Raw genomic sequence first — 283,755 nt, forward strand, 5'->3', positions numbered from 1 at the left:
CATGCTACTGTGCTGAACCCGAAAAAATGTAACTACAGCAAACATGTATCTTAACAACAAGCATGCATGCTACGATTCAAGAAAACACTGATTAACGCTTGCATTTTATGTGTGTTTTATTTGCAAACTTAACACAAACCATGCTCTGATTCAGCTGGTTAAATATTCATCAAGCAAAGTGTTATATGAAAACATTTAATGGGCAATAAAACCCAGAACTTATTTGTTTATACCGCTGCCTTAAAATCTGCTATCTCCCTTCACGATCTCAGAGGTACAATAAAGCTTTTCTCTGCTTGAGTACCTGGCGTATCTGCAATTGTTATTCCAGCATCGCTGCCAAACACCCTTGACAGACATCCCAGAGTTAACAAACTCATGAGTGAACCATCAGAGATGAAAGGGTGCCATGAACACAGAGGCAACACATGTCAATTTGTCAGATGAGGAGATGTCATACTTCTGGAATGAGCATTCAGATCAAAACCTATAATTGCTATGTAAACAAAATTTCACAGGGAGGTGTCGAACTTCTGAGAGCTGGCCCTAGAGAAGAAGCACAATGCTCACTATTCATCTCAATACTCTGCCTGATTGAGCAATATGGGGAAATCTCCCTGTCCTTGGGAAATAATAATTAAACAAAGGACAACTCATTCGGCACAATACGTTGAGTGTGTGAATGCAGGTGGAGAACAGGTTTGCTCCACTGATACAACTTCTAGATGATGTCAGCACAACAGGAGAAACAAGGGGTTTCACAGAGCGAGGCGATGACGTATTGTACTTTGATTGGGTCTCATGTTACATGACCCGATAATTTACCGGTGACAATTGTTCTCACTCACCTCCTACGTATTTGAATATTGTATTTCACCCCTGACCTTCTCTCTCTCTGTGTTTCTCACTCTTTGCATATATTTGTGCCTAATTTATAAGTATAATCTTTCCCAGAATGAGATGATAAAATCAACACCACTGACTATAGACTCAGGATGCATTTAGCTTAACGCAAAGCCTGGGCACAGCGGGGAGATATTTAGCTTGACTCTGGCTCCACGATTTATTTGGAGCTATTTCTCGTCAAAGAAGAGTTTAACAATTCATCCAGCAGTTCTGTGCAGCTTTACAGATGCTGGTAAAAGTGGATTTGTTACCTTCAGACAGAGCCTGGCTAGCTGTGTCCACCTGTTTTCAGTCTTTATGCTAAGCTAGGCAACCATCTTTCATCTTACTCAGAATGAAGCATAATTTTGGAAATGTGCTTCCTTCCAAGATTGAGAAAGAACGTTGAATGATCCATTCACCGTGATGCTTTGGAAACATTTCCACTTAATCAGAGAACTGCGTGTGGTGCTGGAGGGCCAGCCCGTCTCTCACTGCTGTACCCAGGCATAGAGCCCTGACACTGGGCTCGCTCACCAGCGGAGGCTCATGAATGGCTGGTTTGATCCATCCTGGTGTTCCTCCCATCTGCAGCTGACACCTCCTCTGTGGTCTCAGGTCCCTCTCTCATGATGTCATACCATGTTTGAGTCCCCGTTCACCACATGAAGCAACTCAGCTGCTCTGACTTCAGCTGTAAAGGCCCACAGTTGGTAAGTGTGTTGGGCTAAAACAGCAACAAATAGTCATATTATGTTGTGTAATGTGAAGTAAAGAGATACCTGACCGCATTACCATGTGTTTTGCTATGCTCTGTTGCTCTCTGGACTCGTGCACATGTTTATTTTTCCCTTTGCTTCTGGCTTTTTCACCAAAGCCAGGGGTGGCAGGACTTGAGGACCACTTCAGTTCATCCTCCACCACCTGTATCCTTCAGGTGGATTCCCTCACTCTCTCCAGTCCCTCTATGTGCAACATATCCCAGTGCTTACACAGCTGCGACCACTTCAGTGCAAACAAACAGTCTGCCCATTGTTTATACGAATAATATCCCAATATGCCATGTCTGCCCGCTTTGCCAGAAGAGCAGGAACGAACAGATGCACCCGGGGGGGGGTTACAGCTGGGGACAAAAATGCCTACTCTTCATTATGGTTGGTCCAGAAGCTTGATGCTGGCGGCCTGGGGCTGGGGCTAGGATAAGGGCCAGGGCCAGAGCTGGCTCAGCTCCTGGCTGCTATGTTAAGTCTGCCTCAGCCACAACCACATTGCGCAAAGCTGCTTCACACATATAATTTACTCATTATTCACGTAGTTTTCGAAGAAGTCAAAAATAATATATATTGCAGAGTGAGAGAGTTGGTGGAAAACTAACACGGACTGAGTCGCTATTCAGTAAAAAATAAAGTTATATGCAGTTATATAAGATGGCAGGCTTATGGAGTCACAGTCAATTAGCACAGCTGATTGAATAGAGGTGACCACAGAAACCGTATACTTTGAAAAATACCTTATACTACTGAGGAGAGACAGTTTAACCAATGATTGGCAAACCCCTGTATGAGTGCAAGGCATCCGTAGGCACTGCTGGTTACCATGTCTAATCCAGTATGCTCCGCGCAGGCTACTTTTTATGAGGTGCAGGAAATAGGTGTCTCTGAGCCCTCAGTTCATTTCATGAAATGTCCTCAACAGGAAATGAGCCCGTCTGTCTGGGATATGGACAAACATCCCTGTGCTTAAGCAGGAGCATCAAAAGCCGAATGTTGTGTAATGGCTGGCCTTTACTCAACAGGGAAGCACCCTATCAGACAATGGCACAGTAATGGCCCCAGCAGTTTAAACCATTGTCCCATTAACAGTCAACAGGCCTCAATCAGAGCCTTTTCTCGCCACATCCTTTCATGCCACACAGCCCCCAGTCCATCTCTTCTCCTTCGTCATCCAAACTCTTTAATGTCCCTGCTTGTTTTCTGTCCTTTCAAAAACACTGTCCTTAACCCCACCAAAGAAAATGGCTGATGCACAATCTCATTTGTGTAGGGACTTTGCAAAGGTGGAGTCTTTGGTAATAGAATGAAAAGGAGGAGGTCGGGGCTTTGATCTCTCTGGGGGGCAAATGGATTGGATTGTCTTGCCCCTGCTGGTGGGGCTAAGCTGGGGACAGTGTGAGTCGCGGGGGGTCATATCAAAGGTAGTTATCTTCAGAGGGTCTTCTCAGCGCACATTAGTACGCTATCTAAATGTTGATTTGTTCACACCAACATCTGAGGAGCCCTAAATGAGCTGACTAAAGGCAACACCCAGTGAATGTAAATGAGCAAAGTGGTCAAGTTCACTTCTTTCGACAGACGTTTGCACAGCTCTTCCCTTCATCACTGACAACGTTTACTGCTAAACCCGCCCCAAGTGCACAAGTTAAAAAGTTTTGATTTCCACAAATAACAGACTGACTGAAATCTGCTTTATTCCCTCAAGTACGTCCTGGTTCTTCCACTCAGTGGACCAAACCTAAATAGTGCATCATGCTCATTGTCTTTGTTGTGGGCAAGAAAATTATTGGGAACACCCATAGCCTCAGCAAACAGCCATGTTGAGGTTGCTGTCTGTGTGTGTGTTCCTCCGTTGTGGGTGGGAAACATCATATTACTGTCACTCTCACAGCTGACATTTTAGAGAAAGGTATAAATCATACACACACGCACATCCTCCAGCACCCACTGTCAGCTACAGCCAGAGACAAAGGATTACGTTTATGTGTAGGACATCTTTTCCACTAATTGTATAAACTGCGGACATTGAAAGGATCCGTTAACAAATACCCCTGTTGGTACAAACCACAAACTAAACATTCATCGGATGAAAAAAAGCCACTGTTACATTTAACGTCACCCTGAAACCGCAGATTTCACATTAGAGAAAAGAATAGGTGTATACGTTTTGGATTGAAGGAAAGAGAAAGGATCATGGGGAAAAGAAGGAACAATTGAACAGTTGCCTTACAGTTGAGTGATTCAAGACTGAATCATAACGTGAATGCCAAGAGCTCTCAACCTTCTTCACCAGTAATACAGATGTCAAAGGATATATTTCCATATTTAATATTTCAAAGGCTGCCAGGCTTGCTAGAAACTTAGACTCCCTGCCTGGTGTCACAGTTTGCCATCCTCTGTGTGCATGGCCCAAATGTGGGATTGCAAATAAGCATCTCTATTTTTAGGGACTTTAAGACCAGTAGCACCCGTCTGGGTCATTCCATATCATTAGAAACAGCTCCAGAGATGAACAAAACTCTCCTGGCACTCAAATATAATTCTGGTCTTTAAGCCCACGGTGATTGAAAATGTCCACTGCTTTGGTTATCTTTGGTTATCATTAAATGTCCAACACAACACATTCCTGAGGGGCTTGAATCGCACTCAGAGGCCTCAGCCTAACCCCCTGTTACTGAAATGTACATTTCAGCCCTTCTCTGTACTCAGTCATTACCATGCTTGCTGCCTTTTAGGCTCTTTTTCTGTTATTTGGCTGTTGGTAAATATTTGCTAGACTCAGATTGCATTCCGAATTGGTACTCCAATGTCTCTTTTGCATAATAGTTGTTGTGAATGTATCTGTTGTCTCATTTAAACTGACCACATAATGTATTTTGGTGATGTCGTCATTGGTTGGCTTCTCTACAACTCCAATTAGCATTCCTTCCAGATAAAACAATGATCACTTGAATACGACTTAGCTAAGCTTGCAGGAAGTGATCTAAAAAGCTGATAGGACCCCGTGATTACTAAGTCCTCCGTGCATAATGTTTTAATTCAACATCACCCCCCACCACCCCATTTTGTCCCATCACTAATCTTGTCTTTAGTTATCTTCAAACTACCGCTTTTCCCTGTGGCTACAGGCCTTATCATTTATTGATTATGTCTCTTAGATTAAAGGACTTGCTTTCATTTCCACAAGAATGTGCCCCTCTCTTTGTGTCCATATGGAAGCATTTGCCGGACAGATGTTTTTTTTTTTGTTCCCCTCTAGAAAAGGTCCTACTGGCCAGAAAGGGATTCACAGGGACTTGGTAAGTAATGGTGCCATTGATCTCCAATTGTTGCTTGCTTTGAAGTCCAACTATCAGGTGATCTGTATTTGACCGTAAGAGAGAACAATGAAAAATAAGCATGAAAAATGCCAACAGTATAGTGAAGCTAAAAATCTCAACATTAATCACCTGAGACAGTTTTCTTAATTCCTGCAGACAATTCATGGCTGCATAATTCTTCCCCCAAACCCCCTAAAGCCTCCCAAACTTAATTCCATGTGCTGAGAAGCTGAATTGCCTGAATTTGGGTTACACACAAATGACGGACATTTTGTCTTGGGGTAATTACTAATATGCCACTGTTGTTGCCCAGGCTGCCTGTATCTGGGTTTTGGTTTAAATGTTGGGTTTACTCTCCCTGGGCTGTGTGGTTTGCAGCAGCTTAATCACAAAGCCACAAGCATCTCAGACATTTTGATAGGAGCCAAACTGGGAAGGCTTCATACTGTTTCTGCTAGCGCTACATATAGCAGCCTTTTTTGCAGAGTCAGCAGGGCAACTAAATTGAAATAGTTCATGTTGACAAATTGAAAATGTGCAAATAAAATGAAGATAAACTCAAGGCGGTTATGGACTGTAAAATGTTATAGATTGTAAATCTAATGAGCAAGGCCAAGGTTGACTTGTGCAGGAATGGAAAGAAAAGGTTAAAAAAAAAAAAGCTCAGTGAATTTTTGTGAAAAGCTTAAACTTTAAAAACATATTATTATCAGGATTTCAAGAATGGTGATGCCAACACTGTATTGAGTAATACATTTGTGACATTTAATACTGTGATTGGGCACTGTACTCTTTTTCTTGCTTTGACAAATCGAGTCAGTTACAACAACTGGAGCATCTGGAGACAGTTTACGGATCAGCTTCAGGTTTGGAATAGAAGCTGTGTAAGAAACCAAAGCATGGTTTAAAGATTAAAGAAAATAAAGCGATAAAAGATCCTTGATTGCACAACAAGAACCACAAGCTTCTGTGAGATAACACAAATCACAAGCCTGCGAACAATCACACTTTTCACTTATTTGCCCAAGACAGACTCTTCAGCATCCAAGTGTCCTGATCACATAGAATATTTCCCAGCACACAGGTGTTTACGATCCCTTCCAAACAACCTTGTTTACAAAAACAACAGCGTTAAAATAAGGATTCCAGAAAAAGTTACAGGCAACGAGGCAATTAACGCCGGTGTACCACGTCGAGTGACTCAGCTCACTACTAATGGTTTGGGGCAGAGCACCAAGTCTGCTTTTTTATTGAACGCTCTACTTGTGGAGCGTCCAAATGTTGCCACAAGGGAGATTTTGAAACATTGGCTTGCTGGAGACACAGAGGCTTTTTTGTTGTGCTATGCATGTAATTTGCAATCAAACTGGACTTAGAAAACTTGCTACTGTTGACTCCTGCGGTGAAATCATATAAAGTTGAAGATATTTTAATATGGTGCACTTTGGAGCTGTGAGACAATACATTTGGCACGGTGCCAAGTTTGGCCCTCAGAGCTTCAGTTTTTCCAAAGAGGGGGATAACTGATGCAATTGAGGGAAAAAAAAGAAGATTTAGTGGCTCATGTATGATAAAGCTAAGGTAGAGTTGTGTGTGTTTCAAGTTTATCTCCCCATGTATTTCTCAGTTCTTCTCAAATGTTGCATATTGCTGCTCCTCTGGTCTCCGTCTCTCTTTTTCTTCCCTTCTTGCCTCTGATCTGTCACACACATTGCGAGGAAGCTAACCCCTGCTCCTCAGAGATCTGTGAGTACATTGTGAGGAATGTGTGTCCTTCCTGACATTACAACGCTCTTTATCAACTAACAAGTGGAGTAGGAGGGGAGCGGGGAGGAAGAGGGGAGGATGTTGAGATGTTAGGTTTGGAAGTGGGGGAAAAAAAAAAGAGAGCTCTTTGTGGCCGCTTATCTGACAGGATATGAAGCAACTCAATGGCTTTGGCATTTGGCAAAATAGCTTCCTTCAATGGGCATTCACTACAAGAGGCATCCCCTGACATGAGGCCACATATGTCTGAGCAGCTGAAAGAGAGAGAGAAAAAGAAAGAGAATTTCAGGAAGAGAAAAGACAGCCGGAGGGTGTTTTAGAAGTTCCGTATTTTGTTAATTGCCCACGATAAGATGCAGCAATTTGCCGGTAGTTGAGATGATTATCAATGGCAGCAATTTAACAGATGTTGGTGGACTTTTAAACACATTAGTCCTTCTAGTGCTGACTAAAAGGCAGTTCTGACAAATGTATGAATTCCGGAGCAGCTATATGAGTTGAGGAGCCAAATTTAACTCACCAAGGAACACTTAAAGTTCGTCCTACATGCACAAACACACACACGGCACCAGACACACACACGCTACAGTTTCTGAGTATTATTTTTGTTAATGGGATCTGAGGGGACATCGTTTTCCTGATGTGGTGTAATTGAAGCTGCTGTATTAAAGGGTTGTGTTCCTCTCCTGCTGCTGAGACACAAAGTAATACAAACCCCATCCCAGTTATTAACCCAGGAAGTCCTCACGGTGCACTGCACTTTAATGAGAGAGGCTGAAATGTATTTTATTTTTTCTCTCATTTAGATGTTGCCTCTTTGACCCCTGTGATGCTTATCCAGTGCTCAGTGGTCCACCTCTGTCCCTGGGGGGAACTTACACAGTCCAAATGCTTTCAAATGGTCTCTTAAAAAAAAAAAATCCCTGGTCAGATTAATGAAAATAGGAAAAATAAATAGCAAATTTCCTCTGCCTTATTTTCATGCTTTTCTGGTTAACCTTATTTACACTTTTAGGACAGTAAATGCTTGAAAGTGAAAGGAAATAAAGGAGAGACTTTAATGCAGGTTTCAACCCTTTGAGCCAGTTGTCACCCGATCAGGAGCTTTACCTTTTGAACTTCGTGAGAAAGATACACAACAGATTTGCTGTCTTCAGGATTAGCAATGTCATCTCAAACATGTTTATACTGCCTCATTATGTGGTTAGAAGATGATTTGTATTACAGGCAGTCCCCATTATGTCATTTAGTTACACTTTGATGAAATATTCATATTCTTCTTTGCCTTTCTACTCTTTAGCCACAAAACACACAATTCCGATTAGTTGTATCATTTGCACACAAATATTTTCCATTCATTAAGAATTGATGTTTTCATTTGCCAACATTTGCAGATAAATCTAATGGGCGCTGTCCACATCTCAGCGCCCATTAGATTTCCACCGTTGATCTCACAGAACATCTGGAGTTTCCCATAATGCACTTTTTATTGGTCTCTTTCTCCATTTTTCACCTGATTGGCCATGTTTCATACAGTGTACGGAAGGATCACTGTTGTGTATCCAAAGAAGAGATTAACTCTACAGCACTCAAAACACTCCTGATTTTTTCACACAGGCCAAAAACCAATCACAGTTGAATTGTTGCTTTGCTTTGATGTAGGACTTTGAGCCCTGACGGACGTATAATATCATTTACAGTCAAAGTCAGGGGTGGTCTTTCCCGGTGTTAACAGCTCACCCTGCTTTGTGTCCCACCGATTCCAAAAGACTTGATTTTTCTCAGGCTGTTGAACATTCACTGAATGGTTTAATTGCAAGCAGACTCAAGGAGATGGATATTTGAATCATGCTGAGTAAAATATGACTCCATCTGGATTTGATAAACTCATAAATGAATTCAATCTGATGCTGATTTTACACTTTACACATCAAGCAATTACATTAATTCCAGGGCACCTACTATACCATGACTGTGGAGGGAAAAGGCAATAATCATAGAGCAGACACGTGGTTAGAATATATGCAGTTCCATGTTGTGAGTACTTCATAGCTCCAGTTCTATCACCCCAGAAGAAAAAAACACATGACTTGTTTGCTAAAAATAGAAAATAAATGAAGAACATTGCCCTCTTTATAAGCCAGAACCATTTGATTGGAAAGTCTGATCCTTAGAGAAAAGGAGTTGAAGCGTTTCCACTTTTTAATACCAAAACAGTTTTTAACCAATGTTTGGAAACAACAAAAACATTTGCCAAAAGATCAACTGTGATCCCTGACTCACTAACATTTACACACCAATAGCTCTGATCACATGAGTTCAAGAAATATGTGTCAAAACAGGTTGCAGAGGAAGCATGAATCTATAATTACACAGATGGTATAATTACGAATCAAGCACGTATACAATTCATGGTATAATTATGAACTTCTGCAGCTATAAGCCACTAATGGGAACTGGGATTGAGGAGTTATTCAACACGCAGACAGCGAATTACTGTGTAGGCCTCGTTAATTGGTTGTGCCCCCTGTTTAGAACAGGAGCGTGATAAGGTTGGCAGATTTATGGAGCAGAGCACACATACACAACACTGATGTTTTGAAGAACCATTTTCCCCCCTATCTTTCAACTGTGTTTACCAGAATAGGTATGTGTGATTTAGGGATTGACCACATGGCACAGAGAATTTGGTTCACAGTGAAGACATTTTGCAAAAAACGAGAATGATAAAAATCTGCCACCGTGTGATGCTGAGACTTTCACACATGATAAGTTGAAGAGTGGTGCAGAAACAGCCAAACGATTTGCTTTGTGGTAGTCAAAAAGAAAAGAAAAAAAGCTTTCGGATCACCAAAGCAGCTTGGTTTAGCATGGAAACAACTGTGGCTGGATGTTTGGTTCTCATGGAAGCCACATGACAGGGAGGTCATGAGAGAGACAGCAGGCCCGGCACTGTGTGCGATCTCACCACACTCGTTCCCCACCGCACTTTTGATGTTTCCCTCTTCAACTTTTATCTTTGCTCCTCGAGAGACCTCTACTCTCACTGTCAGGAAAGCAGACACACACACACACACACACACACACACACACACACACACACACACACACACACACACAGACGCACACACGTCCCTGCTTCATCTGAGCAGAGGCTTGGCTACTGCCACCCATTTCCAGCTTCACAAAACTATTCTAACAAGCAGAGAAATCATTTAGCGGACACTTTCCTGGATCATAAAACACCAAATGACGGCTTTGGGATCCTGCGCTTTTATTGATCGGCGCTCTCCAATCAAATGGATACTTCCTGTGCCAGGCCTGGTCAGCGTGGAAGAGAGGAAATGGGGAGGGTGTGGAGAACAAGGATGGGAAAGGGGAGGGGAGGGAGGGGGGATCAAGTAGGGGGTGTTCATGTGAGGCTGAAATGTGATCTGGAGCCTGTGTCGCATTAGCCTTAACAGGCCGTGTGGCAGACGCGCTGGCACCACAGAGCGGAGAAGTCGGGTGGTGGAGGAGAAGGAGGAGGAGGAAGAAGACAAGGGAGGCAAATCGCAGGACAGCCTGACGCAGGAAAAGTATGTGGCGCTACAGCAGCAGGAAGGAATGCCATCATCCTCACATGGAGGGATTTCTGGCACCTCCCCCCCAAAAAAAAAAGTTTGACAGAGAGAGAGAATGATGCTTATCCCTCGATCTAAGTTACCTTTGTACCCACAACACACACATCATCACACATCCCTGTCAGCCTGTCATCCCACAGGGTCACGGTCAAGCTGGCGCTCCCTCTCTCTGTGTGTCATGTTGTCTCTCTCCTGTAATTTCCTTTCTTCCCTCTCCTCTTTTACCAGAAAGAATGTGTCTCCTGCCGCTCCACCAGTCAGTGTCGGGGGGCTAAACAGCCCATTTCGGTGTCTGACTCAGTTATGGAGTCCCATAGGTGCCTGAAGGATTCCAAGAATTCCAGCTTTTGCACAACTGTGACGCCACCTGAGGGAAGGCCATAGCGATCATACCAGACACTTCCTGTGCACACTCGGGATTCATCTTCCAGCAGCAACATGAATCTCTTTCATGTCCAGATGACAACACGTTAACTACATATGTTATGTGTTTTTAAGTGGAATATTCAAAACGTTCTTTCTGTGTTTATGCATGACTATGAATGGAAGACAGAGTGATGATGACAGAGAGGATGAAGGAGCAAGAGAGCAACGGAGGAAAGGAGAGACAGAGCCAGAATGAGAAGAGTGGAGGGGGTAATGACTAGGTCTGTTCAGGACAGAGGAGGCGACAGAGGGGGAAGCGTCTCCGATCGTCTCCTCGTGGCTCCTCTTTGGCGTCTGTGATCCTCGGACCCTTCACGCAATCTCCCTTATTACAAGGCTTCCCCTCTCCACACGGGCACCACTACAAAATGGAGCAATTACATTTAATTAGGCTGCAGAGGGTAGCTACCCTGCCCCATCCCAAAACCTCAGAGAAGCGCAGACTTCAGGTAACACAACGGTCGGGGAGAACTTCAAAGAGATGCAAAATTACTGCACCATTAGTGGAGCCACCACAGAACTGATGTGAAGCCAGGGAATCATTTGACCCAGAGAGGAAGATTCAAAGGAGTTAAAACTGAAAAGCAGAGCCGTAGAGACAAAAACATCTCAGCAGCCAAAGATTAAGGGGCAGACTGAGCACTTCTAAACACTGTTTGTGTTGTATGGGAGACTTGAAAAATTAAGGACTCTTTTGCCTATTAGTTATCTCATAGTCCTATAGCCTCGCTGGAAGGATGCTCTTTTGTCAAACATTTTGTGGTTTTACAGTAAAAAGTGGAAAAAACAGCATGTTTTTGTTCCAAAACAAACAGACCGGGATTTAGTGTCCTAATAAGCCATTCAGGCTGTCCTAGAAAGATGATATGCGAGACAATCCCACTTTATCTGCTTGCTGTTTGTAGCGCTGAATTTTGGCTCACAGAAGGCATGATAGCCCTAAAATTTTTATTGATGCTGACTCACTATGCCTCCAACCAGAGTGGAAAATTCTGACTTAAATGATGTTAGATCTGCGTCTGAGACAGAAGGACTCCTCTTTAAATGCACAACATCCACACAGGTGAGCTAACAAAAATGACTCATTCTGCGTTTTTCCAATTTTGGTAGTTGGTTGTAATGTGATTAAGAAGATTAAATCAAGTGATGGACCTGCATAAATGAGTGGAGAAACATAATAAACAGGACACAAAAGGTCTTTGTTGGATGTGATACTTATGTTATGTGTAATGTGTTGTGTGTTATGTGTTAGCCCTTTAACCCACGTTCTCCTCTACCATCATCAAAACATCAAATGAGAGAATATCTCTTGAAAAAGTGGTCTTCATCCCTGTAGTAGAGTTCACAGACGTGTAGGATCTATGCTAAGGTGAATTGATGACGGCAAAGAACCTTTCTAAGACACCTAATGTCGGTGTTTCCCTTCATTTGTTTGTACATTATACATTATATCATGAGCATTAAACATTAATACATATTTTCATGGCTGCTCTTCTCCAACTGAAATGTTCTTTTGCAAGCATTAATGTGTCTTTTGAAGTTAACTGCGACTCCATAAAAAAAGGCCAGGTCCCCCCCGCCCCACCACCACAAATTAGTCTCCTGCTGCGTCATGATTTACTGTCTCTGTTATAGTAATCACAACCAGATCTGTGCTCACCGTAGACTACAAGCCACCGCTGGAAACTTTGACAGACAGCCAGCCGTACTGTTGTTGCCTGTGTCACCAGTGCTCTGCGTATGAGAGAAACGCTAGCCATATTTCAGTGACTAACCACAATCTTCAACTGTATTCACCCACTGGATTTAATATATTGTTTTCTTCATGTGGTCAACTAGGATTAGGGATTGCAGTAGTATTCCTTATGAAACATTGTGCAGAAATAATAATAAAATAAGTAAATGTACTTCAAGAAAAAAAGGGGACAAGCTCACTGGGACATTCAAATAAATGGAGCAGGAGACACTGAAGAGCACTTTGTATAAAAACTGGTCCCTAGAAGAGCTATTTTTATTTGATTGTGAACCATTAAAGTGCCATAATTCAACACAAAAACATAAATTAGATGCTCCTGCAGGAATCTACATCAAAATATGAAAAGTGGCACTCTTGCTCTCACAGGAGTTGCTTGTGTGTGACTTGAAGCTGTAAAAGTAGTAGAGGGAAATGTTGATTTAAAGCGTGACTCACAGCGTAGCTCAAACCTCTGAGTTCATGATGACATCGTGTCTCGCTTGCGCGTCGCTCGGGCTCAGCCTGCTGTGGCTGGATAGTGACGACAACACAATAAGACCAAAAACATTCCAGCGTTCATCAGCTGCTATACCGGCGAGGTCTGCCTCCACTTTAGACAGCGTGGATGTCTTTAAAGAGAACTTAAATGCAGTGTCTGATGATGGGTGCAGCATGTAGATACAGTGAATGATATACATCTTTGGATAAGAGAAAGCGGCACAAATAGACGAGAAGCCAGTGAATTGAAACAATGACGGGAGCAGTATCTTGTCTGAACGGTTCATGGAACGCACCAAGGATATGAGGCATGTGGTGCCCAGCTGCGTTTAGCCTGAAGCAAGTCGAGTTCTTCCTGGTGAAATATATTGCTGCAATAAAGGGGCTCTTAGTGTGCTTCTATGAGAATAAACTCATATATTCTGCTGTATGAAACAACAGGGCAAAAATAAGTATAATACCCCACCATGTAGTGAGCCAGTATGTAAAGAAAAGTAGAATGGACATTGCTAGGTGATCAAACGTAAGTTCAAACCAAAATTTAGGCACAAATTGTAAAATTACAGATGATATTCACGTCTGTAGGGGGTTAGCTTTAAGATGTGGAGTAATGCTTTATGCCAGAGCCCACAGCAAAACATCCAAACAACGTCTGGCATGTTCCCCCCACAATACGTTCTTGAATGTAAGCGGACGTCTAACCGCCTCTACAGCTGAAAGAGCAAGCTGGCGCTCGCTCATCTATGCAAGCATGTCATTGGTCACATGTGCATGGCATTAAAAAAGACACAAACAAAGCAGGGGTGTACCACAACCCTATGATTAGGCTGATTTATGAAGATGTCACAATGCACTCCACAAAAATATGATCCACTTTCCCTAAAAAGCCAAATGGATGAGCATTTAATCCAGCGGCCTTTCTTAGTAACATCAAATTGCAAATTGCTCTGAATTATGGAGGCCGCAAAGTTCTTTAACATGATGGCAGAGTTTGAAAGTAAGCTTACATTTGAAAGAAACTCACATTTAATTAAAAACATCAAATCACTAATGCCAGAGAGGTCATACAACTTCAGGGATCCTCACTGGTGAAGCGCCCTAACAATGACAAAAAGGCCTGACTGCATATGTCCATCACATCACTGATCAATGAAATCTAGAAAGACACAAAATACACTGCGGGCAGCATTGCCGCAAGGCCCTACTGTATCATAAATCACCATTGAGACCACCATGATACCAATCCGCACACGGCTTAGATTTAGGCTACTTCTAATGGGAATCACTTATGTTCAAACCCCTATACATGATTAACAGCTGAGGTCATGAGTGACACTTACATGTTGACAGCCTCTCTTACCCTAAACATTTCCCTGGAGTTTCAGATGCTGCATTTTCTGCCTTACTTTCCCTGATACATTGTGGAATTACTTTCTCAAAGAGATCTAGAGTGTGTCTTATAGCTGTCCAACACCTTGATGCTCCACTTTCATTCCCAGAAAGCTGTCATTCTATTTGCCACATTTTAGCCACATTCAGAGATGTGCAATTTGGTTATGTGTCAATATACATCATTGCAGGATCATACCCAATCCTACCTCTCAACGCCTCTGCTATTTATGCCCTGATTGGCTAAATTTAGCAGCCCTGCTCCATGGGAACCCTGGACCATACAGGTTGCATAACTCTCTCTATTTCTTTTTCTCCCTTGTCCTCCTTTCAGTAAACACCTCTACTTTGACAGGGGTGGCAATTTTCATCTCACTGATTGAAGAGTAAAGCTGCTGCTGGTCCGCCACACAGACTCCTGCCCTGCCCTGCCTTGCTCCCTCTCTCACTTTGTGCTATCAGTCATTTAAAAAAACCTCCCCCCAAAATCTTAATCCTTCAAGTCTCAAGGCCCCTTAAGAACCAAGTCTGAGCCCTCAGTGTCTCCTCTGGCCTGTTTTCATTTGCTCTTGAGACAGAAAGCAGTAAAAGCAGTGCAATTTTAAGTTAGAACAAACTTCTTCAGTCACAAAGCTGTTTTTTTTCCAGGAGCATGACTTGCACAAATCCCAACATTGCAAGCTAATAGGTATATTTAGACTCATGGACAAACAAACAAAACTTCACAACCTTTAAAGAGTTGACTGCTTGCAATAACACAATGATCCACTTCATTTCTCTTCTCTTAATCTGCCAGTCGCCTGTCCCTTTAATAGCGCTGCTTAATTGTAATGACTGTGTCTGTTTGTTTTGGGATGAATGAGTCTCTTGGATAGAAGGGAGGCGGCAGGCCTTGACCACAGCAGCGAGGCTGGGTAGTGGTGACGACTAACAGCTCATTAGTATTGGAGACGGAGTGCACCTCATCAAAGACTAAAATCGACTAAACTGTCCCCCCGCAGATTAGAGCCACAAGTGGCTGAAGCCTCGAAGCACTGTCTTTGGATAATCTTAACCTCACCAAAGCCTTAACTAATGTGAAGAGAAAACACAAAACCAACCTCAGATTGTGTCTAGACGGAGCCTTAATCTACTCTGATGACTTATTCTAAGAATTTGCAGATGAGGATATTGACATCACTGTTTAGTAAGAAGATTACACACAGAGGCACGCGAGTAAAGTGTGCACATATGCTTTTGTCAAAAAACTTTAAAATGTATGTAAATTGCACTTTTTAAAATAGTACAGAACTAATCAGACAACTGACAATAAAAAAAATGTAGATTTTTGCACAAAAGAATGTCTACAGAACTAGTTTTAAGGAGACATGAGTTGAACAGTGACACACATTTTTGACATTGCTCTGATAGGAAAAAGAGATTTTGCCATGATGACACACACACACACACACACACACACACACACACACATACACACACACACACACACACACACACACACACACACACACACACACACACACACACATACACAGAGAGAGACTTACAAGGTGACAACAACATAACCAGCCACACGCTGTCGCGGCTGCTAATAACATAGTTTCCTATGAAGTAGAAAGGTCAAAGTTACCCACAATGTGGATGTATGTGTAAATGAGTTTGAGAAGTTTTATATTACTACAGTATTACTCTTTCTTGCTGCAAGAATACCTATAGCTTTTAAAGACACATGTACAACATATTCAGCATTTACCAGTGGCTGGAAGAGGTGGAGTGAATATGAATGTACAAACACTGTATTTGTTGAGATGGACAGGAGAGCAGCAACAAAATAATAATAAGCTCTAAGGAAAACTCCAGACTGCAGTATTCATTAAGGCATGTGATGATAACACTACGTGTGATGAGAGGAGCAAAACAACATGCCTTCTTTGCATTTCCCCCACTGCCTCAGTTGAGGTTCCTGCATGATGAAAGCATCCCATAATCCCGCTGGAATGACAGTGGACAAAACATGGATAAGAGCGGGGAGGAAATTGCAGTACAAACAGCCCGATGAGTGCCAGAGACACGGCCCAATGAGTATGGTCTGATCTGTGTTTGCACAGGACCGAAGCATGCAGATTGAAGCTCAAAGCCTTTGTGTGTGTGTGTGTGTGTGTGTGTGTGTGTGTGTGTGTGTGTGTGTGCTTCATTGAGCAACAAGTGGAGGTTGGGGTAACAACAGAAAGAGAGGCCAACAGGTGATTCAGGAGAAGACTCTGTTTCCTCTCATAGATCTCAGAGGTGTGATCATAATGACTTTAACTAAGATCTGAAGTGGATTATTGACAGGCAGATTCTGACTCACAATAAACCTCTTTTCTTTTCACATGAATTGAGCAAGGCACAAGGTTTTGGATGATAATCTTTTCTTCCTCTCAGAAAGCGTCTAATTGCATTGGTTGGCAAGCCCACACAGAATGGTATGCAGTTATGAATGGTGTGTTTACGAAGGTTGTTTTTATGTGAAGTGTATGTTTGCTCTCATATTGCATATAATTTGCCCAATAACACTCACATCTGCTATTAACTTACCACAGAGTTACTTCAGGCAAAAACACAAGGGATTAACTCTTTGTGTTCTAGTCTGGATGGCAATGCAATGTTAAAAACAACAACAACAACAATAAAAAGGACTGCAATTTTTCTGCTGTAGAAACAAAATTGTAGGTTTAGAATTAAGAATTCAGCTCTTGTGGAGCGCAGACGTCCCAAACATCATATTAAATTGCTGCTTTTTGAACTCTACATATAACCAGCCATCCAGTGGCTGTTCAAACTGTCCCAGACGCCACAGGCACAGATATTAAAAAGACATTCATATCCAAAATCATTGTCAGAACAGCTGTAATAGGTGGATAGTGTCTATTCCCATGCTTGCATTGTCCCCCCACCCTCCCCCTCACACACACACACATATCCATGGCTAAATCTGTGGCGCCATGGCCGCAGAAGCAGGTAGTAATAAGGCTCTGGATGGTGGCCCATAGATGTGTTAGCTGATGTGTTACTCAGAGGGCCCCTATGAAAAGACCCCAGGCGCCTATCCCAGTGCCTGTCTCCATAGCACTAAGCGACCATTAGGCTGGATTTAAAGGGCAAGACATTTAGGCTGCTGTCATCTTGTGTCAGTCCACCACAGGGACCGCGCCGTGGTTAAACAGGCTCGTAAATAAACACCACACGCATACAGGCAGGGAGCTGGGCTGTGGTGCTGCTGCTGCTGGTGGTGGGGGAGCCCACCGCAGGTTTGGACCAAGGCTCCTTTCAACTCCCCTCTCCCCGCCCCCTCCCACACCAGCAGCTCCATGAATTGCCAGACCTAACCTTCAACTTCATCAGTCATCGACTAGACTGACAGTTCCCCACAAGTTGCTTTGTCCCCATCTTGTTTTGTCTCCTCCATATTTCTTTCGTTTCCTCGCCCACACACACACACACACACACACACACACGCGCGCACATACTTTGCATCTGCCTCACACTGTCCCCTGGCTCTGCTCACAGGCAACACCGCCACCGTGGTGGTGGCGACAGCATCGATGGAAAAACTGAGGGCTTCTTTCTGAGCCGCCCTGGGGTCCCACCACCCCTCCCCTGGCCTGTTCCTCACACTCTGTCTCTCCCCCTGTCTGTCTTCTTCTGAGCGGGGACCACACAGATGTTCCAAACCACATCCAAGCCGTCTGGCCGTGATGAGCACATTTGCACACATAATGTTAGCTAACAATCTGCCAACAGCTAAAATGTGTCTGACTATGGCCTAGCACTAATCTAAGTTTAAGACAACGGCCACTGAAACTAAAATCGAGGCTGCTTACGTAACTCTGGTAGACTTACTGGGAGATACACACAAATTATCACATGGAATATGGGATGAGCTGTTGCTTTGGAAACAGGGCGAACAACGTACGAGCTCTGGGTTGCCTGTTGAAGAGTCTCAACTGTCAGCAGCAATGTCATCAAAAATAAGACCAAGTATAAAACGCTGTTTGCAGAAAGGCTTGTGCCTGAAATCACTCAAGAAATGAATGTACCTTGCAAGAAATCCTTGGATTAAGAATGTATTACAGTCAGGAACAGCTTAAACGGTGTGATTCGTCAAACTCCACCGAATAAAGACGAATATAATAAGAGTTACTGAATGCCACGTCCTCTTTGAGTAATCAGCCATCTTTACCAGCCTCACAGACATCAATGCAAGTATGTCTCAGCCCCTGTCATTTAAAACAGCTACTGTTTTAATGCACCAAAAACTAGTCAAACCCCTCAATTACTCTTCATGTGAATACTGCGTGTGTGTGTCTCTGTGTGAGTGTGTGTGAGTGTGTGTGGTGAGCATACTCATCTGAAGTCTGTGGTTCGGTATGGTTTGGCGGGTGTGGGAAAGTGTGGTTAGAGCTACACTCACACAAATAGCGGTTTTCAGTGTGAGCAGACAGTGAAATTCTCATTTTAAGACAACAACACAGTGTGTACCTCGAGGCTCGCCAATGTCCAAACCGCACGATGTTTAAATCATTTTGGTTTAATTGTTTTTTAACAAGGCTCCCTACTGCGTTGACATTATACATTAACACTGTGGGTGCTGAAAGCTCTAAGTCTGACAAGTCTGGCCACGTACAGCTACGTCTCAGAATAACACAAGAGAGGCTTTTTGTGAAAAACTCTATTATGTGCTGTTTATAAAGTCATGAACAATGAGAGCAGAGAAAGCCTCCAAAGAGCATTAGATTATATTTGTATGCCTCAAAAGCTATCATTTTTTTTTTTTTTACAGTAGTGGCTTCATATCCTGGAATAATGTCTCCACTGTGTCTAATAGACTGAGCTCTCATTGCAGACTTGCATTGCTGGCAGATATAGGATGAGATATAATCTGACCTTGTATCCAGTGATAGAGCGGTGCATGATACATGGTACAAACACAGGACTACCAGTCATAAACCCCTTCATTAGGAGAGCCAGACAGTGTGGAGCATGTATTTTACTACACACCCAACATTTCGGATAGAATATAACCTTTGGGCGGGATGTCGAAGGACTGGGCTCACTGAGCTGCACTTTGTGTGTGTGTGTGTGTGTGTGTGTGTGTGTGTGTGTGTGTGTGTGTGTGTGTGTGTGACCTGTCTGTCAGTTAAACCTTACTTTGGGTTTTGAGTACATTTCCAAAATAACAATGTGCAGCATAGAAATTATAAAGCACTCAAGCTGTACAATATATAGTTATGGAAACCTAAAACATCAGAGATGACTTCTAAAATGACATTAAGTCAGATGGCACACACTTTGTACACGACGGCTGACGAAGGTATAGAAATGTCAAAACAAAACATTCTGAGACATCCTAATATCCTCAAATTAGTTTGAAAGCAGGTCCCCAGATAGCTTCGGCTGCGGTCATCGGGCGCCTATTTTGGAGAGGCATAGTCTTAAATAGCTGCAGGAAATGAGGAGATGATGATGGACTCGAATCTACCCTCTGCCTAAGCACCACTCTCTTAAAATAGGAGTGATCTGTTGTCCTCTACATGCCAGAAAGAAAAAAAATCAGATTGAAAGAAATCTCAATCTGCTAATTAGGCAGACAGGAGCAATAACAAGTCACTGACAGTAACAGTACCATCATGGCCATATTTATAGAGCAAAAGCATAAAACTCAATTCAACTAATTATTATTTTAGTAATACAAAAAAAAAAGAAGTAAAAAAAAAAAAGATCAGAGAACAAGAGTAGAGAAATGTTGAGTTCAGAAAGACTCCTAAAATATGAACGAGTTCAATGCAACAACTACTCTTTTATTAGAATTTTCATGTTCCTATTTTGGTAAAAGATAATAATCAGTGTCATCATTCACAGCATGTCCTCACCTTGTTGAGACATAAACCCACACAAGATAAATAGGCAGTCATGCTGCGGGGCCTCTAATGTCAAAAGAAAGTAAAAGTCAAAATATATGCATCTTTAATTTCCACTCTGTCATTTCCACCTCTTTATAAGCAATTGTCATCACTTCATTTGTCACAGGCAGATGTCAAGCCACAGTCGTGAGTTTTAGGTGCCATCTTGTGGCTGTTTGTGTACAACATCTGCGTTCACATGAGGCCGAAAATGCATCATTAATTAATCGAATGGTTTTAATGCACTGTTCAAGGCAAACATCAGATGATGTTTTCTTTAGTTTTGTATGGTTTGTATATTTTTTCCCGGTTTTACTCTGATACTATACAATGTAATGTAATGTAAGAATTACTAACAGGAGGAATACCCAGAGTGAGAGATACATACTACTATTACTACTAAAAATTCACTCTTTAAGAGAAGCAATGGCAGTTAAAATATAAGTGGATCATTGACATTGTTGCTGCTGCCAACCCTGGCAGGCTGAAAAAATATAAAGTACAGAATATGATGCAAGGCCTGCACAAGAATACCTTGTAAGAAGTGATTGAATACAAGTACTATGTTCCTTTAGAAAAGAATGTCTAGCTCATGTTCTTGCATGACATTTATCATTTCTCAGGGTGTCTCTCTGTGAGATTAACCGTTTGGGATGATTCCACGGGGTCAAGCAGGGATTCTTAAAGTTGTTCTCAGTTAGTTTCTCCTGCTATCTCTCCGATCAGTTTTGACTTCACTGCACTCAAGAGGAAATCTAATTAGCAAGCAGTGATGTGCTGAAATGTGAAGAAGCTGGGTTAAGTGTAATCCTAACAGGTGGCTGAGCTGCAGGGCAAAACTGAAAAAGCGAGGGCCAAATAGATCACCAGTGAAATTTGTGGCTTTTGAGTGCCCCGAAGAGAATTCACAGAATGTTTATGAATAGGACTTTAGTGTGGTTAATCAAGTTATGGCTGATGGGGAGGCTTTGATGAATTTAGCATTGATCGGTAAAAGCCAAAGCTCCTACAATACTATCACTTGTCAGCAGGATTAATTAACTATCAAGAGCTGCAAAAACATCAAACTCGATAAGCAACTCAGCTGTGTAAGCAATAGGGCACAAGAACAATACAGTACATTAACTTCATCTGGCACTGTTGAGGAAAAGACCACACAGATCCCTGTCTCTTGAGAGTAAGACAACGGATCAATCTTAAAGCTGAGGGCATCTTAAGGTATCTATAGATGGTAGACCACCAGGTCAGGTGGCATTCCCAGAGTCTATGTATTTCACAAAATATATTCAAACATTAAAGAAAGCTTTTGGCTTAAATTGTTATCTCTGTTGTTCTTGATGGGTATCTTTTTAATCTAGGAGGGTTACAAGACACACGTTTCACACTTGCCTTGCAATCACCGTGGGCATCCACGTCTGTGTGTTTGCACGTCCTGACAGTTTGATCCAGATGAAGCAACAGTAAACTATAAACTGGATGACAGCTTTCACAGGCTGCGAACTGTAATCTGTTTTATGGCGGACGATCACTTTTGACATGACACCTGTGCTTCATGAACCTGTCTTTGTGTGTTATGTAATGCACTCTTTTGTACACTAGGTGGCAGTCACATATAATGGGACTGCACTTAAACAGGAAAGGTAATGCAGCCCGGCGTGTTGCATGCCGGTAAAAGATACCGATTTTGACCATGGCCATGACGTCTGCAGGTAAACAGTAACTACTGGAAAGCCACTACATAGCCAGAGGCTGAACGGCCACAAACAAATACAAACACACGGCCACTGCTACAGTAGCTAGCTAGCTTACAGCTAACCTATGCTAACGTCTATGGCTGCTTGGGGTGAATAAACAAACCCAAATCGTACTGTCACCAAAGAAACTCAACGTCAACTGTGGACAAGCACTAAACGAAAGCGACAAGTATGAACTATATCTGGAGGAAAAAATATATAGTTACTGATAACAAACATAATACTCAACAATAAGATTGTGGCGTTTGTGAAACAAATTTGTTTAAGCTGCTTACAGTCAAATGTGTAGCTAATGCCCCTCGCTTGTTCCCCTTGCTGTGAGATAATGTAAGTAACAAAACAACTAAATAATACAAATGTTTTTTTCAAAGTTATAGTATAGTGTCTTGAAAATGAAAAACAAATTTCATAGTATGCCATAAAATATGATACAAATGTCATAGTAAAGTAAGCCGTAGGAGTCATAAAAAAGTAATATAGTATGCCATAAATAGGTGTAAAAAAACAATGTAATTTTCATTTTACATGTCAGGAAAATTAGAATTATACAGTATCCCATAAAATGATAAAAAAGGCCATAAAAATAATATAGTGTTTCATAAAACACGTCATAAAAATGTCATAATGCAACCTGCAATAAACATGTCACAAAAACTGTTAAACTAGTATGCCATAAAAATATCATAGTATAGTATGCTATGAAAATGTCACATACATGTATAGTAAAGTATGCCATACAAATGTCATAATATAGTATATCATACAAATGCCATATGAGTCTTAAATCACCTTAAATATTCAGAAATTTGCTTTTTTGAAAGCACAAATGTAGGACTTTTACTTTGGAAAATCTCTTAATTGGTGCTTAATTGGTAAATCAAAGAATAAAGACATTTCACACACAATTTGGTCGTATTTAATGTTCTTCAATTCACGAGATACAGGTAACATGTTTTATACTTAATGTGGATATAGTTCAATTAATCTTATTTCCATATATGCAATTTACAGTATGCTTTGTTGACAGGAAGTTGTCTCAACTGTTCCAACTAGAGCTCCAGTGCGATCATGTCCCTTTCAGAAGCTTTCTAATCCAGCATGGAACAACAAAGTTTTTTTGAGACTTTATAAAACTAATACATCCAACAATGAGTATTTTCTGTATTTAGTTATTCTTGAATCCGTGTTGAAAGGAGTTGTTATTGCCGTTAGCCGTTAGCTGAAGCCTGTTGAGGGCCGCATGTCTCCTGTGATGCGTTGGCTCGAGTCTGTCAACCAAAGGTTGTCAACAGGTCGTCTTCATCTTCATCTTCATCTTCGTATTGTTTAATGGCAGGTGGCAGCTATTGTTGCCATGCTGGAGTGCGAGTCAGAGTTCCCTACTCTCTTGTAGGCCACGCACAATGGAATTAAATTCACATCGTCAGTATCATGTAGATCTGGGCCCTGTTTCAGAAAGCAGGTTTAGTGAAAACTCTGAGTTAGTTAACCCTGAGATGGAAACCTCCATCTCAGTCTCCTCCCTCTTACAGACCCAGGCACACTTTCATTTCCTCATTCATTCAGTCTGTATTGCAGCACGTTAATTAGCGGAGGTTTACTTTCTGTAGAATGTAAATCCTGGATATTACTTTCTTACTCAGGAAAATCTAAAGTTACTGTGTTTTTTTGCCCTCACAGCGTAAAGTCACCCTTGGCTTGGAATACAACCTCTGCATGTCCTTCTTTTTGCTAGTGGGCGTTTTTTATATATATATATATATAAAACAGAATGACTCTGTGCACACAGTTGATGTCAGCTGTCACTGATGGAACATAATCCCTATAATATTGGAGATTATATGGTAATATTTCTGAGTGAGCAGCTGTAGAATGTATTTTGAAAGCGAGTCTTATAGGCTGTGTAGAGTGAACGTATTTCAACAGCATTTCAATGAAATTGTTTAACTTTACTACATTTGTTGAGGTAGCTGAAATGAGGTACTGAATGCTGTTGAGCCGAGATCCAAATTGAATGGATAACATTAAATATCCACTGTATTTTAACCTTTAAATCACCCAAAACATTATTACTGGGTCAGATTGTGAGCTTACGATCATGTCTCTTATGTCTATTGATCTATATATTTTTTTTACATTTTCAACTATATTTTTCATCATCAGTTGGCCCCTGTGATTTTTTTACCTGTCAGATTAAAGCTGACATATATATTTAAAATGTAGAATACAGCCTAATACAGTCGGATTCCACCACTTTATCATAGTCTGAGACTAAATATACATAGTTATCAATATCATATTAATATTCATCTTCTGCCAATAGAGCCCCCTAAATGCTACACACTGTTCCTTTAAGTAGGTTGTATTTCTTTGTCATTTTTCCTGTACAGGTAATCAATCGCATTGAGACCCCTCAGATTAACATTGCGACCCCTTGTGGGGGTCTCAACTCCTAGCTTGGAAAACATACAGATTTTAAATGATTTCATCCTTAACACACTGTCACAACATTTATAAAACTCTTGGCTCTATTTGATCTATAACATAATTCTATAGAAATATTTATACATACTTAAGTTTTGGTTTTAATTATTACATTTAAGTTTGAAATACCATCATCAACTCATTGTTGTAGATCAGTGAATGACTTTAGGCCACGGGGAACAGCCCATTATTTAAAAGTTAATTTTAAAAGTAATCACAGAATCCTGTACTGTACCTGTGTGCTGAAGAAAGTGAAAGACCTTCACCTCACAGCTTTGTATATCAAAGAAATGACCCCTACACCGGATGGTGTGTTTGGAATGAACAGTATTGCACAGCACCATCTAAAGTAGCTCCGCTGTAATAACCAACCTGTGACCAGCCTCAGTTTTCCCTGCAGGATTGAACTATTCCAATCAGTCCCTGTGGCGGCTGCAGGGCAGATCTGATCTAGTTTAATGAGTAAGAAGGCAGAGTTCACTGCATAACAAAAATAATGACACACCTAGATGCATGACATGAGCTGTAATTTCACCAGTAGCTGTGGTGTGTGTTCACAAAACACACAACTCTCAGCCTTCGTATTTGGGCTCAGGATTAGAAAATGTATTACTCTTTTTTTTTGCAGTTGTATTCCTATCCTCAACTGATTTTTGCAAAAGTGAATACATGTGTGACCTCCAAGACTGAAATGATGAAATGGATAATTTTATTTAGGAGGAACTGAAGAGTCCTGCCCTCCAGGTCTGGGTATGCAATAAGCAATAGTGAAGGATAGGTATTATGAGGAGTTTCTCCTGCCTCCGTTGGGGATTTGTGATAATCTCCTTTAGAATGAGTCATGGGTAGATTACCATATTGCCTGCTGTAGGCCAGGATATCCTATATAGGCTATGCTAATAGGTGAAACTCAGGAGGCTTGCCGGTGGACTTGGAACGAGAACAATGCCTACCTGTATCCGGGAATCCTCTTCCTGAGCAAGTGAAAATGACATTAATGTATTAGCCGGTCCTCCTGTGCACACAGAAAATCAAATCTGCATGCTTATGTTTTCCCTTCAGCTGTCAAACATCTCTACACATTTATGACATGTAGTATTTACATGTGATAAAAGTGGCTAATGTATTTGCTTTTTCACACACACTCTGGGTAAACAAATCAAACGGTAATTTAAATGCTGTCTACTTTGTACATGATAATGCAAACACAATGCTGTATTTCTACAAACGCAGTATTCGTGATGTTTCCATGGCTTTTGAATTGTGTTCAAAATTGGACAGTTTGCCAGTGTAGCACAGACAATTATATATAACCTCGAGAGCAAAGCATTCCTGAAACATGAATTGTGTTTTTAAAGTATTAGCAATAACAATAATAGTCATGCTCTTTGCAAGCAATGTCATCAAAAGTACGTCAGATAACCTTTTTTTTTTATCCTATGCTCTTCAGAATATAATTCTTTTTATATCAAAATGCAAGAAAATGTCATAAAAAATGTGCCATATAATGTCAGCAGGGAATCATTACTCCACAGGGTTGATGCATAACAGACTACTGACTATTTTGTATTTGAAAAAAAAAAAAAAGATCTGAATCCAAGTTCCTATTGAGCTTATGTTTCTATTTTACATTGACAATGAATATTTGATTACAAGGTGATTTAATATTGATACATTTCTGTGAAGTTGCTGCCACTTCTTCTTCCTGTCAAATTGAATGTTCACATATCCGGAGCTCTGTGGCTCTATCAGCTACAGTGGTACTATATCCTCAGCAAGCCAATAAATGTGTTCACTTGCTAAAGAGATCTGATCTGCATGCACAAGCTCATTGCACTGATTAAACTAAAGGGCCAGGAACAAGGTCTCAAAAGACCATTTAGATTAAACAAACTGTCACAAGCTAGCATAGAGACAGAGCGAGACTCTGTTCCATTGTTTGGTGCATGCATTGCATTACCAACTTTGCAGACTCCCCTGTGTATGAATAATAACCCTCTGTAAAACCTTTCAAGATTTATGAATCTCTGTGAAGCACAGCAGTATTTCTGTGTCATGATTTACATCCACGGGTCTATTACAGAATTACTGCTTCAGAAAATTGCTTCACATAAACACAAACTGTGGCAGAACCTCTTTTGCAGGATGTATAAATACATTTAAATGAACCCATGGTGAAGATTATATGATACAGGGGTACAGAAATACTGCATGCCACTACTGTGATCAGTTCATAAAGATGAATTTCTACACATCTGATTTACTATGAAGCCCAGATTACTGTCATAACAATTTACAGACACTGAGGCTATATTACTGCAGATGTCACCCATTCGTACAAACTGTCATGAGCTCAACTATTCATGTTTTGATGAACTAGAAACGCACCTGGAGATCTACGTTCATGTTGCATCCACACTTTCAAACAACCAAGGTACAGCAAAGGTACTTGACAAATCATAAATGTCGACCTGATGATTGGTCTCGTCGAAAAGTTACCAAAGCTGTTACAATTCAGCGTGGGTCAAAGTCAATTTTAAAGGAAGGTCATGAGAACACATTTAGTAAAAAAGGATTATACCGGTCACCTTGCCGCAACAGAATTGAAATGTAATGCAAGTTGAGTAAGGGAATACATATCTCTGGCTGTTTTCTAGATAATAGAAGAGAGAGAGAGAGAGAGAGAGAGAGAGAGAGAGAACTTGTCGCATAACTTTTGTCCTTGTCTCATCACGATGAAGACAAACTGGGAGATGGAAATTATATTTGTGCAGCCTTAAATGTCAACTATCAAATTAAGAATTGTGCAATGAGCATCAGTGGCCTCCTTCCCACTGAAACTTATTTTTTGTAATTTTTCTTCCAGGGCAGGAATGAAATTAAAATGTTTTTAACATCAAGTTTTTTAAATTGCCTTGTCTTGCTCAGTGGCTCAAGCATTTTGTGCTTTCTATAAACTTAAAGTCTCCCCATATTTCATCCTCTTATTTTATCCAATTATACTGGCTTTTATTAGGTTATTATTTAATTTGATCTCATTTAACTTTAATGAACCTGTTCAAGAATTTGTGATGACTGTGTTTTTCTGTAGATCAGAGCAGGGAATTTTTGTTGCAGATTATCACTTTGTTTTTTCTTGTCTCTTACTTTTACAAGCCAGCCTCTGCTATGACAGATAACCAATGTTGTGACAGTGAACAGTAATAGAACTTCAGATCTTCTTAGAAACATCCGGTAGGTGTGCAACATTTCATCATCCGTTAACAGTCTTGTTTTATAAATATTTAAATGCAAATGACAAGAAAATCCTATTTGAAGAGACATTGGATTGTGGGTTCTCTCGAGCCAAAAAATAATTACCTCAGGGATATTTCCATTTTTAATGCTGTAATTTAATCTACTAAGTGAAATGATCAGGGCGAAGAGTCAAAAAAATGCTGGGGACATAATCCTGTGACAGAAGGAAATGCTCAGTAGAAACGCTTCCATTGTTCGTTGGACCAGCTTTAATCCAATTCGTCAGGAGAGATTGGTGAAATGTGTCCTTGTGTTTGAGAAGACGAGGGCACAGATGCATTTCATATCTAGTGCTCTCTTTTGTCTTTCTGGTTTCTGGTTGTCTTTCTGGTAATTCATTTAAAGATTGTTGAAAAATAAAAGTTGTTTAAGAAAACTGCCAAAAATATTGAGCCCTATCTGCACTGAACAGGGTTTGTACAGTGCTGCTCTCCTGTGAGGGTGCATGCAGAGTGGAGCTCTTGATAGACAGTGAACACTAGAGAGACCCTGTTCTTCTCTGTGCACATCCAAAAATGTATCCACACAAGATGTCACACATTAAACAGTTGCAAAAGACACAACTGACAATTAAAACAGACTGATCTTTATGTTTTTTTTTTATGTCTTGCTTCTATATCTTGTTCTTCTTCCATCAGCATAGTGCAGAGGTTTGTTTTGATCCTGTAGGACACCGGGCTTGTTGTGGTGGGAACCAGGATCCCTTCTGACCTATTTTTCTGAGCAGCTTTTCAAGCTACTTCACTCTGGCATTCAGCTCCTTCTTCTTTCTGAACCACAGCCTCCAAAGAACTCTGTGAACTTGATTGGCATTCCCACAGTTTGATTGACTGCAGGACACTTTTTGTAAATGTCATTCTGGATGTGTTAGAAGTGTCAATCTCCTATCAACCAAGAAACAAATAAAGAGAATGTGCTTGAGATTTCCATCATATTTTGCCTTTTTGGTTGCAATCACTGCCATCTTACTGCTGTTTTTTTTTTTTTTGCAGTTTCTGTTGACAGGTGAGAGAGTGGGCTCAAGAAGGCTGTCAGTTTCTCAGACTTCTCCGCATACTCCCCACTGCTCTTCAGACATATAGTAACTATCCACATCCCCATGCTTGGTGACCTGTCATTGCTCTTCTTTAGAAAGAAAGCCCACTGCACAGAGAAGGCCTCATTCTGACATAGCTCTCTCTGCAGACATATTTATGAGCTTACTGTTGAGTCCTACTGCTGTGTGCTACCTTATTTTCAACTTTCATCCCCATTATAAAATCCAAGGACTGGATCTTTATAACCCCAAGCGTTCTTCACATCGTCATAAAGGCACACAATGATGCACTTCAATATTTTCAAAAATGAGGGCTGCTATTAACCAAATTGTCTACGTTGCTAAAGCACCTCGACATTGAGGATAGGATGGAAGTGGCAGAAATAATCAAATCCTGCAATTATGCTTCACAATACACATTAAAATAAGTTAGAACATTATTGATGAATCTGGTACATTTTTTGGTAGTCCTTTCCCACCCTATGGGTTCCTGATGTGTCGGTTAAAAAATGATCATGAGCAGAGTGAATCTGTATTATGTAAATGAGTTGAAAATACCACATTCTGTAGTTACAAAAGTCCTTATAAAAACACTATAATCTCACTGTCACATCACACTGTTGAAATACAGCGATAACAGTCATGTGGGTATTTTGTCTTTAATGTCATATGTTAGATTCTCCATCTCTGTTAGATACAAAATAGACAAAAATAATTTCATATAATTTCAGAAATTTCCAAAAACATTGTCAAGTGATCACGACATAAAATAATCAAGACAATCTTAATTATTTGCGAGTAAAATGCTATTAGCAAAATAATTTTCTTTTACTTTATAGACTGTATAATCACAATTCTGTAAATATCTATAGTGAAATTAATTACAATCTCTTTGTGATCTGTTTAATAAAAAACAAAAAAACTCAAACTGAGAAAACAAAGTTAAACATGGAATCACTCAATAAAGGAGGCCCATCTTCTGTCCTGAATAAAGACTTAAAATTACAGTCAACGGTTCACATAAAAATTAATATTTCTTTGAGGCACTCATTGCCTTGCAGCTCTATATGTTCCCATCTGTAATAGCCCTGTCTTTGATAAACGCTTGGTAAAAGTAAGCTTTAATGTATTATGGTTAAATTAAATTTGACTTTAAGTGCAATCGCCTGTCGTAGACAGTGATCGGAGCTTATCCACTTTAGGCACACAATCATTTTTTTATGATCATTTTCTTCACAAAGACAACATGGTAAAGATAGGAAAATAACAAAAAGGAGATGTATTTTCTGCATGGTAAGTCAGAGTTTTGTCATTGGTATGTGCAGGCTGTTCCAGGGTCCCATCCATAACTCTTCCTCGTCTGATAATGTGTGGTCACTGTGAGACTCCAGCGTCTCTCTACTCTCCTTGTGGTTGTCAACTGAAGTCTCCTGCTCCTCATTGACACAAGGGCCACTGCTGTTTCTGTCAATCAAGACCTTGGCAATATTGGTTTTGGACCCAAAACTTTTAAGATCTGTGATGGTGGATCCAAGGGAGCCACAGGAGGGCCGACTGTTGAGGTTGATGTCCACGTTAGAGGGAACACATGTACCTGCTCCATTTTCTGTGTTGTTTCCTGTGCCATCAACGCCAAGAATCGGTGGGGGTTCTTCATGAGTCACCCCCAACTTGTCTAATTTTTTAAAATGCTTACCGAGCCGGCACGGAGAGCCCACCTTCAAGTTGTTTGGGTGGGGTGGCCGCCAAGTTCGGACGATAGTGCCGTTCTGTGCGAGGTAGACGTTCCCGTTGATGTTGCCGTGGCTGTTGGGGAGTCGGTTTCGCTGAGTCTCTGTAGTGCTCTCCTCTCCTGTGGAGCTGGTCTCATTCTCTCGATCTACCACCAGCTTAATCCGCTTCTTTTTCCCAGGCTGAGGAGGAGAGAAGGGGGTCAAAATCAATATATAGGTTTTACAGAAGGTGCAGTATTCATACGTTTCTCTGGGAGAAAAAAAAGCAAACAAACAATGCAGATCACGATATTCGCAGGAAATTCTCGCCATAATTTTCTCCCTTGTCCCAGAAAAAATACTTGTTTTTAGAAAAATGTATGCTCATATATATTTGAGGACTATCATATACTGGAACAAAGATGTCTTCCACAAATCTAATTAACGCTACCAATCAAATATGGACATCCAACCATAAAATAGTGTTTTTACAGTAATATAACTGCACTTTTAAGTGCAATTGTTGTACTACAAAATAAATCATACACTAACAACTGTGAAAGAATATCCTCTGAGAAAGATCAAATATCTGCAGTTCTGTGTTAGAACTCAATTTACGGCGAGAAATCCTATTTTTCTATGGAAAAGAGTAATACTGACAGGAAAATATTCAGTAAAACCAGATAGTACTGCAACATGCAACATCTCACAGCAGAAACAAGAGTATAATGTTATACAAAAAGTACAGGCATAAAAAGACTCTCAGGAGACATCAAAGAGAGGAATAAGTCAAAAGTGTAAGAAAGAGAGCAAAACTCTGATGTTTCGCAGCAGGAAACCACCAACGTTTTTTCTTGCTTGAGGGAAATGAGGAAAAAGTGGACGTTTGAAACACTCTGCAGTGGCAAGCAATATTTCTTCACTCCCATGCAAGGGTAATTGATTTTATTCACTCTTACTTCACAGTGGACAATATATCTCTCTAGAAGGCAGTTGACTTTCCTTCAGACTCAGAATCCGCATCCGACGTAGATTCTGTTTCTCCTGAGTCCTTCGAAGCACTGCCGGCCTCTGTTGCGGATCCACTGGCTGAGGATTTGTCTGAGGAGATAGCGTCCTCGTCCACCTCAGTGATAGGGGACAGTCCTCCGTATGTTTCTACAGAGGTGTCACCGATGCTCCTGATCTCGGAGCTGTATGGTGGACCACTATAGGAAGCAGAGGGCCCAGGGTCTCTGGACCCCACACTGGACCTCGAGGGCAATGCGTCATCACTGAGCTCACTGGCTGACTCTTTGCTCTCGTCAGCAGTCTCAGATTCTTCCTCATCGTCTTCTTCACTCTCCTCTGTGATTGTGTCTTCAGATCCGCGGCTCAGAATGGACTTTTGGGAATGCCGGCTGCCACTGGTGGACCGGGATCCAGCTGAACTCTCCCCGCTTCCCAGTGAACTCTGGTCTGTCATCTGTCTGCTGGATGAAGAGCCTTCACTGGACTCTGACCCAGACATTTTCCTCTGGCTGGACCCTCGGGACATAGAGCCTTCACTTCCTGACTCTGCCTCACTGGCTGTTCCTGTCCCTGACTCGCCCTCACTAAGTTCTTCACTGGACTTTTCTGAGGCCACTGCGCTTCCTGATGATCTGGTCCTTTGTGATGACCGAACACTTGAGCCAGATAAAGATGCAGCGCTACCCGCGCTACCGCTGCCACTCTCACTTGCCCTCTCACTTACTCCGGTACCACTCCTACTGCCACTCCTACTGCCACTCCTACTGCCACTCCCACTTCCACTTCCACTTCCACTTCCACTTCCACTGATGCCTGAAGCGCTGCTCCCCTTGCTGGCCTCAGCAGCTGATGATCTCATAGAAGAGCGGGCAGAAGACCCACTTTCTTTAGTGCTCCCTGAAGCCTCTCCTTCCTCAGACTCTTCATCAGAGTCTTTTTCTGTCCCTGAATCCTTTTCTGTGCTTGTTTCCTTCTCTGTTGCTGTGCCTGTTCCTGATTCTGTTTCTTTCTCAGAGTCTGAGTCTTTCTCAGACTCTGAGTCTTTCTCAGTTTCTGATTCTTTCTCTGTGGCTGATGACTTCTCTGACTCTGACTCTTTCTCCGAATCTGATTCTTTTTCAGTCCCAGATTCTTTCTCACTGATGGATTCCTTTTCTGTTTCTTCTCCTTCAGATTTGGACTTGCTTTCTTCATCAGAATCCCCCGGCTCCTCATCAGGCTCTTCCTCTGAGTCCACAGTGCTTTCATTGGCATCATCCCGGTCCAAATCTACTTTCAGATAATCTCGGTCAATACTGCTTTTCTCTGAGGATTCTTCATCAGAGTCTTTCTCCTGACCGCTTCCACTTGCACCTGCTTCTGGCTCACTTTCTGTAACACTAATGGACACTTTAGACTTCTTGTCATCTTCACTGGCTACTTGTGAGGCCTCCTCATCTCTCTCGCTGCCTGTGGCCGAGCCACGACTCACACTACTTTGTGACTTCCTCCGAAACTGCAACCTGTTGCCTAAATTGATTTTCTTCAAAACCTTGCCAAGCCGGCTGCGGGTATCAGACTTGCTATCGATAGGTCCCAAAACGGCTGGTCCGCCACTCAGACTCTCCTGGCTGTCAATACGACGGGCTGACATCAGTTTGGCGTAATCCTGGTCCTTCTTCCCAGCACCAAACATCTTGAGCATCTTGGCTTTCTTCCATGGAGATGTGCCGGAAGGACCAGCATCAGACGGCTGCTTGCTGGCTGCCAGGAGTTTGCTTAGTTTCATGACAGACTTCAGTTTCTTGGCAGCTTTAGAAGGCTCTGCTGGCTCAGCTTGTTCAATTCCATCCCCTGGCGGCATGTCTCTAAATGCAACCCTCTTGGGTGCACCTCGACCACGTCCCCTGCCTCTGCCCCGACCCTAAGACAGTCATATTTAATTCAGCAACTTTTTGTGATGATAAATCAGGGTTAACACTTTGCTTTCAATAATACATTGGACACACAACCTGTTAAGACAATAATTAACAATCTTGACATTATCAATGCAAGTATGAAATTCATATCTAAGGAAAGATAATACCTCAGGGCCTTGAGGACTGTAGAAATACCCATCATCCTCCATGATTACCTCTCCATATTCATCATACATGGGAGATATCAGCCTCCTCCGACTGCCATACTGAGGAATGTCATACCTGAGAAATAAATTCACACAAAATATCAACAACAACACAGGGTTTATAATTACTGTGGACTACCTTGACACTTAACTTGTGATTTGAATGATTCCTAAAGTAAACAAGATGGCATAGGATAGGCAGTAATTGCTGTGGTGATTTGCTGCACTTTGTAAGTTTGGAGGGATATAATAGAGAGAAAGAAAGCAGAGGCTGACAGAGCTTTTCCCCTAAAAAAAACATAGTAGAGTACATATTTGTCTGTGTTTGTCAAAGGGGTCTAACAACTTGCAAGAATGCAGACATGCTGAGATGGGGACCTGTGGAGCACTAAAAATGTCTAAAAGTCCATTAAAACACTTGAACTTGAATAAAATCTGGTTGCATAACTCTTCTCCAATGTGCTGTTTTGTATTCCAGTGCATGAGTGCCTATAAGATCCAATACTACCTAACAAAGAGAGCAGAATGCAGTTCTATTTTTTTGCCAATTGAGATTAAAATGAAAGACAAGGAAGAAGAAGAGATTTAATCATGTATGTATTGTATTTGTATATCACACTTTTAATATTTCAACCATTAGGTTGTCTGCATTAGTGTGGTGGATGACCTCAATTTGCTTGGATCATTGATACTGAACATGTAAATTATTCCTCTTACTCAACAATACCAAATTACAGAAGACCCTAAAGGAAAGACGCTGATGGTAATTTGTTTCATCGCCACCTCCTGAACATGTGAAGGCAGCGCATTGCACGGTCTGGTGATTGCCAGATTAAAAGCTTGACAACTATTAAAGTGTGCTCAGTGCATATAGAATCACATCAAAGGCATCCAGTCACAGTGATGATGGCACACTCATTGGCAATAGCAGCTTTTACAATGAACTTTGTGACATACTGTTCAAATATAATTACAGCTTGTTGCAAATGAAAGCCAGCGTGATTCAAACAGTGTGAGTAACAGCTGAGGTAATTAGAGTTTGTAAAGATTACATACAGTAAGTCGCTGAGCAACTACGAAGGCAATTACAATTCTTAATTTCAATATGGTAGGTTTTAAACTTTGTCAAGATTTTCTTTCAGCTTTTTAAGCCTGTAAAGTTCAGAATCTTCTCCCTCTTTTGATAAACTTGTAATTCCCCAGTGTGGTGCAAGTCACCTGCCATAGAGCGGGGGCGTTTAATGAATAACAATTTCCCAGCAGCTGTTACGGCTTTGAGTTCCATGTTTTCCCTCTTTAGACCATATGGGCTATGTAACAGGCAAGCCAAAACACCCTCTATCCAATAAACCATGGGAAAACACTACCACACTCTGAGGTGCTCGACTCAAGGCAGCATAATTGATCTCATTTGATGGGAGTAGAAAGGGTAACCGCTCGGATGTTATGTACAGCTGAGGGGGAAGCACAAGTTATGCTCATCATTTTATTCTGAACTTCTTTAAAATGCTTGCCTCGCCCCAAGGACCTAAGGCATGGGAGCTGGAAGGCAAGGTCACAATAAATAAAGTCTTAATGATGTTGTGCTTTAAATGAACCGAAGGAGACCAGTTCCATGGATCAGAGTACGAATGACGAGAGATGAGACGGCGGGTCAGTGGGCTGCATGCTCACCCTTGGTCATAATTATAGTAGTCTTGTGTGTAGTAGTCCTGGCCTGGGTCGATACCTGACTCCATGGAGAGTTCCTTCATTTCAGAGAGGCAGAAAGAGAAATTACTCAGCACTCCTCGGAGAAAGACAGAAGAAGAGCAGCAGCAGCATACATTGCGAGTATACAGCAGAATGACTACAATCCCTGTGAACTAAGAAAAGCAGGAGGGTTTCTACCTCAGGTCTCAGAAGAGATGGCCTCAGCAGTTGCTGTTGCTGCCAAAGATTAGTACAGAAGAAGGATAAGGTAATGAAAGGAAGGGATGGTCAGGAGAGACACAAACATAAGGGAGAGTTCACTCTACACATTTCAGATTTAAATCCAGACAGTGCAGGCATGTCTTGTGTGTCCTGCTTAGGTCTATGTTATACATGATGGAGGAGCAAGATGAAAAGATTGATAAAATATTGATGGAAATGAAGCAAGGAAAAAGTGGAAAGTAAGTAAGAAATTGCAACAAAATATAAAACATCCTGTGTGTGTGTCTGCCAGATGCTGACAGTTCATAAATTATTCGAAGGTGACAAAAAAAAAAACGAATTTAGAGTCAAACAGAGTCACTTTGTTTGGTCTCTGATTAGTTTTTTTTTTCCCAACACAGGAGAAAAAGTCATCCAAATGCTTATCTGCTGTTTGACAGGAACATTGAGGAATACAACAGACTTTCAAATCAAACCTAAACTGTAATGTCAGTGTCAGAAGTCCTATCACCGGGATCTTCTCGTAGTCTCATTCAGAGGTTTCCATCAAGTCAGTTGTAGATAAGAATAATAGGATATAAGCTGCCTCAACCTGCTTTGAGAGTGACAAAATGTCGTGGCGCAACAATGAGATAAGAACACATCACAACAGGAATGCTTACCTGTCTGCCGTAGCCTCGCCTGCTGTGTGCCGCAGAAAGGAGGAAACAAGACAAATAATGAATATGGATTGACAGCAACATTTCAAGTGCTTTTAAAATAATTGAAATGTTAAGTCTACAGCACTACATTCTGCTGACCAGTGAGTAAATTGCAGATTTACTTACTGTGCATTTTCATATGTTATATTACAGAGTTGCAGATATTGTTCAGTTTTAAAAAAGGATGCCTGAGGTCACAATGTTATCGTGCTGGTGTGGGCTGTTTTTCTCAATGTTATCTCTTCCAAACAGGGAGAAAAAAAAAAAGATACAATAAATGCAAATAACAAAGAGGCTGCGAAGATTGGAGTTTGAAAAAAATCAGTACAGAAAGAATTCCCCTAGCAGATATAAAAAAATGGACATTGTGATTCAGGGAGGAATTACTGACTCCAAGAAAGTTAATAAAATTGTCTTTAGTTATCACGTCATAATGTGCCATTTTCTATCAACAGACGGCAAAGTAAATCTTAGGAATTCCACTCCATCAAAGACTTAAACAACAACTCAGAGCTGCTCCTGAGGACAACAATGCATCTGCAGAGCATTCAGTACAAGTCAATGAGAAACGGCGAGTAATGGAGCAGCCCGGCTGAACCCTCCAGTTTCACAAGCGTACAACTGTAACCTGTCTGGGACCATAAATAATGACGACTTTCGCACTCAGATATATGGCCAAGCAATGATGTGAGCTTCCTCAGGAGAGCTGTAATCTGTTATTATGGGCAGGGACCAGGGGACAGGGCACAGCCATATGGCCACACCTCCCAGGCAGAGTGGATGATGGGAGTGGGATCTGATGGATGACCTGTTGGCTTGGCTGCTGGCTACTGCTGATTCATGAAACATCAAGAAAAATGGCCCAGTGGACAGCAGCCATAGGACGTTTGCACAAGAGGGGACTTGGGGTACGATGGGTGATAAGGTAATGTTGTAGAAAAAGAGGTAAGAGAGTTGAGCTCAGAATTACAGCAAGACTTGAATACTGAAGAACCCAATGTATTATATGAACAACAGTAAGGTGATCTTCACTAATAACTAGCTTTACATGTTTTTCACTACACATTTCTATGTAGTAAACAATACAATCTTTTTTACTATTCTTAACCAACAACACACATTTACATAACCCGTTGTAGCAGAAATTGAAGTTAAAGGATTAGTTCAACATTTTGGGAAATACGCTTATTCTTGCTGAGAGCTAGATGAGTGATATTTAGGGGTATTGATCTTCTATTCAAACTCTCGGTACAAAAGCGACTAACATGTTGATGCAAATGTTGATGAAAATATGATGCATTATATGGTGGAAGAGCAGGTGGATGTTTTCATGCGACAAGGATCCCTCTGAATAGTATTTTGTGTGTACATATATTCTGATTGCATCCTAACATTTTGCATACCATAAGGTCTTTGGTTTGTATTTTCTTGAAGATACTATGATGAGAGTTTATATGAGACGGTATCATATTTTCAATTTCTACTCAAAACATACTTTTATTGTTATGTTTGTCTCGATTTTTGATCCCTTATTTTCAAACTTTTCCTGAGAAAAGTTACTTTAATTATTAAAACTGATAAAAAAAATAATTATTCTGTCTTCCATGTGATCGTTTTTTTTTATGTTACTGTATTGAATTATCAGTAAGGACACACAAAAAAAAATGTAAAATGGAACATAAAGAATACCATTCATTTACACGTGCTGCTCTTTGGGTGAAAAAAAACCCAGCATGTGAGCTGCTTGCCTTTTTACAAAAGACATTACCCCATGTCGTGAACATGGAATGCAGAATTAGCAGGCCTTCGATCTGCCCATCAGGGGAACGTTTGATGAATCAAACATAACATTGCTCTGGAAAGGAGGTATGCTAAGACCATTTGCCTTAGGCCATGGAGGGTGAAACAAACACATGAAGGGTATGTGGGAGAAAGACAGAGAGGAGTGGAAGTGGGAAAAAAACCTGAGCACAAAAAAAGGAAGAGAAAGGGGGACAGAGGCCGCATTGCAATGAGTGTAAAGAAGGTAATAGAATCTCCCGAGAACCACGGGGAAAGATTAACAAGAAGAGACCAAGGATTGGAGAGTATTAGAACCAACTACAGGGGGGGAAGAAGTGAGAGAGAAACACAGACAAATGGGACAGGCAGAAGGTCAGAGAGACGGAAAGAAAAGGAGAGGGTAACAGTAGTTGACAGTCCCACAGGCAGCGGCCCTAGTTAACGATTGATTGGTTCTCTAATTAGCCTTTTCCAGTGTGCACCCGAACATCACAGTGACTACTTTATCATGCTGGGAGGATCTCTGCAGACATGTGAATAGACAGGTCCCCCAGAGGTTGGTTCTCTTCATTCAACATGAGCCTGCCGGGTAACCCAGTCGATGTATTTTTATAGCCGAAATAAGATGTTTTCACTTAGCAGTAACTGGCCCTGTCGTATCTGCATTCAACTGTATTACATCTAAATAAAATGATTTACTGTAGCCTGACTTAGTGTAATATCCAATTTAATTTCATGTAATGTTGCTTTATATATATTTCTAGATTCTTTTTTTCTTTCTGTGTATATTGTTCCTTTGCTCAGGGGCAGATATGACAATTAGTTGTATCTCTTTTTGCTGCATCCTACATCTGAAACATTTATACTTCACATTCATTCATCACAGTAAGTAGTTTAATAAAAAAATGTAATATGCTTTCATAGTATTTGCATACCTTTGGGGAATTCTTAACAGTTATGGTAATTTTCCATCATTTGAAAAAAAAACATTTAACATTATTATTTACCTAATTTGGATTCTGCACGAAGCCACAACATCCTAAATATTCATGCTCTGCTCTTAAGTGAAGAAGTCAAATATGCAGCCAGAAAAAGGTTTAGGAAACAGACCGCCGGGCTTTGAGATTTATAAATGTTGGTGTTTAGTATAATCAAATTAAAGGAGCTTTGGTTTTGAAATGTTGAGATTATGAACTGAAATAACCTATACCACTAACTATAACTTATTATATGAACTCTGGGGTATGCTTAACACTATCATACCATAGATCTCATCGCAGTTCACATAATTAAAACATGCAAAACTGACTGTATATGCAAGCCTCTTTTATGTTCTAATGCAAGCCTGTGAGCCACACAGTCAATGTGGCAGAGCTGAGTACATTTCTTGGCAGGTGGCACTACAATTTGATTTCCACACAAAGTATCAAGGGAAAAAATGTTTTGTCTGAAAGAGCCACACAGTCAAACTCGTCAGACTTGGCTAACGCTGATACAAAATACTACCAACTGTGCAGAAAATAAAACATAGTTAGAAACAAGAAAAACAGGCATGGATATGTATAAATGGAATTAATGAGAGTGCGGAGACAGAGAGAAAAAGTCAGAACACTGTGGATTGAGAGGAAGAGTGCTCAGCACTGTTTGGGCTGTTGGAGTTCAATTGGCTTGTCTGCTGAACGTCTGTTGCCATGTTCTGTTCACTCGTTCCATTTTCAGCATAGTTCCCACTTGTTGTCGAGTTGACTTGGACTGCGGTGCTGGAGTTTGTTGTTTTTGGCGTGCTCTGCTCATCCCAGGGATCAGAGCTGTGCAGTTTGTTAGCACCTTCCGATTCTTCAGTCACTTGTGGTTTCTTGTTAAACTTGGGCACCTTGCAAGTTTTGTCTACTTGGCTGTACAGATTGGCAACAGATCTCTCTATGTCGGCTAGATTCTGGATGTTTTTCAGGATCCCTTTAAGTTCCTTTTTCTCAACATCAGTTTGTGATGTGTCAAGAGGAGGAGGATGTTTTCGCTCTGAAACGGGGCGAAGCGAGGAGACGGATGGCAAAGAAGTTGGAACAAACTGGACGACTGGACGTGACTGATCGCTGATAGCGGGTGAGAGTGGGGAAGGGAGAGGCGGGGGAGGAAGAGGTGGGGGAGGAAGAGGCGGTGGAGGTGGGGGCGCAACCTGTTTATTGACAGGAGGAGGAGAGGAGTCAGTGGAATATTGAGGTTCATGAACGTAGGGGGGTGAAGGTGGAGAAGAAGGTGGACTAGAGGGAGGAGATGTGGGTGGGGAAGGTGGATGTCGCCGTGGAGGCGGAGGCGCGGGATTTTCTGGTGGGTCTGGTATGATCTCCACAGTGATGTGACAAGGCTGAACTGTCATGTAGCTGGAGATGCTGGAGCTGAACTTCCTGTGGACAGGTGGTGTCGGTCTCTGGCTAGCAAGGGGCCATGAGTCATCTCCCTGATTAATGATAATGCTGGGGGGCACATCCCTGCCCACAGAAGTGGTGCTGTAGGGGTAATCCATGATGGAGAGTAGAGTTTCTGAGGACAGCTCTAGCATGTCATCGCTGTCTCTATCCCTGACAACGATGGAGCAGAGGGAGCCCCGGGAGCCACTGATCTGCTTGAGGGTTTGTTCGGAGAGGGCCTGTTGCTCAAACTGCCTGGCCTGCTCACGGACTGACAACTTGGTCTCTGTACTGCTACTCAGGCGAAGCGTGTCCAAACTCTCCGGCCTTCGCCCGCCGCTCACGGCTGCTTTGAGTAACTGGATCTCCCAGTCGTCTGGGTCCAAAAGAGCTTGTCTCCTTGGCGCCTCATAACCGTGCAGCCCATCGTGAATGCGAGCAGGCATTGACCAGACGTACTCCGACCCCGCTGAGTGGGGAGAAGAAAAGGAGAACCGCTTTTCAGACGGAGAGACCTCAGGGCTGCTGTCATCGTACACAGGGTTGTGAGTGGTGAGTGGGTTGCGGTCAGAGAGGATGGTCACGTTGCTCTCCGACTTGAACAGGTTGACATGCAACGCTCCGTTGCCGCGGGCTGCATTGGCGCGACAGGCAAAGGTGCCAAGAACCTTCTGGTGGTCGGCCTCCTCAATGACAGACTTTTTAACCCTGCCCCAGTAAAAAAAAGTGGAGGTGAAGAAGAAAAAAATAATTGAAACAGGTGAAAATTGATGGTCTAAGGGTGAGCGAAGCAAAGAAAAAAAGAGTGAGACGAAAGCAACACTGCTATCATTTGTTCCTGCATCTTAACTGATTATGACTCTAAGTATTGTGACTGTTACTGAGAACATCTGCACAGTAAAAAAATATGACTTTTAAAAAACATTTTAAGCTTATGCTAAAGAATTCAAGTTTTTTAATTCATTAAATATTGATATTTTAAAATGATTATGACAACAGATGCACTGGGCTTTGGTCCAAAGATAAAGTATGATACAAATAACCAACATCAACCCATATCAAATGCATTAGTGCAGTGATCAGTCACAACACTAAGAGACGTGACGGTAAAGGCAACAAAGCACATGAGGAGACAATTATTCAATGGGACGGGAGAGAGGAGACAGCTATAGTCATCTACTGAAGTTCAGTGAATTTAAACAAGGGTACTTCACATTTCCTGACTACATGGAAGTGAAAGTCCTTCCCTAAGCCTAAAAAAAACTTTCAACTACTACCACTTCACCAAGGTAACACTATATATTTATATACAGTTGTGGTCAAAAGTTTACATACACTTGTAAAGAACATAATGTCATGGCTCTCTTGAGTTTCCCCATTATTTCTACCACACTGATTTTTCTCTGATAGAGTGATTGGAACAGATACTTCTTTGTCACAAAAAACATTCATGAAGTCTGCTTCTTTCATGACTTTATTATGGGTTAACAGAAAAAGTGATCAAATCTGCTGGGTCAAAAATATACATACAGCAGTGCTAATATTTGGTTACATGTCCCTTGGCCATTTTCACTTCAATTAGGCGCTTTTGGTAGCCATCCACAAGCTTCTGGCAAGCTTCTCGTTGAATCTTTGACCACTCCTCTTGACAGAATTGGTGCAGTTCAGTTAAATTTGATGGCTTTCTGACATGGACTTGTTTCTTCAGCATTGTCCACATGTTCTCAATGGGATTTAAGTCAGGACTTTGGGAAGGCCATTCTAAAACCCTAATTCTAGCCTGATTTAGCCATTCCATTACCACTTTTGATGTGTGTTTGGGGTCATTGTCCTGTTGGAACACCCAACTGCGCCCAAGACCCAACCTTCGGGCTGATGATTTTAGGTTATCTTGAAGAATTTGAAGGTAATCCTCCTTCTTCATTATCCCATTTACTCTCTGTAAAGCACCAGTTCCATTGGCAGCAAAACAGCCCCACAGCATAATACTACCACCACCGTGCTTGACGGTAGGCATGGTGTTCTTGGGGTTAAAGGCCTCACCTTTTCTCCTCCAAACATATTGCTGGGCATTGTGGCCAAACAGCTCGATTTTTGTTTCATCTGACCACAGAACTCTCCTCCAGAAGGTCTTATCTTTGTCCATGTGATCAGCAGCAAACTTCAGTCCAGCCTTAAGGTGGCGCTTTTGGAGCAAGGGCTTCCTTCTTGCACGGCAGCCTCTCAGTCCATGGAGATGCAAAACACGCTCGACTGTGGACACTGACACCTGTGTTCCAGCAGCTTCTAATTCTTGGCAGATCTGCTTTTTGGTGGTTCTCGGTTGACTCTTCACCCTCCTGACCAATTTTTTCTCAGCAGCAGGTGATAGCTTGCGTTTTCTTCCTGATCGTGGCAGTGACAAAACAGTGCCATGCACTTTATACTTACAAACAATTGTTTGCACTGTTGCTCTTGGGACCTGCAGCTGCTTTGAAATGGCTCCAAGTGACTTTCCTGACTTGTTCAAGTCAATGATTCGCTTTTTCAGATCTATGCTGAGCTCCTTTGACTTTCCCATTGTAGCGTTTGTGGGCGTTTGTATCCAATGAGCCCTATTTAAATGGCCTCAGAGAAGTCACCGGCTGTAGTCACTCATAATCACTCACAAGAAGTTAAGAGGCCATGCTATGAAGCTCATTTCATTGACACAACTTTCTAAGTCACCAAAATTGCTAATTCATGTTGCTGTATGTATATTTTTGACCCAGCAGATTTTGTCACTTTTTCTGTTAACCCATAATAAAGTCATGAAAGAACCAAACTTCATGAATGTTTTTTGTGACAAAGAAGTATCTGTTCCAATCACTCTATCAGAGAAAAATCTGAGTTGTAGAAATAACTGGAAACTCAAGAGAGCCATGACATTATGTTCTTTACAAGTGTATGTAAACTTTTGACCACAACTGTATATATATATTTAAGCACAAGGGGTATTAATGGTGAAAAATCTTACCATTTGAATGAGTGTTAAGTACATACCAAAATCACATCTATACTGTATATCGTATATGCATATGCTTAGCAAAAGCTATCAGCAAGGGGGAAAACTAGGGTGCCTCCCCTGTGTTACATCATACAAATAATATTGATCATAGTCCTCAGACATCATATATTTTGGGATTACTTACTGCAGTCTGAATCCAGAGAGACAGGGGAATAGAAATGATGGAGAAGATAGAAACACAGACAGATGGTAAGGAGACTAAAGCAGAACTGTCAGAGGTGTGGATGAAACGTAAGCTTATATATGCTGTGTGTACCTGCAGAGTATGCCAGACTGTTGGCACAAACACACACAGACGTCGCATTTTCATGACTTTTGGGGACATCACATTGCCTTGCACTCACCCTAACAATAACCGCTACCAGCCTAACCCTAAACTTTACCCTTAATCTAGATGTAACCTTAAAGCAAGTCCTCACCCTAACATTTTATGATTTACTTTATGGACACACACACTATACCTTTCTGTATAATGGGGTTGTTTATAGGACCAACTCTTCTTGTAATATAATCCCCAAATAAACGTTGCTCGGCTACAATACAATCCCCACGAGAGCTCTTCAGCTACAGAATCAAAAGCTTCTGCTTGTTGTTGAGTGTTGGTCAGCATCTGTTGTAAACATTACACAAGCTCTTTACAGCTTGCCGTTGAGCTTTTATTTGCTTTTTTATCACGGCGAATGTAATGTTAATAGCAGTATTTCTTTAAATGCTGTAAATGAAAATGATTATACCCAGCGGGGCAGCTGTTTAAATTCAATTTAGTCTCATTTAAAATTCCTTTAATCAGCGAGTATTAACAATTCATTAGACGTTCGGAGTATTATTCAAAATGAAAGGTGAAATCAGATGGCAAAACACTAGACATAAAGGTAAGCTCAGGAAGCATTTAATGTCGGTGTTAATCAAAGGATTGTTTAAAGTAATTTATAAAAAACAATTACGAAGCACAGGCCAGACTCTGTATTTGTTTCTGTTCGCAGTAAATTATACAAATATTTTATAAACACAACACACTCTTCTTACCTTAAAGAGCGTCTTGTAAAAATGCATACACAGTCAAATCAGCTCAAGTTTTATCACAGGCTGTGCTGCAGCGCACAGTGTGGTTTGCTACATTTAAAGTGGACAATGGAAGTGAAATAGCATGGAGATCCATTGATGCAGGTACGAATATGTCTAAAGCAGAAGGTGGATGTCTGAGGTCAGCATGCAGAGCTGCCAGGAGTAATTTTAGAAAAGCAGAGGGAAAGGATTTTGAATACTAGACAACCGTTGGTGTCAAAAGCAGGAGAATACTAAGGCAGTGGTACTGGCATTCAACATGAGAGCATTTTTTTTTTTTTAGGAGAAGAAACTCAAAAAAGGGAACCTGCAGAGCAAGAGTATTTGCTTATTATGGGAACAGGTGGGATGGGAGGTAGATAAAAAGGGTCAGGGCTGACTCACATGCTGCTGTCGCCCAGCTCCTCATAGAGGTTAGCACTGGGAGCGCCCGCTGGAGCTGCTTTCCCTCCTGGTGGTAAAGCCATCTGAATCCTGGCAGTTTTGGCACACTCTGCCTGTCGCCTGTGCAAAGTGTCAACATTTACGGTCCCCAAGTAATGTTTCTAGTCCACAGAAAAACAACCTCGTGCACAGACAGACAAAGGAAAATCAACCCCAAATGTTTATTTCACAGTTAATGTAGTTAAGAATGAACTACTCCTTTCTAGAACAGTGCGGTTAAAAAGTGAGCAGAAGCCAGACACATCACTTATGCATGAAGTCTACCATGAATTAACGATGTGTTTTCACAAGTTGTCTTTTTCAAAAAGGAGGCACATGCAGTAACTGGCTGTAAAAGTAAAGTTCCTGTTATGTTCAGTCATGTTAAATAAATATTGGGGAGAGGCAAAGAATAACTCAATATAATGTGATGACGTTAGCAAGAGTTTGTGGAAAAAGAACAGTTGCTATTTTTTTATTTGTATTTATCCTGTATTTATGCAGGGGGACTTTATGATTTACAATCTTCTTATTTAAAATTGTTTGTTTTCCACTACAAACATTGTTTACTAAAGGAGATGTGTGTCCTATCTGTGATGCAATACAAATATTAGGATAATATTGTGAATCGCATTTATTATCGTGTCATCCCATGCCTAGATGAGGTTTAGGTAACATCTATTATTATCTTATTAAAACTACAGTAAGCTTTTTTTTACTGTTAAGGTCAGAAAACAGATTCCAAAGCAAACTAGAAGCTATTTCAATTAAGTTAATTTCTTATGGATAACATGCCAGCTGTCTACCGTATGCTTGTTCAGTTCTCTTCACCAGCTACTTGTTTACTCTGAAAGCTGCACAGAACTATATGTCTTGTTGACTTTGGGTTGATTTTCCTTTCGAATTTCATTAGATTTTCTACATCTAAACTGCCAAAATAAACATTAATTCTTTAACCTACAAGATGACTCACTGTTGCTTTATGTCATTATACTGGCATACATTTCCAAAGAGTGCCATTAGATAGCATGCATTTTATTCATCATATTCACACATTCAACTCGTCTTTAAAAAACTACTGAATAATGAATATGAGAAAGACAAGCACTTCAAGCAATCTCTTGTAAAACATGAAGACAAAATTATTACTTACTCTTTGAACCTGGTTATTGGATTTGATTCAGAAGAAATGAGAGAAGACAGGAAGAGAGAGAAATAAGAGACAAAAAAAAGTAATTGCATAATTTGTCAGGAGTGTAAACTCCATACAATTTTAATGCTGGGAGGTATTTAATGTTGGGAGGTGACACAACACAGACACGTTGGATTAAGTGATAAACATTATTCATGCAATCCTTTCACAGACAACAAAATATCTTTGTACAACATATATTGTTAATCTATTTAACCACAAAACAGCAGAAAACTTTCTGTACGTTCACTCCAACTTCTACACAAAGTAGCAAGCACTCAAGCTTCCAGCAGTGACTGCAGGGCTACATGCAAAAGTAGACGTGGCTTTCTCCTTAAGTGAATCTTCTGTGCTTCATATCACCATAACTTATTCACAACAAAATTCAATTATTCCACATGAATAAACAGATTCATGTTTTAAATATTACGCTCATTCCCAAATTAAGGCAACAGAGAATTATGTTGACACACAGAAACTGATTTCCTAAATCATTTAATTTGACCAAAGTAATGACGCCAACAACAAAGTGCCATCTGCTGTGACAGTTTGTGTGTTAGGTCTAATGTCACCATCAACAGCTTTCTGCTGTGTGTTTGGTCTGTGCATTTGCATAGGGACAACCACTCCGCCCATCTGCCATGAATAAACATTTCCCAAACATCACTGTTTGTGGAACATTTGCAGCATACTAACGATTAGAGGGGATAAGACCCCTACTCCAGCCAGCCAAGAGTTCAACTACCTCACCTTCGAACAAAAAGCATAAACTGCACAGTGTATGTGTGTGAATGAGAGCGTTTGAACAAGCCAAACACTGTTTATTGTGTGTGTGTCAGGCAGAGATGATTAAGTAGCGTGAAGACGCACTATGACGGTCACAATTGGCTGTAGATATTTGTCACAAATGAGTGTTAATTAATCTGCTTTCACAGAGCATGAGCAAGGAGATTAGCCCAGCAGAGTGCGCAGTCAGCATGTCTGATGAGAGAGACAGAGATAGAGATAGAGAGGGAGAGAGAGAGAGAGAGAGAGCGCGAGAGAGAGAGAGAGAGACACATACACACACACACACACACACACACACACACACACACACACACACACACACACACACACAAAGGCAGCAAACAAGCAAGAACTGCTCTCGATTTATCTTAAAAACCTGACAAATACCCTTTTCAACAATGCTGTTTGCGGTTTTGCGGGCCAGAGAACAATAAAATAACAATAAATGTCTGATTAGTTTGTGAGGAGCAAACGTTTCCGCTAAAACCAAGTGAAACACAATATCTCCCAAGACAATGGTCTGCTTAATTAAAATGTATTTCCCTCTTAACTTCCTGACAACAGTTTAAATATGATTAATCGATTTCAGAGGCCAGTGATGATTACTGAGGCGAGTGTACTCACTGTTTGTAGGTGACCATGACGATGAGGATGGCAGGGATGCAGCAGAGGATGATGATGATGGCCAGGGCCAGGAGAGCTCCCTCTGTGTAGCCCACAGCTTGGGCCGCTTTCTTCACACTGGCCACAATGTCTGGGGAGCGGATCTCCAGGATGCGGCCGCCCTCACCCAGATATGGCTGGAACTCCTTGTTGATTTCCAGCACATTCCCATCGAGGAATCTGTGATTTATAACACATAAAAAGAACAGGGGTATAATCTTAATCTTGTAAACTCATAGTTATCTTAACCCTCCTGTTATGTTAGTTTTTTATCTATCCCATCATCAAAAAGTGGTCAGAATCCAAAAAATCCTAATAAATATAGTTTGTACCTCATCACCAACTCCCTTACTAACAATTCAATCAGTATTTAGTGGAATGGAGCTATTCACCCCTCGATAGATCATAGTTCAATTAGGATAACCCACTCGTTTTCTTGAAAAATACATGTTCAAACATTTTTTTTGGTACTTTGGAAAAACCTAGATATAAATTGCATTAGTCTACCATAACATATATTTATTTCAAAATTGTTTGTACATTTTGAAACTTTCTTTTTTTCATGGGGTGATGTAGATAAATAGAGATGAGTCGCCTCTGCTGTTATGGGTCATATTGACCCGCTCACTCACAATCAAGCCAAATGAATACAAAAGGATTTGTATTGAAAGTAAACTTCATTTATGTTCATTTATAGTGTTAAGAAACAGAAATTTACAAAAATGAACAAGAGATGAGCACAATGAACGAAGTGTGTGTGTGATTGTGTTTCCTCATTTCCTCATCTGATGGTTCATAATCAGTACCATTAGAATCTGAATTGACCTCAAGATGGTCTTCATCTTCAGACACATCCTCCTCTATTTCACTGTTGTGATCAAGGATGTGCTCCAGAGCTTCATCCTTTGTTTCTGTTGCTCATGTTGTCCTATAGTATTCTGCTGTGTTGTATGCATCTGCAGAGTGTAATGTTGGTAGGACTCTCAAGCAACATGTGGGTGGAGTTTTCCCGCGGGAAAATAAAAGGTTCCCGTCAAAATAGTATCTGTATTTCTCGCACAGGTGGGGTAGTGAGAAAGAGTGTGTGCGTGTGTGTGTGTGTGTGTGTGTGTGTGTGTGTGTGTGTGTGTGTGTGTGTGTGTGTGTGTGTGTGTGTGTGTGTGTGTGTGTGTGTGAGAAATGGGGTGAAATACTTTGTCTCACGTTTTCAAAGAAAGAAATGGTCTAAACATGACACTTCTGACCCCTTATAGCCTCCATTTTCACTGCCGGGTCAAATTGACCTGAACATCATCTCTGTTATAGAAACCTGCAGGGGGTGGTTGCAAATGCATGATATTTTTTTTTTAAACGTTGATTACACTAACGTAAGCAGAAGAAGAAGTTTCATACAGAAAAAGTACTTTAAAATATTTTTTCTAGATTTTCAAACGGGTCGAATTGACCCGGAACATAACAGGTGGGTTAAAGCAGCTATAATCAATATTTTTGTAAAAACGATGTATATCAAATGATGATGTGAAAACAATGAGACAATGTGAAAGGGGTTGCTCGCTAATGATGACCCTACAGAGAATTATCACCCAAATCTGCAGCTCAGCTTTACAAAAACTTTCTAAAAAGTTTCAGCTCAATGTTTACCCCACAGCTTTACTGTTTTGGTTTACTCCCACAGCTCTCATAGTGTCATCTTTCACTGCAGCAGGCAGCTGTTTTCAGGGGAAATGTTAGAAAAAACACACTGTACACTAACTGGCAGATGGCACAGCTAAAGAGCAAGACATTTCCCTTAAAAGCTGGTGGAGACTAAGCTGCAACCCCCGAGTCTTAAAAGTGAAGCCAATGCGGAAGTGCCTTAACCTCACATTCTTTCTAATAGCCAGCAGGAGGCGACTCCTCTGGTTGCATGAAGTGTGATTGTATAGAAGTCTATGAGAAAATGACCCTCCTTCTCACTTGATTTATTACCTCATTGTGAACATGTGTTTATGGTCTCAGTCGCTAGTTTCAAGTCTTCTTTAATACAGCATGATGTTCATTTAGTTAATTATTGTCCCATTTAGAGCATAATAGACGATAAAGCAGGGTATGCTATAGGGCTACCTTGTGGTGGTGTTGTCTGGTCTGGAAGCTGTCCATTTTTTCATCTTACAACTTTAACGCTTTCACATTGTGTTTTCAGTTTGTAAAAAGTTAATTTTAATAATTTTGGTAGCCTAAAAATGTCTTATTCAGCGTTTGGTTGTACTTCGGTTGTACTTCACCCTCGTGTCACTTCTGGTTGCAAAAAGCTAAGATGGCGACAACCAAAAACCGAGATGGTGCCGACTAAAATTCCAATCTGTTAAATTAGATCATCCCATTATTATTATCATTATTATCTACATACTGCTCATTCATTTTCAACTTTAAGTGCAAATGATGTGGCAAAAGAAGATTAATTAAATTCTTAGTGTGACCTTTCTACCAAAACATTTTTTTTTCACTCTTGCGACAAAATTTGCATCAATATTGTAGTAAAATGAACATGCATAGGAGCAATCCACCCATTGTTATTTTGAAACAATAACTAGAGTGGCTTTCAAACATTCTGCTTCACAGAGGACTGAGCAAACTGCCACATCAAATTACTGTCATTTTTTTTTTTTTAGGTGAATAAATGAGCGGAGATGAAGGTTATCAACTGTATTCTCTGGCAATCCATCCTCTAGAGAGGTCAAATGGTAGAGAGTGCTGTATTCAAGGTGGCATAAGGACACTCTATAATGCAAGAATTGTTTCACTATGGTGTCTCTCTCTTTCTCTCTCTGTATTCTGACAGGCAAGTCACAGATATATTACATGCAATTACCCCACAACATTCTTAGACACACACTGCATACATAAAAAGCCTTTCTCCTCTAGTCTAAATGATTTTTCTGCCAGTATCCGTGTCTACGGAATCAGACTTGTTTTAAAGCAGGGATGCAGCAAGCCTCCCTTAAAGTAAGCTTGGCTCTCTTAAAAGATGCTACTTGTGATAATGGTGACGGTCACAAATTTGGGTTAAAAAAGAGCTGTTCTTATGACACAAGTGCCACCTTTTCAATGGCACCGGCCTCAATCCCCTACTTAAAATAACAGTTGAGGCACTCCTCTGATAGTCAAGGACGCTAAGCTAATGTCTATAGATTAATTTAATACATACACAAAGCACCTCTAAATGTCATTCGAGTGGAGCATTTCAAAAGGAACTGAAATGGTCACAATCCCTTTTCAAAGACAAGGAGGAAGGTGTCTTAGAAGCCACACACAAAACAGAATTGACAGCAAGCATATAATGACAAATAAAAACCGAAGATAGTGTCAGATAGCTCGATGTAAGTCAAGCAGGGGAGCAAATTGGTAGAAAGTGAAGGGGACAACTCAGAAAGGGGGTGTTTCCTATTGATTGGCAACTCTCATGCTCTGATGGAGTTGCCTTTTTAAGATTGATGTCTGATCGGTTTGACAGAGCGGCTGAATAACATGAGAAAGGTGAGATTGTTCTCAGGTGCCAGCTCAGACTCTTCTTTCTTCTGAAGGGATGAAATAGTGTCATGTAGGCACTTTTTCTGTGTTGCTTTAATAGCATGTGAACACGGTCTCTCAGTGGTCAAACAGAAACAGAAATCTCTCCATCTCCATGTCCCCAAACTAAAAGAATAAAATGTGTTGTTGGCATTTCTGCTGGCTCTTTAAAGGCTCTGGCATGACGGGTTAAATGGACTGATTGAAATACTCTATGCTTCACTCTCATTTTGTCCCTTCCTAACCACACCCCCTCCTTTTTCTCCCTGATATTATCCCCTTTTCTGTGACATATGGAAGATTGGCTGCACCTGCAAGACAAACAAAACTCTTATAAAGAAAGTAAAGGCAGACCTGCAGGGAAGAAGCTATGCAGCACGGCACGGACATGTGAACATAAATATATACTATACTTCTTGTAATAAAATACACCCACTCACTTGAAAAGTTCCTTGGGTGAAATGGCCCTGTTGGTGAGCGGGTCAATGGCGTACACCATCAAGTCCGACTTACTGTAGTCCTCTAGTTCAAAGCCATCGCCATGACGACGTGGCCCGATTGACTCTACAATCACTTTGGCACCTGGAATCTGGTCCTGGACGTGGCGCTCCAAAATACTGAAATGAAAACAAAACCACAGGTCAAACTTATATAAGGAAAGCAATAACGGCGTAAATACACCAAAAAACAGGTTTGCATTAGTTCAAATATTTTCTGGCACCTCTGTGCCCGAAGCAGTATCAGAGCCACCGACCTTAAGCACTCCATTCTAGCAATGATTGTCTCATTGGGCTGCTTTCTGCTTCACAACTGGGCTCTTGGCAAAGCAAGGCTTTGATAATCCTGTTCAGGCAGGGAGAGATCCACACCTCAAATTACAGCCAATAGAGAAATGCTTTGCTGTCTGCCTTTGCCAAGGTGGATAAACAGTTTGAGCATTCAGGTAAAATGGCCCGGGATCATGAAAAGCACTGTGCAAAATTGTAGACCTCTCAAATGTCATCACTGCAAAGAGCTTAACATGACTAATGTGTGTGTTTTTCAGCCTAAAGAGCAGTGCCATTTGTGTGGGAGAGACACAGCAAGCTCTTGAAAACAACTATTAACCCCCATTTGCCTTTTAGATTGACTAATTAGATTAAACACGGTGCCCCAAGAGCTGCAAAAAGACGTTTCATGAATCTCTATCATTAATTAATTTGGACCAGGAAAACAGACTCTAGAGGATACACTCAAACGTCTCATTGGCTAATCCATGATCCTAACTGATAACAACAGACTGTAAAATTTTTTCTTATTGGTTCCTGTTTATTTCCAGTTGTCGTTTGTGACAGCTGAATCATATATGTCACCCCAGGCCTTCTAAAATAATTGTATATTCAATTCAAGGTGCCACCTTGAACCAAGTTCACCCCTTATCATAGTGCCGCACAAAAAGATGCAATTCATTTTCCAGTGTCAATTAACAAAAGGAATATTAGAGGACAAGGAAATGTCCTGAAAATAATATGTTGTATGGATGAGAGCAAGATAAAAATGAGTTAACGGCCAGTTAAAGGTGAATATTTCCCCTTCTTATTACACAGTAGCTTGCATTTTATTGAAATGAACACAAACATGTACACTAATGTTGGTTTCTACTGATTTAACAAAGTAATTATTTTTTTGTCAATAACAATAAATGCTGTCTTACCTAATGAGCTGCTCTTTATGCTCTTCCACTAAAGTGGGTGGGACAGTGGACACAACAACTTGCATGTCCAACGCGTTGACCACAGAAACCTGGGAGAGAGCAGGATTGAGGGAAAGAGAGAAAAAACTGAGTGGTGAAACAGACAGCAGAAAATAGAAATAAATTGCGATCAAGCCAGTGTGTCACATATGTCCTACTGTGAGTTTGGTCGACACATTCAAATGCTTCAGTCAAATCAAAAGGGACCCTCTAATTGCCTGCTTGCATTGGTGCCATGTGGCAAACTAAACAGGCTTTAATGCTGATACTGCATATAAGTGCATAGGCAACAGCCTCTGTGCTCTGAAGCCAAATCTCCCATGTGACTCCTGTGAAATTAGGTTTCCCCTTGAAAATTAACGAGCACCATGGTTCCGCACTTGCTGCTCTCCCATAACCAGGCAATGTCCCAGACCCTCCTTCTGTCTTGTTAGAGGCTTGTTAGCCAGACATATTTCACTGAAACAAAAAATAATCCTTCCCACAGTCAGGAAAGATAAGCAATGAATTGGGAACAAAGCTGAACCCAATCACAGCGTGTGCGTGGGGAAATTATTCGGAAAAAGAAAGCCACACAAAGACGAGAGACACCCATTTAGGCAAACACACGCACAGACACACACAAATGCACGTAATGTGTACAAAGTTAATACACATTGCAGAAAGAAACAGTTTAATTAGATCATCAGCCGGTGGCAGAGGCCACATGTTGTGTGTCCTGTACCTACTGTGAATAATTCAATAGACTGGAACCAAAACATTTGGCACTGAGTAAACACAAACAAAAAAAAGCACTATCTAGGCTCATAATGAACAAATTAGTTTGGAAAAAAAACCAAGGTTTCAAAATTAATAAACCACAACTAGTTTGTGGTGGTTCTTCATGGCAGACATCTTTTGATAGACTGACATCATTTTTAAAACAGACTTTCGTGCCAACAATTCTGCTGCATAACACATTACTCTATAAAACAAATAACATGTTTAAGGTGTACTCCAGCGACTTGATACTGAACTTCCAGAAAATAGCGGGACTAAAGAGAGAACATAGAATAATCAAAGTCTGTGCAGCAGATGCCAAGATATCCTGACTTTTACTAGGTCAAGCTAAAAAATACTGGAGCCTACACTTTCCATATTGCAACTTGAAATGTCTTTCCATAGGCCCTACCTTCCTGGTCAAACTCCACATGCACAGTTTATAATGCAGACGTATCTGTCTGTTTAATATAAGGCTAGCTCTTGCTTAGCTTAGCTTAGTACAAAGACTGGAAACAGCTTGGCCCTGTCCGATGCTAACAAGTCAATCCTCTGATTTCAAGTTTATTTTTTGTTCCATCTTTAATCCCTTAATGTTTCTGAGTAAATATAATGTGACAGGCTGAACACACGTGAGCCATCCTCTTTGTTTACCTTTTTTTACATCTCCATGCATCCACTGGTTACCCCGTGTTTAATGTCACATTGCAATGATTTGCGGGTAATTCCCTTAGGCAAAGGAAAGGGTTCATAAAGGGCTCAAAATGTCTGCAAAACCCTCATGGACTTCGCGGGAGTGCGCCTCAAAGTCCGTGAGTCCGTAAGAGTGGAGATTGGGATTGGGCCCATAGCTTCATATTTATTCTACAGACATGAGTGTGAACTCTGCCAGAAAGTGAATAAGTGCATTTCCCAAAACATCAAACTTTTGTGTTATATATCCTAAAAGCCCAAACCAAGTTTACTAAAGTGATGACCCTTGAGTAATTTTCTCAGACATGACAAAACCTCCAGAGCTACAGAAGACCTTACTCAACAGTGTTCACAGTCTGTGCAACACTCCTCGATGACTACTAAATTGACTTTGACATGTAAAATAGCTGGGATGCCCCTTTTGATAAGGCTCCTCTATCAATGAAATATAGACAGATGACATTGAAAACCAATTTCATATTTCAAAGGACCGTTCTCTGCAAAGATACCATGCTGTGGAAGACACATGCAATCAATATGCCACCTATGTGCACATAGCCCAATACCCGTGCAGTATATATATCGATCAGCATACATATACTATATGTACATGCACAATACATGGATACTCACCACCACTTCAGCCCTGCTGCTGAGACCTTTTCCATAGTCATCTGTTGCAATAACTTCAAACCTGAAGTAGGACCTGCGCATATTTCGAAACATGATGGCCGACTTGACAACACCCGTGTATGTCTCGATGACAAAGCTGTCCTGGCCCTCTGGTGTGGGTGGGATAATCAGGCGGTATGCCATCTCACTGTAATTCCCAGTGTCCTTATCAGTGGCCTGTAACCCAAATGCAGCACACACATAGAAAGTTAGACAGGAGAAAAACTGTGTTATAAAACTGTGTTATAAAACTGTTTTACTCAAAAAAAAAAAAGAAAAAGAGAAATGTGCCATGGAAAGAAAAGTATTGGTTTGAGATTTCAATACAGCCTGAGCTCTTGACGGTATGATGGTGGCTGAAAACACTGAAGGCGAGATTTTCTTGTTCGACCCCCCCCCCCCCCGTGATGCATCAATCTTGCATTGATTTACTACACAAACATTTTGCAGCCATGTGACAAATTTAAACGATTCAATTATCTGAGGACAAGCCATCCGCTTATATAACTTCTTTTCTTGAGGGCAGTGTTGCCTTTAGTGCATCCATGATTTGTTAAGAAATGTTATCTAATAATGTCAGAACCATTGATGGATAACCATTATAACATTGTGTTGAACTACAGCTGGCTGGAGTGGGAACCACCGACAGTTTGGCACATATTTTATGATCACAGCAAACTCAAACAAGAGGTGAGTAGAGTTTTAAGTGATGCCCTCCTACCTTTACACATCGTTTTTTCATATATTGTTTCTATGAAAAGATAAATGATAGCAGTTTTAAATTTGGTAAAGCTATTACAAGTTAGCAAAGACTTTTTGATTATTAAAAATAGCATTTCTCCCATCGACCTCTGAGGCACAAATTCTGACTGGCCAATGAGCTCACAAACATAACTTTTCAGAGCGCTTGTCTGTAGTAAGTGACACTGATAAATAGGAGCAATTTCTCTTTTTTTGTCAAGCTGTTGGAAGAAGAAGGGGGGGGTCCCACTGCAAGGGCTGCATAAATCAACAGAGTGAGATATCCTCGTTGGGTGAAGACAAATTTATCGAAAATATGTACTAGCATCGTGTATGTAGGGCAAACCTTTTAAAAGTTGTTGAGGACACTGAGGGGAAACTGTCACAGAGTGAGATTTGTTTGCAAGCTGCCATAAGAGAACAAAGTGAAAACGTATAGATTTGGATGGTTTACATTAAAAATATAAACATTAAGGCATTTGCTTGTTGTTCAAAAAGCTTTTTTCACTCTTTTTTAAAACAGCACAGAGCCAGAGAGGGTACTGAAAAAAATTGGTGACCCATGAATCCAATAACTGATTAAAGGGTCATGTAAGTGCCACAAGGAGCAGGGGGTAATTACGCAATCAAATCTTTCTTCTGAACAGAACATTTTTACCTTGCTAATGAAATATTTTCCACTTAACTTTCCAATCCACTGAAACCTGTCTGGCACTGCAAAGTGCAATTGCTGACATACAGATGTCTGCAAATTACTCCTTAAGACTGTATAATGTGACTATACTATTGTGGACTAAGTGTCAGAATATGTCAAATGGTATTTCTCCAGAGACAGCAGCGCTCAGCCTTATTACTAATGAAGTCAAGTACAAACACTTCTCACTAGCCATACTCCAAAGAAGCCTAGGCCCAGGGGAAATTATAGATAGCACTTGACCCATAATTCTACATGTTGGAGTCTATTCCAAGTTAAAGGAAAGACAGGAAAGGGATTCTGAGCTGGTCGAGGGGTTGAAGCCACTGCACAGTGTTTAGTCGATGATGATCTACTGTACATCTGAGCCTACACGAAATATGTGTTTACATATTCAGAGGTCTTGGGCAGATTTTCTAATTATCGTCATCATTCCTTATCTGAAAGCTCCCATGACTTCAATCCATGTTTTTAAGGTTTCAGTTTGTATATAATTATTTTTACACATTTTCTCTCACACACAACAGCAGATTTGTAATTGCTATTGTAACAACTTACATGTATTTTCAGTGAAAACACATTCTAAGTCATTCAATTTAATGGCATCTATGCCAAATTAATTATTACTTTGTCCATCACATTTACATTTGCCAGTTACAGGGTTCTGGTATGTCCTGATGGTATGGCATCCTGGGACACTAACAGTAAATGGACCTGATTCATTGTTAATGCTATTAGTTACACCTGTGCTTTTCCTGCTCTGGAAAATCAAGATGTCTATCCAAAATTCTATTAGTTACAGTCCCCTTGACATTTCTCAATGGCTATCTGTTTCTAAATTGTTTTACTGGACAATACATGGTAGATTGAGTTAAATCAATATTTAGTTTGTAAATAACGAAGCCCTTATGCGATTATTAACCAGATACATATGACAAGGTAGGATCATGAATTAGACCGTACAAAACAATGCACACTCTGAGCTCGTACTTTAACCAATTGAATTAGCAAGAATTGAAAAAGCGCACGTCACGTGCATGGACATACACGTGTGTCAGGCTAATACTTTAACCTCTCTGTTTGATGTTATAAACATGAAGACCCATCCAACCACACAATGATCATGTACTGAATAATGGTTCTAGGCTAAATCTCCCACAGTGCCCATACCCACAATGCCATTCTGCGATATCTCTTCAACTCTTCGAAGACTTTAATTAAATATAACACACCCAAACATTGACTACACAAAGTGCATTGTAACAATGATTTAACATATTGTATTTAAGTTTAACATACTTGTGTAATGATGAGGTATTAAGTTAATGTTCAGAAAATGCCTGTGCAAACCATTTGGACATTTTCTGCATGTGTTTAAGTGTTGAGATGATTTTATTACTTTGATAGGTATCTCATGCCTGAATTTCTTCACACGCAATCTTCTGTAAATATATGCTAACCCTATGTTTGGAGTTGTCAAATGCAGTAAAGAATGAATCACACAGCTTAAATAAGCCCTGGAGAAATGTTTCTGTCCTATGAGAGCTTTTTTTTCTTTTTAAAGTTAGAACATAAAGATTAAGGATAAGCTCATTTCCTGCAGAAAAAGCAACCCATGACTTTTATTTGAGACCATCAATAAAATGAATATAATCCCCGGCTGCCCCTGGCATTCCCATCTTTTTACCTTTAGATAGCAAAAAAAATCTTTTGGGGATTTAAAGGTTGAGTGACAGCTCACTCCTCTGTATCCTTTGATGATTTGGGCTGATTTCCCCAGCTGCTGGAAGGTCTTAAATACTTTTTTTATGAATCTCCCTTTATGACCTTTGTACTCCCGCTTGCCTGCTGTATATTACACCTTCTTCATCTTTCCTTAACTATTCTCAAGACACCATTGGTGTCCATAATACTGTAAAGTTCCCATGTTTCTGGCCAGTTCCCAGTTCAGTTTAAACAGTTACAGGCTACAGTTCCTCCTAATTACGTTTTGTTCAACTTCTAAATATTTGAAAAGGTGTTCCATAATGCACTATTACTATCTTGTTAGTCTCTGCTGTGTTGTGACCACAACAGAGTGACATGCAGTTCAAATGATTTTTCAGCATTCTTATGCAGCATAAAATTCTCAAACCAAACAGGCAAATGACCCAGAGTTTGCTAAAATTGCACCAAATGAAGAAACACCACATTATACCTATTTATATATCTCCACTTAGACACATTTCTTCTTTCTGTTGCTATGTGGATGACACTCAGCTGAAAATCAGTTTTCAAGATACAGGTTAGTTGTGGCCCATCAATTTCCATCAGCTAAATTGCAACAAAAAGTCCTGATTATAGGCACTGATAGAGTAGCGTCACATCAAAGACAAGGCTTGGCCTTGGTCAGGCTACACTAAGTCGTGTTCTGGGGAATCAAAAAAGTGAAAAACACCTGTCGGCTGATGTACAGAATATGTGTCTAGTGGCACCGCTGTTACTATGGTGGCAAAGTCAAGCTGATGACGCTTGTTCACTGACATTGAAAGCAGAGATGTTTGGGTTGATCGTGGGCAGAAAATATAACCCATATCAAATTCCTGATCTAAAATTGTTAATGACATAGGCTTTGGTGGCTGGAGAGAAGGAGAATTCACAGAATTTTGTATTCAATTTAACCTGACACATTAAAGGTGTGGGGGACAAAAAAAGGATTTTGAGAATTGGCAATTACATTGTTGTTATTTACACCCTGTTAAGACAAACTAGACACATAACCCCAACAAACCCTGAAACCTTGACAAAATAACAAATCTGTTGCCGTGACACATTGTACATTCACCTAAATGCATGACTGTTTGTCAGCTGTAGTGCTGACATTCAAGGTAGGCATTCAGGACACTCAGGACTGGTACCTCAAGGATTTTGAACACAAACACAAGCCTGAGGACACACCAACACACACCCACACATACAGAAACCAGACATACAGTGTAGTATACAGGATGACAAAGTGAAACCTCCTTGGCAGAGCAGGCTGATAATCAGACAGGATGTCCAGCCATGCTTCTGTGAAGATACTGGGATTACACCGTTCAACTCACTCTGATGAAGAGATGTAGCGAGTGATAGTGGGAGGAGATGAAACTGTGTTGCAGAGAGCAGATGGGATGAATTCTCTCACCATGGCTGCAGGGTAAGTGTTGAAGATGTGGGACTAGAGTCAGGCACAAACCAACAAGAAGAAAGACCTCAGCAGATGTTTTCTTACCACTATCTTGAGCACAGAGCTAAAGATCTTGCTGTCCTCCGCCACGCCGCCTATGTAGAGCCTCCTGGAGAAGACGGGAGGGTGGTCATTCTCATCCTGCACCTCAATGAACACCTTGGCTGTGTTAGCTGCAAAAAGCAAATGGCAACAGAATGCATTCAAGTCCTTTGGGGTTATACAGATCTATAGCATTTTATAAGGCTTAACGTCACTTCAATTCATGTGAAACAAAAAACAAATAACTCCAGTCTGTGTACTTCAATGTAAAACTATTCAAGCATCTGATAGCCAAGGTTTGCTGCATCCTCACAGAATAACAATTGGGACACACGTGCCCAGACAATTTGTAGTCACGGCCACTAGCTGTTGAATAAACACATCTCTGAAGTCATCCGAACTGGCGTTGATCAAATGTTGTATAATTTAGCCTCGAAATTGTCATGTCAATATATTTTTTTCATGGTCATCAGCTGGTCCACAACTTCAAAAGACAGCTTGAAATCACTTCCCAGAATATTTTGAAAGTTAATCATCGCTGAAAACTTCACAGTATGTCTTCAAATAAGATCCTGTGGCTGGACATTGCCAATAAAATCAATTCAATTTATTTTTAAATTGATGAGTCAGATTCACCTCAATTTTTAAATCTGACTGAAAAATGTGGGAATATTGATGCTATTTACTTGTTTTCGTTTTGACCAAAAGTGGACTGAATGAATTTGGTAATACCCCCCTTCACATAGCTGCAACGATTTTTTGAAGTGGATTTGTAATTCCATGCTGTAAAGAAACACAAGTTCCCTTAGTCCTAACTCAACCCTCTCCAATAAAACAGTGTGAGCAGTTATCTTGGTGAAGTGTACAACTTTGAGTCAATAATGAGGAGGTTAATTTTGTTTTGATTGCAGCAAATATTTTGAATCGAGAGAAACTGGGTCTGAAGTGTGTTGATGACTTTTTCTCTCACTGCCTCACAATCAGTAGATCAGAAAAACAACTGAGCAAGTTTGCATTTTGTTTACCAACCAATTACTGAGAACATTCACACTTTGAGTAAAATATGGCTCTGTGAAATAATAAAAATGATGATGAAATCTTGCCTATGAAGCCATTAACGTTAAGTAAGGTCTACTTCGCATCATTTATTGTTGAGGAGATTGTTTACCGGACAACTTGCTGCACTAAATAAAAGGCTCTGAAAGCTAAACTGGCAAGCAATATGCACATTATAGGGAATAAAGATTTGAAGGGCAGCCAATAATCAAGGAGCAGAGGGGTTAGAGAAAACATTGTGAAAAAAGAAATGGGGAAAGGAGGCAGATCTTTTGGTATTTCAAAAATACATTTGTTGGTTAACTGGTCTTTTTGTGAGGCTTGTAAAATATGAATCCTGCCCCTTTAAAGAGAAAACACACATATCTTGAGAATAAAGATTTGTGCCCCCTAATTTGTCACAGTTACATCTATGCATTGAACAGCATAAATATATACAGCATCCTTCCAACAATGCAGTTTAGGGAAAAAATATGCAGTGTCAAGGACCATTTTTCTTCTGGCGGCATGCAAAAATGTAAAGCCATGTGGCATTGGCGCTAAGGATGCACCAGGGGAATTGGACAAACAAAAACACAGCACATCAAATTACAGGCACAAAATCTGGAGTGTGAGGCGCAGAGGGAGGACTCCAGGGGATGGAAAAGAGGTCTGAAGAGTTTCTTTCTCTTCCCTGTCCTTTGTAGAAAGTGGCTATATTTTATCCTCGGAGTATCAGGGTATAAAACCATAAATACAGCCCACAGTCACAGAGTCCTGATCCACTTATATTACTGCGGTACAGTAATATAAGTGAGAAAAGAAACGGTGTCTCAACACGCCAAGAGAAGATGTCAGCCTGTAGATGCCAGGGAAGTTCAATCCCCTGTCAGAGAGAGATAGTCCTCTACTTTACATCTATCAGACAAGTGATGTGAGTGTGTGTGTGTGTGTGTCTGTGTGCCTGCGTATTGTGTACTTGTGATTGCCGTCATTAGTATGTGACAGACAGATGGTGCTAGAAGGAGAGATGCAGGTAAAGTAGGCCATTGATAATTCAGTTCAAATGGATCCAGAGTGAGGTATGAACCCAACTTGTTGTTAGCATTTCACAAAACTTTTGTCAGTTACCGGTCCACAAACAAGCCTAATGATATTCCAGCTGAAGCATGGTCAAAAAAAAGAACGTCGTCTGAGGGGCTCAGTATGCGGACTATCGAACGGCGTCTAAACCTCCTTTCTGACCGCGTGTGCGTCCAACAATTAATGCACACTTCACACAGCAATTGGCCAGGTATGATACAAAGCAAGTGTGATCTTGTCTCTCCAACTCTCTTCAAGTACTTCTATAACTTTTTTGGGGTGTACAACCGAGTGCAACATCATAAATGGCTTTGAGAGGTGAACATATGCGCCATTATCCCCCATCGTGCTTGGACTACAAAGACACTGCAGTCTTGGACAGAGATCGGGGAAGCAGTTGGATGCAGCCAGGAAGAGGCTGTCACAGCAGGCTTTTAGCTTCGGCTTTGGGTGTGGTCACTAGCACACAGAGGCCTTCAGAATGGGAACAAACTATATGAGAATTTGCAATGATTAATGTTTTGTCACCCACCCTCGTTTTGGGGGAGTTCTTACTTAATTAAAACAAATGGGCTGTTTCTGATCGTTAGACCTTTGTGACGAATTTAGACAGGTCTTTAGTGATTTATGATATGCTGCTTTTTAAGCAGATAGAGGTATAAAGAAAGAGATAAATCATATTTTAAGGTTATTTTTAACAATCACCATCACTGATAGATTAGTTAAATGTCAATGCATTTATCACACACTTGATATTTCTACATGTTCACACTCAACCTTTCATATTACTCGCTGTCTAGCAGCGACAGCTCGACAAAGAGCCAGCGCTCTGCGGATAGAACGAAGGGTGTTCAAATATTGAATACATACTTAAAGCATTGAGTAATTCCACAAAGGAATAGAACATAAGTGCTGGTATTGCAGCATAGTCACTCAAATAATATGACAATTCATCTTAGTCTGAATGTATGAAAATTAGTGGTCAAACAGAGTCAGACAAACAAGCAGACTGAAGTGTGAAACTGAACAACCAATTACAGGCTGCAGTAAACCTGCCAACAAGTATACAAATGGATCAGTGCAGTGAAGAAAGTCAACAGTGCATAAAGCATAAAAGTGCAGCTCTACACACTGTGACACAATGTTTTCCTGGTTTTGATCCAAATCTGCAGGCCAACAGTGTCAGTAGCAGACATAGATTTAATGTGTAAAGGGGCAGAATTAAGCATGGCATAATCCACACATACTGTACGTACAAACATATAATGCAGGTAAAAATGAATATAAATATGTGTGTTAAAAATAGGCTGTAACATCATTTTCAAAACTGTATTTAACCATAATCTGTCACAGTGAGGGATTAATATGATTAAATACAAATGCAGCAGCTGGAATAATATGAAACAGAATTTCATCCCTGATTTCCTACAACACAACTCAACCTCCTTATTCACCCATTCATTGGATGCTATTTCTTACTTTTAGAAGGTACCCGCAGGTTGGACATGACAACCAGCATAGAGTCTGCCTGGACCCGGAGGACATAGCTGGTCACATTTTCGTAATCCAAAGGTTTAGCTGTGGAAATGACACCGGTCCTGTTGCTCACCTGAAAATGACCTAGAAACAAACAATATCAGAGCACATGAGGTGAGTGGACATAAGACAACATTAGGAGGTAAGTAACCTAATGGATGAACGCACTGAATACTGGACATACAGTAGTGTTTTGATCAGAGCTATATGGCTCGCCTTTGTTTACACTCTTGGCACACATCTGTGTTAATATTGGTAAAACGTGACTCTGCATGTATTACAACTGACTGCATTTATACTCCTTCACAGGCTCTTTAATCTTGGTCCTTCAGTGTGACGCTCAATGGGGCCTTTTTAGCACCCTTCACAAAGAACCTGCTACAATTTAGTTAAATTATCCAGATGCTAACACAGTTGTACATCTTTACACATGTGCTATAGAAAAAAAAAAGAGTGAATAAAACAAACAGTTGTTGGAAAATACAGAAATCACAAAAATAATTCATGAATTCTAATGGAGGCTGCCTTAACAGCATTTTATTTTTTTTTTATTTTGTGTAAGCACAGACAAAAAAAAATAAAAAATCACAGGAATACATCTGGCTATTGTAAAAAGACCATGCTTCAAAATTCAGAATGCTTTTGATTTTCCTGAGAATATTACTGCAAGGGGTCTGGAGGTAGAAATAGAGCACTCTCGTTAGGTCTTGAGCCTGTGAATTCCAGGAGCACCTAAGGAATGTGACTCTAGCTCATGTGTCCATGTGAGGTGCATGGTGGGAAGGAGTTACTGACTGACAGCTTCCTACGGCACTCTTCGCTCTCTCCAGCTCAGAGCTACGTCTCCGACTTTTGTCCTAAACACCTGAGCTATACTCACACCTGTCTTGTGTTCTCTCTCTCCCAGGGTGTAATGATGCTCTTCAGACTTCATTTCAGTGTGAAAAGCAGTCTACAGCGGCAAGTACGTCAAAACATTCTACTTCCAGACAAAGACAGGACAAACCCTACGGCTATGACGTGCATCTTGCAATTTTCAAATTAAGTATTTAAAAATTGGTTTCTGTACCTTTTGATGTTAGTAAAAGCACATATTATATTTTAGTTTTTGTTATAAAATATATAAAATATGGTTTGTGGACATCTGCAGTTGTCAGACAAAAGGCTTTAAGTTGACAAGTTGATGCGCATGTAGAAAAATAAACGAAAAACAGGAACAAGAGGGCTTTGTAGCACAATCCCAGAGCCTACTATATAATTTGAGTGAGTGTGTTTGTAGGAGTGTTGATTAACAACATTTTGTACTTTGAAAAAAATACTTAATTGTATATGATCTGTATAAGATCATATACAATTGTAGCACATACCTCGTTCATTTCCTGCCACAATGGAGTAGAAGATGGTTTGATTGATAGCAGCAGCTAGAATAGTCCCCACCGGTGTGCCAAGTGGAGCCAGCTCACTAACCAGAGGAAACCTGGAAAAACATAGAACACAAATCATAAGTCAGTGATCAATTGAGATGCATATTTCACAGATAGAGTATACAAATGGTTAAGATGAATACAAAGGTTGTCATAGAAGCTACCGTATATCTATGTACATTGTAAGAAACAATACAATGTTTGGAATAAATTCAAACTGATTAATCAGGATTGACTTCAATGAATTCCCACTTAGTGCATGGAAAAGATTCCGTAGAGAATTGTCAGAGTAAATAGTCGGTATTAATTACTGTGATTGTGTAAATGATTGGTAAGTAATTTAAGCTCTTAAGAATTCACTGAATAAAAGTCTTGTTGTCTATATATTGTGTACTTTTCAAATCTGCCTGATATGCATTTACAAAATTACACTTTGTATCATCTCAATATAAGTGTTAAAAAATAAGCACTTATTGTTTCAAGGATTTTGTTGTTTCTTTCTTTTGTCATTTATTTCAGTAGTTTTACCGTTCACTGTAACTTCACTCAGGTCTCCCGATAACAATACACACCACACGATTTTTTTCCTTTTTGGAAAATGAATAAGTAAACGATTTTTTTTCTAAGGGAGCACATTGTGGTCTGGGAAAACAATATGACTCATAAATAAATAATTCACAACTGCTTGGATTGATGCGATATCTTCCCAAATATTCATTCAACAATAACCACATAGAGAGGAGGATAAGAACACTCAAAAGGTGAGTGCTGGCTTTGTATATGAGTGTGGAGGTAAAGCTATGAAGCACAGCTCTCATTTGTCAGCTCAGCCTTTGCTTCGACTGTCAACTATGGTCAAGAGCTTTGGGTAGTGACCGCAAGAATGAGATTGAAGATTAAAGCAGCTGAGATGAGGTTTCTCTGCAGGGTGGCTGGTCTCACTCGACTTGATAATACGAGTAGTTCAGCGGTTCAAGAAAACCTTTGTATTGAGCCGCTGCTCCTTTGTGTTGAAGGGAACCAGCTGAGCTTGTTTGAGATCTTAGTAAGGATGCCCCTTGACAACTTTCTTACGGTGGGTTTCGGAAACAACCCACTGGGAGGAGACACTAGGACAGACCCTGCATATTATGGAAGAATTGGATCTTTCAGCTTTCCGGAGAGTGGTGGGGTTTTCACCAGGAGGGAGCTGGAGGAAGTTGTAGGTGTAAAGCATGTTTAGGCTGATCTGCTTATGCAATTGTGGCTTTAACCCTGACCAGGTCAAGCTGCTCAAACATGGAATTGACAGAAAAATATTGATACATACATACAAATGTCAATTCCACAATACATTTTTAATTGCTTGTATATTCATTAATTATATAATAATAATACATATTTTGAATATAATGTTCTTTAAGCAAGTTTGAGTAAAGATCTTTCTAACTTCCACATAGACAAAAAAACAAATATCCAAACAAATGATTTGATAGTTAACAATTTGAGTGTTTTTTTCACTGATAAGTGAGACCTTGTAACAGCTAATGACTATACTTGACTATTAGGCATACAAGTGGGTAATCATCTCCAGCATGATTGTCACCACTCTCCACAGGAATAACTGCTACCATAAATGACAGGGAACCCTGTCTTGGCGGTGTGTCAGCACGGGCTTATTTAAGCTGATAATGTCATCTCACTGTGACACCCCTCTTATGATACTGTGACTACTTTCTCACTTATACTCTCGTCTCTGTATATGAGGTGTGTACTCGTTTGTGCATGCATGGTGGTACGGTTTCTTTTGCTGTTTTCATTTAAAGTTTGACTATTATTCAGCAGCAGTAAGAAATCTGTGACATCGTCGTGGGAGTAATATTCACAGCATAATCTGTGACAGTCAGATTCTATTATATAGTCAACGTCAGTGTTATGGGGTATTTTTGGGAGAAGACGCTATCTTGGCAGTTTGTGTTATTAACATAGACCGGAGGCGATTAGATGCCTCCAGTCCATATTTATACTGTAACATTTTATTTAATGCTTCGGCTTCTCTAGTCTTTGCTGACCCCACAGTTGCAACACATTTTACTTCATGAATAATAAAATTGTCCAAAGAACAAAAACGTGGTCAGGCAAAATTTGTCCCTCAGGGTTGATTGTTATTTTATGTATAAATGCAGTGGTGGGAGGTTTCACAACGGAGATTGAACCAATTTCCGAAGAGTAGGAAGAGCTTCATTCACACTGAAGCAGAGAATTTGGAGAAAGATATGCAGGTGTCGAGGCAACAAATGACACCGTCAGTTGGGACATATAACAGTCACTATAGAATATGTGATTACCTCTCTCAAAGTTTCAGAGGCAAACACGGGTGCAAACAGAAGTTGAGTAAAAAAGATATGTCTATCCATCCTGAGAGCAAAGCTTACCGTCTCTGGAGACAAACATTCCCCATGGACATTTTGGGTTGAGCCATTCTCCTGGACAGTGGGTGATATAACATACCATCCTTGGAGGTAATGTTGTTGAGAGTGTGCTGCAGTGAACCTAACTTGATGTGCTTATAAAGCATTTCACAAAACATACAGTGCCGTTATTGACGTGTGAATAATGTGTTGTTTGGATAATACTAAATGACTTCTGATCAATTTACCTCTAGGTGTACTGTTGGTCTGTAACCGAATAATTGCTGTCTCTGTGGCATCGAGGAACATTAAGCCGCACCATGCTCCACAGTGATTGAACCAACTGTTTGCCTTAACATAAGCAGATTAACCGTACAGGATGGTATAGGCCGACAGAAACTCAGAGGCAAGCCCTTGAACAATGTGAGCACAACAAAGTGTATCACAGCTCAACATGCGACTCTAAATCAGTCCCATAAATGTGCTATTCATTGGAACCAAGGGTTGTCACTAAACGTATGTTCCTTCACTTTTAAAGCACTTTTAAATGTCTAATGTCTGTCCTGGAGATAAACAACCCAAAGGTGGGGGTGTCATTGGTCAGATGAGACTGTTTTCAACACACACTAACAACTCTCTTGATGCTCAGCGGCTGTGGTTGAAGTGTGTGTTTATGACGCAGGTTTTTGAGCACAGATTCAACTAGTGTATGACTATTTAAGTACCTGCTGTATAGTCCAGCGCTCAACAGGGTTTGGATGTTACTTTAAGTGGTTGCATGCAATACAATAAATATAAATATCAGGGTGAATGATGTGAACAATGAGCAATCATTTTATTGGATTGCTTGTCTATATTTGGTGAATGTATGAAACAGTGATGCAAATAATCATCTTTTTCAACACAGGTGTTACTATTGCCTGCTGTACCTGGATATAGCTAAAATATGTCCACCATTTAATGTGAAAGCCAGGAAGTTTCAACCACATGTGTAGCGTGTCTGAAGCCTGAAGCAGGGTTTTCGGCTCAACCCATTCTTGGCAGTTACTGCAGCCAGAAAAACAAATTTGGGCCTCAGTGTGGCGCCTGAGTTTAGCTGAGGTGGAGGTAAGCACCAACCACTCCAGCTGAGCTTTATAGGTTGAAAGACCCTCCAAACAAGTAAAACAAATCCCCCCAAAATACTTCTTTTTGAGCCTTGCTGTGTTATAAATAGCCACTTTCAAATCACCACCAGATATGGCAGACCATGTGAAAATTTGATAGATTTGGCTCTCTAAAGCAAAGCAGTCCATCATTAAAATTAAAGGAAGTCAAGGGGATGTGACAATCACAGAGAGAGATTCCAGAATAGCATACAATAGGTGATTCCTAAAAGAATATTCGAAACCAGAAAATTGTTGAAATTGTTGAATGTTACAAATTCTCATTTACGTACCCCTAAGGAACAAATTTGTTTGGACAAGTAGCTCTTGCATGAGGCCCTATGCCTTTCTACAGATATTCTGGGCCTTTTCCAAAATATTTCATTTTCTTGGAGCAATCAGCTCTGGTGGTTGCAGCTTGGGTAAAACTGTAGTCTGGAGGAAGGCTGTGTAACATGTGCTGACCCATTCATAAGTTTGTTTTCATTATGTTCTTTGAGTGAGTTGGGTAGGAACTTCTGTGTGAAGCCAGCACTGGGCTGCATGATGTGATTGCCAGGAAGAGGCAGAGCTGACATGTTATCACATCCCTACAAAGTATCTCTGCCTGAGGGTTGTAAGCTGCTGAGAAATGCCAAGGGAGGTGTAAAGGTGTATGAAGTGTGCAGATTAGTATTAAGGTGTAGTCGCATGAACATAGAAAGGTTAGATACAGTAGATACTGATAGGTAGATAGACAGATAGAAGAGCAGACTAAAGGAAAAATAGACAGATGTCTCTAGTAGGCACATAAAATGCCAAAGAGGAACAAAAATCTAAACAGCTACTTGAGCACAAGCACTCCAATTATATCTGATAATTAAATGGAGGGCGTTATGAGTTGGCAGACATACTGAGACTTGAAGATACCGGGGAAGGTAAATAAGTTGTGTATTCAAGAGTCAAGTGGTGGGCGAATTCAAAGACTCAATTATGCATAATGCAATACCATGTTCTACTGAGCAGGGCCCAAGCCACTTTTCATTTCTTTAATATTCCGATGAGGTAAAATCCCATCCAGAGAGAGGGAGAGAGAGAGAGAGAGAGAGAGAGAGAGAGAGAGAGAGAGAGAGAGAGAGAGAGAGGGAGAGAGAGAGAGAGAGAAAAAAGAAGGGAAAGATGCTGACATGTCTACACGCAGCAGTGTCAACATGAGAGAAGGTGAATGACATGCCACTGAGAAGCGCGGGCGGCACACAGGTGCCAGCGAGCACTCTGCCCCAGGGCCAATGGCTGAGTGATGCTTACGAGACAAGGCAGAGGCGTAGAAACCTTGTCATGCACCACAGGGGCCTCTGTTACCGTGTTGACTCTCTTTCTACCTTGCCTTCCCTCTCTATGCATGGATTGCATCACACAGTGAATAAGCGGCGATGGACACGACGGGAGATAGAAGGAGTGACCTCGCTGTGCACAAGTCTCTGCTTAAGTCAGTGTTCTTCTGGTGAATGTGTGGATCTAGTGCTGGATAAAGGTCTTGAACAACAACAAAGACGGATATGAGTCATTTAACTTTAATGTGCACGCTAGCAAACATTATAAACATCATGCGGGTATGGATGCCCATATACTGTATGTATATGCACTTGCAAATGTGCACATTTCTGCCTGACTACTGATGGTGGTATTGCATGGCACATTTCTTTCGGCAATTATGAATCAGCCTAATTCAATGTTAAAGGGGATATGTGCATGAGAGTTTGTTAGCTCGCTGTTATGTCACCCTGGTGTTAACTTGTTTGTTTCTGCCTGGAAGCATATTGGGAGAGTGACAAACAGACTCCTCTGACTTAAAACAAATTACACATAGGGGATGCATTTCAGCGCCTCCACGGACATAAGCAGACACAAATTAAAAACATTGCTGAGTCCAGAACTCATGTTCTCTATAAAAATCACATTTCTAAGTGATTTTGACAGAAAAGGCAAAGTCAGCTTAGTCACACAGCATTATTTACATAAGAACCAGACTTTTAACCTGAATCTTATTATGGGTTTTCAAAATTCATTAGCTTATCTAACATAAACAATGACTGGCTCATTACTTAAGTATTGCATTTTAATCACAACATCCCAGTTCCAGATGTTGGAAACTGTATTTTATTGTAACAATCTAAGCCAGCAACTGTAAATACTATATCATGTGTGTCATTTCAAAAATGCATAGCTGCTCTTTGAGAACAATATTGGTTTCTTACCATGCAACTGAGTCCTTAACATATTTATGTGCTAAATGTCAATCCTTGCCCAACATTATACTTCAGTGAACGCATTTTCCTTTTTCCCAGGACTGCAGTCCATTAAAATCAAAGTTCACGCTGAGATAAACCGTCACTCATTTAATGTAAAGTTATCCTAATGTTTGAGCTGTGGTGTGTTATTGACTGAAGAGTGAACTTTAAAGATTATGGGTTATGTTTGGCAAGAGGAGAAAGGGAGAAATGTAAACGGGAAACAGAGATAAAAAGAGCTATTACAATATTCTGAAACCACTCAAGATATTCGAAAGGTTTTGGAAAATAGTGCAGGGTCTAACAGCCAGCCTTTTGGTACTGCCATTGTGGATAAAAAACACCCAACTGTGAAGGCACCATCCACAATAGCCCAGCGGGATAAAGGTTACGGCATCAGTGTTGCCTGTCAGAAAGTACAGATTAAATTGCATTAATACTTCTTAAAGGATGCATGAGCACACATCCTCCACAAGAGCTCTGTGCCGCCCACTAAAATACAAAACTGCTACTGAAGAAAAAAAAATAATAATCCATGTACACTATAATACAGGGTAAAGTGCACTGTAGATAAAGGTCCTACTGCATTCTGGCGGATTGTATGGAAAGCTCTTTATATGATGCATATGTGTTTGTACACCATCAGAGTGCAGAGCATGGGCAGGGTACACAGAAAAGATTACAGAAAGGTTAGATACAGTAGATACTGATAGGTAGATATGTGTGACGCTGTTTTCAACCCCCCAAAAAAGATGCAGTCTGTAGATTATCCAGAGAAACAGGGACATTGTTTCTGCTGTTAAGTTTTTCAAATGTATTGTGGTGGTGGCAGAGATCTAAAGGCAGATATCTCAACTCAAAACCTCGGCACATAAAACCAAATCCACCTGCATGGCCAGATACCAATGGGGTTAGGTGAAGATATCTGTTTTCTGCTTCAGGTGAACTCACCATTTAACAAAAAATAAATGCTCAGGAGCAAAAACAAGGAAGGTGGGGAAGATTGTATTATAAGCTGTTTTGTTGTTTTCAAAAACAATGAAGAATACTGCATTTTAGTACTTATTTTTATTGGATCAAATCCTTAAACCAGTTTCAGTAACTAATATCGCTGCTGGCATCGCTGCTCATCTTTTGATTATTGTTGAATTATCTTTGACCTTTTCGCACCTAAGCATCTATTGTGGTTACCGTCTCTAATTGGTGGACTGATTGAGCTAACAAAATATAGGTGTTGCAGTAGCTACCAAATCTTTCACAGTACAGGGAGCTATTTAATTTTAGCGTTAGTATCCAAAATATTGTTTTCATTATCATTGCCATGTCCTGTCCAGTGACATCAATGTAGGTTGTACGTAATGTAATCTAAGGACATGATCACACTGCCATCTTTGTCATTAACAATCTATTTCACAAAAACATTTTGACATGAAAGCTATGTCGTCTGCATATCTTAAGCATTACAGTTATTTCACTAACTATTGTAGCAATTTCTTACTCTTATATATCAATTTAAATTGGCAATGTTCAATATTTCCTAATCGCTGAGACACAAATACAAGGCAATAGCCCTGTTAGTAAAGGAGATGGGGACAGTTTTAAAATCATTCTGCATCAAATGCTCATCTAAGAAATGAATTTGTGTTATGCATAACAAGTGTAAATTTGCTCTTCCAGCTCCCTAGCACTGAACAGCTTATTCTAAGTATCAAAGCCCTGCAGCTTTCAAACACAACATTATCCCTAGCTACTTAGATTCCAAACTATTATTACACGTTTTATCTATGCCAATCGAGGCTTCCTCAAATTCTTAAAATTGTGAACAAATGAACAATTCATCACCTCCTCCAGCAAATGCTCTCTCAGTTGTAAATCAACTTCAACACTTGCATATATTAGCGCATAATGTTTATGAGCTGCTGACTCACTTGCTAAGAGGATTTTGCACACAAAACAAATGCTCTGGTTCTCACAAACATCTCAGAAATCCAACACCTCTGACATGAAGTAATGCAAGTCTTCACATTAAACCACTGTGTTCTATAAAAAAAGAAAAAGAAATGTTTACAACCCTTCGTCTGATCATGCTCCTCCCTGAGCTATTCCTCTGATCACTTATCTTGCCACACCAGACCCACAGCTTCTTTTGTATTCACACTGAGCCCTTTTTCTGAGTTCCATGAAAAATAAAGGGGGCTTCAATCAAAAATATCTTCCGGAGGGCAAGATGGAAAACATAAGCAAAGCTGGAGAAACAACATTTACTGTGCAGCCAGACAGTGGTACACCGTGTGCCAGCTTAGCAATGTGAGCCCACGGGACATTACTTCACATATCATCCACTGGGTCATTTAGCACACAAGAGGAGACCTGGCCGTCAAATGTCTGGATGCTGGTGAATGAATGTGTTGTTCAAACTGGCCTGGCCATTGAGGCTTGCAAAGTGATATACACGGTGCCATAGGTACTGATGCCATCCTGCGTGTTTTACTGTCAAATTACTGCTCCTGCACAGATGATCTATTCCACCGCACCAACACCAGGAGGCCTGGCCCACAGCAAGACACAAGTACCTCTCTAACTAGCAAAAATGCGGTTAGAAATATCAGTATCCGAGATTGTGTGTTGGACTGGCTACCACAATTTACAGAAACCCTCTTTGAATGTTTTCAGTAACGGCCCAGTCACATGTCTCTTTTACCATGTTGACATATTGTGGGAGTGATGGCAGAGATGGGAAATAATTCAATTTTAACAATTCGTGAGCAATCATGTCTTCAAGATGGACTAAAATACTGTGCATTGACAATATAATACCAAATCCATTACATTTTGGTTTACTTACATTGAGCGGTGGACTCTTCGACTTCCAAATTATTAGTGGACAAGTCAGATACAGTGGAGCTTTCAGAAAAAAATTGAGCGTCCATGTGGTAATTATTGCTGGTATGTCGGGAATGACAATAATTCCAAAATGACATGAATGTGGCATTATGTGAATGGGTTGAGTTGAACTTCTCCAAACTGTTGCATTTTACCTTTACTGGTTCATTAGGTGATGTCCATAGTAGTCATTTACAAAAGAGATAAAAACGTAAGTCATAACTATTTGTCATTTAATTTCAAATATAAATTCTGATCTTAAATCACTAAGAGCAAAGAAATATTGTGGGTTTAACAAATTACAGTTGTTATCTCTTTTCTTTAGTTAGGTAACTTCCCTCATCCCCCCTTTTGTGTTCAGAGTCTGGCCCGACAGGTATAAATGTTTCTCTTTTGTCTTCATTACTCATGCCTGTCGCTAAATTTGTGATTTGGATCTCAGTTCATATGAGGCTATATGAGAGCTACATTATTTTGCCATGTAAACTATTCAATGTGTTTGAGGAAAGTGATGCGTTTGTCCTGAACATTGGAATTTGTGTAAATAAAACCCTTAAATTGCACTTGTCTCTCTCATTTACGCTGTTATATTGCTTTCATCCCTTGTTCTGTTTAAATTAGGAAAAATAACTTGGATCTCAAAAAGATTAAGCACCAGTGAGAAAAGGCAGGACAGACTTAAGAGGAGTTTTTTCACTTGTACCTAAGCTTACACAACATCTCATGCAGTAACGTCCAACTTCACCACCACTCTCGGTAATATTGGATAATGTAGCTGCTCACCCTTCTAGCAGGAAATAGCCATTCAGACCAAATACAAACAACATAATTAGTCAGCAGCATGCACTGGATTAGATAGTTTGCATCCACACATACTGTTTATACTTACTGATAATTATCCGCAAAGTTAGCCTTTAATTATAGGTCATACTGCTTTTCTTCCCTGGCATTCTGCACCGACCTTTAGCTGACATGTGGGATGTGTGCTAGGAGTGTGACTTGGCGGCTGTTAGACAGCAAAGTGATGCTTGCCTACTTAGCGGAGACAAGTGAAAGGTCAGTACGCTGTTGATGCTTAGAGGTTCAAGACTCAGGGCAGCAGATTCAAACCTGCGGCTGAAAATCAATCATGCCCTTCAGAAGTATGAAAGCGCTCCACACCATATAGCAGAGGAGGAAGGATGGAATGATAGATGGATGGATGAATAGAAAGAAATAAGAGAGGGCTGAGGTTTGCTTTTTTTTAATGTATGTTTGCAGTGAGGCATGACGGAAGTGTGTGGGAGAGCACACTGTTGGGTTTACAGCTAACCCTTTAAATGCCTGGCAATGAGCATAAATGAGTAGGCTGTGAGCACCTCCATCACTTGTGTATACGTCTGGCAGGACAACAGTTCCAAGAAGGCAGCCAATAAAAGAGCTGTATGCTATGAAAGCATGTCATCTGCCTAATTATGTGAGAATTGCAGCCTTGTCTGAATTAGAAATGATATGGATGGATTTGTTTTCTCTCAAAATGATAAATGCTATTTTCCTCCACATCTCAGGAAGAGTTGATGGAGGGGACAGAGTTAAGTTGTTTCTTCCTTTTATATCCTCTAAAATGAGAAGCATTTTTTTTTTTCCTTTACTTTAATTTGGCAATTAATTGCATTTTGATGAAAGGCCAATGGCTGTGGAGTCCAGTGTGGCTGGTATTTCAAGCTACATGATATGTCTACTTCAAGTACTTCAGGTGCAGCCATTTGTGAGGCAGACCGCTGAGAACATTAAATCAATGGTCACACCGCGGTCATAAAATTTACACTGGCAGTCTCCATGGTCTGTAAACATCAAGAAACTGCAGGAAAGAGACGTGTTGTATAATATTCCACAGTTTGAGCTATTACCACCGATATTCACAATAATGGCCAGAGTAACAATGGAGAATAGGAAAAAGGAATGTCTAAAGGCTGAGGAAAGTTGTCTCTCCACTACATACAAAATGCACCTTTAAGAGTGACGGCTGCAACCAATAAAATGTTCAACTTATGTGCTTGCAGATGTATGTATGGAGGAGCAAACAAAATGCCTACACAGTCTTTTTAGCATACAGTCACTAATTTGAGTAATTAGTGGGGCGGCAAGCATATAGTGACAGCATGTTGTTGATTGTAGTAATATTCCATGTTGACACTGTTTACTATGCAGTATAACTTGAGCCTTGCCCAATAATGGGCTGTGTTGCTCTTCTCAGATTTGACAGACTGCATAACAATGTGACATGTCTGGCATAACATCTGCTGTCTGCGACTACAGTGAACTAAATCATGGTGTGACATTTCACTCCCAAATGAGGAAGTGTCACTAAAAAGACCAACTTTTGAAAATATTTTACGGCGGTAACTGTTAATATATTAAAATGGACATATATTAAATGACAGTTGGCCCTAAAGCAGAGAATCGTTTGGGCCAGAATAGGTCAATCTAGAGCAAAACACATTTCAGGTGAGGACTTTATAGGAAGGAATGCACTCATCCAAGTGTTAGCACAGGCACACTGAATCACACAGAACGAAATTCACCCCGTTGCTGAGGAGAAAATGAAAGGCTACTGACTGTACAGTGAGGAGAGAAGAAAAGGGAAAACAAAGTGAGAGAGAAACTGACAGAGAGAGATATAAGCTGAGAGGAGGCTTGGGGGGGTGAAAGCAGGAGGAGTGCAAAAAGACATACTCAGGAGCGGTGAGGCAAAAGTCTCATGTGATTTAGAGCAGATTTAGAAGGGGAAGTGCTGCGGGGGAGATAAGCAGCACGGAAAACTGCTCAGACCACAGGTTTGTAACACCGAGGCCGGAGAAGTGGCGTCAGTACAAGAGAGGGGAATTCACATAGTGTGCCCATGTTAGATAGCAGCTTACCCCTCCTCATCTCCAGCCATACACACAGGGGGAAATAAATATTCATTCCCCTCCCATGTGCCCAGTGCTAAAGACTTCCCCAAAGGGTTGTGTCCGTGAGTACCATATAAATGAGCCGTTCACAGTGGTTTAATCACCAACATGTTTGGAGGTGGTAGGGCTGCTGTAGAATGCAGCTTATTCATAACCACAGTCCTGACTCCATAGTCACTCAAAGGGACAGTTCACCCAAAAATCAAGAATACATATTTGTATGACTCTTATCTGTATTGCTGTCTGTCAATCTGGATCGTTTTGGTGTAAATTGCCAATTTTGGATATATCTGCCGTAGAGATGTCAGCCTTCTCTATAATATAATGGGACTATATGGCCCTCGGCTTGTGGGGCTAAAAGCGCCAAAACGACATTTGAAAAGTTTCAAAAAATAGTTCCTTCATGAAACTGCTCAAAACTAGGTATGTGAATTATCTGTAATGTCCCATTATATGTGAAAGAAGGCAGGGATCTCTAAGGGTAAACTGTACCTTTTAATTTCTCCCTTTGTGCATCAAATAATGACATCACATGACTAATTCTGCACAGGCAAGACAAGGTACATTTATTTGAAAATACATTTGAAAATCTTTTAACAAGCTAAGTTTTTAAGACAGTAAGGCTTTAAGACAAAATTTAAAAAAAAAACACAAGTCACTAGAAAAAGACAATAGAAAAAAAGACAGAAAAAAAAGTATACTAAATAAAATAGAAGCTAAAAATAAGATACAAATAAATAAGTCAAATCAAATCAAACAGTAGAATACGAATTGCAGTGCAGTGCAAGAAATGAAGAAGTACTAATTTAAAAGAACTGAGAGTTGTAAAAAGTGTTCTGGGTGTTTGTTCCAGATATGTGGTGCATACAAACTGAATGCTGCTTTTCCGTGTTTAGTTTTAGCCGACCATCTGAGAGGTCGCTCGTAAAACTGAAGTTGGGAGGAGTTGACTCAATAAGAACTGCTGCACTGCAAGGCCAAGACAGTGCTTGATTATTAGATCATGAATTAAACATGCCTGCAAAACACCTGGTGTCTAATAAAGATACATTTAGTGTGGTGAAAGCATTATTTAAAAAATGTAGTTTTTGAGACAGGGCTGAAGACAGACTGTGTGTGAGGAATTGATATCAGATATCTACAGTGTTTATGAGAAATATGCTAAAAAATTATGATGACAGTTAAAACACATAGATACTTTGCAAAAGTTTTGCCAAAGTTGCAGCAGATTTTGCAGCTATCAAAATGATGTTATCAAGTTAAAAATAATTTCAGAGAGCTTGTGAAACTCTAAACATAATTTGTATTTCCACAGAAACAACACACGGTGTTTTGCTCAAAACCTTTTGAAAAGCAAGTGGCAACATGCTGCTACAGTAGCAACTGCGGTATAAGCCATTTATTTTAGCCAACAACGACTAGGAGCCCCTCATTTCCCTCTGACAGATGGAGGGGACCGACCATAAAGCAGGAGCAGAAATCATTAAGTCAGCCAAAGCCCTGCAGAGTTGTTTTAATTGTGTGCTCTGGAGCTGTAGGCATAGCTTACCTGATTGCTGCCATAACTAACTGCCTGTACGGAGACAGACGAGATCTTCTGTGGACGTTTAGAGAGTGATTTGTGCTCAGAAGGTTCCTCAGGGAGAAGACGATGGGGAGAGATAGAGAGGCGAGGAACGAAGAGACAGATCATCGCAGAGCGAGCAGATTGGACGCTCTCCGCTGGAGAGAGCCTTGTCCAGCAGGAGAGGCTCGCACACCTGGTTAATGCTTTCATGGCTCACAATTTACAGCAGGCCTGCCACTGCGTGTGGTTGGCACTGTCAATGTGACACCTTACAAAGGTCTGTGCCTATGGTCCCGACCCTCTGTGTGTGTGTCAGACAGAGCACTCATTCAAAGTGTTAATCAATGGCCTTTCAGCGGCTGTGCCTGCGTATCAATCACCGAATAAAGCTGAGCAACGGGAGAACGTGAGCGCACACACAAAGTGCTGGATTACAAAGGATGCAGGCAATGCACACAAACTCATCTGTATTAGGAAATACACAAGTACTGACACAAACAGGCACACAGTCAACCAGGCACACATTCATGAAAGGAAGTGAGATGGGCAGAAGGGCATACTAGTGCACAAACAAAGATACGCAAAGCTCGCTTGATGTGTTGACAAGTTGGCCAGGACTTACATTCTCTGTCTTATGCATAAAGGCATATCAATTTCTGTTATAGAGTATAGTGTGCCAAGACTCCCTACTTTGACTGACATGCAAGTTAGTAAAACAGTCCACTTAAAACAAGCTTTACTTTAAGCTCCCAGGAACTGCATTGTGCCAGGCAACTTTGCCATCAGACCTTGAAGCTTCTCAGTCTGGCTAGAGTCTCCTGAACACTGCAGACAGGTACCTGTACCGCAGCGTTGCAAAATAGACAGCACAGTTAATGCAAGCATGCGCTCATCATGGAGGATTTTTCAAAGCAGCTTCAGCTGGAGAGTGTTAATAATCCATGTTTATCTTTAATTATAAATGACTTCTTGGCCTCCTCCTGAGTCACAATACCATCAGCACGGACAAACTCCACCGAGCCCTCGCCCAGTACAGCCGTATATCGCATGTGTAGCAGCCAGTCATCTCAGAGCACTGCAGATTATGTTCCCTCATCCTGCATCTCTCTCTCTCTGCCAGTTTACCAGTCTAAACACTTAATCTTGTCAAATGAGACTCTTAATAAACTCAGAGGCTTTACCCTCGGAGAGAAACAAATGTGGTTTACAGCAGTGACGATCTGCAGCATCTACCCCGAAGCTCTTATGCATATTTATACTCAAAACTCATTAATCAGTCATGCACGGAAAAGACAGCGTGATAAAGACGGAGACACAGAATCAAAACTGGGGCCTCTTTATTCGGGAAGCGCAATAATGCCCAGATAGCTGTCGTTATCACACAATAATAAATGTATGAAGAATAGTGACTTCACGGCCATTTCCAGCAGTTCAAGTGAGAACATATAATTTACCTCGTGATAAAATAATAATCAACGTGTAACAGAAGCTGAATGGGAGATGTGACGTAAATGTGTGTTTTTTTTAAGATTCTTTGTCCACTACTTACTCCAGCCTTTTTTCACAATTGCTCCCTGCCTGGCGCTACAGCCTAAGCTGCTCTTTGATGTGTGAATTTACAGGCAGAGGCAGCTGCATCAACAGTGTGTCAAGGAGACGTACCTGTACTCCTCCTGGGTGAAGATCGGGATGCGGGAAGGCTGAAGAACAGTGATCTCCACCAAAGTGCTGTTAGACTTCACAGGCTCTCCATCATCATAGGCTATCACAAACAACTGCAGTAGCAGGAGAGAGCACATAAACAACACACACATACACATGCAAATGCAAGCACACAATTATTATTATTCTTTACCATACTACTACTCACTACACAAATAATAACCTTTTTGAGGTTGCCAGGCATTTTTGCTAGACATGTTTGGAATCCTAATAAAAATAGACGGGCAAAATATGATCTGGCGAGCAGCCTCCGAAGCTCCCAGAGAGCGAGTGTGAATGTATTGATCTACATTCATAGACTGTGGAGAATGGAGCCTGGGGGGAAGCAGAGGGAGCAAGGCGGCAGAGAGGGGCTGATAGGCGGAAAGAGAATAAAAACAGATAAATGTTTAAAGAAAAACAGAGGAGGAAAAAAAGAGGACAGAGGTGGCCAGACAACATGGGAGTGTAAGCAGCACATCTGCTAATGTCCCAAAGCACCTGGTCCAACAAGAGATATGCCTATGTAAGGTCATTTTAAGTTGGTAAAAAACCCTTTATGTGAGCACCGGGGGGGGGGGGGTCTGTGACTCAATATTACTGTGACTCAATATTACTGGTCACAGACACACGGGAAGCAATGACATGACCACTGAGACAATTCAATAATAATACCCTGAAACTGTTGTTTGATTTTAAAATTTCTGACCCGCTGATCTTCAGAGGAACTTTTAGTACCCTAAAACATGCAGGCAGAGCACTTAACATCCATCAGGAGAACAAGAAAGCATCCATGCTGTAAATAACTTCTTGTATTTGTGATATAGGATGAGATTTTAATGATGAGTAATCATCAATTATACTTACTAGTGCCCCTATAAGATCCCCATCATCATTATCAGCTCAAGTCAAATGTTGAAAGCTCATACAGCTATTTTATACATACTAACGACAGTTTAACATTTTCCCTTTTATACAAATCCAAATTAGGAAGATGATGACTTGAGTGTAATAGATGACTGCCATCAGCTGTTTCATTCATGCTTCACAATCACTGGCTCTTTCACTAGCTGTGTGGCTATCAGCTGACCACTAATGTCCAATAGTAAGTATGCAGGTGTAGACATTATAACCTGACACCTCTCACTATCACTCTGCTGATACGCTGTTTACTGCCACAGCTCTTTCCACCACCACCTCAATCTCCTCCTTATGTGCTATATTGTTGCTATTGGTGATTTAATCGTTGATTGATATTGTTGGATTCCCTGAGAGCTCTCTCAAAGAGCAGCTCCCTTTCTGCCAAATCTATCTGTATCACCATTCACTATGGACAATTTCTGGACTAAGTTTCTCTGACTGAATAACTGAAGAACATTTACATCTTGGCAGCAACACACCGACATTACAAGGGGAAGCAGATAATCACCGCCACTCACCTTGAAGGTGACACTGGGCTCTTCATTGAGGTTGACTTTAGTGATGACTCTTCCAGTTACCTCTTCCACATCAAAGATGCTCCCGCTGTACGGTGACCTGACCAGGTCCACGCTGTAGCGGACAAAACTTGCCGGAGTACCCTGGAGGAAGGAGAAAGAAGAACATGAACCACATCAATCCACTTATCTGGTACCCACCTATCACATTTTCAAATGAAGCTGTGAGGATGGAAGACAGTGTGTCAAAGTAATTAGGTTCTGTAAAATGTATTAAAGCCATAAGGGAGTAGCAATATTGTTTGCTTAGAAATACTCTCTTGAATAATCTCATCACACAAATTCCATGTATGTATGAATACAGAGAGAGAGAGAGAGAGAGAGAGAGAGAGAGAGAGGGGGAGAAAGAGAGAGAGAGAGAGAGAGAGAGAGAGAGAGAGAGATATTTATAGATATGTATCTGACAATTAGAAAAACTTAAAAATAAAGAGCTGAAGTGGTTAATGTAAGAAAAGGTTGCTCTTCTCTCTATGTAACCTGAAAAATGACCCTAATGTCTTACTCGTTTCTTTCCACATCAGACAGTCTAATGTATTCTCACTGTTATTCATTGATTCAGACCTCTTCCCTTTCATTTGGAATAAAAACCTTCTCCATTAAACCCACCCCTCTTGTCTCCAGAGTAACACACTTACATTCATTAGCGAGAGCCTGGACTTTAATATGACCCTTTGATTAAGATTAATCACAGTTCCTGATTAGTAATCACATCTATAATTTATGTTATACCGGTTCATCTCTTTGGACCCCTTCTTTTTGAGACTCTGCTCCCTTGCCTAAACTGATTTGTCTCCCCTGGGACGGGGTAAGAACCTGGGGCTAGAGAGAGAGGTAAATCCTGCAGTAGCAATGGATCTCTTGGGAGGCTTACTCACACAAATGCGTCTCTAAAAGGTTACAAAACTATCTGAGTGAATTCACTGAGGGGATTCTCAGAAAAAGGGCCTCGTCTCTAAAAGCTCTTCAACTTGTTTTCCAACATTTCATGGAAAAGATGTCAGGACAGGGCCAATAATAAAAAAAAAAAAACCTACCGCAGAAGAGTCAAATACAGAGACTTCAGTAGCAAGACTTTTACAGTGATGGCAGCAGATAAAGTTAAAAGTACTTGTGCTCAAGGAATTAACATATATTATAGTCAACTTAGTAGCAGCAGCAGCAAACCTCCAGTTATTGTTCCTCCCATTTGTGTAGTTAGTGAGCTTTAGAATATCAGGACCAAAAGCAAACCAGTAAATAATCAAAAATGAGACAATTTCCCTCACTCATAATACGACACCATTCAAAACTGTATCTTGTTGTTACAGTGACATCTCAGTCTGTCTCTGTTGACAAACCTTTCCAGCTTCACAACACCTTTCTTGTCTGGCATTTGACTCACAGACTATGAATGTTTTATGTCCACCGCTGAGTGACCTCACTGCTTTATTAACATTGCAGATGAGCAACAAAAAAATCTAGATATACTGTTCTTAGTACTTTGGCATCAAAATGATTCTTCCTTGTTGCAACATAGAGCATTTTTCATTTGTTTTGTTTGCATTTTTTTTTTTTTTTAAGAACCAAATTCTCTTTAGTATAGAATAGCTGGTTCATGAATTAAAGAACAAGCTCAGAACCATGAAGAAGCACCGAATGATGCGTCAGAGAAAAACAACGTAAAAACAAGTTTGGGCAAGCTGAGAGTGTAAAACACAAAGTCAACACATTCATACAACTTAATATGGTTGGGTCGTGAAACAGTTAATGACAAGTGACCAATAAACAGGGATAATGCGCTATATAAAACAAGGAGAGATGTAATGTACTAGAATAGTGAAGAAATGTTAATCTCTATAACAGTGAACGTTCCTTGCTGTGATGCATAATGTCAGAGAAAACAACAGCTTTTAATTTCAGTCACAAACAATAAACTCTACAAATCGTGTGCTGAAGAATCAAGCTTCTTCCTGGAACATTTGTCTTCATGGTGATCTCCTCTCTTATTCAGAGTGTTATTAACATGGAGGTTATTGGTTTGAGTGGCACTGCCCAAAATACACTTTTTAAAAACCATTAGAATAACTCCCAAGGCGCAGGGGGATAGATATTGTGCCCTCTTTCCAAAATAGGAGAAGGAATGGTCGCTACATCATTATTAACTTCAAACAAAATATGCACGGCTCATGTTTGTATCATCAAGACTAAAAGCCAGAGTGAGTCACTTCCTCTCTTTCTTGTGTGTGTGCTGGTTTTTATGAGCCTGTGTAATAGAGAGAATGCACGTGTGTGTACTTAGCAAGCACTCAACTAAGCCTTGTTCAACCATGAGGTGTCGATGACAGGCATCCTGTCAATAAAATGCTTTGAGCTCCCAAATCCAGGTCAATAAGAGACTGGGTTAGTCAGCTCCTGTTAGAAAATCTAATCCCTCTGTCCGTCAAGCCATTTTACAGAGTCATTCCTATTTCTCACTCATTACATTATATTACATTACAGTCATTTAGCAGACGCTTATATCCAAAGTGACTTACAATTCATTATCTATCTATATACCGTAGACGCAGCTACGGGAGCAATATTTGGGGTTAAGTGTCTTGCTCAAGGACACATTGACAAACTAGTGGAGCCGGGGATTGGACCGCCGACCCACTGATTGAAAGACGGCCCTGCTCTCCACTTATCCACGGTCACCCCGTGACCCCTCACTGCCACTGTGCTCATGATAACGTGACGATGATTTCCTCTTGTCACATGATCTTGTGATGAGTTTCCATTGAAATAACTGTCCTCATTGCACTTTATAGCCTGATGAAGACTTGAATCAAAATGTGTTATCCCTTTGTCAATAAAAACATACAATCAGAGATCTTCGGATGCTTTCAGATTACCCACCAATACCATGGACTTCATTTATAGTGAGCTGGACAGTCATTGGTTTTCATTCTTACTCGACTACTTGCCTTTTCCTTGAAGAGAAACCAATTTTTACTTCAACATCACCAACACCAAGTCTCTTGACCCAGTACAGCACTCCCTTCTTTCTTCATAATCAGTGAATTGGGGCTTAGTGTGGCGAGTTGCTCCGTTCTGCTGCTCCAGAACATATGGTAGGCCTTTTTATAGTCAGGATGTCACAGACATTAAGTAATACAATTTTCTTCACCAACGAAAAAGGCAATGATATCATTGTCAAAGAGTCTTTGTTCAACATGGATTCATTATAAACCACTGAGGCACAGGCCTCTTACCTAGATCTAAGAGAACTCCTGGAAAAGGACAAGAAATTGGAATTACATGCTATCACACGTTTTGACTACTGGAGAGAGGAAATTATGCCCAGAGGTGTAAGAATCAGTTTCCCTTCTTTGGTAGGGACAATCCAGACTTTAAAAACAAATGGGAGACAATCCTTAACAAATGTTCACTGGATTAGATGTGTTTAATCGAGGAACCTAAAAAGACTATGGGCGGAACTACGTCATCACGGAAAGTAAAACGCTGCGAAGGCATTGACAAACTTAATAAATCTCTGGCAAAGACTAAATATTAAAAACTAATTATACAAGACATGCATGATTACAAGAAGACAATATATTCCTGGTCACACACATCTATTTCGTCATGTTATAGAAACAGTCAAGCTCACTCTGTATCAGTATCAGTACGCCTCCACTACTTGCGAGGATGAGGAGGCACTTCCATCCACCTCAGGTTTGTCTTTTTTAGACAATACAACAGACACGGGCCAAAATAAAGGAAAAAACAACAGGGCAGACTGAGGAGGAAGGCAGCCCTTTAGGACTACCACCTATGGACCCAAACCAGGAGAAGGTAATCAATATTTCCACAACACTCTCTTCTAATGACTGTGTACGAGTCCTGTCAAAAGATCTTTTCTTTGCTACAATAACACAAACATCTTTATACAGGTTATAATGTGATCTAAATTTGGAGGCATGGTATAACAGCAGGCTTGCTAATGCAGTAGCCACACTATCTGTTAACTACATGAATGTGTCATATAATCCTTTCAGACCCAAATCAAATGTCTTCCCAATTAACAACCAGTAGATAAGGGATGAGGCTCTCAGACAACTCAGGGACCCACAACATTATGTCCCTTTAACCTCCAATCCCACTGAAATAATATAATACAAACTTAAAGCCACGGTAGACACTGCTTTTGAAAACAAATGGAACACAGTGACTTCCTTCTGCCACCAAACCCTAGTTTGCCTTCCAATATTAACAACATCTGAACGCACTCCTAGGCAGGCCCATCATAATATCATTGATACGATCACTGATCCAGCATCTAAATACATTCACTCTCTCATCAAACCAGTCACCAGCTCTCTGGAAGCATATCTCCAGGACATCACACGTGTTAAACCGTTTGTGGAGTTACAGCACATTGACAATGCATACTAAGTCACTATAGTGTGGAGTCTCTGTACACAAACAAAGACTATTTGACAGCCTAGATGCTTTATCACTATTTACAACAGAGACCAAATGTGAACTCCTCCCACAGACTTTATTGTGAAGTTCATAAACTAGACTTTACAGAGAGGTGAGGGGCACAGCCGTGTGTACTCAATCTATTGGGACCTTTGGAAAGAAAGGCACATATACAGCCAGACCAATCTTTTCAAAGACAACATCAAGTGGAACAGGATATATATTGGTGATCTTTTTTGTTATTCTTTTACCTTATATACCTTAACACCACTAACCCCAACATCAAATTCAGTTTTGAATGTATTTTCTGGACCTGAGAATAATTGTTGATCGTTACCATCTTGAAGGTGGATAGTTTCCACACAAAACGCCTCATATCAAATATAGCATATGGCCAGTTTCAAAGGCTGAGAGGGATTTGGGATATACTGAGAATGATTTTTTGAACACCAAGCCAAAGACATGTATCACCAATTTGAACATAGGGCTTACAACAAAAAGGGCTTTGATCAAGCTTTCACCGGAGCCAAATCCTTAAGACAGGAATCATCATCTGAACAACAGACCCCGTTAGCAACACCTCTCAGAATCCACTTCACCACACCGTAGAGCAACATGGCCTATGATATAAAAAAACATCATTACATCACTAAAAACTGGTACATTTTTGTCAGTGACCCCAGCCTTTATTAGGTGATACTGAATTTCTTAATTTGTGATTCAATATCTCGTTTTTTGGCCAGCACAATTGTGCTTGTTTAAGTACATGTTTACACTTATTTTGTTATTGTCATTGTCATGTCTTGTAAGTGGTGTCTTTAAGCAGGCAATATTAACATGCCATGCAACATATGTCAAATAAGTCAAATAAGGATTTTTGACTTAAAATCATAGTGCCTTGGATGCTTTTAAGACTGCCAACCAGTATTATGGACTTCAAAAAAAAAGTAAGCTGGACAATGATTATTTTCTTTAATTCTTACTTTTCCTACCTAATATTCGGGTCTTAGCACTGTCAAAAGATTTCTCTATAAGAATGGTTCAGGGAATAAAATCCTAGAGGAAAAGTTGACATTAAAAATAATGATTTCCTAGCTGCATAGACAGCGACGTGGAGAAGAGGTAGCCAGGTAAAGTAGAAGGGGGGAGAGTCTCCCTCTGAGAGGAGAAATAAGATGAACATGGTCGTTGTGGCATTGTGGGAATGTTTTACCACCCACAGCTGGGACTGACAGGCATCCATATCCCTCAGCGTTTAAAAGAGTACATAAACTCACCCAGACCCTGGTGAGATCCCCTTAGCAGGAGGGCCACTAATAACAAGCATCGAGTCTAACCATACAGTACAAGACTTCATTGAGAAACACATTCAGAGCAGGAGGCTATTTCTATTCCTTTTGTTTTTCACAGAGGACATCTGAAAATAATGAACAAAAGACACATTGTGTTATGAGAGAAAAACGCTGGTTTGTTGAAGTGTCCACGAATAGAAAGAAATCTACAACCATGTCAACCCTATTGACATAAACAAAAAAAAAGCCATGTGATTCTCAACCCCGAAAAATGTTCTCCATTGCTCCTGTGTTGGCTCCTCTTAGTCACATATTTTCTAGTCTCAACATTGTGGCACGATTGCTCTTCTGCATTGTGTTCCTTGGTTTGCATATTCCATAAAAAAGAAAAAAAAAATATCTTCATATCTCCAGTCCCATGAGAACCTGCTCAGATATAGTGGTGTGAAGGAGTCTGAGGAAACATGAAGCTGTCTGAGGCAACTGATAGAAGACTCATACAAGCGAAGACCCCTTACAATATACACACACACACAGCATTCGCACTAATGAGAGCAATGAAAACATCTTTAAAACACATTGTTTTAAATGCTATGGCTGAAATGACCTGATGTTCTGAGAGCACAACATGTGCTGTACTGCTACCTTTGTTAAAGAAACAGATGGAGTCAACATGCTCTGTGTGCTTTGAAACTTAACCACCAATGTTGTCTACATTGCATGTTGTAAATATAAAGTTAAAGTGTGACGTGCGTTTTATTATACTCACTGGTGGGTCTTGGTCCTCAGCAAAAACAGTTGTGATGACAGTTCCTTTCTCTGCATTGGGCGCCACCAAGCCCTTATACAGATCTTGGGTGAAGATGGGGGAGAAGTCATTCATGTCCTAAAAACAAAAAGAGATTCCATAAAAGTAGCTGTATCAGTGTTGGTGATATTTGTAACCTTGGTTACATTGCAGTTATATGACATTATTGAGTCAGCAAAGAACACAATGTTCAGCTACACTGCAGATTACCGGTTATAGAGAACGTGCAGGACACATATTCCTTCGCTGACAGATCAGATTTGGCACTTAAAGAGTCAAACACATTCATCAATGTATTCTTCTACTACTTTTGCTGATGCTGTCTGCATGCGGCGAGAGTAATATTGTAGCAGTGCAGATTTTGCAGCTGCTGCTTTGTTTGATTTCAGCTAACACTTCAAGCAAGTTATTGTGGATTCAGGCAAAAAATCCCACTGCAGTAATTCACCATGCCCCAGGCTTTGTCCATGTACTTTAAGAACTGTGCGTCTGAGCTGAATGTGATCATACGATGTACTGTTTACTGTAATCACACCAATACAGATGAACAATATCCATCCATCTTGTAAATTTAAAATTAAAAAATAAAATCACACAATATATTGTAGCTGGCTGATTAAAACTAAAACATAGATGCAAATCCAACCAATTTTTAACAAGGACTGTGTTAATTAATGTATGGGTAAATAATCACAATATTTTATTATATTTTGACAAAATACTGCTGCTGCTGTGAAATTAAATTATTTATAATAATGTTTTTTTTATATGGGGTTTGGTTTATTTTTTACTGATATACACATTCCACTTTACAATACCTGACGAGAAATAAAAGCTGTTTATTGTGTTTAAAGAACAGTGTGTAGGATTTCGGGGGATCTATTAGCAGAAATGGAATATAGTATTCATAACTATGTTTTCATTGGTGTATACTCAGCTGAAACTAATAATCTTTGCATTTCTGTTACCTTAGAATGAACCCTTCATATCTACATAGAGAGCTGGTCCTCTTCACGGAGTCTGCAGCGTTGCACCAACATTTCTCAACAGCAGCCCAGAATGGACAAATCAAACATTGGCCCGAGGAAGACCCTTTCATATTTTAACATAACCAGAAGGGCACTGAAAGTCTCCGTTACCACCACTTTCAATCACCTTTTCCATGTAAATAATGCACAGCAGAAGTCTACCATTTTATCGGCCCGCAAAGCAAATGGAATCTTGCTTTGCTTTGTGAGAAGGAAGTAAGCCATTGTCATATCTGCCAGGAATAGATTAGTTGTGTGGTAAAACTGCTGGAGCATGATCTTCCTTTCTCTTGACTTTTCTCTTTACCGTGCACTGTTTTGAATGAGCCATGGGCCTCAAAATATAAAGTCAGTGGTGGAGGACAGCCTCACTTTGATCTATACACAGGTTTAGAGTTTCCTAGCAGAAAATCTATGATCCAGCTCTTACTTTGAACAACAAAGCTTGATCATTGTGCTGCAAGTGTTCACAGGATGCAAGCGAAGACACACTCGTGTTTGCTTGAGACATACATGTGCTCCATGCCGTATCTTTCATCCATGCGCACACACACACACACACACACACACACACACACACACACACACACACACACACACACACACACACACACACACACACACACACACACACACACACCTACAAGCACAAGGTGTCTTTTTTCCATTTCTAAAGTACAAGAATAGAAGAAAAAGTTTGGGAGAATCATTCGGAAGAAAGAGACAAGCAAGAAGGACACTCAATCCATAACTGCAAGGCATCCAACCAAAGAGACAACAACAAAACAATAAGGGGAAATCAAACACAAACGACTTCAAATAACCCTCTGGAGGTGTTATATGAGGAAGGAAATGGAATCAGTTGAATCAGCTCCAACTGTAGTCCCCGAGAAGCCTGTGTGAATCCATTAGGCTCATTTGGATTCATGTCTACCATTTCAAATAGCAGACATGGATTTGATATCAGTGGCTGCAATGCCTTATCCTATCAAACACAGAGCCTGGGTGACAGCACAAACACTGCAACAAAGCTTGTCCTTATCAGAGGACAAACTCACTCTACAGGTTGGCAGTTCATGTAGTGAGCCTGCCTAAATAAGCTTAGATGCTTCCCATTCAGTGTAATATAGAAAGCGTAATTCTGCAGACTTTGAGAGGATCACCAGGGGTGGACTGAATTCACACACAGAGATGAATGTGAATGCACACATTTTGAAGCACAGAATTACCCACAGAGCAAAAACACACACCCATTAACACACACAAATGTGCACGCGTACACACATGAATAGTAGCACAACATAAGGCGTCTAATCCTTTCGTTGGGATTCAGCCGTTAATCTCTTGAAAGGTTGTAAAGGGAATACAAGCTCCTGAAAAAGCTGACATAATTGCTGTCACAAAGCTAATGAGTCATTCAGAACGGAATAGCACTGTGTGCGAGGCTGAAACACCTATCCATCAAATTCTCTTTGTCCTGGTAATGTTACCAGGACAAGCAGGCTGGGAGGCCAAAATATGTTTTACAAAGGAAATGCATTCAGCTTTCGCACTGAATGGAGTAAAACTGAATTTCATATTACAAAAGGAGCACAGGTGCAGCTCTGTACAATATGTCTCAAATCCCCTTTCGGACTATGGCTTAGACAAGCTACTATTACTGGAAAACTCTGCTAATGAGTCACCACATATTCACTGCCAGTGCTGCTGCGCCTCAGGGACAATGAGGATGGATGGAAGGAGAATAGATCATTGAGAGGTTGTGGTGGACTGACCATCCGGGGGCTCTTACCGTGATGCGGACTGTGACGGTGGCCTGCCCTGGGGGCATGACCCCTCCTTGGTCGACAGCTTCCACCTGGAAAGTGAAAGAGGCCCCCATGCCCATACCAGCCAGGTCCTCGAAGTCCAGGGTCTGCAGCACAGCTAACTCCCCAGTGACAGGGTTCAGAGAAAACAGCTGCCTGGCCGACTCGGTCTTGATCCGATACGTGACATTGGAAAAGAGGTCTGAGTCAACCGCCTGTGAGAAGGAAGAGGAGAAGGATGAGTGAGAAAACCAGTTACAGTACATTTGTGGAGAAAAAGTGGGGTGATGGAAAGAGGGAGAGGACATATATTTTCTAAATTTGGACATACATATACATATATATATATATATATATATATATATATATATATATGGAAATTAATATTAATGTGTCTATTTTAATTCTGCGTTTTTATGCTGCAGTGGTTACTTACATCAATCATTAATAGGTTCTGATTAAATTAAATCAGTAAGGGGAGCTTAAGTTGGTCCACATTTCAGAAAATCCCAACTCTCAAAGTAGATATCAATTGCAAAGGCTACTGTAATAGAAAATGATAAGATGCAGTATATGGATGCTGGAACACGCACAAACTTTATTTATTTTATTTATCAGGTATAAGCATTAGGTTTCAAGCTACCAAACTCATCCACTTTCTTTTTATATCCATCTCACTTTTGCTCTTTAGGCATCTTGCCAGCCACCCCGTCCATTTAGAGTTGAGGTGACGTTGTCTCGGGGATTAATGGTGTCACAGTGCCACTATCATTCACACCCCTCGCCCCTCAACCCTCACCCCCTGCTTCTTACCCTCTCCTCTTGCTTTATTCCTCTCTGGGAAATGTCACTCACAATATGCCAGCAATTACTCGCAACTCCGCTCTGTGTTTGCTCTGCATGCACATGGTTTCCTTACACTTCACTTCAGTGCAAACACGTGAGCAAGTTGATACGTTTGTTTCAAAATGTGTGTAGTATTATATTCATTTCTTATATTCAAGGACAGATGGCAAAGGCTGGTTATGACTTGAAAAATCTAGCTTTAACTCTTATTCTGTTTCAGTCTAAAAATGCCCAAAGAGCTGTCATGGCAGGAGAAATAAATAGTTTCTCTCTGTGTATGTAAGCCGGTGTACTGTATGTTTCTGTCACTGTTAATGTTTCCGCCTGGAAACATTTGACGTTTAAACACTTGAAGTTAAAAGATGCTAAAAGCCAGTTACTACATCTGTTGTTTAAAGCACTCATGCTACATTATATAAAGGGAGAGACAGACGACATTTAAGGGAGAGAGAAAAAAAACGTTGGCAATAAACACATGCACATGAGTACGTACGCTTAGCTTTAGGACCAGAGTTCCCACTGGGCTGTTCTCAGGTACGTTAACCACATAAGTTTGCTGGGAGAAGACTGGGCTGTTGTCATCGATATCCGTGATCTGGACTGACAGGGTCAAGGTGGTCCGCCGTGGATCCACTGCCCCATCTGAGGCCTCTACCACCAGGTCATATTGGTTCCTAAGCTCCCGGTCAAGAGGCACTCTTGTGTAGATGCTACCATTAGCACTGATTATAAACAAGTCTGGTTGATTCACGATCCGGTAGCGCACCTGTCCATTAAGCCCTGCATCTGGATCTGTGGCCTGGGGAGAAAGAAAAAGATTTAATGATATAAATATACCGTATTTTTCGGACTATAATGCGCACTTAAAATCCTTAAATTTTCTCAAAAATTGACAGTGCGCCTTATAATCCAGCGTTCCTTGTGTATGGTTACTTGTTGTGCTTATTGATCGATTTTATGTGGTACAATGCGCTCAAAAATCTGTCGAAATATGTAAGTACGACTTTGGTAAGCAACGAAGCCGCTCCGCTCAATGGATATTCGGAGCATTACGGTACGCTGTGTCACTACCTGATCGGCCCCGTAACAGGAATGAAATGTCTAAACTAAAAGTCAAAATCGATCAATAAGCACAACAAGTAACCATCGGTCGCAACTGTCGTCCGAGCTTTCACGAAAGCTGGAATCATCACTGAACAGCCAAGTACCGATAACAGCAACAAGACTGACTCGGAAAATGACGAGAGGGATTCGGGCATTCTTGATGCCGAAATCGCACAGCTGTTTCACTCAGACACTGAAGATGAAGAATTCGATGGATTTGTGGAAGAGGAATGAATTGATAAGGGAGTGTATTTTTCTGTACCGGTTTTTGTTGTTACAACTGAGTTGAATAAAGTTTGATTTACCGGACTGTGTTGTTTTGCTTAATGCGCCTTATAATCCGGTGCGGTTTATGTGTGAACATAGACACGTTAATTCACAGTGCGCCTTATAATCAGGTGCGCCTTATAGTCCGAAAAATACGGTACTTATTTTTGTTGACTCATTGTAGGCCTGTAGAAAGAAACGTTTATCTGGGTCAAGTGTGTTTGACTTCAGTTTAGGGGATCTGATGGGTGACATTATGCAGTTTTTGCTGATAGATTTTTCAACCAATTACCATTTAATTCTGCCAAGCTCCCAAAGCAAGTAAGTGAACTACAATGACTGTAATTTATTGGTCTGTGCCAACACAAACTGAACTAAGACACAGCCTGAAATATAGCCTGAGTAATCAGATGGAAGGATAATAGTCAGCTAATGTTGCATTGGTCATTATTTTACAGTGGACTTAGAGACTGGATATGTTGGAAGAAATAGTGGGCTTGCTGAATGAAACGTCGATAAAACATCATCAATAAACCCCGTTTTACCTCCTGATGCAGCTGAAATAAACTGACAACCTGCAGGAAACACTAAGAAACTATTTACATACATCAATAATAGCATTGTGTGGAAAAACACATTTTAAAACTGAAATGCAAACAGCCTGTGTGCGTTTGATTCGATCCATTACGTGATCTATTAGGTCTATCTTCATCTTAATGCCTTGCGTATTTACAGAGGTTCCAAGCACAAAGCCATGTAAGCTAGAGTTCTGCAACCGACCGGAAACTACTGCCATACGTTTGCTCCCATTTCCTGTTCTTCATTTTGAGATTAGAGTCCAAGTCACAGACTCATTAGTAATAGTTTGTGATTTCAAAAGGGCCAGAAGCCCTTTTTTTATGCAAACTCTGCATTCCCCAATCACCCTTTTGTAGTATACATGTTATACTTTTAATAAAAAAAAGGAAAATAAAAACTTGATAAAATAAATGTTAAAAACCTATTTAGGAAAGGCTAAAATAAATCATCTGCTTAACAAAAAAAATATTTCTGTGTGGATATGACAGGCAATCATTATGCCTCGTGTTTATATATATGTGTGTGTTTGTGTGTTCATTATCCAACTGTCCCCTGTGTGGTGGTAATTCTTTGTTATAATTAAATAGAGACAGAGGAGAGAGACAAAGAGGGGAAGGGGGAGGGAAAAAAAGACAGTGAGATGAAGCCACACTTCATCTGTCTGTTTGGCAATATTTTATCAACCTCAGTGTAAGTAAGGACAAGGCAACACAAAGAGGGAAAAAAGAGGAACAGTTGAGGAGGGAGGAGGGTATGCATATGGTTGCTGAAAGCCAACCCCAATTTGTTTTACATGGAACGCCTGACAAAGATTCAAAGCCAAGGCTAAAAACTGAACCTCAGCATTAAGCCTTTGCAAAACAGACCAAAGCACATTGTGTCAATATGTGCACACGGATCACTACTTCTCTAAAGTGATTACATAACAAACATTCACACTGCTCCTTGCCTTGTAAGGGATGTCATCCAATTAATTTACAGGCACTATAGTCCAAAAACAAATCTTCATATTTCCATAGCCTCCAAAGGAAAATATACTGTATGTATTATAGAGGTCTGTGCAGGGCAGGCCAGGTCCTACACCACCTGCAGCAGATGTTGGAAGACATGGGTGGTCATGTTGTAGTACATGGCCTTGGTGGAGACCGTAAAGCCTTTGTTTGTTTGCCCAAATAATTCTCACAAAATGATTTGGGTATTTTCTGATTATTTGGCACTAAATCATCGCTCACTGCCTTTAGTGATGAGTAACTGGTACATACTTTGGATTGTGAGCTGGTGGGAGAGCTCTTAAACCCATTGTGGAAGTGGAAGAATATCCTTCAGATGCAGGTGATTGCAGCACAAGAAGCAGCTTGAACAGGTGGCTGCAGCCCACGCAGCCCTCTAATATATATTAAAGTTCAGTGTGTCTTTTCATTCGTTGCATTTACAAAACCAACATATTCATCTTGCTTTGGATAATTAATGCTGAAACCTAAAACATTTTTATATTTTCCCACTAACACTGTAGGCAGAATGATGTCTCGCTACAGCCCGGGCACATTATTTTTGAAACATAAAATTAAGCCGTCAGCCTCACAAAACAAAACCAAAGGGTGTGATAAGTGTATGTGCCTTTACCAAGTGAAATGCATCAAATCAACGCTTGCAAAAACTCACTTGATCAGGGAATCTGCTAGTATAATAAATAAATGGCATTATTTTCAATTAGCAACAATTCTACATGATGCTGCCATGATGTGTCTGACACGAATGCTAATCGATTTGTCCTCCGGTCATTTGCATGCTCAGATTATGGCTCCCCGCTGTGAGCAAACAGAATGGGCTCGTACGGTTTAGGATTTGTCAGTCACAGAACAAATTACTCTATTAGCACAACCAGCATTGCTGTCAATTGTGATAACCTAGTTAATCGTCTCCAGTCTGAGTGTGTGTAAAGTAAGAACAGGTGGGAACCATTTCCAATTACTGTAACGGTAATCCACAACGCTTTAGGTTTAGCATTAAGCTACTTAATAACATTATGCATTTGCACTGCAGTCATCTTCACCATTGGCAATTGCCTGAAGCTTCGTGGTTGACTGCATTATTATTCCCTCTCTGCAGGGAAATTCAAGGTGTTACAGGAAAAGGTGCACTGAGTTCACAGTAACACATCACATTTACATGTGAAATAACTGAAAAGACACAAATAGCATCTTAATTCAAGCAGTCGGCATCTCATCAGCCACTTGACTTTTACCTAGTGCGTCATATGAAAGTCAGTCGGCTACCGTGCTGCTAGGAACAAATGTTGACAAACCTCCACATCACACAATGTTATTCAGACACTTGGAAAGCTAGCAGTTACAGCATTGTAAGCCTAACTGGCCGGATGATGAAACAGAAAAATACTGAAGTGGTGTGCTTTAAGTGACGATCCTATGGCTCCACTAATTTTAGCTTTTCCCATTTTGTCTATGGCACATCACAGTGTGTGTCATCCAGTGTACAAACTAGACAGATCTGAAATTCAACAACTTGTTTTCTTTCTGTGTGCAACCTTGGATTGTAGAGTGTGCTAAATTAAGAAGACTATCTTTCTATAGTCTATCCCTCTTGACTACCTGTGCACCTTGTGGATTAGAGTGTGGATACCCGACCTAGACAATTGTTTACAAATGATGTTCGGATCGGGTTCAGTCTACTTGACATGGTGCTTGAAGTTCTTTTTGTGAAAATAGTTTCAAAATAAATTAAATGATTGACCTACATTCTGTGTGAATGTGTGATTTCAGTTGTTCATCACGCATCTACTGCGCAGACGGTCCAGTTTGTGCCAGAGTGCGCTCCAGCACTCGGAGTGATGAATTACGAACGCACCCCAGTAACACAAACTCAGTGCTTCAGCTCACATTAACTGCTGTCTGTAGGGTTAGGCTTGGCTACTTCGCTTTCGGAGTCGGCTCGGGTTCGGACAGAAATATGTGAGGTGCACTCTATTGTGGGTGACTTAATGAGGCTAAACGAGACTTAAAAAATTTGAATTTTGATATACATTACACAGTTACTGGCAATTTGAATCTTAAGGCCACATGTCTTTACTGCTGAAATGGGGTAATTCATTAACCCAAGAGCCTTTGTTTAGTAAATTACCTGGCACCTTGCCTGCAACTACATATACACACACATACTGTACACTGACACTTCCCAGCCTATTACAAAAACACTTAAAAATGGTGTTATGTATGTTACAGCCCAAGTCTTATCTTGTTTTGAAGCCTCATCCTGACGGGCATGATCTCCTCAAATACTGTTATGAGAATGATCTCTTAAAGTATGTACTCTTGCCATGAAAAATTAGGAAAATGTCTCTCCACCATGAAAGGATTTAGCGAAGGGGACAAACCCGGAAGAAGGATTTACAAGAAACAGGCAACAGTAGCAGGTTGTAATTTAATGGCACTAAGGCTGAATCTTACGGTATTGCAAGATTTTGCCTAAACGCAGCATAAAAATTCAGACAAAGGAAAAGTGTCCACAGTCAACCATCAGCAGAATGTCTCATGACAAAAAGGTGTAAACGACATGTCCAACTCATGGTATTGTCATATTATCTAATCTATTGGTGGATCATTATATTCACTAATGTTTGTCTACAATATGTTACCTTTGTTTTACTTGAGATTTTATGAAAAAGTGTTGCATCAACTAAAAATCATCCTTTCTTGATCATCTACAACCGGCAACATTGTAGCCTCTCTATGTGCATGTGCATAGAAAGCAGGATTGTGTTGTGCTAAGTACTTTAATGTACTTTTCTTTCAGTCAGAAAAGCACTGTCTCAGCTCAAGGCAGCAAAAGAAAGAAAAAGAGAGAGAGAGAGAGAGAGAGAGAGAGAGAGAGAGAGAGAGAGAGAGAGAGAGAGAGAGAGAGAGAGACAGTGGGGCAGGCTAAACTCTAATCTAGCTGTTGGCTGCATTTGTGAGGAAAATACTTGGGAGCTTTACCTCATTCAAACACCAAGCTTCCATTACATGTCCTTTTGTCTTATTTCACAGTTCATAAACTTGCAACGTTTTCTCGTGGTCTATTTTATTACCTCCTGAAAAATGTAATGGGATGCCTAATGTTAAAAGTATATATCCTGAAAGTAATACATTTGAAAAAACAAATGTATTGTTTGCATAAGCAATTACAAGGACATGACAAGGAATTGAAAGAGCATAACAATCTCATCAAAATGTGAGCTTGTGAAGTGATCACATGCATACTTAAACGTTTCGAAGGTTTAAAACACTTTGGTATCTACCTAAAATGAAGATGAAGATATTTTGGAGATACAGAGATACAGATAGTGCTATGTGTCCAAAATGCATTGATATGTCAACTCACTGAAGAATAACACATTTTATTGCACATTATCAAACTAATTACATTCCATTTTCATTAAACTAAATCATTAATTATCTCACTGTGGACAATGATTATTCAATGTTTCTGATATTGTGAACCTGCATCAAAGAACAGTTGCTACGATAACTTCCAAACTTAGAACAAACTCTTTAACAATTACTGATTTTGTATTATCGCCTAAACCCTCCAGCAAATCCTCCAAAATGTTGCTTGGTCGACTGTTTTGAAACTTTACTCTGAGCTGTATTGAGCTTTAAAACTATGTTTCAAAACAGTGACTTGGGAGAAGAACTTTGGGGATTTGGGTGCGCTATTATGTTTGACAGAGAAGAGAAACAGATGCCATAAAAAAACAAGACCCCTGGATTGTATTGCCTTATCGGCCAATGTAAGCCTGTACTGTATGTGCAGAGGATGTCTTCTGTCATTTTTTCATGAATAATTCACTGACAAACATCAGCCCAATTAATCTACAACAGTAATTACAAAAGTCTGGCAGCTCACTGGTGCTGAACCAAGCCAGTCAACAGAGATGCAGCTCCGGTTGACAAATCTGTCCAACAAAATTGGCCATGTTGGAAAATGTCAGGTAATTTTTTAATGGACAACAACAACGAGAACTGAGGCACAGTCGTGACTCAGTACAATTTATGAGGAACGACATGTGGGCGTACAACAGTGAAAAGACCATGTAGTATTTACTGTAGATGGCTAAAAATATAAAGGATATGTGGATGTTGGTGAGACAGCAGCTTTTTTTTTTTTTGTCTCAAAAGAACAACAAGACATCAAACTTACCCTGACTTGTCCGACAAACAAATTGGCCTTTTCTTCTTGGACAGTATAATTTGTGGGTATGGTCAGGTCAAACTCAGGGTCATTATCGTTGACATCGGTGACGACTATGTTCACAGTAGTAGTGGATGTCTAAAGAAAAAATAAATGAACAAAGAGCACAATAAAGACCAATGTTATTCAGTGTTCCTTTTTATAGTATTACTTTTAAATATGTCTGTTCATTTCATCTACCGTACAGGCAGATTTACTAGGCGCTGGTTTATGCAATATTTTACTCAGATCCCCATCAGCTGTCACTATTGTAGCAGCTTTTCCGCCTGAAGTCCACAGGCAAAAGCGATGACTAAATCAACTATATGTTGTAACAGAAAATGTATACTATAACAGTACAAACACTAGAGACAACTAGGCTATCAATAGGGACATGGTCATTCCTGCTGTTGACACTTTCTGCCAATGAGTTGGTCAGCCATTACTACGGCGGTACATTGTTCTGCAGATGATAAAGCTTTTGTTTCACCAGAAGTGAATCAGATCAGATACAATCTTGACAATTATTTGATGGATTACCATGAAATTTTGCACAGACAATCCAAGTTCAAGAGGATGAATCGAACAACTTTGGTCATCCCCTGACGTTTCATTCACAGGAGCATCTTCTCAAAATCTTTAATTTGCACAATGCTTATCCCATCCAGTACAAACTCACCGAGCTGCAAAGAGGCTCTTCATCTTGTTGACACACAGAATATAAATGAATGTCAAATTACTGACATCAACATCGACAGTGTCACAACCCCTGTAAAAGTGAATAATACAACCATCAATACAACTTACATACTATAAGTAATAAGGAGTGCAATTTGAACGCCGACACTAATGCTTTGTTTGCAGAGAAATATGGTGTACTAATCCTGGGTGTATTGACCTTCTACATTCCTGGTGGGGCAGATGCTTTGGTGGTAGTTATTAAGAGCAAACTGTAAAAGGTTGTAAGATTGGGGGAGCCAGTATCTGGGGTATAGAAACATCAGATTAGATCCATCACATCTTCCTTCCTCTGGAGGATGCAGAATACTCAACACATTTTGGCATTGGAGGATGTCATAGACTATATTTTAATCATGTTTACGGTGAATTAAATCATGCTTGTGTTTGTCATGTAAAATGTGCTGGGTTTGTTTGATCTCAAAGCTGATTGGGCAAAACAAATTCCCCCCGGCATCTGCTGGTAACCTTCAAACAATGACACACCTATTGCACTCCTATAAATCAACATAGAAAAATGGCTGAATCTGTGTAATCTATAAACGTTCAGTGCACTGAGAAGAAACTACATGCAAACAATGGCATAAATGGTCTCCATTGGGGGAGGAAGGATGGAAGGAGGAGTTGGCCTTGTGCAAGAGAAAATAGTTCCCATAAGACAGCTGTTTGAAGTTACCCTTACAGTTAAAACACCGAGAAGCAATAGCACAAATGAAATGACCTAGTTAATGTCACCTTCATCACACTGTCTGTAGGGAATTCTTCCACCATTGTTGTTTTCTTTGTTCTAGCTTCTGAGACGTACATAATCAGACCTTTCACAAACCACTTGACATGGCAACCCATGCTGAAAACCATCACACTTCATGCCTCTCTTTCACTACCAGGAAACAAGAGGACGCAGCTCACCATCAGTATGGTGATGGGATCTACTTATTTTCAATTTCACAGAGGACCCGAAGCCAATTAGCGTGTCCATCCTGGCGTGGGTGTTGTTATCAAAGCCAAAAAAGCCTACCTCTCTGACCAGGAGTGTGATTAATGAGCTGCTATTATTTATTTAACATAAATTAGATGGAGCTCTGTGATGTCTCGTCTTCTGTCCTCACTGTCTGAAAGATCTAGAGGTGGCTGATGGTGCTTTTGCCTTTCAAGTGACAACCCTGGCCAGAAGCCGTGTTGCAGACACTGATATGATCGGGCTGTTATGTAATCCCTTCTTTGAGGGCAAGAGAAACAGCTTCATCTGTCCTCCCTTTTGGGATCGGAGTCTCCTTGATGGTAATGATTTCCGCTTGCACTGTTGAGAATACAAATTTTGAATTGGCCATGCAGATTAGCACAAATTCTTCCATGCACTAGTTGATGTAAGACTTCAAATTCAACAAATGACAAAAAGTTTGCGTGCAATTTTTGACGGTTTAGATTGACTTCACGAGGGGAAAATTCAAACCTTAATGTAATAAGGCACTTAAATGCACTAAATGGGTTTACTTTTGACAGATAATATTATTTCATGAAATCAAAGCAATACTCAAAACTCTTTCTCTTTTATGTATTTACTATTGCTCGTTGATGAAGCAAAAGTCTCAAATAATCAATGGAATAATTGTTAGAATACTCCATGACTAAAATAATCGACAGCTGCAGCCTTAGTGTCCAGATTTGAAAATACTCAAAAAGTACTGGGAAAATGATGGCTTGCCTCTCTCTTTGTGTCAGGTTCCCATGGTTACCAAAGTTATGTGCTAATTACACATGCAAATCCCTGGTGTTCCCCCCCCTCCTTTTCTCGGTCGGTCTCTCCTTTCGGTGCCCTCCTCCTGTGCATATTTTGATCGCTTCCCTGTCTCCAGCCTTCCTTGCGGCACTTTGTCTTGCCGAATGAGTCCCTCACCTCCAAACCTCCCACAGCCCTTTACCCATCTCAGTCACTCCACTTCTTTCCTGTTGACAGCATTTCTGCCTAGCTGTGACATTAAGCCCACACAAGTCTGCCAGTAATTTAGTCTGTGGATGAGACGTTTCGCACACAGACACACACCATACAGGCAAAGGGCGTTGCTTGTACAATCAGTCCATTACGATTAGAACAAAGAGCACCAGCTTGTGGTTCCCTCATTCTGTGAGGTGATGCCCCATATTACACTCTCTTCTTTTATTTGCTCTTTTCTCTCTGACCCGTCACTGTCCATCTCCTCTGCACACTCTGTCTGTCTCAATTTGCACTCCTACAGTTCTGAGACACTCACAAAAACTGTGACACGGCGGCAGCAAATAATGCTTCTTATAGAGCTCCATTTGACTGACAGACGTCGTCTGCCAACAGATGAAAATGAGCTGCAGTTCTGAACGTTTGTGTGTGCACAGGTGAGAGGGGGGGCAATCAACATCACTCCTGTAACAGCTCATCAGCTAATGTTCATTACTATCACACTGCATCTTAAAAAGGAAACCACGGTTCACCTCTGCCTGGAAGAGAGACAGCTGTGAAAACTCAGCCAACTGAGGTGAAGTCTAATTAAATTAAGAGTGTTTATATGATTATCTGCTCTCAGTGGGAGAAGGAGCAGCGAGCATTGCATTCACTTTCAGTTGTAGTGTCTGCTGTTTCCCTAGTCTAAGCTACACAGACAGGTCTGTGAATGTAAACACTCAAAAGTCACAACTACTCGTAATGACATCGTATGGGCAGCAAAGAAAACCAGTTTTACAATTAAAGCTTGGTTACTAGTTATGGTTAGTACTACTCAGGTAAAATGATTTGCTAATTATATCTAAAGGAAATCATTGTACTCCTTAAGGACTTTAAGAATTGGCTTAACACTAGTGCTGCTTGTCCGCTACTTTGCATCTATCCATGCATTGATCTTATTCTCAAACCATTTCAGGGAACACTATACACCCACTCTGCCTAAAGAATTATTATCTGATCTTAAAAAAAACTCAACAAATTATTTAAATTATATCAATGTTTCAATCCTTTGGCCGTTCAAAACAACTGTTCAACATCTGTGGAGCAAAACTGCTTTGATAGCTAAAACTAGCTGTAGTTAAAAAACACACCAACAAAATATACTTTTGTCAACTTTTAAGTAGATGTAATAGCAGACAGACTTCTGAATGTACAAAATACTTTGCAAGCTCACGTAGTTATAACTTAGTCTTTGACAGTGAAAAACATTCAAATTATTGCAGGGTAGTTTTTCCCATTGCCTTAGTAATTGCAAAGCACTTGGCGAGTGAGAATCACTCAAGTTTGAAAAAAAGGAAATTAATAATAGTCAGTATGTCAGCTCTGATGACCACATCTGTGCTCGGAGAAAAAATAACTCTACCCCCTAGACAATTCTATTCAGCAGTGGCTTTTATCAATCAATGATGAAATTCCACAAAGGAACTCAACAGATTACCAAATCACAACGTTATGATTTCTGCACAGACTTAAAAGAACAGGCCGCCCTTATTATTCTGGTACCGTATTGGTTTGGCACAAAGACACCTGACTCTTAATGCTACCGTTTTTAGGAATCTGTGACAAAATCAGAGAGTATTTAAGTATGTGAGTTCAAACGCACTACTACAGTTTCCATACTAATGAAGCACTTGGGTTCACCAAGCCACATTTCTGAACTAATAAACTTGTATGTGAAGATCTTATTTGAGCTTAATGTTTTCAAACTGTTTGACGACCACAGACCCCGAGGATTCAGGCTAATAGTTTAATAAAGAGGATTGTGCCTCACCCCTCCAGGGTTCCCATCAGAGGCTGTGACAATCAGACGGTACTGATCTGTGGTCTCTCTGTCCAGAGACTCTCTCAGAAGCAGTAGGCCAATCCTGTAGAGGGGGGTCAGAGAAGACACTTGTATTATTATTAATATTACACACTGACAACTAGAGACATTTAGACATTTATACAACAATCTCACAAAAAGAAACACAATATAGGGCTCTGTGTAGTCATGGTCCTGCATTACTTGTTTGTGTCATATGAAGAAAGCGTATTCACTTCAAGAGATTTGTACAAAAGTTTTTGATTCTTTATCGCTGATCCAACAGAGAGTGATCGAGAGGGCTGCACTTCGGAGTTTATTTACTTCCAGATTAGACAGATTTATAAAACACGGTCGCTGAACGAGGAGGATACGTTTCTGGCTTAGAGCAGGTGGGCTTTTAAATGCTCCCACTCTGTCTTTCTCTCTCTGTAGCCTGCCTCTTTCTCCCACAGCACATGGACTACAGACAGAAAGATTCATGTTTCCTTTCCAATGACTGCAGCAGGCACAGCGACCCTCCTGCTCGTTCACAAGGTAGAATTTGGCACACGCCAAACACAAGTGTGGATGCATTCCCAAGCAGAACGCTGAATCATCGTTGTTTGCACACACAGGCACACGAGACACGTGAGTGCAAGAGCCTTAACGCATATATACACACACACACACACACACACACACACACACACACACACACACACACACACACACACACACAAACACAGCATTAACAAAACAATTCCCCTACCACACTCTGGAGAGGCTCTGCCAGAACCGCAAATGGAAGGAAGGACGAATGCATCGTAACGCAATGCTAGATTAATGCCTGTTGCAATTCCCTGCTGTGCCCATGCACCTTCACAGTTCTAATTTAAGGCTTCTTTGGCCAAACAGTCCAAGCAGAACCTGACCGCTGCCTCCTTCCTGCCTCTCTGGCTCATGACCATCAAACTGTAGAGCCTCATCTTATAAATCCAAAAGGCAAATAACAGAAACCTTGATCAACATTGTCTATTTTTTCAAAACACTTGCCCCAAGTTAAGGTGAACACATTGCTTTCAATCTAATACATCTGATGATCGGTGGTTCAAGAGGGCAAATGCGGCTTTCTAAAAACACCATAAATATGCAACAGACCATCCTTCACTGGCTGCTGTGCTCATGTTTATTTATACATAAGCATGCTGGTAGAAAATAGTCCATTGTGTGCTCAATGAAGCTAAAGGTAAAGGGAGCTGTGATGTGAATGTAATAATGAAGATATACAGTCGTAGCTGTCATAATTACGATGAGAATGATGATGATCCTGATGCTGATGATTAGAATGATTAATGTCACTTAGTAAGCTGAGGGCGTTTGCTTCGTACTACAGCTGCAGTGCTGAACTACACTTGAGCGACTGGGTCTGAGAGGTTCACTGATCATGTGTGATAGCGTCCTGCCTCTTCTCCCCAGCCACTGCAAATGAAAATATGTTGTCAGACTGACAGGGTGCTGTTAACAGCACTGTTAGAGCGACAATGGTGCAGGTTAGAGGCCATCCATCCGAGTCACACCAAGTCAGTCTTTCATTCTGCTTGGATCCCTAAATGGCAAATTCAACTTGATATTGGACTTGATGTACAGGACGGTAGTGCCAGGTGGCATGACCTCAGATACCTGAGATACAGATTAAAGGGACACTTTGCCAATTTTGAAACAGCTTTTTATTATTAGAATGTGGGAGGTATATGCAAATGAACAGTGCTAAACTTCCCTCCATGTTGCCAGCACCCAATAACCCCCCCACTCATTAACCAGACACGTAATCTCCAGGGATGTTTGTTCGAACTGCAGATTGTACTTTTTGATAATCCCCGCCCCCTCACCGCTCCAAAATGACAACATCCATTGGAATACGATGGCAGAAGGAAAATGTTTTAGTTGATAACAAAGATTGCCATTTTAATATTGTTATGGTGGATTCAGACATTCTGAGCTAGTTCGGCTATATGAACCCAAATACAGTGCAAGTAAGAGTCTCGCTCTGCCAGTCGGTGAGGATCGGGGTGCAGAGCCGCCCTATGTGGGGGACAACTCGTGGTGCGCTGAGATAAATGTGTGCCGATGGAAACACAAGTGGAGTCGTTTCACAGAGGCCCGTTTCTTTTGGATGAAGTTGCTGAATCCAACTTTATAGAGTAAGGGGTACAAGCAAGCATAACGTTACATCCAAGCTTTGAGCCACATATATAAGATATATTTCTGGATCCCGAAAAAGGAATTGGAAAAATCAACCAAAGCCCGTCCCACAAAACAGACGTCTGAGTAAATAAAATAGGAACAGTGTTTTATTTCCTTCCTTTTTTTTAACGTCACCTTAACGTTGGCAGTTTGTAGTGAAAGCGTAACGTAATGTTTAATTACTGAAAATAGTATCATACTTTGTCTTCTCAGTGGCAGCAACAAGCCCAGTGCATTCTGGATGATGCAGGTTTTCTACATTTCTCTAAAAAGGGAATACCACAGCCAATTTTCTCTGGTCATGTACCACCAAATAAAAAACAATAATTTGCACCTTTCTATTTCATACACTGCCTTGTTTTATGAAAAGACAATCTTTCCAGCAGTGAAATACTTCTTTATGATAAGATAAACTTCAGCTTTTCCACAAGGGGAAATCAAAGACAAATATGTGACATAGTAAATTTGTACTTTAATTGTGTGATTTAAAACCCTTGTTTTGAGTCAATTTAATCAGAACTGAGTGTGCAGTGTTTGGTTTCACAGGGCTGTAAAAGGTGTACCTTCTCCTGTACTCTTCTTCAATTTCAGTTTCAATTACTCTGTGAAGCAAGAAAATCGGCTGCCAACTGAACAATCACCTGCCAACTGGATACCAGAGCACTGAAAATGGCTCAAGTATCAAAGTTGGCGTGGCCTCTAGGTTTTTGTGACTTTGAAGTGCTACAAAAAAGGCTTTAGCTTCAAAGAGGATGCTCTCATGAACAATAAAGAATAGCAGCAAGATCTACTGATTATAGCCTAACTGACACTGGATATTTGAGGCTGTTACTGAAGTTTATATTTTGAAGTGTAAAAAAAGTAATAAATTGGCCGATAGCATTTTTTCTAAACATAGAAACATAGTATTATCAACCTTGATACAGATCCCTTATTAATTTATTCAAGGAATTGTGACAAAGAAAGATATTTTAAGTGTAAAAATAAACTTTTTATGTGCTTTATGTAATGATGACACTGTTTCTAAATGATCTCAAACCTAGTTTGGCATTTCTATACGGCCGGTTCTTGTTACTTATTGGCTAACATATACGTCACTGCCAGTATATCTGCGAAACACTACAATCAATTTGTATATTGATGCAGCTGACATGTATATTTAGTGGGGCATCAGGAGGTACTTTTCCAGTACTTGAGTATACACTGGATCTGTTTTGTTCCAAACTGACACTGACTATAATATTCAAAGTTACTGTAAGTACTGTGTATTGAATATGTGATGCGTCTTAAGTGGACCCACCAGACCTAGGACTTTATTAGAAATACTTTAGACTTGTTTATGATGTTTGAACCGGATCTGGCCTCTGCCTGCTAGTATGTCATTACTAAATGTTCTCTGCATAGCGCCTGGTGGCTGACTGAGCCACTGACTTGAGGGTGAGCCCTGCTCACTACCAAAATGGTGAGTGAATCTGAAGCAGTCATACCTCTTCCCTCGAGAGGACCTGCCCCATTTACAGGAAGTTATAGACTTGAGAGCTCATTATTCATAATAGCTGGATTGAGCCAGCACCATATGTAGCCTGGATCCGAACATGCAGCAAATGCGGCATATTGGAGTTCTGACGGGTTGAAAAATGAGAGTGTGAAGAAGGGCTCTGTATACTGCACACTCATCAAGCACACCAGCTAATCATTCTTTGATTCATCATGTGCAAAATAAGCACCAGCCTGACGTTATTACAGTGCTAGGTTGCTTAGAGCTTGTGATGGGGTTGTAGTATTTCTGCCATACAGAGAATGCACTGAAGGAGTTTTATCTACTCAACAAGATTTCTGTCGTTTCTGGTTGAAGAGATTACAGCAGTAACGGCAGTAATCACAGTCTCCCATTATTTGATCATATCACAGTTTCAGCTTGCCGTTAAAACTATGAAGCCATAAAGTAAACATGCCTCCATAAGACAAACAATTTTAACACTGGAGCAGATTAAGAGGAAACAAAAGGCAGGGACTCACTGCTGCAACACAGCTTGTCCTTGCATAGTTGGGAGACTGAGGATGCAGAGAAAAGCGGCTTTAATCAATTAGTGAGAAACGTGTCTGGCAGGGTCCTGCATTTTCAGTCTCCCCACGTCTCTTCCCTCCATATTAGCTTGCTTATTTAATGGTGAAAAGCACAGACCACTTTAATAGTTTATGCCTTTATCTTACTCCCAACTAATGCCTTAGTGGGGTGGGTTTTTTATATACTGATTTTGATTATGATATGCAAGGTAAGATATTTGGGGTACATTTCCTTTTTTTTCCATTTATTTGGTGTTTCATGCCCCGTCTTCTCTAAGACAGCAGATGGCTGAGAATGGAACTGAGAATGGAGCGAAAGAGGAAAGAAGACCTGAATAGAACTTGCTATCAAATAAAGTTTTATCCTGTGTGATTTCTTTCCACGGAGTTCTTCTGAGTTACAAGTCAGCTCTGCTGTTCAGCTTCTAGTAGCTCTGACCTAATCACCATCGCTTTTATAAAAATGTATGTCTCTCATTGTTTTCTTTCAGCTTACATAATGACACTCAGATGATACATGAAAGAAACTTATCATTTTCACCTCATCATTCCATGGAGCCAAAATTAGTGTTTTGCAAATAGTAACCAGTCGTATAACAAGAGATCTAAGATACATTTACTTATGTAGTAAATGTAACACTTAATTAATGCATTAAAAAAGAGATTATTATAATTATAATATTCCTGGATTTGTATTCTTCATATATCTGCACTTTATTAACCTAATATTATATTTGTCCATATGTTATTGCTATTATTGTTGTTTATGTCTACGTTTTCCATTGCTTGTCTATCTGTTCTGGGAGAAGGACTCCTCCTTTGTTCTATTTCTGATGTTTTTTTTTCCCTTTTTCTTCCTGCAACACAGATTGTAAATCCCTTTGAGGCAAATTTGTGATTTGCTTTTCAGCTTGGTTCATTGGGATTCTTGATGGTGCCAGCAGCCAGCGCCAGTGTTCATAAAACAAAGTCATGTATTGGCTAATAAATCAGCCAAAACCAATAATAGGCAAGTCAGCATCTACTCCCTACTATCACAATCCCTTCTACTCTGTTTCCCACCACCATCACTCGCTCTGGCAGTCTATATCATCAGAGGGAAGCTAATGATGATGGTTACATCCCACTTCTTCTGCTTCAAAGGCCTCTTCTATTGCCAACACGGTCAACATTGTGTTACAACATATCATTACTGATTGTCTGTGTATAGCCTTTGCACCTGAGAGAACAACATGAGACAATTGTAGCTGATTTGTCCTTGTCCGTGTGATAAAATAAACACTGCATACAACAGCTTTGTCTTATTGCTCAAAAACCTCAATAAACTCTCAAACTGATGTCAGGGTTTGAAGAGTGCCCTTGCAGAACTTTTCTATAATAATATATGCAATAGTTTGCCAGGGGTTTGTTACGTTAGCTTGCCTGCAATCTAGCAAAACATTTTGCAGTCCATCCATTCTCCATTCAACTATCCTGTTCAACATGCATTGGGAGAGGAGTGGGGAATAACATATAGAGACAAACACATTCACACCAAGAAACTATTCACAGTCTCCAGTTCACCTACAGTAACGTGCATGTTGTTGACCTTTTTAAAGGAAACAAGAGACCTTGGAGGAAACATATGCAGACATCCATATAAATACTTAACCATTCTTCAATTTCAAGTGGGCCTTGGTGAGAATACCTTCTAGGGCTCGTATGTGCTTGAAAAATATCTGGACTTACGTTTCAGAGAGGTTAAAGACCTTCTGGGAATCCCCACTCACAATGCGGTATGTGATCGGGTCGTTTTCTCTGTCCGTGGCCTGGGGAAGGAAAGGGAAAGCAGGATCTTTAAGATAAAATATTCCCATTAAAGTTGAGGGCTATGAGATATGACAGCTGAGCAACAAAGATGCTGGACTGGAGTGAAAGTGAGCATATTGTACGCTGGAGAGTGAAATGCTGCCTGAAACTACAATATACCTTAATGTATTAAATATGTCATTAAACAGTAGCATCATACTGAATGCCTCATTGAATTCCACATTTTCTTATCTGCATGTGCCGTGTGTGTGTGTGTGTGTGTGTGTGTGTGTGTGTGTGTGTGTGTGTGTGTGTGTGTGGGGTGTGTGTGTGTGTGTGTGTGTGTGTGTGTGTGGGGGGGGGGGGGGGGGGGGGGTATTGTTGGTTAGCGACTCACCTGCAGATTGAGCAGAATAGCTCCTATCCTCATGGCCTCGCTGACTTCCAGGTTGTAGGTGAGCAGAGGGAAGCGTGGGGGGCTCTGGTTGTTGGGAGGCAAAACCTCAATGTACACTGTAGTGATGGAGCTCCTGGTAGAAAGAAAAGCACACACCAGCCCACTTTACAACCTAGTAAAACATTTTCATCATATATCATTTGGATTGCAGAACAGAAGCAAACTCAACAAGTTTTGGTTTCATTCATTTTAAGTAGGATATCAAACACAAAACAGGCCTTGCATTCATGATTTTGTGGTTTGGCTTGTTCTCAGTTGTGCACATGCAAATGGGGCTGACTGTGTTCATTGTTTACTCATTCATTGTGTAAGACATCTTTTGTTCAAACTGATCATCTACAATGAAGGTACATTCATTGTAGATGATCTGATGAAGTGCAGTAACCATTCTGTGAAGTATATTGTGCCGTTATGTCAACCTGTAGCCTGTTGTAGCTTGTTTTAATCCTGGCCAGTTTAAATGTGTTGTGTTACTTGGTGAAATCAAAGAGGCCCTCAACCACAATGTCTCACACTTTGAGTTTGTCTGTTTTGTGTTAGATTAAGCAAGACCATCTGTTTTTAAAATCACAACAGCTTGTCAGAAATGTTATTTCTTTATAATTCAGCCCAGAGAAAACTTTCCATGTCACCCAGAATCTTGTGCATTACTATGAACATGTATTGAATTAAATAAGACTTGTAAACAACACATGCTGGTAGCTCCTCTGCAACCCTGAGGATGTGAGTTCTGAAGAACTAGAAGAAATCTGCTTTTTTATAAAAAAAAAAAGTAATGAACTGCACATCACACTGAAAGAAGACCCCTTCATTCTATTGATGGATAATTTATTTTTCAGTTTTCAAAGAAATCACACATCAGAAGAAAACTACTGTAAAATACCTTCTCTGGGTCTCTGGCGCATTGTCAGAGGCCCTGACAGTGAGTGCGTAAGATCGTCCCACAGTTAAAGTGACACCAGGCGCCACAGTGATGCGTCCAGTGCGATTAGTAATGATGAAATGTCCCTGGGCACCAGCCAGTATCTCATAGGTCACCAGACCATTCAGTCCCTCATCAGCATCTGCTGCTGTTAACTGGATGAATGGAGAGAAAGATGGAGATACACATTACAATATGTTGTTACTTCTATCCATACTTTGTAGTTTTGCAGGTGGAGTCCTGCACAGCTGATAGCTACATGCTTACTGAACCAGTCAAGCAGTAAATATTTCTCAGTAGGGGGTTGTGACTGACTTTAGTCAAGTTGCCAGCTCATAATAGAATCCATTTTGGTGCCCTATCATCAACTAATAGAAACATGACCTTTGTTTCTTGTGAAGATAGGAACAATTGGTTGGCATTTAGCTGAAAGTATACACACTACTGACTTGCAATCTGACCACTGTTTTTCAGCGGGTTGCAATATCCTCCCTCCTTGTGATTACAGTTTAAAGTTTATATTGGATGGAAGTAATTTCATGCTACCTTTCATATGAGATGAATTACAAAGATGTATAAATACATCTGCTAAAGATGAAGAAAGCCTATTATAAATATATATATATATATATATAATTTCTTGCACAGTCTGTTATGAAATGAATTAAGCAGCCACAATTTCATTCACGGCCATTATTTAGGGCATCCCGCTGCTTGTAATTATGAACCCTGGTGTAGTTGGCTTCTTATATTTAAGGCCTTGAAACTTTAATCCAAGCTGCCCAGACCTCCTTTTTCATGCTCCTGACGTTGGAGTAAAAGCTGTAGCATCAAATAAGCAGCAGCATTCTCCGGGGGCCTGCAGCTCTCATAAACTGCTTATAAAAATCGGTTAAGCGGTCATACCAGACACTGTGTGACCCCTGGCCTCATTTCAGGCAGGGCGAAACGGCTGATTTTGAAGACAGATCAAACTTGACCTTTTCAGGCTCTGACATTATTTTTGGAGAGGCTGTGCCGAGAGGACAGATCGACTGAAGGACGAAAAGATCATGCTCCAACTACTAAACAAGAGACAATGAAATGATCGCGCTCCACATTAATAGATATCGCAGAATGGGGTTATGGATTAACATTTTGACGACTGTGTGTGCATATACGTGTCTATGTGCCTTCGCATATTCGTATACGTGTCCTGTGCATGTGCATGAAAGCTTGCTTTAGTTGGTTTTAGAATGTGAATATGCAAAGATAAGATCAGACCTTTAAAGCCGGTGTTCTAATGAAATCAAACAAACAATGTTCCTAATACATAACATGCATCAAATTATACAAAATCCTGCTTTTAAAAAAATCCTTTTAATGCAATGGGAAAGATTGATAAATGGACTTCTTTGATGCCTACCAAAATTAATTCACGTCAGTCATGACAGCAGCTGTTCTGCAGGGTAAAAGGTTTCCCATGCCTGTGCGTTGTGGATGGAGAGAAACGGTCTCTCTGACTTGCCTGTCATGACTGCAGATGAGACCAAGGGAACTGTAATTGGGCCTCAGATCGTTGTAGTTATTAACTTTAAGAATGAAAGAATGTGTGTGTGTGAGAGATCCTATGCCGGGACTGGGACAAAGGCGGAGGCGAAAAGCAGAAATGGCAGAGCAAGAGAAGAAAGGCGAGAAAACGATTGTTGGATTGATTACCTGTAGTACCGTTTCCCCAGGCTGCATGTTTGTGAAGACCTCAACGCTGTAGGAGACCTCGGCAAACGTGGGCGTGTTGTCATTGGCATCAATGACCAGGATGTTGACAGTTACTGGGATACTCTGCTGGACGCCGTCTGATGCCACCATCTGTAAACACGAGAAAGAAAAATACATATTGTAGCGACAAGTAAACAAAGTCCGTCCGTTGAAATAAATTACAAAGAGTTGATTCTTTTTTCAGGCTTATTCCTTCAGGACTGTTTTGCTTTGATACGACAATGAGTCAAACTGCACCTTGTTTCTACCTGTGCCATTAAGTCACTTACACTTTGCCTTGGCATATGTTTATTTTCCAAACCCTTTGATTGGAAGTGCCTTTTAAAGAGATGAGAAGAGAGAGCTCCTACAGTATAAAGCCTGCCTAACGGACAGTTTGCAAACTGAGCAAACTGCATGTTCATTTGTCTTTGCCAGCTCTGATCTCAAGGACTTGGCGGGGAGAAAGAAAATGGACTAAGTTGAACAACAAATGAAGTGTAGGAACAACAACTGTGGCAGCAGCAAAAAATACATGTTTCTGTTGGGGAAATGGCTTTTCCACAAACATTTGCACTTAACGCTGAAATGGAAATTACGCGTCTTGCCGGTTATGCTGTACATCAGGAGGGTGCCTTCAGTGGCAGCTACACATTCACGGTGAAGGTGTTGTACAGAAACACATGATATCATACACGACAGCAGCTACTTTCCCTCCCATCAAACAGTGTCTCTGTTCTCCAGCCAGCCCCAGGAGAGAGATGCCAGACACTTTTTGGGAGCCAAGAGAGAAAACAGATTTGGATTCACTGAGTCATCACAACTGTATGTATAGACACTCCATACTTATACACATGCTGACACGTCCCTGCACAAACACTCACATACACATAACAAATGTCAAATGTCAAGCCTGCCTCCTCTTCCCTCTCTTCCTGTCTCTCACACACACAAACAGTAAGATATGACACAAAACCTAACAATCTTTGAAGGCTGATATTTATCTTAATTGGATCTGTGTGCTCTCTCTCCCTTCAGTCCAGGATACGCTGAATAATTATACAATTGATTTGATGCTAGCATTCATAACAAATTTCTCTCAATGACTGAAATAACACCATATTCAGAAAGCCAAAGCACAACATTTAAAGCCTCTATGCCGTTATCTTATAAACACTGTATTAACAAGCTTTTAGCAAGAACTCAGAAAGCATTGTATTCACATGTCATATCTGATAATATAGCCAATTAAGATTATTAACTCAAAATACCATGCCACAATTCAGCTAAAACCCATGCTGAGTAGACAACAAGTTAGTTCATCTTATTAGCTTGTGTAGCATTTGCTCTATAAAAATATGATTGATGAATCTCGTGTGCAAGCTGGATCGAACTCTATATATACACTATGTATGTACCAGTATTACATTTTCACGATTATTGTGGGCAAAAATATCACGGACGTTATCATAATTATAATAATCAAACTTTCCAGAAAAACTGTCATTAGTGCCAAAATACAGAAACATTACTTCACACCGGGACTGCCTTGTGGTTAGTTGGAATTGTATATTGCAGATTTGTTGGACTTTGCAAAAGAACATCAAATACAGTTACAACACCACGGTTGGACAGTTGACTGGGAATTACTTTGAATGCAGCACGTTTTAAAACACGTTTATGGTCCAACACACCTGTCTATAAGACAATCTGCAAGGCCTTTGTAGTTAGGTGCGTAATAGTTGAAATCTTTTTTGAAAAGGCACCCAGAACATGGTAACAGCGAAGGACAGCGACACAGCTATAGTGGGCTCTAGCACCGACTCCTCTTCACACCATCTCTGCATTACTACTAACAGTTGGCATAGCAGGTCAAGGCCTCAGTAGCTAATGCCTGGTTCACTGATCCTGCTTTAGTCACTGTCTCTGCTTCACCAGAAAAAGGTGGAAAAACTGCTTTTTAAGTCAGGAGCGTGCTGCTCTGTTCATAGTGCCCTCTGAAAACTGCAAAGCGGAGGCACACTGTCAGCTCTCACTGCTTTGTGTAGTCAGAATGTATCCTGACCTTAAATGAAACAAAACCGGCATTTAAGATCCTCATACCCCAAACAGGAGATAAAAACACTCTATAATAAACATGAATGGAGGTTGTAAACAGATAAACAAACCTGGGCACATCAACCATCCACACACACGGTAAACATATCGTACCTGCATAAATCCTTATGTCCAAACCAACAAATCCAAACGTAGCATTACATCTGAATGTACAGTGATCTGAACCCTCCCTGTTCAGAAACTGCTGCACACTCCAGGGAACCATTCCCACAGAGCTCGCTGTTGGTTTGCTGATGCTCTCTAAACCAGATGAATACCCCTGGATGTAAGGACCTACTGTATTTCACAAGATGCTGAGCAGCAGCGCAGAATTAAGTCACTTTGGTGAACCAGGCTGCTGACATCAATGTAACAGCAGTAAAAAAGAAACTTAAACAAGCCCACTAAAAACACCATACAGCAAGAAGATTAATAAAACATTATAAAGATTAAGTAACCCACTACAGAACCCTAATGGAACATGAAGGTTTAGCTGCAGAGTTCAGTGAGATTGAACCATCTCATATATCAAAGGATTAGAGCGTTCCCACCAAATACACTCTTTATATGTCGCTATAAACAAATAGTTTGACATGTTGGGAAAACACCCATTCGCCTTCTTGCCAAGAGTTAGTTTAGAGATGTGTGTTGATGAGTGTTTAAATTATCTGTAACCACGTTTTACTTTTTACTGTATAACGTGTAGATACGGTACGACTGACATTTGCATCACAAGCAAATAGATAAACAGAAGCCAGTTAAGAATCACATTCATCAATTTGACAGGACAAACAGAAATGTGCTGCAAATACTGAAGACACAAGCAAATAGAGAAACCCTTCACAACATTAGAACTAAGTTACAACAAAATGTAAGTTTCCTGGGGAAGCTAAAAAACTGGTAAGAAAGCTAGTACTTATTTAACAGGCTAAAGATAAATAATTAAACATTTCTAATATTATATAAATCATACAGTCAAAATGTTGGAACTAAAATATACATGTAAGCTCATGTTTTTAATTAATTTAAAAATGAATTGATCAGTTTTTAATGTTGGTCAGACATTTTGTTGTTGTTCGTTGTGTTCTGTACAACTTGCTTTGTTTGTGTTTTCTGTACTTGCAGCATATTTCTTTATGGCCTATATTTGCTGTCAAACTGGAGAATGTGATTTAGTTGCATTTCATTTTCTCTTTGCGTTGTCAAACTGGCGAAGATGGGTTCTTCATTTGCTTGTGCTTAGTTTATAGAAATTAGTTAAATTACGTAAGATCATTTTTTATCCAACTGAAAGTATAAAACTATCGAGGTCTGATGTGCCTTTGGTTTACCTTTTGATGGAAATTTGTAAATTCAAGTGAACAGACTGTTTACCTTCACTGCTATTTGACTCTTGATAAAGGTCATATTGTTCTAAAAGTGTCAGGTCAGCTTTGTATCTCCAGGTGCCTCTTGGTATAGAGCTAACCTGAGACTTTTAATATACACAGATAGGAGATGTAGGTCGAAGGGCTGTAGTGTTGCAGATAGCTTCCACTGAGTCCGAGGCCTACCGTGAAGGTATAGGCCATCTGCTTCTCCCGGTCCACAGGTTTGATGAGCCTCAGGTAGCGGATCATCCCAGTTGGGGTCAGGCTGAAGATCGCGGCGTAGTCATCCAGGGTAATCTTCACCATGGGGTCTTTCGTCTTCCAACAGAAAGATATACAAAAAGAAATGCATTACCATAGTGACATGAGTGTTTCATCATTTTTCCAAGGCTGCAGCTGTGGGGCTGAGAAAACCATCAAACAGTACATTTTGATCTGCCAAAGAGTTGAAAAAGTAATCTACTGGCAAGTTTCTCATCAGTCTTTAGAATACAGTGGAGAAAGAGCGAAGGACGGGAACCAGAAACCAATGTATTTTTAACATGACAGTCTCAATAAAAAAAGACACGAGGAAATTACTTCTGCTAAAACAACATACACCCATTATAGCCTCTGCTCCTTTTTAGGAAAAAATATCGTCCACATTAAGCAGTCGCTAAAAGGTTTGAGTTATAAAGCTTTTGTAACATTTTCATATAACGTTTTTAAAAAGAGACATTTGCTTAAGATGTGTCATAACTGCGGTTGTTGGATTGTGTTAACAAATAAACCTTGAGTCCACTGTGGTCCATTGCTGCGAGTCGGCTTCGATTCACATCGATCAATGAGTCCTCTTAAGAGAGTTTGGTAAACATCAGGACCGGGTGGCTTATTGATTTTTGTTATCTCTGTTTCCACTCCACTTTGATTTGTTAATCTTCTCCGAAGACAGAGTAAAGGGATATTTTGAAAGATGAACTAGAGGTAGCAGTCATTTGTTTTGACTGTGTGTGTGACTGTTTGCTTCGACCCATTCAAATATAAATCTATCAGTGCAGTCAGGGTAGAAGGGAATTCAATGTGTTCTCCACTGTGGCTGTTGAAACGCACACAAACATGCACCCACACAATCACACCGTTTGTTAAATGTGTCAAACAAATGTTTCAAAACACCCACTTTATCCAATTACACACCCAACAATCAATTCATAAAATAACAATACAAATATTGTGAAAGAGCAAAGTTGGTACTCAAAGAGAATCATTGTATAACTTTTTACTGAGGAAACTGCAGAAACCACAGCAAAACATTCATCTGCATATAAAGATGATCAACACAGCACAGCAAAACACTCCAAACACACACTCCCATTAGGATACAAATGTCAGTGCATCAGCTAGATTAATCTACACACACTCATCATTACCGGAGAGCCGCGGAGCATTTAATACACCGTTTATAAAATTTCAAAACAACAGAAAACATATCATTTCTGATGTTGCGAACACACTGAAAAGCTCACAAATTGTTGTTTAGGATGTCTCCAGCAGTGATGAGTGCACTCAGTTTGTTTTTACTTTTTGCAAAGTGATGCATGAATTAAAAGTAGGGATGTCCCGAGTCAATTTGCAAAGTGTGAATCAAGCTGATCAAGGCTTTTTAAATGGATCCGCAGTGGCGAAGTAAAGCCGATCCACTTATGATCCTTTGTTTATAGAAACTTATTGTGCTCCAGGTATGCCTATGCTTTTGTTAATATATTGTTTAACTCCACTTCTATCTTGTTAGTTTTCTTTATCTTTATTTAAGTAGTTTTGGACTTATTAGAAAGAAAGAGAGATAAAAACAATATTGTCAAATTTGTTTGCACTTTTCTGTAATCTACAGAGTGAAGTAATCAGTCAGTCTCATACTTTTAAGTTAATACTGATACTGCAATGGACAGTGATCATCATGTCCATCTCCATACAATTATATTAATGATAATATAATAATAATAGTTGGATTTCTAATGCATCCACTTCCTCAGTAACATCCACCTTTGCAGGTCAAGTGAACCCAACTCTGAGCTGATTACCTCCCGGGCTGCAATCGACTACTCTCTCTACTTTTGAGGCAACCTGCAGCTCATCTCTAACATTCCCAATGGTTTTATAAACTCCTGTCGTCGTCCTCCTCCAATCAGAAGTGGCCTAAGGCGACTGCTTATACGCCCACTAACAACAAATATTTGAAACTGAACTGAAGCTCAACTTAGAAAATTCACATCAGAAATCAAATCGCAATCGTTATATCAGTCTCAATTAAATATTTTCCCAAAATTGCTCAGCCTCAGGAAAGAACTTGATCGGGACATCCCTAAATCACACTCTGTGTGTGTGTGTATGTGCCATTGCACCTAAAAGCAACCCCCTTTACCTACAGGTGTATCACCAGGAGCCAGCTACAACAAGGAGAAAAATACAGCAGGAGAATGACTCATGAATGTGTGTGTTACTTTTTGATTGCACAACAAAAACACATGGATAAATGTGGACCTTTAATCAATATTCAATCAATGCACTACAAGCGCTTCGTGTTTGTATGCACACATGCAGGGGTGGACATGTGTAAAGTGTAGGCAAGAGTGAGCATAGCCGGATAAAGGCTCTTTCTTTCTACCTCCTCAATGTCATTATCCAGAGCGATGATTCCCAGTGGGGCAGTGAGGTTGGCACTGGCTGAGATAGTCGTACCCACTGGGGAGGACTCACTCACATAGCCCTGATAGGTGACAAACTGGAAATATGGTGCCTGGTTGTTCTCATCCAGGATTTCGATAATGAGGTCGGCATAAGCTGGGAGGGGGTGACCGTTGTCCTGTTCAGCCTGAAATGAAAAAAAGAGAGAGTAAAAGTCAAATACCAACAAGCCAAGGAAGTCTTTATTTACTGCTGGAAAATGTATTAGGAAGTACTAATAAGGAGTTGGATGATGAAACTTATGCTCTCCAAACTCTTACGCAGGCACAGGGACAGAAAGCCATAATTTCTCTGAATGTCATTTTAATTACAAAAAGCTACATTGACTAAATTTAATCAAGTGTCCACTTTGGATTAGGCCTTAGTAATTACCAGAGCACTTAACGCAAATCCCATCATTTGTCGGGCAGAGGCAGTAATTGGTAGCTCTTGCTACACCGTTGAGTGGGTGACCAGTGATAGAAGGAGGCTCAATAGAAATATTACCCACGGAAGTCAGTGCCAGAATTGACTAATAAACGAGGGTACTAGCACTTGTTTCCAGAGTGGTCTTTCTCCAATAACTCAACTGAGCTGAATGCTGTGCGTTTCCATACAGTGTCTCTGTTTTGCCTGAAAGCTTGAGTGAACCATGGAACAGTCTGATATGACAAAATCACAGCTGACACCTCTTCATCTCTTCCGCACGTTAATATCTTTCTCCAAAAACTGACATTCGGCGCTCAACTGTGGAACACAACTCATTTAAATGTCACATTGCAAGTTGATATAAATAGTAAGATTGAAATTGCTCAATCAGGGAAGAGTCGGTTCATGACAAAACCACCAATGTTCTCCAAGATATACTACATGTAATCAATATAATTTCTAAATCTATAAAATATTACAAAATACTGGAACAGGCAGGGTCACTGGACTACTAAATGTTACAAATCAGCTTAATAAATTCCCAGAGATGAAATGTTGACTCACCTGCATCCAAAACCAGTTTGTATTTGTGTCACGTTCAGTGGAACACGAACCAAACTGTATCGCACAATCATCAAAACATAAACAGTCGCTTCCCCTCATTTTCCAGCACAGTTGGTGACATGACTGCTTAAGTAGCTCAGTACATTACCACAAATCAAAATGTGTGTCGTCCCAGCTTTTCAAACTGTAAAAAAACCTGAAGAGGCTGCACTTTAACCCAAGTTGTGTCTTAAACCAGCCCAGTGAGAGCAGACCAGATGAATGTGGTCTGGCCAGGCTGTCACTGCAATCTTTTCCCTCAGCACATATGTCACTATTGGCTCCCACACTGGGATGCTTCATAAACATTAAGGCTTTGAAAATACAGATGGAGAGGGGGAGTGAGGCGACATCAGTTTAATCCATGACCTGGAACAGATTCTGCACATTAGCTCGATTTCACTGGGCTTGTGTTGCAGAGAACCGATTGCAACAGGAGAATATAGTTCTACAGCTAAACGGTAAAGTGCTGGGGCCAAAAGAAAAAAAACCCTCTGTATCTTCTTGTCTTGTGTGTATATCATATAATTGCAGAGCCCTGCTCCACTCTTTTGCAGTTTTGGCACATCAAGTTGAGTTTCACTCCATTTCATATTTTTATTGGCATCGCTAGATTATGCAAGACTCCCTTCTCCAAACATCTTCTACCTTTTCCCCTTATCTGAGTGATAATAAAGAACACCCACACTGCACTGACCTAAAGATCCAATCTGCTCACACAAACACCGGACGAGAAAGTGGTGTCATTGACGGACAAAGTGTGTGCGCTTGGCTGTTCTCGGCTGTTTTTCTCGACATTGACACACACATTTTTGTCTGAGAGAGAAAAGACGGGATGTAGGTCTACAGTGTTCCCTGGTGAATCGGCTCTTTAGCGGTGTCCCTATATCAGGGAGGCAGTGCTAAATGACCTGCGCTCCACCGATTCAACACAGAAACCTGGAGGAGATTCACTGCTTCTAAAAGTCATTGTTTATTAGCCTTGATTCCTGTCCTGACTCCATCATTCTGAGAGTGTCATACTGGATCTCTCTTTTCTCTATTTCTCAATCTGCCTTTGTCACTTGTCTTCATTTCATCCCAGTCATTCTGATCAATCATGACTTTTGAAGAACAACAGATATGTTTTCTTAAATATGCTTGAGATACTGCAGCTCATTCCATCACTTTTTTTTATCTCCTAAAGCATTAGCTATGTGCACCACATACTGTGCTGCATCAGAGCACTCTCAAGATACCAAAGTCTAATTCTCCCTTCCCTGCCCCTTGGAGTCCTTGAGCAACGATTCTGCCGCGTCTTTATGACTGAGGTAGATAAGGCTCCTACAGTGCCTCCTCCACACACATCTCTCCATCTATCTTGGTGTTTTCCTGCTCCCCCTTTGAACTGTCTCCATTCCCCTAGCTATGCACAATCCTCCCGAAGACATGCAAAATGCCTCTCATATGATCAGTCGCCCTTTGCCTTCTTCCTCTTGTGGAAATCAGCTCTGCCTCTCATCTCTTTGCTCCCCAGCTATTCCAGTAAACAGCAGGTTACACAGCGCTCAGAGGTGTCTAGAGGTTAGTGATGGCTGGATGGAAAGTTCATCTGCACTGCTGCTCTGCACCAGCAGCAACGAGGCAATCCCCGACTCCGCTCTAAATTAGGATTCAGGAAAGTGCAGCAGACCATCCTCCTGCTAAATCCATAAATCATAAAATCTTTTTCACCCCCCAAATCTCCAAAGCAGCTAAAGATAAGGTTAATGGCCTTCAGGACTGAGGTTATCTGGGGTGGAGAGGGTGCATGCTTAAGTTTTCGCGATATAAGTTAAACTTGATGTGGCACAAGCATATTAGTACGGAATTAAGGTGTTTCATAAAACTTTGCTTACCTAATGCAGAGGCAGCAGGAGAACCAATATTTTACCTGAACCCTGATGAAGACAATCAAGCTCCATCTGGTTCAGTAAATGCAGGGTTCATTCACATTTTGGCCAATGGATTTCCATGACTTTAAAAATGTTCTGTTTTTTTCATTTTTAGCTATTTCTATCTATGCTTGAATAGTATAGGTGATGTCCTGTGACCTTTGACAAAATAAAACTAGCACTGGTTCAGAATTGTAATGTTTACCTTGATGATGAGAGTGAACCTTTGATACAAATCCCTGCTGATAGGTTGCAGGACACGCAGCTCTGCAGTCGTTCTATTCAGGGAGAAATACTCTGGATATGTGACTGGATGACCTGCAATAAAGAATAGAAATATTCACAGTTTTGGATTCAGTGCACTTTATGATAGCATCAAGAACAGCCGAATGAATATCCCAAAGTCAAGTCACGGCTTCCCGACTGAGCCAAAGAACATCAAATGTGTAAAATCAATCAGGATGAACCTACCAACCAGGATGTAATAAAGAATTATAGGTCTGTCTGATGGAGGCTGTATGTTTCTGTCCATGTCCACGGCCCGAATTGCAGGGGTCACATTGAGTGGGTTCAGTTTGCTCTGCAACAAGAGGAGGGGGAGTCAGTCAACAACACAGCAAGACAATCAGATGCAAACCTGTTTATTTTCTGTTGACTGTGAAGTTGTAGCCCACAATTGCACAGATATGGTCTCCTATGAGAGCATGATTGTGCAGAGACAGACATTTCGGTGTGTTATGAAACGTAAAATTCCACTTGGATGGGATATCATCAGCCCTGAAAAACATATTGTGTGGGGTATATATATCAATATTTTGGCTGCTGTATAATCTTATCTGACGTGTTGTATATCGCTTGCAACTGTGCTCCTCCGAATGAAAACATCTCTATAGAGAAGCTTCCCTGGACTCTCTTCCTGGCCCATTAAACTGTTTTCTGCTTTTGAAGGGGATGAGAGGAGCTGCTGCAATTGGGCATCTTTGAAGACTGAATACTAAGACTTTTAAAAGAAACAAAGAGAATATTTCTGATAGAGATGCACTTATACCGATACTGATATCTCAAATAGCTGAATCGGGTAGAGGTGACAATGGGCCGATTGCTGGTATCAGATATCAATAATTTAATAAATAACATTTCAGTTAATTTATACCGATGTATTTACTTGTTGTAGTTTGTTTTACAAAGTTAGAAAAGCAATGTTTAATCAAGCCTGATGTTGCCTTACACATATATCTGCCGATGCCTGAGCTTTGAAATAGTTGGATCGGTGCATCCCTTCTTTCTGATATCCAATTAAAGAACCAAATTCCAGATGTAGGCCAGTAAACATTTTTAGCACACTAGCCAATTATTAGGATATTTGATTAACAAGCCAGTGCTAAGACATATTTCTCATTTCTGCATATTTTGAAAATGCATAACAGAGTTGCACATTGAGGATAATCTGTTGTGGTGCTGCAGGCCACTTTTCTGCTCATGCATACTCAGACGTCATCAGCACTAATTGCCCAGCTCTGTCTCTACACTTTTGCACCAACATATGGCTAAGTGGGAATGCGTTTAGCACATCACATTTAAGAATACCTCTCCTCATGCAAAATGCCTCAATATGGCTGATACAGTATGCGCGAGTATGCTAGGAGGCCTGCACTACACTTCCTTAGCATAGACAGGCACATGGCTAACAGCTCTTTGGCAGGAAGAATCCCTCCCTGAGGGGGCACATTTATATCCCTCAGCTCTGGAGTAATCCTTACACCCCTCCCTAACCAGCCCTCTCGCTTTTACAATGTCTGGAGGTGCGCTAAATCAAATCCCCCTAGCTCTGCACAATGATGATTAGCTATAATACCCTCCTCCAGCAGTCATTATCAAGGGGACTCCAGAGCCTATATTATATCCCCCCAGGGCAAAAAATAAATACAGATCAACTTAATAATGCCTGTCTAGCCATTGTGATTAATTACAATACACTCATCAATTATGAGAAGACAAATCTCCCCGTGGACAGATATGTTAGCATAATGGTTACACTGCAGAATGGAAAAAAATCAGAGACCAGCAAAAAACTGAAAACTGCAAAGTTATGAAATTAAACACTGTTTAAGGAAAGTAAAAGAAGACTGTTATGATACAGACTTAAGAAACAGACATTTTGGAAAAACTCTAAATGTAAAGAGGAGACATCCTATCGAGAGTAATACAACTGTATACATACATTAAAGGGATGTAATAGTGTAACATCAGACTTTATTGGCGTGAAGCTTGGGCAGGATGAAACCATGCAGTGTTTCCAGGGGAAAAGCAGGAAGACAGGGAAAAAGGGCAACATTTTCTCACACTAATGAAAAAGCTTTGGTTTGTGCACCCGGTGCTCTTAGATCCTGCATACTTAGCAGTCTGCAAACCTTTTATCATAAATTATACATTACATGGGCAAACTCTGAATGGAAAATCTGGACAAACAACTGTGACGCACTGTGGCAGCTCCCCTTCTCTCTCTGTAGCTCACAATCTACAACCTTTCATTTTCTTAACCAATCCAAATAGCTTCCGTTGTGTCATTATTGCAGGCTTCTGTGTTAGTCAATCTTTCTCTGTCTCAGTTCAATTATATATGTTTGACACATGTCAACCCATACACTTTACCCATGCTTGATGCAGTCTTTCCCCAATATTGCTTCAGAGCAGAATTCTCAGCTATGTTCATCCTACAGTTTCATCACAATTCAGTTCGTGGTGCTAATCAAACTATAAATTAGTTTCTCAAGCTCCAATTGACAAAAAGAACAAAAGAACTTGTCACTTATTTGTAAAGCAAGCAATTCTACATATTCGGAAAATGCTCTGATGTCACAATAATAATTTTACATTATTAACAACATATACTCAGTTTGTTGTTAATGTGAAAGTATTATTTTATAGTTATAGTAATTATTTTCTCTGTTTCAAGCAGTATACAATATTGTAACGACTGCAACAAACTCGCAAACCTTCCTGCTTTGAAGACACTGCAATGCCAACCTCAATCCACTACAGTCCAGTAAATCCAATCAAATCCAATCCAGACTTCTCCAGTCCAATCCAATTCAATCCAGTCCACTTGTCTAATGTAGTCTAGAGTCTAGACTGCTGATGACGACTGTGTAATACAGTTAAAAAAGCGAGTAAGTAGACTTTTAGTTGAGATTGTTTGTCAACTGCTGTTCCCAAGTTAAGGCTGGGCAATATGGAGAAAATCTAATTTCACAATATATTTGACCAAATACCTCGTTACGATATTGGGACGATATTGTAGGGTTGACCGATGGTGCTTTCACAAAATATCTACACAATGAGATTCTTGATAAATAATTATTAGTGATGTGGAAATAATGGCAATGAAGTGAGTTAAGTTCAGAAAATACATCACTTTACTGTAATGCAGCCTTTAAAACTAGGAATAAACAACACTTTTTTGCCATTTTACAAAATCCAAAATCTATGACGATATCTAGAATATTATATGGATATAATATATTGCTGTATTGCCCAGCCCTAATTAAAGATCAAGAATAAACTGTCAAACTCTTAACTTATATAAGAAGTCCTTGAGGTGCTCTGAATAATGTAAAGTCTACACATCTATAGTTCCATGTCAGCTGATCAGACTCCATCTTCTGATGAAGGCAATGTGATATGATAGAAACCTCCAGAACAGTGCTCAGATGACCTTGATGTAAGATTGTTTTAAGTCTAGTCAAGTCAAATACAATAATTCAGCACAATCTAGTTCAGTTAATATCACGTCAGATCTTGTAATACATAGAAATACACAATTGATATAGATGTCTATAGACATAGATAAACTGTTTATAGATATACATATAATTTATATTGGTGCACCACCTCAGACTCAGCTCCCTTTCTATTTTTCTTGCTTCTGTGAATTCCAGTAGGGTTTGGCTGTCATCCCAGGTCAACTCAGCCTTCAGCTCTAATTGCTGGTCTAACAGACCAGAAAATGCCCCTGGAATAACCATGCTGAGACACAACAGCAAAGCTTACTCTGCCTACATGTGAGGAGGCAAAAACAAGGTGTAAGCGGACAATTAGGCTTCTTAACATGCTGGCATAGTTGATTATTTGTAGTACAAATGTATCACAAATCTGAATCTATGTGGCGCACGCACACGCGGGACGACTGGAGATAAAAATACAAACATGCACAGACCAATAACAGGAGGAATTCTCTTAAAATGACCTTGTGGAACAGCAGCGTGTTCACAGTTGCCTGTCTGCCTGGTTCTTACCGGTTCAGTGAATTCAGGGATAGCAACACGGTAGGTGAGGGGGTTGCAGTCACGGGTGTTGTTCACCAAAATGCACGGCAGGAACATGGGGCCCAGGTCATCTCCGTCCAGAACGTCCACAGTCAGAGTCGTGGTAGCAGTTCGTCTGTTGGGGGGGTATGGAGCGCGGTCCTGGAAAATGAAGAAAACATTTTCAATTTCAATCTTCAAACTCCCAGACGATTTTTTGATTTGTGCACCGGAAATACACACTGCTCGAGCTAAAATCAATATCACATTTTAAAACCATGACAGATCTCTGCAGCTGTTCTTGAGCATATATTACAGTTGTTTGCCATTGTGTAAGCTCACAGTCATACATTCATAGTTTTTCTTTCTCATTTGTCTGGCTTCAGGAAAGGGTACTGGAACACATTTCCTTATGCTTTAAGTAGAACATGATTGAAATATTTTCTGCAGTCGAAAAAAAAAAAAGAAAAATCATTTTTGAATGTGCTGTTTTGACAGCAGACAATCATCACTTCTAAATAACCCATTTGTTATCTCAATGCAATAAGGAAAACTTGTTTATATAAGATAGAATAATACACAATTTGAAAAATAGGTCGTAGGAGCGTTTTGACATAAAACACCTAAACAAATGGCTTTTTTTTACTACAATATAAATTAGATGTTAAAGCATCATGTTAAATGTTATAAGTTAGCTAAATTTGCTTAATGTTTTGCTACATAATAAATGTATGTGTTTTTAAATGTAAGTGATGTTATGATGCAAATATTAAACCTAACATCAGACCATTTCAAACCAGATAGAACAATACAACTCCATATTCTACTTAAACTCATTCTAATGAAATAATAATTGCCAAATAAACATAGCAGCTATCATTAAAGGTTGCCCCCTGTTGTACTGCTGCTTCCCAGAGTTGTACCCTGAGAAGTGAGCAGCACGGCACTTCAAAGATTTGCACTGTTAGTGTAATTGAACTCTTGACACAAGCAGCACAGAGTTCTAGTAAATACCATGTCTTCTTTCTTTCTCTACTCTGACGTGCTCTTGCAAAGAGAAAATAAAAATCTCCCTGGAGGACCTCTTGCCAGAGTAAAGGGATGAGTCTTTTGCTCCCTCATGCAGGGAATGGAGAGAATAGAAGATTGGTTAACTGCTAAATGCTTATCTGTCCTGCAGTGCTTCCTTTTTATAGTATAGGGTGGTGTAATATTCTACCACTGCTTGTTAAGGTAAATGATTATGTTATCAGTGACTGGGAAGTGATTATGATGATGTCAATTTTGATAACTGTTGCCTTTGTTTTTTTGTGAAGAAAGGTTCTGTATATTGAGACTCACGGCTTTCAATCAATAAGGTTCGGAAACATCCAACACTGTTTATATAGAAACAGGGAACTCTTAAATCCCAGCCTGGGTGTTTGTCTAATTGAAGTCAAATTCTTGGCCAGTGGCTTTGCGGTAGCTCTTGGTCAACAGACATTTACTGCCTAGTGGCTTAGGGTAAGGACTAGAAAAAGAGAATAAAAGTGCCTGCATTATAACTCATACTGACATCATTAGGATTGCTTGTTTTACATTATTCTAGTAGACATGTTGCCCCGTGAGAGTGTAAAATCCATAATCCAAGTAAAATCCATAATTATACATCCATAATTAATTCTGATTTGCAAAAATGCTCTGGAAAATACATACTACCAACAGTTATCACAGAATGTGTCAAAGACAGCTTCAATCCCTTTTACTGAAAAAAATAAGTGAGTAGTAATGAAAGCATTGAGGGTTCAATCATCTCTGCTTGATATCGCTGAGCGTGAGCGATTTCTGAATTAGTACTAGTTAAATGGGAGTTAAAAATCTTGTTTGTGTGATTCCCTTACACTGAATGCCAACTGAGAAATCTCTAATTACTTTGTGTTAATATGTGTAAAAGAAACAAGAATCCAACTTATGACTGGTAAAACTAATAAAAAAGAAAAAGGAGGATTTGCTTAATGATGACCACATTTCTGGGAAAAAAGAAAATATATGCCAGGTCTTGCTTTAAAAGTTAACTCAGGAATATAAATTATGCAGCATATTGACTTGAACTAATTGAAGCAGCAAACTATTGACCTCATGTTAATAACATCCACTCCCTAAAATAACTGAAAGATCTGAAATATGGTGGAAACACTGTTACTCTCTTAGGCCAAGAAAAAAAAGAGGACCTTAAGTGATTCAATTCCTCGCTTCAAATGAAAATTTGTGAATACAGCCACGGCTACTGAATAAAAAGGGAATCTTGAGATATTTGTGTATTTGCAAGTGAGTTCTTTCACTTAAAATCAGAGTCTATTTATATTTGTTGACATTGAGCACTTACTAGTCTTATCACTAGATTAATCAAAAGTCACTTACATTGGCTTGGACCAAAACCAGGTAGCGAGTTCTCTCCTCATAGTTTAGCCTCTCTGCCAGAATAATGTGTCCTGAAAGGGTGTTTGCAACACTGACTGTTCTGTTTGATGTCTGAAAGAAAAAGAGAGTCAATATGATTAGACAGGAAGAAAGGTGGATGTGAGCAATAAGTCATGACTCTTGAAGAAATGTACAATGGTGTAGAGGGTGTTTATCATGGCGTGACTCGTCCATATACCGGGTCATTGGGGTTGTAAAGGATGCCGTATTCTATATGTCCGTTGGGCCCATCGTCAATGTCCGTAGCTCCATTATTTCCTGAGAAGCCAGTGAAAATGGTCGTTCCAACTGGTGTGAGCTACAGGAAAATATGAGATTGGGGAGAAAGAAAAGTCAACGGCTCAAACATTCCCCTGTGAGTACAACATCTACTTACAGCAGGGAGCCTGCCATGCATATAGCTATTACTGTTGCCACCCAAGTCCATTAGTACACAAAAAGAAAAAAAATATCTAAAAGAGGAAACGTCGCAGTCAGCAGCAGTCTGAAGACTTACGTGCTGACAGAATAACAAAAAGTAAGTATGAGAACCACAGCTTTTCCCCAGAGCCCTCAGCTCTGGTCCACAGGACCAGGCAGCGAGCAGGAGCGCTTGTTCAGGGGAGAAGTTGACAGCAATGTAGAATGACTCACTACACTGCTGGGGCAGCTGCATACGGCTAGGATAACACACTGTGACAGGAACCTCTAACATGCAATGTACACAAAGTGTAAACAACGGAACTCAGCAGGGAATTATCTCCTAATCTCAAAACACATGAACTGTAAATTCAGAAGATTTGATGAATTGCAGGTTTGTTCCGGAAGCAAAAGGTTGTCACGCCTGGTGCTGGCAAAAAGTATGTAAATTAATGCAGACCGGGCAGCAACAACATTCTTTGACTGCCCTCCTGACCTGCCAGTTTGCATGGATACGTACTGTTGAGAACAAATGTACAAACTTTTATGTTGACTGTTATGTCTGACAGAGTAGTAGGACTTGGTTCGTACAGCCACATTGAACCCGAATTGTTGTAAAAGATGAAGATATTATTTCAGTATCAAAAATGAAAGTAAATAATAATGTGTAGACAACAACAACCTAATAACTAATAGCTGCAGGCAGTCAGATAGTCACGTTCCTCAATAACATTGAGTCAACAACTTAATTTGACTCTTCAGAACCATGTTGACAATCACGAGTGTGATTTGAATAATTCAGACATTGGTGACCCCACTGGTAGGATAAAAAACAAACAAATTCTGTGCCAAACAGAGATGTATGCCACTTTGCCCTCATTTGTGGATCTGACTCGGGGAGACCGAGATGAATAGGATGAAAACAAGACATAGGCTGCACCAATTTTCACTGGAATCAGCTAATTTTTCACATTAAACAAAACTGGTCCAATCAACATTAAAGTTCTGCACACAGTGTCTTGATTTACAAATCCCACAGAGACAACAACAGGACAACAACAGGAGTCGCTCCTTTACCTCGTTTACGGCAACATAGTAGCGTGGCTGCTGAAAGCGAGGGGTGTTGTCATTCATGTCCCTCACAACAATCCGTACCTCGTGGAAAATGACAGTACCAACCAGCTCATTGGTGCACTGGACCTGAACCACGATCGTGGTGATGTAGTTGGGTGGCTGAGAGAGAGAGAGAGAGAGAGAGAGAGAGAGAGAGAGAGAAAGAAAGAAAAACACTTCATTCTCCGGAAGAATCACAATGAACGTTGTTATGTTTTTCAATTCCCTTTTCAAAAGAACATCATGTGTACTTCGTCGGAGACAATCAAATGAGAGCCGCTGCACTGACCTCCACTGGTTTCAAATACTCCAAATAAACAAGCTACCTAACCAGTACAGCAAACAAACAAGACATACAAATGATGATCAAAGCTTTTTAAATAAATAATGTAATCAATTATTCAAATGTCTGATCAAACAGAGCTGCTGGCCTTGTGCCATGTTCTGTTTAAAATGTATTTTGAACAGTTACAGCTTGTCTCACTGCCACCACTGCTTGTCAGACATCACCTGAATTTAGAAGCAGTAATGGTGTAATGCAGCCTGGTCAGCTTATTCCTCCCCCTCTCTCCTTCTCACTAGCAAAGGTTTGATTCCCATGTCCTCCTCCCCTGTTGTCATTTCTCCTGTTAATTGGCCATATTTCTAAGATATTCCCATTAGCAGCTTCAAGTATAGCTCCATCCCCATAGTCCATATAACCTAAGCACACACTTCAAAAACAGCTTCTTTCCCACGGCAGTCCCAGCACTTAACACCCAGTGAACCCCACACCTCACATCCTATACTGTACCATTTTAACTGATCTGTATTCGTTGCAGGTTTACTGGGTACCCTGGAGAACTGAACTGAACATATGGCATACAGACACAGTGTCTGGATTTATTCCTTCCCTTACTATATTTAGCACTAGGGGTTAATTATCAATCTAGGCTGAACCAATGCAAAATTGGTGCTACATTACATCTACAATATTTTCTCTTTGTAGCTAACAGTAAAACACATCATGAACTACAAATAGTTATTAAAATGGTAATGGTAAAGATTAAACGGTTTGAATCAAGATCAATTGCCTTATCGTATTGATCACTTTGTCATGACTGCTAATATCAGTCAAATTTGCAAAAAAACATATTTAGGCCATCTCACATGACATGTTTGATTTATCCTCTTCCTTATCTGTTTACTGTTTGCAAGCATGAAATATGACACACAACCACAAAAAAGAGGCAACATAACAGCATCCTGCTGTGTTGCACAGGTGAGAAACGTGGATATGCTAGCTGGAGCACTCTGATAGAAACCGGGATTTTATGGAAAGTTAACACCTTATCCAGGTTACTGATCATTCTCTGTCATGTGTACAGGTGCGTCAACAACTTAAGTTATGTAGTAGTTAATCAGTAAAACAAAAAATTTAGGGGGAGCTTTAAAATATTGTAATTGTTGGTACCACTTCCTACATGTATTTCCTGTATAGATTCCTGAAATAAATAACAATAGTAAAGTACGTTTCAAAGTGCATGGACACGCACACGCACAACAACTTGTGTCTAATTAACACAATGCTGTCTATTCCTGCTATGGCCATCCACATTACGCACTCAACGCATGTTATGCACCTTATTTCAAGTGGAAATCTTTTGACTCATTGGTTGCTTTTCTTCTTTGTATTATGAGCACAAGAAGATACACAATTCTCAGAACCTCTTTTGAAGATTTTGTTACTGCTACTGTAAAAAGACCATTTCACCTCAAACAGCCAATCAAAACCTCTGAATATGCTTTATTTTTTCATCATGTGGATGGCCTCCCACTGGCCTCAGAAATTATAATAATGTTGACTAATTAGTACATTTAAATGGCCCTGGTAAAAATAAATGAGAAGAAACTGACTCACCTATGATTAACATTAAAGGATACCGTGTGTATACAACACTTAATCATTACCATGAGACCAGTGATTAATAGCTTGTGTGAAATACTGTTCTCTAATCCGCATAACAAGCTCACATGTATTCATAAATAATGGAAAATAGATTTACTTAAAAACACAGAGACACGAGGGTGATTACCATACACATCACCATCCTTAGTCCTGTACTCACGTCTCTATCCAGAATGCGCCCGGTGCTGTTGAGGTAGAGCCTCTGTCGTGCTGGTTCCAGTATCACCCAGTAGTCATAGTTGTCAAGCAACGTCAGTGAGATGGTTCTGCCTGGGTCTTGGGCGCGGCCATTTATCTGCATGTTTTCCACCAAAACGGTACCTGTGAAGGCAGAGTAGTCTTTACTTAATAAACGACCCTCTCGTTGATGGAACATTAAATGTGTTTTCCAAAAACCCATGTTCGGCACTGGAAAAATGTTTTGTTGTTAAAAAAAGAATACTAAAAAAGCAAATGCACTGGAGGATAAAGGTCATATTACTTAAAAGCAATCAGCTGAAATTAAAAACAAAGAACACAGCTTTTTAAATAATACCCCCATGAAGCTTACTGGAATAACAGTTTTATAATATCTAAAATATTATATAAACTGCTATTTATATTTACTCCTGCGTTGACCACTCAACAGCCCTAAAAGAAAATAATAAATAATGCCTCAGATATATGTAGACTATTCCACATGGAGGTATATCTCTAAAATTGATAATGATCATCCTTGAGGGCACCAACACTTTCTGGTTTATATTACACAGCTTTCAAACAGCGACTGATTAAACTTTGCCGCATCAGCCCTCTGGGATAACTCTCCCAAAGCCTGTTAAATCTGAGGATTGTTTTATTCATTAGTGGCTAAATTGGTTGATTTATGAAATAACTAGTGGTTCATTAAAAAAAGAAAAAGCCAGCAGGAGCAGTGATGAGGTGTTTCAATTGAGATCAGTGGCGTAAAAAGGAATTCAAATACATACTTAAGTAAAAGTACACCTTGCTGAAAAAGTGAAAAGCAAAAGACTCTTATTACAAAACTACTGTTTCAAAAGTTTTAGGAAAAGTAATTAGAAAGCTGCCTGCATACTACAAATATCTAAAAAGAAAACCAACTATGAAAAGTAATAAATTAGTGTTATGTCACACTGTTTATTGGAATATTGCAGTCACTTTATTAATAGTTGATGAATATAGCAAATACAGGTACAGCCCATTATTCTGGACTAATCTTTCTTATTCTATCTTTCTGAAACAATTTACAGTTACCTCACACATACATCCTGACTTGAAAATAATTGATTAATTTATGTAACAAATAAAAATATATCTAAAAATATTTTTGTGGGTAGATCGAATCAAATTAGCTTTGAATCTCAGTGTATCATGTTAAGTATCAGTATCTTTTTGGTATGTTATCCATCCAGACAGTTTTGAAATTATATGAGACGGATCATGTAGGAGATCCAGGTGGATATATTGTACAAAACTCCGGTGCTTTCGTGCCAAAGTGAAGGATGTTTCAATTATTGGCAACAACAGAATAAGCAATTCAGTTACCAAACACAGAGTAACACGTTTTTTTCCAAACACAAGGATATTTGGATACACATATTCATTTGCACATGCTGTGTATGAAAATCATCCATGTCATGTAGATATAAGGGAACATTAATTTAAATTTCACTGTCTAATCAAATATAAAGCTTTCAGTCATTAGGAGTTACAGCACCATGACAGGCTAAACCATGTGAGCAAAATCATCGCTTTCAAGCATTCCGTTAAAAACACATGAATTACCTTAATTCATCCCTTTTACATTCACACATATTTCACATGTAATCAACAATTTGCTGGTGAGCTGGTGACAACTGGAGTTCATATATATATATATTGAATAATGTGGAAACTAAAAGTACCTGACATGCCAGCTGTAAAACCTAAGAGGGTGGTGATATTTTAATGTGTTTTTTAATTACTGCCCATAACATCTTTGATTTCATCCTTTCATAAAGCAGGTTCATCCATTTTGCAGAGTCACTCAGGCTCTCTGGAAGGATGCAGACGGAAGTGTGATAGAAGCTTTTGCCTTGTAATTATAATACCCACTCCTGCATTTTATGCTACTATTAATGAGTGTGCTCCCCATTTGCAGCAGGCAGGGTTTGATGCATTAGTGTGTTGTAATCACAAAGACCTATAATTATCTGTCTTACTTGTGCTAAACCCTGTCTGAAAAATGGATCTACTAAGAATTTAATTTAAAAGTCAAAAGACCCCCCCCCCCTGTTGCTTGTTCATTAATCTAAAACACAGCTTTTCATAAATATATCTGCCTCAGTAACTTGAGTGGTGAGCTACATATTTTTGAAACTCTCTGGTCGTAAATTACACCGCTAATAATAATACAAGGAAGAACAGAGCGAGCCTTCTTTCTTCTCAAGTTATTTGAACTTCAGCTTTTTTTGCGTTGACAGTCAATACTCCCACTGTTCTGGCCATTCCCTCTCTCAATCTCACACAGCAAAGGTGTTGCCCTCATCAGTCAATAGGATGCCAGAGTCTGTCAGACCTTTACAAACAAGTGCTACCCTGAGTTCCACCGTGCTGAATATGTACTTAATTTCTAAATAAATAAAATCTCTCTCTTTAGCAGCCTGTGATTCAGTCAGGCTCATCTCCGGTCAGAGGAGCCTCTGATCTGGCCTTCACAGTGGACGAACCCCACAGAGACAACACAGAGGGCTTACTTTTATCCCAAATATCAATAACGTTGGCATCCGTTGATGATGGCACCAGATAAGTGTGGAGGACTGTTTCTGATAGGGCTCCAGGTTTTGCATGAAAAAAAAAAATAGTTGTATTAAGCTGTATTGGTTTTAGTATGAAGTCCTGTTTGAAATATGCTTTGAGTTTAATCCAAGATCTTAATTCATAAAAGGTTGAGGGTGCCACAAGGAAGCAAACCAAAAGAAATAATGGAGCGCCTTGGTAGCCAAATGTTTACGGCGCACGCCATATACAACATCCGGGTTTGATTCTGGCCATGATCTTTGATGCATGACACACCCCTCTATCTCTCCCCTCATTTCCAGTCTGCCTCTATACTGTCATCTGTCTCATGAAGAAATAAAGAAATAAGTGGGTATGATAGGGTAATAACAAGCAGTTAGCTCATAACTACATAAGTAAAGTTCTATGATATAATTGTTTCAAAAGCCAAGAAAACAGTTAGTGAAACTATTTTTTTCCAGCATTTAATCGTTCCTTAAAATGAAGGTGAGCACCTGTGTAGGTGGTATGTGAAAATAGCTGCAATTATTGCAAACCGAGCTCTCTTAAAAAGCTGCAGGATATATTTTAACAACAATTTCAGTTATAACTCATTAAGTAGGAAAGCTCTCCTTCGTTCACTGTCTTTGTCTTTGTCTTTTTTTGAATGCACCATTTGAACCTCTGCTGCAAAGGTTTGCACTTGGTCCCAGTGACTTTTGGACCAATCTCAAAGATCTATTTTTGTGGGCAAAAGTTCTGGAGGAAATTATAGATCAACTGCTGGCTATTATTAATGAGAACCCAGTCTGAAAGTTTCAGTCTGGTTTTTAAAGCTTATCACAGAGCTCAAACTGCCTTCCTCAAGACAATAAATGAATGATTATGAAACAATAAGAGAAATCATTTTTAAGTTGTCTATATCTTTGTGCAATGTTTGATACAGTTGATATAGTTTAGCAGACTTAGCTAGCACTGGGTGGCCATTGTCAACATAGCGCTTTACTGTTCTTTAACTCTCTGGCGAAACTTATTGTGTAGGTCTGAGGACTGCGTATGTAATTTCAGAACATCTCTGACGGGACCCTCATTTCTTCATGGCATGTTTTCAAACTGCCTCTTCAACATCATTCAATTCACACTAATAATATCTATTAAGTGGATTCCTCCCCAAAACAAGCCTGGTGACTTTCTTTGTAATGTCCCATTTGGATTATTGTAATTCCCCTTCTTCTGGATATGGTAAAAAGTATCTTTCTGGCACTAAAATGAGAGCATATTTCCCTATCCTGGCATCACTTCACAGGCTACTTAAATTTAGAAGTGATTTTAACATCTTACTGATTACTTTTAAAGCACATTGGGGGACTCCATATGCGACAGCTTGCTGACTGAGATCCTGTGAAGTTTGTGTTTTGGATGTTCAAAAGTCTAAAGACCAAAGGAGATCAGCCTTTGCAATTCAGGTACCGAGACTCTGGAAAGAGTTAATCAGGAGCTCATGGTCCAGTTACCTGATAATGAACAATCTCAGAGTGCAATAACATTTCTACTTACATTACATTTTTACAGGCATTTGATCAAATAACACTTCAAAGCGAGTGCATCCGCAGTCAGAGATTACAACTTTTTGCATTGCATTGCATGCTAATAAAATACTTCTGTGTTCATCAGCATTCACATCATAGGATGAAAGTTAATAAGATATGTAAATAGGAAATAAATGCAGGAATTAAGGTTATCAAGGGATGAGAAAACGGTATGTGGATTTTATTTTTATTTAATTTTTATCTGCTCCGTCTACAACTTCATGTGTGTGAAGTGTTTTTGTAGATGTGTATATCCTTCCCCCTCCAAAGACAATAAGTACAATATAGGGTGCATTATGCAATACATTTAGACAAACGTCGAGTAGCCTACACCCCTTTTCATCACGGTCTTATGCAGCCGTGACTGTGGGGCCTCCGCAGTGCATAATTGCTGTCTGAGCAGTGATGCCTGACATGAGGAAGAGGAGGAAGAGGAGGATGATCTAACTCCTACAACTGAGACATTTCCAAACTGAACATGTCTGTGTGCTCACAATGTGTGGAGTGGTCAACCAGCAACTATGGAGCAATTATGGAAAGTATGAAATCACACTTACAATGCAGGGCAATCGCTTCAGAAAACTCGCACAGAAGTGTTTAACTTTCTTACTCAGGCACAATCTCATGCACATCCAGTACAGACACGAGCACAGCTGTCAAGGAGCCCACTGTGCAGCATGCCCTGCCAAGAGTAAAATAAGTGCATTGCAGCCATCACCAAATGAGGGGGGATGTAATATCAGTGCCATATTGGCACTCCAAATGCTTAATTACTTTTGATATAATTTGACATGAAAAACATCTGTCTGTTTATGCATGTCTGCCAGAGTAAACCAGAGTCAAGAAGACAAAGGAGAAAAAAAGCTGCAGCTGTTTTATTCAGTAAACAGGGATCCCAAATGATGTTGCAGCAGTCTCTTCCTCCAGGGAATTCTGAAGATGGATATGAATGATTTTTAATGTCCTCCCATATTGAGTGAGTTGCATGTCATACGTACGTGCATGCTGAGCTTATATCGGGCCTTGTGCATCATTTTGTCAATACAGGGCATAAAATGAACACCCTGCTATTCATGAAAATTGGGTTAATTTCAGCCTGAGTGAAACCATCAGCTTTTTCTCATCACTTTGGCAGTCAGCTAATTTGCCTCTGCGGATTGCCCAAAAATGCACAAATACAAACAGAATTTCCTGACTGTAAATTGATAATTGAAAATAACTACGGTACCAAAAGCGTAGTGATGTCAAACTTACTGATACAACTCTCTCCCTAATCTCAGTTTTAAACCACACATTCTCTTTAAAGCAGAATATGCATTGTATACATTTAAGGAGCATTACGACTGAGAGAGATCTTAAACCACTTCACACATAAAAAATAGAAACCCCTATACAATTAATATAATGTTTACATGTTCAACATCTTAGTCTAGCAAGTTAGCATGCTCATATTTGCTAATTAGCACTGAACATAAAAGGACAGATGGGGATGGGTCTGTCAGTAGATTTGCAGGTATTTGGTCATAAACCACAGTATTGGACAAATTGAAACTTTGACCTGATGATGGTACAACCTGAAAAGTCAGGGATCATACATGTGATCAATTAACAACCAACAAAAGGCCTTTTTCACATCAACTGTTTTGAAATGTTATTGTAGGATAAACACAGGTGAATTAATACCATTTATTATTGCCCTGTTACATTTAGGAAAAATGGGTGGAGTAAAAAGGGTATTTTGCCATCCATAGCACCACATAACTAGCATGGCCATTAACAGCTGTTCACAAATTGCATACAGTACATCTAGTTTTTAATTGTCAGACTCTCTCTCTCTATTCCAAAATTGGGAAGCGGTGTTGGAAGACGCTGTACTACCAACACCACTGGGGTTAACCAGATGACATAGTCAAGTCAAGTGCACTAAGTGAGTGCAGAGAAGAGCTCAATGTTTTCACTCATGGTATGACAGATGAGATGTGATGCAGCTACACCATTCAGTGTTGTAAGCTTTGAGAAGAACTTGACAATCACTTCTATCTTGCATCAGCAGCAAATGCAGGAGGGCTATTGTGTCTTTGAACGTTTTCGAGCTATAACATTCTGTAGAGGCTGGAAACTTCAGATACATAATTCACCCAAGCTGGAAAAAGGGCTATTAAAGTAATCAAGCAGAGATGACAGATACTTTTCCAATCCAAAATAACTGATAAACGCACAGACATAAACACATGTCTTTTTATCTGAATTTAGCACCGGGAACTTTACGGTCTGCAGACAGTACATCCTCTCATAATGTTGCACAATCTTAAGTATGAATTGTGGCTGTCTCTTTGGCTGGTGGCCAATTGTGGCTATTGCTTCCTGTACCCAACCTGATTGGTGTCTCAAGCTCTCTGTGGTGATAAGTTGTACCTATTTGTAAGGCTGGTTGGTTTAAGTGAAACAAGTATATTTAGTCTCAATAAATGAAGATGACAGAAAGTCAGTTGTCCCTTTTCTTGCTTGATAAATAAGCCGGAGATATTGATTTTACTTGTTCTATGACATATATAGACTTTATATACAGGTATGTTTGTTATAACTTGTTAGTTTGTTTTAATAATGGCTGCCTACATCAACTGCTCCAGTTGAAGATTAAACAATTTCCCACACCTGCAAATGAATGAATAAATAATTAAATTTCAAAGCCTAATTTGAATCACTTGACAAAAATGAGGATGTTTTAATCACCAGCCTCAACTTTCATTAAAATCAAAATAGATCTATTGCGGTGTGGCAACAGATGTCACACTGCAGTCAAAATAAACTAATGCGCAAACAAATGTGACACATTATTGTTTCATTCAGTCTGATCCACATGTGCCGCATAGTCAGGATGATTTCATGTCTCTTGTGTAACAATAATAATCCTTTTGAATGTAAGCTAAAGAAGCAAACTGGTCCTGCAAATTAGTTTTGACAGTGCAACTTGCATAAAATCATAATAATGAACGAGTTTGTTTTGTAGGCCAGATTACAGTGTGGTGAGGACAGTCCAGGCATATGAGTAAAATTAAGAAATACACTGAACAATAGAGAGTCACATACAGTATGCCTCAAACCATCACAGAGGCCAGTATGTTAAATGATCTATATGTTCATCATTGTAAATCCAACACTTATTGTAGGATGATTATATGTTATTTACATAAGAATCAAGGGGAAACCATAAACATGGTTGCTTTGTTGCAGGAGATTGTGTGGAGAAAGGAAAGATGGACAACACAATCTTAATGATGATGCTGAAAAGTGCATTAAGCCATCAGCACTGTTTCTAAATAGACAGCATTAAAATAGATAGTAAGGCTGTTGTTGCTAGAACAACACCAGAGGTATAGCCTATTTTGCCTATATTATTGTAAGGAAGAGAATTAAGCTTCTAGTGCGTTTTAGGACTACAGCAATACATGTCTGTGTGTCCTATGAAGTCCGTCTAATGAGGGCGTCCCCTGTCTGTGCAATTGATGCAATTTTTGCTACCATTTATCAAACACTGAAGACAAAGCTCTTGGCTGACTGGCGCGCACACACACATCCCAAAAGAGCATGTGGGGGCGGGACGCACGTTCTCTATCATCATGCTCACAGTGTTTTGTAGCTGAGGCTAGTGGTCATAAAATGTATAGTTACCTGCACAGCGAATCGCAACTTGTTCGATTCCACAAGCACCGGCATCAGGTGCTTGTGGAATGCCGTTATTGTTGCAAAGCATTGTACCACCAGAAGAACTGACACATCTCAGCCTTGAGCTAGCAATTCATACTGGGAGTTTTGTTGGCTGGAACAATCCATAACTCACTAAAATGTTATGCTACAAAATTAAATTATTTTTACATATTAAATATTTTCTGTCTTCCTGTTCCTGCGCCTTTAGCACAAGAAGGTCACATTTTCTGACTTTTGGAACGGATGTAAAGCATTAGCATATGTCCTTGATCAGGTCACTGACATCACATGCAATATAGTGGAAATGTCAGTGGATTGTACATCATCGATTTTACATGTGAGCATGCCAGGCATTGAAAGACCTTCATCTATAAACTCAAAGCCCTGAAAAGAGGTTGAAACCTTTAAACAAGAACCTTGTAGACAGAGCATTCATTACCTTGAGTAACATGAAGGGGTGTGTGAGACAAGCTCCGATGAAAAGAGAATAGACTGCTTGGATCTGAATAAAGTCCTATCAGTGCTTTAATACCAAAAAGCTTTACGTCTGTCTTCACTGCTTTGGTGATTTTCGATTAAATGAACACATTTTAGGCACATAAGTAGCAGGGCACGTATTTAATAGCTGAGTTAAAGAGGGAGCTCAACTGCTTTGAATAACGTTGTAATTGTTCAGGATTAGCAGATTCACATGACTGGGTATAACCGTTCAGATGTGCTATTTTACATAAAGAGTAACGGCCAGCAGGAGATTTAGTATTTTTAACATTTGGATTGGATTTAAGGTTAAAATGTGCACCACAGTAGTCATAATTTGAAATTGGACAAGTCAGTAGAGGTGTGTGAATATCAAAAAACTGGGGCATTGAATAAACCACCGCAGCATGACGCTGAAGTGTCTATAACAGACTCAGTTAGTATCTGAAGCTCATATAAATGTGAGCTGTCTGAAGCTCAGATTTCAAGATCCAAGATTTTCATCTGTGATGTCATTCTGATTTACGGCCTGGAGCTGCTCCATTGATAATGAATGGGAGACTGACTTTGTGCATTCCTAGAACGTTAGCTTGAAATATGTTCAGGGTATTGGAACTGACTCTCACTCAATGACTGCCATCATTTTTAAGCAGTTCTCTATGCAACTGTACATTGGAATGACATCAGAGATGGGGCAAACTCATCTTTCTTATTTCTAGCTTTGGGAGCGAGTGATGAATATCCACCAACACACCCCAAACTGTTACAGGTCATAGGAAAGGCTTATTTATTTTTAGATTCTGACAGCTGGATTTAACCCAGGCAGTGTTTCCTGATCACGTTTAACGACGTGTATCCATATTTGCCATTTGCAATTCAAACATGTATAATTAAAAAATGTACACATTCTTTCTGAAAAACATTTCACTCCCTATAACGAATACACAACCTGAAAGATTGAGTTGTCCACATGTGAACAAAAATAGCTATGTGTGACACATTTTGCAAGAGCTCCAGTGTAGTAGGCAATGCAACAACCACATTTAAAACTAAGAACGGGTTTGCTTCTCCACATGACTGAATACTTTGCCGTCGCTTCGTTCTTTTTTTATTGTCTCTACTTGATGCCAAACCTGAGGAGAGTGAAAACATTCTGATTATCTTAAAGTCCCACCACAAACTCCAGGCAGTGCAAGCTCATTAAAAGTAAAACTTCACCCATTCACAAGTAACACATTTATCATAAACATGTGACTGAGAAACAAGGTTTCTTTAATTGGGGCATGGTATTAAGAGGAACCTGGTACATGCAGCTAGATTTCAGATTTCTTGGCCATTAGCTGCATTCTGTGTGAAGGAAGAAAAAAAAAAAAACTGCTCTCACACTACAAAGTATGTCCTCCCACTGTGCTGTGTGACTCCAAATACTCTGAAATCCTTGAGCTGAGGTGTCACATACAGTATCACCACTGCACTTTAAGTATTGCAGCCAACATTCAAAAATATGGCAAAGCACCATGGGGGAGAAATGTCATTACTGACCAAACATGGGTTTTATGCTAACCAGGTTACTGCAGTGCATGTAAACTCAAATTTGCTGCTTTAACCGGATTTTCCTGAACAGACTGGCTTCTGTGTGCATGTAAAGAAAACAGAAGGCATCAATATATTCGCCAATTTCACTGTTGTCTTTGACTCATATTTCATCTCATCCCTCCTCATTTGTAACTAACTATGGGAACTATGATTACCTTCTATGCCAAACTAACAGCTGAGTGATCAAGAAAGCCTGCGCAAGAGTGGCTCAGCCTTGGCATATACTGTAGCTGTGTTGTAGATAGTAATAAGCACCTTAATGTCTGAGCCATAATGTGAGAAATGCCCACTCAGTAGAGATCTCCACCAGGTGTGTGATTTCAAGTGTATCAGTCTGTTTTTTTTTTTCCTAGGACATTTCACAAAACAGATGTGGACTCTGGCTTCAATCCATGCACATATCTATCCCGGCTCTGTGTAGACACAAGGTCCAGGAGAGCAGCCGCTGAGCAGCCACAGAACAGCCGCAGCGGCAATGCAGTCAGCAGTGTGTGTGCATATTGCTAGTTCTGTTAGCCGTTCGCAAAACACACCTTCCAAAAAAGCCGGAGGCCGGTAGGGGCCACAGGTAGACTACTAGTAGTTCCAAATCCATCTTGTAGAAAACTTTGACCTGCTGGTGTCGCCAGATGAAAAGCCATGGGATCCCCATTATTCCTCTTGGGACTACAAATGCTTGTACATAATGCCATGGCAATCCATCCAGTGGTTGTTAAGATATCTCAGTTTAGAAAGTGGCCGACCGAACAGACTTTGTCATCCCTAGAGCAAACAGCACGTCAACAGCAGTCAGCAAACTCCTAAAGCCATTCCACATAAACTTAAAGCTCAAGCAGGCAAGGCAGATCTGGATATTGTGTTGTCGCCGAGGAAAAATTGACAAATGGAGGAAGCTGTAGCTCAAGAGGTAGAGCGGCTCGTTGGGTAAAAGCAGGGTTAGTGCGTAAATCCTTGAATAACTTAAGAAGCCTCAAATTGCTCCCGGTGTCAATGGGTGAATCAGAAGCTAACTGTAAAGCACTTCGTCCTACAAAAAAGCAAATTGTATGCAGTCCATTTGCCATCATCATTTTACAACCATGATAATTGGAAGAGATGCATGGTTCAGTCTCCACAGCAACATTTCTATTGTTGAACAGCAAGGATTTAATTTGCAGCGCTTAATAATGAAATCCAAACATGAAATATGAATCACCAATAATTTGAATGTCTGTTCAGCCTAATGTGAGGATTAAACTAATCCACGATCTCATTACAATATGCTGGAAATTAATTAGAGAACGCTCCATATCTTATTAACAGAGGACTGCAAATTACCAGCTGACCTTAAACAAATAAATCCAACAACACAGAGACTTTTTTATTATGTTTTTTACGTTTAAAAGTGATGCAAATAGCTCCAATTCTTTGTATTTTAAAGACAAGCATTAAAAAAAGATTTATTTTGCAAGCACGCACTTAAACCTATGTGCTTCCCTGCAATGGAAAGTCAATAAATACCTTCCTTCAATATCAGAGATGCAAAACCCCACTAATAGGTCCTACAAGCTGGGGTATAATGTAGAATATACTGTTCAATCAATATCTAATAACAAGGGGCCGTCACAGAGCAAGAACTTCTTTGGTCCTGCTGTTGACGAGCAGTGTGCGATTCTTCAAGACTCATGGAGGTGTTGATTAACCTTAATTTTCTTGCAGTTTTAACAGTTATAAGCTAAAAAAAAATGCCAGCATATATTGAAACCGCCCTAAGCATCATTATGGTGTCCACATACCTGGTATCATTGTTTCAGTGGAGCAGCTCCAGGATCTCTCTAGTGATGATGCCATCAATACAGTGTTAGCTCTGCAGCTTTAGGGGAGAAACCCTTTGAATATCAAGTGATTTACAATATAAAAGGCTGATTTTCTGTTTTAAAAACTCACCTTCTACATAACTGGTGACCAATTTTCACTGTTTAGCATATTTGTGAAACTAATTTTGCTCATGCAGAGTAGGGACCAAGTGTGTGCATATCCAAAGATGCTACCAGACCAACACAGGCCAACACAGTACTTTGTACGTACTGCAGTGATCTCTGCTCTTGTCTGTGCCACAGTACAGTGTGGAATACTAGCAACATCATTCTGCTCTATAGTCTCTTCACGTACATACAGTAGGGGAGGGGGGCGGGGAGGGTGAGGGGGGTGAGAGAAAGAGATGCTGCAGAGAAAGAACACAGGGATCCCTTTAGAGGGATGTGAATAAAAAAACACATTATCTGATGACACTATTAATCTATGTTGACAATCCTCCCATTTTCTGGGGAAAATACAGTGATAATGCAATGAGGGTAGTGTGCTCACACCAGGACTCATTAAAAAGGCATTTCATTCTAACAGCTTTTAAAAAAACTAATAATTTGGCTTATTTTAGTTTCAGACCCTTTACTTTTCATTTCCTATCCCTGATCGTGCATGAAGTAAACACAATAAATTACATTAAGCAATTTGACTCAGAGATTATTTGCATCTCAGAGACTGAGCATTTTACATTGATATTTAAACCAGCGAATCAAAGTATGTTCATGCAAATAATATTACAGTGCAGCGAAACACATGAAAGGCCTGTTTTATAGCATAATCAGGATAAGCACAAAAGTGATTTACAACAGGAACAGAAGCAATTATGCTGACCGTTTATCTCCACAATATTCTATAATTGCTCTCTTAATTTGCACATCAAACATTAAAATATGTTTTACACTTCTAAAGAAAAACAATAGCATTAACACACTAGTGGTCTAATTAGGGGCAAATAGCCGAGAACGTACAGGCTTTCGCGACCCACTTTAAATCTGATTAACCTTCAGCATCTGGAAACCAGACAGAGTTTACCATAAATTACGTTATAAAAAATAATAGCTTGTAAGGTGCATAAACCATACAACAATAATGACGTATTGATATAGTCACAATGTACTATATGTAGTGTATAATTGAGCCTCACTGCGTGCCCCGCCCCTGCTCAACTCTCTAATCCACAAGGAGCAGGTGTTGTGCACTAATCCCGCCTTTCAGCTACCCTCTAATTACATATTGATGACCTAGTAATCATCACAACTGGACTTGATCATAGAATTGAGACCAGTGTGTGTGTGTGTGTGTGTGTGTGTGTGTTTGTAAAAAATTAAAATCGTGTTCCCCACTCTCACACACACAAACACACACACTGTAACTCGGCATGAACAGAAACAAGCACAAACACACACACACTTTTCAAATGCTTGAATGTGTGTGCACATAAAACAGCAGTGCTCGATTTGATTCACAGCTCCACAAAATCAAATTGGTAACTTGGGACGCTGTAGCCAGATTTGCCCAGATGTTTTGTCTCCTGCTAAATTGCAAATATTATGGAAGAATAGGAATGTCCAAAGTCATAATCGGGAAAAAAAAGCCATCCTTGTGAGAATACCAAACGTATTTTCAATGTTTTTTTTAAAAATGGAAGCTGTTTTAAATCGACCCGCTCACCAAACCGAAGTCACTGAATTATAACTTTTTTTATCTGCAATGAGAACTATTTTGAGCTCTGAGACAATGCAACCACAAACTGTGGAGTCAAGGGTTAGGGATAAGTGCTACATGTGGGGTTAGAAGAGAAGTTAAGGATTTGTACATGGCTGCCTGCACACTGGCACCGACTTGGGCTTGGAAATATATAACATACATTAATTAGAAGTTTTGTTTTTGCATAATGTGGAAAATGCCTGCATCGTAAAAATCAAGTGATTACAAAGTGCACAAAAGGTTATTTTCAGTCAAAAACATAGCTTACATATATTAAAGCTCGCTACAAGAGAGGAGGCCATGGGAGACGGAAGTCGACTGAACAGTTTGCAGATTCTACTTTGTTCCGATATTCCTGCCATTTAGCCGGGTAGCTAACGCTACCTAACGTAATGTCAACAAACATGAAAGGAGCAGATTAATTAGTGGGCAGGCTTTCAGTTTCTATGTTGCCTGTGTTGAAACCTATATTAAATTGGATGTTGTCATTCATTGAGGCACATTGTACTGAAAAACATATTTTTATGGGTTTTGGCCAGGCCTAAATTTAACACAGATCATGTACTGCAGAATGTGTTCGTGACTTCTCATCACTTTGTAACCATGTCTCAGAAGTATCATACACAGTGTACAGCAGTAGAACAGAAATATGCATATGCCCATATATACTGTATATGTATACATATACATATATATATATATATATATATATATACATATATATATATATATATATATATATATATATATATATATATATATATGTATATATATATATACATATACATATACGTATATATATATATATATATATATATATATATATATATATATTTTTTTTTTAAGTGCATTCATGATATCTTCACACCTGCCAATTATTTAGATATATAGCTAGGCAACAGTCCTCATTTGTGAATTGTCACTTGAAGATGGAGCAATATACCTTGTACAGGGACCAAGACTTTTTCACCCAACTTGACGAAGAGGTTACAAATTATTCCCTTGCTATTTGTACAGTACCTCATTGAAAGCACAATACATCAATTTGCTCCCCTGCTGACGACTACTATTGTTTGAAAACCGTTGAATTCAGGACTCTGGGTGTTTCAAGATTCATCACAGTAAGGCATAGCGCTACATGCTTAGGCTGTCTAACTGGAGTGTTAGCCCACTGTTGGGCTAACCCCGGAGGAAATGTTACTGCCTTCCAGGTGCAACTGCTGGAATAAAAGTTGCAGACTTCTCATGCAGGGCGGAGGATGTTCAGTTTTAATGAGGAAATTTGCCCCTAAATTTGAACGACACATTTAAATTCCAGCCAGTGAGTTTGCTCTTAAAAATGTGACCATTTCTCAACAGCTTTGCTTATAAATTCTAATTTAATATCCACTGTCTGAAAGAAGCATCACAGATGATTTAAGGTCAATTTCTAAGGGTATTAACCCCTTTCCATATTTCATTGTGTGGTTTTCTTCAAGTTCTTGTTTCGTTTCTTATTCAGCTTTGTTGTACTTGTTTTTTACCCCCATTTCAATCTCTGTAAATGAGCAAAGAGAGCAAAAAAGTCAAATTCCTGGTATGTGTACTCTTACCTGGCCAATAAAGCTGATTCTGATATAGAAGGCATGAACAGACAACATTAAGCTCCAACTAAAAGATATAATGTAATGGACATTAGTAAATGCCCGATCCGTATGGACCCCCCCCCCCTCGCAAAAAAAAATAAAAATAAATTGGGGCATCTTTAAATGTTATATTTGCTCCTATTTTTGTCTGCTGATATGATCGTTGCACCCCTAACAACAAGCTAGATGTCGTGTCTGGGAATATAGACAAAAGAAGAGAGACAGAAGCAGACATAAAGAAAGGGAAAGCCTACAAACAGAATAACGACACAACATGTTAATGTAAAGGAATGAAGCAACAGAGAGTATGGTCCAACTAATGACAAGCTCTGTGGAGAGAAACAGTGTCAGGGATTGAATTAACTTTTAGGAGAGAAGCTAATGAGTCCACAGTGTCTGAGAAAAACACTCACATAGCCTTGCTCAGTGCATTAATTGTTTAAACCTGCTAACACATTTAACACTTTCTTGTCCTGCCTCCAAGCCCTTCAATCCTGGAGACAAACCAGTAGACACAAGACCTGGTATTGTGCTCAGGAAGAAAGCCCACGCAACTCTATGAGAGCTGCAGAGGAGAGACCTTTAAACAAGCTGCATGGTATTTCACATCTGCACTCTCCATTTTCTCTGTTTGCCATCATTTCAGCTCCATCAAATCGTTTAATGCCGTATCAACGCTGCTCTGTGGCCAGTTGTCTTGGGTCTAAAAACAGAAGCACGGAGTCTAAACACAACATACGAATAAGACGATGAAAGTGAGGAGATGACAATAGACCAGAGAAAACAGCTGAAGCAGAAGATTTAAGTTGATGTCTTTCTTCGTCTTCATACAGACTCTGGCACAGTTGTCACTTCACTTTTTATCAGAAGAGCTTTGTGCAGTTGACTTTGGTGCAAGTTCAGAGACGAGCGTGAAGAGGCAGAGACGAGACAAGGATATTGTTTCCTTCCAAAAAGAGTGTACTTTCCATCACACGGGTGATTGGTCTGAGTACTTGTAACAACAAAAGGGCAAAACATGATTCTCTCAGATAAAGTCTTACTTTTCATCACTATCATATTTAAATAAAGGTAATATTTTCTTTTGGATTTAGCTCCCCACATTTAATGTGGAGAGATGCATGCAAGCTGATACTGAGCCTCATTCTGATCCGCAATATGTCATAATATCATTCAGTATCGTACTGTATCAAACAGTTATCTTTCTTTTTCACGGCTAATCGAAGAGTAAAGAAGAGTAATCACTGCAGCCATTATGGTAGGCTTATGATGAATTACTCAAATAGCTTGACACAAAAATGTGTTTAAGTGTGCTGTTGCCACATTACAGCAGCTATAGGTTGAAGCAGGACCACTGACATGCTTGACTTACAATGGACTACCACTTCACTAGTAGGAAACATTCATACATTACACAGTTTTATGAATCAATTTGATTACCAAATGGATGAAAATATATAGATTGAGGCTTATCTGAGGAGAAAAAAACACAGAATTCCTGCTCTAAGCTAGTGAGTTACTATGCCAAAGATAAAGTACAACAACCAATGGGATTCCTCTTCCACTGGGGAATAGATTCAATCGGACCATTAAACCACTTGTTGTGGACATTCAGTATAACTGGGGGGGGTTGGTGTTTCAGGTCAAGCGTGCATTTTAGTGACTGACTGATACAATTACTTGCATCATCAGCCTGTTGAGGGCTTTTACTTTCATTGGCTCATTCAAGTACATGTCAGCCTTCCTCACGATGCAATGATTTGTCAGCATTTAGAGTAAATCTACTTTGGCAGATACACCACATATCAAGAATGTTAAACCGACTTGTTTTTAATGAAGCCCTTCAGCAACACTCGTTTCTGACTTCCTATAAGCTGTTGCTCAATATGCAGAGGGTTGAGAGGATCCTCACACGCTTCAGGCAACAGTTGATACAAATCATGAATTTGCAGAGACAAGATAAAAGCTAGGAGACGGCACGCTCATTTATGGACACACTGATTGCTGTTGTAGGAAGCTTCATGTCAATGACAAAATACCCTGCTCTCTTTCCTCTCTCCTCATAGCCAGCTGCCCCTATCCAAGAGATAGAAATCTCTTCAATCTGATTAACTGCTTTTGGATTTAGCTCATAGCCTGAATAAGCAAAGGAGCCTATAGAAATAAAAGCTGTGTCTTCCCAATAGAGATCTACACTGCAAGCGAGTTAGACTTTATGTGTTGTGTCTGGCACCTGTCAGTGGGTCTGCAGAAGCAGCAGCCTGGATAAATTAAACATGTAACGCTTCATTTGAGCAACTGGGTTGCTATCCCCTCGTGACTATCTACTTCTCTAAAGTGAAAACCTCCAAGAATAAAACACAGCACGCTGAAATGGAAAAAAAAACAACAAGCTAGGACCAAGAAAATGGGCTTATTTCACTGTCTTAACAGAGCCACATATGATTCAACCCTCGACAATCAAGGAACAAACAACTGTTGATAAAAAACAGAGCCTCGACAGTTGCATATGTTAACATATTTCAGAGGAACACACCTCCTTCACAGGGAACCCTGTATCTTCTTAGCTTTTCTGACTGAATTTGTTCTTCTGAGGAGCCAAGGAAAGCAGGATTTTAAATGCATTTGTCTGTCTATCTTTTCCGACCTAGGTCAAAGAAATCCAAACAGAAAAGTGATTATGTTGTTTGCTTTCCTATTCACTGACATGAACAAATATAAAGGCAAATGCTCCGAAAAGATGGAATCTTATTACGTGTCATTTGTATGGTTTCTGTGTGACAGAAGAAAAGTGATGAAACACATTTGGAAGGATAATTGCTTTGGTCAATAACGGCTGGTTGCCTGTTTTACATTCCATTATGGGGAGGATGGGCCCTGGGCCGTTTCATCACGGAGAGATAAATAAAAGGACGGTGGAGTCAGAAGAGACCCGTATCCCAGGTAAATGAGTGCTTTATGAGGAAGATTAGCGCAAATCCCTCACACACAGAGCATCGCCGCATGTGGGGCGAGGGAGGCTTTCGGATGCAGGCTTGGCTACCTCCATCTCACACATTCCCCCGGCAATCGATCAAAGCCCCAAATCATAGCTGCACACACAGAGAGGAAGGAGTAGGTGAGACAGTATGACAGTCTGAATTGGAGGCTGTTGCATTGACGAATGGCAGCCTCATCTGACACAGCGCCACCCAATCATACTCTTGGGATACAAATATGCACATAAGGGGTAAGCATTATGTGCACACAGACAATCTCTCCTCACAACCACCTACAAAGCAGTGCCCAGAGCACATATTGCAGGGAAGTGAAGTATCTGTGGAATAGTATTCTGATTGTATAAACAAGCTCTGGATTCTATCTACAGTCAGAGCTGCTCATTAAACTCTATTAACCTGCAGTACTAATATCTGCAGGGAGAACTGAGTGAGACAAACACACACCTGCTCCATTTAGGGGGAATGCATTTTTCATTCCCACAATGAACATATAGCTCCTCCCCAAGCAGCAGGCAACACTCCCTATCACATACACACACAGTCGCACGTACATACACAAGCTCTTCAACGAAGAATGCAGATGGAAAATGCTCTACACTCGTGAAGAGGAAGGCGAAAGATGAAAAGAGAAGAAAACTTGAGAGAGCTGAGAAGTGAGTGCAGGTGATGGAGAGGCCAGAAGAAGATGAAGGAAGAAAGAAGAGAAGTCTATTTAAAGACATTTTACACTTAATCAGTTCGGCTGATTGGTAACAATTTTCATTTACACTAGTAGAAACTACATTTCAACATTTAAAAGGGTCATGGTCACTGATTAAAGTGTTAATTTAATTTCAATTAGTCAAAACTAAAATAATGTAATTATAGATATCAGTCATTCCTTTTTCACTGGTAAGAATAATGATTCAGAATATCTAACTGTTGAATTTTCACATGTTGAAAAAGGATCGTGACTAGTGAAAATGTAATTTCCCATTTCAAATATCAACAATTGCATTTCAGAAAGGTCGGACATATCAACAAATCATTTTGTATTTTGGGCATCATTAGAGCTGGTGAAGGAATTTCCCTTCGGTGATAATGATTGGCATAAAAGTGCAATATGTGGAAATGTTAGGCTATTTTTAGGTATATAGCTGCTCTTTAAACGACAAAAATGACAGTTTAAAACTAATTAAATACTTTTTTGTTGTTGTTGAAAGATACGATATTTGGAGCATTTCGATTGCCTCGCAGCGGATATCAACATGTCGACGGCGAGCCGGCGGCTCATAGCTAACTGTGCTAACAGCTCTTACAGTGCAAACAACTGCGATATAGTGCTGACAGAAAAGTATTTGCCTCAGGGAGAACCAGAAGGTGGGTGCTACGCTTCCACAACAATGCTGTCGGTCGGGACGGCGTTATCAGCTGTAACTGCCGTTGAGAGCAGTGCAGAGCAGCAGCTGTGAGCTAGCCAGTGGGGCAATAACATGCACTAACAAGCGCTAAAAGCCCACACATCATGCTGCTGGTTTTTCTATCATAGAGTAAATATGTGGCACTCCATTGCAAATAATTTGAATAGAAGTGGTTAAAGTTGACCAGTTGTAATTAGGTTACAGACATCTACAATGAACATTTCCACTAGTAGTAAAGTAGTCATAGTTGATAGCAAGAATTGACATTTTGACTAGTTAGAAATTAATTGTAGGTATAGTTAATTAGAATTGCTACTAGTCAAAATGACATTATGGATAAGGCAGTTTGGAATTCTTACTAGTCAAAAAGTAATTGTGTATATCTACAATTGCAATTAATGCTGCTGATTAAATGTTATAAGGTCTTGCCATAGTGTGTCTGCTCTATGCATCAGCAATTCCTGTACTGCTGTAGCACAGGTATACCATAGCAAAGAGAACCTGCGAAGGAAGCACACAACTCATTAATGGAGCCCCATGTCACATCTGTATGCCAAACACCATCTGTATTCATTCAATCATACACACACACAGACACACACCACTGGGAGAGCAGAACAAATATACAAACCAAGAACAACTATAATGTATTTATATTTAATTTAAAATACGACCAGAATGACATTCCAATATGTCTGACAAAACATCTCCAATAACCAACCTGCCCCGAGAGATCATCAGCTGTGTGACTGTACAACACCGAGCAGTCCCGACAGGGGAAGCATTAATATGCATTACCAAAGCAACAGACACAATCCCAACAGTGTAATACAAGCCACTTGAGTGAATAAGCTTTTACCATACAGGAACACAGAATGAAGTGGAGCAAACATAAGTGAGGAGCGTAGGTGTGCAACTGTTTGATACATACCGTTGGGGCTCTCCTCATCAATGGTCACTATGGTTGCAGGGGGGCCTGGCCGGGACAGCTTACATTCTGCATATGAATAAAGAAAAAGCATCAAAGAAGCTCAACTCCACTGTGCTTGATTTAAACAGTTTACTTTGCAATCCCAACAGTATATTGTGCTTCATGGCAGCTTATAAAAATGACTGCATATCGTGTAGAGCAAGGGTTTTTAAAGTCTGAGACAAAGCTTGGTTTACCCCTAGTTTACTTGCTTAGTTTCATTACTTGATGCCTATGGGATCATGTTTATGCTATTTGATCCCACAGAATCTCAACAATTAAGCCACGATAGCCTAATATTGCTGTTCGACATAATTTCATACTAGAGGCACATGTGCCCTTTAAACTTCTAAGATAGTTTTATCCAAATTATTGTTTAAGGCCCAAATAATTCAAATTATAGTATATTTTACCAAAAAAGCAGCAAGGTCCAAAAAAAGTGTTCAAATTTGTGTATCAGGCCTTTTTTCCGGCTTTCCTACTCAAATAATCATCTAACCCCTAACCCTAACCCACTCCAGATTGTGTGACCCACTGGGCCCAAAGGTTGTACCTTATTTTATCTATAATGTAGTTAAAACTAGCTGCACCTCGAACAGCCTCAGCAGGGAATGCTACTTACAGTATGCACTGATGCATCAGTATTACAATTTGAATATAGTAATATATAATAATGTGTCATATTGGTTGTTTCTCAGGTGAATAATTGTTTTACTTTTGATAGTTTAAGTACATTTTGCTGCTAATACTTCCATGTACGGACTGATATGAAATATCTGAATATAGCTCACAGCATGTTAGATCAATATTGAAAAAAGAAAACTGACAATGCAATTGCTAACATTGTAAATATTTAATTGAGCTGAGGAAATAAACCTCAAATGTTGTCTCAGTGTCTTCCTGTCATGCCATAAGCAGTCATGTTAAAACATTTATTTTTTTTTTATAGCAGGTGGCATCTATGACTACCACAGCACTAACAGGAATGGACTGTACGATACTGACACCAGACAAACAGGGTGGTCAAAGCATGTGGCAACCTCATAAGCAATGCACTGACGGGAGCGGCTTCATAGAGAGAGGTCACAGCAGCTAGATGGTGTGAGCACATGGGATACAGGTAATTGCAGCTTGACAGACAGCGCCAGATGGGGCAGCAGGAGAGGTGGAGACAGGAGGAAGGGAGGTGTCTAGTGTAGAGGAATAGACGCTGCAAGATGAGGCGCTCTGCAGCTGATGTGAGGAAAGTTCAGCATTAAATGTCTTTCAACAGGAAAGAGAGAAGTGGAGACAAAGGTAGAGGGAAACAGTGAAGGAGAATATAGGAATGTAATGAAACAAAAGGAAAACAGACAACGGATAGTTGCCCTCTTACCCTCATACTGCCAGTCTGAAGGGGTCAGGGGTTAGTGGAGCCAGAGAGAAGCAGAGCAGAAGCATGGAAGAAAAGAAAAGTATGAAACAGTTTGTTGAGGAACGGCTCTTATGTTAGGAAAGGAGAGAAAATCATTATAAAAAAAGAGACCAGATATTAGAAAATAGGGGAAAAGAGAGACAGTTTCAGGGAAGCCTCTGCTAGACTGCTAGAAAAATGGTTTATGTGAGTGAACCACACACAGTTTTCACAAATACAGCCAGCCAATCTCTTCTCTCTGCCAGTAGCTGCCGGCTGACATTATTCCACAAGAGAGTCAGTGGGGTGCATTATAAATATGAATCAACTCGAAAACTAAAACACTTTCTCTGCGTAAATTAAGTGGTACCATGTGTTCTGAAAAACTGCATGAAAGAGCATGGGCCTCTTTCTTAAATCGCTCTGCCTGCATCTTGTAAGATATTGAATCTCAAGCAGCTTGCTGTCAGTTGGTGTCCACTTACATTACATGTAATCAGAGATGGACAGAAATAAAGACACATGGTCAATGACACCACACCAACAGTCAGCGCTCTAAGGTTTCACACCCGCCTCCTGTTGCCTGACTTCACTTGTGCAACTAGGCACCTGCTGCCAGGTGCGTAACAGTGGATAGTTTTCTTATTAAATATGCATGCCAATGAGCCTTCACTAAAGTGAATCATTTTAATCAGATATAAGACCTTAGGATGTGATGTTGCTGCATATTTTAAACATGGCTACTTCTAAAGTGTAGATATACACAATAATTAGCAATTGAATGGCAATAGCAACCTGCGTCAACAGCATGGAACATTTCATGCAAATCATTGACTGCATTTTCTTGTTTCTAATTTAAGTCAGTGTCTTGATCTGAACATTTTTTTATGGAGAGTTTTAGAGCAGAGATTCACATCCATGCACACAATCTCATCTTGCTCCATATGAGATAGGCTGCATGAAATTCCTTTCTTAGTACAAGACAATACGTCGGTAAGCACAAACAACCTTCTCTAATCTAAAATCACTTGGGAATAATTATCAACACATACTCGTCTTGCACTGCTTATTCCTAAGGTGAACTCACTGTTCGTTTTTAGAGTTCTATGATTCCATAGCAATTACAAAACCTGTAACCGTCTGCTGAAGAAATAGCAGGATGAGGGTTTCCTTTAGTGTCAAAATGAACAGAGCAAGTGGGTCACACCTCGCAAATGGAGACATAAACAACAAACAACATCAAAATAAGTATGCAAATCTGCTTTGAGAGAATATACTCTTTGTGAAGTAGAAAGAGTGTGCACAGGTGTGCGTGTGTGTGTGAGCGTGTGGAGAAAAAGTTACTTGCACTCATTTTGAGAAGCTTTTTAAGGGATCACAGTCTGTTTAGTTAGTTTTGCATATGTGTGTTCAGGCACGAATATGTGTGTGTTTGTGCGGGTGCACATGTGCGTGCGTGTTCGTGTGTGCAGCTTGAAGTGGAAGTTGTGGCAGTAGGGGAGAAAGATGTGAAGAGTCTGCTTTGAAGACAAAAGGCAGAACCAAGCAGAGAAAAAGAATAGTGCCTCCCTTCGCAGTGCTAACGGGCCTATATTGCGATCAGAGCACAAACATGTTGCACTGATGAAGTGAGGCATACACATGCATGTGAATACAAACACAAACTCAAAGCATCAAGGTCTGCTCAGTCATGTTCACTAGCAAGATCGAATGATCCCAACCTCTTGCCAAATCTACATCTTTAAGCAGTGGGTGGTATTTTTGAACGACATTCTACATGAAGCGTTCCTCCCATTAAGAAGCCTTCTAGAATAATACTTCCCCATAGCTCTCTGGTTACACAAGGGTACACAAAAAATGAGCCAAATAGTCCTACCAAATCTCCCGTACTCCCCCTCCTGCAGCACTCAAGATAATAATGCAAGATGAAACCTGCAGATCCCATCCATATACTGTAACATACATGATTGGAAAACTACTTAGATTAATCCAGTTATCTAGAAGACCATGACCAATTCCTAAAAAGCTACATCCTTGATTTAAAAATAAAGAATAGCAGGAGGAGGGTCAAACTGCAAAGAAGAGCCAAGCTTTTCATAAAACACTATGGTAATAGGAAGTACTGTATATACATATGAAATGCAGATAAAAATTTAAAAAAGGCATAAAAAGCAAAGTGTAAATATTGTGCCCTTCTCAATCTGCATAAGCGAATGTTATGTCCATCTCATGATGAAATGCGATGCAGTTGTTTAGTCAAAAACAATACAAAGCAGAAGGGTGGGAGCTTGATGAAAGACACATTCTATCACACAGCTCAGGGAGAGGGGTATGCAACAGCACAGGGAGCTCAGTTACTTAACAAACAAAAACAAACAAATCTGTTCATCAGGCTCGGGGTTGTGTATGTTTTTAACCAGATTTATAGTAAATAGATTCATATGCCTCTTATGAACTTTATTTTTATTGTGTTGGTATTGGTATCGTGTTGGTATTGTGTTGGTATTGTGTTGGTATTGTGTTGGTGTTGGTATTGGTATCGTGTTGGTATCGTGTTGGTATTATGTTGGTATTGTGTTGGTATTGTGTTGGTATTGTGTTGGTATTGGTATCGTGTTGGTATTGTGTTGGTATTGTGTTGGTATTGGTATTGTGTTGGTATTGTGTTGGTATTGGTATTGTGTTGGTATTGTGTTGGTATTGTGTTGGTATTGTGTTGGTATTGGTATTATGTTGGTATTGTGTTGGTATTGGTATTGTGTTGGTATTGTGTTGGTATTGTGTTGGTATTATGTTGGTATTGTGTTGGTAATGGTATCGTGTTGGTATTGTGTTGGTATTGTGTTGGTATTGTGTTGGTATTATGTTGGTATCGTGTTGGTATTATGTTGGTATTGTGTTGGTATTGTGTTGGTATTGTGTTGGTATTATGTTGGTATTGTGTTGGTATTGTGTTGGTATTATGTTGGTATCGTGTTGGTATTATGTTGGTATTGTGTTGGTATTGTGTTGGTATTGTGTTGGTATTATGTTGGTATTGTGTTGGTATTGTGTTGGTATTATGTTGGTATTGTGTTGGTATTGTGTTGGTATTGGTATTGTGTTGGTATTGTGTTGGTATTATGTTGGTATTGTGTTGGTATCGTGTTGGTATTGTGTTGGTATTGGTATCGTGTTGGTATTATGTTGGTATTGTGTTGGTATTGTGTTGGTATTGGTATCGTGTTGGTATTATGTTGGTATTGTGTTGGTATTGTGTTGGTATTGGTATTGTGTTGGTATTGTGTTGGTATTATGTTGGTATTGTGTTGGTATTGTGTTGGAAAGAACGTGTAAGAATATGCAGTTTCCCTGGTTGCTAAACTCTGGTAGCCTAGTTACCAACAGTGGCTGAAACAGTTCATATGTGGGTGTAAACTATTTTTGACTGACCCTTCTAAACAAGACCAGGCCCTTGTTTGACATTTAATGTAGGCCCACACATAATAATGTGCACGTTTGTAAGACAAGCAGAAGCTACCATTGACTGGAGAGGAAATGCTGAGTGGAAGTAGAAGACTGAGTTTGGTTTAGCTGGCTGCCTCACAAGAGACTCCAAACTTTCCTAAACTATGGTTATTCTTGGCTATTATTGAATATATCTTTATGATACTTATACACCTGTAAGATTGCATCAGGTGGTCAGAACAATCACAAGCCAAATAGTCGAGGAGACAAAAGTAAAAGTAAAGCCCAAATAATGAAGTTACAAAGATAAGTATAGCACACTGTTTGATGTTCATACTATATATTTTTTTCATTTCCAAGGGAACATAACTTCAAAGCCAACTTTTTTTTAATTTTTTATCTCACACAGCTGGAGCATTGCAGACTAACTTTGCGTTTGTTGGGATACTGCATCAAGTTATCTTCAAATGGAGCAACTAAGAGCTGCGGTCCTTTCCTTATCCTCAACAAAGAGAGCAGCCTCAATATTACATTTTGTACTTCCATTTCTAGCTTTTATGGCTGTAGTGGCTCCCTCTCAGTCCTCAGCTGATGCTCAAAAGGCTTTGGTTAAATTAATCTCAGAAAAAAAAATCGTTTAACGACCTGATCTCTGCGTTCCAAAGGAAATGAGCATTGGGTAGGGTCAGGGTAGAGTCAGGGATTTAAAAAGACGAGAATCATAAAAAATGCAACAAGCAGCTTTCAATCACTAATCAGGGCACTGTACACTTGAGGCCTAATCCAAAGACAATCAAAATCTTCTAATTTTGACCCAGGGGTAATTTACTCTCACCGAAAGAGATCGTCTCCCTAATCAACCGAACAATGCTGACTTGAAGCCGTGAAGCTTCAATTACGAAATGATTACTGCTTGTGATTGAACTAATCTGCATTTTTCCTTGCAAAACCACGACATTTCTCTCAGACTGCAAATAAAACAATAAAATATGGCTTGTGTAACATGTTCCCTTTTTAGATAAGCAATTCTATAACACTAGAGGACTATTAAACATACTCAGTCTTAGATGAACTACTCATATACAATATTACAAGAAAATAGTGATAATGACTGAATTAATCAAAATGTTGAACAGTGTTGAGATACATTTTTTGGGCCAGATGCAGTGATAGGGACAATAATATAGTCAGAGAAAATGAAAGCTTTCATATGCATCTCCAACATATGTGTTTTTGTTCTATACATAGTTCTTTCATGATACTTTTGAAATATAATGGTCCGAGATGCAGACAACCTCCTAAGAAATTCAAGTCTTTACAAAGCAGCTCATTGACCGCTGTATTACCGAAGCAACAAGGCAGTGGCGAGATGAATTCTGCTCACTGACATTTACTTTCAAAAGGCATTTTTACCTGACACTCAATTCAATAGCCTGTGCTTTCCTGTGGCTTCATCTACAAAAGCACCTTTTTAGGAACCGATAAATCAAACTGCTGCTCCCTGGGAGTGGGGATCTAAAAAAGAAACAGGCTTTAAAGGACAAACAACCTAACAAGCAATGTGGTCCATGAGGCTGCACTGTCTCAATCAATCTGGCACACCTTCACAATAAATCTACAAAGGATCTGAGGCATCACATTTAGATAACTAGGAGGTGCATATCATTTCACATTTACAAACACCAAACCACGCTTGCCCTCTCTAGATGTGGGCAGCCACTAATGTTATCCACATTTGTCAAAGAAGGAGATGGAGAGAAAAAGACGGAGGCACAGAGGGATTCTTGAGAAAGTGCCGAAGCAACAAAGAGGAAAGTAGGAGCTAATTTGTCATTCTTTAGATCAGGGGTGTCAAACTCATTTTCACTCTGGGCCACATCAGCATCATGGTCGCCCTCAAAGGGCTGGTTGTAACTGTAAGACTGTATAAATGTAACTTCTCCTAACATATTGTTAAATAACTGTCTCTCCATTTGATTATTGTTTATTCAAGTGTAAAAATATTGTACATGCAGTTATATAAATGTAAAAATATATTTAAGCACATTTCTGTTATTATAACATAAATCATTTTAATTTGGGGTTAAGACACCCACATTACTCTATCTCAAACTTTACAAGAAAATAACAAAGTATCATCAAACAAGTTATTACATTAACTTTGTTCAAAGCTATTGTCCTCTCTCTGCATCACTAATGTTCCTCCCCGTCGTCGTCCCGTGCATTCAGCTACATCCAAGAGCTCCTCACTGATGGTCAGGTCTGCCTTCAGCCTCTTATAAACATTGATAGATGTATGATGTGTCCGTGTTGTCTGTGCTTTCATCAACAGCTAATGAAAAAGACAAGTACCTGCTCGTCTCTTCGGCTAGCTGTGTTGTCAGATTTCCGGGTAGTTCCTGAACTCGGTCTGCGATGGTGTTTCTTCACAAGATGACATTTTTAAAAGCCTGGATCTGGTCGGAGCACACCTGCTCACATACCTTTAGCATGCACTGCTTCAAAAATGCACCCATTTACCCACAGATTTCATCTGTTGTAAAGCCACGTTTAAAGTAGTCTTCAATGTACTCGCAATTCATTTCTATGTCAAATGTAGGGTAACCTATGAAGAGCTGCTTCTATGACTGTTGTGTTTATGTATCTTATAATTTCAACTTTCTATCTCATAATTTCGGCCATGGGGATATTTTTATGATCAAATCTAACTTTTTTTTTTTTTTTTGCTGGCAGATTTGCAGGCCACATAAAATGACGTTGCGGCCGAATTCGGCTGGCGGGCCTTGAGTTTGACACCTGTGCTTTAGATGGACGGCAAACGGCCAACTCAACACAAGGTTCCTCTCATCATAAAACATCTCATACTAAATGTCCATATGCAACCATAAATGCCCCTGCCCTTTCATATAAATATCAAGCCCTATGTGATGATAAGGGAATGTCTAACGGAGCCTTTGGAAGGCTCCTCCAGCAAGGGCAGGAATATGTGGATTTCTTGTCTGCTGACTAGGAATGCACTGGTTCAACTTTTTCAGTCCTGATACCGATATCGACACCTGTGCTTTGGGTATCGTCCGATACTGAGTATCAATACAATACCAGTGTTTCCTCAATAAGCTGTATGCCTCACTGCATGGACGTGACTGGGATCGTCCTCGCATGTGTAAGACTTGACTTAAACCTAACTTGTAACAAATAAATACATATTTGAAATGTACTGATTTGTTATTTATCATGTAATTAATAAAATCTACGGCAATTACTTACCACTTTTAAGAATTAAAGTGTAAATCTTTTTCAAGCAGCAGCAACACTGCGGAACATCAATACTTGATCCATCTATCTGAGTCAGTATCGGACCGATGTCCGACCCCGTATCGGTGCGTCTCTACTGCCGACCTCTGGTTTGACAAGCAACTACTTTAAAAACGTCAAGGTTGGAGGTTAGAGTCATCACTAATCCCAGCCATGGCAGGCAGCCCAGGACAGGGATGAGTGGAAACAGAGCAAACAGGGACACTGTTTTAATTTCCCAGTTGGATTGATAGTTTATTTTGCATGGAACCATGTCCAGAGGGGCATTCTGGGACAGGTCCAGTAAGCCTTGGAAAAGGAAAGTGAGACCCCACAAAGGGGAGCTGTCCAGTCATACACATTGCCTGGTAATGGCTGCTCATGGGCAGACAGCAGGTCAAAACTGATGAACAGTCTCTGTTATAGTAAGGGGAGCTGGGGCCAGTCGTCCACTAGGGTTGGCTGTCAAAGCTGTGCATTACAGTTCATATCTTAAAGGTCTCTTCTTATTCTTAGTATACTCCACTGGTCATTTATTTGTCACGTCTAAAACCCATTAAATGTTTATATGAGTGATTTTTGGACAGTTCATATTGTAGATCAGTTTTTGCTTAAAACTTTATAATTATGTTATCCATATGTTTAATATATGTGTATCTATGTGATGTTCTACAGATCTCTAAAATGTAACACTCTCAACAAAAAAAACCTGTCAGAAAGCCTCATAAAGTTATTGTATTTGATTGCATTGTAGAGGTGTTTATTTTAGGTGTCTGTCTTTTTAATTATTTTAAATATTAACAATTGTACTGTCCCATAAACTGCCATTAAAAGAAAACTAATATTCATAAAAAAAAAAAAAAAATATATATATATAGATTTAATTCCCCAATACACCAGATCTCGAGTTACAAAACAATAAAGATGATAGCAGCTAACAATCTAATAATTCAAACCCAACTTAAGGCAAAACAACCAGAACTCTTGCAGCACAACCCCCATACATGTACACATTAAGCCAGTCACCACTTCCTCAGAGGAAAAAAACTGCTAATTCAATGTGCAGACGGACAGTGCGTTCTTCTTGCAGTGTGTCTATGTCTGGCACAAGAAATGCAATCACTGCATCTGTCTCTCGCCATCTCCTTCTTTCCTGTCTCTCCCTTTCTCCTTACAAACCACTAAAAGTGTGGGTCTCTCTGCAGGGCTTCTCGCTGTAATTGTGTGTACTATGTACTTAGACGTATGGGCATAATATGCCAACATAAAATGGAAAGAAAAAGAGGAGACAGGCAGTGAAGAAATAAAAAGTGTATTAGCGATTGAGAATGTCAGCGATAGAGGTGGGAATGAATTCCTGCAGCATCATGTAAATCATTAGTGGCTGGTAATGGAGAAGAGAGAGAAGGGGATTACTTTACTGATGTGTAATCCCTCTGCAGAGCTCTCATTCCTTCTCTTATCCAGACTTCCTCCTCATTGCTGCCTCTGTTTGTCTCCGTCAGGTTAACCACACAGGCAGCAGGGCAAAGGTTGCAATCACACTGCCAGTAAACAGTTCAGCACGCACATGCCGACGTACCGAGCCCCAGGTTGAGCCTGTTGGTACACACTCCAGGCAGCACGGGGCCCAGTCTTACCAAGAGCGACCCCCGGCCCCGCCTCCCTTCTTGTGCTACCCAGGGCCTGATTACAGCCTGCTGGCGGGCAGATTAAAACCCCTTCCCCCTGTCACTCCGCTGCTCCCCCACTCCACGGGCTTCTGCTGCAGCCAGACACAGTCTGCACATCTGGCCCCTAATCAGACAATCCCAAAAATAGACAAACAATTGTGGGTCAGAATGGATGTGCAGATGGGAAGAGAGGGAAGAGAGGGAAACCGCCAGAGAGAAGGAAATAGTGTGAGAGGGGAAGGTAGGCTGATGTCACATGGCAGAAGCTTCCACAGGCATGTTAACTAATCCGCACACTCAAACAAATACAAGCGAGCATGTTTGAGTGTGGGTGTGTGTACATGCATTTGTCCTACATCTGGATTTAGCGATGGAGGGATTTAGAGGTATGGATAGTGTGCATCTGTCTGCTCTGCTTTGGATTGAAGTTTGTCCTTACTATTTGTTGAACTGCTGGGCAGTGCTAGTCTCCAGTCACGCAAGGATCGATGGACAACACGTGTCGTACACTGCATGTGTTTACATGCATATGTACAGTCAAAGATTAATCTCTGTTGAGGGAGACTACAGTACAGTGGAGTCGCAGTCAGATGATCCAAGGTAAGGAGAAGAACATGAAAGCATGGCACATGGAAGGGAAGATTATTAATGAAAAATGAAAGCAGCAATGGTGTTAAGAAAAGGTATTAAGAGGTAGAATACTGAAGAAATGTGGGAAGCGATATTGAGGAGAAAAACATACACAATGCAGCAGGAAGATGACAGTGCTTGAATTTTCCTAATGGCTTCCCCTTATTATTTGAGACAAAGCTGTCATTATCGTCTTGAAAGACACAGACAATTCTTAGCTTAATAGTTCTTTTTATATGTTCTTTTTCATGTTGAATAAGCTATTAGTCAGTCATTACTGGCAACTGACACAGCAGTATTCATAGAACCACTTCAATAAAGAATATATTTCAGACCCATGCATCAATGTATTCATCGGACGGGGGACAATAACACTGACCAATTTTACGCTGTATTTCAATTACATTCACTAATTGATTAGTTGAAGAAACCCTAATTTTCCTCAAGGTTAGCCCTTTTCTCTCTCAGTGTCCACATTCACGTTAATTAGAAGCCTGATATTCATATTGTCTCCCTGCTAATTAATTAAGGACTTTGAAGACACTGTGACGTCCACTGGAAATTGATGTATGCATCACTCCTCAGATCAGTGCCATCAAAAAAAAAACTGTGGTTGCTATTTTCATTTGATAGACAGACAGCAAACAAGTTGACAGAGCCAAATATCAAGAGCACCTTGAGGTGGGCAGAGCAGGGAGATTTATGGGGGGGAGATGTGGCATGTGTTGAAGGAGGGGATGATCCCTGCTCAAACCAAGTTCATCCTTGGATGACACTGACCCGCCAACGGACTCGGTGTCCACATTCGCCCACACCCCTCACTCTGATGTACTCTATCTCACCCTCTGCTCCCTCATTACAACTATGAGACTGTGGGTCATTCGTTGGCAGACTCTGATCCAAGCAGAGCTCATTAGCATGCAGGCATCACTAATACCTAGCTAGCCCCCTTCGTAATTATTTCTGTCTGCAACCTGTCAAATTATAGGCTGCAGCCCCATCTCCAATCAGCAGAGTGAAACCAACCCTTTATGGTTGCAGGACAATATCAGACAGTTTTTGATTATATACCAATACAGGAACCATTTGATGCTTGAAGATGAAAACGAAAGCCTTATCGTTCCTGCATTTGCATAATTTAAGTATGCATTTTTAGCAAAAAGGAAACAAAAAATCTGTAAACAGCAGTTGTATGTTGAGAATGAGTTTGCTTCTTAAATTTTGGAAAAAAGCCTGAGGATAACAAGCCAAACTGGTATAGAAACTGACTAGAATTTACGGTGATATACTACAGATATATTACATTTAGTAAGAAATGCAATGCCATACAGAAATGTTGACAGACATGGTTACTCTTAACCAAAGTGTTTTTGTCACCTCCAGATGGGAATCCCCGGGTCTCCAGTGTCACAATCCTGTGTATTGAGGCGTACTGACCTCCTCCCTAAATACTGTGCAGTAGATAAATGCCAGAAAACAGAATCTAGGCAGCAATAATATTTCCCCTTAAAAAAGCAATTGGCAAAGCAAATTAGCTCGAGTTGGATTTTAAAACTGAGAAAGAAGTAAGGAGGCAACTTGTTTCTTTACCTGCAATGTTAAAAAAACTTATGTGGCTATGTGTTTTTATTAAACTAATCCAATATTAAAACATAAATGACAGAATAAAGAGACTGTAATAATTTGCCCTATAGTCAAGCAAAACCATATGAAGCTTTTGTTAAATAAAATGAACACTACTTTTGTATATTAACGCCCTCACAAGTTAAATTATAAATTACCCCCAATCCCATATTCCACAGGGCCGTTTTTGAGTTCCACAGCTGCTATGCTTGGGGTAAATGGCTTCCTCACTCCACACAACAACACATGCCTATTAATGCGGTCAGAGCCTGGGAGGGTTACTTCATTAAAGGAAACCACAAGGCACTCATTCACCGTCAAAGGATCAGTCAGACATAAAGTAATTTCTCTGCTAAAATCATGCAAACCCATGAAGTAAACCTCTCAAAATAAAATCTGGATTCAAAAGACAGTAAATAGAGATCATGCTCTTATCTAAAAATGCATTTACATTATTGAGCTTGTCAGGGAAGGCTGGGAACCAGGGAATAGGATGAAAAAAGAAGAAAACGGGGTTGGGATCTCAAAATTGACCTGAATTATGTGCATATTGCCACACGGGAGAATTAAGCACTTCTCTGTGCATGTGGAGCTTCATCTCAGCACCTTCTTTAAAGACCTGCCAATCTCATGCAGCTGAAATTCACTTTTAACTGGCATCTGCTACAAAGTCAGTGAGATGAGACAATAAATGCTGAGATTCCCTCAGTAATGTGGGAACGTGTTCAGGAAAGTGTCATATATTTGGACTGGCATGAAAAACAATCATCCTTACTATCCATAAACACAGCATTGCATTATTTGTAAGATCAATACAGCGAAGTGGGTGGCAGGAGTACAGTACATAAACATTACATATTCGTATGTATGACTTTTCAAATGGCATTCACATCTCAAAATCTTTAACAGATGGAAACTCTTTAAATGAGTTTTACTTTCAATTAATTAAGAGGTTTTTATATTGTTCAAGTGGTCCACCACTCAGTTTGGCACATTAATCAGTAACAATTTATCAGATATGCTGTTGTACACCATACTGCTCCTCTGACAGGGAAAAGACACATTGCCTTTTCCACATTGCAACTTTGCTCTCTTGGCAGTGCAGCTATAGTAAAGTGAAAAAGGGAAGGCCTGAGGGTGTTGGCCTCAGTGTTGGCTGCTCATACCTTCTGTGTCCTGGCCCCAGCTGTGGGTTAGCAAAGAGAGGATTGCCATTCCTGTCCCCAGCCATCTGACGAGCCACCACCCCCGTCGCATCTTCTGTCAAGCCTTATTGCCTGCCCACCTGGACAAAAAAAAAAACAGGAGAGAGGATTTTTCATTCATGTCTCAGCAAGCCCTCCAGCCCTCACCCACACACAGTGACCAGCACACACGGACAGACACACACACACACACATCTACCTACAACATTATCATTAGGTTAACATTTTAAAAGAACATATTAATCTGGGAATCCAATTTTGTTTACAGAAAATAAAATAATCCGCTGGATTATCTGGATCAATCGAAATGAATGCAGTTACTTCTGGATTACTCAAAAAAATAAATCAACTGGATTTTCTATATTACAGCAACAATTTGATTTCTCATACATGCAGATTTATTCGTATTAACTGACATTATGTAATTTGCATTGTCTCATGGGCTGAGCAGTATATCAGAACTTCATGGATACCAATGTGTAAAATCTGTCATTTGATTTGCTTGAGAATTTATTTTAGGCAAAAAACTTTCAATGACTTCTGTTTGGAGAATTCAGAGCAAGTAGCACTCATTCTTCCTTTCCCTAATAGACAATAGATGAGTGTTTAGTAGTGTCACCAATGAGAGCATGATGGGTCTTAGGAGGTTTACTCAGTTGAACACTGAGCAATCAAGAGTCAATCTGTCTTGTTACCTACAACAGACATGCAACCACACAACGGTTTAGTGTTGCAATTCCAGACAGCCAGCTAACTATTAAATCAGCTAAGAGATGCATCTGCTGGCAAGCTTGACTGGAACGAATAAAGACTGGAACGGAACCAGTGGGCTCAAGTGAAAGCCCCATGAGGTGCATTGGGATTTGTAATATTGGGCTATATAAATAAAATGTACTTGACTAAATACAAACATGTTTTAAAATGATGCTGCAAGTAATGCTTGAGAACCTCCCCTACAGTTTTGATACTACTTCTGACTAATGGAATCCAACCACAGCCTCCATTCTCAAAGTCCAGCAGTACTACATTTTTAAAGGTATTACATGAGTCTACAGAAGGGGAATATTTTGCACGTCCAAGAAGAAATACATAAATCAGAAGTTATGACCTTGTATCAAAAAAATTGCATGCAGCCAGCGCCTAAGAATCAGATCACACTGCATCAGCTCCAAACATTATGACGGCGCCTGGATCAAACTGGCTCTAAAGAAAATCACGAGCAAAGCATACAGTTTGTATGTTGAGACTCGGGCACACACAAATCCGTAGCACACAGCCTCCACTCTGAGCTTTAGGAAACCAAGGTGTCAGGAGGAGGAACAGAGGGGGTTTCTGTCTGTCTGAGCTATTTGATGTCACACCTTCCTCACAAGGCTTACTCTCAGAGCAGGCGATAAGCTGTGAAATCAGCTTTCATAGCATATGCTAAAGGGACGGGAGGGGACTCACAAGTATCAACACTATCATATCAAAGCATGTTGAACAAAATCTAAATCTTTGACTCATGCTATCAGCACTCAGTGATTCCTCTCTCTTTTTTTTTCCCCCACTCACTTTCTCTTCACCATGCATTGTACAGCATGTATTTACTTACTTGCTTTCTTACAAATCTGTGCAGTCGTCCACCCAAGCAAATTTCACCCCGCTGCACCCAGCGCTCCAAAACAACAGACATCTTGCATGAACAGTCTGTGGACGGCAGGAGACAGCTGTGTTCTTTTCTCTTACAGCGAAATAAGAGCGATTTCACACTGTTTTCCTATTTTCTCACTGCCTTCTCATCTCTCTGGCTCCCAGTGGTGTTCCCTTTTGAAGCGGATTTGATTCCCCACATTCGTGCATCTATCTTTCTTAACAGGGCTGAGTGAGATTGCTTTGATCCTTTTCACATGAGAAAACGCAGACCTGCACAGACAGCCACCCTGAAGAGGGAAGTCGTTTCTTTCCACAGCTTCCTCCAAATCTCCTCTCGGTTGACATGGGAACGCTGTATCTCATTTACATAGGCTAACAACGATGTTCCTTCAAACTTAATGAACAGGGAAACTGGAGAGATTGTTGACTGGGTGCTGAAAGAAAGAATGGCTCCAATGCTCTGTGTTCAACGCAGTCCTCTCATTGCGGCCCATAAGCCATATCATGACCAGATATCCGTGTCTTCAGTGGCAACACAAAGCTTTCAAGAAGCTCTCAGCGAAACAGGTCAATGCCACTCTGCTCTACGTCAACGCATATCATATCACCGCAATCAAACCACAGCTCCCTCCAAGTGATTCTGCAAAATGAAAATGCTTGCCTATATCTTCCATCATATCTCTTCTTCTGGTGAAGGGGGGAAAAGTGGTTAAACTTATGATGCAGGGGGTGGACAAGAACACGCAGACAGTGTTTAAGGTAGGGTGTGGAGAGGCGAATGAAGCAATCACAGTTATGGATTACTCGAAAAGTCAAGATGCCGTTCTTTATCCCTAAATTGCAGGGGTTTTGCTCTCTCTGGAAGAAGAAAAAAAAGCAGCTTGTCTCTTTCTTTCTTCCGCTGTCTGTGTTCCTTCGATCGACTCTCCTCCGGCATCGAGTTCTTTTTCCACCTCTTCCTATTCATGTGCTCTGGTGTTGACAGACTGTCAGAGATGTCTCGATAACAGAAATCACAACTTTCAACTCTTAAAAGGCCAACCGTGTCAACAACAGCAGGAAACATAATACTATTAAAAATGTACTGCTACCGGCAAGTAGCAATGCTTAAGATCTTTTCATTAATGGCACAGGCACAATGAACACCAAACAGATGCACTGGAACATCACTGAAGGTTTGTTTATAAGTTTGGTGAAAAGTTACAAATCAATTGCTAATTTGTTGTCGTCATTAACTGCTGAAAGCAACTTATATCCCATCCAGAAGAGAATTTTGTTCTCTAGACATTTTTCTTAAAAGATTACAAAGTATTCCTCATTTTTGCTTTTTATTGTAATTCAGTGTTTGGAGCAGTTAGGAAAATCCAAGCATTTAGCGGCAACATTATATTAATTGAGAATTAAAATAGTAATTCAAATCCTCTCTGAATGTATTAAATAGCAATTTATCAAACAACTGTTGTACGAACAGAACATAAACATCATCTCTCCGCTTATCCACAGCCTGACGCTGGATAAGCCAGCTAAGCTGAATTGTTTCGACTGGGTCTGAAGCGCGCGCTTACGGGATCCCAGTTTTAGCGTCCAGAGTCAGGCTGTACCAGACTCGCCCCGTGGTTTTAAGGGTAGAATTTAATCTTTAATCTTTGGGCTGCTAAGCCGCCTCACCCTCCAGCATCTCCACATAGCTAGCAACATGCACATTCAATGTGGATTGTGTAGTCTGACATTTTTTTTTTTTTACCAGTTTTGTTAATTGATGTTTAATTTCCTCAAGCATAGGTAATAATCGTTGGTTATCAAATTGTCAGAAATAACCGGAAATGGCTAAGATTCCTGTCGTATAAAGACACCAAGGTACCTATACGATAGGTACACAGACCGATCATGCTTACTGTTGTGCGTAGTCACCCCCTAAAGGCCCATTCTGAGCCAGAAAAAACCCCAGAAGAGGTGAGCAAACCACTCAAAAGTGGAAACTTGTCTTCCAATTCACAAGTCAGTGAATGAGAGTCGGTAGACTAATAAGAGTTAGTTCAGGTGCTGCTGAGGTGCTCCCCCATGTGTCATTGCACTGGAGGGTGCCATCTGAACAGGAGACCATCGTGACTAGCTGGATTTCATCCCTTGACCACTTCCCTGCTTACAGCCTTGCTATTATTGTCTGAGGTAAAAAAAAATGGCTTTGACCCACCGTGCTAAACAAAAAAAAGTGAGAAGTAATTATATTTGCCTTTAAAAATGATACATTTTCTCTTTTACTGATTTTTTCAATTTACAAAGCTTTTGAATCTATATTGACAAAATAATTAAGTTAAACCTAGATTGAGCTGTGAAAAGAACATTTTTGAATATGATAAATACTAATGGGTGAAAAATGTCTACCCTGCACAGCTTGGACCTCTACAAAACAAGCAGCACATCCTTTCATGTGTAGACTGTATGGAACCGAGTAGTGCTGCTTTGTCGCCATGAATTGTATTGTCTGTTTTATGTCAAAATAAACCCATTCAGTTTTTCGAAATGTGAAACTGCTGGTGACAGTGAAGTAATGACACCTCGCTGTTGTTTTCCAGCTGTTAAAGTGGAGGTGTGGAAGCTGCTTGTCTTTGATAACTGACATTGGAGGATTTTTGAGTGGGTCACAACATGGTCTCTTAAATCTCTAACAGTGCAGTTAATCGTTGTAGCAGAACAAAATGGACTAGAGGCAGAAAAGCCAAAATTCACTGACATAATCTGACTGATGCACCACTCGGACAATCTCTTATTTTGACTGTTACATATTTCACTTTAGTCTAAATACGAGTGCTGGGCTAAATTGTTCAAATCCTTATCACTGTATTTAAAAGATTATTTACCGATAGACACGCTGCAAATGTTAGATTAAAAAAGCAAATAACTGTTATCCATCGTTAATCATTACATTAGAACAAACTCTCACAACAACTTCAGTAACTTATTTTAGTAATTTGCGATCAAAGTTTGCTGAAAATCACTGCTTTACAAATCACAAATGTGTAGAATAATATCATGATCAGATTGTTGCAACACAATAAAATTCTGCTAAAAGTCAATAAAAGATCATACTGAATTACTGTTGAATCTTATCATAACTCCCACTAACAGGATTTGACAAATTTAATAAATTACCTTTTTCTACCGAAGACCTGATGGTTAAGGTGCATAGCACAAATGCAGCATTACCCATGTCACTGTGTTGCTAGTGGTACCCCTCTCTCTCTCCCATTGTTTCCTGTATGCTTCTATACTGTCCATCTAATAGAGCTGAAACATCTAATGCAAGCTTCTCCAATGTGAATTTCTTTTAATATAACGTCTCTGGGTTTTGGATTGTTGGTGTTGGACATTTAAGGATGTCACCTTGGACTTTGTAAAACACTGGGAAACTGTGATACGCACTTCTGACATTTTATGGACAAATTGTGGACACATCAATAGTGAAAATAACAGAATTACAGATTTCATTTTTTTTTTTATTCAAATAAATACTTCAATACACCAAGTCTGTAAGTCAGTGTTCTGCCAAATATTTATTTTCAAAAATAAGCGTCATAGTTATGGTATAATAAGCTTATCTAGGTTGTGGAAGGCAGTTGAATTTCTTGGAATCTATAACTGAGCTGAATATTCAGGAACAAAGTGACTCATATATTAACTAAAGAAAACAGTAATTTCTCAAGAGATTTGACATCCTCGTCAATCTCATATCAGCATCCTCCCTTTAGTGCAGGTAATGAAAATTGCGGACTCATCAGTGTAACAAAAGCACCAGATTGCATCTTGAGGGGCTCCTCCTCATCCCCATTTACAGTGCAGAGCCATGTCATCCGATTGATCAAGTGACCAAATAAAAAACAAAGCACTATAAATTATGCAAAGATCTAAGTCATAAAAGCCTTGAGATGCCAGCAGCACATGGGCTCATAAATTAGTTATTAGTGGACACTATATTACCCATAATGCCAGAGTGCTCAAACAAACTGCAACACAAGGACTATTTGTTTAATCACCATGTTTACAACTTGATTACAACCCAATTAGAATCATAACAGCAGCAGACTGTCCTGTAATATTCATATTTAAAACACCCGCAGCAAACAAACACTCTTTGTCTTTTTGCAGGAACACAGGGAACAATAAGTTAAAATTAAAATAAACAATGGATTGTGTTTTGTATAGCCAATACAAATCAATTAAAGATGCTTTTCAACCAACTTACCAAACAAGCAGAGAAGACAAGAATTGGAACAATATAATGTAAAATGAATAAGAGAAAAGGGGCTGGCAGCTCAGCACTCTTTCAACACAGCAAGAGGACTGCTTTCTGTGTGTAGGTTCTGACTTTTGCAAAATGCATGCTGGCTCCAGCTCGGCACTGCTAACGCAGCCAATTCACTCTTTGCTAAGTCCCGCCCCCGCTGCTACACCGTCAAGCTGTCAGTGACAATGTGGGCTCCTTGGTAACTCTAACTGCACTCTATGAAGAAATATCATCTACTTTTTGGAAAGACAAAAAAAAAGCTATTTCAGAGAGGAGCAGACGGAAAGGTCTATAACAGGGGTCTTCAACGTTTTTCAGGCCAAGGACCCCCAAACTGATAGAGAAATGGAGCAGGGACCCCTTACTATATACAGTGGGTACGGAAAGTATTCAGACCCCTTTAAATGTTTCACTCTTTGTTTCATTGCAGCCATTTGCTAAAATCGAAAAAGTTCATTTTATTTCTCAGTACACTCAGCACCCCATCTTGACAGAAAAAAACTGAAATGTAGAAATTTTTGCAAATTTATTCAAAAAGAAAAACTGAAATATCACATGGTCATAAGTATTCAGACCCTTTGCTCAGTATTGAGTAGAAGCACCCTTTTGAGCTAGTACAGCCATGAGTCTTCATGGGAATGATGCAACAAGTTTTTCACACCTGGATTTGGGGATCCTCTGCCATTCTTCCTTGCAGATCCTCTCCAGTTCCGTCAGGTTGGATGGTGAACGTTGGTGGACAGCCATTTTCAGGTCTCTCCAGAGATGCTCAATTGGGTTTAGGTCAGGGCTCTGGCTGGGCCAGTCAAGAATGGTCACAGAGTTGTTCCGAAGCCACTCCTTTGTTATTTTAGCTGTGTGCTTAGGGTCATTGTCTTGTTGGAAGGTGAACCTTCGGCCCAGTCTGAGGTCCTGAGCACTCTGGAAGAGGTTTTCTTCCAGGATATCTCTGTACTTGACCGTATTCATTTTTCCTTCAATTGCAACCAGTCGTCCTGTCCCTGCAGCTGAAAAACCCCCCCATAGCATGATGCTGCCACCACCATGTTTCACTGTTGGGATTGTATTGGGCAGGTGATGAGCAGTGCCTGGTTTTCTCCACACATACCGCTTAGAATTAATGCCAAAAAGCTTAATCTTCGTCTCATCAGACCAGAGAATCTTATTTCTCATAGTCTGGGAGTCCTTCATGTGTTTTTTGGCAAACTCTATGCGGGCTTTCATATGTCTTGCACTGAGGAGAGGCTTCCGTCGGGCCACTCTGCCATAAAGCCCCGACTGGTGGAGGGCTGCAGTGATAGTTGACTTTGTGGAACTTTCTCCCATCTCCCTACTGCATCTCTGGAGCTCAGCCACAGTGATCTTTGGGTTCTTCTTTACCTCTCTCACCAAGGCTCTTCTCCCACGATTGCTCAGTTTGGCTGGACGGCCAGGTCTAGGAAGAGTTCTGGTCGTCCCAAACTTCTTCCATTTAAGGATTATGGAGGCCACTGTGCTCTTAGGAACCTTGAGTGCTGCAGAAATTATTTTGTAACCTTGGCCAGATCTGTGCCTTGCCACAATTCTGTCTCTGAGCTCCTTGGGCAGTTCCTTCGACCTCATGATTCTCATTTGCTCTGACATGCACTGTGAACTGTAAGGTCTTAAATAGACAGGTGTGTGCCTTTCCTAATCAAGTCCAATCAGTTTATTTAAACACAGCTGGACTCCAATGAAGGAGTAGAACCATCTCAAGGAGGATCAGAAGAAATGGACAGCATGTGAGTTAAATATGAGTGTCACAGCAAAGGGTCTGAATACTTATGACCATGTGATATTTCAGTTTTTCTTTTTGAATACATTTGCAAAAATTTCTACATTTCTGTTTTTTTCTGTCAAGATGGGGTGCTGAGTGTACATTAATGAGAAATAAAATGAACGTTTTCGATTTTAGCAAATGGCTGCAATGAAGCAAAGAGTGAAAAATTTAAAGGGGTCTGAATACTTTCCGTACCCACTGTATAATGTATCAAATTATGTTTGGTATTAAACTGGGTCTAGTGCCATATATAAACATACTTTGTTATTGTGCATTCAATACTAAGCTATTCAAATAATACACAGGTTCATATATTCATGTTTTTATTTTAAACATGTGCAAGGTACAGTGAGTAGGGTGGCCGTGACACTGCCAATTGCATGATAATCATGCATACAAGCTAAGGTTCAAATTGACCTTTTTTTTTAAACATAAATGTGGAAAACGAAAAATGAGTAATGGCCTATTAGTGCCACTGCCATGCATAAACATACCTGTTATCTTACATACAATACTGAACTATTAAAATAATGGACAGATTCATGTTTTTTGGTCGAGTTACAAAACGATCCATTTTTGCACATAACAATGTCCATACACTTGGATAGGAGCTGCAGTGTTTTAGCCAGGAATATCTTGCAAAAATTATTGCAAGGATTCGTGGGTGAAGTAAATGTTGTTGTTTTTATTTTTTTTTTACAACAGTATCTTCTCTTTAAATAATATTGCAGCGTGTGTCCTTGTGTCTGGGATCTTAGTCAGCTGGGGACTGAATAGGCTCTCAGTCAATCACAGGGAACCTGACAAAGCCAGCATGTAACATGAGGCCTTGTGATTGGCACAGCAGCAATAGGGGCGGGTCCTCCTCTTTGTGTGCAGGAGGCTTGGAGGGACAGGTCCAGGCTAGTCTCGCGCTGTGAGTGAATCAGTGCCCACCTTGAGAGAGCTCCTGTGCGTCACTGAATATGTGCATTTCTGACTGAAAGATAACATATTCTGCCTCCATTTATCCATTCGTTGGATTCATGTTAATGTGTATTTAAAGACATTTAAATTTGAGAAAAAAATAAATAAAAATTGTCTAATCAACCAAAGATTTTGCAAACCCCCTGCAGTACCTCCGCGGACACCCTAGGGGTTGAAGACCTCTGGTCTATAATATGCGTTTGAAGGATATGTGCAGGATGTCAAACTGATTTAGCAGTCGAAACAGGTTAAAAGATAAAGACAGAATCTAAAGCCAACAGATCACAGTGTAAAACTGAACCACCACATCACCTGGCGATCGAAACACAAGACAATGAAATTAAGATCAGCACTGTTCCTTTAAAGCCGGGTAGGTCTTTATTCACTTCTACAATCATGAAAAAACAAAAGCAGCATATATTCAGTAGACCTTCAATACCTAGCAAAGCATAAAAATGCTAATGTTAGCTCATGATTTGCTGAAATACTTGACGCCACAGGTTTCTATTTAGAAACTTCATATTTTAGAAACTTGTATGTCCTACTAACCTTTCTGGTTAATGAGTATAACTATTACGTAATATTTATCCTCAACTAGCATCCAATCCACAAAACCAGCCTGCAAATTAAAAAAAATCTAACTGCGGTAGGTTTTTCCTGTTGTCACGTGGGTCTCTCTGTATTGATACATATACTGTATAAGTAAGTACTACGTCTGTTTGCTACAAAGATTATTTTCTACCATAATCACAAATCCGATGGAAAATCCCATTAGCTATTTTGTTGAGGGAACCAGTGTGATGCAAACCTCTGGTATAGCCTAAAATAATATGTAGCACTTTATACAGTAAATGGCATGATATAACATCTCTTTCACTTTCATCAACAAATTACTCCTAGAATAAATTTAAGCAGCCACAGTTGATCCTTGTTGAGCTTCGGCCCCACAAACTCAAACTGGCCAATCATAGAGTAACTTCGGCCAGCTCTGACCAGGGTTTGACAACTGTCCCGCAAACTCATTTTCATGAAATCGTTTGAGATTGTTTTTATTTTCAGACTGGTTTTGTGGATTTCAGGCTAGTCATGGTTAAACATAGTGATACATGTTATCTGAGAGGTTGGAACTGCTTTTGCTTTTTAATGATTCTGGGAACAGGAACAGTGTTGCACCTTCATTTCATTGTCTTCTGTCTTGATCATTAAGTAATGTGGTGGGCCACTTTTACAATATGATCTGTAGGCTTTAGTTTTTGTGGCTGGATCAATTTTGACATACTAAATAGATTATTTAAATGTATTTGTGGACCCTTTTGGCTCCATAGCTCCGACAGGTTGAGGGAGTAGCAGCAGGGGGCGGGGCTTATAGTGGGGTCAATTCAGAGCATCTAAACACAGAATGGTACTCTACTAAATCTGAAATGGATTGTCATGGTTTAATAAAAAAAAGAGCCACATAGTGCATCATTCATCACAGGTAATTACCAAAAAGTCCCAATAGATGACATCACATGTGTGTAATGTCTTACCTGGGCCTGTAAGTTGATCTTTACTTGGCAACAGCAAGCAAAATCAAGCACGTAATATACCTGTCACAGTAATGGAACACCAGGAGCTCAACTCTAGTGTGTAACTCAAAACTAGGGAACGTAAACAAACCTGTCGCCTCTTTAAGCAAGATCATACACAGACACAGACATACATGAATGTGCACCAAATTCCGCAAAAGAACAAACAAACAAAATAATGAATAAATAAAGCAAATGTTAAATCACTTTTGTTAGGTGTGCTAGACCAGTGGAGAGCTATTTATTAGCTACTGTGAGATGTAATCAGTGGAAGTAAGGGAGACCCCGTGCTCTAATGATGGGAGTGATTAGCCCCGAACAGACCGACCTGCACATAGCTCACACCCAGCTTAGATAGCATTCAAATACAGAAAAGAAAGAAGGCTACACATCCAGTCAAGCAGTTGGAGCTAAAGTCTTATCTCTCTCCGGTTCATAGATACCAAGACAATTCATTAACTGATTAATGTAAGGTATTCGATCACTGAGACAAGGAGACTTTTGAGAGGTCAGTGTAACTCATGCGCTGCACTGCTGGGCCAGACTCTCCCTTCACACTCCCTTTACTCATTTCAGCTGCACCGTGCAGGCAACATTAACTTTAATATGAGAACTAAATGTTTCAACTGGACTTGACATCAGTAAACTGCAAATGTCATGCTTATGTTTACTAATCCAGCTGGTCAGTGATGTTTTGGAAGTAAAGGAAACTAAAGGGATGACTGACAGCAAAGATCCAGTTGCTTCACTTGCTGCTGTTTAGGAAACATCTTTTTAATTTGCTCTCAAAGTCACAGTGAAATGAAAAATGGCTTTTATACCTCAGTAGTTTTTCCATTTCCCATGCCATCATACACACCTATGTAACAGCTTACATTTTCCGATCAAAATCTCAGTTTTACTTCCTCCAAAATAGTGAATATTTTACGATTTATGTTATGGCAAAAAAATATGCCCAAATAACTTCAATCAATAGATATTTTCAAACTCAACAACAAACATTCTAAATTGGTTTATTATTATTACCTGTTGCAAGGTTTGTGAATGCAGTAGCAGACAGGAAGTGAACTTGGACCAAAGAGTGTCAAAGAAAAGGACTATAATGTATTTCTTTCCTAAATCAACTGTGGCTATGCTATTCAAGACTCTCCCTTACATATATCAGACTGGTTTAAGCTTGAGGGATCACTCCCTGCATTACTATACATAGCTTGCCCTGATCTTTCATTATAGGAAATTTAGTACAGTATGAAAAATTCAGGAAGCAAGACATTCTCAAACATTCAGTTTACTGACAATTTGAGTGTTAACATATTGCCTCCTGAGGGCAGGAAGGAACACAACCATAATGTAACCTACAGAGCTAGGCGATATATCAACATAATAACATATCATAAAAGCTGCAAAATTACGGTGGCCATTACCAGAATTATTCATCCATATTTGTGAAAAACACTGTTTAATCTACTGTCAAATTGGACTACAAACTGACACTGTTGACACTGTAAAAAGCATTAGGAATTCATTTAAAAGAAGGTGTTGAAATATTTTTCTATCTGCAACCAGGATGACCATGCGAACAATCATGTGTGTGTGTGCATTTGTCTGTGAGTGTGTGCACCTCTGTGTCTGTCCACATACTGTATGACGTGTCCTATACGTCGACATTGAGCCGATTGCTTGCATACATAGCAGTTTGTTTTTGAGTTTTAATGAAATGTGTTTTACAACACTTTGCAGCCCATTGGTTGCGTACAACCCCAGCTATTTTTGGGATCACTTATATTGCTTTTTACAGTTTGTTTGGCAAACCGCTAATAGCTAACGGAACTACCAATACACACACTGCTGTACCTCTCCCCAACTCAGCAACTTTTTGTTTTTGGCAAGATTGTATGACATGTTTTAAACAACAACTGTGAGACTTTTGTGTAGTAAGTGTTTAACGATGCCTTACAGGCTATTTGTGTCTAGACGAAGGGTTAGCCAATTGTGAGTCGTATTCATTCAATCAAACAATACCACAGTGGTTCTTCCAGACACATGAATCCAGCACACCTGCATACACCAAAGCAGAGATATAAATGCAGTGTAACTATGACAATCAAGCTTAATTAATTGCATAAGCCACGACTGTGTGTAAACAATCTGACCCTGATACAATTGCACAAATATTGTTTTATCCTGTTCTTAAAGGCTGCATTTGTATCTTCTTAAAGCACCAAAAGTAATCAGGATTCACACGATCAATACCAATAGTATTTGTATCTGCGGCGGTTTGGTAATGGGTTGTAATAAACCCCCATTGCATTGAACTTGAATTCAATTTACTTGTTTGTCTTCAATCACTAACACTGCAGGTGCTTCCCTCTATATGATGATGTTACTGCTATTATGACAAGTGATTCTTAACTGAGTGCTCACTGGATGCATGTGGCTGTGGGAGAGAGTAGCCCTCAGTGGAAACAGCATCCTCAATGTAAACTTGACACAGAAATGATAAGCTATTATACAGTTGGTGTTCATTTGGTTTCCCTAATTATGTAACTATGTTTTTTCAGCCCACCTCTGACAAGGAGTGCATTTGATCATGTTAGGAAAGCGTGCTGAGCGGACTGGTGCTGATTCAAAACACAGACATAAAAAGGTGGGGGTGGTGTTGAGCCTGTGTAGTTCGGCTGGAAACACTGACCCTAATGGGAAAATGTAAAAACACCATTATGTGCTTTTGCAGTGCTGCTAGCAGTAAATGAAAGATTTACTGAGGGCCTCAAGTGCTCTCATGATTATAGTGATGTGCTGAGATGGCTTGATAAACCATGTGCACCTGTTTATGCAATGTACTTTCACAGACAAAAAATATGCTTGTTCTAAGTAGAAGAACAAAGAGGAAATTAGCGCTCCACTGTCTGGATGATAAAGAGGTATTCTAGATAACTGACAATGATGAGTTAATTAACAAGTAAGGATGTGATGTTAATGAACCATATCCAAGAATATATCAGAAAGTTGCGTATAATCGTTAGCCTCACAGACAAATCATCTAGGCCTTTCCATTGTGCTCTGGCTGTTTAATGTTTTACTAGTCCTTAATCCTTAAAACTGACCAGAACACCAGACAGCCTCAGATATGTCCATGTCTCGCAGTGTAGATTATTTTATTGAACAATAGCTCTGTCGCTGCTTCACAAACAAAGTGTTCCGCTAATGGAAAGCTTTTAATGTGAAGTAGCATAGGAGTGAAAATATCCTTCAAACCACAGACATTCAGGAAGAACCTAAAAAGTACTAAGATGTGAATACAAAGACTTTAATAAACAGTACTTTCTCTCCGGCCATCAACAACGCCACACATGTATAGAGCCAGTTTAGCGTAAAACAAAGCTTTGGTCTGAAGACCATGCTGCCTAATAGGACCCCAATAGCGTGGGTCGCCTATCTACAATTGTGTGGCCGCAGTGGTAACGCATGTATTCAGTGCTTGGCGTGGCAGAGCGGGACTTTGACAAGCTACACCAGGCCTGTGGAAATACAGCCAAAGTAACAAGCAGGTATATACCCTGGTAAAGACCAGGCCAGTATCAATGATGTGGAATATAGTGTAGCGAAAGGGTTAAGGTAAAGCTAAAATCAGTAAGGGGCTTTAATCATACATTATTGCACATTTTGATGAAGGCTATTACATATAATAAAGGAAAGCAGAATATCATATGATAAGCAGTAATGAGCAGTTGGCTTTTATGTCGCTGAATTATCTGTCGAGAAAAAGTGACAGCTGCAGGACATGAGGGAACTTAAATGAGGAGCTGGCAGGGTGAAGTCAGGAAGATGTGGATGAAAAGGGTGTATGAGGGGTGCACTAACATCTTCTGTTGAAGTCAATAATATATATATATATATATATATATATATATATATATATATTTGTGTTTTGTTGAATACATTTAAGAACACTGTATAAAACAAACTAATTAAAAACTGAACCAAAATTGGACCATACACAAAAAGCACAAATCAGCACCAGTACATGCAATGTTCAAAAAGACTATAATTGCACACCATAATATCTCTGTGATTTTTCCTCTCATTTACTATTGAGGAACCCGTAATAGGAAGCTGAAAAGTAAACCCACATGCAGTGCAGTAAGTAGATAATGTCAACAGAGCCCGGTGGTCCACTAAACCTCTCATTTTCTCTAATTCAGAGCGAACGAGGCACAGATCTCAGAGGGTCTAATCCCCCTGCCTTAGTCATCTCATGACCACATTTTATATCTCTAAACCCTCGCTGAGCTCAGCCCATGTGGGTGCCACCACCACTCTGCGCTGTCTGCTTAGCATCAACAATGCCCTATCCATGTCACAAGGCGCACAGCTCTGCACAATAGGAACCACTTAGCCACATGGACTTAAACACATGCAGCTGATGCCAGACAAAGGATTTTGTTTTTGACTTTTTGTAAATCTTTCACTTCAGTGGGTGACTTTTAACACCCGCTAGCATGGCTATGAGGGTCACAAGGTTGCTCTGTGGAATGACTTATCCTTTCATTGTTAAATAAAATCCAAAAGGGAATGGTTAGAATTATGAGGCAGGTGGGGATTTTTGGTGCATTTATCTAGATTAAAAATATTGTGGGGAGAATATATAAATTGTACACCGTAACAATTCATCAGCCAGGCTGGTCGATATTAGCTTATTGCAGATGTATTGGTATCTGTGTATATGTGGGCTAATAAGTAACAAGAAACTGCAGTACAAAAATACCAAACTAGGTTTGAGGTAATTTATAAACAGTGACCCAATCACATATCTTGTTCACCAGAAAGTACTGACAAGTTTATTTTTCAACTTTAAAATCTCCTACTCAGTATGCATCTTGGTCAGAATAAAAAAACTAAAAACAAACCTATACTGTATTCTGTTTATGTTGTGTTTATGTCTTTAAAAAAAACTTTCGGTCAATATATTGTGAAGGGATTGTTTTCAAAAGTATTGGTCTTGTTATAATTGTTATAAAGGAATGTAGGTGCAATTTGTGTTACAAAAACCTCGCAAATGTATGACACAGTACGTCAAGAGAAGATTTCAGCATTGCCATCTGCCACTTGCCTGCAATGCAGACGTTCAATAAACTGATGAATAAATCGTACTGTTCTAGTCATCCAAGGTCAGGACAATCACTTAATCCATTTCAAAAATCTATATCTGGCAGATGTGCTATGCTCAATGGCTTTGTATGATATCTTCTTTATATCAGACATCTCAATTGTATTTTTTACTGCTCACTTTTTGTAAGAAGTTTCGCATATGTTGTGGGCTCAACCAAGATATGAAATATAAAACTTTCATTTCTCCTTTTAAGAGTCCGCTTAAGTGGCATGTAAACCACCACACAACGCAATCCACTCACCTCCTTAACTTCCTCTGAATGCATCAAATGCTTCAAAGGATTCTGTAATGGCTGGTATAAAAGACAGAGTGCACTCATTTGTATTGAAATGGGTCTTTTATGTGCCAACAAAGCCCTGTGAGTAACATTCAGATGAATATATATCACAGTGATCCTTCAAAAATGCAGTAAAAGTACAGTAAGACACTACCGGTTAGCTTAAATCCAGAAGATCTCTGACCTCAGCCCCAAAGATTCACTGAAAGTAGTCAAAATAGTCTACATCAGAAACCTGGTGATAAGACAGCCAAACCACAATAATGTCTGGTAAGCAATCTATCAAATGGTTACAAATGAATAGTTGTGTTTGTTGCGTCAAGTGTAGCAATGGTACTAGATACTGAACATAAGGTTTAGATTGTGTATAAGTTAAAAGATGGACACCTTTGGGTAAAATGTTAGTATGATAATATGGCAATGTTAAGATATTTAATGAGAGCTGTTTAAATTTCAGCAGGGGTTCAGTGTGTTATGGTCAGAGTAAGAATCTGTGAGGGTGGTTATTAACTGATGTCTGCACATGGAAAAATTAGCGTGGTTTTGCTTGGAGCTACGTTGGATATTCAACAAGGCCTTGGCACTCTTGCTATCTTTTTCTCTCATGCACGCCACCGCAGTTGACAGGCAGTCTTTGCCCTCCGCAAGACACATTTAGATGCAATACAATGTTTTAAGATGATGTCTGCGGAGATGCTCAAGTTATGCATGTATGTGTGTCCTAATCAAAATACTGGAGTGTTGCAGGAATGAGTCCTAAAACCAGGAAATCAGTTAAAATTGTTCTCGTCTCAAAGTCAATAGGTTTTTTGAAGGTGTTTTTGGTTAGATGGCTGAAATGATGTCAGTTATTAACACAAGCTTGAGAGAATTTTACATTTTGTTCTACGACATAAAACACTGAAAATACTACTTAGGAATTTTTAACGCTTCTTCGTGTCTAAAAAAAAAAGTGGCTAAATGAGACATCAGAGGTTGTTGAGGACATTTAACGTCATCACGCCAACTAGTCCACCTTTATAGCCTCTTTGTATACTCACACTCACGTGACTGTGGTGTAGTAAACTTCTGTTTGCCACAAAGCTTATTTTATGTAATAATCCAATGTAAATGCCATGACTTTTTGTTGAGGGAACCAGAATGATGCTAACTTCTCGGTTAGCCTAGAAAAATACGTCATTCCTACAGCACTGTTATGCAATGTAATAGAATTTAAGCAATCTGGGGGTGGAAAACATACTAATGTTATGGCGTTTTTTTACACCAAACTTGAAATTGTTAGAATTATGGTTGAGTATAAGTTTTTAGAAAGTTCGGCACACTGTTGTCTCCAATGCAGAGAACCACAGGGTTTAAAGCGTGGCTCAAGGGAATTTCTGCAGTTATGACAGGCACCACAGATGTAATGCCAGCCACCCTCTAGTCACAGCTGGAACACACCCAGTCTGACTAAAGTCACAATAAACAAATAAATAATGCAAATGCCCCAAATTAAACTTTAAAACTTTTTTTTTTTTTTGCTTCTCCTCAGCGTGGAGAGAAGGGCAGCTCAAACTTTGTTTTGTTCTTTGTCAATGAACTTGTTATTACAAAGTAAACTAATAATGGGTCAAAGGCCAAGACACTTTAGTTTATTCTCCAAACCAGAGCATCTCAATAGCATTTCACGGAATACCTTTTAAGGGAGGAAAAAACTCTATCAGATGTTAGCTAGTTACAATATGTGATATGTGGCCTACAGCTAGCAGAGTATAAAATCCCACGCTTCACTGACTTTACTGCTTGACTTCTATATAATACCTCCTGTGAGCTTATTAGGGGTTACTTATTTGCCCCAAAACACCTTGTGCTGAGTTCTAAAGACAATCCATACTGCTGTTGTATTGTAGCCTTGAGATATTACCTCTGTTTAAGCTCTCACTCTGGAACTGCAAAGATGAGATGACGGCTCAAAGAACTGACAAAGAACTGACACACAATGAACTGGCACTGATGTACTGAATGTAGAGAGATCATACTGCATGAGATATTTCAACATATAATTAGTTTTTTCACATATAATAGGTAGACTGATATGCAAAATTCGTGACAAATCCATAATTGACAGTAATAAGGACAGCTGTAGAATGGTTCAATGTGAAACAGAGCGATAAGAGGGCAGAGATGCAGACAATCTGAGACTAATGGGGGGTTGAGAAAAGATCCACCACTCAAGAAATGTATGATTATTAAAATAGATTCATTCAAACTATGGACACCATCCCCCTGGCACAGAAATCAGATAACCCTTCGGTCTCCTGTACCACCCCTGTGTCTTTGACTCATTTCCATGCTCACTGCAGCCTCTTGTACTCATTCGGTAATAATGTTTCCCATTCGCATATTTCATTCCACTACAGCTGGCGGAGTTTACTACTTCTGATATCTGACACTGAGCTACTGATCTGATAATGGTGTTCTTGCTGTGCAGTACGTGCCCTTCCCCACATGGAAACAGGAAGGGAGAAGGTGGTAAATCATTACACAGGCTTGCAACCCACAGCATCTCCTCTGCATATGTGAAAGAACATCACTGGAAATTGAAACACCAGGAGGAAGGTGAAAAGAAAGAAAACACATTTCACGATTGCTCCCGTTTCCTTTTCCTCTCACTATACACTTGGGCCCAAATCATTTCAGGCATCACTACCCACGAGTCTCTTATCAAATAATATTGAAATGGTTACCCTGAGGTGTCCATTGTGCATATGAATGAAGACATATTTGCTGAATGATAAGTAAGTTATGATAGTAATGCACTGTAGGGGAAATATTTTTTATCCTATGATGAAATCCCTTTTTCATAACTCATCCTGTTTCTTCACTTTGTAAAACCTGAGAGCAAGAATTCTAAATCGAGAATTAAGTACTTATTGAATTTTGAAATATCAAACTCAGTCAACTCTAACTTGTAACCATTCGCCTAATAACTTCCTAGACCTTGTATTCTTGCCTTTTTTTGTGGGTGAAATTCTGGTGTTTCAAAGTCTTTTACATGTCCAAACAACATGTAGCCAAATTCAAAGCTGCTCTAAAAAATATTTGTATTTGAAAAATGTTTCAAATGACCACGAGTATGTGAAAAGGTATAACACATACAGACCAACTCAGAGACGAACTCACAGCCTCTGGCGAGCAAATTTACAGTTTTGGTCCATTTTCACTCCTTATGCATATGCTAATATGTCAATGCTGTGGTTACAGTTTCTTACGCAGACCCCAAGTGGCCAAAAAAAAAATCAATTAATACAAGTTCAAACAACTCAGACAATGAAAACCTTTCAGATTTCATCATTCAAAACACAACCTGCCTTCTAAAAACAACATGATTGTGTCATGATTGAGTGAAAAGACCAAAACCAACAGTATTGCCTGTGCAGCCAAAGCCTGATACACTGAAGTTTATTCCTCTGTGCCATAGACCTCTTTTGGATGTCCAAAAAATATTAAATGTAGAACACCATTCCACTGGGTGACATTTTGCTTCCTTACGATCAACATAGGCGCTGTTTATTTGGAGTCGATCCCACATACATGGTCCCGCTGCTGTAAATATTTGCTTGCACAATAAATCTGTGGCTGGGTGTAGTCAACAACAAATGCACAAAATGTTAGTATATATATATATATATATATATATATATATATATATATATATATATATATATATATATATGTGACTTATTTCTGAAGATGTACATCTGCAGTTCCTCACCAACGAGTGTTTTTAATGGGATTTTTTAATAATGAACATAGAATATTGCCAACCTCAACCTAACTAGCGACGGCTAATGTTACTAATTTTGACGATACAACAAAAGCCTAAATTTAGACAATTTTTTAAACTCTGAAGATTGTTTTCTGCCTTCAGTGCTCAAGGGCTGCAAAATTAGTGCAGTCGTATTTGTTTCAGCAGCAGAATGCATTTTGTGTGAAGGCGCTGATGCAACAGACAAGATTAGATCATTAGTCTGCCATGGGATTGTTGCAGCCCTTGTTAATTACCGTTTTATCTCACTCTCTCACACACACACACACACACACACACACACACATCTGCCTAGTGTGAGTGCATGTAATAAAGAGGTGAAGACTAAATGAATGCAAACTGCTCACCCCAAGCGATGCAAGCATGAGGAGCCTTGAGCTGTGTAGCTGTGGATTGCTGAGCATTGTATTTCAATATAAAAGATAATGCTGAGGTGGAAGAACATGGAAAGCCATCCAGTTCTCTAACAAGCTGCTCCATCAAAAATAACCTGCTACATCTAGTGGGAGCCAACCGCCCAGTGAAATGATTAGTCTCATTTTGACGTCCACCTATATGAGCCATACCCCGAAGGCTTTCCATTCCATCGTCTGGTATGAACAAGACCCTTCACCACTTCTTAGGATAATTCACCACTGCCTAATTTATCCCCCCTGGCTCACTTCAGTTACCAGTATTTTATAACCTCTTTACAGTAGTTCATCATATTAATACTTAAAGGGAAGATCCCCTTGAGCTTCCTCTCTTCCATTATGACAATAAAAATGGTATACACCTTTTGCCAGACCGGAATCTCTAGCAGAGCTATGGACCTCACATCAATCAAACAACAACCACCAACCAGTGCAGAAGCCCTTTAATATGCATTTCATCTGATGGCAACTAGACACCTGCTCCAAGAAACCCCCCCAAAAAAGTTCAGGGTCTTTATGATAATATTACGCCATCGTATGCCCGCCCTGATGGGCATTTTGAAAAAAAAAACACTCCACCTCCACTGACAAACTTCACAGATACCTCATCCAGATTTCCATAATGTTAATTTTATCCATAGCATATTAAAACAGGGAGGTTAAGCTAACAGGGGTTTTCCATCATGCTTTTAGAGCTGCAACACCATCAACAGATAATTGATCAACAACTATTCTGATAGTTGTTGATCAATTATCAAAAGTATACATATTTTTCATCAAAGATGCCAAACATCCCTTAATTGCAGCTTCTCAACTGTGATAATGTGCTGATCCTTTTATAGAGGATTTGTTAGTATCGCCCTTCACTGCACATTCTATCAGTTGCAGTTCTATGGCCAAATGCCTCTTCTTTATACAGCGATACAATGCTGCTGTATGCTGTATTTTTGTGTTTTCAGCTGTGGTAGACCAGGGAATATTCAGTTAAAACAGATCCTCATTGTTCTCTGTGAGGATGTACACGGTGTGTTTAATGTTGAGTGAGCACCGCGCCAGCCTGCTTTTAAAAAATGGCCTTTTAAGTCCTACATTGTTTGTCCACAACCAGTACCAATATCTAAGGAGGCAATTTGACCCTTTGTGCTCTGATTAATTTGGCATCCAGTTAAAACACCAATCAGACTTTTGTTGGAACAAAAGCTCTTCGCTGTTTTGGAAGAAGGGAATAACGAGAATAACTGGCAAACCAGCTTTAAAAATTACATATCTTCTTTTTAAACAGCTGCACTGTGGATCTATTTTACATGAAGATGTGAAGAGTGGTTCATGTGGATTTCGAAAAGGTAATTGATAAATATTTAAAGAGGTGTTCGATTTCAAAACAGAGTTTGGTGTGGTATTGGTTTGTGTCGTTCTTAAAAACAAACATAAATCAAAATCCTGATAAAATCGTGGTTTGTGAAAAAAACAAAAATAACTTCTTTTTTTTAATCTCCTACTACGCTGTCCCTGACATTTTCAGACAGATACAATAATTGGTTTGTATGTCTTTCAAATTACATTTTTCACTTTTGCAGTTGGTCGAGTATCCAGAAGAGTATTCAAGGCCACAGATCCTTCTACCTAGAGTGTACAAGTGCACACCAGTTTCCCTCTCGGGAAGGGCTCTTTGCTATACCTACAGTGCATAATTTAATTCCCTATAGCACTGCCCACTGAAAATAATATTACAAATAAGTGCTTCTATACAGTAGAAAGAAATTTGCAGGAAATTATGTTAGGCACTCTCATTTTTAAACTTCTGCTCCATCTTCTGACGATGTGTTTCTGCTTGTGAAGGATCTAAACTACCTGTGGATTGCAATGTAAATTTAAGGGTTAGGGTTAGATCAGCTCCTCTGAGTTTCAGACAAGTCCTTACTTTATTTGTTATTTTTCTACAATGTTATTTTAGCCAAACTTGGAAAGCAAGGCTCAGGTGTAATAAGTCAGTTGACAGTAAAAGCTTTTTACCCTTTTTTGTATTAAAGTACAAAATATAACTAACACTGCCTCCTCACAGGAAACATTTGACTCACCATAGCAAGAACACCATAGGTACAGCTAATAACATCAATGATGTCCATTCTATTAAAGTGTCACATCAGAACAAGCCACTATGCACGCTTAAATGTAAAGCAGCCATCAGTACACCTCTGCTTTTGCTGCTATGTCAAAATGTCTGCAGAGGAAAATGCATATCTTGGGAATCTAGATAGACCTATTCAGTAATAAGATCACAATGTGAATTTAGCTTTAGTACCAAAATGATGGAAACCTTTATCAACAAAGGGCCATAATTAATCATTTATTCAGGTTGGCTGAATAGCCACAGTGTTGGGTTAATTGCCTTTCGGCTGACAGATGTGTCGTCAATGGAAACATGAGGTATCAAGAGGAACTGTCACGTAGTCATGTAGAGTTAGACTGCTTTGTACGTGATGAATCTACTGCTGTTTTTAGGTATGTTGAAAATGTGTTTATGCAAGTTATTGTAACTCTGACCTTTCAAAGCTGTATGTTTGTAGTTTAAAGTGTCATTTAGTAAGGTACTTTGTTAGAGCTAAACCTACTATTGAGCAAGAAATTAGACAACATAAGCATTAAATTGAAGACTATACTGTAGGTGACTACATCATTATTGCTGCATTTTGCATGCAACATAAATTATGGCATGCCTCCACTTTACCTCAGACACGTGAGATCCCAAACAGGACTCTATAAGGCTGTGAGGTTAGTGGTGTAGTCTACAACCTCCACGAGACATGGGCTTTTACTTGTAAAGTGAATATGCTGCAATCATTTAAGGTTATAAAACGGTTTCTAATGTCTAAAAAGAGTACGCTATCGAGTAGGCTATGGCCCACTTAAGCACCAAATCGTCCATGTTACATTTTATTAATATACCCTCGTGAGCCTGTCAAAAGACCGTGTGAATGAATTTAGTTTTGAAGGGGCACGCGCCGCGCCTCCTGCAGCGCGACACCTAAACGGTCCTCCTCGCAGAGGAAGTTATTGCATGCCAGTCGTGTTCTCGATCAAATTCCCTTATTGTTATGCATATGAGGCGGGATAGAGAAGTCAACCAATAAAAAAAAATGAAAATGCAGCTGTAGATGCTCAGCCGATGAATTGACACACTCAACGAGGTTTCCTCACCTCACAGAAATGTGGGTAATCACTCGCGTAATAGCTCATTGAAATATGTCAAAAGCTTCTGCATGGTGTGTCAACTGCATGTTGCAGTCAAACGCAGCCATCGATGGGATGTCGTCCTAAAATAATCCAAAGTCAACGCCGATGCACTAAATCACTGTTTGAAAACTTCACCCTCCAGAGATTAGCGGCACAGATCAGAGTTGATGTGAACGACTGCGCCTCGCCAATGGATTACTCATTTCACGGCCGGGAATCGACATAATACGGTGACAATGCTGGCAATGCATCCCCCCGAACAAGCTCCCATTTTATGATAAAAAGACAATTACGCAGTGAGAAGAGGAGACACTTGGGCAATATGTGTGCGAATCGTAACGCCCATGTGGTAGTTAAATGACGGCGCGTGAAGCAGAACGATAATCGTCCACAAAATAACAGAAAACTTCTTACCATGTTTGGGCTCCAGAAGTACGTACAAAAAATCCCTTTCGGACGGGAAAAGAAGCCACAGACACCGGCTGGCAGGGCAGCTACAGCCTCGTCACACCGGCACATCCGCGCTCTGCTGCCCCGGTGTCTTTAGCCTGACACAGAAAGAGACGGTGCACCTCACCGTGAGGATGTATCCTGGGTCTAATGCGAGAGGACTGCACGGGGCAACCCGCTTCAAGTCTCTCTCTCTCTCTCTCTCTCTCTCTCTCTCTCTCTCTCTCTCTCTCTCTCTCTCTCTCTCTCTCTCTCTCTCTCTCTCTCTCCGGTCATGACGTGTGAAGCAGGTAGGCTAATCTTATTACACCGGTCAGCAAAGGTGATCCCGGCTAAAGCTCCGTTACCCCTCCTCCCACCTCACATCTGCCAGATACCCAGCCAACTCATGTACACACCCGCTGAGACAGATGCATCATATTTAGCAGGATGTCTTTCCTATGTGATGAACAAGAAGGGGAAGAAAAGCCACCAAATCCACTCACGAAGGTCAAACTAATCCATAACTTATTACGGAGTGTGTGGACTGCAAGGCCATCCTCTCAATCCAAAGAGGACCTGTAGTTTCTGACTGAAGGTCGATTGGAGTGGAGCAGAGAAATAATACCACTGGAGGCGGCTAGCTATGATTCACCTGTCACTTTGCAACATTCACCAGCCTTTTCTTCCCTTCAGCTTAACCAGGAACAAAAAGCTTCCCATCACTCTAATTAGATGTTGCGCTGAATAAGTCCCAAATAAAGGTTGCAGGGAATATTGAAAAATAACCTCTACAAAAAATATACAAAGTGGTTTCTTGTCAGTGGTAAAATTTCATACAAATCTCCTGAAAATATGAAATTACCTTTCTCAAACAGTACATGTAAATGGTGAGATATGAACTATTTGCCATGTGTCTATTAATAAAGGGAATATCACAACCATCCAAACCAATGGAAATAAAACTGACACTTGAATCCTATGAAGGTAGATTTGTGTCTTTATTACGCAAACAAAAAAATATGTTTTGAAAGCAAATTTCTCGCACTGCAATCAAAAATCAAGTTTGTAAGTGAAAATATATACTGAGAATAAATTATTTGTTAGTTTTGCTTATGAAACTATAATTTTTGGTTGCAAAACAAAAACCTTTGCTTTCAAAACGAAAAGCTACGGTTTCAAAACCAAAAGCTACGGTTTCAAAACCAAAACCAAAACGTAAAGCTACGAGTTGAGTTTGGACGTAGTGGGCGGGGCATAGGCTGCTGAATGAGCCAGGAGTTTCTATTGGTGGGTTCGACTTACGTTACATGCACGCAGAAAGTGAAGCTTCATGTCAACAACACCTCATGTCGTTCTTTAAAAAAAGAGACTCTACGACACTAACAACATGAAAACAAAGTGAAGTGCTACCAGAGCAATATAATGTCAACTTACCTCCATGCCGCTCATCACAGTAACCTCTACAGTGGAAGTAGATGCCGGGATCCAAGTCAAACCCACCAATAGAAACTCCTGGCTCATTCAGCAGCGTATGCCCCGCCCACTACGTCCAAACTCAACTCGTAGCTTTACGTTTTGGTTTTGGTTTTGAAACCGTAGCTTTTGGTTTTGAAACCGTAGCTTTTCGTTTTGAAACCGTAGCTTTTCGTTTTGAAAGCAAAGATTTTGTTTGCGTAATAAAGACACAAATCTACCTTAATAAGAATCCATGCATCATCAAAATCAGCATAGCTGTTATGATGACAGCTGAACAGATTGCCGGTTCAAATGTGACCCTATATGTGATCCTATAAATGAAGGATTCCTAAACTGTCTCTACTTCTGCAGTTGCAAAGAGAAATATAGACAGATTGTGGTGTAACTCAACGTATTCTAGAGATGATGAACAAAAAAAATGTTCACATGCAGTTTATAATCAACAGCAGTATTTTGGAGTTCACATATGAGTTTCACAAGGCAGCAACATGCTGATGTTGAGCCAGACAGAGGATCACTAAAGTTTGGAACAAAGAGGCGGACCGACCGGTCGTCATCGCCATGTCTAGAGTGTGGCTAAAAAAGAAAAAAGGAAAGACGTAAACCGTAACAACATTTTAACAGTATGTGCTTTTAAATAATCACACGTTAAATAACCCAGTTTAAAATGTGACATGTAGTTTTCGATGAAAGGGAATCTGAGGCCTGTATACCTCGGCCAAAAAATAGTCGGGAACCACTGCTCTAAATATTACTACCGATATGCATAATTCAGAGCAGAATGGATGTTCACTCTTGACCTTTGAGAGCAGGAAGAATCTCAACACAAAAGGTCCACTTAGGCATTTGGAGATTTAAAATGCAATCTCGCAGTATCCATTGAATGGATTCTCTTCTTCACAATGTATAATTCAAGACCGACGGCTCATTAGAGAGCGCATCATGTCAGTTTGTGTTTTATAGCAGCTACATGTTTTAAAAGAATGTAGCTATACTTTTATCATTAATATTATTATTATTATTATTGGGTGATTTGTCATGTCAAAGACATTGTAGAGGCTTGACTTGACAAAACAAGAAACCTATAAGCCACTGAGGGGCTGCTATTTATATATATATATATATATATATATATATATATATATATATATATATATATATATATATATGCTAATTGACTCATCACCTTTGTTTAGCATGTCGGTTGAATAACTTGCATCCCAAACGCATATTACACATATTACTTTATATACAGACACATCTAGCAGATTTGTAAATTATACATATGAACCATTAGGATACAGACAAGGCAAGATCATTGCATAGTTCAATGCATAATTCAAGCTAAAATTTGTATAGAAATAGCCCTCTAACGGGCAAGCATAGGCCCTGGATGAGTATGCAGAGCTAAGCCGGGTTAAGTCATCGCTACCTCCACTTGGCCTAGCTTGTTTTTGGTATGAAGAAGGCTTGGAGCAGAAGCTCTCTAATAATCAGCCCCTGCCACCGCACTAATTCTCCCTCTCATCTTGTCTCTGTTGCTGCAGAGAAAACGAGGGGCCAGGGGTTCAGGCAGGAGTGAAGACACTCCACAGAGGAGGGTGATTAAGGGATATCCTGCACTTGGGAACATGTCTCTTCTCAGCGCCCCCAAGGAAGTCTTATTAGTGAGAAATCGCCAAACAGACATCATACATATCCAGGTGTGTGTGTGTGTCTTTGTATAAAAGCAGTATGTGTGAATGCACATATCTGTGCTAATACGTCAGTTAATCAGTAAAACAAGAGAAAGGAATAATGGAGAAAAAAAATGAACAATAACTGCAGGCACATATAACAAAAAAATGAACAGGCCTCTCACTCATCAATATTCTATTATTCATACTATCATTCCTCAAATAACTGCAGTGTCTTTGCCCATCCTAATGATGTTGATACAAAAAGGAGTATGGAAACAGTCTTTTTCATCTAAAATTTCCAAGCTTTGTCTCTCTAAAACTAATTACACAGGCACAAAATACTTTTGACCAGGAGCGGTTCAGTTGACTTTGAGGTACTGTCTATTCTTCTGAGAATGCTCAAAGTTGTATCAATGTTTGTGGCTTTTTTTTCCCCCTGAACAACCAGGGAAGCCTGAGGGTCCCTTTATGAATGACGCACACTGCTTATTTGTAGTCAGTTGAGGGTTCAATCACTAAGCAGGCAAGTCTTCTTCTGGGAAAATAATTCCTATTAGTGATATTGCATTAACACAGCACCTTTAGTCGTTCCTTTAAAGCTCAGAGAACTGAATTTGCCTCGCAGATGTAAACTCCCTGCAGTGACAGATAGCAATGGTTTAATTATTCCCAATGAATACTTCTTGTCTCACATTTGGGGACGAGAGAAAGTGTTTATTCAATCTTTTTTTTGTATAGAATTGTTTGCCCATTGAATTGTGCCGACCCATTTAATTGGTTTTGGGGCCATTAAAATGTTTGAATATTACTCGTTTTCAAAGAGTGACTGGATGTTTTAAGACTGTTTCCGTAATTGGTTGCACACCATCTGCAGCATTATTTAGCTTCATCAACGTATTGCACTAAATGTGTGACTCAAAACAACCATCCAGTCAACATTGATCTGGAAAGGAAAGGCAAATGAACCGATGCTGTCCTCTTATTTGAGAAAAACTCAACTGATGGTGCAAGCTCTACGAATCAACGGCAAACTAAGTCATCCACAGGTGTGTTTTCAGGAGAGCATGGTCATACTTGGATGAGCAGAAAATTCACAATTCTTTGGATGTCTTCTTTTTAAAATCCTTTTTTATATTGCTTTGCCTCTTTAAGTTGAGCGCTTTGAGCACATTGTCAACAAACTCATCAAAGCTGCGCCAGTGATGATACAAGCCTTGTGTTAGAGAGAAATCAGGTGCAAGAAGACACTGACTCTACAAAAAGGCATGCTTCATCTTGAATATGTTTTTTTCACCTGAGACATATTGAACAACTCTTCTTGTTGAAGCGTCATTTCCCTGGACGGTGTCTATGCACTCAGCTGTACAGTCCCCAAATCCTCTGCCTGTGAGCTCCCTTTAGGCAATCCCATTGGCGTTTGTACATGCGCATAGAACTGCATATGCACCTACCTGCCCAGAAACACGCAGATCTAAAGCGGCAAAACAGCCGAAAGACTCAAATCTTAGGCCTGCAATTGAACTGGCTGCCTCTTTCAAGACGTATGCTCAGGGTTTACTAACCTAATGCCACTAAACGAGGCAAGGCCTTCAAACCATACCTCATTCCCTCAGTGTGCTCTCCATCCTTTTTCTTTTTCAGTTGCTGAGGTACTAATACTAGGGCTGGACGATATGGTCAAAATCTTTTATCCCGATATAGGTAATTTCATATCTTAATAATGATAGGCCTATCATAATATAGCATATTTTCTGGTGACTCAATAAATAGTCTTTTTTTATACTCTTGTGCTTTTCTCATTTATTTAAGAGCTTGAAAGCAAAATAATAATTAGATTTTCTGAGACATTTGAGTTAGTTTGTGCTATTTTTATCAATTAAAATGTTGTAAATGTGTATCACAATATCTCTATGTATGATTTAATCACAAAATGATTCCATTGAAAGACAATAAATCATCATATTGAATTATCACCCAGCCCTAACTAATACTGTTACTTGAGAGAGAGACACAATGACTCCAATCTATACCAAACCCTGAACCAAATCTGCTAAAATACTAGCACATTTCTTGCTTTATACTGAGACGAGTTCTAAACCACATTTTTCACTTAACACGGCAAACAATTCTCTAACATTTGGCACAATCATAAATCAAATCTCATGTGTTGACATTGAACAACACTCCAAGCAGAATATCAAACTTAAATGTCCTACTATCCCCTACTATTCACTCTCCTCCTAGAGAATATAAATATAATTAAAGCTGCAAGCAGCATTGATCGGGCCCTCACAGCATCACGCACGTCGAGGGTACTGGCAGGACTCTGTTTTGATGCGGCCGTGCATTTCTGTAACCATCAGAAACTGCATGTATGAGTTAGACGGTATTTCCTGCGTGGACCAGCGGTGTAGCCAGGTTATTTTGCCAGACCTCTCCTGCTCTGATAAAAAAAAAATAAACATTGTCAAATTTGGGACAGTTTTGACAAAGTGCAGTCGACTTACAACAGCTTGCTGGATGATGGCGAACCATGTAAAATGGCCGCCACACCACGTTCACGCCGTTCCATGAAACAACAAACTATTGATAACTTTTCATCACAAAGGTCTTTTGATTATGGTGATCAAATTTGAAGTTGATGTGATAAATTCCCTAGGAGGAGTTTGTTAAAGCAGTGCCTGGAAATAGCTAAAAAAACATGACATATTCATACAAAATTAAAAATGGCTGACTTCCAGTTGGGTTTAGAGCATGGACACCTATACACAAATTTTAAGTCTACATGTGATACACGTACCTACCAAATTTTATACATCTACGTAGGTCAAATGTACTGCAAGGGCTGCATCGTCGAAATTTTGTAGGGGAATCTATCGAGCTGACTTGTCACTCTGAAGCATTAAAATCACATCAGATACAGTTGTGGTCAAAAGTTTACATACACTTGTAAAGAACATAATGTCATGGCTCTCTTGAGTTTCCCCGTTATTTCTACAACTCTGATTTTTCTCTGACAGAGTGATTGGAACAGATACTTCTTTGTCACAAAAAACATTCATTAAGTTTGGTTCTTTCATGACTTTATTATGGGTTAACAGAAAAAGTGATCAAATCTGCTGGGTCAAAAATATACATACAGCAGTGCTAATATTTGGTTACATGTCCCTTGGCCATTTTCACTTCAATTAGGCGCTTTTGGTAGCCATCCACAAGCTTCTGGCAAGCTTCTCGTTGAATCTTTGACCACTCCTCTTGACAGAATTGGTGCAGTTCAGTTAAATTTGATGGCTTTCTGACATGGACTTGTTTCTTCAGCATTGTCCACATGTTCTCAATGGGATTTAAGTCAGGACTTTGGGAAGGCCATTCTAAAACCCTAATTCTAGCCTGATTTAGCCATTCCATTACCACTTTTGATGTGTGTTTGGGGTCATTGTCCTGTTGGAACACCCAACTGCGCCCAAGACCCAACCTTCGGGCTGATGATTTTAGGTTATCTTGAAGAATTTGAAGGTAATCCTCCTTCTTCATTATCCCATTTACTCTCTGTAAAGCACCAGTTCCATTGGCAGCAAAACAGCCCCACAGCATAATACTACCACCACCGTGCTTGACGGTAGGCATGGTGTTCTTGGGGTTAAAGGCCTCACCTTTTCTCCTCCAAACATATTGCTGGGCATTGTGGCCAAACAGCTCGATTTTTGTTTCGTCTGACCACAGAACTTTCCTCCAGAAGGTCTTATCTTTGTCCACGTGATCAGCAGCAAACTTCAGTCGAGCCTTAAGGTGCCGCTTTTGGAGCAAGGGCTTCCTTCTTGCATGACAGCCTCTCAGTCCATGGAGATGCAAAACACGCTTGACTGTGGACACTGACACCTGTGTTCCAGCAGCTTCTAATTCTTGGCAGATCTGCTTTTTGGTGGTTCTCGGTTGACTCTTCACCCTCCTGACCAATTTTCTCTCAGCAGCAGGTGATAGCTTGCGTTTTCTTCCTGATCGTGGCAGTGACAAAACAGTGCCATGCACTTTATACTTACATACAATAGTTTGCACTGTTGCTCTTGGGACCTGCAGCTGCTTTGAAATGGCTCCAAGTGACTTTCCTGACTTCGCTTTTTCAGATCCATGCTGAGCTCCTTTGACTTTCCCATTGTAGCGTTTGTGGGCGTTTGTATCCAATGAGCCCTATTTAAATGGCCTCAGAGAAGTCACCAGCTGTAGTCACTCATAATCACTCACAAGAAGTTAAGAGGCCATGCTATGAAGCTCATTTCATTGACACAACTTTCTTAGTCACCAAAATTGCTAATTCATGTTGCTGTATGTATATTTTTGACCCAGCAGATTTTGTCACTTTTTCTGTTAACCCATAATAAAGTCATGAAAGAACCAAACTTCATGAATGTTTTTTGTGACAAAGAAGTATCTGTTCCAATCACTCTATCAGAGAAAAATCAGAGTTGTAGAAATAACTGGAAACTCAAGAGAGCCATTACATTATGTTCTTTACAAGTGTATGTAAACTTTTGACCACAACTGTAACTACATTTAGGACTTTAAATCTGTGCGCCATGTTTGGTTCTGTTTCGAGTATTTTTAGCCCCTCAAAAACGCTTTAGTTTTTCATGGTGAAGAATGCGTCGCCACGACAACACTGTTCCACGAAACAACCAACCTTTAATAACGTTTAATCACAAAGGTCTTTAGATTGTACTGACCAAATTTGAAGTTGATACAATTAATTCCGTAGGAAGAGTTCGTTAAAATTCAGCGCCTGGAAATAGCAAAAAAGACACTAGAAAATCTTACATAATCGGCAACTTTCATTAATACCGTATAGCAGAGGTAGCCAACACGGTGCCCACAGGGACCACGTTTCTCATTATAAATACTTAGGCATGAGGATTGATGACAAATCCACTTTTAAAACTCATATAGACAACTTATGTAGCAAATTAAGGATGCAACTTTTTTTCATAGGAACAGCTCTCGTTTGCCATTGTACTGTAGGAATGGATTATAGACATGCTCCTATCTCTAACCTTAAACATCTAGATGCTGCCTATCACTCTCTTATCACTGTTACTGACGACCCATATGGCCACAACGATCATTGTGTCTTGTATCAGAAGGTGGGCTGGCCCTCCCTCTCTGTCAGGCGAGATCAGCACCTTTATCTTTTCACCTATACAAAGGGTTACTTTGAAAAATGACCACCTTATATATAACATCAGTTCTCAGGACTGGCGTACACTATATGTTCTTACAGTAAATACCTATCTTGAAAATTCAGCCTTCAGTTATTTTGCCCCATTTGTCTGGAATTACATACAAAGTAGACAGAAACTTGACACACTGACATAAATAGGGCAATTCAAACAATTTGGTTTGAGGCTTTATGGTTTTAGGTATGACTGTTTTACATAATTTATTTCCTTTTTATGCCTACGCCAAGGATATTTTAGAATATGTATGTATATTTAAGTCTTTGCTAATTTATTACTATTGTCATAATCTGCTCTACCCTTAGGTTATGTTTTGTTTGTTTCACCTTTCTTTCAGATCACTTCACTTCCTTTCTTGTGTGTTTTCACACCAGTTCTGATTGTCAGCCCTCGACTCATTTCTGTTTCCTGCTTGTTTTGGGATTTTCAGCTGAAACTTCAACTTTTTTTTTTCTCTTTAAATCATTGAAACTCTACCTGCTGCCTCCTCATCACTTTATCCGTGTCTTTTCTAAACCTTATTCCGGGAACTGTGATAACTATATTCCTTTGTTATTACCATTATCATAATATTTATTTTATATATATATTTTCTGTACTTAGATCTTGCTTGTAAAGGAGATCCCGATGTCAATGTGACGTTGGAAACGAGCTGTCTAATTACTGACTATTCTGTTATTTTAGAGGTTAATGTTGGTAATACAATATTAACAAAAAAAAACACAAAAAGCCTTCTCACTCCTTGTACCGTCTGTACCGCACCAAGTACCACAGGTTGAAAGATGAGTAGACAGCTAACAGACTTGCTGATGCGTGACACCATGTGTGAAGAAAATCTAGGATAGGATGGGGATGTCTTGCTTTTTGAGCACAGCATGGTGGAAGGACACATTCTCTCTTTCTCTACCGGTACATTTTCTGGAGGCATGTGAGCTGGACTTCATAATACAATCCCCAAAAGAGCACCAACCCCTGCATTTGCTTAGAAGGCATGCACATGCCTGAGCAAAAGAAATAACAACAGAAATAACAGTGTTTTTCTACATTTTTAGAGCTTTAACTTGACAAATATGCACAAGGACACATTTGAGACCAAATAAATACCAGAGCTCCAACTGACTTTTCTACAAAATACAGGTACTCCTGCACACTTGAATGGTGAGTGTGTGATGTCATTAGCTATTTATGTATACATCGATGTGGGCAGAAGGCAGCCTCCCACACAGTGAAGTAGTTGATGCTGTCCATGGTGCTGAATTAGAGCCATCTCTGTAAAGCAGAAAAGCACCATGCACTCCCAGCGGTGAGCTTTCTGCCATGAGTCTTCATTAGCATGCTAATTATCTCTCTAACAGATTGTTATTAATTAGGCTGATTTATCTTAAAAGTAAGAAAGGTCCATGGAATGCACTTGACAAGTCAATATGTGTACCTGTCAAGCTATTTAAAGGATGGTGGGTAGTTAGTTCAGATGGTAGAATTGCCAAAGGTGGACTCAGCTAGCCTCCATGGTTGAGTGAAAACCAACACAGACACAGGCATTCACACAAACACACATAGTTCTGCGCAGGGTGCTTGTTTCCGTTTTCAACTTTGGCTTATTCTGACTCCAGGCTTTGCAACAGCCCCAACCAGACTCACTATAAAAAAATTGAAATTGGCGCTGTGCAAATGGAAATGCCGAAGGGAGTCTTGAGTCGAATAAGTGTCAAGGGACATTCATAGTTTGGCACTGACAGCTTGTGTGTTATTGAGAGGTCAGAGCAACTGAGACGGCGGGCAAGAAAGAGGGAGAGGGAGGGAGGGAGGTCAGAGAAAGCTGACAAGACAGTGTGTGTGTGTGTGTGTGTGTGTGTGTGTGTGTGTGTGTGTGTGTGTGTGTGTGTGTGTGTGAGTGAGTGAGTGAGTGAGTGAGTGAGTGAGTGAGTGAGTGAGTGAGAGAGAAAGAGTTAGAAGAAAAGAAGTGAACAAGACAGTAAGAAAAAAAGACACATGGAGAGCGGGTAAGCCTTAGAAATATATCATTGCCATAGATAATAGGGGCGCTTAAACATCAATACTAACAATTCTGTCCCATTGTAACCTGTCAGTTCCCTGAGGATAAGTTGAAGAGGAAGATGATGCTGCTGCTTTAAGAAATCCAGTGTCAATAATCTGAACATTGTAAACAGTTAAGGGGTTCCAGCGAGCAAGTTTGGGTTTATAATGAAGTTATTCAACTGTTATTCAAACCAAAAGAAAAGAAAGGGGGTTTAGGCCAAAGACATGTTGACTCACCAGTTAAGCATTGAATATCCACAGGCTTAAGTCTGCACAGGGGTAGGACTTAAAAATAACTGTGACTAGTTTGTTCAAAATTCCGTGTTGTGGTGTTTCCCTGCTCCTTTTGATGCAGAAAATATGCTCTACAAGAATGGGAATTTAAATCCAATGAAATTAAAATGAAATTGTATAATTATGCAGAATATCTTACTGCTCCCAGATTTGAGCCACTTGCAGACCTGAAGTCAATCTATACGTTATAGCTGTCTGAGTTTTCTGCATGAGAAATCATCCATGGTGTGAAAAGGCTTTTAGTGTAGTAAATCCTTGATCGATGTGCAACTGTACAGTTTGGATTGTGATGCAAAGGTACATCAGGTCAATCATCACACAAAAAGGAACATGAGCAAAGCTACTCAGATGCAACAGTTTGCGTACACATGTCTTGCGATTCTAAACCTGCAATAACTGATTTTCTTTGGGCCACTTGGGAGCAGCTGAAACACGCTGTGTGGCCATAATGTTGATGTATTGTCACCCTTTAGCTGCTAAATGCTCAATTGTGTTGGAGCGGAAAACAGAAAACCAAAAGAATTTGCTGAAAGATGCTGAAATGCTCTAAAGAGCTTCTTGGAACTACAGATGGGATCATTCTTTGTGAAATCATTACACAAATACAAGTAATTATGTGATCCATTGGTGATGGAATAATGTCTACTAGTAATAATAACTGGTTGCAACTAAAATGAAAATAATTGCATGTTTATTTCCATGATACTCTTTGTAATTTTTCTTTCAGTTGCCCTACAGCTGTGTGACAGCAGATACTCATGAGATGTGATTTCTTTGGGCTGCTCACGTGGGCATAGAAGCTGAAGTGGTTTGATAATTGGAACACATGGGGACCAGAGTACTAACACCAGAGTTGTTACTGGGAATCCCAGCGGCTATAGACACCAACACTAAGGGCTGTAATGAAAATGTTCCCTCTTACTTTTTTTTTTTTTACCCTTCTACCTTTTTTCCTCCTTTTGCACCTCGGCAACCTTGGGGAGGGAGCTCTTTGACAGCAACCACAGGTTATTACTTTTGTGACCAGGGGCAACCAGACCTCCAGAGAGTCCATTAGCACCTAAAAGAGCAGTTGACTTCTATAACTGACTTTCAACTTTAAAAAGTGGACAGAATCAAATCAAGTCCTTATCATCCTTTAAAACATGACAGTTTGTGAAAACAAAGATCAATTAAGTGCCAACGTGAGGGCTTTGTGAGGACACTGATTGGTGTCACAGTTTGTTTGTGCACGGAGCTGGGATAGGCACAAAGTGCAAATCAATACATACTCAAAACAAGACTGTAAAGATGCATTGTATTCTATCCAAACAAATGTATCCTGTACAAATGTAAAAAAAAAAAAAAAGAACACAAAAAAATCTCATCTAAATTCATGATGTGAAATAACTTTTTTCAGAATTGAATAGAAATATTTAAACTATTAAAATTACAAATACATACATTCATTCTGTTCTGCAGTGAAGAGGGTGACTGAAAAACACAGACCGACTTACTTTGTGCGATTATGGAGCTTAACGGCACCTATACAGAAAGCCTTTGAATCCTTCTTTTTCTCACTCTCTTACACCATCTATTCTCCATCTCGCCCTAATTCCGTGACTCATTTTCTCCCTTTATCTCTCTTTTTCTTGTACTGCATTTCCTTGTGTCTGGCACTACAGATAAGATGTAGGAGATAGGGGGCGGAGATGCTATCGGGAGATTAGTCCGATATGGGGCTAAGATATAGGAGTAATAGCAGATACAAAGAGGAAGGGAGAGAAAACAAAAGCTATAAAACTTCCATTTCCTGAAAAATGCCCTTGACCTGCATGCCCGGTAAGCAGATTGCTAAATCTCCCTCGGTGTTAGTGTTCATATGAGACAAAAACACTGTCTTGTGAAACGGGTCACGACAAGTCAAAAGAAAAAAAGCCACTCTGTGCTCACTTCGCTCCCGTTTCCTGAGTGTTAGCGTGTGTGTGTGTGTGTGTGTGTGTGTGTGTGTGTGTGTGTGTGTGTGTGTGTGTGTGTGTGTGTGTGGACCACGGATGTATAAAGAGAACTGGATACAGTTTCAGAGGCAGCGCCCCGTTCTTTTCTACAAAAGATACTCAGTGACACATGAAGCAAATAAAGTTTGACTTCAGAGTAAAATTCAGATGAAAATATGCGGCTCTTCCGGCGATCTTCCGCTTTAGTGTTTCCTTCAACCCATTGTCCCAGCCCTCTGCCTCCATTCTGGGGCTCATTCACATGAACTGAGGAAGGAAAATAACCCTGGATTTTTGGGCCGTATGGCATCACGTGACAGACCTCACAGTTTGGCCACGATGTAAAATTTGCTTAAAAGCTTGGTCCTCTTCCTGGGGGACTTGGTGTGTACATGCATGTGTGTGACGCATGTGTGTGATGAACAATATGTAGTTTCAGACTTTTATAAACACCTTTCACACAGGCAATCAGACAGAGGTGACGTGACAGAGATTGGATTTGAAGGTGGTGGAGTGGGCTGATTTTCAAGAACTCCTAAGTCGTAACATCTAGAATACACTGGAGGCAAAACAGGACCGGAGACAGACAGCTGTCAGATGAACTGCAAATGATGTGAATTTGAATTTGGCCCTAATCATAGCTTTGGACTCAGCAGCAGACTCATGTATTTTATTACTTGTCAGGTACTGTGTCTCCTGAATAAGCCCTTTCAACACAACAAAACACCGGCTCATTGATGAGTAGATATGGAAAAGCGGGCTTCATTGTTTTCAAAAATATATTTTCCTTTTATTCAAAACAACTGTGAATGCAACTAGGATACATTTTTGGCAGGATGGTCCACTTCTTTGTCAATAAAAATTACTTTTGTGAACATTCAAACTGTAAATATGCCCAAAAATCCAGTGTCACTTTTGTGACGCTGTTTCACCTTTTTTATTGGTATGCAGTAAAGTTGCTGACTAACCAGACAATACGTTAACAGAAAAATTTTAATTTAAATATTTTAAATAATAACTATTGTAAAAATCACATAATTTAAAATTATATTTAGCTTGAATTGAATAAACTTTAAACATACATATCTGCAAACATACATGTAGTTATTGATATATCTGTGATAATGGTGAATCAAATCAACCTGCCAATGTATTGGTCATACTCTGTATTAGATAAGTATATTAGATAATGTTCTACATTGGTCCAACAGTGGACCATGAACCAATGGCCAGATACAAATTTTATCTTCTTTGTGTTCCATTTAATTTTCTTTTCGTCATCAATGGTTCGAACTCCAGCAATGATGATTATGGGCTTGTTGTGCTTTAATGCAAAAGAAGGCTCATCTTTATTGGTAAAGTCATGAGGAGTATGGTGAGTTTTACCAAATAGCAGTGGGTTTGAGGTAGGATTATGTTGTATTTGTTTACAGGGGGATTAAAGCTCTTTCCTGTTCCTCTCATTCATCTTTATCTGACACATTTTGTTGTAACAGGTGACCTCAGTCTGTCATAATGACCCAAAATTGTAATAATTCACAAAATAAGATGTGGACTTGATAGGTGACAACATGTGACGCCATTTAACGAACATGGATTTAACAATAACGCAATTCCTTCGTATTTTCCTTTTCAGACTAAGTGTGGAAAATCCTTCAGACATTCTAAACAAACAACCCGCTCAACATATCTTAATAACAGAGTATGGAGCTCGGTAAAAACACCTGCGTTATTACACTCCAACGTACAGGATGGATAAAGCGATTTGTTGATAAAGAAATTTTATAGTTTCTATCTTCTCTTTCAGATGCCGCTATTGCTTCACAACGATTTGTGAAATGCAGCTACAAAAAATACAGAATAAAACTCAGATACTGTAAGCACAGGCATTTTCTGAACACACAGAAATGTCTCGGCGATCTTCACTGCAAAATAGCAAACAAACACAAAGACAGCAATTTCCTTCTGCTGTGTGCTCTGCACCTACACACCACGTGTGTTCATTTAATCCTGAACCCTTTAAAAGCCAATTCCAGGTGTGCTGCAGATCAGTATGGCTGAACACTTTTGAAAATAAATCCAATTGGAATTAGTTTTTGACAGATATTGCAATTGCAATTTGATTTGCAATATTAAAGGGAATGATACTTTTTACATTATTATTCTTATTTTCATTAGAAAAATATTGAAATGATTGTGGTGTTATTTGCGCAGTGAATATGATGTGTAGGCCAGGGAATCTCTGCAATATCTAAATTAAAATATTTATTTAGACACACATTTTTGCCTTTAACAAAATATTGCGCCTCCTGCAATTTGAAAATTGCAGAAGGCCATATTAAGATTTTGATAAAAATTTGATTAATTGTGCAGCTGCCAAGACACACACAAACACACAATAAAAAGGCCATGTTGTCAGACAGCACAGCCTCCCTGAATTGCAGTTTGTGTTCTGCCTACTGGAAACATCCAAATCAAATTGGAGATGAATGAAACAACAGTCATAAACTTGCCGCAGTTTTTAACATCCCATTAAGGGATGCTAGACAGAGCACTGATTACTGTTTTGTCAGGGAGATGCATTCGGAGCTTGAGTGATGAGGGAGCTTATATTAGTGTTATAGCAAAGCCGTAGAAGAGGAGCACTGAATTGGATTGCCTCAAAGGCACGCTTTTCTCACCTTCCTCTATTCCAATAGAAACCCCATGAAGAGTCAGGAACGCTACACGTTTGCATGCTTAGGCCAGTAGTTTATTCCTCTCTACCATTTACTCGTCTCATGCACGCTTAGTCATAATCTCCTTGCTTTCATCGTTTGGGGGTTTTCAATCATGATATCCACTGTTCTCATCAGCTGGTCGCATCCATCCAAGAACACAGCAACACACCTACATGTTAGCCAATCATCTTGCAGCTCCAACTTCCCAATATTGCCCAGTCTTTTCAGGTTCATCAGATTTAACATTTCATCAACCTCGTCAGCCTACAAGTCTCACCAGAATCATCAAACACCACCACCAGAGTCTGGACTCCACGGGGGGGGATTTATCTTGCTGCTGGTCAGGGCAGATGCCCCTCGATTACAAATCTCCCTTCAGAGTCTTAGCATAGACCTTATGTTAAGACATTATCACACATCATTTGTTATAATAAACAATGATATTTTCTTCATTCACTTGTCTCTCCTGAAATATGATTAATAAGATGAGTCTCTGGTTCGGCACCTTCACTGGTTCCTCTACAATGGAGTGCAGGGATACCATATTCCTTGGATTAGGACCAGCTGTGATTTCCCGTTCCTACACATATAATGTCTGATCTTGACCCCCATTTTAGTGCAATGTGAGCCTGATGTCTGTGCCTGTGCTTGACCGAACACGCCATCTGTGAGTACAACCATCTGAACCTCATCTGCACCCCTTACGCTCCAACCACTTGCTCAGCCTCGGCTATATTCCCTATATGCTGCGGTACATTCTCCTCTTCCTGCACCGCTGCCTCTTTATTCATCCCATCTCATCTCCTTCCTCCTTGTTATTCACCTTACACACAAACTCTGAACCTGTCACAAGTACTAGGCCTGTTACCTTCAGAAGGGGTGGACCAAAAGCTCAAGTCAAACTTTTCCTATTTCCACAACAAGCAAATTGAAGAAACTGAGAGAGTGAATGTGAGGCAGTCAAAAACAAAAACGCACAAAGAGAGAGAAATTTAAATGATCAACATATGAGTCCTAATTTGCATTTGCAAAAAATATGAGTACTTGCATCTGGCAGCTATGAAAAGACTTTTTTTCCGGGAGAAAAATTAGAGAACCTGCATTAATTAGCAGTTGTGCAAAGATTTAACAAGACATAAACCTCATCTAAAACTCATCAGAACCAGGTGGGAAAAGCTATTTTTATAATAATTCTGTCAGTAATTACATGAATCTCAGTTTGAGTGTGGTCCCCTCCAGCACAGAGATGTGAGCTCAACTTAACTGATGTTACCAAGCAGATCAACTGATGTATTTCTGACGTGTCACTTCTGATTCTGTCTTGCATGGGTAACATTGAGTTGTCAGTCTCTTACATCATTCTGGTTTATGAAGAATGCAAATGTTTAAAAGAGTCTAGCTGTTTAATTAAATTATTAGCAAAACACAATGTTTCCTCGTGAGTTTGGCAGAGGCAGCAGTTGCTGCTCTATCAACCGCTTTGTCTTCTAAATGCCTCCCTCGCCCAATCAGCATACAGATATTGATCAAGATGTGCTGCTTGTTTCACCCCTTTCACAACAAAAGAAAGCAAATTGCAAAGAAAGAATCATCTGTTGAGACAATAATAAAGGAGGGGTTCAATCACAGGTCTGAGGCTTGTCAAGTCAATGTGTCTTAGAGACCCCTGAACAGCAAAATGTGAAGATGTATTAAGGTCAGGCTCAAACACGTAGATATAGCTTAACTTATGCTACATTCACACTAGCGTCCACACTATTCCGGCATTTTAGAATCCCTAAAACACATATTTTAAAAAGGCTGCTGATGCTGTTTTAGTTTGGATGACAAAGACACCTACGTTCGCTATTGATTGGGTCTTAGCAGTCATGACAATTTCTTCCCTAATTCGCCATGCCACCGGAAGATAGCAAACATTAGCCTTGATTACAGAGGGACTACCAGTGGTTAATTCAACATGGATAACAAATTACAGGCGTTGTTGACATTGTTGTTTATACTAGCAGCTGTTGAATCATGCATTTTATAACTCTACTACTGTACCACTACTGCCTACATGCGGAGGAAACTAGCTATTATTTACACGTTTTGCGAGCAGCATGTCCAGTGGTTTTATCACCCCTAAGGAGCGGACGTTTGAAGGCACGGTTTGCGGCTTTGAGGAGAGTAATGGACGTAAAACGGAGGACTCTCCTTTTCTTATAGATACTCATGCTATAGTGAACTATTGTTCACAAAGACACTATTAACGAACAAAAGCCTAAATGCTGCTCTCCAGAATAGAATATTTGCGACACTGAATAAAATAATTCCCTGCAGAGGGAAATGTTTGCTAGTACTGTGAATCCCTCTGGAAATTACCTCCACAGACTGCAGCTCTTTCCAGATCTTAGCCATTTTCATTTTGCAGGTGCCAGGCTGTTTGGTTGACTCACAACGGCTCAAATGTGTGTTGTTTATCTTGGAATTCACTTCCTGTCCCAGCTTTAAAGGTAAGAATAGACTTTGGTAATCCCTAATAACAGTTAAAATCTTACTCTAAAGACAACACAATCTGGGCCTCAGACACTGGTCAACACTGATAGGGGGGACCCTTAAATATTTACCAAGTGGACCCTGGACAAGCTGTTTTATGTTTTATGATGGCAAGAGATTTGCTTGAGACAGAGAGCATCAGAAAATGTCAGGGTGAATCATCTTAGGGACATCAATAAAACATAGCAAAGCAATGCTTTAAAAACCTCCACGGTCCATCCTGTCCGATTCAGTATGTCTCTGGGATGTCCCACTCTAAGTCCACCAATGCACACGTACATGCACGCAACTCAAACATTAAAATCAGAAAGACAAATACCTGATTTGAGTTCCTATGATCACACCACATCTCGCCCTGTAGTCAAACTCACACAAACCTATACAGAAAAAAAGGAGGAAAGGGTTAGATCCATAATGCACATTACTGTATGAAAGACAATTCACAACATCTATTGTACATAGAAGCAAATACAGAGGCAAACCATGCCTCAATAAACTGAAGTGCAATCATCTTCTCACTTATTTGTGAATATGGGCGAAATTTCTAATCTCATTATCAGATAACATCCCTTCAGTCTCCCACGTTTTCTGTCAGTCTCCATTATAAGGTTCAGTGATGCATACAGTAGCTGTTCCACAAACAGCTATTGAGTAGACTTGTACTGTAGGAGGTTATATACTCTAATGTGGTGGATCCTGAGTGATATTTTACTGATAACTCCATGATAACTATCAGCTTGGCCGTACAACTGGCATCATTAGCCTGGTAGTTAAGTCTTTTATCTGATTCAAATCACATTTGTTAATGAACACATCTGAACTCCTTTAGTACACTGGACATGTACATGTGCCACTAGCCATTGTGCAAGGAAACTGAGCCATGCAGATCGACCTTCATAACTGTTGCAACACGCTGGTAAAGACCTGTGGTTTCCATAAAGGCCTAACCTGCATCATCACCCTTTTCTGAATAGAGACAAAAAGAGGTGTTTTTCTGTTTACTCCGTTTAGTTTGTAGCTTAAATTAATTGTATGAAAGACTGTTTTGTAATTGGGTACAATATATTCAACCTCGATGTTGACCCTGATCTTTGAGTAACAGCATAAAAAGCATTAACATCGCTTTTATGCCAGTTGTCAACATGCTGCATGCTATTTGGTTTAGCACCTAAACTGGAAATAAGGAGAAGCTTACCTACATCAACAGTGAAACAATATACCTTTAAACAAACTTAATAACTTCCTTTTTAACACATACTAACAAACACATAAACAATTCAATAATAGAAAACGCAGTGGTTTCAGCCAGGGGCAGTTAGCTTGTTAGAGCTACTTTTTGATCTGGGAACAGTGTAGCATCTCAGAAATCCCGTCCCAGCTACAGTCACTAAGCTTGCCTGGCTACCATTTATAAAGACAGTTAAGGTCAGTTTAAGAGATATTGGGAGGAAAATTTGTTTAATTTAAGAGATCAACTGCTTTACCCAGCAAACAACCTTAAAGATAAGCTAGGCTGTCCCCGGTTCATGACGAACGTTATACAGAAATACTAGTATTGCGTTTATTTAGTCAAACCCGTGCACATAAACGTGCTACTAGCGCACAGAACCGTATCCGCGAGCGGAAAGCATCCTGGTGAGGGAGCATTTCTGCTCCGCCTGCATAAATGCTGTCCCGCGTCCAAGAGGCCGTGACCATAGACTGTTATGTGATGTGGAGCGAGAGCTCGACCTTCCCTACGCGCTGGCGGCTGCTCAGTGCTCGCCCATGAAGATGTCTTTTGAGACTTTTATTTGGCTGCTGAGTCCTGTCCTTCAGTCACTTTGAACACCTACAGTCTCCGGCCTGATCATGTCATGTCTCTCTCGTGATACACACACCACCCTTCGAAAGTTTTCAATCCTAAAAATGTCATGTTTGAAATGTTAATGTAAGCATGTTATCATGCTCACATTAGCATTCAACTCAAAAACACTGCTGTGCATTGAGGACTACTGTACATGGATAAGTTGAGCCTCTCATACAGAGTCCTTCATACTTAACACGGTGCACATGGATATGTGTCAATTATGATGAATAAGAAAAAGAATGACATACAAATATTTTCACATGACTCAATCATATTGCATTTATACAATTATCAGTGACCACTGTGACATCAGTCTCTCAAACCTTCTGCAAATCATTCTCAGTATAGGTTCAGTAATTATCAAATTGTGTTTCTAATGAAGTGAAATGACCTGCAGAGAACTAAGAATTCAGGCAATTCTATCAGCATGGAGCGACCGTAAGACTTGCTCACCTCATCAGAGTAATCAAACAAATTAAACAGCCGTTAGATGAAACTGCAGAGCCCACTGAGAATGAAGCAATCTTCTACCCACATGCTTCACAAACACCACTGCAGGTTGTTATAGGCAGAGAAAAAGCAAATTAGCTACATATTTCACTACAAAGATATGAGCTCAGTAATATTCTTGATTCGTGAAAATAGATGTGAAATGTCAAGTTGTCATCAGAAATCCCTATGTGGAATCAGTCATGTCAATATGAGGAGGAGGGCGGTTGATGGAGGGCGAATTATAAAGCTTGCTCTTTAAGACAGACTGACTTAAGAAATTCATCAAGGGCCACATAAAAGAATATCATGCAGTGTTGGAATTTGCGTGCATGAATATCAGAGAAAGAGACAAACAGCAGTGGAAATTGTAGAGGAGAGAGGCCGTATCAGATTTCAAAAGGAGGTGCATACAGAAATATGTGAGCAACTGGGAGATATAGCTTCAAGGAAATATGTGGGAGTGGATAAACACATGTCTCAGATGCTTCAGCAGACTAAAGTAAATGCCCCAGTCACGGATTGCTTCCCAAAGCACTCATTTTGCTTCATTTCCCGTTCCATCCTTTAGTAATGAATAGCATTCATCACTGCATGGATGTGTCTGCATACAAGGACGAAAGACAGGAGGGGGAAGACAAAGACAATGGAAGGACAAGTGATTGTCTTTCTCCTCCACACTGACATGCTGTACTAATGAAACTCAATAATTATAGTCAATAGGGCCCTGACATGCAAATCTTCTGGTCTCCATAATTACACCCTGATAGTCTCGTACACGTCAAGAAACGGTCAGTTGTCAAGGTTCAACAATCAGTCACAGGCACAGATTGGCATGTTTCTCTGGAAATGAGTCATAGCGTTCGTCATGCTGTGCTGATGTAGTCTGGCGACGGCTTGGAGGATCAAGGCTCTGTGCAACCATTGTCACTGTCACCGCATGCTGACTATACTTCTGATGCTGCCTCCACCCCTCCCATACCCCTGTGGTCCCGAGGACAAGATTCAGCTTCGCTGCACTGTGCCATGCAGTTTCAGCCAGGATTTTCCTACGAGCTTAACAGGGAGTGAAGCCCTCTCATTGTTTAGCACTTCAAAGGAAACAAGAGAAAAGAGAAGGGAGCAAGAGAGAGAGGGAGAGAAAAGGAAATGATAGGCACAGGGTGAGAGAGGGAACATGAAAGAGGAAAAGGCAGAGGGGAAGCAGCAAAGGAATAGAATAGGGGAGTGGGAGGGAAAATATGAGAGAAATAAGAAGTGAAGAGATGGACAGAGCTTGGCTGCAAGTAGTTTCTTTCACAGCCGGCCCTGTCTCCTAAAAAATTACGATCCCATGCAAATAAACTGCATTGTGAATTACGATGCAAGGGAAACTTACTTTGACGTGGATTACATTTGTTTTTGACGTTTCATAAATACATTTCAAATGAGTCCACTAAAGTCTGGCTTTCACCCAGAACGCTGCTGTTTGGGTCCCATATGAACAAATACTTTTGTTGCTTAAACATAACCAAATACGTTTTTGTTTTGTTTCAATTCAAGCCAAACCATGATGTTTTTTTCCTAAATTTAGCAAACATTTTGAATAGTTAGAAAGTTTTGTTTCGTGTTTAATCGCATGTTTCAAACAGTTAAAAACTTTGACCATTCAGACCGTAAGAAGATATGTTTCCCTCAAAAAGTATTTGAGAGAGTAGTTTAGTTGTATAGGAACGTAATTTCGTAGGAGACGAGACGTAGCAGCTAAACTGACAAATGTACCCAGTAGACAATGTCTATCCAAGAAGAAGAGATTATGGAGACGCAAAGCAGTTTTTTTAGGTAATACCTCAGCTATGATTTATTTAGAAAGTACAGGTCAAATTAAAACAACTGCTTAGGTTCCATAAATCCTATAATATTTTTAACATTTTGCCAAATGCCAAATAATAATGACGCAGATATCCTATTTTGGCCATCTTGCACATAAACTCGCAAAATATAAAGTGCGCAGCATCTCTGTTGAGGCCATATGGTGCTTTTCTCTGCCTTCAAAATAGCTTCTCCCGGTGGCCGTGGAAGTCTCCATCGACCAATGCAACTGCCAATATGAAGTAATCTTGTTTTGGGGCCTCATACATGAATGACAAAATGGTGGTTTCAGTGCATTCCAAAAACAACACTTATGAAGGTTTTGTAAACTGACAAAGAGAGTCAGATGAGAAGGTCGATGCCACTCTCATATTTGTCCATTCAATATGAAACTGCAGCCAGGAGACAGTTATCTTAGCTTAGCATAAAGACTGAAAGCGAGGTTAAATCAGTTTTTGTATGGATAAAACTAACAAGATAAAACTTAGCCAAAATGTTAAAGTTTGCTGGTAGGGGTATTTTCCTTCTAGTCATTATGCTAAGCTAACTATCTCCTGGCTGTAACTTTAACAGATTGATATGAGACTTTTACAGATATATACCATCAATAGTTCCCAAAATGTCAAACCATTCCTTTAGGACACTGTATGGTTAAGATTAACCAACTAAATCACTTGGTTATTGATATACTGTTGCCGTGATTAAGGTTATGGAAAGCTCACTGACATGTGAGCATTCTGTGCAAGGAAATAAACACTGCATAAATCCACCAGACCAACAGCCAAACATGTAGTTTTTCTAGAGGGGACAGTCTTAGAACTTCTGGCATAACGCTAAAATGATGTGTTCATGTGTAAATTGAACTTCAGTTTTGATGATAAAAAACAGAAACATGCTTAAGTACAGAAAGAACATTACTTCAGAGAAATGGAGATAATGAAGAATTATGAAGCGTATGAGCGCCGCCCCCACCGCTGCGCCACACTCTTAATAACCTGTCTCAGAGTCTGGCTGTTATGATAATGAAAGGGCATTAGTAAATCCATGTAGCATTAAGAAAGAACAGCACATCTGCATATAATCACAATTCAATAAGGATTTTCACATTCACCCAACCTGAGGTTGTTAGTTTTCTAGTGTTTTTTTTTTTTATTTCACTGATGCATTTTCATAAACTCCTCTTTAAATGATAATACATTGTTTTTTTTCCCCATTAGGCCAATTATTAACATTTATTTAATCTTAGCAGATATTTAAAAGCATGGATGTATGTTCATGTTGCATTCAAGAGATTTTCTGCAGGCTAATTAATGTCTTGTTGAATTATTTCCAAAAGCTATATTAAAGGTTCTGGCCTTCTAAAAGTGTTATAAACAGGATACAGTCAGTTGAATCTTTAGATATTAGCCACAGGAAGCTATTGACTAAATAGCTTCCTGTAATGTAGTAAGGCCTAATATTCATTATTCCTGTAGTAAGGCCTAATATTCATTAAAAAAAAGGACGAGAAAATCTGTCCTAAGTGAAAGAGCTTGTCTATCTGTGGACTCGAGAGGGAGGGATAAAGAAGCAGCACACAACAATGAAAAGTCGATGCATACAGAAGGAAGAAATGCAACTGTAAAAACATCCTCTGCGAGAACAAGGTGTTTGTTGTCAACGCTGTAATTACAGTATCCACTGTGCTGCTCTGGCTCCTGAGAGCCCTGCATGAGATTGACACATAAGATTCAAAGTTATATATACAGTAAATCATGAATCAACATGCTGGTAGCTGGTGTGCTGCATTTCCATCTTGAGCAATTTTCTGAAATGTAATGGCTAAGTCAACGCATGAATTAAATATTTTTCACTACCAGCAGTCTGGTGTTAGACACAATTTTTGAATGTCAACAATTTAGTCAATCCAACCATGCATATCTCAGTAACAACACATCACAGTTGATGACTTTGGGCATCAACATAGGCAACATTATTTTCCTGGATGTAGTCGCTCAAGCAGTGTCTCATCTCAGGCTCTTAGACCTAGAAACTCCAATTGTAGCCTGACAGGTCTTCTTTCACAGACCTCCCTGTTACCTTTCTTAATTAAGCTTTACAATGATTTTTTGCTGACAAAGACTAGTAGGGTGCATTGCTTTGCTTGACAATTAAGGATGGATTAAGTCTGGGTGATGCCAATTTAATAGTGTAGACAGCCAAGCTAGTTGAGCATAGCAATTCAGTAGTGAGCATCTGTTCTTCTTGAAAATAAACTGACTAAACCTTTATAAGACCATAGCATCTTCAATTACAGAACCAGCTGATGCTGCACACCTAGCTAGGCACTGGGATTGAACAACACCATGACTGTGTGTGCACTTGTTTACCCATAACAACTCAATGAAAAAAAAAGAAAGCAAAGCAAGGCCTGCAAAAAAAAAGAAAAAAAAAAGAGAAGGAAAACTGAAAAAAGGAATTCACTGCAATTATCATCCAACAAACATTAGGCCTACTGTTAGTGTTTCATAGGGGGAAGCCAGTGAGAGATTACATCCTTGACACTGCACTACCAACTCCTACTGGTTGCTTGGAGCACCTTCATAGAGGTGGGTGGGTTGGGGTTAACCAGAAAATCTGCATGCATAGCGTGAAATTAGAAATGCATACTTTTTTTTTTTAACTTCCAATTGGTATGGCTTGTTTTTTATGTATTTCTGTTACATAACATTAAAACATGATAACACTGTAACCAATGTCAACGGTTTAAATTCTATAATACACAACTTCAAAACATATTGAACTAATGAAGAATCATCTGTGCCAGATGTTAGTTCAACAGTCAATGATTGTTCACAAATGGTTGTTCACTATATGATCACTGTTATCACACTGACATAAAAAAACAACCTTTAACAACTGTACACAAATGCAGTCACCCTGCATATTGCATGACATCTGACTTAATGGGATCATTCATCAGCACCGTCAGCACATGGTGCTAAAAGCATCACGCCTTTATGAATTAATTCAGCACGTGACACTCGTAGTCTGACAGCCCTGGACCTTTGGTGGTAGCCATTAAGCTGAGATATTCCTTATTATTAACACGTGTCTCTGCTGATGTGCTTTAATGGACAGTAAAAGCCATTGAGACGCTCTCTAGTGAGAAAACAGCCACATTCAAACTGCCGCTTTGGAATAGAATGATGGACAGACTCAGTAAATGAGAGGCAGCATGATAGAGAGATAGAAAGGGACAGAGATCTTTCCATTTAGTCCAGGAAATTACAGAAGATGCCATTGAACAGCACAGTCAGTCAGTCAGTAGAAAACACTAATGCAATGTAATGAGTTTTATCTTATCTTTCTCAGCACAGCGATGATCAATGATGGCAGTTGTCCAGAGTCTAGAAAACACATTTTGAGGGCTCTGGTTTAAGCTGAGGGTCTCGAACACACTGCACTGAGTTTTCTATTTTCACCTGTAACAGCTCTGAATTGACTACAACCTAAAAAAGTACACACGGGTTTGCTTGATAATTCACTTTCTGTAAATCTAGAAGCATGTGTCTGGAAGGAAAAAGAGGAGTGGGAAGAGGGACTTCATTGGTATTAATTGCTTTTCACGAGGAAGTGTGGCTCCTTTACTTGAGCTCTTGCTTCCCTGCATCCGGAACGTGTGCAGAAACGAAAAGCTGAAAGAAACGGGACCAAGTTGTAAACAAAGAGTTATTTGAAAGATTAAGAAGTGCGATGTGGTCATCCTGTTGGTCCGTTGTGGTGTTTATCTTAACATTTCTGTCCTTTTCCCCTTAGATGCAGCCCGTCTGTTCCATTTGTTGAAGAGGCCGTGAACACTAAGGGCTCGTTACCATCTACCTCCCTACCCCAGCAACACCTTTTGTTTACTCTGATACCTTGTTTTGAGAAGATGGTACAGGTAGTCTTGCTGTTGTGGCTTTGTTTCTGTTGTGTTTTGTTTCACTTATCTTCTAGTACCAATGAATTATTTTTAGCTGTGCCAGCAGCATGGCTCTAGGGATGGCGATGTTGGTCAGTCCACTACTTTGGTCCAAATATCTCAACTACTATTGGATGGATTGCCATGAAATATTAACCAGACAGGGTATCAGGAGAATGAAGTCTACCGACTTTGATGATCTTCTGACCTTTTCTCCAGCATCACCATGAGGATGACGTTTGTGATGACATTTGGAGTGAAATATCTCAACTATTGGATGGATTGCCATGAATTTGTAATAACTTTGGTGATCCTTTAACATCACATCCAACGTCATTATCAGGTGAATATTTCACTTATTCTCATACTTGGGTGTATGTCAAAACAATATTTCCATCAGTTTTGGAAGTACTTTGTGGTTAATGCTAATTAGTAAGTGTTAGCACACCATGACGGTTAGCATGGATAACATAATACCTGCTTAACATGAGCATGCTGCAATTGCTGGTGTGGCTGTAGACTCTTTACTATCTTAAATACCACCAACATAGGAATTCATTAAATTAGTTTACTTACTTTCTGGCTACATCTAAAGTTAAATGAACCATTTTGAGGTTGTAAAAAAGTAACCACCTCTGTTAATCATGCTATGCTTACTACCCTTATATGATTAATTTCAAATAAGATCCCAAGATTACCCGGTTATTAACATGACAGCTGCAATAATCAGTATAAACATTGCCTTACAGGGATATGATTTAATTACGGGAGTGCATTGAATGTCCCTTTCATGAACAGATGAATGGTAATTTAAATTGCATGTGGGCCCATTTGAAATGCATAATAAGGAATTTTCACCATTTTAACCAGCGGACAAAGATGATCACTCATGGACAGTGATAATGTTAGTAGTAATTCTCATTGACCTTTCTTTGCAGGAAATTATAGACTACCACAGTGCTGCAGCAGCTTGATATACCATTACAAAGACAAAGGCACTGCAAGAAGTCTGCTTGCCAGTGTCCCCATTTTCTGACTACACCCTGTAGGTTCATGCCAAAACAAGACCTCGGTTTGACCTGCTACTAAATAAAAGAGACACAGCCGTTAGGTGTTCATGTGGTGCTGTGCCCTACTCTGGTAAACTTCAAAATAAAACTTGGGTTTGATGTGTTTTAGCACTACATTGTGTAACATTAAACATACAAGTGCTCAATGTAAAATGGCTGGTGTTCCCACTAAAACACTTCCAGTAAAAGAGGAATGTTGGCCATTGATTGCTCATTGAGGCATTGCTGCCCTTTCCAAAAGGTGGCCTAGATTTTTCTCTGGGTTCTGCAAATGAAAATCGATCACAAGAAACTATAAACATAAATAGACCACGGTGATTTCTCTTGCACTGGACTGAGTTCTACCACATGAACTTAAGGTCACAAAGCAAAACATCAATAATCTCGGGTGACATGTCCAATTTTACTGGATAACCTATCAGACTGCACAATACGGTAAGAAACAAAAGCTGCTAAATGGGAAAACATTTAGGGGCACAGGAGCACAGAGAATGGACTGTGTGCCGGATACAAACTAATTTCTATTGTACAATTATAATGGTGTGGACTGGCAATAAATTCTGAGCAGGACTCCAGCCTACTGCAACGCAGAAAAAGAGCTGACATGGGCAGACAAAGTGAATGAATGTGTTGTCATTTTCACACAAAAGAAATGACTAGCATGATCTATGATTTACTTTTTATTCTGAGGGTTTGACATGCTCTATTTGGTTACGTAAAGAACAGAAACATTTAAGTAGCCCACCTTGAAAATGAGAAAGAGAGGGCTTCAATTAAAACCTGACATCAGCACAACTCCACATTTCACAGCTAATTTATTTACATTACAAGGTCTGTATGGCTACTGCACAATCCTGCTGAGTGCAGAAAAAAGAAAAAAACTTTCAGAAAACCATAAATGAAGCCTCTAGCTGAGCCGAAGCCTCTTTGCCGTCAGCCTTACAAGTGCACAAAAACAAGTGCAACGTGGCACTTTCTTAAATGTCACTGTCTGTTACTTTGATAAAGGCTACGTTCACTGTACATGCTTTTGTTTTTTGGGGGTTGGGAGGGGTAAATGTCATCCCTCAGAAGAGTGGAAACATCATGTTATCTCCTCATTCTGATACCCCTTGATCTGACTAACAAGTTTGCAGACAAAGGGGCAAGTTAATTGCGCCGGTTGTCTAAAGAAAAACATTTTTCAAAGCTTGCATTGTGAGTTTTACTGCATAACTCAACAAATCGTCAAATTAATTAATAAAGACTTCACGATAATATACATGATGTATAAATCACACTGGCTTCCAACTGCATATAGCCTTCTGCAGTCTATGCAGTTTCTACCAGCATTCAATTATGATTGATTCCATCTGCAGTACACTGTATGTACACTATCATGAGGCCTGTGTGGTTCATGTGTGACTGTGCTGAAGTCTGTATGCAATCACTTGAAGTTTCGGCTGAGCACTGGCAGGTTGACAGCCTGTGAGCACGAGCACTGGCTCCAGAATCCCTTTTTTTCACCTTGAGTTGCTTATCCATCAGCATGAGCCCTGCCCTGCAGTTTCACTCTGAATATATTGTATTGCACAAACAAGATGCCTTATTTCTAACAATTTGTTTCAGAAGCGTTCAGTGATATAATATCAAAGTAGAGTTAATTCAACAGTAGGTACAGCTCTATTTGTCTGAGAGAAAAGTAAGAAGGATGAGGGCATGAAAGTTCAGTTCTAATAGGAGTAAAAATCCTCATCTTCATCTAGGGGTGACAATGACAAGTGGTGATGAGTGAGGGAGAGCGTAATTGGTCGTGAAATTGTCATCGCACCTGCAAGATATTCTAACACTGCTCGGGAAAGTGCTAACCTTCACGATGGGATGCAAGGTTACCTGCCCATTTGCTCCCTCAGCCTGCCCGCTGAATAAATGCCGTCAAACTTGAGGAAATACTCGTAAGAGGCCCATGTTGTGGGTGTTATGAGAATTTCTTTTTGTGCTTGCCAACTGGCTTTCGGATGCAAATGGTAGTTTTGGTGTATAAATATCCCTCCAGCACCCGGTGTTATTGGAGTTGTCAGGATAATTCATAAGGGAGGTACTGGGGGGGGGGGGGGGATTGGACAAAAGAAGAGCACATTCTGGCAAAAAGGTTTGATTTGGCCTCCTCTTTAATAGATGTCCTCCTCAGAGCAGAAAGTAGGAAACAAGGACAAGAACATGGCCAACGGAAAGTGGAAATGTGGCTTTTAGAAGTTTTCAGGAGATCTACAATAATGAAGCTTCAATTGACTACTGTAATGAAAGAGATACAAATTGTCCTGTTCATTTTAGTCCACTGCCATGAGGTTGGTAATGTTCAAAATGACTCATTCACTGATGCATAACTACAAGAAACAACTCATATTAAACCATAACAAAACATGACAGAGGTCTTACTGCTTAAAAATTGTATTCTTTGTGCTGCCGCTGGTGAAAACACTCCGAAAATAATTGTGCATCTGCTCCACATTATTTGAGTGTTCCTCTCATTATGTGAAAAAACTGCAGTATACAGTTTACAGTTCATTTTACTGCCCATTTTTTCTGTAATTCCATTTTATAAATTACATCTCAAGTAATTGGAAATGATCCTGTCTTGATTTGGCTTCTTTGTCTCCAGTCATCCCAAATTTAAATTTCCGTGGCCTAGTCTGGCTTTGAGTCTACACAGACTAACAAAATGTTTCACTAGAAATTCAGAGTGAGTCTGTTACATACTCAGCATGAGCTCTCAGCCCACTGCCTGAGGTAGGATCACATCAGAAATACACAAGATGCAGTTTGAGGGTAATTCAGATGGAAAGAGAGCTGATGTTTAACTAAATCCATTCTTATTGTAATATGCATTTAATTCCGTGCCATGGCTTGAGAGATATCTGCAAATCTCTAGTTATTCTGTAGAATCTGCTGAATTGCTGACTGGGAGCACACAATGTTAGTTTTAAATGTATATATTATTCCTGATGTCCTCTACAATGTCAGCTCGATGCAAATGTTTCCCGCAAAAGGTGTGCATATTATGTGTTGTAAATGCTCACCAAAGCAACAGCGCAAACTTGGATTATGGTAAATTAAGTGTCTGTGCAAATAAGACTTTGTTCTGGTCATGTTTTTGACTTTTGTGAAAAGGCTGTGAACTGTTCTGGTAAGCTGCATTTCCAATCCCTGTAGCAAGAAAAGTGTTTATCCTCTCATATGGAGAAAAATTCACTTATTTCACTGAACCACAAAGTCGTTTTCTTTATTGAATGCGCTACCACTCAGTGGTAAGGTAATGGGCCTTGACAATGTGCATTTACACACCACTGTCAACCACAAGTGACACAAGAAAAGCACTCACCATAGCACATGACCCCATCCACCCCCTGAACAGAGCCATGATGTGTAATATAGCATGTTATAGTAAGAGTTTCTTTCTATCCATCAGTCTTTCTCTCTGCCATATCCCACATACAGCAAAAGCACCAAATTCCTCATCTTGCAGTGTAAGAAACAAGATGCAGAAGCATTGACATCCAAAGCACGTGGGCAAAAGGTACACAAAAGGTTAAGGATTTCTGCTAAGCAGAGCGAAGTGCAGAAAAATAGGACTTTTTTTTTTATTTAATTGAGGCTCTCACATTAACTTCAAAGCAACAGACAAGTAATTCCCACTCTTAGCTGGTGTTCATTTTCCCAAGCTAAAACCTTGTCCTCTTCATTAAAAGCCCATCCCTCCTCATCCCCTTGAGCCTGTCATGTTCAAACAGTGTTTTCAGCTCCTTGCTAGGCTGGATTAATACAATATTTGATATAAAATGTCAAAATAAGGGAAAAGCAGTGTGGACTAGGGACCACCACAGTGATTATCACTTGGAGAGTGAAAAACATGAGGTAAAAAAAAAAAAGCCTTCTATTTCTGTGAATACAGTGGTACTGTGGTGCTCAAAAGTTTGAATATATTTTTCTAAAAGGAAACCTTGCAGCTTGCCTTGAACTGCCCTGGTGTCCTCAGATATTTCTTGCATCATCATTTTCATCGCGTTTTTAAAGACACCAAATGGATCCCAAGAAATGCCTTAGTGGCCATGGATGTCAAATGTTACCTTGACAAGTAAATTGTTGTCCTGTCCCTGTTGTTCCTTTTAAAAAAAGTAGCTTGCATAGTTGCTAAAAGCAGCCAGTTGGTGCAACTGAAGATGCCAGCATACTACTTATAACACAGGCATTATGTTACATTACTGACCGTGACAGTTCATCCACCTCGTCAAGTAGACATAGGTGTGAATGCACCTGCTGCGCTCAGCATATGAGTTGGATAAGGAATGACTTGAAAGCGTAGACGTCCAACATCCATTTGGCCACTGCTCAAAGTGGTGATTTTGGCACACTCTGAATTAGCCGGCTTGCTGACAGATACAGCGCTAACATACTTTCATTTGCTACTATAATCAAGATGGAGATAAACAAAACAAAAAACATGTAATAGATATATTCTAAACATTATGATTCAATGTAATTCATGATTAGCTGTATTCTGTACAAGCAAAACATTGCTGCATTGCTGTACGATCAAAAACAAAATCAGAGGAAGTGCATGTTATAGCTACGCAACTGAGACAGCTCAGAAACTTTGCGCCTACACAAAACCCCCACAGTTGACCACCACCTGTCAGAAACTGCAACACATTGACCAAATGTCTCGTATAAGTGCAGGGTAACAGTCAGAAACAGCAGTGTTTTTTTCTTATATGGATTATTTCAGTCTTCCTCTCCTGGGAATAAGTATCTAATTATATGTTCCTCTTACAGCAGCTGTCTGTAGGTATGAAAGCCGTTTAAAGCTGAAAGGCCTGTAATGGACTCTCATTATTCAGTTCCAAGACATGTACTGTGGTATTTCAGTCTACAAGCTCTTCAGCAAGCGTCTCCAGTAACAGAGAGAGAGGTTAATTAGGTGACGATACCCCTAATTGACTGGTTGGACCACTCGTGACTCCCTCTAATCAACACTCCACGAGCAGGTCCACAGGCAGGAACATTCAATTGAACAATTCAAGATTCTTGTAAAGGAATGAAAAATCTAGATGCATTTCCCCCGGTTCTGGTCAAATTTAATTTTATCAGTTTAGCAGACACAATATATAATCTTGGGTGCAGAATTTCTAGGACCATTTTCAATAAAATAAATCTTTATTTACATCCAGATAGAAACAACAAGCAAAACTGAAATAAAACAGCAGAGTTGTGTGGCTCAAGTCACTTCATGGCAGGTAAAGAACAAGGTGAAGTAGGCACCCGTTTCCAAATATTTAGATTTTCTGGCTTCACTTTATTATTGGATCCTTGCCTTCTGTCTAATTTTTAACAGCCATTATTAATGTAAGAGTGTCACCCAACCTGACGCACTCACACAGAAGGAATGAATTAAATACAGATCAAGCTTTATTCTTAGCAATTATCTTGAAACCTTAAAGTTTATAACTTGACAAGTTTCCTTGAGTGAAAAATATACAGTATTAAACGTGTTTACAAGACTGGACCGCTTCTCAAAATCACAGCAGTTGGTTGTAGCGTCTGCTCATTGTTGGGCGACTAATGGATTACGTGTTACAGATGAGGATCTACATTGGTTTTGATAAAGTCAAGCTCTACTTCATCTGACCTGATTATCAGCAGACATCAAAACAATGATGTCCCCTTCTTATGATGAATGGGGAATTTATTTTTTAGGGCACATCAGGCACATCAGTCTCAAACAAGACTTTGCCACACAACCGTGGGAAGGCGTTGTTGGAAAAAAAGCTGCGGAACAAAAAGGACACATTATTTTAAGTTGTGGCATTTCATAGAACAATGTGACAGACAAATCACACTAAAGATAAACCAAACCTCGCAAAGAAAAATTGCTCTTGAATCCATAATCCATATGTCAAGGACCTACGGTGTGACAGTGAATAGACTCTGAAATTAGGTGGCTATATATATTCACACCTGAAACATATCACTTGCAGCTGAAAGCAACATCAGACTAAAGGCTCATGATCACAGTTAGTTCTTTCAGCACTTCTTAGCACCATTAGCTGCTAGGCACAGGCACAGGCTCAGCCGTCGCCACGTTGAGAGCCGTATGAAGCAAAGTTATGCTTTGAATTTCGTATTGAGCAATTTTAAATCTAGATTTTTTGTTTTGCTCTTTTTAGAGCGCAGAACACAACAGAAACTGACTGCTGTACAAAATCTCTTTCTTCTACCTGTCTCACTTTCACACATGCAGCTAAACTGCCAGGTAATACTCAGGTGGACAAAAGAGACATTTTCAGTGTCTTTGATGTCAAGGTATAAGGTGTGTTTTTGTGTACCTACAATCAAAGTGATACAAATTCTGTGATTTTCTACTTTGAATAAATAATGAAGATGATACTTATAAAAAGAAACATGCTAAGAAGTCATTCTCTGCATGCAGCTAACAGTTGGATATTGTTTTCATGCAGAGAAATAGACTGAGCCCCTCCAGCTGGATGATATTTTAAGACTATTTCTGTCTCTCTGAAAAAAAACAGCAGCATTGGTCGTTTGTTCAAACAACTAAAAACAATATACATTCAGTGCGAAAGCAGCAAAGAATATGTTTTGTTATTGCCAAGAAAGGTCTGACAGCCATTAAATCGAATACGCTTTAGCAAAGTATGTACTTCAGCTGCTGTATGAATATTCACTCACTGTTTGAAGTTAAAAGCCACTATCAATTCTGAAATCCAAGGCTTGCTAAATTAACAAAGAAAATCTGAATTCATGCACATTTTGCTCCACTAATGTTATGTGAATATTAAGAGTTGGTTCATCGAGATAAACAGCCGGAGGCGCTAATGCTCCAGACGGGTGCCATTACATATTGTAGAAGAAGAAATGCAACAATGAAAAAAGGCCGATGCTAGAATAGATGGACCGGATGGGCTCTTGCCCGACCCTGCGCTTCCTATCCCTTGTTTAACAGGCTATCCTAAACATTCGCCCCTGTGGACCATATATTCTAGCATCAACCCTGTAAAAAACATGACGGAAATACAGCATTTATGTATGTTTCATGTATTAATGTGAAGAAGGTTACAGTCTCCTCGTCACTCTCTTCAGAAGTGGTTCATTGGATGTTTACGTCACATGCTTCATGAACACCATGAACATTTGCTAAGTCTGTTACCATTGCACTTTGTCACATTTAGCTTTTATTGATAAACCAACTTTTCTTCCTCAGCCAAGCATAACAACTTTCTCTGCCCAATATTTTAGGATGTTAATGCCCAAGTTCAACATGCCAGGTTGGATGGAACTGCACTTATTGTCATAGCATTTTAACACCTGCCGACTGTAGAACGTTTTCAGGCCTGAACATATTGAGATGTCAATGTTGCCTCCTATTGGCAAAGAAACTAATAGCTGTTGCAGTTATTTTTGTGCTAGCGCCATCTGCTGGCAATGAATGTTACAGTGCCATTTGTTTCCCTCTTTTTATTAACAGCTTCTGCTTTATTGGTGTGAGTTTGTGTTTTTGAGTTTTTACGTATTGACATTGTACCACCCGCTGAAATAAAAATAAAAATTGACCATCATCAAACTCCTCCAGTCATCCTAATCATCAAATTAGCTTTTGACGATTTTGTAATAGAAAAACTGTACGACTCAGGCATGAAGGGTTTGGACATTTGACAAGAAACTTGGCCATCAACTAACTCAGTACTGTAACGAAATAAAACATTTATTGTTCTGCATGGAAGCATAAACATGACAGATGTATGGATTATAACAAGACAGCAATGAACTGAAAACTACAATAATATAATTTTCAGCTGTTTGTATGCTATTTGACTAAAACTATCAGCTCACTTTACATGATGCAAACTTCACATCTGACTAACACAAATATAACTCAGGAAAGACTTTGAACTATGTATCATATAATCGTTTCCTCTTGCCCTAATTAATTTGAATATAGTGTAGGCCATACAAGGTCAGAGACCCATTGTAATATTGTTGCATTGTTGAAAGAATTAAGTGTTGTAAAAGTGCAGGGATTTACCAGCCCAGAACAAACCATTAAAACAAAATAAAACATATGTTAATGACTTTATCCAGAGTTTTACTTAAATATTTATCAACAAAACATATTCAGCCTACATTGCATATTTTCTTGTATTGTTTCCTTTTACTTTCTACATCCCGATCTCCCCGTTTCTTCTTTGAATCCCAATCCTCTCTCCAAATTAACCAGAAGGACATTTCTGAAGGATAGTAGACTTATGGTGACACTCGGATGATGAATAAATAAATGTAAATCATATTTATTGTGGTCTGTTATTGGCTTGTAGAAGTTTAGTGGGAACATTTTTAGCACAGAACCTGCTACCAATATAAACTGATTTATAATTGCATTATTACATTCCCCAAACGTCAACTGTCTTTGATGTTTTATGAGTTTGCTCATGTTGACACTAATTAGCAATATTAATAGAATTGACTTGTCTCATGTTTGACATGAGAGACAATTTTCAACAGAGACAAAGATTGAACATGTCAGCTTTGTTTCTCAATGAACAGACTATTTTTAGGGCACAATGGAAATTAACAAAGATGTTAAAACTGCTGAACCTTGCAGAGTCAAACAAGGCAGAAGTTGGTGTGTCAGCTTCAAGCTGATCACCAATTCTTGTCTCCCATTTGCTTATTAGGTGAGCCGCTTTTAATCAAAAACATGGAATACTCCATGCGTTTTCATGTATTGATTTTGGTACAGCCTGAGCCATATCCCGCACATAACTAATGCATGCAAATCAATTTTATGCATGACCATGCAAGATTCACCCGACATGGTATCTCGGTCGATACTGTATGATGAAGAACTGAGTGGGTTTTTCTGACATTTGGTGGCTTTGACTCCTGCAAATATGACTTACCTTGGACCTCTCCAACTTAAACTGTATGCTTAACCCTTGGTGACAATATCAAACATTAGTTGCCATAGCTATGTTGACGATACACAACTTCTCATATCACTGCCCTCTGATCACCTGAATTCCATAAACTCACACATGAAGTGCTTGTTTGGCTCTAAAAACTACTTACAGTTGAATTTGGAGTCTTTGTCATGAGCTGGCTGAGATGGCACAAATGTCATAACACTACCTGCGACTATATCAACATGCAATATTGTCAAAAAAAGAAGTCTAAAATGTAGTTAAAAAAACTTTCTATTAATTCTGTATTTTAGTTGACAAAAAACTAATGTTGTTTTTCAATGCACACCAGTATTGTTTCCTGTGCCATATAAGGACTACACCAGCATCTTCAATGAGCATATTCAGAAGGACTCTGAGTAACTTAAGTTAACAATGACAAAACACGCCTTGGGAGAAAAAAACAAGGTGATATTTTGGCTAGACTAGATTGACTGAAATGTTAAATACAATTTGATGACTAAAAAAAAGACTAAAATGTCAACAGTTTTCATAAAAATAAATTAAAATATTTACAATTATCTTTAACAAGATGACACTACAATGCTTAGACTTTTCGGCAACTAAAACTTGACTAAAAAAGCAAAAAGGATGATTTTGACTGAATTGAACTTTTGACACAGAACTAAGACTAAATAAAAAAAAAATGCTCACAAAATGAACACTACCTGCTAAAAGCCCACACAAACTACAGCTCATTCAGAGAGACAGCCGCTCCAACCATGACAAAAAAAATAAATAAATCAGACCCCATCTTTCTGTTGCTCAGAAACCTCCATTGTATACCCACAACTTTCTTGGTAGAGGGAAAAAAAGCTCTTAATGGCATTGCTCCACGTGATCTCAGTTTATAAATCTCTTGGGTCACAAGACACCGATCTCCTTCATGACCCTAGAGCATTTTCAATGTCCGGTGAGATTGAATTCAGTATTTATACACCTAAAGAATAGAACAGTATGTCTTGCGTGAAGTGTAGACTTCGCCAACAATATGTTCACTTAAAAGCAACCTAAAAGACTCCTCCTAGCATTGTGGTTATAAATGTTTTAATGTTATACATTTCTTTAAAATATTGGTGTACTGTATGTATTCATACTCGGAAGTTTTAAACAGTACCTATTACAAAAATATCACAAACCAGAAGTTTGGCAAAGATCATTATAGTCTAGTCATCAAAGTCATGAATCCATTTGATATTCTTACTACACGTCTCAATTATTTGTGCACATTTAACTTGTCTCACTGTTAATTTCAACTGAGCAGCTAAGTCTATGTGAAGAGGTTGGTTAAGCCACCACCAGGCCAAACATTTCTTATCAGCTACTTTTGACACTACCTGGAGCTTCAAGGCTTCAAGTGTCTGATTGTTTTCAGCAAACTGTACACATCATGTGGTGAGAAAAAAAAAATCCCAACAGCTTTACGTTATCCAGGACTTAACGCATAATCAATTAAATGTCACCCTGAAATCACATATCGTGCTTCCACAACCTGTGATTGCCTTAGAGCTCCATGGTATTGTGTGTGCATCTTACTATTTTTAGGCTTGAAATAGATATTCAAGCAGAGCTGCGTATGTGTTCGTCTGTCTGTTTGAGTGTGTGTTCAAGAGAGAGAGATAGAGAGCATGAGGATTTGAAGATGTTTTATTGGTGAGGTGGGAGGGTGGATCTTATATGCTTTCAGGATTCATCCCTCTGAGACTAAAATCCTTCACAGGCCTCAGCAGGTTGCCTTGGGTCTTGATGTTTTTTTAATTTGTGCGATATTGCCAAAAGTGTAACCTAGATGTTTGGAATTATTGGAAATTCTGAGTTGAAAAAAATGATAGATTTCAGCTCCAGCAACATTGCTGGAGCTGGTGAACATAGTGGAGCATTAAGCGGGCGGTTAGTGCAGACCAAAACAGAGCAAAGAGGAGTGAAAAAATTGGACTCTGGAATGAATTTGACTGTTCAACTACTACACTTCATCCGGTGATAATAAAGTATGTCATTTTGTGTTTACAGCTCAATTCACTGCCACCAAGTGGCCAAAACTCAATTAATGCTAGTTTAAAATCAGATGCATTATAATCTTTTCATCATGTCAATTAAAATTATGATGTGCCTACCATTACATTTTCAACATGACAAAATATGTTTTGCTGTACAATCCTAGTAGGATTTCACATTTTTAAACTTCAAAACCTTTATGTACTTCCAGTACTCAGAGATAGTGAAGATTTTTGTTGCAAAACCCAAACTTTTCACAGGGCACACTGCTGTTTATAATCTTTGTTTTATTTTATCTTTTTTTAAAGTAATGTATTTCACAATGTTCTCAGAATCAAATAATCATGAAGTGCATAAAGATGCAAGGTCACAGAGGGTCCATGCAATTGCCTTGCATGATAAAGATAAAGAACATAATACTATATTCTGCCACACCAGCCACAGATAAATACTCTTGCTCAAGTGTGAAATTAAAACATGGCCACTATTTTATCAGTCCACATTTTCAAATGGTGCAGCCAATGTTAAGTCGAGCTATTATCATAGTATGATAATTCACATCCTTCCTCTCTATTTGCTTTTTGTACAGCAGTATATATTTGGAGCTGGGGCAAATATTAATTGACGCTAAAATAAATTCAATCAGCAAACATATGGACACTTTATAGATGTAAATAGTCTCCATATCTGCTTCTCTCACACAGTTCCCCCTTCAAAACTTGAGCTACTAGAGGGAGATGACGCTCAATGTTAACTTACTGATGCACTGGTTCATTAGATGGACTTTAACTGAAGGGAGCGTAAACAACAAACAGCTTTCAGCCTCCATCTAATGATTGAGTCAAAGGGCAAAAGGTCCAATTATCAACTGCACGACAAATGCTCCTTTTTAGCTTTTGCAGCTGGTGTAATTGGCAAGTTGGTGTTGTAGCTTGACGCTCTTATCAAAATGGGCAATTCAATGAAGTGGAAACATTATTATGCAGCCTCTTTATTACTCAGACACATCTGTTGAGAGTTTCATATGGAGGAAATGCATTGGCTTACACAAACATAGCGTATACTGTACATGCAGCTAATCACCACTTATTTCACTGTTGACTACAATCAAAAGCTCAGCATTTCCAAACATAACATACAACACTTTAAGCTTCCTTTTCTCTACAACACACTGCTGCCCAGCCAGCGGTAGTTACTGTAGTCCACAGAAATAAAACAAGAGTAGGAAAGCACAGAATAGATCTGCAGTGCCTCTATATGCATGGATTTTCATAATCAAATCAAGTTCCCCCTTCCATCAATTTTGAGACTATTGGTGTTGCCACACTGAGATAACTTATACGAAACCACCGTCTCCCTTCATGCTTCAGTGGGAGGGGGAACTTGGGCACAGATTTCTGCTACAGCTGCCAGCCACCACGGTTAGTCAAGCCCTACTAAGACTTAATGCAGCTACAAGCTTCTGGCTATAAATTAACAACACCTCAGGATCAAGAAGATTAAATGTTATTTTCTCTGTTGTATTCTCAAACTGTAGGTCATAGCAGCCCATGAAACTATACTACTGGCTGTTTTGACAGTTTTATATCATTTTCAAATTAATTTTAATTTGGTTGATCTATAATGTAATGACTATAATCAAATTAACTCGTCTTGTTACAATGGTACAGATAAAACTCTATAACTTGTGGCCACTAAGTTTTAAAACATGAGCCAAACATGTATAGTATGTAAATATATGAATTTGCCACATTAAGGGCAATCCTTTAAACAGAAGCAAAAGCCAATCAATTTATAAGCATGATAGATTTACTTTTTATAAGCCGTTTAAGTTGTAAATCAACAATGAGTTTCACACAAAGTGGCAGCAAATTTGGAAAGTTTAAATACCTAAACAGTGAGGACAAATAATCAATGCTGAGCTGAGAGTGCAATCCAACTACTGCAGCAACTTACAAACGTTTGCAAGTCAGTGTCAACTTCCACGTAACTCTTTAAAAGTTACTCTTATAACTATAACTCATCACAGGAATTGTGGCTACTCTTTTATGCCCATTTCCTTTCTCTCTTTCCCTCCTTAAAAAAAAAAGAGACTACAGCCTTGATCACTTCTCCCTGACACAGAGCACAGGCAGCCATTGGTGCTCACTACTTTTTTTGTGTGCAACTCCTCTCTTTTACTTCTTTATTTTCCAAAGCAATAAAGGATCAGTCTCTCTCACTGGCCCTAGACAGCACACTGCAGAGCATTGCAATTTCACGCACTCATGATGGATAAGTCTCTCTACTTGGCCATGAATCTTCTAGGGCTGAGTGGACACGCAGTGTGGCACCTGACGTTACGGAAGCTCAACCTTTTGAAACTCGGGATGCACCTGCATTGCTTGGGAATGCCAACTAGGGCACAATTGGAAAAAATGAAAAAGGCCATGGGGTTTTTTGCAATTCAACTCTTAGAAAGTAAAAGTAAACAAAAACAAACTACATTAATAATGAATAATAAACCACATTTGCAATGGCATGTCATGGAATTCAAATGAACTATCATTAAAATACCATACTAGCTATCATATTTTTGCTTTTTTAAATATTTACTTCATCTCTATGCAACTCTCACACAGACAAGCTATCGACCTTTCCTGTGGGCACACATCTTTAACCTTCAGCAAATGAACCTTTAGTTTCTATCCAAGCTGGCTTTCAACCCTCTTGCATACCCCTCAATCATCAGATGCTATCCCGCTGAGCGAGCCATGACAATGGGCTGCCTATGGAGCAGGACACAAGCAGAATATCAATGGAGTCTGGCTGGCTTGAGCCACGTTACTCTTCACCTCTCATTTCCCAAATGTGAGCCTCTGGAAAAAAGTGGTCCAAGCCTCGACTGATGAAGACATCCAGTAGCAATGCTTTTAAAGTATTCCCTGCACAGTTCCAGGGCACTACACCAAACCTGTGGCTGCTGGGAACTGTAGTACACTGAATAAAATAACGTCATAGTAGACAAGAGAGAAAAGAGTACCTTAAAAACTCCTTTAGTTTTTCTTGATGCTTACTATAAGCAGCACAATGCAAATACTATTACATCACTATATTTAATTGCACTGAATTAATCCTGAGATTAATAGCTACCCATCTGTCTGCAGCAACATACAATCACAGAAATACAGTGAAATTAAGATGGGTCAGGGTCGGCAATAAGTGTGTGCTATTGTCCTCTGTAAACTTAAACTTGACATATTATGCTATAATGATCTAATTCAAGCTGCACTGAACAGATTGATGCACAGGGGGTTTCTTTAATCGTGCCAATCAATACTAAACAAATTACAATGGCTTTTGTGCTTATACATTTGGCCTTCAGTTGCTTGTTATTGTACAGTATAGATCGATAGACTGAAGTTCAAGGCATGAGACAATGCATTAATAAAATGATGGTGCTTTCTGTGCCCTCAGTTTGTTCAGGATCAAGATCACCATAAGTTCATCAAGTGTGTTTCTAAGGATTTATTGCATTACTAATTAACTTCATTGTAAATTATTTAAATCTCTATAGGGGAGCATTATGCAATGCTGATTGTGTTCTTCACAGAATAAATGCAATGCTCTTCAGTGTTTCATTAATGCTGTTGATCCATCAAGCGACTCCACATTATACATGTATATATATATATATATATATATATATATATATATATCTTATGACAAGAAAGACGTCTCCCTCAGCTTCTGGAGAGGTAAAAATTACGATCCAAATCAAATGTGCTCTTTAAATAGTGGCACTCCGAAGGAACGGGAGCTCACACCGAATTCATTTTTCGATGCCCCGTTTAGAGTAGGTCGAGACATTTTATGGCAGCTTTGACCAGGTTACCAAACATGCAGTAACGCAGTCTAAAACCCTTTAGTGTCGATCAGCTCTGAATTCGTGCATATTCTGCAGATAGCCTTCATGTGTTGCTACAGAGCGCTTGAGCAGGCTGACGTGTTAAGCGTGTGAAATACTAATGCATGGTCCCTAAAGCCATACAACGTGAGGGATAACACTCCACGAAGTCTACGCCTGTCAAATAAATGTAGATTTCGATGCTATTATTCGAAGGGATTGCGATGGCACCTGTGTGCGTAAAATACTCCGATAAAGGATGTCTTTTTTTTTGCAAACGCCAACTGTTATATGTTCAGAATGGATTTAGCTGTCCCAATTTAACATAATGTAATTAATCCCAACAACCGGAAAAAAAATACCCTCAGTATAAAAATGTTACCTTACCTCACGGACGCACCCGCTGTATTCCAAGTGCACCAAAGGTCATTGCGCAAATATTCAGAGGACAAGATGTAGGAGTGATGAGAAGTAGGTTACACTGCACAATACCTAATCCAGTTCTTAGTGTCCTTCAGACGTCGTCAACCCTCTAATCTTCAAAGCGCGAGGGGAGCTCAGAGACTCCGTTCATAATCTCACCGCTGTCACTTCACTTCTCTTGCGCAGCCGGGCAGACAAAGTTTTCCACGTTTATTTCTCGAATGCAGGCGAAACCCTGCACAAAATAATGTTCACGTTTTTTCCGATGACAAAAAGTGGGAGAGGTCGGCTCGGTATTCAGCGAGGAAGCCCGTTCACCATTGCCGACAGGTGGCAAGTCCAACCACCCGCTGTAAAAGATTCACACATCATGTAAGCGGGACGTGGAGACGGCCAGAGCCATAAACCGATTCTCCGGGCAGATTAAGCCAGTCGTTGTGTTGATTTCCCCTCTCCCCCTCTCTTCTTGCGCTCTGGCGCCACCCGAAGTTGTTCTAGAGGAGTTTTATCCACACTCAAGGATTCCCAAATGTCATGCCCAATCCGCTGTAACCGGATTTAAACCTATTGATTACAATTTTGATTTAGGGACACACATTCTGAGATTACACTTTGTTGAGTAGGTTTATATTATTTGGTGCAGAAATGTGATTTCATTCTGACATTGTTATTCTACTCGGAGCATTAAATGAATTAAATATCAGTGAGATGGAACTAAGCCAAATCTCTCTGGAGCTTCACTGAACGCCTGCAATATACTCGTACAGCGAGAAGATGTGGTGAAGTTATGGGCCAAATAATAAACACTTCAGAATGTGTGTTATGGCTACAATCAGTTGTTAATACTGCTTAGAATCAGTTTTCCTGGTGTCAGATAGCTAGTCACTAATTTGTTCGGGAATCTCAGCACATGCTACACCTTCAAGCGCTTTCTGCCTATAGCTGTCACGTGACAGTCACGCCCACCTGCGCACCTGGTGTCAGTTCTCTAATCTGCTCCCTAGTCTTAAACTATGCACTTCTCTTCATTTCCAAACCAGGTCATCGCTGTTTCTTCCCACCTTTTGAGGCCACTATTCTGCTTTATTGTCTCCCTGTTTGAATAACGAACAAAGTAAACGTCCTGTGAGTACCAAAACCAATAATACCATACAATTTAGCATGCAAGAAAAACATTAATTAAATATTTAGTATGCATCAATACATAGTATGTCAAATGCATAATGGCAAAAATATCAGGATGTTGTACTACTACTCCGCTATTCTGACCCACAAACCTCAAGCGCAGCAAATACATTAGCAAGAGAGTCAAAGTTTAAGGTAACATGTTATGAGGAAGTTGTATGCATAGTGCATGCAGCAGTACTTACTTTGTAAGGGCAACTGTAACATGTACTAAAAATAAAATGAAAAAGTATAGGGTTTGGAAGGCAGCTTTTGTTAAAACTTCATCTGCTGGTCTCCTTGTCCTACATTTAATCACAATCTTCTGTTAGGGATCCTGGAGACCTCCTGACTCTCTTAAAAACATCTTAAAAACGTATTTAACACAGTTTTATCACCTTGATATCTCATTATTTGAATTCCATAATCACCAAACGCTTGTAAATGTGATTTTGATATCACGTTTTGGCAGTGGCGGGCCGTGGATTTTATACTTGGGCCTTCACTCGTAAAAATGAAGCTCAACACCTACAAATACACTAACTGCAGAGTGCAGATACTGTACATGAATACCCCCATGACGGGATGCGGCGTCATTAACGAACAATGCATATAGTCAAAATCAATTCAGCTAAAACACACATTCCGCCACACACTCAAGAGCACGGCCCATTCAAATATTATTCATATCAGAGGGAACTATATTACCCATATCATGAAAACTACACGATAGACAAATTAACACAGTAGTAACGCTCCTATCACTCCCTCCAGGAAATACACAACACCTTAGTTGTTGTTACTGACAGATTTATTCGTCTGTCAACACCGAGAGGGAAAATGAGTCCACTTGAAAACACATGAATCTTCAAAGTAGATCACTTAAACACTTAAACTTAACTTAACAGTTTAACTTTAACACTTTGCGCACTTTGCAATAGTTCCTATCACATATAAAACCAAACAAAAATCCATATTCATAAAAACAAGTTGTACAAATAATAATATATAAACAAACATATTAAATAATGACATAAATAATATTTATGGCAGTTAAAGCTACTGCAGTTCACTTACCAAAGCTGCTGTTCACTATTTAACAGACAAAGTCATCCTGCTTTCTTTGTTAATAAAGAGTTTAATGACACGGTTGTTCAGCACATCCGTACAGTCTTTTTAAAGACATATATTCTACCGAAACCATCAGTCTTTTTAAAGACTCGTCTGTTGGTGCCATGGACATCCGCAAAAACGTTGAGCGCAGGATCAACGTCTGCAATGCTCAGGGCACCAGTAGTATCATAATAAAGCCTACTGCTACACCCAGTGCCGTCTCCCCACCGCTGCTGGCCGCTACACCCGGTGCCACTCCTCAGGGCGACCTCCTCCGAAAGCCAATCCTCTTGAAGTGGAGCTTACCCTTGCTAACACCGAGATTGACCACCTGAGAAAGCGTGTCAGATACCTGGAGGCATCCAAACAAAGGTCTGACAGTGAAAAGTGGAGCTTCTGTCAAAGGGTCCATGATGGCGAGGTTAAATCAAGCTGTCTACAGAAGAGTCTCATGGAGAGCGCATAGACAAACTGAAGGGTCTGCAGGGGACAGCGATCATCAACTACAACAAGATGGTTGAAGACTACGAAGGAAAACTCTGCTCTCAGCGAACAGAACGAGAGCCTCTCGCTGAACCTCATAGACTCTGAAAACATGCTTGTTTCCATACAAGCCGACCTCGGCCAGGAATCTAAGGCCTGGAAGGTTGCTTATGACATTCAGAGCAACAAAGTCCTGGACGGCAGTGACCAGATCTGGCAAGCCAAAGTGACCGAGTTACAATCGGTCAACCAAGGTCTGACCAATCGATTAAACGAGGAGATCGCTAGGACCCACCTGTTGTGCGATATCCATCAGAGCCAGGAGGCAGACATCTATCAGCTGAGAGAGGACAACAAAGTCCTGCTACATATCTGTCTGCCAGTGGAGAAAAAGAAGCAATGGCTCTTCTCCAAAAGGTTAGAAAAACAGAAGGAGATGAAAAAGAAAGTGAAGGAGGAGAAGGATGAGAAGGAGACAAGGTGCTTCAGCTTTCTGTCACGTCTTTTTCGTGACAGAAATGTTGACAGGGCTCAATAGCAACATCTTCCTCCCCGCTTCACCTCCCCACCCTCCCTCCAGCCCCACCTCCCCTTCCTTCATCCACCCACTGCCCCATTTATCCTGTCTCTCTCACACACCTCAACAACCCAGACCATCACTGCCACATGCTTCAGTCCACTCCGGGCTTGGCGCAACCGACCGCTCCGGTGTCAGACCCTGGGTACCACACCGTCGAGCTGCCTTACCTCCGGTGTTGATCCACGGGAATCACACCGTTGATCTGCCTGACCTCCGATGTCGATCCACGGGAATCACACTGTCAAGCTGCCTTACCTCCGGTGTCGGACCTCGGGTACCACACTGTCTAGATGCCTTACTTCCGGTGTCGGACCTCGGATACCACACCGTCAAACTGCCTTACCTCCGGTGTCGGACCTCGGGTACCACACCGTTGAGATGCCTTACTTCCGGTGTCGGACCTCGGGTACCACACCGTCTAGATGCCTTACTTCCGATGTCGGACCTCGGATACCACACCGTCAAACTGCCTTACCTCCGGTGTCGGACCTCGGGTACCACACCGTCGAGATGCCTTACTTCCGGTGTCGGACCTCGGGTACCACATCGTCGAACTGCCTGACCTTCGGTTGCGATCCACGGGAATCACACCTTCGATCTGCCTGTCCTCCGGTGTCGATCCACGGGACATCACGCTGTCGATCTGCCTGCCCTCCGGTGTCGATCCACGGGACATCACGCCGTCGATCTGCCTGTCCTCTTGTGTTGATTCACAGGACATCACGCCGTCAAGTCCGGTCCGCCTGAGCACCTGTGTCCGGAGCAAGTTTGGTCGTCCAGCCGTTCTTCTGAGCACCTGTGTCTGGGGCAAGTTTGGTCGTCCAGCTGTCCTTCTGAGCACCTGTGTCTGGAGCAAGTTTGGTCGTCCATCCGTCCTTCTGAGCACCTGTGTCCGAAGCCCTTCTGTGTCCCGTGGATCGACACCGGAGGGCAGAAGGGCTCCGGACATCGGTGCTCCGGCGGACGGCCGGACTGCCGAACCTGCTCCAGACACAGGTGCTCTGAAGGCCGGCTGGACTGCCGAACTTGCTCCGGACACAGGTGCTCAGGTGGACCGGACTCTCGGAGTCGGGGCTCAGGGGAACAGGATGCTGGCCCGGCGGCGGGAACTGGAGGTCGCCGCGGCTCGAAAGCGGCAGCTCGACACCGGAGGGCAGGCAGATTGACTGTGTGATGTCCTGTGGATCGACACCAGAGGTAGGCAGATTGACAAGTACTCAAGGCAGAAGACGGTACTCGGGTTAAAGCTGGTTCAGGAATCAAGACAGAACCTCCAGTTCCAGCCGCCTCCAAGTCGCAGCGGCTTCCAGCTCCTGCCAGGCCAGCATCCTGTTCCCCTGAGCCCCGACTCCGAGAGTCCGAGTTCGGTCCGCCTGAGCACCTGTGTCCGGAGCAAGTTCGGCAGTCCGGCTGTCCTACTGAGCACCTGTGTTCGGAGTAGGTTCAGCAGTCCGGCTGTCTGCTGGAGCACCTGTGTCCGGAGCCCTTCTATGTCCCGAGGATTGACAACGGAGGGCAGGCAGATCGATGGCGTGATGTCCCGTGGATCGGCACCGGAGGGCAGAAGGGCTCCGGACACTGGTGCTCCGGCGGACGACTGAACTGCCAAACCTGCTCCGGACACAGGTGCTCAGAAGGTCGGCTGGAGTGCCAAACTTGCTCCGGACACAGGTGCTCAGGCAGACCGAACTCGGACTCCTGGAGTCGGGGCTCTGGGGAACAGGATGCTGGCCCGGCGGCAAACAAAATCAAATAAAAAATCAAATCAATGTTCTATGTTTCTAGATCTCTAATTAAATATGCATCGTATTAATACAATTGTATGACATGATGGTGACTATAAAGAAGAAGTACTGCAATCTGCTCAACCCCCCGTGTTATGTTCGTTTCTCATGTACAGCAATGATGTTCCCGGGTGAATTTGACCCGGTCCATGAAATGGAGTTATTCACCCCTCCATAGATCATATTTCAATTTGGATGACGACACACCACCTCAAGCTCAACCTAGACAAAACCGAGCTACTGTTCCTCCCGGGGAAGGGTTGCCCGCACCGGGACCTGTCCATCACCATTGATGATACCGTGGTGACTGCGAGGAACCTGAGTGTGACCCTGGATGACCAACTGTCATTCTCAGCAAACATTTCATCCGTTACACACTCCTGCAGATTCCTGCTCTACAACATCAGGAGGATTCCTGACTGACGAGACAGCGCAGGTTCTCATCCAGGCTCTTGTCATCTCCCGCCTGGACTACTGCAACTCTCTACTCGCCGGAGCCCCGGCGACGGCCATCAGACCTCTGGAGCTTGTCCAGAAAGCCGCAGCTTGCCTGGTGTTCAATCGCCCCAAGTTCTTCCACACAACTTCCTTTCTCCGTTCTCTACACTGGCTACCTGTACGAGCTCGCATCCAGTTTAAGACTCTGGTGCTAGCCTACAGGGCAGTAAAAGGAACAGCTCCTTCCTATCTCCAGGCCATGGTCAAGCCCTACACCCCCGCCCGACCACTTCGCTCTGCTGCCTCGGGGCGATTGGTTGCCCCGTCGCTCAGAGGTCCCTGCGGCCAATTGACCCGGTCACGGCTGTTTTCTGTCCTGGCCCCACAGTGGTGGAATGAACTTCCCACTGACGTCAGGACAGCAGAGTCGCTGCCCATCTTTTGGCGCAGGCTGAAAACCCACCTAGCTTGTTGCACTTATTGTATTCGTATTACTTTTTTGCACTAACTGTTTTTCTTTATTTCTGCACTGTACTTTGGCTCTGAGTTATGCTCTGCTTCATGCTCTTAGATGCTTGTTTGGAAAAGGGAATGTACTTATGACTTCTGGTGACTAGTTCTTTTGGTTACCAATGTTGAATGCACTTATTGTAAGTCGCTTTGGATAAAAGCGTCTGCTAAATGACTGTAATGTAATGTAATGTAACTCACTCGTTTTCATGAAAAATATATGTTCAAACAATTTTTTAGGTACTTTAGAAAAACCTAGATATAAAAAAAATTCTAAATTTTTTTTACATTTTGAAACTTTTTTCATGGGGTGATGTAGATAAATAGAGATATAACTTTGTGATTCTGTCTAGGCCAGCAGAGAAGGCTTTGCTGGCCCTGACGGCCCACCACTGCGTGTTGGAAGTCAGGCACAGGAAATGATGTATAGATTTGTTTGCGTTAATTAGATATCCCAGCTATAAACATTGATAAATACAATGGACTCTCATTATTCTCTAAAAGTTGGTGTTGACAGTACTTTTTACGCAGCATTATACCTACAAAATACCAAATATGTCAATTTGGATTTCTGTTAATTTTGTAACAATTTGAGTCTGATAGGGAGTTAGACACCTCTGATTGACCACATGCAGTAAGTAATGTCACTCTGTAGGATAACATATTGTATATTTCTCAGTTTGTTTGTCTTTGGCAAACAAAGAGAATATACAGTATAATTGTTCATAGTATAACATAGGCTATAAGACCTGACATTTTTCTTCCTTTTCTGGTATAATAAAAATTCCCATGTCCATTTCTGTATATTGCAACCTTCATTAATTGTGCAAGCCCAGTTTGTGGCAAAGGAAAGGGTTACCACTTTACTACTTTTCAACATGTTGGGTTTTAATAAGGTCAAAAGAAAAGGGGAAGAAAAAGGTTGACGATTATGATCATGTCTTATGCATAGGCTACAGTATTAGGGTCAAAATCCAATACCTGCAACATTGAGTCTTAACAATGTGGTTGTCAATTTGATGAGGCAAACTAGACATTTCCAGCTCTGCCTGTTGCTCTTTAGTGACCGGTTGTTGAGAATGAAGGTTAAATCAGACCCTTCCTATATAACACAGAATCTATAGCTGCATAGGAACATTATGACATTACAACTGAGTTCATGTTTGAGTAAGAAAGACTTTGAAGCAACTTTAGTGTGCTGTGTTTGCAAGTAATTTGTCCATTTCATACTGTAGATCTTGCTAAGCAGAGTGAAAACAACCTCAGTGTCAAGCACATTAGATGGAAGTGCTGACTCTGCACCTAAGATTGTATAGTATACATGTACCTTATCGTATCCCACAGTGATCCAATGTAAGCTCTGATCTGCAAATTCCAAAATCCTAACCTGGTGAATGTTAATACATCAGCATTTTCTTTCTCAACTGTCCCCTTTCTTACTGCGAAAGAGAGGAGAAACACTCTTAAACACTCTTGTACTAAGCACTTCTGATTTTATGCTACACTTATGATGTTATGCAAGACTGATCTAATTATTCCACATTCCTAAGCACTGATCCTGTTGGTAATTGTATGGCCCTCTCAATGTTGAGAGGGCAACGGCCAAATGGCCTCTCCACATTTGGTCGGACCACTCAAGACGGTCTTAAACATCTATGTAATGAATAGTGTTGGGAAGATAGACAATATATGAGGCTGTATTGTGAACCATGTTGAAGGCCAGGGCTTCCAGTAATTTGTTAGTACTTATTTTCAAAAATGGAAAGCAATTTCACAACTTTGATTAAGTAAATCAGCTGTTAAATTAGCTTTAAAAAGTGTCTATTAATTTGAAAATGCTATAATAGAAATCCTAATTCATGATTAAATAAACCAAAAATACAAATAAACCAATCCATTTTCTGCACAGTATCCTGCACACCAAATTTACATCATGTGAGACTTTCACTAATAACTTGTGTAAACCCAATTATCAATTAAAACTTCAAGGCTTGATTTTCTTCAAATGCAAACCTCAAATGCAGGCAGTCAAAGAACACAACCCCTGTGACATCTGAAACTTACAGAATGAACATTAAAGAATATAAAAGATAAATAAAAGAACATCAAACACATCATTAAGGTGCATAAAGACACCGCAGAAGCATGTGACATGAATTGGAATGTCTGATTGAAATGTTCAAACTATTACCAGCATAATGGGACCATAACAGAAAATATTGTTTCATTTGTCATTTTCAAACTGCAGCATCCATCATGATCACAGAATAGACAAGAGGAACAACCATGCTTGGAGTATGTCATTTGGCAAAAACAGATAATGTAGGCTAATAACTGCGTCAAATTAATCCGCTTTATATAACTAGAGAGAAGTAAGATGAGTTGTGAGGTCAAAAGCAAATGCAGGAAGACACATATACAATGCCAACAAACAAGACTTTTGAACTCTGATATGGAATTATTGTAAAAATAATACAAGAAGTAGAGCAGCACTGTCATATGAAATGGTGAATAATGATCTTTTAACTGAACAAATGTGCTGTGTGAGGTGTTTGTGAACCCTTGGGGGCGGAGCGATTCTCGCTCGATTAAGCGCTAGAGGGAAGCTGAGGGACCCTTCAGCAATGGCCACTGGATACTGTGTGACTGAATGTCCCAAACAAAGACGTGCTTGATGTTATACTACGTCTAAACGATTTTTGAAGTTCAGCTAGGGAAGTTATTAGGAATTAAAAGCCTTATATTTGAATCTGAGATGGGCATAAAAGCAGCTTACGCTTCTCTACACAAAATAAATGACTAAGCTCAACACCAGTATTGAATGTAATTACTTACGGGGCAGAACCTGGAGAAACTTTATTATGCAACGCAGGCTACTTCTCATGAAAAGCGTCCTTGAGGTGTCCTTTATCGATTTTCAGGTAGGTTGGAATCATTTGTCCATAAACACTAAGCTTAATCATATTAACTCAATACGTCTGGTCCAATCAGGAGTTTGGCCAATAACTGCAGAGAGATGTTTAATCTAATTAAAATCCATTTGTGTTTGTCTGACAGATCCATTAGCCAACAGATTTAAAGGATATAGTATTGCCGTTAAAGCACAAACAATAACAGCTATTTCAGGGGGAATTAGTGCTAAATGGCTCAACAAGCAGCACTTGGCCAAACCACAAATCTCCCAGTAAGCTCTCGATGAATAAAACATGTGGATTATATCAAAGAAATGTTGCAGTTTTTGTCTGTAAGAAGTCACCATCCTTCCTTTTTATGCGGATAAAGATGTCAGATGTGTCTCTCCTTTACTATGCAGTAGCATTTCTTGGCAACTTGAAAGATGCATTATACAGTTGTACATCTGACTTTGAATGACGAGCTAGCACTGCTCTGATTTACACGAAAGATATTACTTCCTCTCATGAGCAAATTGAGACATATTCAGCTTTCAGAGTCACGCCTGATCTTTTGTAGCATGTGCCCTGTTGGTTCTATCCTTGTTAAAAAAGTGAATGCATGTTCCATTTTTATATCAAAACCAGCTTTGATATCTGCTTACCTGGAGTCAAAAAGTATTAGCTCCAAGTTTGATTAGAGTACAACAATGAATGCCACCACAATTAAGTAGTTCATTAATCTTCATGACAGCACATCATTTTTCATGCAGTCGTCTTTTTGTTGATGTTAGAGAATGAATGGCGATTCTACAAAAGCTGCTATTTGTTCAAATGTGATTAAATATTTCTCAAATCCACGTGATATGCTTTTGACCTACTGCTCCACCCATTTAATACAAAGAAGGAAATCATTCATGTTTTTCCTCATTGTTTCAGTATGAGAATAGCCATCCCTCAATAAGTTTCTAAAAAATCAGGCACAAGTTGTCATGGACGGCTTGTAATTTTTCATAATTAATTAACATCTTGGACCGTGTGAACATGACACAGTTATTGCAGCACAGAACAAAATATGAATTTTAGTTAACATGCCCAAAGTGCGTGCTCATTGTGTTACGCCTGTGATAAAAAATATCGACTGTGTTATGCTAAATTTAAGTCTCTCCCACCAAAAATCGTATTCTTTGCTTATCATTATGGCTGGCGTGATACCACAATTTGTCTTCTATAATCAGATAATGAACAATTTAACCTCCCAGGCAGCCCTCTGCTTGGTATGCACAAGGCAGCACACATGTTCGGATGGATTTTGGAATGAGAATTAAATCAAACAAGAGCCTGGCCAATGACAGGTGGTTGCCAATCACTGTGTGTCAATGGCAGGTGGTAGCCAGTCATGGATGTGCCAACTGATTTGGCTCCCCATTGCACATTGTTTACAGTCAGGAACAGAGAGCGAGGGGTGACAACGAAAGCATGGAAGAAGTCATGTGGATTATTTATGTCACATAACCAGCACAAAATGCATCATGGTAAAACAAATGTGTTAATCAAGGGCAAATGAAAATAGATGTAATAGAAGCAATATGTAATAGTCAGTAAATTAGGGGACAAGAACACAATAGAATCGATCTGTATAATGAAACTGGAGGCAAGAAATGCTTTCTTAAAGAGCAAGTGGCAGCCAGCTTGGACACTCTTAAACTATAATGAGGCATTCTTAAAATACCCTACCTATCCCAGAAACAGTCAATAAGAAGTACATTTACAAATTTAATATTTTACAGTACGTGTACTGAGTAGTCTCTCTGCCGCACTGGTAGACTCAGGGGGAGCGGTGAAGTGCCCTTTAGGGTGCCCCTCCAGTGGAGAAAACATGACATATCATATAAATTGTGTGTCTTCAGTAGTTTTAATATGTATACACAGATAATAAAGTTGTTATCACACAGTGTATAATTGCTATCAGTCCATATGTTAATAATAAATGTATCATTTAAAACCCATATCAGATGTGCAGGACACACATGCTCTAACTGTTCATGAATATGACAATTTCAATAATGATGTCCTAATTGCTTGGTAATGTTTTATAATACACATTTATGTATTCTCATTTGATTATGCACATGTGCAAAGCCTGTCAAGGTTACTGTTTAGAATAGTTTATTATGTCCGGATATGTTGTTTTGCTTCAATTGTTTTGATATTATTATAGTGGCTTATACAAATTTTACAGTGTGGGTAACAAGTATTTATTATTTTGAGTATACATCTGTTTAAAACTTTCTATAGGTGTGTTGAAAAGTACTGAATGTATATGATTTGCCATTAAGTGATTACAACTTTATTGGATGATTTGTAATTGTCAAGTACATTAATAAACCCCTCACTGTATATCTGCTTACAACTTATCTATAAGATACATTCGCTAAATAGAGGGTTAACATATAGTGCTATGCCATTTTATTATATTGTAATAGTATTTGGAAAGAGTCACAAGATTAAGACAGCAGCACAATAATCTTCTATAAACTGGAATACTTATCATACACGTTGTCATTCTGAGAAGAACCAGTGCAATGTGTTGCAAAGAAAAGTGAGCTCATCTTCAATCTCAGTGATCATGTTATTCATCTTGTGATAATTATAAATTATGCAGTGCATGACATATGATGTGTCAAATACATATAATCCATAATTAAACAATGATTAATAATAAATGAAATGCAAATATGGTTGCCATAACTCTGATTATTCTGCATTTAACGCTCGCATGTGCAATGCAGACTTTGTTTTTCCAAAAGAAAATCTAATTTGTAAAGTCAGAGGACCAAAATTATTTAATTTTGAACATAATTTCTATGGGCATCGTTGTCAGAGACTAGAAAGGAGAAGGGTATGACATGCAACAAAGGTTCCAAGGCTGGAACCAAATCCTGGACTTTGCGATAAAGTGGCATGCGCCAAAACCACTATAAAGGAACTCCAAAGGAGCAACCTTCTGCTGGTTTCTTTTTGTTTAATTGAGTATATTTGACCTTCTGTGAAATCTTAATGGAGCCAAAAATACAGAGGCCTGAAACTGACCATCCAGGCTTTGGAGTCGATGGAGGAGTCAGGGGATTTTGATTCTAATATTGTGACACATTAAAACCTCAGAGGAACCTGACTGTGTGCTGCACCCGGCCCGGTCAAAGCTTTGGTACAGGAGAAGGCCATGTGCATAGGCTGGAATACATTAGAATGACTTATTGTGTGAATAAACCGTTTTACTGGTTATAAATTCTAAGTACTGGGATCAAACAATTACAAACAAACAAACATGGCAGCATCCATCCTAGAATGTAAGAAACAAAAACATAAATCACACATTAGAGATACAAAAAATGACAAAACCTCACCCCAAACTAGCTGGTGGAGGTCCAGTAGGAATAGAAAAGACAGATCAGAAAATTAAGTCACTTAAATAGACCCGATCCTCTCAGGTGTAGACTGTTTCCTAAAGTCCTTCCGTACTCAGCCTCTTGGCTTCCGAACCCAATCACACACTCAACCACAGCAGGAAAAGAGGGAGTGAAGTCACAGCATCTAATCACTAAATTTGGGCAAGGCTTTAATCTGTGGAGACATTGCCTTCACATGTGCTTATACAATTTCAACCGCTGTCTTTTGTTGGATTCTTTTAGGGTTTTTTTCTGTATAGATAAAACATAATGCACACTATATCACCTGACCTTATAAGCTAGGGCAAACCTGACTGATAATACCTTATTATTCCTACAAATTTCTTTCAAATCCCTCATTCTTTCCATTATAATTACTATTCTACTGTTGTAATCACTTCTGCGTGCTTTTGTTCCCAACAAGTTTAGAAGTCATTAACCTGGTGGCTGAGATACTGAAGCACCGGCAGACCCCAGAAAACACTGTGCATGTGTGTGTGTGTGTGTGTGTGTGTGCCGTGAGCCCCATTGTCTCCAGAGAGATTTGATTTATATCCTGCCTCAGTCTGTTGTTTGGCATCTTCTCACTCCCTGCTACCCTCTGTGCCCCAGAGCAGGAGCGAGCCAGCCCTTCCCTTCAACACACAATATTTCCATGGCGGCACTCTTATGCAGCCACCTATACCCATTTTTAATGAAAACTAAATCATCAACAACAGTAGAAATGTTATACAGCCTTTAAACATGGATTCCATTTTTTTGTAATAGTTTTCATCTGTACAGAACGAGTAAATGGCCACCATGATCTATTTTCAGGGTTGGATGTTTATTATAAAATGTGTAGAAGGGAAAAATAGTATGTTGTCAAAGTCATATCTCAGTGGGTGCAGAGGCTGCCTGTGATCTGTTTTTTGGTGTGTCTCAAATGGCCTGAGGCAAATTAATGCGCAGTTTGAACAAGCACTATCCCCGAAAAAAAAAGCCAATTTGACATTCGTACTATAGTGATGTGGGCACAATGGCCCAGCCTGGAGCCACAAGAATGAATGTCAGCCTCAATTTTAAGGAGCTAACGGGGCATAACATGGCAACATCGTCCACAGGTGTTGCCAAAGTGCTACAGATCAAATAGAATTCATGTAAAAGCGGGCAAAATCAAAACAATCTTCAGGGCACTGAGATTGAACAGAGAGACATGGATAAACCACATCAGTGCTTTGGTCCGATGATGAGAACAAATCACTTTAGTGGCTCTGGGCTGTTACTCAAATTAATCCCTTTTAAAAGGGTTAGACAAGGCACATGAATACACTCAAACTCTCTCAGCCTCTGCATTTGATGTTGCCACTATGTGGCTGTCTCACTAGTTACAGGTACCATGTAATCATATGAAAATCCGCCTCAAGTTTTTGAAGCCATAACCCGGTGTGTGCACTCAATCGTCCAATCCAAAAATAATGGGCAGAAATAGCCAACAGCAAAGCAGGTGTGTGGCAAGGGATAAGAAGACTTATCTGCATAAGAGCAAATATACTAAAAAAGATCACATTAGCATAGTTTTGCCTGAGAACTAAACTCTTGAAGGGTGTTGCTGGCAATGGCACGGATAGATTAGAACAAAATATGAAAATAAATAAGTGTGCTTGTTCCTTGAGGCAGTTAGCAACACAAGGGTGGTGATGGTGGTGATGGTGGTGGCGGCGATGCGGTTTAGTCCCCTGCAGGGCTCACAGCAGCATCTGTCATTTCTGATCCCCAGTGAAACTGTTTATACATTAACTTCCTCTTCATTTAATTGGCAGGATGGAGGTGCATCCTCCTCTTTTCGAACTCGCCTGCAGGTTTATTAGTCCCACCACGGTGGGCCATCTTCTGCTGCATCTTATTCATTTCACTTTGTTGTCAATTCAGGCTGTGAACTTGATGTCTTTGTCCTTTATCCCTCATTTTATTTTACACCCTAACAGATGATTAAATCAAGGGGTAATTGGAAGAAAAATCACCGTAGGAGGACTTGATATAAAGTTAGAGATCAGAGAAACATGGAAGTGTTTGCACAGACTGTGGAAATCCTGCCTAAGCATGTATCTATTTTTTATAAGAAACAATAACATTTTTGTATGAAGGTGAATGGTTAAAATGGCATTAGTACAGCATATTGTACATTTTTGTTGATATTACTTTTGACATCAAATTAGTGCTGGATTGTAATGTACAGTATGTTGTGTTATTCGGTTAGAAGTAATTGCCAATTTTACAGTTATTTATTTTCCTAATGGCTTGTGTAATTACTTACAAAATTAAATTAATTTATTTTTTTAATTCCAATGACAAGATTCTCTACTGTGACAAAGAAGAAGTTAAAGTTAGTGGTCACAATCTGGGAGGATTTCTGTAGAAAATGGATACATCTCTTCATCTTGAATAAAAGGGAGTTCAATACAATAAGTAAGTGTCCAGAGCAATGCTAGTGACTCTGTGAGACTCTGCTTGGCTTAATGCTAACAAGCCCACAAGGACAACATATGCTGAATTTATGTTTATCAGGTATGACATTCACCATGTTTGCCATCAAAGTTTAGCGTGTTAGCGTGATAACATTTTCTATTTACTACTCAATCAATCTCGGAAGCCATTGGCTGTGACAGAATTTAATAAATAAAAAAGAAATTGCCTCGTGCAGCCTATGGACATTAATTTTCAGTAACTTGTGATAACACACATTATTTGGAGAATAGAGTTTGTTTTTTATTAGATACGTGTTATGATGTCAAGTGCTCTGAATTTCATCTATATTAAAAAGCTGACAGGTTTTCAATATACTCAATGTGTTTCAAGTACTAATTCAATTCCACCACTCATTCTTTTTGTATATCTGCTATCTTTTGCTTACAGTAACTTTCCAACCTTTTCACTGATTTATAATGACCACTGCTCATGACTATATAAAAGCCCTCTTGAGAACCTGCTTCAGCTCAAGAGTGCCAGCTTCATGTGAGGGCTAAAGGCTGTGTGCATGCTGTGCGTGGCTGTCGTCCATACAGCACAAGATGATAAACAACATAGCAGAAGGTCATATTAGGAAGTGTGGGGGCACAATGGGAATGGTAGGAGGTAGAGAGATTGAGTGTGCCATGGAAAAGCCATCAACTGTCCCCCCCCCCCCCCAAACAACCTCCCCTCCCATTTTCAGCTCAGTGCACTCTTTAGCAGAATTATTGATGGTGCTTGTGAGGTATAGAGGACCGGGATGAAGATGTCTCAATGCCTGGGCTGCAAAACAAGAGCTATGGCAAAGGGTGGGACAGCAGGAGGAACAACACATGCAGTATTTATTGCTCTGTTCAATAAGGGGAAAGAGAGGAAGAAAAATGGAAGTGATCTCAAAAGTGGAGCAACATAGAACTCATCCTATACTACTGTTACTGTATTAGGAGTGGTTGAAGAAATCTGTCAATACCCACTTTCTTTTTAGATCATGCTGCAGCTGAAAACGACACTATTCAAAACACTAAAGTTGAAGGCTCTAAAACAAAACAAAAAAATGCACTGTAAGGTGTTAAATAACTCAGTAGAGGGGGGCGGGGGGGGGATTACAGAAGGGTGATGATTATCTGTGGAGCGACCCCTTAAAAATGCGAGTAGTCATATATGATACATTGTTACTTTACAATTATTGATAACAGCAGCTTTAAGTACAGTTCTTGCGCCCTCACTACTATTTTAGTTTACCATATTTAAGAATTGAGAAATCAGAAACAAGTCTTTGTTTGCATGACTGTTTCTTGCAAATGCAAAATTAACTCTTACTTTGTGGTTTTCAGTGAGGATCTGAGGAGAATTTTCACCTTTTACTTCAAAGTGTTACAGTATTACAGAAAAGAGAGAGAGAAATGTGGGGGTGCCACACAACAAATGGTCTGCACCACAGGATATTTACCTGTACTGTACATTGCGCAAACTCTACTGACTCCCCAGGAGGCTGGAAAGAGCGTTTTCTATTAAGTATTATATAGAAACTTAAAGTGCCTTATAATGATGATTCTGGTACATCAATACTCCTGCAGGTGTTTTACAATGGATGTTCACGGTGGACGGTCATTTCACCTTGTGAAAAATTGGGTTGGAAGAGAGTGGGTGTTTTTTTTTTGTGAAGATGTCTTGTTTCTTCAGTTTCATCATGCTTACAGTACTTCACTTGTCTCCTCTTCAAGCCCAGCGCTAACTGATCTGTTTCTTCTCTCTATTCCCAGGATGTACAGTTCGTCATCATAATACTGCTCTATGTGCCGCATGGAGATAAAAAGGCAGCAAAGGGATGAAGAGGAGAGACAGAGACATACAACCAAAGGACGTTTTGATTGTGATTGGTTTTCTCTGAGCTTTCGTTATTACAGCTTTATGTGTCTCATGCAAAGAAGACCATGCAGTTTTTTCTTTCTTTCTAAAAATGTCCTTGATGACGACTGCTCTTTATTAGAACGAGCGATGTGTCCTCTTTGCTTCCATCTTTGTTTTCTCTGTGAAATTAACATTCCATACCACGAGCCCCGCAAAGAGATAACTCTTATGATGACAGTTAATGAAACTCACTGCTCTGAGATTTATTAATACCCCCCCCTGATGTGTATTCACAGCATGGGAAAGAGGAAAGCATGATTTGAGACACACACACACCCAGTAGTCGGTGTCCCTTTTGATAAATGCCACGGCCACAGAGAGCGTCCATGTGATCCACGTTCATAAGAATGAGATCAACATCAGAAGGTGACTTTTCACGGCAGGGTCTTATCATAAAATAACTTGATAAAGATCAGGCAGCTAGTTTAAACCTTCTTCCCATAGGGAGGATTAATGAACACATCAGATATCTTATATCAGCTTGTTTTTGTGCTCCGGTTGCCTATATATGATGATGTTGATGGACATGCATTTTTTGTTTTGAGTTAATTCTTATAAAGTATACACTTATATTTATCATCACTTTTATGTTTCTGTTCAATCATTCCCATCTGTAGCCTTTTGATTTATCTCTCATCCTTTTTTTAGGGTTCGCCTTCCATGCAGTTCAGCACACTGTGCTTCTAATGCGTTTCTGACACCCTCTAGAGGAACACTAACAACATCACAAGAACAACCTGTTGTTACTGGTCTTGTTATTAGTACGTGACATCCCTGTGAATTGCATTACCACAAACTGTACTTTTCAGAATCACAATTGGACTGAACAAAAAATAAACGTCATTGTTTCCACAATTGTACCAGATTTTTCTGCTAATGCTATTGTGTTATTGCTTCATACAGATAAACTGAAGGCACAGCATGGATAAAATGTGCTTTATTATATTGTATAGTTTGTTGAATTAAATAATTTACAGAATGAGAAAAAAAGGAAAAAGTACTACTTAAAATATGATGTGTATTGATTCAGTAAACAAGTCAAACATGCACCCTTTAATTATGTCACCTACTGTAGCACCCAGTGTTTCTTTCCTGCCACTCTTTGTTGTATCTTGAATTTTTCCACTGAATCAAACAGCTGTCACAACGTTGCCAGAAATGACACCTTGAATACAAAGACTTCCTTTCTCGTCATGAAATGACTACAATTTGTGAAACAACATGCTGTGACTCTTTCAGATAAGGAGTGAGTGGCATCTGTTGCAACTGAAGTTAGAGTACAGCAAGTCTGTGTATGTTTTAACGGTTAGGACTACAACTGTGCAGTTCAGAAAGAATCTCCATCTTTATGATTAATAAATGTATTATGTAGTATGTTTACTCCTAAGTCTTATGTTCCAATTGCTCTACTTTTACATACATTTTGAAGTTAGATAAATTAATAAGACTGTACTGCAGTCTGACTCTTTTACTGATTTCAGTCTGTCTATTTCTTTTGCCACAGCAATCAGGAAAAGAGGAATCTTTGTTTTTCCATAAATAGGCCCACTGTAGTCTGACTCAGGTCAGCCGCTGTGATGAACCGACTCGTAGTTAAGTCATGCACTCATAGTTATTTATACTCTAGCTACATTTAGAGTTTGGATGCACACAGCTGGTCAGCAGGTTTTTGTGAATACCAAAGCGCAATACTTAGGGTGACACAAGTTTATTTCTGGTGCCATTTGAAAATACTCAAGTTTAGACATCTTATAGAAAAGTAAAGAAGTATAAAGACAAAATGTAAAGCTACAGCACAAACATATCAAGGCAATCACAGGAAACTAGAAGAAAAACAGAAAACCCAAACGGATCATATCAGGCTGAGAGCACGGGCAAGAACTTTATCAATATAGCAGCTTGAAACGTTGAAGAGGAAGTGAGAGATATAATTATATACAAAGAAAAAGTCCAGTAAAGGAAACTGCACAACAGAAAAAAAAATCTGAATGTGACTAAATGTGGGGCACATTTACTGTACGATTACCCAGCAGTTCTGTCTGTGCTTCTCTATGTTTCTTTTCCAGCCTCCTCTGTTTGAATTTAAAGAGATGAGTTTTGCTGCAGTGAGTCCAAGATCATTTGTAACTTTGGTATTTTCACCAGAACTATCAAACTACTTCTTTATATTCTTTACTATGATGGTTAGAGACATCAGCTGAGCAGTATCTGTAACTAATAATACCACACAGAAGAGGAAGCTGGCTGATCACACACAGTTGTCACACACCCAACAGCACAACTTCCTGCTTGTGTGTGTGTGTGTGTGTGTTTGTGTGTGTGTGTGTGTGTGTGTGTGTGGGTGAGAGAGAGAGAGAGAGAGAGAGAGAGAGAGAGAGAGAGAGAGAGAGAGAGTAGGTGGTTTGGGTGGGAAACTGTTTTGACAGTCACTGAACAAGTGACGAAATTACCAGTACCAAAGATCATGGAGCCGCAACTGATCAGAGAGGGATACTTGGTGAAAAAGGTAAGAAAAAATACAAGAAAACACGATCCACCTTGCATTGCATCCGTAGTGCTGGAACATGTTTTTTTTACAAGTCTAACATAACATAACAAAAGTGTTTGTTAAAGGAGTAGAACTGCAGAATGTAGGAGATTTGACAAGAAGAGAGGAGATCTGCAGTGTCTGAGTTAATGTCAGTTCATGGTTAGCCCAGAAGCAGCCGTCACACAAACTGTGACAGACACAAATAAATAAACATCTCAAAAATATCTGGAAACAGTGTTGGTAAAGAGGAATGTTTGTCCAAGTCAAACCAGCACCGAGAGCAACGGACGTACATTTCACTCAAAAGTTGCGGGTTAAAACCCCATTACACACTTCTGTGCTGTAGTTGCAACCAAAACCCAAGTTCCTGCTTCTGTCCAGAAGAGAAAACATATAATGTGTTCTGTAGTTTGTGTTTGACCATTTGTCAATCATAAACATGTTTTTTTAACTTGGAGTGAAAACCTAAGAATGCAATGACCTGAAACTGTCTTTGCAATATATCATGGATATATTTTGAAATCCGCAAAAACGACAAAATGATTTCCTACTGCTTTCAGTGACAATGGTAGCCAGATATATAAACAATGTGTCTGCACAAAACTATTACATAAGCCATTTCCCTCATGAAAGAGGAATTAATCCACAAACAGAAAGTGTATTGAGTATGTGTTTCTTTCACACTTTCACTTTTTTTTTAGAATGAGCCAGGTGTGACTTTTTGTCTTCTACAGACCTAACATGCCAATAGAAGGAACATTTATAAACAATATTTTGATGAATTGCTTTAGGTTGTTCAGTGTTATTGCTGTTTTTATTTAGTTTACATTTGGTGGTAGGTAACTTTATTATCCTTTAAGTTATTTTTGTTTTGTCCTATGTTGTGAAGCACTTTGAAAACTCTAGTCCCACAAACACCATCCTTACAACAATATATTTTGTGACCAGTTTTTACGTTTGTACTTTTTCCAAGGGGACAAAGCTTCTTGGGCGTTGAGAGACGTTGAGAGACATTGAGAGACGTAATAAATTATTATTGGTTTTGTTGTAATAACAGTAAGAAGAGTCCCGATTAGCGTTGATACCTGTGGGAGTGGAAATTAGGTTTATGCACAAGTGCACATTTTAATGACATACACAAGGCTTTATAAATCTGTTTTGCATAAACAGAGTGTTAGTATTAAAACCATACACAGTGCTACGTGAAAGAAAGTACTGTATGAATGGTGCATGATACACACAGTGGACATTAATAACAAAATTGAGGATATGTTTCACAGCAGAAATATTTGGGAAGACTTTGTTTCAAACATCAGTTATGTGACTTTAAAACTTGTAATTCGTCATGCCTTGCTGAAAAAAGTCACAAAGGGAGTGAAGGGAGCAGAGGATACTGAAGAGTTTGTGAAATATAACATGACTAAAAACAAACCCAATTGTTCAAGAGAGAGGTTGCCAAAGCCACTAATTTATTTTCCCTTTACGTATTAGCAAAACTCCCATCTGTAGATTCATTTCTGCTTTTTTATGTGTTCACTCACACTTTCATTTTTTAAACCTGTAAGTTAATCTTTCACTTCATGTTACCAAACTCACTGTGTGAACTAAACACAAGGCAAAATGTATATTTACAGAGGGAAATTCCTGTCATAATAAAAATGTACTTTTCATATTACGTCATCTGAACAAAAAGTTTACTCTTCTGGCGATATCAAACTGACAGACATAAGTACCTTTAGTGATAAAAAGGAGGTGTTAAAATAAGAATAAATATTCAGTTAATGCACAAAATGCTTTTGGTAACCACTACATCATCGAATACTTTCACACTTCTGCTCAAGGCTGCCTGTTCTCAACTGTCTTATTGATCCTCAGGGTACAGTGCTAAACTCCTGGAAGGCAGTGTGGGCAGTGCTGTCAGAAGATGGGTTGGAATTCTATAAAAAGAAAACAGACCGCTCTCCGAAAGGAATGATCCCTCTGAAGGGAGCAGCGCTCATCAGTCCTTGCCAGGATTTTGGCAAGAGGACGGTAAGAAAATGTCTAGCTGTTGAAAAATCTAAACTAGCATTAGAAGAAGGATTAGAGATGTGAAACTTCGTATAGGATTAGTAACAGAGTTCAATACAACGATTGACAAAAAAATATTTAATTCATTTGAGACAGTTATGGTTTTTTTTCTCCAAAATAGCAGCTGTATTGGTTGTTGATTATCCTCATATTACAACTGACATATTATAACTGACTGACTAATAATGCTCCATTTAGCTGGTTTTCAAGATTACCACGGATAGGAAGCAGGATCACTTTTTCCAAGCCTCACATGTGGAGGAGAGAGAGTTTTGGGTCAAGGACATCAGGAGAGCGATTACCTGCCTGGAGGGGGGAAGAAAGTTTGCCAGGAAGTCCACAAGACGCTCCATTCGCCTGCCTGACAAAATCAACCTGACGTACGTGTTCGGAGAAATCTTCTCGGTGGTGGAAACAATTACTTGAAAAGACAAATAAAACTGATTCATTTCATTCTGAGGGTTGACCTTTGGCTAAGGCCCGCCCCCCTTGGTTAGACTACATTTGTTACACCTGTCAAGCTTTCTATTGTCCCACTCCACATAGTTTACAGTAATCACTCGAAATTGTTTACCCTTTGGGAAACAATGGGTCTTTGATTTTAGAAGAGGCAGACATAAGCAGGCTTCTTGCTGTTGATTATTGATTTGCTGGCTGAAATTATAACCGCTGCCGGCAGATTGTACAGTTAACTCTATATCTAAGAACTTGTTGAAAATTCTGTGGCTTGCAAGAAACCTGTAAATGGGTCTTCAATATGCACTTACTGTAACGACTGAAGCTTAGATCCAGACAAAAAGTTTTGCATCAAGAACATCATACGTTCTGTTATTTCATTTTAGCATTACCTGGTTTATGGATTAGTTTATTCTGGGAAGCACAGAGGTTAGATGTATGCTTTAATAATATGTTTCACTTTTAAAGCTGCACAAGAAAAGGCTTTGAGGATGAGCTTAGGATTCGATAAAATATTGAGCGATAAAATAACATCCAAGACCAGTGGACAGAGTGGATGTGTCGCTCCTATAGACTGTAGGTGCTAACTTTACTGCATAAAATAATATAAAGGTAAAGATATGCTTCTTGTCCTTGGACTAATGTTACTGTTACTACTATAGGTAGTTAGTTAGGTTTTGGAAATACTCACAAAAAGTTTTTGTTTACCACCAATCGCTCTCACAAGCCTGAACACCGGATGTGGAGAAAATGTGGTGCTTGACAGGACTGCCTTTAGTGAACAGATAAATGCATGTGCATAGTGATGATAGTACGGCAAGACATGTTGACAATGTCCACATTGTGTTTTCTCAGAGAACTGTACACACTGATGAAAGACCAAGACGATGGTGTAAAAGAGTTAAAACTGGAGCAGGAGAATCGAGTCTTCAACCACTGCTTCACCGGTACTGTTGTCTTGGTTTTTTAGATGTAACAGGTGTGGAAGAATTTTTTATTTATTTTTTTAACTTTCTAATGGCCTCGCCATTTTCGCTTCTTTCTTATTTTTTCCCAGGTGCAACAGCGGTAGAGTGGCTGATTTCCAAGGAGAAAGCGAGAAACAGGCCTGAGGCCCTCATGCTAGCAACAGGGCTTCTGAATGAGGGTTTTCTCCAGCCTGCGGGTGACCTGTCAAAGGAGGGAGCAGAGAGTGGAGAGCAAACAGCCTTTTTAGATGAGACAATTGCTCTTTATTACTTTGTAAGTTTGAAAAGTTACAATTGAACAATCAACATATTTAATTGATAAGGTTGGGGATGACTAAACATGATATCTGTGACTGTGTATGATGTGCATTGAGACAGGCAGACAGTGGGTTCTTCTGCGAAGGCTACTCCAGTGATGAAGATGTGCTTCTGAAGGAAGAATTCAGAGGAAACATCATAAAACAGGGCTGCTTACTGAAACAGGTGAGTCAGAATGCGAGCAAAAGCGTCACAGTGATTTTGTTCCCCTGCATGCATTTATGATTCTAATTTACACTGTGTTAATAAGTAGAAGAATATCTTGATAAGAAGCCAGGTTCTGTGTTGTACAGCTACGAAACACCACACCCTTTAAATGAGCTCTCACATTCATGCACACGTGCAGATGAAAATAAGCTCTGGTGCAAAGTGGGAACATCTTTTGTTATAACGATTAGGCAGCTAATTTGTCACATTCACTGAAAGAGGAAGTCTCCTATTTGCACAATGCCACATTTGCTGTTTAGTAATGTTAAAGAAATCTGTAAAAGCATGTTGTGTTATTTTATCACAGGGACATAAGAGAAAAAACTGGAAGGTGCGAAAGTTCGTACTGAGAGACGACCCTGCTTTTATGCATTATTACGATCCTACAAAGGTAAACATACTGACTTGTACTAGCTGAAATAAGAAAGAACAAAGAATGTGAGTTTTTTCTACTCATATTCTCCTACTTTGTGGCTTAATTTGTCTCTTTTCTTTGTGTCAGGGTGATGATCCTCTGGGCTCGATCCATCTCCGTGGGTCTGTAGTTACAGCTGTGGAGTATGTGCCTGATGGTGAGTGGGACCACTGTCACAGGAAACACATGCCCTATTGCTTCCCCACTGAGACCAGGAACTTTAATTGGTGTTTACTGTCAGTAGTTTCTCATCGACTAATCCCTTTTAACTCCTTTTCCTCATCTTTTACCGGTTTCAGCCAAAAAGTATGACATTGACGGCAACCTCTTTGAGATCATCACCTCAGATGAGACTCACTACTTCCTCCAAGCTGCTACAGTGGAAGAAAGAAAGGAGTGGATCAAAGCAATACAGGCAGTGTCGAAAAGTGGAAAATAACAGGAGCAGTGGTAAAGCCCCGGTTGAACCTATTGATTGTAAAATGTCACGTTTGAAATGTCTCTAATTGCATAAAAGTGTGTCAGCAACGTTTGCATGTGTAAGTAAACTGAATTAGAGCTGTGTCATTCCAGAGTAACTGGCATGTTGCACTCTATACACTATCAAACTAATGTTATGTTGTTTTTGTACACGTATCAAGTTAAAAATAAATAAAGGTTACAACAGTTAAATTTAACGGTGTAGTTTTTTTTATCACCAATGCCTAACTACTATGTCTTTAAATCACGAACACTTTACTTTACAGCACAGGAAAAACATGGTAATACGGAGTAATATCTTGATACTTACTACTTGAAACACTAAAAAAAATGTATAACAGTAATTATGGTGTAATTATGTTTTGTACTATTATTACCTTAACCTTTTTTACATTACTATTACAGAAATGACTATACTACCCAGTAGTACTGAAGCTATTACTCCTCATTACCTTATGAGGGCTACTGTTATATATTTTGATGTCCCTAAGAAGACTGCTCATTGTAGTGTCTAAAAACACACTAAATTGCATAATCCCTGCATCTGTGAATTGATGATATATAATATGCTGAATGCTGTGGTTTATTTGCTAAGTAGGCTAATGTTACTTTATTTTTCATAGAAGGCACTAAGGCAGCTACTTTAGGGGAAGGCTGAAAGTCAGAAACTTAGACACGCTGTTTGAATATAATATCTGGTAAGAAAGAATGGTTACAAGTGTTTTTGGTTGGAGGCTTACTAATCTGCCCAATGTGGTTTTTCAGATTTCCTCCTTGTTCACTTGTCTTTCAAAAGTTTGAGATAGTTTGAGCTATCATACACACACACTTGGTTCCTGAGTGTGAACTAAGTCTGAATCATATTCCGCCCTCACACTTCAGTGTCACTTTGTGGCTTACAGGCCTACTGCATCTGTGAGAGAATTTATCAGTGGCAAAAATGACTGGCTTCAGCTGCAGTATGACTACATAAAAAAAGAAAAAAAAACTTCTGTCTATTTATTGTGAAGGTATTTAAAGAATAACGTCCTATTTGTTACAACTTTGGCCCCTTTGACCATCAATTATGTAGTTAATATTATTATATTTACCAAATGATTTTCTGAGATCTGGGGACATGAAAAATAAGTCTGACAGGGCAAGAAATAAACTCCTATTGGGTTTCAAACAGTCCCCCAGGCTAGCCAAACATTTGGAGGAAACAACAATGCCAAATGGTAGAATTATCTCCTAAATCATCACAGTTTACAGATCAATCCCCTTCATTATTTTTGGACGGTGCGAGCACCTGGTTACATTTCTATTTTCAGTTTTATTAGTATTCATAAGAAGACCGAAAAGAAGATCAGTCTACCAATGTGACAATGAAAAAAAATATTTGTTCAGAAATGATTGCCATTTGCATTAAAAAAACATACTTTGTGGCTGCCTGCATGTGAGTGTGTGTGTTTTACTATTTTAACACAGGAGGGCACTATAAATCAACCGAACCTTTCTGTGTCTTATTGCAAAGTGGAATCTTGCTTTCAATGAATGATGGTCAATTTATCTTGCAAAACATGACACACACACACACACACACACACACACACACACACACACACACACACACACACACACACACGCACACACGCACCTACACACACAGACTTACACACAATGACGTACGTATTAAAATGTACAACATAAGAAGTTTTTTTTGTACAAGAAGTATTTCTTATATCATGCCATATGAAATATTTTGAGCCAGCTCTTAGCTTTGAGTGCAGAGGATAGAGAGAACCCTAACGCATAAACAGGATGTGTTCAGTCTTCTTTTGACTTTGTCTACATTTGTGTTTTCCTGTCCAGCAACTTTACATGTATTTACATACCCCTCGTGACCTAAGACTTTTGCATTGTGCTGTATAGTTACATAAAGCCTTTTCACTTTCGATTATGAGTGAAAAATTTGAAGTGAATTCAACAGGAGGGAACAAACAAATCAACTTTAAGCATATGTCACCTCTCAGTCAAACTTCTTCTCTGTTTAAGCACCTTGTGCGTTATCTTCCTTTTCATTGCAGATCATGGACAAGCTAAATTCAGAGCAGGAACAACTCTGTAAGTGGCTTTCAGGTGACCCAGATTACATCCTTAAGCAGTGCAGGAATATTTCATCTATGAATGAGTTTCTCGAGTTACAAAATCAAACCAGTGCATTCGACAAGACGAGGGTGCTATCTCTGTTCCCCAGCACCAGTTTCTTCCCGAGCAAGTTAATGAAAGCAGAGACCGTCCAACCAAGCACCCTAAAAAAAATGATTTGCTCTGTTACTGTGTGCGTGTTAGCCTTTGCACTGATGTTTATTAAATTCCATCGTTGTCAGTCATCAGATCAGTCTCGTTTGTGTCCACAGAAATTCACATGAAACATACATTCATATTTTAAATCCTACTTCTTTTAGTTTTTGTGATTTTGAATGACATTCTCTCATAACACTTTTGTATTTCTTTTATCATTTTCATTTCAGCTTGCCAGCAGATCCCTTTACTTTCTCATTACATTTTGATATGTCAACTTTTATGAAGGGTTAATATTAATTATTTAATAGCTTAAAATGCTTGTGTGTCTTTCGCTTTCTAAAAAGTTCTCATGTCTGCAGTTAGAAATATTAAGTCATTAATAAAGTGTCTTGAGTTTCTCAAATTTTTAATTAGCCACCAGCTTGTCACTAAACTACAATTATAAATGCAAACACGTCATTAGTAAAATAATTATTGTAATCAACACATTTTGCAGTTTTAAATGTAAATAGGTTGTTTATCAAGTGATATTGTTGACAATGTCCAAAAAACACATTTACGTGTTTATTTTAATACATGGTCTATTTGAATCTTAAGATTTCTCCTAATGTCTCATTTGCATATTTAAACATTTCAGAAAACTTGTAGTTAAAAAAATAGTTATTTAATGTAAGTAATGAACTGATAAAGTCTCATGAAAATATCTGTCAGTTACCTTATTTTATCTTACTACCCTTTAGCGTCATTATAACTTGAAAAATGGCATACAATATTAACCATTTAAAATTACAGAAACTGACTGTTTGGTCTAAATTATTATTTACCAAAGAATCCAGTTTGATTTAAGTGTTTCAGGAGTTTCCATTAAAAATATATAGTTGTAGTTGTGGTATAAGTACCACAAGGTGGTGCTATCTCATAGAAAATGTGTTCCCTTCATGCCTAACTTTTCACCCAATGTCATTAAAGTCTGTTGTGTTTAAGATATACTGGCAACAAACAAACAAACAGAACCAAGTGGCCTACATCTACTTCATTTACTTGTCTGTAAAAAAAACATTTGTGAGTATGTACTTTTATTTGTGTCTTTATTTGCATGTGGTGCAAAGCGTCTGACTGTGTGACTTTGTGAAATCTGCTACATCAGGCCGCAATCAGGATGCAAATATATATTATTTTTTCACACTGACAATTTTTCAGACAACAGAAAAACAAGAACATTCTGCCTTGCAGCTGGAAAATTATGTTTAAATATTGACACAATTCTGCAAGAATCAAGCTTTGCCTTCATTGTAAAAAAAAGTTTTAGTAGTAACATCAGACCTAATGGCATAGTGAGCTGGCAGAAAGCAGAGTCATCATACATACTGATATTACTAATATCTAGTGTGAGGGGGTGCTCTTGTGCTGTCTGTGGTGTTCTGGGACACAGAGGCCTTTTCTTTCTCCACCTGTAAGAGATCATTTGTTGTTCTCCGTCTTAGTGAGATTACTGTGGTGGGTTAGTTGTCACTGCTTCTAGCTGCCATGTTAAAAAGGCCAGCACCACTACAGCAGGACTTGTTTTTCTTTTTAATTCCAAAAATGAACAGTTCAAACGCTTACCTTCTAAAAAAGAGCTGCAGAGCATCCAGAACATTTGTTTGCACCCTAGGGTGGTGGATGACTGCTGCGACGCCTTCGCTCATAATTGACATTTCATTACAGGTTTTTCCTCAATTATTTTCAGCCATTTTATGAAAGCAGATCTGTAATCTCAGAACTCTACACACAAATCCAAAAATGCACACACAACGCAAAACTCCACAAATCTGCAAAATTAAACTGCATTTAAAACAAAGTTGTTTCTTCTCAAAATTTATTTTTTTTGTACAAATGAAACACACATACACACACCATCATGTGAATAGACATTTCTAAGAACAAATTGAAGAGAGATATAAGGGAGGACTAAATGTCCATGTGGTAAATGTGGGCGTGGTCTTTACTCAGTTGCAGGGGAGAGATGTGTAGCTGTAAGTTTTTGCTGTTTATCCTTCGTTATCCTTAAGTTTTAGTAAAATTGTACCACCAATCAGAATATAGTAGATGCTATTATACCCTGAGTGGCAATCACAGTACATTTGACTTCACAATTTCAGGGGCTATATGCTCACACAAACTGATGATCAATCTGAAACAGCTAGTGAGTGAAAATGTAATGTAACAGTTATCAGTCTTAGTTGACGTACATGTGGCTCTGTAAAAGCTAGTGCATGCATGTTCATGCACACCGTTGCAATATTAGCTGAACACAGTTAAATGACTTGTACTGTAGCATGTTGTTGCACTTTCCAGTTAGATCTGGTAAAGAGTTGTGAACAGATCAAAGAAAGAAAGAAAGACAAAAATGAAACGTTACATCGAATAGTCCCTGTTCAAAACCTCTCTTTCTGATCAAATAGAAAGAGATGTGGGTCCCACCAAACTTGGAAGATAACAAACAAATAATTCAATAGAGACGTCATGCAAGAGTAGTCACCAGCAGTGGTGGTGGTGGCAGATCAAAGCAGAGCACCAGAAAACAGTAGCTCTTTCATGTGTAAAACACTGATCTTGGAGCAGAAAGAAACATCCCAAGGAGTATGAGGCAGAGAGTTTTGTATTTTAATGTACAGGCACCGATGTTCAACAACAGATGTTATAATGAATCAAATAAAATGTGACTAATGATTTCTGAAACAATGTGACTGTATCTCTTTTATTTAAAGAAGAATGCAATGTTTTTCATTATAATGTTCAACTTGATCACTGATTAGGAACTTTCGCAAATTAAGTTGATGAAAACTTTATGAAGCTACAATACAGTTCAATATGTACCGAGTATGTGTAAGCAGGCTAATGTTTATACAAATGGATTTAATGTATTTTTAAAGTCGGCTAACAAACAAAGTGTGATAAGACAGAGGGAGAAGGAGCAGGATCTAGAAATTGGAAAAATATTGTAAATCGACAGACAGAAACAGGAAAACACTCTTTTCTCAAGTCCATGCTTATGTGGACTCTTTTGAAAATATTAGTTGTTCTCTCTTTTGGCACTCCAAACATTATGCCCCACACTCCAGCACTAAAAATCTGAGAGGAACAAATTTGAAATGTGATGTTGCAATGTGGGAAAAATGTTCCTTTTAAAAATGTTTGTCCAGGCCAAGTTGTCTACTTTCATGTCCAACTATTACCATTTGTCTCCATGCAGCATTGACTTATCATGTGCTTTTCTTAACAGGTACTTATTGTATAACTGTCAATGACAATCATATTTGTGTAGTTGTTTGTCAACAGAAGCAGGAAGAAGATATTTCAAATAGAACACTTCTATGGAAGCATCAAATAAGTGATCACAGAATCAAAGGTTTAACCCTGCTGACACGAAGCAGAGTTATCAGTCATCTTTTTCAAAACGGTCCATCCATTAAGCGACAAGACTGGAAGATAGTGGCGGTGCACAATTTTTTACGTTTTCCAACTGCTATTAAACTAAATTGGAGTCAGCAGACCACTTTAATATTGTTCAGTGTACAATTTAAAATACTCTCAGATGGAACCCTGTTTGGCAGGCAAACAACTTTTTTAAAGTTTATCTCACATGGATACGGCGTCAGTAACATCAGCCTCTGACTTACTCCTGAGTTTTGCCAAACTGTTATTTTGAGAGCTGTTTTTTGACCAGCATGGAACAAAGTTTATCTCACCTTTGACTGGAGACTCCCCAAGAAGAGTCTTTTATATGTGTCTGCTCTCAAATAACATTGGTTTTGAGATTGGATTAGTGGCCTGCTGTCAGATTGCAGTTCAGTTTCTGCCCAGGTGGAGTACTTCAAAGCTCCGCAGACTAAAAGCCATATCTTCCAGCAACTGTTCAACAGACACAGACTATGTCTGCAGATTGTAGCTGTCATCTATAAACAGCATTTATAATGAGTTCTGTATGTTCAAACGCTTGTTCTAGCTTCAAAGGTTCTGATGTCTGACTCCTCAGCTAACACATTATGTACTGAAGATGACATGTTTTTCTTCCTCTTGCCAAGATATATTCCAGGTACTTCATGATTTAGTAATTACAAAAATGACCATAAATATACAGAAAGACAACTAATTTTGTTGAAACCTAATCCACAAAAGCAAGTGCAAAAGGTCTTTTGTTGGATATAGGTCTAATGCCTTTAGAGGCCCTGCTGTAGGGGGGCACTGAAAGGGTTGATGAGTATAAAAAAAGGATGTGATTTTCATAAACTTAAACTTCATGGTCTGTTAAAAGTGGCCTGAATCCGCGTTAGAGCTACAGAAAAGAGTGTTCCTGCTGTGGGTTTTGGCATTGTGAGCTGCATTTTTTTCATTTTGATAAAAACAGGGAGAGACAAGGCAGACATCCACAGTCAAATCAGAGGGAGATGTGAGGGAGGGAGCATCTGGAGCAGTTCTTAAAAGGAAACAAGATAAATCCACTCTAAAGGTCAGTTTGTGACGCAGGCTTGGTCAATATTACGAATTCAAGACTGACAATTGTTAATACTTTGCTTGTCTTCTCTGCATTTTAGCTGATGCACTCATTTGCATTTGTTGAATGTTGGTTACGGGTAAGTACAATTGACAGCGACAACCCATCCAAATGAATGGACTGGGTAATGCCACCCCAGCATGATTGGAGAAACATTTTTCTCTAAAATTATAACCTACTTTTATGCAGCAACAGCTGTCTGCAACAAAAGAATAACAGAATAATTGCTCAGCTGATGGATGACTGATTTTCCTAAAGGCTGGATCCATTAATTGATATGTGTAAGGAGCATGACAGCTTCGTCAAACCTCACTGCATGCTTGACACTGAGTATGATACTCGCCACACAATTCACTCCCTTGTTTACTTACACAAATAAATGCATTATCTTCTGTGTCGCCTTCTAAATAATGATCATTTGGTGTCTACTCTCTTGACTCTGCCTCTAAATAACCAGAGTCAGATGCCGATTGGAAATCTGGGTTCAAGATAGTACCTTGTTACCAATTCTGTTAATGATTCCCACGAATACAGCTTCAGCAACAGCCGTGTTTGAAATTGTTTTCACTACAATGTCAAACAGTAAAAGGCATTTCCATCATGTGACAACCCCTGCCCGTCCCTGCCAATCTGTCATGTGCCCTGTTCTCCAGATGCCTGGTGGCAGGGACTCGTTGAGGCCAACTGGGAACAGCTGGGCCTGCAAAGCCCTGACAGCTTTGGTTTGTTTTTTTAATCTTGCTTTAGACTAATTTTACATGTTTGTCTTGCACACATATATTATACACATATTATACACAAATTTTCCACTTGTGCATCACACACACTATTGATGACATTCATTCTCACACTGCACACTGTAGATATTGAGTTCACCTTTTAAATGTGTCTAATTTGGATTAATTTGCTTAAATAAAGCTTCTTTTGTTAAAAGTTCCTACAATGTGTCTCTGTGTTTGCTGTGGCCTCGGAGAAGGGTCATAACAGTCATGCCATCACCAATACTATTGGCGTATTTTAGATGCATCAACGAGTTAAGGCTTTCGCTGAAATTTCCTGACATGAAAGCCAATCAATAGTGCACCTGAACCAAAATTGATTCATTCACAAATACGTCAGGAGTCTTCCTTTGAATCTCTCTGACAGCACTCTAGGGAATAACATCTCATTTTGAAACAAGATACTGAAACAAGTCAAGGTTAGAAAAGCTTTTTTCCAAAAGACCAAAAACTAAACAAAATAGCTTGTTTTCCAGTTCCTTTCAACATAACTTATATGAAAAAAAAGACTGATGACTATTTCATGATCTGCCAGCCATATAGTTTATTTAACATAACTAAAACTACTTGGTTAAGCTTCTCGAAAAAAGACCTTTAACGCTACTTTCTCAGCTGAGAGAGAAAAGTCGTTATTGCAAGAAGTTGCTTGCCAAGACCATTTTTTCTGAGTCCCTCTGCAGTAATCCACTTTGTGCTGTCATATTTCAGTGTGAACAAACAAGAAGGTAGACGAAAGGTCAACGGATGTTTGAAATGATTCTCCTAATTTGTCATTCCGAAGGTCATGCTTCGAGAATGTACTTTCCACACAGGATGAAATCACCCCTTTTTACTTCAGTTGTTCTGAGTTTATTCAATACAAATTATACTGTGTAGTGTAACTGATTGTGTCTCTCATCAATAAACAACCTTTGATTCTGAATATAAACTAAAAGTTCAAGTTCAAAGCATAGTTTGACACAAAAAACAGCAAAGGACTTTTCTTCAAAACTTTTTTATCATCTCTTGTGTGGGGGAGAAGCTATTTCTGAAGCCAGCAAACCAGAACTCTTAATTCTCTTACTCTCCTCACCGTGTCACCGGAGAGGCTCAATGGATTTGTGTTCAGGTCAGAATAAATGACTAGTGCGTAAAAAAACAAGTTTTGCAAAGGCACAAGAGCGTAACTCAACAGTATTTCAGAATAGTACTACTGCTAGTTATTATCTAATAGCTAATTCGTCTCAAACAAATTTGTTGTTTTATTTCAATAAATAATGAATGTGTTACATTTATATTGAAATAGATCACAGTCTAGGTCAAAGGAAAGTTGTAAGATCTATATTTTTAGGATGAGTAAAATATCATTGTCAACAGCAAAGTAAAATGGCATGTCCTTCATAAGGATAAGAGGAAAAGTACTCTGTTATTTTGTTCAATGAATGCCATAAATTTGGTCTGTTGTTCTGCTCAAATAAATCCATCTCCTGTATCGTCACAGAGCCTTCATGTTTAACAATGAGCCTACTGGCCCACGCTGACAGCAACTGAAAGGTGTGATTGCCAAAAGTCTCAAGCCCGCTGGTACTTGAGCTGGTGAGTTTGTTATTGATGGGAGGTCTTGGCAGGGAGTTGATATGTGATGAGAGCTTGTACACATGGCCTCTTACTCTCTGCTGTTCCACGGTGGGTAAAGTCTGGAGCTTGATGGCCTGTCATCGCTTCACCGGCCCAGTGATGAGAGTGTTAAGCCACACTAACAACTAATGACACAACTGGCTTCCTGTTTGATTTCATGCCTGGTGGGGACACTGTGTCCAATGTGATGCTGCCTTAAAGATTAGACTGACACACATGCATCGCACTTAATTATGTCCTGTAACGTTATCAGATTTCCCTTAAGGGTCCCACAGAGTCACATAACTGAAGCATTTATAGCAAAACAGATTGCATACTGATTGCTAAATAGAGCCATGCTCGTAGTTACCCTATGGTTCATTATGGTTCATTAATTTCTTAAATCGCAATTGTTTTACATCAGTTGAGTCAAGGGCATTACCTTCAAGGTATCTGCAATCATGCTGAGCAGGTCTTACTGTTTCTGTAAGTTCTATAGCTCGGCATTGGGGGTCATGTGAATTTCCTGATTGATGATTCAGAGCAAAAATGGCCTTTCGTTTAGCCCCGCCCCCCTGCTGCTACTCCATCACGAGAGCTACCATGGAGCCCACACTGTCACAAACTGCACCCCCTGAATAAATGTTATCTTTGGAAAAATGAAAAAGCGATTGTAGAGAGAAGCAGACAGATAGGTATAAAATATACATTTGAAAGATATTTCCAGGATGTCAAATTGATTCTGCAGTGAAATCAGCTAAAAAGAATAATATAGTAGCTAAGGCCTGCAGAAGGCAATGAAATTGTCACGGTAACAGCTGTGTTTCCGTTATTTTCCCCTGTCTTTCATTCTCCTTCTGCTTTTGGGTCCAACTAATTCTGCTGAAACGTAACAGAAACTGCTCCTGTAAAGCTGGGCAGGTCTTTATTACAGTTACAATCATTAAAAAGCTAAAGCAGCATCAGTATACCTTCAGTATACCTTCAGTAGCTTTCAAGTGCTAACGCTAGTCAATGGTGTGCTAACATACTCTGCTAATGTTAGCTCCACAGGTTTTAACGTAGAAACAGAACCTTTAAGAAACCTATTTTTAAATTAAAAATTAGAATTAGATAGCATGATCACTTAATTAGTTTGGTTGTGAATCCATTTAAAATTATGTTTTTGTGTGTCAATGCATTGGCGTTTAATTGAGGTTTTAGACAATTAATTGTGTGAATAATATACAAGAGGATTGTTCTTTAAAATAAAAAAGACAAAACATCTTAGTAGACAAATGAACAGTGCTTCATTTGATCTGTGAAATGAACAGTATTGATCAAATTGTTCTTAACAGAATCATTATTCATGACCAGCAACGATTTTCTGTCACAGGATGTCTCTAGCCTGCAAAGCTGTAGGCAATGTAGGGAAGTGCACAAACATCGCATTAAACTGCTATCTAAGAGACATGGTGGTCTTAACAGCATTGGATAAGATGTCCAAAATGCATTAATCTGCTGAACATGCTAGCTCCTGGCAAGACCTTCACACCTTGATCTAAAGAGGTGATTCTGCTTCTGTTTATTTGTGGAATGAGCAAATCTACCAACACTGAGCATTTTCTGTCTACAATTTGTATGGCAATGGTGCAGGAATGATGCACACATATGGATGCATTTGTAAATGTATACTGAATCTCTTTTTTTCTTTATTCAATCATAGATTTAGACAAAGATTGCGTATTTGGCATTTGGATGTGTTTCACTGACCTGTGATACACATTATAAAGTCTGAATTATGGAGACATAATTACAGAGCATGTCAATAGATGAGAGAGTTGGGACATTTGTTTTTTTTCCCCACTAGGTTGGTAGTGTCCTGGTTTCCCCAATAGGTTGACATAAAACAAATATAGTACATAAGAGCTATGATAAAGCAATGGTGCAACATTGATCTTTATTTAACCATGCTGTGGAAAGACTGGATGTTTGGAACATACTGAACACACAGATAAAGAGCATATAAGTGAATTCTGCTGCAGATGGTTTGAAAAGTCTGTATGGATATTTCTACATTTTGACATAGGCTTTAAAAACAAGCTTCAGCTCCACTAACGATGCACCTTTAGAGACCTTTAGAGTTAGGCTGTATCGTCACTGCCAGGATGTCGATGGCTGGATTTTAAACTTGAGATCTGTAAGTGTTTTTTCTTCCAAATTGACAGGAGCAGACTGGGACTAAAATCTAGCCCGGGACTTTGGGATGTAGTGGTCTTTTATTCGAGCCCCAGGAAGGCGCAAGTCTACATTTTTCTGGTAGTAATTTTAAGACCAATACAGTTTTTGTGGTATAACTGCACTATACCACTGCACTGAATCAAAACAAGGACAGGCAAGCCATATGTGAGTTGGCTGGTCGATGGCCCTGCAAATGGATATAACATGGGAGCAGATAGTTGAGGTGATTTTTGTAATTTTTATGAAAAGTGAAATTCAATTCCCATCTAAGGAAAAGAATGATCTTTGTTTTGAGGAATGGATTAATATGAGTTCCTTAGCAGAATGAGCCAGGCACATTCAGCAAGGAGGAGAAGAAACACAGAAAGAAGCAACTTCTTGTTAATGTCAAATGTGGCTTCCTGGACAGAGTCATCTTGCTGAATCTGCTTCTGATGACAGTAAAACTGCTCAACCATTTAAGGAAAACTTGTTTTACAATTCAGCCACATTTCTATGTAAGGAATAGGTTAACACGAAGTCTAGTGGAGTTCAAGCCAAGCACAGGGAAAGAATAAACGTTTTGTAAGGAACGTTTTATTGTCACATTTAGTTCTCTGGATCGAGCCATCTTCTCCTTTTGGCAGGTCAAACTGAGAGTCAGCTAGCAGGTCAAGAAACAGATCACTGCTCCCACAGATTAACATCACACACACACACACACACATTTATACAAACAAGGATCAGAATGTATACCGCCTGGTGGGAGGATACAGTAATACCCTTTTTACATAAGGTGAGATGTCAATTTTACTAATTTTTTTTTTGCTATTTAAACATTTTCAAATTCATGAGGCTCTCCTCAACATGCCGGAAATTATACATTTTGTCCTAATTATATGGGGTGACAATAATTTGAGTTTGTAAATAATAATTAAAATTTAGTTCAGTGTCTGACTGAATGATCGCAAAGGGGGATGACTCAAACATTTTCACCCCCCTCATTTGTCAATTAACATGCATGCAATGTTTTAGGTTGTGATAAGGACAAAAAAAGAGGCACAGTTCCATTGGGCTCAAGAAACAACCAAATGAACACCAACAGGTGAGAAAACCAGTTTGTGATCTGTTGAATTCAGACCAGATCCCTGCTGTTTACACTGATGGAATGAATACAGAATGGAGGAAATCCTGTGTGAGTTTATGCATACATCATGCAGTGGATAAAATGTCTATCCTGAAATCATTGCCAGCTGCGTGTGCTTCTTCATGGCTGGTGGCCATCCATCTGCAAATTGATTTTTGCCAGCAGCATAATCCCTGGTGCTCCAGGAAAAAATTAATGTCCAAGATTCATCACAGGTTGTCAAAGAAAAGGACATTTTCATCCGATAAGTGTTGACTTATTTCAATAATGTTGCTACAATATCCAGCCTGTATTCTTAACTCTGCATGGTTATTGTTAGCATGCAACCATTGAGTCAGATACAAATCAGAATAATACAAATTTCAATCCTCAAGCGCTGAGATTAAGGATTTAAAAAAAAAAGTGCACTGATGAGGTGAGGCTTTCAAATGCATTACTTGAAACAACACCTTCCCTAACTAGTCTCAACTGAGGATTGTGTGCTCTTACTTTTATTTTGACCATTGTAAAAGTAAAATAAATGATTATAATCATAGACTTTTTTCATGATTATTGTATAGCAATTAGTAATTTAATCCAAAACAAATCCAGATTTGTATTTGTCTTAAAACACGCATGGTCAAAGATCCCCATTTAATGGAAACAACGTTTTGTTTGCATGTTGTCACAAAAATGGTCTTTTATTGGAGGGGACTGTCTGTTGTTGAAATATTTGTATAAGTTCTGTCAATAGGACTTGCTATTACTCAAGCCTCTTGTGTAGTTTCCTTTTTTCAGGTAAGAGAAATGTTAGAAAACTGTAATGATTTTCAATTTTGACACAAGACAACAAAAGAATATGTGAAAATGTTCAATGTTTTTTTCAATACAACCTAGGGGAGAAATGGGGATGTGTAAACACTCACTGAGAAAAAGCCCATTAGAGCCAAACAATGAGAAGCCGAGCTGCCTGTTGACAACAAAACATGTTTGAAAATGTTGGTTCTCCAGGGAATTAAGGTACAGGGAAAGAAAAAAAACACACCTACACTTACTGACACTTCACCCCCAGGGGCCAGAGCACAGAGACTAATGTAGACAATAAGCTAGGACCCTGATAATGACAACTTTTCCCAGCCTCAGACAACAGGCTGACAACAGGAAAATTTGCATAAGAGGCGACAATCTTTACAAATTATTGACATTCTAAACAAGAATTTATGACCAAATCAGGAGAAGCATGGCTAAGCTAATTGCAAAGCAATAAGACTGATGCACACTGTGGAATGAGGTTGATAGGAAAAAAGGTAAGCTGTTGTTCCTACTTCACGGTAAATGGTTAGCAGCTTGTTAAAAGGTGTATGAAAATCAGAATCTGAATGTAAATGACCTTTTTAGCCCACTGCTGGGAATTTACATAAAGCTGTTATACGCAGTCAGCAGGTCACCATGCCTTACATTATGGAAATCTAATGATGCAGTCTTCACCATCCACAAAAGTAGGAAGTGCAAAGTAATTCAAGCAAAGTACATTTTCCACTTACAGCTTAATGGCGCTGCTTAAAGTAATACTGATTACATTTACTTCAGTGATTTACATAGGGAAATATTGTAGCTTCCTTAGCACTCCACTTTGTCTTCACTTTGTGAACTCTGTTTTTAAAGGTGCTATATAAATAAAGTTATTATTATTATTATTATTATTACATTTGTGAAGACATTCGAGGGCTACTACTTTACATTCAATAAGAAAAAATGGTAAAAGAAAAATAACAATGATACAGTGCGAACCTCTTATAGTGATCACTTATACCCAGGTCAAATATTATTACTACAAGCAGATGATTATTATAACATGTTCTTTCGATTTTTTGAATAATAATTGACATTACATAAGTATAAATAAATGAAACAGACAGCTTCACTTTTTACTGAATTGAATGACTGTTAACAGCTGTTTCAAATGCTTTTCAAATTAATGTTCAAATGAATTGCTGTGTATAATTCATAAACACTATAATGCAGTGCAGTACTGTATATAGATAGGGCTTACTGTAGTTCAAATGCTCAAAAGCTATAGTGTAAATCACTATTGATTTCAACTTTAATGGTATTGATATGATCAATATCTCATTGTTGTGTATCTTAAAACAAATAATCCTACTCACTACATATGGCCCACTTTTAATATTGTTCACAGCTTGTAAAGGGGAGGGCCAAAAAACATGAATCCAATACTGGCCGACACATAGATGTCAATCGTCATCTCTCTAAGCCTCTTTTTGTTTATGTCTCACAACCACAGATGAGTAACTGCTGTATATTTTTCTCGGTCTCCCTCTTTTGTTTCTCCTCCTTATCCTTCTAAACCTTCAGCCTTTCCTCTTGTCTCCCTCTGCATGTTGTCCTTGTCTCAACCTCCCTCTGTGCCTTTGCTCTTTTGTCCTACCTGTGAGAATGGTTTGCTTGAGCTTTGCCTTTTGTGAAGAGAATGGAGTTGAAGTTGAGAGATGACGCGTATGACTGGATTCTTTCCCAGGCAGCCAGTTTACAAGCTAATTCTAAATCAATAGAAAACAAAATCATCGTTAGATGATAGCAGGTGTGTTCTTAGATTGTGTTTCGGCCAGTGCTTTCAACCTCATATGCTCTCCACACTGTTTACCTGCATTCAACCAAAAGTCGAACGTGATTGGTCAATACTACTCTGACTACAGACGGAAACCGCAACACTTCCAATGCCACCATTGTGTCCCGTTGCCTACAGATTCTACATGTGAACACATAATCTGGTTATAGAGATTAGGGTTGCAGGTTGTCCTCAATGTCATTTTGCTATGTTTGTCAATTACACAGTATCTATTGCATGTCTCTCAGTTGCTCTTCCTGAGGTTTCTTCCACTTTTCCCTATGGTTTTTTGGGGGTTTTCCTTTTCAAATCCTTATCATAAGAGAATCAAAGGACAGAGGGTAACAAATACTACTATATATAGATATACTACTGTCAGTAGTAAGTTCTCAATGAAGTTCTTGTGAATATCCTCACCTGGATGAGTCAGGATCTTATAGAATTTATTGTCAGAAGTTAAAACATGGTCATGTTTTCGGATGCCAGTAATTATTCAAATAATAAAACTCGAAATAACTTATAAAAGATCCACATTGTGATACTTTAACACATTTAAATATAACATTTTTCAATATATTTTGGAATTGATTCTTATAAGATATTCCCAACGTGTCTTATAACAAAAAGAAGGGAGCATGACTTTGCTACTTTAATTCAGTGGCAGACGCATACTGATATGTAAAATTCATGAGCTGGTCTAGTTGGTTTCAGGATTTCAAATTAAAAAGATAGTCGAGTCTCAGTGCACATATCAAATCTATAAAGAAACCCTTGCATGTTAATTTGGAGAGAATGACACCAAAACCTGAGGCTTTCTGTTGATGCTTAAAAAGGTGAAACTTTTAATCATTTTGTATCATCCGCTGTTTAATTAAAGAAAATTATTAATCTACAATGTCAATCTAAGGACCGGGGAATCAAGTACCTTCCAAAGGTGCAGGAACGGCACTTATGCTTAAAGAATCTTACAGAGTCTGAGCGTGTTCCAGTATATGTTTGACTAATAGGACAAAAAGATTTGTCCCACAAATCCTGATTCTCTGGATTATTTAGAACAAACTGATAGCACAAATAAAGCTGTCTGTCCAAAATGATCAATCAATCACTTCATAATTTTCTCCTATTATACATTTGCGCAAAATGATCATAATTAGCAGATTCATTCTTGAGTTAAAATATGTTTTTGCTAGGTCACAGTGACCTTTGACCACCAAATTGTAATCAGTTCATCCTTAAATCCAGGTCGAAATTTGTGCCAAATTTTCAAAGAAATGTTAAAATGCATAAAAATCCAGGCTGTTCTTTAGCCACTAATTATATATTTATACATGCGTATTCATATTGAAGTTCACAATGGTCACAATACTGTATACTGTAGTATTACGCATTTGCAGACTTACAACTGATAATGAGCGAGTCCATGGATGTTAAAGGCAACTTTCATAATGGAAAAAAAGCAAATTAAAGTAAAGCTCAATAAATAAAAGCAGCTTTCCTTTCAGTTGTCTCATTGTTTATTACAGTAAGCACACATAAACTAAATTCATCTACAAAGAAAGCATGCAACTATTTAAGTCATAAATAAATGCATTTCTTTTAGTAACAAGAGTTTTTTGAACTTACAATCAATATAAATGGAAACACATACAGGCATTTTAAAGATTAACCTCAGGTACTTATGTATCATCTTGGTTTCAGCCAGTTCTCATTCCCAGGACGTTAAATACTGACGCTTTGTCACGCACCTCAACATCTGATACCGACGCAGAAGGCACCCTTTAGCATTAGTATTAACGCTTCAGGCTTTCAAGTAACTACAATGTCAACCCATCTGCATCATTTTAGACGCTCAGAGAAAATGGTCTGGATGTGTGCTGATGAAGTATACAGTCTGATAAGGGGTGGGTGGGTCAAACATACACAGACCGGTGTTTGAGATCAGTGTTGAGTTATTTTTAAGTTACATTTGTGATGTTTGTAACGTGTTTTATGTATTTACTTAGTTTACATACTTGGTTTTCAATGTTGTTGTTTCTTGTTTACTGTGACTGTGCGCTGTCTTACCCTGTGCGATATAAAGTGGCGCCAAGGAGTCCGACAAAGTGTCAGTATGTGACGAGTTGGGATGATAACGTGTTGGTAAGGGCAGTAGTAGCTGTTTTTACAAGTCTTACATGTAATATCTATTGTACACATCCTACAACATTTAAAAATAACACAGTGTAGTCACATTGTGCACAACAATTACATTCCCATAATACCTCAAATGGAAGTCCTATATGTTCTGCTGGTTAACAAAGTTTGAGCCATGTTGCCACATTAATCAGTGTACTATACTGTTCAGGTTTGACCGTTCTAAAAATGTTATCTGAACAAAATCATCCCTGTCAACCATGTAGTTTCTGTATACCAACAGCCCACATCTAAATGACTGCTATGTTAAAGACCTCCCTCTCTTCACCTCAAGTGAATGCATTCAATCTCCTCTGTTACAGGCATGGAGGAGGTCCTAATATCCATCTCATCCACAGTCTTACTGGGGGCATACGTTGACCTCCAGCGCATCAGTACAATCTTCTTCAGGTACTTAACTGTGTTGTTCTTGACACTGACAAAACAGAACGTATTGATTATGCTGTTGCTCATGGCAATGCACTCAATGATGTAGAAGGCCACCAAAGAGTTCTTCTGGCGGGAGATGAGCGTTGGGTGGAAATCTCGTAGGATGGTGAAGCCATAGTACGGCGCCCAGCACAGGATGTACGCAGTTAAGATCCCGATCAGGACCATCACTGTCTTGCGGCGACAACGCAACCTCTTCCTAATCTGCTCAGTCTGAAAACCGGGGACATTCTTGAACCAGAGCTCGCGGGAAATTTGGGTGTAACACATTGCCATGACGATCACAGGCCCAACAAACTCCACAGCAAAGACAAACAGGAAGTATGACCGGTAGTAGGCTTGCTGGTCAACAGGCCAGATCTGGGCACAGAAGACTTTGTGTGTGGTTGGGCTGCCACCATGAGGGTACATGGTCTCAGAGGCAAAGTAGGCGGAGGGAATTGATATCAGAATGGGAATGATCCAGACTCCTGTAATCAGGCAGTAGGCGGTTTGGTACTTCATGCGAGGCCTCAGAGGATGGACAATCGCCATGTACCTGGAAGAACAAAGACATATTGTGGCATTGAAGAGGAAGGAAACAAACACATACTACAAACCACCCTTGTGAGCACTCTGAGTGCTGTGTGACGTCAAGAGATTCCGCAAATGGCTCTCAGTCACTAGTGGAAGAATGAAGTTCAATATATGCCACTCCATTATTCAGTGAACTGGATTTCTCATATTGATAGAAGTGGCAGTCAAAAGGTACTGAAGCTTATTGCTTCTTGTATTCTCCTCTCTTATCTATATGTAAAGCAAGAGACAATGCATGAACTAACATAAAAACTGTTAGTTTTTCAAGTTTGTTTTTATTTTATATATGTATGTCATATCACGTCAAAACAGCTATTTTGAAACTCACTGTGTCACGATTTATGTTTTGGTTTAGTTATTTATTCAGTTTTATTTAGATGTTCCCTATCTCTTGTATCTTGCACTTTGTTTCCGGCCTTTGTGTGTGTCTTATCCCTGTGATTGTCTGCCCTTCCCTTAATTCAACGCTGCTGCGTTCAATCACCTGCACCTCCTCAGTCTGCTTCACTTCACATTCTGCCTCTGTCTGTTCCTCCCCTGTGATTGTCTGCCCCGCCCCTAATTGAAACCTGCTGTGTCTAATCACCTGCACCTTCCCTGTGTATTTAAACCTTGTGTCGCTGTTGGTTCGTCTTTGATGTTACCTGGTCCGTCTGTCTGCCATTTCGCTCACGTTCCCTGTTTCGTGTCCGCTGCCGTGTGCCCTGTTTTTTGGATGTTTTATTTTCATGGCCTTTTTGGGACTTATTCTTTGGACTTTTGATTCACATGTTTTTTGTGTTAAATTCACATTTATCCCCTCTGTTTCCCGTGTCTCCCTGCATTTGGGTCCAGCCCTTTATTCTCCGCAAAACCTCACACACCGTCTTTGTTTCTCTCTGTATTGATCATGTTACTCTAAGACTTGTTCACACACACACTCCACTTAGGTTGAAAACTTAGATGTTACTGGATGTTAATCAGCAACATCATTACATAGCATCCTCTTAATTAGATTTCCATTGATATACTTTAGTGATAACTAAATCTTAAATAACAACTAGAAGATAGTTGAGTGGTTAATTTGGTGATAAAGCAATAACTGATTGATACATTATTGTATTCTTGCAGCATAACCTCACTACTTTAGAATAAACTTAAAATTGGAAATATGCAGCCTCTGTGGCACATTCAAATACAGAGCACTACCTTCAAAGAAAAAAATTTAACAACCACTAGCTTGACAACAGCCCTGTGGAACTGGCTACGCTCCGTAAGCTGTTTGTAGTTAACACAAGTGGGCTCACACAAAGTCAGGTGGATTATTGACTTAACAATATATTATAATGATCACTTTGGCACACTAAGCACTCGTTATCCAGCCTTCAGGATACCTCTTGAATTTTAAACGGAAGCTTCTTTTGTGAATCTGTGGAAGTTGTGTGCACTCATGCATACAAGTAGGTGTCTCCCTACAAGTGTGCGCTACAAGGCAGTGTAGTAATGTTACATGCATGTAGCGCAAGGAAGAGTACTGCAGTGGCTACGCTGGAGGTTGAATTCAGGAGACCTGGGGTGACTAGAAGTCAGTGTCTCCATTTGTAAAGATTAGAAAACTGAACTTTTTACACGAAACAAAGGGAAAGCCTAAAAATAAGAAACTCTATTGTGCAAGTGTCTTCACAAAGAAGGCAAACATCAATAGCAATCATTTGCTTTGCTAAGACTTTCATCAATGCGTTTAATATCCAAGACACAGGTGTAGGCAATGAAACAGTCAGTTCAATCAATTAGAGAGAGGATGTGCTATGTTTACATGTAGTGCTAATGATCTGTGCCTCTTCTGAAGCAATCATGGTTTTTAACAAGGTTTATTGAGCTTTGAAACTCCCTAAGGGGCCATCCACATCTCAAGTTTTTTGCACCTTCAAATCCATTGTTGTCAATGTAGAAGCGCGGAAGGCATGCTCAAAAGATCAATGCCTAGGTTCCCCAAGCGCCTATTTTTCAGGGTGTGATGGCTTTGCCACCAAATAGAAATTGAATTTTAGAACACTAAAGCACGCACCGCATGTCACGTGACGAGGAACAATCAATTACAGCTGGCAGATATCTATTCTGTTTTCCTTAAATACCAGTCTACGGTAAATATATGAAGAGGAAGTGGATCAATTTAGTGCAGGACTATCCAGAGCTTTACCATCTGCTCCAGTTTCCAGAGACTATTTTACTTTCTTCACACATGCCGACCAAGGATGTCACAACATCCGGTTGAAAGGTCAGCCAAATTGAAGATGACAAATCAAGAGGTAAAGCTACTTTGAGGAATTTGCGGTGCTGGAAATCTATTTATCTTTGTTTTGACTTGAAGGTTTAGTTTAGTCAGTGAGGCTAAATTACTGCAACTTCATCATCATCGCAGCACACTGGTAGCACACTTGGTAGCTTAGTAGCAGCAGGCGCGACTGTAGTGCAACCCCCCAAGCACCTTGGATATAAAATATGAAAGCAGCACTATCAGAGTTTTCCAAGCTTTTTTAAACGCAACATGTGAAAGGCACTTAAGGCCTTGTCGATTTATATGAACATAGGCCTATTTTTTCACAGCAGACTTTTTTGAATTGTTGGAGAAGGAAAAACACAGGTGCTAATTTCACCAACAAGGGCTCTGTCGTATTCACATATGCATTAAGCTGTGACAGTACAGTGAGCCAGCATGTACAATACCAGGACCCTGACATTGAAGCAGCTAAATGAAATCATAATTAATTTGATCACACCTGTGCTTTTCCAACAGTCACATGTCAAACTGTCTTCTGTGAAAAAGGCCTCATGAAATGTCGTTCTGTTATTTCCACCCTCTAATTATCTGAACATGCTCATCAATAAAAAAAGGAATAGTTGCAAAATATTTCTCACCACGACACCACCATTTCTGATTGCAATACTGTTTATACAAGTTTGTGCCATGAAAAGGATTGCATTATTATAAAAGTAAGCATGCTGTATGTTCTTCAGTTTAAATGTAACAGGGAGCTATGAACCACTAGGGAGTATAACAACTGCAATTAAACTTGTAGTATAGTTTGCCACAACTTGGTCGTAATATTTACTTTACAATACAATAATTTTTGTTGAAAAGAGCAAGACTGGTAACATCTGTTGTGTGCTTTAAACTTAAAATCAGTTAACTGGATCTGCTGGAGAAGCATCCGTGTCTCTCAATCTCTCTCGGATATGGCAAGAAAATAAACAACTGGAAATTTATATCAACAATGATGACCAAAAACCTGATTTATATGGTCTGTGTTGGGCTCTCTGAGGAGAGAAAAGAATATTGTAGGATAAAAACATGAAAGCTTTATCAATTGAAGTCTCCATAGACTATGCTGGAAGGATCAAGCATTGGCTTGCTGGATTGAACCAATAAACCCACAGAGGTATGAAAGAAATAACACACTCACCTGTCAACTGCAATGGCAAGCAATGCGTTTGTGGACACATAGAGTGATACTGTCCGGAGATAGTTGACGGAGGCACACAGCACTAATCCGTGAGTCCAGGAAAGCTGTTTCACCACATAGTAGTCCACCAGGAACGGGCAGCACACCACTGCCACAATAAAGTCTGAGATGGCCAGGTTGGCGATGAGCAGGTTTGTGAGGTTGCGGAGCTTTTTGTAGCGCATCAGTGTGGCAATGAATATGAAGTTTCCAAACCCACAGACAAGAATGATGCAGACAAGCACCATGCCGATAACAATGGTGGCCACGAAGAAGGCCTGACCCTGCGTTGTGTCTGGGATCTCATCAGGAGGGATCCCATAGTCCATATCATAGCTGTCCATGTAATGATCCAACATGCCTTCTGGGAGACTCTCCTGCGTCTCTGTATAAGCTACCATGTGGCTGATGTTGGAGTCCCCCATGTCTTAGCACACACTCTTATTTTGGTTTAGAAATACTTGTATTTGACTGTAACTATTGTACTATTAAATAAGTTGTTTGTATGTAGATGGAAATTTGAACAGGCTTCTTCTTTGGAAATAACAGGACATCTTCACCTGGAAAAGAGAATTCCCGTCTCAGTATTGCTCATGCAGGGTCAGGATTTATGGAGACAAGATATGATCAAAACAAATAACATGATCTCAGTGCTTCAGGTGTAATCATGCTGGCATGTGTGACATTTCTCTATTTTTGGACAAAAAATGTAAGTCGGTGTGGTCTAGTAAAGACGTCTATGTAATTTATTCGGACCGTGCCACTTTACAGCAAGCTGACATCACAGACTAGGCTCAGCAGGGCATTAGGTTTGCAAGAAGTGGTCACTTAAATCCCTCTGCAAGCATATGAGGTAAAGCAAAAATATAATTCCAAATGAATTAGAAGAAAAAACAATACATTTGACTAGATACCAGATTTGTAGTAAGACAGTAGAACAGGGCAATCAAGTGCACACTCCTAATATAAGAGAGGTAGACGGAGAGATGATGATGATGTTCTCAAAAGATTTGACCCATGATCCAAAATAATTTGGTTTTACAATCATGATTTATGTGATCTCCACTAAGTCAGTACTGACATTAATGAGAGAGGTAATTGCATATGGAGATCAGTAATGGTATATTTTTGTATAAAATTACATGCAAAAATAGCGTCAAACATCAATATATGCAGAGCTATAAGGAAAATGTACTTTGAATTAAGGCTCTGGGGTAGTTTATAAATCCAAACTTTGCTTTACGAAGTAACAGAAGGTCTCAATAAAGGAGCATTGAGCTGTTAGATATCATCACAGTCTGTGAATTTAAATCAATAGAGTAAAAGAAACGAACACTCAAATGTAGAGAAAGACTTACTCTTTATTTATAATAAGAAATAATAATCTCTAATTAGTTTCCAGGGATAAAACTAATTGAATTAAAACATATTAAAATACACTTACCAGCAAACGTTGCAGAAGGTCCCGTGACTTTTCTCAGGATAATAGTTAAAAAGAGCGTAATTGCTCGCTGTGTGTCAGGTGTGAAACCGAGCCGAAGTGCAGACAGAGGATCGCTCCATCAGCCTCCACACATAAATCCTTTCTGCTGCAAGTCCGCTCCGCTCTCCTGTGGAACGCCTCGAAGGAAGGATGGGTACAAAGTTACGTCTGTTACTCTTCTGCCTCAAATGTAAAATCGAATGGTCCGTGTACGTTTTGATAGTCTGTTTTATCGTTTAAACTCAAAATACCAAACTCAAATAACGAGCCGATTTAGTTTTTTGCAAATCCCTCTTTCGTTTTTTTCTTTTGAAGAGAGACGCCAGGCAAGACAGGTAACCCGGAAGCACGGGTATGTCAAAATAAAAGCCAAGGCAATAGAATGAACGTATGCAAGAAATACAGTCTATTATGCAAGCACATATCAGGATTACATCAGAAGAAAAATAAATTAATGAATATAAAAAAAAACCTAGGCCGATGGGAGTATGTTTGCAACAATTAGTTGACGATGCAGTTTAATATTCATTTATCCATGTACACAGCAAGAGTCGGTCCATTGTTTAATGCAACACAGTTCGTAATATAGTTTAATCAGTCATTTTTGTGTGTGCAGAGTTGTTGCTGTTAGCACTGATATTTATTTTTCCACTGTATTGTGCTGTTGCTTTAGTGAACGCAGAGCATAGACTGTATAAAGGGACAGAGTAAAAGTGTAAACTTACCATTTCTACAAATAGATGGCAGTATACGTGTATTTACATCATAGATACATTTAGGTTTATTCACCTGTGTCTTTGTTAATTATCTACATTGATACAGATGTATTGAATGCTGTTTATTTCATCTGATATGTGATGTTTATGGTTAATTTGCAACCTAGTTGTACAGCATGCATTCACTTGTTATTTTTATGTAATTTAGGAACCAAACCTTCTTGGAAGAGTGAGCATGTATTGATCATGAGGCAATAAATAATAACAATTGAAAAATAACCCCCTAGGGGTCGCAGACGCCCTGTTGGCTTAGCCATAGCGGGCAGCTTTGCGTGATTCCCCATCAAAAAAGCCGATGTAACTTGTTCCAAACGGTGCTAAACTTGCCATGCTTGATAACACTCTTGGCCTGAGGATGTCTACAAGCTAATTTTCACTAATACTCACAGTGCCACCTACTGGCGAAAGGAAATCTGTGTTTTCTGACAAATGGCATCCGATTTACAAGATGTGGTTTACACTTGATATAGAGCAACATAATGCATGTTTGCGCGTGTTCTGTAGCGCCACACAGCAAATACAGGACGCAGTGGACTATTTGCAAAGCATAATTTCCAGCGTCAGGCGGTCCACGCGGAAAAAAAATTCCGACTCATGGGCGCGCTGTCCGACGGTCGCAGCCGTGAACGTCCACGCCGGCCGGAGTCCCCGCCGGTACCCCCAACGTGCGGGAGGATGCGAAGGCCCGTTCATCGCTGCTCGCAGCTTTAATTACTATTTTTTTTTTTTTTTATAAATGCAGTTAAACAACAGGCCTAAAGAAAAAGCAGTGAGTGCTGTAACACCCTCAGGACCCACACTTCCCGCACCATTGCTCCTTGTTGGAGGCAATAACTCTTCTATTAGCTCTTGTTGTGGTCTGTAACTCCTGAGGGAACCATCTGGCTCTTTGGCTGCTAAATGCTCCACTGTGTACACCAGCTTGTCGCTAACTGTGTCTGTCTGTCTGTTTGGAGCTGGGCCGGTAGCATAGAGTAAGTTTGTCAGAGCTGGCTGATGGGCGACATTGCTTGGGACAAGGCCATCATTTCTAATGGAGGGAGGGGCTGTGCTGGGCGGTAGTTTTCAAAGTTCAACCAAATTTCAATTTGACCAGATATATGTTGACCCCCAAGACAACACATTCAATGGCATTCCATTATGACGGCGAAGACCTGGAGGTCACGTTGCTGTGGGCGAGTAAATGCTTGCAAGCTAGGGAATTGCCTGCTCCATAGCTAATGGGTATAAATAAGCAACCTGCACTTTCTCCAACAACTTTCATGACATTGTGCCAAGCAGAATTTATTAGTTTCTTTTTTTAACTACCTTCTAGTAAGTCAGAGTATACAACTCTGCTTTGCGATCGTACCAGGACATGGGTAAAAATTCTTCAGCATGGCAGATAATAAAGAGGATGATTGTTTACATATTCCACATTCATTCCGGTGTATCGTAGTTAGCTGAAATAGACACAAAAATCTCTCATTCCCTGAGGAAGCCTTTAAAAACTCCAGGCCTGCTGAAGCACTTTCTTTTTTAATGTGGATCTAATGCCATTCTGAGTAAAGTGTGTGTTTGTGTGTTTGCTTATATTGTATGGTTATTCTTGTGTACAGGCATCTCTCTCAAAAAAAAGAGATCTTGACATGTTAAGTTAAAGGATTGACAAATTAATCAAGTCCATTTTAATACAACAAAATAAAAGAATTTTAAATACCTGAACATATAAGTTTACAAAATAATATTCTTTGCACCTTTAATGTTCCAGCACTGTAAGTGGCTGAATATTTGAAATGATTGCATGACAGTGTAAGAGTGTCCTGGGTGGTGGCTTTTCCTTCAGTTTGACTGTTTATAGTTCTCATGTAATGCAGATAGTACAATGCACAATATTAATGTGTCATGTAAGTGTAAAGTGTCTCATGTGGGGCTAAGTGCTCTCGTATCTGACGGCCTGAGATGGAAAAAACAACATGTTTGATGTTCACACCCATGGCTGTTACTGACACTGATGGCATAGTGGCTGTTGGAATAGTAATCATGAGCTCATCGTCTGCTGTGAAAAAAAAGTGCTTTTTTAAATCTAACTTTCAGCTTTAGTGGTTTGATGATAAACTGCATTGTTCCTTGAATACAACACTTTTTTCCCCTCTCTCACAGAGCAGAAAGCTGTCATCACTAAATCTCTGAGGTTAACCATCCTGAACAGCAGATGAACAGGCGCAGACGGCAGCCCTGATGTCTTTTTCAGATCAATTCCTTATTGTGATGGAAAGCTAGCAGTGTTGGGTTTTGTACCGCCTCTGACAATCATCTGTCAGTAGTGGGCGAGATTGGTTTTGTGTGTCCTCTCACATTGAGTGCAGCAGGCTCGCAGATATAACCGACGCAGTTTAAACATCATTACAGATAACAATAGACATGAGTGAACCAGCAGACAACTTCCTTCTGTCATCTACAATGGACACAGGATGATAAAACCAATTATTTTATTTTCTAGAACTTGAACAGCTCATAAGAGATGAGAGAAGTGCCTCTGTGTGTTCCTATTAGTTTTTATCACCCTCTAAATATTAGGGGCTACATGCTCGGCCTTGCTAGTGTCTGTCACAGTAGCCCCGGAGGCCTGACCAGCAGGATAAACACTAGGCTCTCATTTCCAATTCTGGACAGCTCTCTAATCTCAACCGGGTCTGGGATTTACTGCCACTCGTAACCAATGAATATAAATGGGAAATGACCGCATTGTGATTTTGGCGTTCTCTCCTCAGCCATGGAGAATATGCACAAGACCTATAATCTATGGCCTCTAGTTGAGGTTGGACACATAGTGACATAGTTTATTGTTGACAATGTTATGAGGGATAAGCAGCAGTGAAACCAAATCCATACAAATATAAGGGTTTAAATCTGAACAGAGGCAGTCTGTTTTGGCAAAATTTTGGTTCTGCTGAGGATCCCCGGTTCCTCCAGTCCATATGTTGCTAGTGGGCTTGGGCAAGATGTTAAACCCCAAGTTGCTCGCGAAGGCTGTGCCATATAGTTTGTGTGTGTGTGTGTGTGTGTGTGTGTGTGTGTGTGTGTGTGTGTGTGTGTGTGTGTGTGTGTGTGTGTGTGTGTGTGTGTGTGTGTGTGTGTGTGTGTGTGTGTGTGTGTGTGTGAGAGAGAGAGCATTGGATTAGATCCCGATGAGCAGTTTGGCACCTTGTGGCAGGCATTGTTTGTGTATATATACAAATAATGTTTATACTGATAGTATGCATCTAGAGAATGCAATTTGTAAAGTTATTTTTAAGTAGAATAGGTGTGAAATGTATGGGCGTTCTCTGTAACTGTAACTTTGGAAGGAAATAGGTAGGAGGAGGATATTGTCGTGCTTTTAATGGTTGATTGTGTCTGTCAATTGCGATTTCAAAGACTTTTTTTTTACACTTTTATTTTACCTATATCAAGTTATTTTTGTATACTACTGTAGGTAAAAGTACAGGTAGGAGTAGGTAAAGGTCATCACATGAACTCTGGTTATATTTATTTGATCAAATAACTGTAAGTGTGAAAGAAAAGGGTACGTCTATAGTGTATAACATTATTTTAACTCTGTTATGTCCGTGACGTTTTGTTTGTATCTTATTTTTCACACTGCGGCTTTTGTAGCCCTTGAGCCGTGGGCTTTGCTAGGGCCAAAATATGCTG

General features: G+C 39.8%; 3 protein-coding genes across 3 annotated transcripts; 1 reads left to right on the forward strand and 2 right to left on the reverse strand.

The window, feature by feature from the left end:
• Nucleotides 1–31,604: 31,604 nt before the first annotated feature.
• LOC137880129 (protocadherin-15-like) lies at nt 31,605–232,139 on the reverse strand. The gene is made up of 38 exons (XM_068721280.1): nt 231,697–232,139; nt 207,535–207,592; nt 165,640–165,758; nt 153,789–153,803; nt 152,375–152,440; nt 131,901–132,061; nt 129,757–129,912; nt 128,459–128,578; nt 128,221–128,331; nt 125,812–125,982; nt 121,988–122,096; nt 121,722–121,834; nt 118,513–118,719; nt 116,055–116,189; nt 112,366–112,515; nt 110,629–110,822; nt 109,686–109,818; nt 109,229–109,308; nt 103,178–103,271; nt 98,664–98,792; nt 92,011–92,316; nt 90,656–90,886; nt 87,797–87,913; nt 81,236–81,376; nt 79,758–79,870; nt 64,851–64,960; nt 63,427–63,567; nt 59,833–59,960; nt 55,106–55,321; nt 52,982–53,070; nt 51,729–51,905; nt 47,701–47,919; nt 45,057–45,176; nt 36,333–36,354; nt 35,647–35,685; nt 35,431–35,504; nt 33,718–33,832; nt 31,605–33,555 (listed from the first exon to the last, which is right to left on the reverse strand). The coding sequence occupies exons 3-38, from the start codon at nt 165,728–165,730 to the stop codon at nt 31,624–31,626; spliced, it is 6,525 nt and encodes a 2,174-aa protein (XP_068577381.1). The 5' UTR covers nt 165,731–165,758; nt 207,535–207,592; nt 231,697–232,139; the 3' UTR covers nt 31,605–31,623.
• An 18,779-nt stretch (nt 232,140–250,918) lies between these two features.
• plek (pleckstrin) lies at nt 250,919–256,186 on the forward strand. The gene is made up of 9 exons (XM_068721294.1): nt 250,919–251,051; nt 252,951–253,106; nt 253,344–253,525; nt 254,457–254,548; nt 254,659–254,843; nt 254,948–255,052; nt 255,402–255,485; nt 255,597–255,666; nt 255,809–256,186. The coding sequence occupies exons 1-9, from the start codon at nt 251,010–251,012 to the stop codon at nt 255,946–255,948; spliced, it is 1,056 nt and encodes a 351-aa protein (XP_068577395.1). The 5' UTR covers nt 250,919–251,009; the 3' UTR covers nt 255,949–256,186.
• A 16,488-nt stretch (nt 256,187–272,674) lies between these two features.
• prokr1b (prokineticin receptor 1b) lies at nt 272,675–278,335 on the reverse strand. The gene is made up of 2 exons (XM_068717306.1): nt 277,783–278,335; nt 272,675–274,301 (listed from the first exon to the last, which is right to left on the reverse strand). The coding sequence occupies exons 1-2, from the start codon at nt 278,244–278,246 to the stop codon at nt 273,599–273,601; spliced, it is 1,167 nt and encodes a 388-aa protein (XP_068573407.1). The 5' UTR covers nt 278,247–278,335; the 3' UTR covers nt 272,675–273,598.
• Nucleotides 278,336–283,755: the final 5,420 nt, after the last annotated feature.

Source organism: Cebidichthys violaceus, unplaced genomic scaffold, assembly GCF_023349555.1.
Source record: "Cebidichthys violaceus isolate CVI_PGR_0920_01 unplaced genomic scaffold, fCebVio1.0.p SCAF_10, whole genome shotgun sequence".
Classification (NCBI taxonomy): Eukaryota; Metazoa; Chordata; class Actinopteri; order Perciformes; family Stichaeidae; genus Cebidichthys; species Cebidichthys violaceus.

Excerpts from the sequence above, each read along its gene's own strand:
- LOC137880129 (XM_068721280.1), bottom strand. The coding sequence starts at position 165,730 with ATGCGACGGGGGTGGTGGCTCGTCAGATGGCTGGGGACAGGAATGGCA. Across the intron at positions 122,097-125,811 it reads TCCCTGAATTCACTGAACCG|AGCAAACTGAACCCACTCAA; the intron begins GTAAGAACCAGG and ends CTCTTGTTGCAG. Across the intron at positions 64,961-79,757 it reads TTCACCCAGGAGGAGTACAG|GTTTCCTCTGGTTAGTGAGC; the intron begins GTACGTCTCCTT and ends ATGTTTTTCCAG.
- plek (XM_068721294.1), top strand. The coding sequence starts at position 251,010 with ATGGAGCCGCAACTGATCAGAGAGGGATACTTGGTGAAAAAG. Across the intron at positions 253,526-254,456 it reads CCTGACAAAATCAACCTGAC|AGAACTGTACACACTGATGA; the intron begins GTACGTGTTCGG and ends GTGTTTTCTCAG. Across the intron at positions 254,549-254,658 it reads CTTCAACCACTGCTTCACCG|GTGCAACAGCGGTAGAGTGG; the intron begins GTACTGTTGTCT and ends ATTTTTTCCCAG.
- prokr1b (XM_068717306.1), bottom strand. The coding sequence starts at position 278,246 with ATGGGGGACTCCAACATCAGCCACATGGTAGCTTATACAGAGACGCAG. Across the intron at positions 274,302-277,782 it reads CTTGCCATTGCAGTTGACAG|GTACATGGCGATTGTCCATC; the intron begins GTGAGTGTGTTA and ends TTGTTCTTCCAG.